The sequence below is a fragment of the Cololabis saira genome, chromosome 21, assembly GCF_033807715.1.
Source record: "Cololabis saira isolate AMF1-May2022 chromosome 21, fColSai1.1, whole genome shotgun sequence".
NCBI lineage: Eukaryota > Metazoa > Chordata > Actinopteri > Beloniformes > Belonidae > Cololabis > Cololabis saira.
Genome location: NC_084607.1, coordinates 24,635,102 through 24,878,894, shown reverse-complemented (window position 1 = coordinate 24,878,894; position 243,793 = coordinate 24,635,102). Strand labels below are relative to the sequence as shown.

The following is a 243,793-nucleotide window of genomic DNA, read 5'->3' as shown; positions in this document are numbered from 1 at the left end:
ATTGGCCATGCAGATTAGAGCAGGAGAAAGTCTCTCAGCCTTTCATATGCAGTATACTGTACATTTATGACTGTCTCAGAAAAATAGAATATTGTGATAAAGTTCTTTATTTTCTGTAATGCAATTAAAAAAACAAAAATGTCATACATTCTGGATTCATTACAAATCAACTGAAATATTGCAAGCCTTTTATTATTTTAATATTGCTGATTATGGTTTACAGTTTAAGATTAAGATTCCCAGAATATTCTAATTTTTTGAGATAGGATATTTGAGTTTTTTCTTAAGCTGTAAGCCATGATCAGCAATATTAAAATAATAAAAGGCTTGCAATATTTCAGGTAATTTGTAATGAATCCAGAATGTATGACATTTTTGTTTTTGTAATTGCATTACAGAAAATCACAATATTCTAATTTTCTGAGACAGTCCTGTATACTTCTTAATATGTAGGACACTGCTGAAGCCTCTAAATATGGATTTTCTTTTGGTATTTGCTCCAAACCCCTCACAACACACGTTACACCTATGTTATGACATTAGGTCCTGATGTGACCCGTATGACACATGCTTTTGAGCTTTGGGGCACATCAGGCCTACCTAACACTTGTCAGGGCTGCAACTGACTCATCGTGGCCTGAATAATACTTAATACTTCCCAAAGGGAAATCATCTTGTCACATAAATGTACTGAAAGCAGTCCAGGTTAGGTCCAAAAATGTCTGCTATCTGGTATAGTCGGGTCATGCTGAATTTCTGCTACCGTAAAATAATGTTTGACTGCTTTTTTAGGAATATAGTATTTGGCCAAATAACCACAGCTCCATCAACTGAATAAACAATCTAATATGAAACATGAGATAAAATGATTTTTGCTAACAATCAGCTTTTAATCTTTACAGCTTTGAGGAGGCTGCTGAGGGTTTCTCAACAGTAGTCCAAGTGCATACAATTGGGGCAATAAACTCATTATGGCAAGATATCTCAATTATAAATATTTTTTTGGCAGAGGACAGAAAATGCACACGTTCCTTGTCGTGTTTGCATCGTGACTCATGCTGTACATGGATTTGAGTGGGAGCGGCGGTGAGCCAAGTGCAGGTGTGCCACCTGGTACAGTAAACCACCAAAATGCTGCACAAAACACACTAAACCAATCTCAGCACGGGCACCGTATTAACAGAAGCATCATGAAAAAGCACTTGAGCATCCTCTCATTAACAGTCTGCCTGTGTAATGGCTTAAAATACTGAATAAACGTTTGTTTATACCTTCCTTGCAGAAATAAATGTTACTTTCTGCAGCGGTACATGGCAGAGGATTAACATGGTAGCTGGTGCCACACTGTGGCTCATCACCCTCAGCACACCCTGTCCTCCACCAGAGACTCCCACTCTTCTCCCAGATAACACACACTAAAAGCAGCACAGACGAGACGAACTTCAATAAAACAGCAGCACATACATTACAAAATATACTTTATATATACATATATGACAACAAAGTACTTTAATGGCACTTTGTGATCAACGCGACGCCTCAGAAGAGGGACCAATGTGACGCTGAGCAAGTTTGACGAGCAAACATTCAGAATGAACAGTGTACAAAGATAAAGGATGTGGAGCGTGAACAAATACAGTTTGGGCACAGTCTTGACGACAAAGTCCATCATTTAAGGAGACCACAAAAACACCTGGAGGAGGCGGGGGCACGTATCTGTGTGCACCTCTGTGTGTGAATGAGGAAAATGCAGAACCATAAATGAAGATTAAACATAAGAACAGGTGCAGGATGGTTCCTCCAGCGCAGGTGCAGTTGTTGGATTAACTTTCATGGGCCCTGAATTGAATGTACAAACACACACACGAAGGGTGAGCGCCCTAAAAAGTTGGCTTTATTCTATCTAACAAGAGTACAGATGTGAACAGATGGGATCATTTACCTACAATCTGACTGGGAGACTGAAGTCCACTTTTCAAACGTAACCAAGCTCTCAAAAAAGTTCAACATAAAGACTGTAAGGCCAAGGGGGTTCGGTTGACAGCCTGGTAAAACTGGGATGAAGCAAACTCAAGAGCTGCATGGCAAGATGCTATCAACAGTGGTGTGGACGGGTCATATAAAACTGCCGCTCATCAAGGCGAGAATGACAGCTGTGGCTCTCTCTTCATCCCTGCAAACGTAGCATTATCGATTGTAACTCCTGACTTGTATTTTGATACCACTGTCACCACAAAGATCACAAACATTTCTACACAGGACACGAACTATTTAAATTCACATTTCAGGTAAAGGATGGCAGCCAATCCAGATTCACTTTCGTTCAGGCAAAAAAAAGGCTCCAGGGAGAAGTCGAGGTCTTCAGCTCTTCACGGTTTAAGTGCTGGGATCGGCTTTCACAAGAGACCAGACCTGTTTTTTTTTCTCTTTTTTTTTTACCTCCATCCCACCCTTCCATTGTCCTTCTTCATCTGACAGCATCTCCCTCTGGCTGGTGTTCAGCCTCCGCTACACGAGGCTACAGCAGCCAGACTTGTGCTTTTGAGACTCGATGTAGTCGTGGAGCTTGAACTTGGGCTCATTCGGCTGCTGCGTCGCTCTGTGCCTCAGCTCCCTGACGGAGACGGAGAAAGAGAGAGGGAGACAGACACAGGACATTAGTGTGGGTGGATGTGTGGGAGCACAGAGTGAGCAAATCAAGTAAAAGAGAAAGGAAGAGGGACAAAAGGGCAGGATCACTGTGCAGACAGAGATTTTCTCAAAGGGCCTCTGGGACGACGCTGTTTAATTCAGCTTCCATTTAATACTGCCATCAAAAGAAAACATCGTCAGCTACGGTTAGACACACTCATTCATGCCAAATGTCTTCACGTCAAACCATAAATGGTTACTGGTTAAAAAATTAAAAAAAAAAAAAAAAACCTTTGACATTGCACCGATTGAATGTTCTTGTATTTGCTAACATGCTAACATGTGGACGTCTCTGTGGGGATGTTGGCCCACTCTGCATGTGTGATTCTCCAGATCTATGAGGTCGGGAAGGTTCATGGTCATTGTCCTTGTCACAGTTTGATCCATGGAGACCAGGTCCATACAGCGACCGCTCGCCTTCATCATGGTTCTCAGATTTCTTTTGGACAGTCACATGTCCACTTTTGCTAATGCAGGAGTGGAAGTGTGGGGTTACTTCTGGCCTTTCTCGGTATGGGGCTCCTTTTAAAAAAAATTCTGCTTTAAATTGTGGAAAATGGTACTTGAACAAACTCTGATATGGTTTAAATATAACGCCACTTCAGAAAAAATAACATATGGGAAAAGAATGTGGAAGAAAACTCACATCAAATTCTCATCATCATTTGGTAACAGACATTAATTCCTGCATTATGTACTATTATGTATTATTATGTACTAATGTACTATGTACTAACATTGACTGCTGAACAAGTAAGAGGCATATACCTACACTATACTGTAAATTCAGTACGCTGTGCTTCTCTAAAACCTCAATGTGCTTTGGTGCACAGATGCCGCCACCACAGAAGTGTAAATGACTCGGACAGGGACACTAATCACAGATCCAGGGCTTGTTGCTGTCAACCGTCTGGGTGATTGATTCTGTCATTACAGTAGTCTGAAGCGCATGGTGCCCATTTCTTCAAAAAGCACATCAGGGATACTGATTCATGTGATCAGGAAAGACGCTTCCACTCACTGTGTGACTACCACCCCATCTGAGCTCAGAGACCCTGATGCCGCGCCTTTATTCTTCACTGTTGCCCTTTACCCACTGAAACTCCTCTAGATCTCTTGGGCTGTTTCATTTCATGCACTATAAAAGGAGAAACATGAGTATGCTCCCCAATCTTTCTTTGAGGAACATTGTTTTTAACATTTCCCTTATTGTCTCGTGCCGACAAAATGAGATTCCTCTGCCCATCTCAACTCTCGTAGATATTGCTTTTGTTCCCAAGTGAACATTACAATCATCCTTTCAGGATATTTTGTTTTCCTTTCACATCCTTGCACTAAATTGCTCTTCACACCAAATTCTTGCTACATATATATATATGCCAAAGGCCTGAAACATTGAAATGGATGTATATAAAGACAAGTAAAGAATCTGGTGGGTTTATACAGTCTAAAAACAAATCAATCTCAAGCAAAAATTGAATTACTGCTTCTATTTTTTTTCACATCATCCCTGACTTGTGAGCAGCTCTGTTGTGATTTGTAGTTTACATAGACGTGGGAATGAAGCATAAATAAAGCAGCTCATAGTTTTTCCATCTTTAACATTAACAATTTGCAGTACAAGGGTTAATATAGCAGCAAGACATGACATCAGCAGTCCGACTTTTTAACTTGGACTGCTGATGTCATGTCTTGCTGCTATATTAACCCTTGTACTGCAAATTGCACTTTAAACTGCAGCCACTCTTTTAGAATGTCATAACTTGCTGCCATATTCTTTTGTACAGTGCTCTTTTAATTGCAGCTATATTTTTAGCTGTTTAATTTGCTGCTGTACTTGTCTTGCACATTGCACTTTTAAATGGATTGTATTCTTTTTCTCTTATCTCCCTTTTTTGGGGGGTCATTTTCTGGTTATTTTTGGTTGTATTGATCCACTGCTGTCCCTAGGTGGAGACGTGTTAATGTGTATTGTTGATTGTTTTATGTTGTATCGTTGTGGCCATGGGGGCAATGAAGTTTCCCCTTTGGGGATTATTAAAGTTGAATCTTATCCTATCCTATCTTTTGTCACTTATTTATATAATTTAAAAGGTGTAACAAACCAATTTGTGTAATTTGAATTTACCTCAAATGTATAATTGGCATATACTTGACTGATTTCATTCATGAATGTTTTTTCTTTCCTTCTGCGGCTCCAGGAAGATATTTTATAAACAGCAGTTTCTAAAACACTGAACAAGCTTGTAATGTCCTGTTATACATACGTGATGTAATTCAGCGTAAAAAGGGGTGCGCACGTATTTATAAGAAGAAATGACACACTAAATGACCGACATCCACGGGGAGCCTCAAACACACACACTGCAATCTAAGTGAGGCGACGGGAGCAGACACCAAATTAGCTAAAGACAATGATTATTCTGGACTCAGGAGCCATGCAGGAGTCAGAGAAGCGCTGAGTAGCATCCGTGCACAACACACAATAACACACTAACCAGGAGGAGGACAATAGTGAACTCGGAGAAGGTCGGCTGACTGCAGGAGATTATAATACGGTACCTGCATGTTTATTAGTATGCAGGCATGAGCCAAATTAAAATGACTCCGGGTGAACTTAGCTTTTGTTTTTGTATTACAAGCAGAGACCGAGATTACAATTTACACACTAATTAACATTTTCATAGATGACTCTCGCTGGAAGAATAGATGCAGCCCATGGATGCAAAATATTTGCTTATGGCAAAGGCAGCACATTAAATAAGGAAAAATAAGACAGAAAATCCAATTGCTACAAATTGTTTGCTCTGAATTATTCTATGTAATGTGTTACTTTCAGTAATTTCCTCTAATTATGGTATGTGATGGGAGGCAGAAGATGGTCTTCTTTTTGCTTTTTCTAAACAAATTAATAGGAAACAGTTATAAAGAAATATTAAAAACATTTTTGGGAGGCTAGTTGTGTTTCCCATATTAAAAAGTAATTTTTTAATACTTCGAATACAATCTACTCAACTGTTCCTGAACATGAAATACAAGAGAAAATACATAAAAATGAATGTTTGAGTTGTAAAAACTATTTATAAGGCCATAATTTGGTGCTGCACATCATCTCTAGCAATCCTCTCACGAGTTCCCCTGAATTTCTGAGTTTTTCATGTGTAATTGTCAAGAGTTTCAATGTAAATCGACCACTTGATGGCAGCACAACAAACTGATCAATAGAAACGTGTGTTGTTGAGCCTGCTGCCACTTCTGACAGATAAATCCTTATTTGTATGTTCTCTTTTTGAAAAAGACAACGATAAAACCATGGTGTGAGCATCGCAAGACAAACCCACTGTAGTAAAGCCGCCGTACCAAAACAGTGAGCAGAAAACTCTTAGTAGAGATCAATAGATTTGAAATAACTCCCCAAACACTTACATGGATGTCTCTTTTTTTTTCTTCTTTTGAATCCACTGACATTGTAGAAATACCTTTTTACAGCAGCTTTAAAACTTACTTTGCAATTGCGAGAAAAGCCAGCTCCACATTGACTCCCGTCTTCGCACTGGTCTCCATGAACGGCACTCCATATTGCTAAGATGAACAAACAAAACACAGTGACAGGCGGTGGAGGAGTCTGTCGTTGGCAGCATAACCACTTACAGATACTGTGCTTTATTTACCTTTGCCAGCCTCTCTCCATCCTCTTTCTTCACAACCCTCTCTGCTGCCATGTCTGACTGCGAAACAGCAGGAGGAGGAGAGAGTTAAGCAACAGCAGCAAGGGCGAGGGGTCACGGCGTGGCCCTACCATTAACTACAGTAACGCAGCATCCTGTCAGCCTTCTTATCTGACCGCCGGCTGCTGAGCCGGAGCTCCCTCAGACTGATGGGATGTCAGGATCTCCACCTCCGGCGGAAGAGCTGTGCTCTCGCAGACTGGTGCTGCCGGTCCTGCTGCTCTCACAGAAAATGATCTGAGCTGCCGCCGCGTGACACCCGCAGCCCCTCAGACGAGGGAGTCTGCTCGGAGCCACCAGAGGGAGCTTTTAGATGAATTAACAGCGACGGCTGGATGCAATGAGAGGAGAGATTTTCTCCTTTCATCGCCAGCGCCACTCTACAAAATCTGTTTTGTGCATCAGAAGCAACACCAAGTAATTAGGTGGGGGGGATGTATGTGCATGCACATTAAAAACACAAATCAGATGCTGCTTCACTTTGAAGGATCAAACTAAACCAGTCAGAGATCGCCTTCTTGTCTTTCTGCCGCTTAAGCGTCAATGTCTGTCTGATTGTGATAAGAGGGTGTTAAAAAAATTATCCTCCGGAGCCAGTTATCTTTTTATGCAACAGAAAAAGGGAAGCTCACCTTGTTGCCGAGCAACATGATGACCACATCCTTCTGGGCATACTCGTGTATTTCAGTCAGCCAAGCCTTCAAAAGTAAAAAAAAGACGGTTAAGTGGAGGAGACGAGGAAAGAGGAGACTGGTCAGTAACCAAAACAAATAGCACCACTTGAAGACTGCACTTTCCCCGAGCTACGGATTAGAGCCGGCCTCAAATCAATCACGATGACACCGAGGCACTCTTATCCCCCAACGCTTTTGTTGCTTTTCATTACAGACACGGGGAAGATTGGCGATAACATCGTGCCGCTTCTGAGCGGGCCTGAGAAGAAACCTTAGTGCTTTGCATGTAAAGAGACAGAGCGGCGTTCAAACTTGAGAGGATTTAGGAGCAGGAAGTGGAAATGAAGAGCGAGGACAGACACAGATAATGACAGTGGAAGGAAAAGTAATGCGAGCCGGTCTTACCCTGATGTTGTCAAATGATGGCTTGTTGGTGATATCGTAAAGAAGCAGCAGCGCTGTGGGAGCAAAGAGACCAACTGTTTGATTGCACTTCTTTTGTTGCCATGCTCACTCATGCATAAAAACACACTCTCCACTCACACTAATGAAGAGCACACATTTCATCAGTTTGCTTTCCTCCATTATCTATATAAGATTTTCCCACACACAAGCACAAAGTATGAGGAAGTGAAATGTAAAAAAAAACAGAGCAAAGGTTACCCTGGGCATCTCTGTAGTAGGCATGTGTGACGCTGCGGAACCGCTCCTGGCCGGCCGTATCCCAGATCTGAGAGACACAGCACAGATTTACCGAGCAGTCACCGCGGCAACAACATCCCAGCAAGCACTCGCTGAGTTAAACACAACCTTAGGAGTCTCCTGATCTACTGAAGCACAATGATGCTACAGGCATAAACGCTTTCGTTAGAAAATCATTTTGGCACGAGTCATAAAGTTCACAAATGAAGAATGTTCATTTTTCAGTTCAATTATTGACAGATAATTAAAAGGAGCATGAGGCTCCTTTTAAGAAATGATACTCTCTAGCGCCACCCTCCACCACGACGGTCGTCGGGGGTACTGCAGCCAACAGTGAAGCCGGCACGGGAGAACGGGGAGAACGCGCATGCAGCGTCATGTGACGTCACATCCGCCGCCCAGCGCGGGAAATTCCGGCCCGGAATTGCAGCACATTTTGCAGCACACAGCCTGTACAAGGCAACGGAGAGATACAGTAGAGGGCTCATTCTTTTGGGTTTGGAACGCTTCATCTGACATTATTACTAGAAAACTTAAAACGTATACGAATTTTTTTCATAAATCCTGCCTCTAGCTCCTTTAAGACTCCAGTATGTCCGGTGCATTTCTAATGGATTACGGCAATCAAGATGCTGATAAATCAAAGTGAAGATTTGATTCCACAAACAAAACATCCCTCAGTGAATATTTTGGATCGGATCCCTCCGAACATCCAAATATTTTCATGAAGAATTCACCTCAAATTTGAGAAGTTTCTTTTCTTTTCTCAATAGCATCTTCTCGCAGGCTGTTAGAGCATTTAAATGACATAATCACATTTATATCGGACCATACTGCTAATGCATATGGAACATAGCATATTAAATTAGGTTATTACAGATTCTCTAATTCTGAATATAGAAGTTCAGAAAAACTTGAAATGCAAAAAATATTGTCTTAATGCGGGAATTCTGTAAAGGACGTTTCGTGGTGATATAAATTTGTACATTTTTATGCATAGTTCTGTAATGTGAAACATGACTTACTATTGAGAAAAACAAAAGCATCCTCTAAATTTTTTACCATGCACTTAAGTCTTAAACAAGTGATTTTTGGTTTGAAAGTACTTTTTTTCATGAACTGAACTATGTTATACTCATCAACATTTAAAGTGAATCGAAAACACAGATGCAGGACTTTTGACAAATATCAATTTTTCTCACTAAAGGGCAGCAATGTATAATGTGACGAGTGTTAGAAGGAAGTTTCTAATACTTTTTGAGTGGTGGATATTTAAAGTTAGCGATTAAATGCTCTCCTGCAACATTTTATAGTCTTCTGTGAAGTGTTTGGGTTCCTGCATCTGAGAACGGTCCTGATGAATCGTCTAGACTGTACACAGTCTGCAATGTGGCTCCAGCAGCTATTCAACAGTAAATTAACAGAAGATAAAAATCAATAAAGACATTTAAAAAAACGAATATGGCTGAAAATCAAAAGCAACAGTTTTTTTCCATGAAAAAAATGTAACCTTCTGCTATTTTTTTGACTATTTCTGGCCCTTTTCTCACAGCTTCACCTCTTCTGCTCTTCTCTCTGAGGTGAGATACACATCCGTTGTAGCAGAGTCTTTTGGAATTTTGGAAATCCAAAACGGCAGCAGAGGCTGAGGATTTACTCGAGCTCCCAGAAGAGTCTAATTTGGTTTCCTCCCACTCAGTGTTGAATGAACAGGTCACGGCGGTAGACGGGTTTGTGCCTCAGATTAACAACGTGCTGCTGGCGCACAACCCAGCAGACTATCAGAAACCGCCTGAATTTGACTGGATCCCAACGCCAGCGACGATGGTTACGTTTAAAGCACGAGGGGGTTAATGAGTTGATGTGTGTTGGAAAGCGGGGGCTGCATCCTCTCACCTGCAGTTTGACTTTCATGTTGTCCACATCCACCACTTTGTTCTGCAGAGAGAAGAAGAACAGTGAGAGACCATTCACCTAATGCTTTGCAGACTGGAGGGTTGGGATAAAAGCACAGAAGTGAATGAAAAACAAAATGACTTAACAAGAGAGGCTCAGCATGTAGCAAATTAAAAAAAAAGAAAAGGAAAAAAATAACAAGGCAACTAAAAGTGGCTTAGGATTCTGGCTGAGAAATAATTTGCAACACCCACACAACAACAAGGTTCTGGGATTAGACTTAATTACACCACAGTGAGAAAGTCGACTGGCAGCATAACAACCAACTCCCCCATTAATTTCCTGTAGTCTTGCTGGGGTGCCTTCAGATTTCCTGTAGAGGAAACAATGCTGAAAAAGTTTAGGCACCCCGTTTATGTTCACTAAATGTTGGGATCACAGGTTACTGCAGTATTTGAACATGCATGCACCAGCGTTTAATGGCAGAAACCTGGGTTCACCCCGTGCAACGCCTGTGGTTTGTTGTCCTGCTCTGCTACAATCACAAATTAGAGCATTGACATGTTTCAACCTCGCAACATGAAAACCGCAAAAGAGAAAGAGGCTGAAGTGAAGGAAGTGTGACGAGCAAATGCACTTCCTTCATCACATCATATCGGTGACGTGTCATCACGGACTGCCCCTGCCTTTCCTGCTAAACGCACAAAAGCCCAAACATGCACGAGGACAAAAAACAGAAACCAGCGGAGCAGCGGGAGAAACCTCTGCCATGGGTGCACCGCCGTCAATGGCGGCTCCAGCTGCCACCTGCTGAATCTTCTGCCTTGGCAGAATGGACATGGTTCAACCCTTGCATTAGTTGCCATGGGTTTCCATCCCCCCCCCACAATTATGACGTGAGAGGAGCCTGCATGCTGAGTAACTGCTACAAGGAAGCAGGCCGAAAATAGACCAGCCATGTTACAAGCTGCCACAACAGCCTCCTGCCTGCCTAACCCTGCACTAAAGACATCCTCGGCATATTGACTCAACTGTTTATCTCAGATTACTTTGTTACTAGGCAGCTATTGCCCCCCCCCACACACACACACACACACTCCATAATCAAAAACAAACATGGAAACAAAAAGGTAATTACTGACATCATTAGCCATTTTTCTGAAGGAATGATGTAAATAAATTGTGATTTTTAATTAACTCTTTTGTACACCAGTGTCACCTTCCTTATTAATCAATTTTAATTGAATCCACCTCACAAAACCTGCAATCGGCAGTGTGCAAAGTGAGATGTCCAGGCTTCTTAATAGAAAACCTCCACGTATCTGTCAGACATCCATTGTGTTCCCGCGTGTCTACGCTGCCGTACAGAGAAGACAATACCTGCTTTCAGCAAATGCAACACCATTTCCTCCTAAAGCGAGCGCTCGTACGGCCTGGCTCGCAGCGTCTGGCTCTGACCGAGGGAGAACAGGAGGTTGAGGGGGAGTCACTCCACCTGGGGCAAACAACCTATTTGCCTGTTTGCTTTCCTAGACGAGCATGCACAGTGGGAATTTGCTTGAAATTCAGCAACAGCCACTGTGTGGGTTTGTGTGTGTGTGTGCGTGTGTCGAGACAGGAGCTTGTCCGACAGCAGGGTGACTCCTCCAGGGCTGTACTGAGCCGCAGCCAATCTTTCCAGGAGACAGGGACGTGGGCAGGCATCTGCCACGACATTTATGAAGCCGTCCAAGGAGCCTCGCAGCACAAGTGGTCTGTGAACTTGACTGATTGGTGAGAAGATTTGTACATTTGGCGCATCATGAAAGGATGATGAAGTGTTCGGCGTTGAAATAGGTGATAATTGAGCCAGTGTCACCCCTACCAATGGATCACTTGCCATCTTGTTGAATATGGGGTGTTTTGTTTCATTTTTTTGTTGTTGTTTTGTCAAATCCAGACAACTTCCTTCTAGGATTTACAAGACTACTGTATAAAAACAACTGAATAGTTCACACAGAGGAAGCGGGTCACCGAGAGAGGCTTGGACTTCTCTGCTGCAGCTTTCTCACCCTAAAGTCTATTCCAACGGTGGCTATAAAGTTGCCTCCCAGAAATGCCCCATCTTTAAAGCGCACCAAGACGCACGTCTTCCCCACCGCTGAGTCTCCAAGCAGCATCACCTAGAGCAAAGCCACCAGCAGAGAAGAAGGACAAGAGGTTACAGCTGGCCAAAACAAGACCAACAGCCTTGACACAAATGATTTTGTATCTGATAACGGAATGATATTTCGCAAGTAGGATCACATGATGCTATTATGCAATGCACTTTCATGCTGAAAAGAAAAATTAAACACTTTTGTCATCCACTGTGGACTCTTTTTGAGACATCTCCAACATATGCTAAATTTCCCCTAATCATTTCCAATATTTCTCCAAAACTAACCAACTAATATGTTGACATAATTATTACATGCCACTTGCATTGACCTGCAGGAGTCTTTGCACGTGCACGCAGAGAGATAATTAAACTTTAATGCAACTTTCCCATTTGTCTGCTTGTGTCTTTTAAAGCAGTCTGTGCATCCTGGACAAATACTGAGGAGAGGAGCATGTAAGGATCAACAAGTACACCCTTGACAAATATTTGGCCCAGTGACGGCAGCCTCCAAGATTCCCCACAAATTTAACTTAATCTGGATTATTTAACAATAAACTGGTAGTTAATGCTTTTGACCTGGATAATCGGTGAGTCTTCTTAACATCCCTTTTTTTTACCCCCTTTTTGCTGCAGGTACACCCAGTTGCACAGAAAATAACACACACTCATGCAAATACGGAAATACACACCTTGAAGGCAATATCATAATACTCGTTAATAGAGGCGCATCTCTCGAACACATATTTGGACGTGCCGTTTTTAGCCTGCTTGTCCGTCAACGATGTCTTTCTTGTGGACATCGCAACCGGTGAGAGGGGGGAAAAAAAAAAAAAAAAAAAGAAGAGAGCCTACTAGAGAGCAGAAGCACACTTTATCTCCAAGATGTGTCCAAGAAACAGCTCTCTCGGTGGGGATCAGTCCCGGGCTCCGGCGACCTCCAGCCCCGCTGCTCGCATACTGCGCCGCGCTACGGAGAAAAAATACTGTACCGCCGGACGGGAGGGGTTTGGATGGAGAAATAACACCTTGAACGGCACTCTGTCAAAGAACAGAGACGGGAAAAACTTGAGCAACAATGAGCGGCGGCGTCTACGTCCAGCAGTGAAGACGGCAGTAATGAGAAACAGGCGGAAACATTAGTGCGGGGTGGCGGAGCGGAGCCGCGCATCCTGGCGTGGGCAGATCATTAACCGGCCCCTGCGTGCACACCGACACGCACACACCACCACCAATTTAGTCTTTTTTTTTTATTTATTTTATTTTCATGATTGCCACATCTGCGTCCTTTAAAATGACATTTCCAGAAAAAAAAACGAATAATAAAAGATGAGAATAACCTGCAGGAGTCAAATGTGCCGCTACAGGTGGGAGTGTCAGTTGCACACACAAGAAAACCCAGCACTTCAGGAAAGATATAATGATTGATAAACTCTTCAAAGTCCTCTTATATTATTTTAAAGTGACCCTGATCCATTTTATAAAATCCTCCACGATCCCCCTCACCCGCAGGCAAAATGAGAAATTACCTGCTCTCCTTTATGATCTAAAATGGTTTCAGACTCAATTTCCTATTAAAGCCTGAGAATAACCCTTTCCTTGCAGTGTTTGTCGCCCCCTAGTGGCCAGACGTGAGCATCGCCTCCAGTTTGCTCGAAAACAGAACTGATGATGGCACACGCGCGGCGATCATTTACGTTATATAACTGACATGTAACCGCTGCTTCATGCACATTCATTTATCACTCTCACTATCTCTATCCAGCATGAACATAATGACAAACATTCATTTGATCACGGAGGAGACTGAATGTTGCAGTGAGCAAGATCCCAGATGGAGCCGTCATTTCATTTCAGCAGTTTACACAAACATTCCTACCAGTCCTACCAGAATGCAATATTTACTCCCAGACATGCTTTTCATTTCTAATCCTTACATATGAGAAGCTTTCTTGTTAAAATGTGGCTTAGTTAATAGAAAGGATTGTCTAGTTCTCACAACCCCCCCACTACTGACATCAAAATTAAATTTAGGAGAGCTACATTACTTGACAGCACTATCACACACTGAGGGCAAGTTCACGGAGATTCAGCAGACAAGTGGAAAAAAGGCAAATGACGGAAGAGAAAACGAGAGCTTGGCCAAATAGGTAAATCTTATGATGCGTTTCAGGGCGAACAAACAGACAAGCCTAATACATCCTCAAAATAAAAAAATAAAAACATCTGATCTTGAAGTCGGGGTAGGTGAAGTTTCTGCTACTAGCCGAGTTGGGATTCTTCAGGAGCGTTCCAGTTGAAACAACCAACATGCAACTCAGAGGTCACAATTAGACCTCATGCCTGCGACCCACTGAGCTAAATGTTGCAGAAGTTTGTTGCACAGTCCCAACATATTTCTTTTTGCCACCCATGCCAGAAAGTTCAGTTCTGTAGGAGTTTACAATGAATCAAATTCTTTCTAAGAAAGTACCAATGAAAAGAGACCAAAATGTCTTAGAAAGAACAAAGAAACTAAAAGACTTTCCCCCCCAAGCTTGAGAGAACTTATTTTGGGTGTCTGAAGTGACTTCTTAACCAAAACCCTGACATAACACAACCCTTTCACTTATTTTCTGTAAATATGTAATTCAGGGAACCTTTCAGTTTTGAGTTTTATGACATCACAGTCCCAAATGAGTAGTTACCCATCTTTCCCGTCTTTAACTAAACCCAGCTTCACATCATGCAGCATTTGTTGTCCCTCAGGAGTGGGTACCACAAAACTGTTACATCTATTTCAAAAGAGGCACAACCCATTGAAAAGGGGGCGGAGCCGAGTAAAGCATCCGACTCCACCCACTAAAACCCATCTGCTGTGAGCAGAGCTGTAAAGGTGTCGTTGAAAAGAGAACTGTTACATTGTGTTTCTGTGGGATTTTGACCAAACTGAGTCACAGACATTTCAAAAAGAGCTCGGTAAACTGTAAACTTGCCGAAAGCAATACAAGAAAAAGGCAGGGAATGTCTACTTTAAAGGTGAGCATGTATTCCAGCCAACAGAGAACAACTCATGCCACAGGCGGGGCTAAAGCTAGACAAAATGCCATAGGTTCGCCCATTGATAATCAAAAGACACCTGAGAGTCATTTTGAAATGTTTTGCAGGGGCAACTTTAAATCCAGTCGCCACATGTGTCAAAGTGACTTATTTTTTCCATTGTGTTCTTATATGCCAGCTTTTTCAGCCCTGAGTGACACATTCAAGCACTTACTGTATATCGCAGACTTGCATTAATGTGAAACGGCAAAGCCAATTTCATACTTTCTCTCTGGTTTCTGTCCCCTCGACTCATGATGACGGGAAGATGAAGCCACAGTTATCAGAGTTACAGCAGAGAAACCATTCCGTAAATAAGCCATGCACAGCTTCTGTTTGCCAACTTTTGTCACACTTGTCACAAAGCATACAATCATTCCTGTTCAGAACAGCTTTGTTACGCATATCCAGGAGCAAACAGCCTGCTGCCGTGACATTCATTAGTTGCGGTCTCTTCCCATCAATTTAATCATAGCATTGGCATCATTAACCGTAATAATCCCCCCCTAACAAAGTGTTAAGGATATTAATGAATGCAGCATCCCACTGATGCACGCTGCACCTTTCTGACACACTGAGGGAGTCAAACGCTTCTCAGCATACAAAACAGAGAGGATCTGCTTTGCTGTTATGTCACGACTTGAGCACAAACCACCCATCGGAGAAGCACGCCCTTCTCACTAGGGCGAAGTCAGCAGCATGGCAGGGAGTAGGGCACACAGGGGTGGGCGGAGGGGAGAGATAAACACGAGAGGGTGTGTGAGGGAGAGGAGGAGTGGACTCACGGTGAAGCCGATGCCCACGGTGGAGGTGAAAGACCCCGGGATGAATTTGCCCTGGTCAAACTGAACCAGCAGAGAAGTCTTGCCCACCCCGCTGTCTCCCACCAGGATGGTCTGTAGATAAAAATAACAGATAGATGCAAGACATCATGCACTGCAGTCATCGCCCGAGGCCGCAACACTGCACTACAGCAGGAGAGATGTGTTCATCGTCGTGCTCAGTGAGCGGCAGCGTGTTCGGTGATGCTTTGTGACAGCTGGAGGTCGGCTCAATGTCTCCGACATGGAATAAAACATAAAAACACAAAAACGTAAAAACAATAGAAAAAAAAGATAAAAATACAAAAAAAAACAATTAAAAAAACATAAAAATACAAAAAAAAAAAAAAAAAAATATAGGGGTTAGCGGTACTGAGCCTTCACGTGGCGACCCTGTTTTGACTAATTTCACAGTACCACACTGTAGTAGTCAATGGATTTTTTTAGACTACAGGTATAAAGAAAGCTCCTGAATACAGGATTAGAAATAGAAGTGAAACTGAAATGTTAAATGTGCATGGCTAATAATGTCACTATAATTTAAATATTCTAATTAGATGCTTTTATCAAAAAACATGGGGTTTGGCACCAAAAATGCTTGTCTCTGTTAAAGAATAAGGAGCAATGGTTATTTTATGCGAATTGGCGCATATTCAATGAGATATGCCTAATTTGCATAGTTACACATACAATTTCAAAAAACTTCCAATGCAATTTTTTTTTTGTCTTCATGTAAGTAATTAACTGGGGAAGTTTCATGATATCTGTTTGTTAAACATTTTACCCTATTCACCTGGGATTTCTTGGCCACCTTGGTCGCCATCTTGAAAAATACACCTTTCTGGTGGTCAGATTTTGGTAGACTTTTAGGATGTCATTAAGTACACCTAGTACTACAATAATCCACTGAAAAACCTTTTGTTAGAATTTTTTTGGGGTATGATGGTTTTTTTTCATATATGCAGCCGACTAGAAGGACAGTGTGACAATGAAAGTTGGACCACGACCAAATCAGTTGTTATGTCACAAAAAACTCTGCGAGCACACTCATCTTAGACTGAGAACTCAAAGAGGCTTTCCATATTCAGCAAGTGGTGATCTGTGTGGCCATCAAATGTCTGTCACCTCACACAGGGCTTAGGGAACCTAGAGCTTCTTTCTGAGCAGATACGTACTCTTTGGGATGAAAATTAATCACTTCCAAGCCTCCATCCTCGCACACGACTCCTCCTCTTCCTCCAGCAGGCTTGCAGCCTGTGTCTTATCTGTAGTCTCCAAGAGCCCACAAATACAGCACTGAGCGACAGCATGCAGGGCTCTGCTTTGTAAGGCGCTCTCTTTAATCACTGACATTCGTGTTTTTCTCTTTTGCCTGGCTGCTCCATTAAAAAAAACGGACTTGGTTCGCGCAGATATATAGGAGGAAAATCTGAGCGTATTTGATTCATGGAAGTAAATTCTGCTCACTTGCACTATGGGGATGCTTACTTTTAAAATGCTAAGTAGCGCCTATACAGCCAACAGAAATAAATGGGTTTCAAAGAGTAACAAAAATACATTGTGGCTTTTTCAAAGAAAAAAAAACAAACAATATTGGATATATAAGGGATAACTGCACAGTGACATTGGATTTCTAAGCTCCAAAACACCTTGATGATAATGCAAACTGTCGAAAATGACCACAAAGAGACGGAACAGGTAAAAAAGTGGTACATCGAAGGTCAAAAGGTGACATGAAAGCAACATTAAAACATTAAACAGACAACAGATTACCTGTATAAGACATAGCTATAACTATGAGATGACCACACGGATAAACCAAGCAAGCAGAGATCCAGATACAACTAAAAGTGACTCAGAAATAAAAAACGCAGACCAGCCAGAAGGACACAGAAAATGAAACAAAAGAAACTGAATCCTTTAATAACAGAGGTGGAAAATGACAAAAATAACAACATGAGACAAAAACAAAAAACATAAAGAGAATGATGAAGAGAATCTGCATAAAAAACAGTTAAGACACTAGTCTTATCTGCATCAGTGTGGGTGTCTTGGTTTTCAGAGGGGCTCGTTGTTCCCTCAAGTAAACACAGGGTGCTTTTTACTTGTGAATGAAACACATTAAGCAAATAGTTTGCCGAGGCGGATGGCTGACGTGCATAAACAGCAGGAGTTGGTACCAGTTGTGTACCTGAAGTTCCAACGATGCGGAGCGGAAGAGAGTTGCGGTGACTCAGCGTGAAGAATACGCTGTGCAGTGTTGCGTGCAGAGGCCAACTTGAAATCAACATATTACTATTTCATGCCTCCTCCATTAAATTTGGATTCTGGCACGTAAACATCCTCAGGACTGTTAAGCCAGGAGGGAGGCTGAAGTTTTTTGTGGCAAGGGCGTATAGCAGGGGTGGTATTGATAGAAACGTCTCCATGGCAACATGGGATTTCCCTTAGCTCATCAATGATGTGTCACAACCTTGGCACTGAGATAAGATTATCTCATACACGTTTTAAAGTAATAGATGAGACATTTCCTGGGAGGACAGAAGAACCTCTCTACCACTACATGAGCACTTTTTATATGAAATGTAAAATTCAAAAGGAGCAAATCATCTCCTGTTCCTTCTTATGTAACTTCAACCAGTTTTGAAAAGGGTGTTTTTTATCATTTTTAGTTTGGCATTGAAGCATTTTTCTCCTGCACATTTTGATAAAAGAGTTCTCCAGGACATTTAAGGAGCTGAGAGGGCTGGAGCAGCAGCCAGCACGGAGCTGGAGCCATCCATATCTTGTACGCTCTGTTGTTACTGGCAGGCTGGAAGCGGGTTAAACAACATATATAACCACAAATTTAATCAGTGGAGACGAAGGAGTTTCATCCCTGCTCACCACAAAACCAATCCCTGTTTCGCAAATAATCAGTAATTTAGTTATCAGGGTCCTTGGGGCATATAGAGGGAACAAACCATTAGAATAGCTGCAGAGCTGGAGCAATAAAGTACACATTCTGAGAGAGAGAGGCATTTGCAGATGTCCGAGCAGGTTGTTTTATCAGTCGAGTTTTGCAGCACCAGTAAATGATGTATGTGTCATGCTTGCAAGTCAATTTGGACATTTCTGGGAATGCTCTGGAAGTTTTTCTGCATCCAGCAAAAATGCACAAAGTTGTAGACATTGTCAGGGAAACAGATCTTTAAATAATCCTCTGCTGTGTCAGGTCCACAAGTCTGGTTTAAAGTTTGGAAAATACAAGTAATATATTGAAATCATTACTTATAATCAGAGTGATTAATGATTGACATGGTATTAAATTGGATATTATTCAGAGATTTCAAGTGATCTGAAGTTTTTCTTTCTGTAATATGACAGTAAAAGTGTTGCTATGAAGTAAAACTGGTCATAAGTAAAGGCATAGATACTTTTAAAGTTGACTAAGTCATGAACTCACCTTATGTGTTAGTTCTTCATTGTAAGGGAAGACATTAGATGGGGACATTTGTCCATCATCTGTGTCCGTGTCCACCACTGACCCGTAAGCGCTGTCCAAGGAACCCATGATCAGTTCCTCGTGGCCATCCATCTCACAGACATCATCCATCCTGTTTATCTCAAACATTTACAGGTTTATGCACAGAAACAGCGTCAAGCCCACCACTGAACTAAACGTGCAAAGTTTTGCTCCTTCCTTTCCCTCAAGTTTATTACGGTACCTTTTTGTCTGCTCCTGTCTTCTCAGGGTTCCTTTACATCCAAGCAATTTATAATCCAGCACCAATATCCAAAATTACACCAAATCCCGTGGGTTAAGCAGGCAAGGGCTTTAATATTTATATGAGTTTTGTAAAGGGACAAAGACGGAAATGTTGCTTTAAGTATTTATGAAAACAGCCATGTTGGGCTTTTCTATAAGGAAGTGACAAGGAGACCGTCAGCACCCTGGAGAGCGCTCGCCCTCTTAAACTGCATCCTGCTGCTAAATGGACAAAACAAAACTCTTCTCATTGAACTCACCACGCTTGTTAAACAATCATATACAGGACTGTCTCAGAAAATTAGAATATTGTGATAAAGTCCTTTATTTTCTGTAATGCAAAAATGTCATACATTCTGGATTCATTGCAAATCAACTGAAATATTGCAAGCCTTTTATTATTTTAATATTGCTGATCATGGCTTACAGTTTAAGAAAACTCAAATATACTATCTCAAAAAATTAGAATATTCTGGGAATCTTAATCTTAAACTGTAAGCCATAATCAGCAATATTAAAATAATAAAAGGCTTGCAATATTTCAGTTGATTTGTAATGAATCCAGAATGTATGACATTTTTTTTTTTTTTTTTTTTTAAATTGCATTACAGAAAATAAAGAACTTTATCACACTATTCTAATTTTCTGAGACAGTCCTGTAATCTGATTTAAATACAGGCATGTTAAAGACAGAAAGAGAGAAAAAAAAAGTACAAGTCATAACTTGAAATGTATTTATTGAGTCATCAGTCAGGATGTCTCTCTTATGAGCTTTTCCAGAGGCGTACAGTGACAGAATTAAGGTCCCGACTCAGATAAGAGCCGCAGAGCCGACGATGACTCAGCAGCCGGACCACCGCTGGACGGAAACCTCAACCCCCCACCCCAAAGACACAGAGGAACTGTGATGTGGAACAGATCAACTGTCAAATTCAACACAAATTGAACAGTTAAGAGATAAACAGGATAGAAAAATAAAATTTGTCAAGTCATTATTCTGCTCTTTTATGTCACTCAAACCGGGGCTTCACTGAAGCAACTGTACTGCACAAGGTAAACAAGGTCACTTGAAAACTCACACGGTGGCCGACTATACTCTGAGAACACAGGTGTTTACATCAAACCGAGTAACACATCAAACTAAACCAGGAACACGGTGTCGCCACTGGTAATATTTATGGTGTTATTAAGCCTTGGTAAACAATATGTCCTTGTGACACAATAAAAGGCATCTTAGTCACATGATCCCACTAAAATAAAACCACAAACAGTGTTTACACTTGACTATTTGTGATTGGTGGAGTTAAAAAGTTAAAGAGAAATGCACCTGAAAATCTAAAACATGATAAATAACCAACCTGTGAGGAAGACAGACATGGAGTGAAAGTACTTCATAAGCACGTACACTGAAAAGGTATAATGCTCTGATATCAATGTGTTGCATTCAACAGAAAACATTGGACTTGTTTGTATAATTTTTACATTTGCTTTCTTTTCAAAAAAAGGCTGACACCCCTTACCTACCTTTCTTGTTTTATTATATACAGAACAAACACCTTTTTTAATTCTTTAGCAGAATGATCAGCTGAGACAACGGTAATTTGAGAAATATAAAATATTCCACTCCAACCCAACACAGAGTGGTTCTCTTCTTCATTTACTTTCTTTCCTTTTTTTGTTTTTTTGCAAAGACCAATAGTCAAACAAGAGATTTGGCTGGTTGATTAAATCTTGCCGGTTCCTTCTTATTTTCAGGTAATGAGCTTTGCTCAGCTAACATACAACACAGGAGAGTGATGTCGTTCATCTCACCGTCTCAAAAATGTTTTAAAACAAATACAAAACCGAATTAAAACATTGTCAAACTATTCCTGTAGCGCACAATATGCAAATTGTTATAACATTCATTATTTTAAAAAGGAAAAATACAAATCTAAACTCCAGATCTAATAACTTGTTCTGAATCGCATCATATATTTGTAATGATGTGCATGTTTTAGCTGCTGAACTTCCCTATTTTTACCTTCTTTGTCGATACTATCAATCTAGGCACTTCCTTAAGATAAACAACTCAGAGGCGTTTTTGTGAAAAACAAAAGGGCCAACATACTGTAACAAACACTTGCTCAGAGAACTGACAAATGGCCGACAAATGTTTAAAAAAGGTTTCTTGTTCAATAAAATGTCACGGGAAACAGAATTAAAACACTATACCTAGGGAAAGTCACTTTTTTTTTTAAATAACTCAAGGTGTTATCCAAGTTTTAACCGATGTGTCGGTGCAATGGGAGGTGGCTGTGCAGGTATTTGCAAGCAGCATTTTGAAAAATAACAGACATGACCTTATCTATTACCTCTCAACTTGTACCACTCACCGAGTAAACGAGTGACCTCCATGTAACATCATCATCATCTTGTATTAAAGTGCACTTCATCTGTCCGTTCCATGTGCTTACATAAAAATGCTTTAAAATAAGCACAATAATAAAATTCAGGTTCCACTCTCCCTGGAAATGAAGATAAGAGTGCAGAATGGAGCCAGTTTTTTTGATTCAATAATTTTCTTTGTTTCTTTCAAAGTAGAATGAAACTGAAAACTATTCCCCCAGAGTTCAAACATGTGCAGAGTACTCCACTGCTCAAACAGCTGTATGGATGAAAACCAGTGTGCCAGCTAAAAACACTTATACCCATTCTGAAGAATAAAATAACAATATTTTTGCACCTGCATTCATCTTTGTGCAAACTTCCAGCAGTCATACCTCATCTCTTAAGTCTGTTTAAACATCTCACTAAGAATGTTGTGATTCCTCAGTGCAGGACGACAGACGTTTGTGTGCCCTTGAGCTTCAAGCTGACCTCAGAGACGACACCGAGTTCCCACTGGATCTCCAAGAAGTCTCTGATGTTGGTTCAACCGTCCCAAAGTCTTCCTGTGGATGTTTAAAGTCTACAGTTTCTGTTTTCTCGGGGCTACCTGATTCGCCCATCACTTTTGATCGGGCCCAGTTCAGACTTTGGGTCTGGGGACAGGGAGCTCCAGGAGGACTTGGAGCAGGATACCAAGTTTGGACAAGAGGATTTCTTGGTGGCACAAAGGTTGTCCATAACCCAGAAGGTCCCCACGGCTCCGTCCACCCACGCGTCAAGAGCCGGGCCCACCAGCTGAGCGTTGCGCTTGGCCAGCTGCATGGCCGGCTGCTGGGGCGGCAGCTTCAGCACAGAGCTCAGCTGCTGAAAGTTATGATCCAGGTACAGGTTTCCTGGGGGCCCTGAGTGGAGCCAGCTGTCCTCTTCTGCAATTGAAAAATCACAAGGAAATTGGTTTCTAAACAATGAAGAGGGAATTTTCCAATTTAAACACAAAATATTTTAGCTTCAATGAAAGTATGGTGATAGTTAAGATCTTTCTTCAACTGCATTAAAATCTAGTACAAGTTTTCCTTTACAGGACTGTCTCAGAAAATTAGAATATTGTGATAAATGTCTTTATTTTCTGTAATGCAATTAAAAAAACAAAAATGTCATACATTCTGGATTCATTACAAATCAACTGAAATATGGCAAGCCTTTTATTATTTTCATATTGCCGATTATGGCTTACAGTTTAAGATTAAGATTCCCAGAATTTCTAATTTTGAGATAGGATATTTGAGTTTTCTTAAGCTGTAAGCCATGATCAGCAATATTAAAATAATAAAAGGCTTGCAATATTTCAGTTGATTTGTAATGAATCCAGAATGTATGACATTTTTTGCATTACAGAAAATAAAGGACTTTATCACAATATTCTAATTTTCTGAGACAGTCCTGTATATTGTTACACCATTATTTTCTATAACCTTTATTTATATCCTCACCTTTGCGCAACGGCTCCTTATTGTTAAAAGTTAAAGGCATGACGAGGAAGCGAACTTCGGCTATGCGCTCCCATTGTCTCAACACCTGTATTGTCCACATGCCGGGCCTCAGCGGATGCTGCAGCGGCGGCTTGTAGTGTGTGTACTCTGCATCTACGTCAGCAGTGATGTCATAAGATGCTGCCACCACCGCCGCTGGGTCAATCCAAACAATGGTGGCCGTGAGATTTGGACCGCGTGCCCACTTCTGGACTGCTAGTGGTTCGTCCAAGGGACCGATCACACCCCCAAAGTTACGGAAGATCCTTTCTTTGGGGTCCCACTCTGTTCCAATCTGTTGGGGAGAAAGATAAAAGTGGTTTACGTGATACAATGTTCCCAACGCACCTTAGAAGATACGTTTTAAGCAATTAAACTTTATAAATATGTTAATTCCCTAATTTGTTGCAAATAATCTTCTCATATAGCAGTTTCCTTGGGGTAACTTGATCTTAGAAGTGCATAAAAGAATTTAAAAAAAAGTTAAATCTCCTTCTTGGAGAGTGCTTACTTCTAGGTTCTTGAGTCTCTCAAACTCTCCAAGGTTTGTCTCAAAGATGACCATGGCTTGAGGGACAGCCCACACTTCTAGTATCTCCCTGTCCTGCGACCCAACAGCCTGAACTTCCTGACGAACCAGATACCCTTGGAAGTGGTCATCGTAAAAGTACAAATGCACAGCGAGAGGATTGTCTACGGGTTCAAACCTGCAGGGATGACAAAATAAAAATTACACACAACAAAGAAAAGAGGTTCGGTAACAAAATGTTCAGCGACCATGTCTAGGAGACTTAAGATGCTTTCACATAGAACGCGGTTTGCGCCGCGCACACCGCCGGGTGGGCGCAGCGTCGGTGCAGAGCAAGGCAAGCATGCGTGCATCGCGTACATATTTGTGGCTAGGCGACCGTAAAGTTTTACGGGCACAGCCCGGCGCTCTTGCGTGGCGGCAACACATACACAATGAATGGGAAAGCCGGCGGCGGCCGCCGCTTTGCGCGTTCTATGTGAAAAGGGCTTTAGACAGAATATCCACCTGCAGGCCTTCTTGTTGCTCTGGGCAGTATTCAGACTCCCCAGGCTTTGTCGGACAAAAGAAGAGTATGCAGTGAGAGCAACGTCACTGAGGGAGCCCAGTCCATCAGACTGGTCAAACACGCTCTCCCAGTAGGATTTGACAGCAGCGGTTCCTGGAGCATACTGGCCATACAAGTGCGTGTCCAAAATATCTATAGCCTCCTGGTTCACCGTCGACTCAAACTTTCGGGCAAAGAATGTCGGGCGGCTCAATTGCTGTGGAAGGAAAATTGGAAAACAGCAAAGAGACACTTTTTTAAAAGATGCTTAAAAACTTTGAGAAGAAAACATGAGAAACTGAGACTCTACAAGATATGTCGAAAAAGAAAAGAGGAGCTAGTAATCCCGGCTCTACACCCCCCCTGGTGCACCCACCTGAATCCTAATGAGGTCTTGTGGTTTGAAGTCGTTGGGAGAGCAGCCACACCAGTCAACTATGTGTTTGTACTGACACTTGCAGCCCAGCTTCCGATTCCAGTTGGTGACACGCAGGTTATTGTCCACCAGGGTGTCACACATGCGACTGTTTCCAAGCACTGTGTGGAAAAAGGACTGAGGAGAAAACTCAAGGGTAAATACTATATTTCTCCAGGGTGGTGCAAGAACAATAAGGAGATATTGTGTTATTTTCAAGTTATTGTAAACTGTGAAAGACATAAATGAACCGTTTCCAACCACAGACGCAGTGAGAGAGCTCACAGCTCATCTGTAGAGAAACGACTGCAGCCCCTCTGTTGAGACTACACAGCCGGATAAATTATAGTGAACCCTCCTCTCATCTGGCACTTATGCTCGGCACTGTGCCGCAAAGCTTTAAGTATTATATTATCTCTGCTGCGAGGCTCTTCTCGCTTGGCAGGGGAGGGCGAATCTGAGAGAGGCTTGTATATCATTCTGTCAGTGTCAGGTACGGGGGGATAAAGAGATGACCTAAGGCTTTCGTACCTCAGCGGGGAGCAGGGCGTAGGTATAGAACTGCTTCAGTCCTAACACTAACTCATCCTGGGAGTTTATGACGTAGTCCACAAAGTGACGGTTGAGCGCAAACCAGTCAGAGCCACCCGAGACCTCCAGGCCGTCTGGGATGCTGCGCTCGCCAAGACGCCACATGTGGTTGTCGCACTCATGGAAGAGACGGTCAAGGCCCTGCTTCTTAATGAACCTTGAACGCAGAAACACAGATAACACATGTGACGGCTGACAAAGACAATTTAATCCTATTTCCAGTATTTTTCAAAGCAAACGATCTTACAATTATATTTAATTCCAGGAGAATTACGCTGCAAATTGAGCTTCTGCAAGTTGTCTATCTTAAAACTTGAATCCTCACCTGGCATTCTCTCTCCCATGAGACTTGAGGAAGTTCTTGTCTCTGTGCTGCGACAAAAACGCCACCAGCTCATCATTGGTCCTGTGGAGAGAGATTAAGGTGAAATTAGAGAGGATGAATGGAAAGCACCGGCTTAAGCAACTTCAGACTAAACGTGGTTCATTTGGACAGGGTTTGGGACGCACCATCTTGTCTATTTGTGACAAAGCACATGCAAACTTTTGCAGTCTAGTAAAGTTCAGGAGGACTTTCAGCTGCTGTGATTCAAAGTTGCTCCAAGATATTCATGCATGAAGAAGGCTATTTACTGCTCCCTCTATGATTCAGTGATCAAACCAACCCATTTATTAGAATGCTCCTAAACCACTGATCTTGCCATCAAACAAACCCAAGTAATATTAGTCAGCGAGGAAACACATGTGCCTACAGCTCCACAAACTACAGGAGGTGATGTAAAATTATATACAAGTTTGAAAAATTGTTAAAGATTTTGTATCCCAAAACTGAATTTAAGTAACTTGCATCAATCATCTGTAGCTGGCATGAAAATTACATCTGCTTATACAATAAAACACAACAAAGATTATATTTAGCATTTAATTGCCGGGAAAATCCTAATATGCTGCTGTGTGTGTACACTTGTGAGTCACCTGGTTGGGAAGTCTGTTGCGCTGAGATTGATGAAAAAGTCCCACTTCCAGTCGTGCATGGCCAGCAGGTCCTGCATGCTGCGCAGGTAAGCCTTCAGAAGGCTGGCTCCTCCCCAGATGGTGACCATTCGCCAGGGAGTGGAACGTACATTTGGGAATTTCTGAGCGATCTGCAAGACCTTCCGATGCATGTAGCCTGATCGCTGGAAGATTTCAAAGCAAACTGTCATTTAAAGAGTTAAATCAGGTGGAGCTGATTGTGAAACAACACTAATCTAGTTTCAGCTTGCAATGATTCCCATAGAGCTGCAGCTGCCACTCTGCCAAGGTCACCACACAAAGTTGGCTCATGTTAAAAGAGAACGAGAACAGCAGGTGCTGTGTACTATAAACAATCACAATAAAAAAAAGATTGTATTGCCCGTTTCTACTCCTTTTAGTAACATAAGCCAACAGATATGAAGATAAATGAACTAAACTGAAGGATAATTGAAACAAATGGAGAAGAGATTAGCGTGAAATAAAGAATGACATTAAAAAAACTACACATTACTAGAGACTCCACAAGAATTTCAAGATTGATGTGAAAATTTGTGATTGTACAGATAAATTGAATGATCAGCAAATCAGCAATCAATATTTTTTCCCTCAAAGTTATTAAAGGTTTAACTTAAATAAAATGTGCAGTTTAAGAGCCGTATACACCAGTAACTTAACTACAAATGTAGACATAGTTCAACCGTGTTAGACAATGAATCCACCATGCATTTTTAATACATAGAGTGGATGTTTAGTCCAGTAAATGTTTAGAGAGAAAATAAAAAAGAATAATCTAAATTCATAGTGCTGATCTGTAGACTGAAAGGACAGCAGCTTGGGTGATAAAGTGTGGAGCAGCAGGTAGACAAGACTCCAATCCCGCCTGAACAGTTTTACAGCCTCATCTCTCAAACGGGGCTTTGCCTCACAGATGGATGAATTAGGGCTAGCTAGGTGTGTAAGACGGCGTCCGTGGCGTGTCTGTCCCCCTGACTTATTGTTCATCATGGCCTCCAGTGAGCTGCTTCATTGTGCCTTGGCAGCAGAACAGAAATTCCCTGTGACTCAACAACCTCTACAACAGGTGCATCGACTACAGGAACACTAAAGCTGCCAACACGACTGTCTTTTTCCTTGCAGCTACACGCTACACACAACACAAACCTTTCCTGCACTAACTCCAGCCCCTGAGATAACCAGTCAACTCTATCCAGGCTAATCTCCTTTACCGTCGTGCACGAACTGCAGGATCAATGAAACCCTTGTAATGCAGGGAGGCCGACTCATCTTGGTTTCAGCGGGTGCAGAACAGCCCTCTAGAGACCGTTTGTCTATAAACAACTTCCTCTGAGCCCAACTATGATGCCGCCTGTGAACTACGAATGGGTGATATTTTACCGTTCACGAAGAACCGTCAAAAAAATTCCTCACGATAAGAATTTGTCATCTCGCGGTAAAAATTATAAATTCCCATTGATGACGTTTTTGTGTAAAGCTTATTTATGGTTCTGTGTTAAATCCACGCACAACGTGAAGGAAGGAAGGAAGGAAGGAAGGAAGGAAGGAAGGAAGGAAGGAAGGAAGGAAGGAAGGAAGGAAGGAAAGAGCAGGAGGAAAAAAGAAGGAAGGAAGGAAGGAAGGAGAGAGCAGGAGGAAAAAAGAAGGAAGGAAGGAAGGAAGGAGAGAGCAGGAGGAAAAAAGAAGGAAGGAAGGAAGGAAGGAAGGAAGGAAGGAAGGAAGGAAGGAAGGAAGGAAGGAAGGAAGGAAGGAAGGAAGGAGAGAGCAGGAGGAAAAAAGAAGGAAGGAAGGAAGGAAGGAAGGAAGGAAGGAAGGAAGGAGAGAGCAGGAGGAAAAAAGAAGGAAGGAGAGAGCAGGAGGAAGGAAGGAAGGAAGGAAGGAAGGAGGAAAAAAGAAGGAAGGAAGGAGAGAGCAGGAGGAAAAAAGAAGGAAGAAAGGAAGGAAGGAAGGAAGGAAGGAAGGAAGGAAGGAGGAAAAAAGGAAGGAAGGAGAGAGCAGGAGGAAAAAAGAAGGAAGGAAGGAGAGAGCAGGAGGAAAAAAGAAGGAAGGAAGGGAAAAAAGAAGGAAGGAAGGAAGGAAGGAGCAGGAGGAAAAAAGAAGGAAGGAAGGAAAGAGCAGGAGGAAAAAAGAAGGAAGGAAGGAAGGAAGGAGAGAGCAGGAGGAAAAAAGAAGGAAGGAAGGAAGGAAGGAAGGAAGGAAGGAAGGAAGGAAGGAAGGAGAGAGCAGGAGGAAAAAAGAAGGAAGGAAGGAAGGAAGGAAGGAAGGAAGGAAGGAAGGAGAGAGCAGGAGGAAAAAAGAAGGAAGGAAGGAAGGAAAGAAGGAAGGAAGGAAGGAAGGAAGGAGAGAGCAGGAGGAAAAAAGAAGGAAGGAAGGAAGGAAGGAAGGAAGGAAGGAAGGAAGGAGAGAGCAGGAGGAAAAAAGAAGGAAGGAAGGAAGGAAGGAAGGAAGGAAGGAAGGAAGGAGAGAGCAGGAGGAAAAAAGAAGGAAGGAGAGAGCAGGAGGAAGGAAGGAAGGAAGGAAGGAAGGAGGAAAAAAGAAGGAAGGAAGGAGAGAGCAGGAGGAAAAAAGAAGGAAGGAAGGAGAGAGCAGGAGGAAAAAAGAAGGAAGGAAGGAGAGAGCAGGAGGAAAGAAGGAAGGAAGGGAAAAAAGAAGGAAGGAAGGAAGGAAGGAAGGAAGGAAGGAAGGAAGGAAGGAAAGAGCAGGAGGAAAAAAGAAGGAAGGAAGGAAAGAGCAGGAGGAAAAAAGAAGGAAGGAAGGAAGGAAGGAGAGAGCAGGAGGAAAAAAGAAGGAAGGAAGGAAGGAAGGAAGGAAGGAAGGAGAGAGCAGGAGGAAAAAAGAAGGAAGGAAGGAAGGAAGGAAGGAAGGAAGGAAGGAAGGAAGGAGAGAGCAGGAGGAAAAAAGAAGGAAGGAAGGAAGGAAGGAAGGAAGGAAGGAGAGAGCAGGAGGAAAAAAGAAGGAAGGAAGGAAGGAAGGAGAGAGCAGGAGGAAAAAAGAAGGAAGGAGAGAGCAGGAGGAAGGAAGGAAGGAAGGAAGGAAGGAAGGAAGGAAGGAAGGAGGAAAAAAGAAGGAAGGAAGGAGAGAGCAGGAGGAAAAAAGAAGGAAGAAAGGAAGGAAGGAAGGAAGGAAGGAAGGAAGGAAGGAAGGAAGGAAGGAAGGAAGGAAGGAAGGAGGAAAAAAGAAGGAAGGAAGGAGAGAGCAGGAGGAAAAAAGAAGGAAGGAAGGGAAAAAAGAAGGAAGGAAGGAAGGAAGGAAGGAAGGAAGGAAGGAAGGAAGGAAGGAAGGAAGGAAGGAAGGAAGGAAGGAAGGAAGGAAGGAAGGAAGGAGAGAGCAGGAGGCAAGAAGGAAGGAAGGGAAAAAGAACGATAAATTCCCATTGATGACGTTTAGTAGTATTTAGTATCTTTTACAGCAGTGTTTTGGCTCCAAAGACTGAATGTGGTGATAGATTTATAGTTACAAAGGTGGAGTTGAATTGGTATTTTTTTTATCGTCATTTTTATCGTTATCGGGATAAATGCCAGAAATTATCGTGATACATTTTTTAGTCCATACCGCCCATCCCTACTGTGAACATTACTAAAACATTAAGTAAATACCTTATCCACATGGATGTAGTAAAAGTGGTCTCTGTGGTAAATCACTTTAATGAGGCGCTTGAGCTGTTGTACAGAGCGGCCATGGACCATCAGGACGAAGGCCACCCTCACCGGGTTTTCTACCTTGGACAGGCTCAAGTTTTCTTCGCCAACAGGCTGAACAGCTAGTGATGACCCTGTTCAAAGGGAATGGAGACAAAACAAGTGATTTGGGAAGCACTGGGAATGTACTGGTTTATTTTTAACTTAACCAACATCTGTGGAAACATTGAAGTTTTCTCACCAAGCTGAGGGCAGAACTGAGGGAGCACATTTGGCATGAGCTGTCCAGCTTGATGTTGACACACAATGTTGGCGATCTCCTGCCTGCACTGCTGCGACCCGGCGCGGTGGAGAGCAGACAGAGCATCCTTGCCTACGATATCGCATTTAGGCGCAAAGTCGCTGCTGATGGCTTGGTGTGCACCGTCCACGCTGCCTGGCTCCCCGGGCATGGCAGCAGCTGGAAATTTAGCTGCTCCATCTAGTCCACTGCGGCTCTCAGTGAAGTTGCGGCTGCTGGACAGATCGTGAGGGACCAGGCCGTCTAATCCAGCTGCCGTCATTCCCCGCTCCTGGGGAACCTTCTGCCTGACGCTGGGCTTTCCTCCTCTGCGGTTGTTCCCTTTCCTTTGTGTACTTGCAGCCGTTCCCCCTGTCCTCTCGAACCTGGTACCCCATTTGCCTCTGTTCCTCCAAGATAAAGAACCTGATTTCTCCCAAACGGCACCATCTCTCTTGGGGTCCTGGTTATTGTGGTCAGGCAGTTTAGACCTTCTTGTCTTTCTCTGAAGGGAAAAAGCAAAAAAAAGAAAGAAAAAAAAAACATTTTAACTCAGATGTACTGCCAGTAATTCCCTAACAATATATATTGGTTCTTCATTAAAGAATCACATCAGGAAAAGTAGAGATAAATGGGAGGCAGAGTTGGGCGAGACTTTTCTGGACGAATGGTGGGATGGAGCTATTGATAGGATCAAGACATCAACGTCGTGCGCTAGGCTAGGCCTTATCCAATTCAAAAGCTTTCATAGACTTCACTATTGAAAATCTAAACTAGCAACGATATATCCCGAAGTTGAAGATAAATGTGATAGGTGTGCCCTCTCTCCGGCTAATCACACTCATATGTTCTGGTCTTGCCCCAAGCTAGTAGGTTATTGGACTAATATATTCAAGATTTTGTCTGATGTATTTGAAATTCGTTTGGAGCCATCACCCCAGATAGCCATTTTTGGAATACCACCGGAGTTTGGACTTTTGACCGCAAAACAGTCTAGAATGGTAGCATTTACCACACTGATAGCAAGAGGAAGAATATTGTTGGGGTGGAAATCCCCAAAGCCTCCTTCTACTACCTTATGCTCAAAGATATTATGGATTTCTTAAAATTGGAAAAAATAAAGTTTACAATTGGAGGTTCATTAGAAAGGTTCTTCTCGAGCTGGCAACCATTTATTACCTATTTTGAAAATTTGAGGGTACTTCCAAAGGACTGAGCAGGGGCCTGTACTACGAAGCAAGTTCAACATATCCAGGATATCTTTTCCTTATCCAGATTCACTAAGCGGGACAATTGCAATCACGCTAAGCGGTCACACGACGGTGGTTATCAACTCGGTATATCAACCCAGGTTTCTCCAATCTGGATATGAGCGCGTGCACATAAAAGGGGCAGTGTTTTCAGCGCATGACCAATCGCAAGCATGGAGAAGTCCGCTGTCAGAGCCGCTTATTTCAGTAGCGAAGAGCAAACAATAATTTTACGGAAATATGATGAGTATAGGCATAGAATACAGGCAAAAAGCAACGCAGTTGCAGCTGCAAAATGCAGGAAAGACAGCTGGCAAAAGATCGCTGACTGTATAAATGCGTAAATTCATAGGGATATAAACATATATTTGAATATTCTGGGAATCTTAATCTTAAACTGTAAACCATGATCAGCAATATTAAAATAATAAAAGGCTTGCAATATTTCAGTTGATTTGTAATGAATCCAGAATGTATGACATTTTTTTGTTTTTGTGTTTGCATTACAGAAAATCACAATATTCTAATTTTCTGAGACAGTCTGTATATATTGGTTCTATAACTATTGTTGTTGACCGATAACTTGTGCTGATGCTGTACCAAAGAATTGGGTTTATTTATTTATTTTATTTTATTTTTTATTTTTTCAGGAGGGGGGTATTTAGTATTTTAAAGTGACTTGAATGTTCGAGGGACGAAATTGAAAATCCCTTTTTTCCTATCCCCTTACAAATGCATCTTCTTTTTGATTTCTTCTTGATTTATTTATTTAATTGGTATTAGTTTTGGATTGACTGTACATCGGATTTTGGGTGATGATTTGTTTTATTTATTCATTGATTGATTTATTTTTTATTTTCTCCTCCACCTCTTTTTTCTTTTTTTTTGGATCGTTCATACAGGTACTCATCAGGGAAAGCAAAGGGGTTTTGGTGGTCCCTGAATACGCGTTCTCTTCGGAGGGATCCTCTCACGATCCGCGCACCAAGCTCCACTGGATTCTCTTCGAAAGGGCATGCCATTTTCCAAGAGAGCTGATTGGTCAGTGGGCGGTGCTTTTACACCCGGCGATCTGTATCTCGAACATAACCTGCTCCGGAGCAGGTTAGCTGTTCAGCATAAGTTACCATGGCGATGTGCCCCGCTAAGAAGTGAACCACCGTCGTAGTCCTGAAAACCCAGGGTTAAACCTGAAGTTACCTCGCTAACCCCAAATCCCGCTTCGTAGTACAGGCCCCTGATGTCTTTGTTTCTTGTTGTTTTTCATTTTTCTATCCCTAAAAATAGTAACAGCCCAATTACATTGGTATATAACTCTGGAGGTGATATATGACAACATTCCGACTCAAGTGTTTACTAGTACAACTTGTTACTTGTACTGAAATTGCTAATTATTGATCTAAGAAATAATTATTAATCTCTAGATAACCCATCTCGGTTTCGTTCTCACTTTATTTTCTTATTTAAGTTTACAGTCATTGCACTACTACTACTTTTATGTCACTATATTAGTATCTTTTTATTTTTATTTATTTACTATTTTTTTTTTATTTTATTGTTATTATTTGTTTTATTTTTATTTATTTTTTGCTATTCCCAAAGGAAACTTAATGATGATAACCATGGGGGGAGGGATGGGGAGAGGGAGAAAAAAAAAAAGGTATGTTCATCTGTTTTGCTCTGTATTGTGGAAACAATCTACCAATAAAAACATATATATATAAAAAAAAAAAAAAAAAAGAATCACATAAGATAAACCGAAACTCCACTGAGACAATAACAGAAGGGGCCCAAGAGGGAAGGATTTGTGTACTTGCTTTCCTGCTTTGTCCCCCTCCCACCACTCTTATCTGAGCTATTTTTAACTGAGCCTTTGTGTTTTTAAGTGGAGCTAATCAGCAAAACTGGATAGTCACACATATTTAAAGACAAATCGGTGATTCACCATGCAGACATCAACAAACATTAGTGTGATCTCTGGCAAAAAAATTACAAATGCAGACATTTGGGAAGTATTAAAAACACCCCTAATGCATTTACAGGTGTGGAGCAACTCCATACCACAATTTTTAATTTTCTTTTTCAATAAACATTTTTTCCAACTTGTATAACCTTACTTGTTTTTTAAAATGATTAAATTGAATAATTATTTTCTAAATAAAATACATTACCACTGTGTTTATACTGACAGGAAAAGTATTACACTGTTTAACAAAGGAATAGACGGGATATACCATTATTATCAAAAATGTATGTGAAGATTGGTTTTAACTTGACATTCCTATACATAAGGATATGTTCAATCTCTGTGTTAATGTGAGGATCCAATATTACGGACACGTAGAGTCTCTTCGGGTTTCGTTTCCCACAGAACTGTGCAAAATTTAGCTTGTAAACTAAAGTATGGGGAAAGTCAGTCTCAAATGAGCACCAATTACACTTCCACAAACAGAAGGGTGGCTTTAAAAAACAGAGAACTTTAAGCTACTTTTAAATCTTCTAGCCAAACGGCATCAGAGCTTTGGCACAATGGATTACTAGATCCCACAAAAAGCTCTTTAAAACAAGCACATAGAGGAAGTAAAGGGAGAACAGTGAGTGGGCTGTGAGCTTTCTGCCTTTTTAAAGCAACATGGCAGAATGCGGACTCACTCGCCTCACACCGCTGGCATGCCGACAGCCTGGAGACGGTGGGAACAGAAGAAAAACTGTGGCAGGAACAGGAGCCAGATGACACACTGCCAATACGCCAGCTGCCAACCAATACAGTAGAGTCAGCTACTGATCACCAACTAAACTCTCTCACAGTACCATAAGAGGCATTGTGGAACAATTAATTAAAGAGCTAACTTCTTATAAGGAGTTTACATGCAGAATTATCCTGTTCTTCAAATCAACAAACCTGAGCCTCTGTAATATAGGTTGAAAAAGGTGCTGAAGAAACCTGGTCTCTTAGCAACATCAGGGTTCTGAGCTCAAACTGTTCATAGCACAAACCTGAGACACAGAAGTGCTGGTGTGACACATTCACACATGAATTAACCACTATGAAGTCCAGACCGTAATCTCTTTGTGTAACTTTGGGATACACTGGAGAGGACATCAAACACAGCTCTGTTGCTTACATTGTCAGTAAAGGTCATGGAGAAAAATTAATGCAACTCTGCACGAAAATATGTACTGTGACATTTCATAATCTTATTTGGCAGTGTATAAGACAATAATTGACAGCAGTACTGTCTCAATAATACTCATTAGCATTAACGTGCTGATGATTGTTTTAATTCGTTGAAACGTCCGTCCTGATTTGTCCTCAGACACAAAATGAAGCACTAACCAGACAGTGTGGACTGCTTATGATTAAGATCTTTTGTTTTAAAAATTAAAACACTGACTGCAAATTAGGAACCAAAAAAATACAGATGTTATAGGACTGCTAAGCCTTGTACCAACTAAGATTCAAACTCTAGTCTTTAGTCACCAAAGGAAATGTTCTTGTACAAAACCCAAGCATGCAGCATTGCCCAAACTTTTCCTTATCACTTGCTTCCACGGCGTTTAATTAAGACCGTCAAGTCAAAAATGTATTGATTCAAAGTCGAGCAAAGCAGCCTCTTTTACTTTTCAATTAAAAGCGGAGTGAAATCATATCAGCGTCACCATCTGCTGAAGTGGGAATGAGCAGCAGCTACTGAGTTCTGCAGGAGATGGCGGGTACCAGAGGGGATATGAGGATGACAGTTGTCTTCTTCCATTTTATTCACTTTTATGCACAAGGGATTTAATAAAAATGCATATGAATATATTCACATGTGCACAGCAAGCCACTGATTAGAGCAGATCCAAGATAATGCAGTGATTGCTGAGCGTGAAGGAACTGCTCATCATAAGTGATGACTAATAATATTCATTATTGATATTGATTCTGTATCTGTTAGTACGCAAACTCCTCAGGCTGACACATGCAGACATCTTTCCAACACGTTGAATTTAAGGCTGACATTTACATTCAGAGGCACTGTCACAAATATGAAGCCATAACTTACAGGAAGGAGGTGGTTAGGGGTGGTTAGGAAATCTGATGTTGTGAAAAATGTCTCATTTTGGTCTAGCTTCTTATAACTGCACATCCTCATAATTCCTACCAACAGATATGTCCAAGACACTGGTCAATGAGCCCTATGAAGCATTGAGATACTAGGTGTACACATCTTTCAGTCCCAGTAGAGCCGCAGCCGACCACAAAACCTGACATATTTCTTTGCATCTTTGCTGGGGCAAGTTTGAGCCTGAATGTATCTGATAGGGAAACCGCAAGCCTGAGGGTTTACTCTGCAGACAGTTAACTTAAGGGGAAAAGAAGAAAAGAAAGTATCTCTGGAGCATGATCGGTCACATAGCACATTACTTCAACAACACATTTAAAGGAAGCGAGCTCCCTGCACTTCGATTAGGTTTTCCTCAGTTACATCGATTGCATGGACAGGTGCCAGACACCTAGGACTTAGAGCTCACTAATTAGCTCATGGTTTAAACTAAAGTGATCCACAACAAATAATCCCCCTAGATATATACGCGGGAGGCTGCTGTCCATGGGACACTGATCCTTCTTTTCCCTTCACTGTGGCAAAGGTCACACTTCTCTTCCTCACAGGAGCCACCGTGCAAACCCTGAGGACACGGATCCCCCACCTGTCCTCACATTAGATACTCAGCCTGCATTCTTTCAACCTGTATTCCAGGGGTGACATCTGTTGGCAGCTCAGCTCAGCTAATTCACAAGGAGAAAAGGATTATCTCCTGCCTGCAGGTAGAGCGGTCCAGGTGTGCAGGGAGGATCCAGACAGAAGACGTGGGTTATGTTAAATACTTTCAGTGGTTTGTGGCGAGGAAACTTGTTGCCCAACTACACTTTTTGGTGTTGAGAAATGTCTCCTGTGAATTTAAAGCTAAATGCCAAAGGCAGAAACTTCAGACATATTTGCAAATGTCAATTGGTGGATATAGAGTCTAGACAATTAAATGATAGAAAGAATAAAAGCAGAGCTGCTTACTGACAAACAGCTCGCTATCAATAACTCTGTATCACTTTAAAACCGTTTTAAAAAAGCAATAAGAGCTGCATTCCTTCATAAATCATTTCCTCTTAGAGTAGGGCGGTTTGGTATGTTGGTTTCAAGGCGTTTTATAAATGCAAGCGACTCCAAATGAAATAATATTAGTTTCAAACGCCTCTGTTTGGACCAGTGATGTGACCATCCTCCCAGTCCCCTGATCATGCTGCTGCTCTCACACACACGGGTGTGTCCGTCTCGGGTGCAGTCATTACTCACACACAGGGGCTTTGTCTTTTGCTCTAACATTTGTTTTTGTTGTTTTTTCTCCCTTCAGCGCGGCTAACGCCTGCTAGCCGTCCAGCACTATAATACACGCGGAGCTAGGCTAAGCGCTAGCGGCGAGTCCTCCAGCCAAACGCGGAGAACCGCTGTCACGTCCACAAATACCCGGCGGGAGGACGTCTTACCTCGGCCTCGCCTTCCTCCAGGCTTCTCAAGCTCCACACCACCAGCCCCTGGACCAGGAGGATGGTTAATGCGGCGGCAATCGCGAGTTTGTAGCGCCGGAGCAGCTTCTGCACTCGGACGCTGGCCGCCATCTTTCCCACTCCGCTGCTCGGGAGCGCGCAGGGCTCAGTGCGCGTCCACGCGGGGGCGCTGTGACTGCCCGTCCTCAGGTGACTGAAGCGTAATTATGGTTCCGCGTTACATCGACGCAGAGCCTACGGCGTAGGGGACGCGGCGACGCGCACCATACGCTGTAGGCTCTGCGTCGGTGTAACGCGGAACCATAAATCAGAATTCAGGCTGAGCTCAAAACCATCCTCCATCGCGTTATGTTAAAGGGGACCTATTATGGAATTTAATGTATATTTTAAACAGGCCTTGAATGTCTTAAAAACAATCTAAAGCTTGTTTTTTTTCTACATAAAACAACACAGTTTCAAACATTTGATTTGCTCTCACTGACACATCTTAGATCAGATAAACAATCAATTCTCGTTTTACCTCTTCTTCCCAAAAGACAAAGATCTCATGCAGACAAACCAATAAAACTGTTTTGGTTTCATTTTTTTATAATTACAGAGGAACTTATTGCTTTCACATAATCAAAGATGAATCAGCATAATACTGCTGTCATTATGACAGTCGCATTACATTACTGCAAACAAAGCACTTTAAACCACTGGACTTTAACTGTTTTTATATCCTTTTTTTTGACTGAGCGTTTTTCTTTCTATGTTTTTTTATGTAATTTATTTATTATTCGTCTGTCCTGTTTATTTTTGTTCTGTGTCATGCTGCTGTGACAAATCTTACCTCACCTCACCTACCCTCACCTCACCTCACCTTACCTTACCTTACCTTACCTTACCTTACCTTACCTTACCTTACCTTACCTTACCTTACCTTACCTTACCTTACCTTACCTTACCTTACCTTACCTTACCTTACCTTACCTTACCTTACCTTACCTTACCATAATCTTATAATTTATTCACACATATATTTTATGTTGAACCTAAATTGTTTTTATAAACTATACATCAAAAACATAGATCAGGACAATTGTATGGTTTCTTGTTTCTTTTTGAAATTTTATTTTTGTCTCTGGTGCGGCAATTTTTTGATTTGTTTTTCAGTGTAATACATCTTTTGTAATAATTTAAAACAATCAATAACTTTGAATATCCATCAATTCACTAATGTATTCTTATTCCTCTTTAGGGTCACATGGATCTGCTAGAGCCTGCGCCAGCTCTCTTCAGGTGAAATGCAGGGGCTTAACCCGGAGAGGCTGCAGGTCAAGCAGGGGCACATACAGAAAAACAACCACATACATTAAAAATCACTTCTATGGGCAATTAAGAATCACCAATAAACCTAATACGTGTTTGAACTGTGAGTGTAAGCTGGACTAGCCCAAGAAAACCCACAGGGAAAACATGTAAACTCCACAAAGTCCCCGTCCTGGAGTTGAACCACAAACCTTTTAGCTGTAAGGCAACAGTGGCTTGTTATCAGACAAGTTCATACATTCACTGATACAAATATTGTGCTTGATCTACTTAAAAAAAATAAGTCAACTTTTTGCATGAGATTATTATGTAGATCAAGAAAGACTAGTTTTTGTATAAAATACTTAAGTTTATTTATGTAAATAATACATTTAGCCTACAGTCAACTTAATTGTGTTAAGTTTACTTTATTTATCAAATTAATTTGACTTTAAAAAGAAAAAAAAGAAGAAAAAGGGGAAAAAAAGGAAGAAAAAAACAAAAACAAAACAAAAAAAAGAAAAAAAAGACAAAAAAATTGAAAAAAAGAAAAATTAAGTTGACTTTACTTGCAAATTAATTTTGTACATACTAAAAATTGAGTAGTTTATAGTCTTTCTGTATCTACATAAAAATCTCATGCGAAAAAGTCGCCTTAATTTTTTTCAAAGTAGATCAAGCAAGATATTTTTTACTGTTGTGTTCTACATAAAACAAATAAAGTATGTTTCATCTAAACATTGGTCAATCTGCCCAATAGATTAAAATTGTAAAAGGAAAGGTAAATACAACAAGATCATTGCTTGTTGTTTGTGTGTAAATGAAAAGATTGCCTGGGATTACAGAAATACTGCTTGTTAAGGAAAAAATGCACAATGTTTGTTGAACAAATGCAGATTAAGTTCAAAACTAGATGTATTCATGTGAAGCAACAAACTTCATTTTTAATTGTTAATATCACAGATTTAAATATGTTATATTTACATTTATTTTTTTCAATGTAGGTCCCTACGCTTCCAAAGAGAGAGGGCATAAACCACATATTTAAAAGGCATATTTTAGAGTTTTGAGAGAGAGAGCTACCAGTGTCTCGACATGAATATGTCCCAATACATGGTAATATATTCCCTCAATTATGAATAATCCTGTTTAAACTGTGTGAGGAAGAGAGCTGACAGTTTAAGTGATGTTTTTTCATAGTGTCCATCCATGAATACTAATGCTACAATTTGCCTCTTTGTCTGTATTGAAATCCTCTCAGGATGGGACCCCTGGTCTCCCGGGTAACGGGACTCCGGCTTAGGCATCTCACTTAATTTACTAGTCTGGATACCATTAATTACATTGCGGAAGAAGTCGCTGAGTAACATATCTTTTTTTCCACATTACAATAAGGCAGATGCGGCTGTTTTATTAGCCGTGTCTACGGAGGCAGTAAATGGATAAACAAATAAACAAACAAATAGTAAAAATAATAACAATCCTTATCATTTTTTTTTATGAAACTTTATTTCAATTCCAGAAAATACAATAACATCAAAATAAATGGTAGGCATCACTCAATAATATAAAAAAACAAACATACATAGGCATCATTATAGTCCAAAAAATATAAAATTGTTCTCTTCACAAAAAAAGCTACAATAAAGTGCAAGTAGTTCTTGACATTAACAATTACACTAAATAATAAAAGGAAGGCAATACATTCAGATATCCGCAAAAAATTATTTCATGAGGTTGACAGTGGTATTACATTTTTTGTTATTAACCAATTGTATTGTCTCAAAATATATTTTGAAATCAACTTTAAAGGGAACTGGATGGACAGGATTTGGAGAATTTTGCCTTATGAATGTGAAATTTACAACAAGAATCATTAAGTTGACCAGTTGTTGAATTTTGTAATTTTGGTTTTTGTAATATAGTAAGATATCTTTAGCTTCTAATTTAATTACATTATTAGTTTGTACGTCAAAAACGATCCTTGTCAATTAACCTTAAGTATGAGTCGGCCGGTGACGTCACGCGCCCCGCAGATGGCGTCAAGCCTGATTTATGGTTCCGCGTTAAATCGACGCAGAGTTACGACGTAGATTACGGCGCACCCTACGCCGTAGGCTCTGCGTTGGTGTAACGCGGAACCATAAATCATGCTTTAGAGCGCCTTCACGTGGCCTGTCCTGCGTGTTTGGAGAGGAGAGTTGAGATGCGTCCTCTCCTCCAGAGCGCATGTGGGCTGTCAGCATGTCCCACACCGAGCAGATGATGAAGAGGAGCGACGCTAGAGCTGCAGATGGTCTCTTCTCTTCCTGATATGAGAGCCGTCGTGTTGAGGTCGATGAGTTTAGGAGGATTTCTGAAGGGAACCTTTAAAGTTCACACGGAGGAAATGTCCACAACTGCAGGTCCAACAACCCCCTCATTACAGCTGACATCGGACCAACTCATAGTCGTCGCTGCATCCTGTAAGTAAACCGTTATAATCCGCTTTTGTTAACCACTTATTTCATAAATCTGAAGACGTTAAATATTTTGGTAAGGTTTTGCTGTCAGTATTTATTACTAATATTGTGTGGCTTCGGTGAGATCTATTTAGGCTGACATGTTTTTCATGTTTCCATTAAGCTTCAGCATAGCTTTGAAAATGAGAAAATAAAGTTTGACTTTCTTGACATAAAGGAGGGAAATTCTTCCTGAAAACATTCAAATTTTTTTTGAAAAAGGTTGAATGAGAAAGCTGATCACAGAGAACAAAAAAATTATAGTTCTTTTAAAAATATAACTAAGTTGTTTCATACAAATGAACTTTGTGAACATTCATCAGGTTATAAACTGTGATTGCACTTGTCTGCTTCTTTCAAACAGTTTCTGTTCTGGTGTTCTTTGTGGTCTTTGTGGTGTTGCTGTCCATCGTTTACCGCAAGGATCTTCAGTGTTGCAAACACCACTCTTATCAGGAGCCCCGTGCAGATATGGTGAGCTGTTGGACAAAAAAACAACATGTTTTTAAAGTGGTCTGTACATTCAGTTCTGCAGCACCGCAGTTGAGAGGTTTGTGTGAACCCGGGCAGCACCATTCAGAGTTGTCAGACTGAACTTGCATGGCCATGGTAGAGGGACTTGAATAAACTTGCTATCATTGTGATGCAATGCACTTGCCTCAGTTTAAATTAGCTGGCTCTCGGAAAATATCTCCCAGTGCCACAATAACTCTAATGGAATTGGATAGAATTAGCCACGCATACTGATGTGAGTTCAGCACCGTTGTAATTAAGTCGAGCAGATCCCACTTTTCCTTCAACATTGGCACTGCACGTGAAAAAGCACTAGACTAATCTTTTATATCTTCACAGTGTGTGCTTATGTGTGACATTATTAATCAGATTTTTTCAATTTTCACACTTCTAACATCCCATATCTTTCAATCTAGTGCAGATAACTGCATGAATATCTCTAAAGCTGTAGGAGGTGGTACAGGATGAGGTGAAGAGGAAATGTAAACGGTCTAAAGATGTTAACTATTTATTGACTGTCAGTTGCCTCGGCTTCCTTTTCCTGCCTTGGTTCTCTCCTCCATTGCTGCCTGGGGTGGGGTATGAGCGTTATCTATGTGCTGCAGAGACCAAACTCGTACCCCCTTCTTCAACAGACAGGAAACTGTAGTCTTTGGATGGAAAACTACTGTTGTCCTATTTAAGGAGTCAACAGACCCTTTCCTTGCTACAACCTGGCCATGCAATAATTATAGTTTTGTTTTTACTTTTGTGTACCGGTACTTACTTACTCTCATACTTTCATTCAGATGCAGAAATGCTTTTATAGTTGTAAGTATAAGTGGATGTAAGTTCACTCTGGGTGGGAGATATAAACTGACTTTCTTTTATTGTGTTTCAGTGGGAGTTTTCACATCTTCAACTTCATAGTAGCATACCTTTCCCTGCTTCAGTTTGCTCCATGAATAGAGGACAGACCCCACCATGGGTGTTGGGGACACAAGAGGAACAATAGATCTCCTTTAGGTTGCGATGGTGGAAGAAAAAAAAAAAAGCGCGCCGCCGCTGGGATCCTCCCCCGACTTCAACACTGATTTTACACGGTTGTGCTTTTTCACACTGGCTGAATCAATGGCAGGCGACAAAAGGACAACCCTCCTTTTCTTTTTCTCTTTCCTGAGGACGTTCTTTTGCCTCTTTAAAGTACTAACCAGTGAGGGAAATGTGACCTTTGCCATCACCTTTTTTGGGCTGTCTATCTTTCTCTACAACGTCGTGAGGGGTTATGGCAAAGGTCGTCATTCTAAGTGCGAGTGATGTCATCGTTTCATCTGGCCTGGGAAAATTATAGATCTTTTTTTAATACCAGCCTTTTTTGTTTGTTTCAGTGCATGCTGCATTGCAAAAGTCAAAAGAAATGTCTTTAGTGTTAGCGGCAACTGCTCCCAACAACTCTTCCCCTCATGCTGGATTTAGTCTTAATCGAGCAACAAATTGACTTTGTTGTTATCCCCTCCCAAATGACAGACAATGCTGTAATGTGTACTGGAGTGTGCTCGTTAACAGGTACCTGCTGCTGTTACAAGGGGAACAGTGAGATGTTGAAAAGACCTCTCTGTGCCGGTTGTTGCTCAGGGACCCTGATGACACAGTAGGACATCTCATTGTTCTCCTCACAAAGGAGTTTCATTTAGACCCTGGGCAATTAACTGGTTTTACTGGCAGCCTTTTTTTTTTTTTTTTAGGATCCCTTCACCTAATACAGTGAGACTTGACAGGTCTTGTTTTTAAGGGAGGGTGAGAAAGGGAAGGAGGCCCAGATATCAGAGGGTGGCCGCCTTCTTGATCAGATAATTTATGGTGCTGTGAAACTAACCTCTGTCTTCAGAGATTAAACAAGGCATGACAATTGGTCAATTAGGTTAAAATTAATGGATCTTTGACTGATTGTAGATGGAGAAACAAAAGCATCTTGTGTTTAAATATAAAACCGACAAGTTTTTGTGCAACAAAAAATAAATCATAAACATGTGATTCACCACAGCTGCATCGTTGTATATGTGTGTGTATATATATATATATATATATATATATATTTTTTTTATTTTATTTTTATTTTTTCCTCACAGGATGTTCCTCCTCAGTACTACAGCAGCAGGCAGACCCTAGTGGGCTCCCCTTGTTTGGACCAGAGTCATATCATTGATGACAGCAGCACCCAGGTGAGAGAAAATCCAGCAATGCACTGCCAGCATCTGCAAGGCAGACAAAGCATCGGCCTTGTGTATGCTGTGTGTACACCTTTGCACAAATGCATAGTTTATAACTCACAGAACACTGAGAAGACAGAAAAGCCCTCACCATAAGTGATCAGTTCTGACTGCAGCTTGGTAGGTTTCTGTCCAGAATTGCTATTGTGGGGTTTATTTGGACCAATGGCTATCGTCAGTAAGTGAAAGTGTCTGTTCTCTGTGCCTCAGCAGGCAGGTGAGCTGTTCTACGTCGGCCAGCCCTCCAGCTACAGCCTGCCCACGCTGGAGGCCCCCCTGCCGAGGCTCCCCTCCTACGAGAGTGTCCGAAAGAAGGACCGCCAGAGGCAGATCCACATGATGATCGCAGACCGCTTTGGCCTCAATGGGCCCATTGTGACTGAGGTAGGATAAATCAGGATTAAAGACTGTGTCACAGTAATAGAAACCGACGCGAATGCTTCTACAATGCAGCATTTCAGTCGTTATCACACTTGTGAGAAATGGGTTTTTACTTCTATTAAAGTTTCAAGTAAGTCTAAAAGAATGCTGAAACTCCAGTAAAGGCCGCGTATTGTCTGTAGTTTAACAGTGAATGGAGATGATAATTGACAAAGTCTGTCTATTATTAATTTGATCCAATACAATGTTGTAACAAGAGCTTGTTCAAAGATTAGACTGCATTCAGAGAGCGCTGAACTGAATGCACTATCAGCTCATCTAATGCTTACTTCCCGCATTGTGCTGGCTGCAACTTTTCCAGGTTCTGCCATGTTGATCTTTCGCTGAGCTTTTGGTTCACACAACGCTTGAGTAAACAAAGTAATGAGAAAAAGGCACAACAAACATAATTAAAGCCTGCATCCATGAGTGCCAACAGGGCAAAGAATGCAGCTTTGTCCTTCTGCCGTTGTCTGTTTTTTGCTTCTTTGACCTCCTCGCCTCCTTTTTCTTAATCAAAGCCACCCTAACATGACACACAAGCACATGTGACGACATTGATAAAGCGTACTATCCAGCCATCACATTACTAGTCAATGAAAACAACACCAGCTTAGATATTGGCCACTTAATTTCCCCATCTGTGCCCCAGTCTGAGCCAGGAGGGTAGTAAAACATTTCAGTCTGGTGCATGTGGGTGGTGTGGGTATGGCACAGAGGGCTGAATTGTGCGGTTGCTTCTGTCGCTTGAGGGTCCCTATGCAATTAAAAGATAAGAGCTCAGTCAGGGAGTGTGAATCCTCTCAATTTGATCAGAAAGATAGTGAAGAGAAACACGTTCCAGCCAAATGAAGTGGGAACGGTGATCGGTAATGTAAATACAAACATGTACCATTCATTCCTGCATCCAAGTTCCTTCCAGGTATCGAAGAAAAATTATTGGCTTAATTAACCTGTTAAAGCATGTACATTTGGTCATTCAGATATTGGCTATGTTCATTTCATGCCATGTTTCCATTGCTTACACTACTACTACTACTACCGTCATTTAGCAGACGCTTTTATCCTAAGCGACTTACATCTGAGAGAACAAAACAAGCACAAAATCACATAGGAGGGTACGGCTGAATAAGTGCTGGTCAGACTGCTGTGAGTCCAGTTGGACACGGGTGCTGCCATGCCAGTGCTAGAACATATATATATATATATTTTTTCCCCCTTTATATAAGAAGGCTACGTCTTAAAGTATACACACTTCTATTACGGCGGTCCATTTATTATCGAATCTCCTTACTGTCTGACGTGAAACACCCCAAAAGTTATTTGCCTCTGCCGGGCTAGCTTTGAATGCTAACACAATGGAAATAAACAGCAGGCACTGAAAAACAAGCTCTCTCTCAGGTATTTGAAAATGTTAAAAAAGATAGCACAAGTTATAAATGTAGACTTTCATATACATCATAACAATAATTCCTCACATCATCAATACATTGGTGGTAGGAATGTTAGCCTTGTTAGCACTACCATCAAGCCAACCTGCTATAGCATCTCTTACATGACAACACCTGGGGGACATGTGCGGATTGATAGATGGGGAGTTAAAATTAGGCTATTATGCTGGTGGTTCCGTTCTGTCACGCCTTCTGTCAGGCTGGTATGGTGAGGACCCAGACGCAGGAGAGAGAGAGTGGGAGGCCGGAGTTAAAAAAAAAAAAAAATGTATTAACAAAAGGCCAAGAACCAAAAACAAAGCACTGCTTAGCAGGATCAAAACTCACAGGAACAGGGATCAAGAGCAAATGGAGCACATGGAGGGAAGCACAGTACGGAACCACCAGGAGCAAGGGAATGACAAGACCAGAAATACACAGGGGATGACGAGACACAGGTGCAGACAATCAGGGCAGATGGGACACAGGCGGGGCAAAACAGAAACTCAAAGACTGGGGTGGGGGGTGGGGGGGGGGGGGGGGGGGGGGGGGGGGGGGAAGTGTCAAACCCTGACAGTACCCCCCCCGCCCCTCAAGGGACAGATCCCAGATGTCCCTCACGACATATCACCCAGGGCGGGTGGAGGGGGCCTGGAGGAGGGCCCAGGCCAACCCACGGCCAAAGTTCCGGGGCCCGACCTAGGGACTGGGCAGACCGGCGAGACCACTCCGGGGGGCGTCCCCGAGGCTTAGGTCTGGGTCTTGTCGTGGGGTCTTGACGACTTGGCGGGGGGCCTGTGGGGCTTGGCATGGGACTTGGCGGGGAAACTTGACTTGGCGGGGGACTCAGGATACGAGGAGCCGGCTGGGGGGGAGCCCGTGTCCGGGGCGCAGGGGAACCGCAGGCTGCGGGGGGTCTGGGACCATCACCGGAGCAGGGGCTGATGCGTCCGGGACCACCGCCACCGACGCCCCCAAGACCACCGCCGGAACAGCGGCTAGCTGGGGCTGGCGTCGACGTCGCCCCAGAGCCTGGATGCTCCGGGGCCCACCTAGAGCCAGGCGTGTTCCCCTGAAGGGTGAATCGGGTTCCTGCCAACAGGGCCTTGTTTTTCTGGCTTCCTGGAGGAAGAATTTCCACCAGTCCAGAGTCTCTCCTGCTGGGTCCATGCTGGTGGTTCCGTTCTGTCACGCCTTCTGTCAGGCTGGTATGGTGAGGACCCAGATGCAGGAGAGGGAGTGGGAGGCCGGAGTTCTCAAAAAACAAGGATTTATTAACAAAAGGGCAAGAACCAAAAACAAAGCGCTGCTAAGCAGGATCAAAACTCACAGGAACAAGGATCAAAAAACTGGAGTACATGGAGGGAAGCACAGTACGGAACCACCAGGAGCAAGAGAATGACAAGACCAGGGGCCTTATGTACTAAGAGTGCGGCGCACAAAAAACGTGCGTACGCCACTTTCAACGCTCACGGTCGGATGTACAAAGAATGACGTGAACGTAGAAAGCTGCGGTCCGGCACTCACACATCAAGGCTGGTTCACGCACTTTTCTGAGGTTCTGTCCGTTGGCGACACTCACTGGTGATCCAGTGAAGTGCAGAATATGAGGAAACGTAACGTCAACAATAAATCCACGACCACGTGAAGGACACGACAGTCCCGACATCATCAGATAAATTACACAAGAATGGAGCTGCAAAAATCTCACAATCAACCACATGATCTGAACAAACAACTAAAGGAGCTCAACGTTGGAACCTGCACATCCTGATGGTGGAGCTTTGGCTCCGTTATAACGGAGCCAAAGCTCTATAGAGGAACCTGCTGATGTATCAGATCACACCGACCTGCTGGTCCAGGACTAAGACTGGACCATGAGCTGGTTTAGGTACCAAGAGGATCCTCCTGGATCTCTGCCCTGAACTGGACCAGCTGCTCCGGTTCAGACCAACATGATGCTTTCAGCTGGAGCTGCTGACAGGTCGGACATCTGTCTGTCGTCATGACGACCGTATGGTGGGAGGACTAATGGAGATAAAAGCCAGATCCTAAACATCCCATAACTGTGTCTGGACAGAAATACATTAAAATTAATTTTGCAGCAAAACCCGGTTCTTTAAAGTTGTCTTTAAAAAAAAATGTGTCACGGAAAGGTGATGATGTGCATGTGTGAACTGATGTGATTCAGCAATGATTAAATACGTTTTTATTGAATGTTTAGGCAACTTTCAGAGTCTGATATGGGGTCGGCTGCAGGTTCTGCAGGATCCAGAAAGTGTTTCTCCGGTGTTGTGCCAAAGTGATTGCCTGCCAGAATCTGATTTCTTCTGATTTGTGGCCGCGGGAGCGCGCACAGCAGCCCGTTGAGCGAGAGCGCTAAAACGTCAGAGTTTCAGATTATGAAACTCAAGAATGAGATCAAGTCATATTTAGGCAGAAACAACTTTTCATTAACTGTATTTATCCTTCAATCAATATTTGGCAGGTAAAAAGACCAATTTTCAGGGGAGAAATCAGTTTCTGGCACTTTTTGGCACGACACCGCGGGATCTAGACCGGTCTCTCCTCCTGCGGATGCAACACTCCGAGTTACAGCAATTTTGCTCTTTATTTTTCACGTTTGCACCTTGATAATCCCGTCGGCACAAATTGTCTTTATTTCTACAGCGGAGGAATCAGATCGTAATGCTTCATGTTTTAAATATAAATTCATGTTATTCACATTGTTATAGCCTACTTAGAGATGATCGCGGACATCCACAATATGTAAGACTAAATAAACGTGTACATTGGTCTTAATCCGTTAGTATATAATATGCAGGCCAATAAAGCTGAACGAGGAGCCGTTTTTCATCCACCAAAAATTCTGGTGTCTGTTCTTAAATTACAAACAAGAAAAGCAGAGTGTAGCCTAATGATGCACTAACGCTGCCCATAAACATTAACAAACCCGTACGATCATAATAAAACCAAAACGCTTCACGGAACCCAACGCAAAGCAAAGAACAGCATAATGTAGGTGTCAAACTGAATCCCAGAAGGGCCGGTGTCCTGCATGTTTTAGATGTTTCCCTGCTTTAACACACCTGATTCTAATTAATCATCGTCACCAACTTGTCATCGAAAGTCTGGATAGTTCTGTTGATGACACAGTCACTTGTATCATGGTGCAATGAAGCAGGGAAACATCTAAAACCTGCAGGGACACCGGCCCTAGGACTGGAGTCTGACACCAACTGAAATCGGAAGAAATGCTCCAAAATGAATTATTTATTCCAGCTCAGAGCCGATTTTTTTTTTATTATTATTATTTTGTTTTACCTGTTTTTGCACATTTCTTGTTAGGATGAGCAGTTTTTAATTGATAATTATCTTCATTATCATATTCAAACATATATTTGAGGGAGGAGACAGGGCGGAGTGTTGTGCTCCCGCATGTGCGCTCAAATCCACGCTGATTGTGATGTACAGAGAAACCTGCGTGGATTTGGGCGTAAGCACAGTTTTGTACATCGGAATTTTTGCGTTCATGTGGATTCCACGCACGGTTTCACGTTGAAATCCACGCACTCTTAGTACATGAGGCCCCAGATATACACAGGGGATAACGAGACACAACGAGACACAGGTGCAGACAATCAGGGCAGATGAGACACAGGCGGGGCAAACAGAAACTCAAAGACTGGGGGGGAAGTGTCAAACCCTGACAATTATGATATTAAATAAGGGAACCAGAGTGCCCAAGCTACATTTTTTACTTGCATGAAATAGATTCAATACCACATCAACAGTGGGTGCAGCAACAATCCTAAAAATTCATATCAACCTCTCAGCTTGTTCGAGCTTTCTGGCAAACTTCTCACTTGTGAAGTTTTTGTTGCACTTATCTTTTCCTTTATGTTCTTTTGCCATCTCTATTCCCTCTTGTTTGCTATGCATTGTGTGTCTGTGGGTGTTACTGTACACTAGGCAGAGAGACTGCACCTCTCTGTTCTTGCTTTAATCTGTTGGATTTCCCTGAAAAGCAGATCTTTTACACTTTAGATCTGTAAAAGCTGAAGTTGTTATGAAAACATTACCATTTCTGACGTGGAAAACTTTTGTGATTTGCTATGTAAAAGGTCTGTGGTGCTCATTCAGGCATGTCACCAAAATGAACAGCTGCCGTCAAATTAATGGAGATTCAGATTAAATACCCCCACGCAAATTGGAAAATGGTCCCCTTAAGTCTTTATAGGGCACTAATGAATTTCATTGCAGACACCATTGAGGACAACAGAAACTTGCAGTCAATCATTATCTCGAAAAATATGTTTTCTGTGGGCTATGTGCTCAAAATTAAGTTTGTGCTGCCAAAATAAGTTTGCACATGAGGGTCTTTTACACATTCTGATAACATTTATGTTGTATAGACCCCACTACGTCTGCATTCCTGCATATGCACATTAGGGATGGGCGGTATGGACTAAAAAATGTATCACGATAATTTCTGGCATTTATCCCGATAACGATAAAAATGATGATAAAAAAAATACTAATTCAACTCCACCTTTGTAACTATAAACCTATCTCATCATCATTTCTTTCTTTCTTTTTCTTTCTTTCTGACTCATTTCTTTCTTTCAGGCTCATTTCTTTTTTTCTTTCAGGCTCACTTTCTTTCTTTCTTTCTTTCTTTCTTTCTTTCTTTCTTTCTTTCTTTCTTTCTTTCTTTCTTTCTTTCTTTCTTTCTTTCTTTCTTTCTTTCTTTCTTTCTTTCTTTCTTTCTTTCTTTCTTTCTTTCTTTCTTTCTTTCTTTCTTTCTTTCTTTCTTTCTTTTCTTTCTTTCTTTCTTTCTTTCAGGCTCATTTCTTTCTTTCTTTCTTTCTTTCTTTCTGGCTCATTTCTTTCTTTCTTTCTTTCTGGCTTTCTTTCTTTCTTTCTGGCTCATTTCTTTCTTTCTTTCAGGCTGATTTCTTTCTTTCTTTCTTTCTTTCTTGCTCATTTCTTTCTTTCTTTCTTTCAGGCTCATTTCTTTCTTTCTTTCTTTCTTTCTTTCTTTCTTTCTTTCTTTCTTTCTTTCTTTCTTTCTTTCTGGCTCATTTCTTTCTTTCTTTCAGGCTCATTTCTTTCTTTCTTTCTTTCAGGCTCATTTCTTTCTTTCTTTCTTTCTTTCTGGCTCATTTCTTTCTTTCTTTCTGGCTCATTTCTTTCTTTCTTTCTTTCTGGCTCATTTCTTTCTTTCTTTCATCTTCCTTCCTTCCTTCCTTCCTTCCTTCCTTCCTTCCTTCCTTCCTTCCTTCCTTCCTTCCTTCCTTCCTTCCTTCTTTCCTTTATCGTTTTTACCGCGAGATGGCAATTTCTTACCGTGGGGAATTTTTTTGACGGTATATCGTGAACGGTAAAATATCGCCCATTCCTAATGCACATGGACGTTGGGCTAAGATCCAAACCTGTCACTGTGATGCCACTATGAGCTTTGCAGATGAATGCTTTCTTGTATGAACTGTCTGCTGTTACATTGAGCGCCATTCTGAGCTTTACCGACCAAACATATGACTCTTGACTTGATAAAGGTTTGACCAGGTTTAGCAAGTGGGTTCCAGCTTAGCTGATGTGCATTTTGATGTTTTGAAATTGGCCAATGTTTAAAGAGACTTACCTTTAAGAGCTGAAAACCAAAATGTTGAATTGATAGCTATTATTTTTTGACAGTTACTCAACCTTCAGATTTTAAAGTGTGTCCCGTCTTTCTACAGCCTCCTCCAACATATGAAGAAAGTATTCGTCAGTCTCTAGAGCTGCCAAACAACTTCGTACCCTCCAGCTTGGACATCTTGCCTCCTCAGAGCTTTTAGACCTCTCTCTTCAAACTGACTCAACTCGTCAGCACGGATGCCAACAGCACAGTTCTGGTTGCTGCGGGATGCCGACGAATTCCTCAGTCTCTGTGATGATTGTGAGATAAACTTTATAGCCTTTGTTCAGATCATGATCACGGTCATCCTATTCAGATACCTCAAAACGTACTTGTTTTTTTATTTTTGCTGGGAGGTGACTAATGTTGATCATGAGCTGAGGAGCAACCAAAGAGGAGGAGCTGCATCACCTCCAGTGGAGTTCACAATAAAGACACGTTTGAATGTTAAAAACAAACCCTGGTGACGTTTACCGCACCACTACCATGCTGATGAGTTTGTAAAATGCTCATAAACTAAGGTGGCAGGAACATCTTGATGCAGGCAGGGTGGATGAATCTGCTGGACTGAAACATACCAAAAATATGATGATCATAGTGATGTTGATTATATTATGTTAATGAAGATTTGTTTGATAGTTTTTTTGTTTTGTTTTGTTGATCCTGAACTGGAAACCATTGTTTGTGAGGGATCTGTTTGATCAGGGGCTGCTGTAACAATGTTGAGTATGATATACAACCAGTAAACAGGAGACTAAAAATGGTGCTAAGACCTGCCATTCATGAAGTTAATGTAAGACATTTATCACATTTGTGGTTTTCTGTCTTATTATTTCTCTATATATTTTATTTGATCTCTTTTTGTTTTGACTCAAATGTATTTTAAGTAACCTACCCTGTGTATTTTTAGCCATGCTTGTCATATCTTTGACTGTATTTATTGAAGAAAAAGGACTGACTTCATGTTATTTCTCAGTGCCAACAAATGTAATAAATACTTTTATAACTTTGTTGATGGACTGATGTAATTACACAGCAACAGCCAGTAATGTATATTTAAAAGAGACAAAATGATTATTTTCTGAAACTGAAGAATGAGGTGTAATTCATGCAGTATGTTTGCACAATGTGCAGGTGTTGGTTGTAGACCGTCTAAAAACAGCTTTGTGTGAGGAATAGTAAAGAAAACTGAGAAGCACAATTTTGTCTACATATTTGAAATTTGTGTAAAAAATGCAATTAAGAAGTAGCTGAAGTCTAACTTTGATGATAAGCTATTATCACAACTACTAAAAACTCACTCAGTTCAATTTATTTTTATACTGGAAATTTACAACATCCATCCATCCATCCATCATCTTCTTGTGACCCTGACACTGCAGGGTCACAGGGATCTGCTGGAGCGTGTCCCAGCTCATTAGGGGCAAGAAGCAGTGGTACACATATATAGACAGACAACCATGCTCAATCACACTCACACTCACACCTACAGGCGCACAGGCAATTTATAATCATCAATTAACCTAGTACGCATGTTTTTGGACTGTGGGAGGAAGCCAGAGTACCTGGAGGAAACTCATGCAAGCACAGGGAGAACATGCAAACTCCACACAAAACCAGGACCTTCTTCCTGTGAAGCAACAGTGCTAACCACTAAACCACAGTGTTGCCCAAATTCACAACAGAAGATTCAAAATCCAGGTTCAAAATTTGTGTCACGCCAATTTACACAAAAAAAAACATCTTAAGGATCCCAACAGACTGCCTCTAATTTTCACCTCAGTGCACTCCTCCAACGTGAGGAAGCAGAAGGCGACAATGGAGAGGGAAAAAAAATGGCTAAAAGGACAAATAAAATAAAAAATCTCAAGTGGAAACAGACTCAGAGAGGGTGGCCATCTGCCTCGACCAGTTGTGGGTCTGAGATGACAGGAACTAGACCAACAAACACAGAGATGTCTGCACATGAGACATGTACAAAAGTGAATAGTTAACTGTAATAATAATGACTTATACATGAGTAGGCTATGAACAAAACAGTGAGGAAAAGGACCCATCACCTCCCCTAGTAGCTCCTCCTAGTAGTCTATGATTTAAGAAGCACAACCAAGTTAAAGCTTCATAGAAAAGGACTGTTTAAAGCCTAACCTTGAAGTTAGAGAGGGAGTCTGTGTTCCAAACACTAACTGGGAGCTGGTTCCACAGGAAAGGAGCCTGATAACTGAAGGAACTGCTCTGCTGGGATCTTATGGAGTATAATGTATTACAATATGATGTGTTGCAATAATATTATTATGAGTTCTAGGAAACAACAAGTCCCTCGAGGAAATTACAAGTAAGCTTAAGAATCTTAAACTCTATCCTGAATTTAACAAGTAGCCAATGACAGAGGCTAAGATTTAAGAAATATGATCTGTTATGTAAATCCTCGTCAGAAATCTGAGTGAACATTCTGGGTCAATTAGAGGGCGATCAAAGCAATCTTTAGACAACCAAAACTAGTCCAATCTTGAAATAACAAATGTTTAAGCCTGTTTTGTTTTTTTGGCATCACTCTGAGAGGTGATTTTCCTTATTTTTTCAGTGTTAAAAGGTGGAATAAGACAATTCAGAAACTTGTTTTATGTGTGACTTAAAGGAAACATCCTGTCAAAAATAACTCAAAGGATCCTCACAGTAGTACCACATGCAAAATGAATGCCATCCAGAGTTACTAAATGACCCAACAGCCCCTGAAGTCTTATCAGGGTTCAGTAGCAGCAAGTCTGCAGAAATCCAGGTATTTATGTCATAAAGACATGTTTGTTTAGCTTATTAGTGTAATCTGGATAGGTATAACTGAAAATCTGAATGAAAGTCCTAATGGAAGAACATATATGGTAAAAAAGTAAATGTTGGACAAAACACTGTGGGACACCATGAACAACTTTGGTGTATAAAGAAGGCTTCCCATTCACACACACTCAAATCTGTGGGATACAAACTGTATGTTTAAACTAACCTAATGCTCCTTTCATTTCAATAACTTGTTCCAGCCTCTGGAAAGGAAGTGTATGATTACTGGGGATTTTCAGAGCTGAAAATCCCCACTCTTTAAAATCTTTGGACACCATATTTTTCCATGAAGGATTTTTCTTAATTGCTGCAAACTGCTACTATTCTTTGTAGAGAACTTATTGTATCTGTGCAGATGGACGGAGATAATTGATTTATTTTTTTCATGACAACAATCACAACTTTCAAAGCTTTTTGAACTGGAGCTATGCTCGCGTTAGCGCCATGTTAAGTGTTATTTTGCAGACATTTGAGTTTGGCATCCGGGAACTAATGAGATTTGCTGCAGATTTTGTAAGAGCATCTGTTAATATGCATATAATTATATTTTACTCACTCTAAAAACTTAGTTTTAAAGTTTAAAGCTGAAGCAGTTTCTCATCCTGAACTTAAACAAGTAGGCTTTTATAGAAAGTTACGATTAACAGCTTAAATAGTTTTAAAGTACTTCATAGCCTGGGATCAGAAAGGAGGTGAACTGCAAATGACCTCAATAATAATAGATCCACTAATTAATATTAAGTAAAAGTCTTAATGTGTTTTGACAAAGTCAACAAAACTGAAAAGGAAGGTTTGTAGAGGTCCAATTTTAGAGAAAAGTATGCTCTCATCTGGACAATGTCTCTTTCAGGGAAAGTATTTCAGCAAGACAAACCGCGTACTGCATCACAGCAGCATGGCTTCACAGGAGGAGAGGCTGGGGGCTGAATTGGTTTTCCTGCAGTTCATTTCTTTAATAGACATTTGGTACATCATTAAATGAAAAAAAACACACAGCAAAGAAGGACCAGGACTGTTGAGCACCTAGAATCCTTCACCAGACGAGAATGGATCAACAGTCTTCGCCTAAAACTCCAGCCGCTGATTTCTTCACTTACCAGATGTTTACAAAATTAGCTAATATTTTCCATGAAATGCCATACTGTCTCCTACATCTGATATGTTGTTTATGCTATTTTGGGAATAAAATATGGGTGTATGAGATTCGTTGATCATTGCATTGTATTATTATTTACATTTATACAGCTTCCCAAAGCTTTTGGAATTGGGATTGTAGTTTTCAATATTGGTGGGGACTGGTAAAGAAAAAAAATACTGCATCATTCTTTTTAAAGGATGTTTTTGTGTCATAAACAGAGGGTTCGCTGCGTATATGGACAACTGAAATGTTATATATGAAAAATTAATGTGCAATGTGTGTGATTTCAAAACAGCTGTGCTGAGGAGAAAAAACACAGTATTCAAACTAGTAAGACTCTGCATGGATAAAAATAAAAGCTTATTGTAGACAGTGTGTTCTTTCTTTGAAGCTGTAGCAGTCCCTGTGATCCCAGATGGGAGTCTGGATCACAGGAGCCTGCAGGCAATACAGACCAACATGACCATCTCTTCACAAAAGACAGATTTGTTTGAACTCTTGAACTCCCATAAACTGTCAGTCATTGATATAATTAGCTAGAAAAAAAAATCTTTGGAGCTTGATAAATGATTTGTCATGACCATCATCATGTGACACCGTAACAGCAGACAATGGATTTAGTTATATCTTCTGCCATAATCATATCTGCATGGACTTTGAATACACAACGGGTGACTATGTATTTAGAGAATAAAGAAAAAGAGATATATTATTCCTCTGTGTGACATACTTGCATGTCCGTTGCCTTTGAAACCATTGCTGCCCCTTTAGGAGAGAGAATTTAGTGACTGTTTTTAAGACTATTGAATTCATGATTTCTTCAGCTGGAAGATATTTCAGGATTGTTTTACAATTAAGAGGCATCTTGTTCACCTGAATAGACAAAGTATTGCCGGGTAGAAAAAGAGCTTCTACTTCGATCGTTTCTGTATTTTGTAGTTTTTACAGAAACGATTCTTCCTCATTGGCCACGCTTCAGTTCTGCACTGGATATCAAGTCATTTGGCAATGTAGTTTTTCAGACAATCTTTCTGAATGATTCTGATTCAATGAATGAATGAATGAATGAATGAATGAATGAATGAATGAATGAATGAATGAATGAATGAATGAATGAATGAATCACAGTTCATCAAGTCAAAATTGTTGAAGGCAACAAAAATTCATACTGTGAATTTTATTACATACCCAGTATTTCACTTAGCTGTACAAACAATGACCTCTGCTGACCAAAATTAAAATAACCCCTCTCTGTAAAGTGTTTCAGTGTAGTTTTCAAATTATTTAATATTTAAGGCCCGAAAACGAGAGTGCAAAGACTCCACTGAAATTGCACTGTTTATTTATTTATTTTTTTTTACATTTTTTAATTTATGTATCTATATATTATTTTTCCCACAATTAAAATGGCATTTTTATGAGCTTTACTCCCAATCTGACCAAATATTCATGTACAGTGACATTTTTAAATTTTGGACATTGATGATTTATGTTTTTTTCATTTGCAATGAACGGTTGATTTTTGATTATTCTTTTAACCATTATTCCAGGATTTTCTGAATGCTGTCAGCACAGAGAAGCAGGGGTGGACATAGCATGTTTGGGGTCCAGACTGTCAACGGCCTTAACTCAGCCATACATTGTTTAATCTGGCCCAAAGTTGGTGCATTTGTTTGCAGTCCAACTCTGAACACGTCTGCAGTGTAATAAGGCAATGCAAGGCGAGGAAAGGCAAATTTATTTGTATAGCACAATTCAACACAAGGTAATTCAAAGTGCTTTATATCAACATTAAAAGTGGCAAGACACAATTAAAGTAAATAACAAATAAAATGATAAGAAAAGAGGTAGAATAATAAAAAGCACAAGTTGTTAAAAAGTAAGGGCAGTAGAGTACAGCAGGTAAGTATTTGATTTAAGAGTATGCTTCAGTAAACAGTAATGTTTTTAGGCCTGATTTAAAGGATCTACAGTTGGAGCAGACCTCAGGTCTACAGGAAGTTTGTTCCACCGGTGAGGAGCAGAATAACTGAACGCTGCCTCACCTTGCTTGGTTCTGGTTCTGGAACCACAACAAACCAGATCCAGATGAACCTCAGGGGTCTGGGAGCTTCATAGGAACTAACAGATTAACCATGTATTTTGGTCCAAGACCATTCAGTGCTTTGTAGACCAGCAGTAAGATAATAAGAGGGAAAACATTTAGGGCCACCTCAGATTTTCTGTGTGATCAGAGTTGCCCACCCCTACCCGAAGAGATCCATATGCTCATATTTGATTATGCTCATAGCACCCCGTTGTTGTGAAAAGAAGAATTTACCGCAGTTTTTACATATGCCCTACTTCTCAAAATGTTCAGACAAGTAAAACTCTGAGAAAATACTTAAACTGTTGATTACCCTCACAGATATAAGAAATAAAGCACACCCATTAAAAAAAAAACTGATGGAAATCCATGTCAAGAGACTGTAAATGTTTGGTCATTTATACCAGAACGTCAGCATTTTGTTATTTTATATTTCAATGATGTATAGGTGACTTTGATGGGAACACCAAAGGTACTTTATAGTGACATTTGCCAAGAATGTGACGGCACCTGGAGGCCGGTGGCCACAAGTGCGAGGGCCCGACCAACGCTGCTTGCAGCTTTAATTGTTCTTATTTTTATCTTCTTTTTGATGGGTGATGGTTCAGTTAAGATTTTGATCCACCGCTTCCCTGTTGAATATCAACAGTTCATGTCTATCTTACGCAATATAGAGGCTGATAGCTGATAGCTGAAAGAGCTTGATAGGCATTGCAATTTTAAAGCTTAAAATGTGCAGATAAATCTTATCCTACAAAACACTGAAGATTTATTTCTCATGAATTTCCACCGGCATTGCACAATATTTCAGCAGCTTCAGCTCAGCAGGGAGTAAATAGTACAAAGTGTTCCTCTGAAACATAATTAAGAATACATTTTACAATTTAGACGTGTAAGTGAAATTTATATTTCAAATCACAAGTTGTGTAAAGGCATTCTATTCTATTCTATACCACTTTATTAATCCCCATTGAAAATTAATTACCACGGTCATTTATTGAATTAAAAATATGATTATTATTACTTGCATATCTTTAATCCTCAGCTTCACTTTAGCTGTTCCTTACTGGATCTGCTGGACTTCTGAGGATCTCTAAAACACTGTTTTTCTGGTTCAGCTTCAGCTTGCAGACAACCACACAATGTTCAAGCCAACTTTCATTTTATACTGCATTCAAAGTTGATTTATGACTCAATTTTCTGAGTCAACCCCGCCCCCCCACCAAACCATAATAGTGCTGTGCTTCATAATTGAGGCTCTTTTCCTGAAAAGATGTGTTCAAACTAGGTGCTGAAGAACTCAGTCTTTGATAAGATCTCTCCAAAATAAAATGTTTTAGAGAGCCTTTTCTTCTGTATTTACTGGTCTACATCTGTTGAAATTATGTTTGAGCAATATCTTTCTGATTGTCGCACATCTACTTCAACACTCGCTGTTGGATAAGAAACATCTTCCTGTCGTGAAATGTATACTGTATATTCTTTTTAAACAGTCTGTACTGTAATTAAATCTGTTGCAGTGGTTCTATTGTATTCTGTGTTAACAAAATCAAATGTGTAAATAAAGCACTGCTGTTGTTGAGCAACAACTTTTGTGTAAATATCAATATTAGTAGATACGCTTGCTTACCAATCTAGAGGAACTATTGCCATTTCTGCATTATATTTTAGTGTTTTATTTGCTAAGATGAAAATGTAGAAAAATACTGAAAAAGTATGTTCCTACACAAATTGCAGTAATGTCTCTCCCCATTACTTCAAGGTAATCCCTTCCTGAGTGTGGCATCAGCCCATCCAGCTCTGTCATCGGCTGTTGCTTGAATGTAGATTCCTTTACAGCTCCAGGTATTTGGCATGTTTAGACATCCATCGGCAGTTGTTGAGATGTGGGAAAGCATTTATGGTGTGATTTGTTCCCATAGTGCCCACGTGCAACTACTGTCATTTGCCATGGACCAGTCTTTGAACTTGACAACAGGAACATTTGACTTAAAGTCATGAAGAAAGTGGACTAAATGTTATATCTCACATACCTGACCTGCAACAAGTATATTCCCTCTGCCAGGGTAGACTCCTCTTTTGCATTTGAATGTATAAAAGTGGAGGGAACAACGATTAATTTATGTAGTTGTATAAAGTGGTATTACGAGGCCTGACAGTTTGCCCCCAATCGTCAACAAGCATCCAGGGTGTCCTGGAGCTTTCCAGGCTGTTCAAGCAGACAGCTTCAAAGGTTGACTCGTTACGTTTGCCAGGACTTGGACTGAACTCCAGCAGAGTTCAAGGGATTCTCAGGCTGCAATCAGTCAGCCAAAAGTAATTTCAGCAACGACATCAGAAAAGATGGATGAACAAAGTTTATCAGTTAGCGTCATGGCTTAACATGAGCAAAGCCAAGAAAATTAATGTAAAGTAAGGCATATTTCAACTAGTTGCAGATCTTGGTTGGTTCACCATTTATCCATTTAGGATTAACCTGAGTTGTGCTGCGTCCGCTCCAACTAACACGGCCGACTATTCAGAAAACCTTATGGAGGATCGCACAAAGGGATTTACATTAATTGTTTTCTATTTGTATTATTTAAAGAAGAGAGAATATAGGTAAGGAACAATATTAATCTTGAAGTGCAACTTTAAAATGGGAGATTAAAGATTATTTCTATTGTTTTGGATTTCGTAGAGCAGATATGTACAAAATATTAAACTTCCTTCAAAAAAACTGAAACATTAATCTGTTTGTTTGTAAATTTGCAGTTATGGATATAGAATTTAGTTTAATATTAAGATTGTTTGGAATCGCATAGTATTTTCAGTGGCTCTTTTAAATATATACTTATATGTTTAATATGTTTAATATGGCATCAAAATGTGTTTTCTTGATGCTCTTATGTTCATATGATTTCTTTTTATCTAATCCATACAGATGATACCTTTAATAATTGAGTAAAGAACTATAAAAAATCAAAAGTATATATGCAGCAAATTTTATTCTAATTTGATTTATTTTAATGTATGTCATTCATATAAGCATATTCCTGTATCTAGCTGCTTTTAAGTACATTTAAAAGCTCTATACACTGAAAACATAAATCTAAGTGCATGTAAATATAACATATTTAAATCTGTGATATTAACAATTAAAAATGAAGTGTGTTGCTTTACATGAATACATCTAGTTTTGAACTTAATCTGCATTTGTTCAAAAAACAAGACATTGTGCATTTTTTCCTTAAAAAGCTGTATTTATGTAATCCCAGGCAATCTTTTCATTTACACACAAACAATAGGCAATGGTCTTGTTGTATTTACTTTTTTAACAATTTTAATTTATTGGGCAGATTGACCAACGTTTAGATGAAACATGCTTTATTTGTTTAAGTAGAACACCACAGTAAAAAGTATCTTGCTTGATCTACTTTAAAAAAATGAAGGTAACTTTTTCGCATGAGATTTTTATGTAGATCTAGAAAGACTTTGTATAAACTACTTAATTTTTAGTATGTACAAAATTAATTTGCAAGTAAAGTCAACTTAATTTTGGCAAGTAAAGTCAACTTAACACAATTAAGTTCACTGTACTTGCAAAATGTATTATTTACATACAAAAAATTAAGTAGTTTATACAAAGACTAGTCTTTCTTGATCTACATAATAATCTCATGCAAAAAGTTGACTTGTTTTTTTTAAGTACATCAAGCACAATATTTGTATCAGTGTACTGTTGGGCATATTGATAATATATAGAGATGTGAAATGTAGTTATATGATATGAATACTTTATTACAGACTCAAAAGGTTCCAAATACATAAACATTACAGGTCACACATTAAAATACATGCAAACATCTGTTCCAATGTTTCCATAGTCCAGATGTGTACCTTGTATCACTCCGTTTGATGTTAGTGAGTGCAGTTATTAGACAATTTTCTGACTCATGGAGTCGATACATACATTTAACATAACATTTCTCAGCAGAGCATCCGGTGGGGACATAATAAATTAACAAATAAAGTGCTTGCACTTGTCCATCTTGGAAGCTTAAGGAGGATCCTGAACGCATCATTATATGCTACCTGCAACTTCCTTAGCATGGCGGTGTTATAATTACACCAAAGGTGAGCTGTGTAAAGAGGTGTACAATATGCTATGAATAGATTTACCTTAACATCAGCACCTAGTGCACCCTGTGCTCCTACTTGGTTATTTTTCTACTATTCTTTAAAAACCACACAATATGAATTAAGTTAAATTATGTTTTTCCGACTATACAGTGTTTACTAGATTGCCAACATAACTAAAGTTGCCCTTGTTGCAGCATCTCTCCTGTCATCCTCTCTCTCAGCTCCATCGGAGAGCCGCCTGCGTCACTGACGTCACTGACGGAGAAAGCCGAACAGATCAGACGAGCGCTCGTCTGGTATGTAAACAAGGTCAGGCACTGCAGCAGACACAGACCAAACACTTCGCTAAAGCAGGACCACTCGGCTTTTTTCCAACAAGAGAAGCACAAAGCTTCAAGCAATTGATTGCAGGTAAGCTGCTTTTTAGATGGGCGTTCCGATCTACGGTGTTTTTGAAATATGACGCACTGCAGCAACTAAATTATGTGACCTTAGCAGAAGAGATATGCAAACAAAGTGGTTATATTGGTAGGAATAAGAGTTTACATGGTTTATTGGGATTGTCACTGCAGCTATAATGCCGCAGAGTCCCTGGGCAGGTCTGTATTTACCTATTTTGCTGTCATCAGCTGTTCTCCAACTGGGTCGCTCTCATGCTGCAAAAGCTGCACTGTCATGTTATCCCACAGCATTAATAAGTCTGTTCTTGTGGTGCATTTACCTGTTACCTTTCACTTGATTTGACATGTATTTCTTCCTTTTAGCATAAAAAAGTGTATTGAACCACAATATATTTTTATCTAAAAAAAAAAAAGCTGCAGTTTAGTGGAGCTGTATGGGACTGGTACTTACCTGCATTATACAGAACTGCAGATGCCCAATTTATTTGCATGAAATGGGGTGAATTGGCACGAAAGCACGGACTCCACATCATCTGCAGTCTATTTCAGATCAACCATTTCAGATTGATCACCTAAACTCCTTTCGTGTCAATCAGAAACAGACCGAGCCCTTGTATTATTCCGCAGATGATGAGGGGGTAGAAAGTGAGAGAGGAGCAAAAAATAGAAAAAGACTGTAGAAATAGAGAGGCTGACTCAGGACACGGTCAGACTGGCAGCTGAAGGGGATGCGCTGGAAGGATCCAGGCCCTGTCACGTCTCACAGTGACTGGCTTTATTGCTTAATTCTGATCCAGGTCGTCATCAGATTGGTAACAATTTGTGGTGGAGCTGTTATTGGTGCCTCACTTGAGATAACACAATCTTCTCTTCATTGTGTTTATTTTGCCGATGCTTCCCAGAATCCGTAGCCACAGTATGCACCTCCTTCAGGTTATGCTGTCTGAGTCGCTATGTGACATTTCCATCACATGTTGTTTAATGATCCCCAGGGAACGCTGATGTTTTGGAATTAAACATTAGCAGCCGTCCCGTGCAAAGGCTGTCTCTTTCAAAGGACAGCCACTGCGATGAGATGCCCTTGAAAGACAGAAGACCAGAGCTATGACTAAATTAAAGCTATTACTCCTTTGAGTTTATAAAAATGTAAAAGTTCAACATAAGAAAATCCCCCCCGCCTCAGACTGATGTGATGTTTAACCACAGCAGAGTGATCTTACGGTCAATGAACATGTTAACAGCAAGTAAAGCTGCCAACGGTCACAGATGTTGACACAAAATGAATAATGGAGGTCATGCTTGTGTATTAATCTCAGTCGTGATATTTTATGAATTCCCTTTGTTCGTCTTTCATTGCAGGACGCTAGCACACAGCCGCCAAGATGATGCAGTGTTTTCACTTCATGGTGGAGCCGGCCAAAAACTTCACGGCTAAGATTAAGGTAACTGTTCTTTTTTTCCTTTTGTTTTTAGCTTCTAGGGAAACATGTTTAATGTTCACACCTCTTTTAGGTCACCTTGATACTTAGCTGACTTGACTTTATTGCGCCGCATGACTACACATCTTTTCTCGGGTTAATTAAAAAAAGAAAAAGGTCAAGCGTATGCATTGAATCTGGCTGCAGCTGCTGTCCGTTTTCCTCTTACAGGACAGATCCAGGGTGAGCATTTTGATCAGGCTGTGACAGCCTCCTCTTCACACCAACCTTCTTACTTTCTAAAACAATTATCAATCAGCACTAATGCATTATTTTTCCAGAGAGTTCTTTCCAAATAGTTTATTGTTAGAGACCCATTAATTTTGTATTTTCCACTCAGGAATCACACAAAAGGACAAACAGGGAGAAGACGGAGCCTCTGGATGAAGATCAGCAGTTTATTTTGGAACTGGCAAGAGATCTCAGCCGAGTGTGCCAGGTACGAACCTCTGTGTGCACCATGCACAAGATTAATGGGTTATCAACATATAGGAAGTGTTTTAATCCACTTGTTCGTAAGCACATTTACAATGTATGAAGAAAAAAGAACATCGGTCTGAATAAATGATGATGTACACAAATCCCACAACATGTGAGTGCAGACTGGACTCCTCCAAGAGCGCGTTTTTAATATTAAATGTTACAAAATGTTCTTCACTTCTCTGAATTTCCTATTCTTTCTCCAGGTCTTTCTCCATGTTAAAAAGATTGTATTTTTTTATAGAGTGTTTTCTCTTTTCATTCGAATGTTACATGGCTTTTTGTGACTTTAAAAGATCTGTAAAGTCTCAAATCCTCAGGAAAGTTGGCTACAGCCTGCATTTCTACAGCAGGAGCTCTCAACATATACCTTTTTTCTGGTCCCTCACATTCCTACAAAGTTCAGAGGAGACCCTGGCTGCCTTTCACTTCAATTGGAAAAATCTGCACTTCTTCTGCACTTTTGGACTGAGAATTGGCACCACTTACCTCTTAATACCAAAACCCTTACTAAAAATAAAAGTATTGGTTTTAAACGCACTACTTATGAACAATAATTCTTGTAAAACTGGAGATCAATTACCAGCAGTACTGTTTTCTAGCCATTTTGGGAAGAATGTGTTGTGCTTTGGCTTGCTTAGCAATTAAGACACTATTTTGCCATTGTGATATCTTCAGGCCTTCTGTTTTGCATTCAACCGTCTCCTTTTATCGTTGTCCTGTCAGAGATCAGCAGTCCTGGAGTACATCTGGAACCAAGAGGATGTCTGGCCAACTCCTCTCTGCAAGGTCTTCATCCTGCAGTGGGCATACATACTGGAGAGCAAGGTGCTTTTTTTTGAGAGAAATAAAATCATATTTTTTTTAGAAAATATAGCAGTATGACTTCTCATTCTTAAAATTCACTAAACTATGTGTCTGCTTGTGTGCAGAAGAAGACCCTGCAGACCGATGGCTGGCCAGAGATGGATGAGACCAAACTCTATAATCTGGTGAATGTACAGGACCTCCTACAGGCCAAGAATGTGGTTCTCAACTGGGTCATGGATCTGAGAGCTCAGCCTGAGGTGGGTAGCCTAGATCTGTGGAAATCATGTTTCCTTTAACCTCTGCTTGATTAAAACATGTTATTTGATCATCTTGCAGCAAAGTGTGTGGCCTGGAGAGCCAGTGGCAAAGGTTCTGGAGGACCTACAGTCAGCCTGGCGCTGGGGCCGCGCACCCAACCTGATAACCGCCATGGAGCTGGTCATGTGGACTCTGATGCTCCAGCGCCCTGATAAGGTAGGAATCTGTGTTACATCTCACAGAGTATAAGTAACATCTTGTGTGTTTGCAGTTCATCGGTTAATCTTTCTTGGTTTGTTCTTGTAGGACATGATACCACAGCAGTGGCTTCTGTGGAAGCAGAAGACTCAGAAGATTGGTTTGTAAATCAAAACCACACAATTTTTGTTGTCTAAAAAAATGAAAAGTTCCTTTCCTGATTCGTTTTATTGTCCCTCTCCAGGTGCTGTATCCTACATTCCTCAGCCAGGTGAGGGAGACTTGTAACTGTTAATCAACATCCACAAAATAATTACATTTTTAACCAGTTTAAAACATTACATGGTACTAACCCCTCCATGGATCACCAACTCATTTTTTTTTTTTTTTTTTAAGATTTTTTGGGGCTCTAGTGCAGTGGTCCTCAACCTTTTTTCAGTGATGTACCCCCTGTGAAATATTTTTTCAGCCAAGTACCCCCTAACCAGTGCAAAGCACTTTTGGTTGTAAAAAAAAGACCTAAAACAGAGCACTGTGCCATCAGTAACTGATTTATTAAACATAAAAATATTGCTGCTACGCTTCAACCATGACTCCATCGTTGGTCCAAGTGATTGACAGGTGAAGCCAGGTGATTGACAGGTTAGGTGGAACCATCCTGGTGTGGGGGAAACTCTGGGGTTTTAGGATAATAAGTTGAATAGCCTACTCCTGAAGATAAAAATAATTTTATGACTTTAGACTTATATTTTACTCAATTATTTATGAAATATTTATTTTTAAAGGATTTTTGCATGAATGCTACTTTTTAAATATATGTATATTTTGAAATCTCACGTACCCCCTGGAGTGCCTTCACGTTCCCCCAGGGGTACGCGTACCCCCATTTGAGAACCACTGCTCTAGTGGCCCTTTATTGAAGTTGCAGACAGGAAGGGGGTAGAGAGAGAGAATGGGGATGACATGCAGCAAAGGTGCGAAGGCCAGGATTCAAACCTGTTACCGCTGCAGGAGGAATGTAGCCTCAATATATACGAGCTTGCTTTACCCACTGCGCCACCGAGCGGCCCAGAAATCCCATTGCTCTGTTGCTGGTGGCGGTCCACCTCTGACAGGATTTCCCAGGGTGCACTGGTTCTGAGAGAGGAGGCAGAAGAAGAAACTTCACCTGGGGATCAGAGGATGGATTTCAAGTACAGGAGGGTCACACTTCTCTACCTCTCTGGAAAAGCTTGTTCCTGAGTGTTGGAGAGAAGAATCTGTTCGATAGACAAGCCTGAGCTTCAGAAAGAACAATGTGTTTTTTTTAACCCAGTCTAAGGGCACATGAGCACTCCTTTATTTGTTCAAGGGCACTTGAGGTGTCAGGGAGCTCGTCCAACTAGTCTCAGGGAAGGCTTGTAACCGGGCCCTTTGCTACAAACCCACTTGTCCCTGAACTGCTGCTTTTTGACCTGTCCTGTTCACAACCTTTATGCACAGTTTCAAGCTGCAGCCAAGATGTAGAGAGTTTGCAGTTTGGTGATGTTAGGATTGCATCTTTACCTTTTCCAGATGATGTGATTGTCTTGCCTTGGGTGCTGTGGGGGCACTGGGGTGGTTTTCCACAGAATGGGAATGATCAGATTTGTCACCTCAAAGTTTAATGCCACAGTGCTCCATGGGAGGGGAATGACTTGCATTCTCATTTGGAGGAGTTTAGACGTCTCGGTGGGGTCAGATCAGAGTGTGAACATCTTTTAAATTGATTGCAACACAACTATATTATTCCACTTGCAATGTCAGAGATGTTTTTCTCTTTCTTTTTGTGTTTGCAGTGTGGGACTGGATCACAGATGCTGCAGGTACAATAAAGTTTTTTTAAATGGAAATATGAATTGGTAATGAGTCTGGTTGGTCAATCCTTGTTACCTCTCCTGCAGTGGACGTGGCCCTTGATCTGGACACAGCGAACCCCGATTTGCTCATTTCCACTGATGAGAAGAAGATGCGCTGTGGCTTTGAAAGGAAAGATATCCCTAACTACCACCAGCGTTTCGACGGCTGGTGGTGTGCCCTGGGACTGGAGGGCTTGGGCTCCGGCCGCCACTACTGGGAGGCAGAGGTGGGAGAGCGTGATTGGCGGCTGGGCGTGGCCAAAGAGTCCGCCCTGAGGAAAGGCTTCAAGTCCCTGAACACAGACACGGGGTATCTGACCCTCCGGCTGGAGAGGGGCACTGAGCTGAAGGCGCTGACGGTGCCCTTCACTGCCTTGCCGCCGGGTCTCATCCCCCGTAAGGTGGGCGTCTACCTTGATTATGATAATAGCCAGTTGTCCTTCTATGATGTAGAAAAACACACGCACATTTACACCTATAATGAGACCTTCACCGACAAGCTGTTCCCTTTGTTTGGGACGGTGGAGATCGGTAAGGATCTGGTGATCAAGTCTCCATTGGTCAAAACCCACTGTCTCTGTCCTGCATCCTGCCTGTGGGGTTAAGTTTCCCTCTGTACGCTCTTCCTAGAGGACCCAGTAGACATCACGATAGAGTATAACCAATCAGAATCAATAAGAGGAATCCCTGCGTTAAAGACCATCATTGTGCTGTGGTATAGCTCCACTATGTGACCACTCTGTATGCTGCTACGGCTTTAATGTTATTGCTGCTACCGCCTTCTCACTATATGTCTATCCATACTGTATTTTCATACATTTGAGGGGAAGCTGGTTGTTTGACTTCTATGTATTGTGCACTACTAATCAACAATGAGAATGCACTTCTGTGAATAATAAATAAACCAAATCAAGTCTTCATTTTTGGAATGTCTTTATTAATAGATCCGACTTCACACCAGACCTGTAATTGATGTGTGAAAATCACACATCAAGAATAACTCAGCTGCAAACAGTGAACAAATACATCTTTACTTCAAGAGAAATCTAAAAAGAAGTCTAAAAAGTCAGTGAAGCATAAGTTTGGATAATAATAATGAAAAGACACATTAAACTATTGTATTACTGAAGTCTTATCTTTACATTTATGGGAACGTCCTCTTTTATATGTCTTGTATTGCATTGCAGTGAAAGTATCCTGTGTCAGTTGCAAGATACACTGATGTACTGTTACAAGTCGAAGAATGTAACCCTGCTACACCCTATATATTAACACACCAGTGACAAGATCCAGTTCAAGAGCTGGTTAAAGCACCTGTAATAACCAAAGTAGCTCCAATAAAATGATACATAACAGATGTAAACTTACAATTCCAATTTGAAAGATTTTGTGAGATTGGAAAATCTAAATAAAAACATAACTCAGTGATTTGCAAATCTGATAAATCCACATTTTATTCAAAACAGAGAAACACAGAAAACATACCAAATGCTGATAGAGTGACACTTTGGCTATTTCAAAGTTGATACATTTTATATCTGAAATATGTCAGGAACGGAGTGACAAAAGACTGCAGAAGTAAGTGGCACTGAAAAGGGAGCTTCTAGAGGAACACCGTATAAATAATTGGATTACCGGTAACTGGCACACGGTCAGGTGATATAACTGGGTAAAAAAAACGGCATCTAAAACAGGCAGAGCCTTACAGAAATAAAGACAGAGGGTCATTAAGCTTTGGAAATCTGCACTAAAAAAAAAAATTATAAAATTTAAAGAATGGTCTATTTTATGTTATAATTTGAAAGCAGTATGGGAAAGAAAACTGTTATAGTATCTTATGAAATATTAGATTAGATTATATTCAACTTTATAGTCATTGTACCAAGTGCGAGTACAGAGACAACGAAATGCAGTTTATGTCTAACCAGAAGTGCAAAAAGCAGAAAAGTGCAATGTGATAAAGTATAGACAGGTGTTTCATAGACAGGACAAGAAATATAGTACAATGTAGACAGTAGTATACAGTTGTTTTGCAGAAGGTGGTTTGGAGTAGTATAAGTGAAATATAAATATGTTCCGTGTATTAGCAGTTACTTTACAAGAGTAGAATAAATATGGTTATGTCATATGAAAAATGTATGAACATGTGCAGACATGTGCAATGTAATGGCAGTACCATTATAGCAGTAAGAACAATAATATATATATATATATATATATATATATATATATATATATATATATATATATATATATATATATATATATATATATATATATATATATATATATATATATATATACATAAATCATTTAAGCATCTCCTCATCCTATGATATAGAGTAAAAAAAAACACAAAACGATTATTTCCATACTTTGTAAAGCATCACTCACTATCATGTCCAGCAGCTGATTACAGTCTGTGGGTGTGACCAGCTGGACCAATCAGAGCTCTGAGTGAAGCATAGTGTTTAAAAAAAAAGAATGAAAAATGTATCAATAAACCAAAGAATACATTTGTTGGGGGTATTTTAATAATAAAATACAAAATCAATCGAATCTATTTTTTTTTAACTTTCATTGTTGGGTTTCGGCTGCGTCGTGACGTCATCGGTGTGCGACCATGCCGAGATTTACAAGTTCTTGAAAGAAACAAAACATGGCAAGTTTACAAGATGCGTTGAAGACCCACTTCGGGTTCAGCAACTTCAGGTCTAAGGTCCAGGAAGACGTGGTGAGGGCAGTCATCCGAGGTAAGTCGGTAAACGGCGTGTTTGTGCACTTTGGTTTGCTGCCAGTTGGTGGTTATGAACAGTAACCGGTGAATGGTGGAGGCAGGTCGGTGTTGATGTGATGGCGGCTTGGTCTCCCTGCAGGGGACAGGGATGTGTTCGTGTGCATGCCCACCGGGGCAGGGAAGTCCCTGTGCTACCAGCTCCCTGCGGTGCTGGGTCAGGGCATTACCCTGGTCATATCCCCCCTGATCGCCCTCATCCAGGTCAGTCTCTCATCCTCCTGCACTGACAAATACAGAGGAACTGAGGGGCAACACACAACCCTAAACATCACATTTCAATCACACATAGTCGTTTAGTTACTGTCAGATCCACCTCAGAGTAGGGCTTGGCGATATGGACCAAAATTCATATCTCAATATTTTCTAGCTAAATGGCGATACTCGATATATATCGATATTTTTTCTGTGACATAATTGGGGTTTCCCCCCAAAGCATTATAGCATAGCATCTCTGTTAGCTTCATTTTTTCTTTTAAAAAAACAGTCAGTTTTAATACAAAGGTACCTTTATTAACAGAGGTCTGCACAATATCAAAATGTATAAAACAAATGAAACAAAAATAAGATGCCTGCATATATAGAATAAAAATGCTTGTAGCAGCTAAAAATAAATAATAAAGCAAATATCCCTTTCCTGCACAACAATTAAATTAAAATACATTGTGCAATTAATACAATGTAGATAGTAACAGGCAGACTTTTCCACTGAGGTTGACAGTTGTGCAAATAACAAAACATTTGTGCAAATTTCTAATAAAACATGTAAACAGATATTGCATCTCTTTGAGCAAATCTCAAATAATTACAACAAGTCAACTACTGTACATTTTACAGATTTTGTGCCAGGAAAACTAACCTGTCAACACTGTCAGGTTTCAGCACACAAAGGTACTTTTTTGCCAGCGCGAGGGGTCAGCGTTGATGTACAGTCAATTTGTCACAAAATGAACTATATCGATATAAACGATATTGTCTCGTACCATATCGCGTTTGAAAATATATCGATATATATTAAAATCTCGATATATCGCCCAGCCCTGCCTCAGAGCCATTGTAGGAAGCTTTCTTGTGTTTATTTAGTTTATTTGTCTACAGGACCAAGTAGACCACCTGAGGGAGCTCAACATCCCGGCCTGCTCCATCAACTCCAAGCTCCCGGTGGCCGAGCGCCGTCTGATCCTGGCTGACCTGGGGAGCAGCAGCCCAAAGCTGAAGCTCCTCTACATCACTCCAGAGATGGTGGCCTCTGCCTCGTTCCAGCCCTGCCTGACAGACTTGTGCAGCCGGCGTCTTCTGTCCTACCTGGCTGTGGACGAGGCTCACTGCGTCTCTCAGTGGGGACACGATTTTAGACCCGACTATCTCAAACTCGGCGAGCTGCGGGCTCGTTTACAAGGGGTTCCCTGTTTGGCTTTGACGGCAACAGCCCCCAAGAATGTACAAGATGACATTGTTCAGACCCTGAGGATGTCCGCCCCTCTGTCTTTTGTCACGCCCGTCTTCCGGAAAAATTTGTACTATGATGTGATCTTCAGGGAGCTTCTTCCAAACGCTTACGTCCACCTGCACGCCTTTATCAAGACATCCCTGGCACTGGAAAGTGCATCTGATGGGCAGGTTAGTAAACTCTGAGGGCCAAGACTGAACCTTAATCTTTCACTTTTGAGTTGGTTCATTGTTGATCTTTGAAGATGGGTAAAGATGATGAATGTATTCTCAAACATCCTTCCTTTGAGCTTCAGCTTTTGTAGACTGTGTGAGGTTTTCTTAGGTAGTTAGCTGTCATTTCATTTAACCCTTGTGCTGTCTTTGGGTCAAGGGAGGGTGAAGGGAGAAAATAAGGAAGTAAAGAAGGAAGGAGAAAAGAAGGAAGGAAGTAGGAAAGGGAGTAAGGAAGGGAGAAAAGATGGAAGGAAGGAAATAAGGAAGGAAGTAGGAAAGGGAGTAAGGAAGGGAGAAAAGATAGAAAGGAGAAAAGAAGGAAGGAAGTAGGAAAGGGAGTAAGGAAGGGAGAAAAGATGGAAGGAAGGAAATAAGGAAGGAAGTAGGAAAGGAGAGTAGGAAAGGGAATAAGGAAGGGAGAAAAGATGGAAGGGAGGAAAGAAGGAAGTAAGGAGAAAAGAAGGAAGGAAGTAGGGAAGGGAGAAAATATGGATGGGAGAAAAGATGGAAAGAAGGAAGGAAGTAAGGAAGGGAGAAAATATGGATGGGAGAAAAGATGGAAAGAAGGAAGGAAGTAAGGAAGGGAGAAAAGATGGAAGGGAGGGAGGAAGGAATGGAGAAAAGGAAAGAGGGAAGGGAAGAAGGAAGGAATGGAGATAATAAGGAAAGAAGGAAGGAAAAGCAAAGAAGGAACGAATGACGAAAGGAAGGTAGGAAGAAAAAGGAGTAAAGGAGGGTAAAAAAGGAGGAAAAGAGGAAAGGAATAAGGCAGGAGAGAGCAGGAGGAAAGAAGGATAGAAGAATTGGGTCATTTTGACCCAAAGACAGCACAAGGGTTAATCAGATATATCTAACTTGCAACACTTAATTTTGGGCTCAGTGGACTTTTTCTTCTGATGATTATGTTGTGCAGGTCAAATTTGTGGAGGTGCCACTTCAGTTAAAAGCTAAAAAAAAAAAAATCTCCAGAGGCTTGTTAATATTCCTGAAGGTCTTCTGCAGTTGAAGCAATCAGGGTTTTGTTTTCCTACTTAAAGTCTGAGACTCTGATTAGGCCTATGTAAAAGCAGTGATCAAAGATAACGTGTCAGCGGAGGGAAAGGTTTTACAACTTAGTCATAAAATACCTTCCATGTCAAGATTTTCCTTAGCTGTGATGGCAGAAGTCAATCATCACATATTCCATAGGCTTCTGATGCATATGAATGATAGTTTGATAGTTTTTCTTTGAGGACCCAGGTTTTTGTGAAGCTGCAGTCTGTGGTATTTGTTTCCAGGGCTGTGGGATTGTGTACTGTCGAACCAGAGAAGGCTGTGAAGTCGTGGCTCATCAGCTGACCAAGCTCGGCATCTTGTCCAAGCCGTATCACGCAGGTGAGATTGCTTCAGTGTCTGTGTGTTCATGGAGTTTGAAGTATTTCAAGGTAAAGTGTTACACCGCTATCACAGGTCTGAAGGCAGGAGATCGCACAGAGGTGCAGAATGAGTGGATGCAGGGGAAGGTGCTGGTTATTGTCGCTACCATCAGCTTTGGGATGGGAGTAGATAAAGCTAATGTCAGGTGAGACAACAGATCTGAGAATCTTTCAAGACCATTATTCTGGTTGTTGATTGTTTTATATTGATGTTTTGCAGATTTGTAGCACACTGGAACCTTGCTAAGTCTCTGGCCAGTTACTATCAAGAATCTGGGAGAGCAGGAAGAGACGGTCTACCCTCCTCCTGCCGCACATACTATTCCCCAAAGGATAAGGAGCAACTTAACTTCCTCATCCGCCAGGAAGTCGGCCGGAAACAGGTCAGGTGACCAACAGAAGGCGTCCGGTGGAAGCATCGCCATTATTTTAGAGTTTTCTGAAAATGTTTTCAATTTGTCCTCAGGCAAAGCGTGGCTCTGCGAAGGAGTCGGACAAAACTGCCATCACAGACCTCGAAGCCATGGTGTCGTTTTGTGAGCAAGAAAAGTAAATGATGGATTTTCATTTCATTTCATTTCATTTTTATTTATTCCGTATCATGGAAATAGTTCACATACATGTTCCATTCCATGATCAAAAAGGGGCAAGAAGAAGAAAGCGTTAGATAACAAGCCCCTTTCTCAAAAAAAATAAAACAATTCGTATGAAGATGGTCTGTCCGTCTTTTCAACAGTCACTACTTACCGTATTTTCTGGACTATAAGCTGCTACTTTTTTCATAGGTTTTGAACCACGCGGCTTATACAAAGGTGCGGCTATTCTGTGGATTTTTCTTCCACCGCTTGGGGGAGTGCTAACCGGAATTAGAATAAAAACTAAGACAAAATAAATGCAAAGAGAATATGCTACTTCTTCTTTAGCAGATAGAAGTAGGTAGAAGCAGATTTCAAACAGATAAATAGATAAATAAATACTGGTTATTTTCTCTTGGTTCTGTCCCGTTTTAATCAGCAAAGTTGCTGCCGTGTTAAAAGACACTGTTAGGAAAGGATCTATTTAGGTACAAACATGTACATCATTTACAGTTCAAAATCCTTCTTTACATGTAAATATCTAATCTAACAACATAAATATCTGCGGCTTGTATATCTTTTTTTTTTTTAATTGTTTTTTAAAAAATAGAGTGGATGCAGCTTATATACAGGTGCGGCTTATAGTCCAGAAAATACGGTATATAATACCAAAAAAAAGAAATAATGAAAAAACAAAACAAAAAAATAAGAAAACATACACACTAACTCACCAACAATACAAAAACAAAAAACAACAAAAGATATTTTACCCGTTACCCGGATTCAGTGCACACATCATGTAGAAATGTATTTTCATGGATTACATGAAAATCAATGTACAGTGAGTGTACAGTTTGTAAAAGTCAGTTTCATGTAGTAAAAAAAGGCTTGCATTACAGCTTGTTATCAATATCCAAGTATTCAGATCATTGCGTTCTTTCAGTTTGTGTCCAGCAGAGGGCAGACTTGTTCTCTTGGTTCTTTTTCTTCTAGGAAGATATTCAGGTTTGGAAACAACTCCCCTTCTTCAGGATCAATGTTACTTTGTATAATCTTACTCAGTAATAACATCATCCTGCCAAAGTCAGACTACGACTGCCGATTCTGATTCCATCACAGTGACATGGATTCACGTTTTCATAAGAAATATGTAGAAATGATTTTGACTTTTCCCTTTACATAATACCGCCCAGCTCAGCATTTTTAGCTAGCTGTAAGCATGTTTGATCCTGTATATTTTTGTATGTAAGAGAGCTGGAGCTGGTTCTGCCTTCGCCTCAGGCCAGAGGAGCTGTTGTGCAGAGAGCAGGGATGCTCCGAGGAATGTTGATTCTCCTGAAAGCCTGGCAGCTCTAGCAGGTGTGTTTGGCAGCCGGTCAGTTTCCCACAAGTTCTCTGTTTCTGGCAAGGGTTTTGTTTTTGACTTGTTTTTTGTTTTGTTGCATAAGCAAGATTCCTGAGAATGAGTTTACTGAAGGACTTGTGCTCCACGGAGCTGCAGTGAAGACCTGATTTACAGTCTTCTGTGCCCAGATGCCATATTTGCAAGTTCAGTGTTCAAAGATAATTGTGTTCCATCTGCATGGAGAGATTTCACTTAAATGTTGGACTCTTTCAGCTTGGTCCACGACAGCAGCAGCAGCAGCAGCTCACACAGGTCAGCACCGTTACGAGCAGGACCATCAAGAGCAGTTTGATGAGCAGCTCCCCTTTAAACTATTCAACAAATGTAAGAACGTGGGCTGAGACTCACAGATGAAGGCTAGGAGGATGAAGAAGGCTCCCAGCTGTAAAGGGTGGGCGTTGGGCAGATCTTTCAGCTTGGCCCATATCTGGTTCAGGAGGCCCAGCGTCTCGTCTCTGGCGTCCATCCTGGTTAGATGGACGTGAGGTGGAGATGGAGATGGGAAGACACATTTAAATCACATCAAGGTGAATCTTGAACTGCTCGTCACCCCAAGCAGGTAACACGACTTTTGAGTTTTCAGCTTTAGTCTGTTAACATGATAAACTGCAGTTTGGTAGTTTATACGCCTTTTGCAGGGTTACAGGGACAGGAAAAGAAGCAGGAGTTTACTGCCTGTGAATGAGCATTTGTGAAGGATTTATATATGTTTTTTGAACCCTTCTCAGCATAACTAAACTAAAGTTGTTTGATTTAAGAGAAAGTAACTCAGAGATCAGCCTCATCGTCTGTGTTGATGTCTGTCCCTTGGTGTTCAGTATTGGATTAAAAACCATTCTGGTTTCAGTTTGATCTTGCTTTTGAGAAACTTGAACATGCAGCCTCCAGCAGAAACCAGGAGCAGTAAACTTAAATATGTTTCTGCTGAACTTTCTCTGTTGTTGAGAAACCTACATTGGTGCTGAGAGACTCACTGAAATCACCCACCTGTGAAGGTTTCTGCTGGTTCCTCACACTCAAACACGGGCTGAGAGTCAGAAAGGACAAATCCAGCAGATGAAGAGGAGACGAGACACGAGGGAGATGCCTGTTGAGTGTCTTCTTTGGCAGTGTGTTTGTTGTTGGGACATGCGGCGTGTCATCCAGAGGAGAAGCTTCTCAGACGCTGCTCTAGATCTCCCTGAGATCAGAGGATGCCTCCATACTGATGACAGCTGAATGTGGATATGAGGAAATGAGTGGTGACGCAAACTCTTCTCTCCTCTCTGACACCGCTTTTAATCTTCACTCACGTTGAACGTTCTCATCTTGCCATCCTTAGCTTTGTTGTTGTCTTCTCTTTAGTGGCACAGACTTTTGAATGTGTGGCTCAGTTGTCCTGCCTGTCTAAAACTTTTCTCGTCAGTAGGGCTGGGCGATATGGACCAAAAGTCATATCTCGATATTTTCTAGCTGAATGGCGATAGTCGATATATGTCGATATTTTTTCTGTGCCTTAATTGGGGTTTCCCCCAAAGCATTATAGCATAGCATCTCTGTTAGCTTCATTTTTTTCTGAGGCAAACCCTTAAAAAAACAGTCAGTTTTAATACAATGCCTCGTGCCAAATGTCACACAGGTTCCTTTGTTAACAGAGGTCTGCACAATATCAAAATGTATAAAACAAATGAAATAAAAATAAACTGCCTGCATATATAGAATAAAAATGCTTCTTGAATAAAATAAAACAAATATCCCTTTCCTGCATAACAATTAAATTAAAATACACTGTGCAATTAATACAATGTAGACAGTAACAGGCAGACTTTTCCACTGAGGTTGACAGTTGTGCAAATAACAAAACATTTGTGCAAATCTCAAATAAAACATTCAAGTCAATTTGTCACAAAATAAGCTATATCAAAATCATAAAAAAAAATGTTAAAAAAAAAAAAAAAAGATATATATATATTTTAAATCGATATAAACGATATTGTCTCGTACCATATCGTGTTTGAAAATATATCGATATATATTAAAATCTCGATATATCGCCCAGCCCTACTCGTCAGGCACTCCTTCCTGTGAGTTTCCTCAAAGTCCTTGTGTGTGATCAGTTCTGTCTTTCTCCACCTACTTGAAGACTTCTCTTTCACACAACAGGAGGAGAAAGCATTTGAAAGTCTGTGTATCATGGAGTGGTTTTTGTCGTGTGCTCAAAAATGCTTGAAAATAATGTCTCTCTGCTTTTATAGATGTGATGTCACGTGCAGGAATTTGATTTTTACAGTGAGCGCAATCATTAAAGTGAGCCGTCTCCTGTTCTCCTGTCAGGTGTCGCCATGCCACCATCTCCAAGTTCTTTGGAAACCAGATGCCAAATTGCGCAGGTGCCTGCGACTTCTGTCGTCACCCCAAAATCGTGCGAGCCCAGCTGGAGCGAGCGGCTACGCTCAGCACCAGGACCGAGGCGGCCAGCAAAGAGCCCAAAGGACCGTTCGGGTTCCAGGCGGGTCTTTACGAAGGAGGGAGGAAGGGTTACGGCTTTGAAAGGCACGACTGCTGTAACGGCACCGTCTGCAGTGTTGATGGGAAGAGTCCAGCTCTGATCTGATATTGCACTTTTCCTCCGGCAGGTTTGATTCAGGGGATGAAGACAACGGTGGGGATGATGAAGGCAAAAATAGGAAGAAGCATTTTACTGAGCTCTACAAGAGGCAGATGCACATGCGGAAGGTGAATCGTCAACTGTCATTCAACAAATATCTATGTTACGTTCGTTTTCAGGGAAAAACTGCTATAAATCGAGCTGTTTTGTGTTGGCTCTTTGCACATCTGCAAGAAGGACTGAGGGGGTCCCTGTATGTTGTGAATGCTCCAAGTGCATTGTTTTTGCTCACAGTTCATAACTTAAAAGTGTGGCAATTATATAACATTAGGGGGAGAAAAATATACTATAAATAAATGATGACATTGGCAGGAATTCATGAGATCATTGTTAATTCAGGCCCTTCCCTCTCATAAATATTTAAACAGTTTAGGTACACTAACTTTGGGTTAAAAGGGACAACTCAACTTGCCTTGGCTGTTAATACAGTTTGAGGTAGTATGACAGAGATAAATAGTTTATGGTGATCTGAATACTAACCAGTCACTCATGGGAAGCACCACTAGCTGACTAAACTATTATTATTATTATTATTATTATTATTATTATTATTATTTTGTTTTCACATATAAAAAACATTTGTAACACAATATAAAAGTAGAAAGAAATGTGAAGGAGAAAGCCTAAAAACCCTCCAGGGGCTTGAGAAGTGGCTTTCTCCATTTACATACTGTACATCCAGAGCATTGGAAAGCAGATACAATTTATAACAATGAGGGGGGGAAAAACAGTATAACTAGATACAGAAACATTAAATAAAAATGATAAGATTGATAAGATTATCACAGCAGCTGCCTTTTCCTAGAGAGAGGTAACAAACATTAGCCTTTACAAAATCTGTGTCAAACTTCAAAATAGATTTTAATGTCCATTTTGCTTTCAGATCCGAGAAAAATGATACACAGTGTGTGACTGGACGTCTGTGGTTGTGGAAACACTAACTTCTGCCAACGTTTGTTTGTTCAGGGCTCTGATGGTCCAAGAGAAGACTTCGTTCCACCAGGTAACGTCAGTAGAGGAATAAGGTGATCATGAATGTGTCTTTTGGCCGATCAGTCACATAACCAGCGTATCCTGATGTCCAGATGCCGACTGCCTGCTCAGGGATGCCAGCAGCCAGAAGATCCCCCGGCTCACTGTGAAGGTAACAGACCAAATCTGAACGCTGCAGAGGAGGTCCTCTTAAAACTGCTGCATTCATTCACACGCTTACAGGAACTCTGTGTCATGAGACGTTAACGCTGCTGAATTATAAGGGCTGTTTGTATCCAGCATCTGTAAAGACAAGTGGGTGAAAATAACTTAAAAGTCCAACCAACTCAACAGTATAACAGAAATGATTAAGTCCTGTAACCCTCCTACCGAACTGTAAAATATTCACAACTCATTTACAGTTGTGTGAAAAAGTGTTTGCCTCCTTCCTGATTTCTTATTTTTTTGCATGTTTGTCACACTTGAATGTTCAGATCATCAAACAAATTTAAATTTTAGACAAAGATAACATGAGTAAACAGAAAATGCCGTTTTTAAATGAAGGTTTTTATTATTAAGGAGAAAGAAAAATCCAAACCTACATGGCCCTGTGTGGAAAAAGGGATTGTCCCCTAAAACCTAATAACTGGTTGGGCCCTTAGCAGCAACAACTGCAATCAAGCGTTTGTGATAACTGGCAATGAGTCTTTTACAGGGTGTGGAGGAACTTTGGCCCGCTCATCTTTGCAGAATTGTTGTAATTCAGCCACATTGGAGGTTTGAGCATGAAACATTTTTTTACGGTCATGCCACATCATCTCAGTTGGATTCAGGTCGGGACTTTGACTAGGCCACTCCAAAGTCTTGATTTTGTTTTTCTTAAGCCATTCAGAGGTTGGACTTGCTGGTGTGTTTTGGATCATTGTCCTGCTGCAGAACCCAAGTGGCTTCAGCTTGAAGTCACAAACAGATGCCGGACATTCTCCTGCAGGATTTTTTGTTAGCCAGCAGAATTCCTGGTTCCATTTACCACAGCAAGTCTTCCAGGTCCTGAAACAGTAAAACAGCCCAGACCATCACACTACCACCACCATGTTTTACTGTTGAAATGATGTTCCTTTTCGGAAATGCTGTGTTACTTTTACACCAGATGTAATAGGACATACACCTTCCAAAAAGTGAAAACTTTTGTCTCGTCAGTCCACAGAGTATTTCCCCAAAAGTCTTGGGGATCATCAAGATGTTTTCTGGAAAAACTGAGCCGAGCCTTGATGTTCTTTTTGCTCAGCAGTGGTTTTGGTCTTGGAACTCTGCCATGCAGCCATTTTTGCCCCATCTCTTTCTTATGGTGGAGTCATGAATAATGACCTTAGTTCAGGCGAGTGAGGCCTGCAGTTCTTTGGATGTTGTTCTGGAGTCTTTGTGACTCTTGGATGAGTCGTTGCTGCTCTTGGGGTCATTTTGGTCGGCCGGCCTCCTGGGAAGGTTCACCACTGTTCCATGTTTTCTCCATTTGTGGATAAAGGCTCTCACTGTGGTTCGCTGGAGTCCCAAAGCTTTAGAAATGGTTCTGTAACCTTTTCCAATTACTTTGTTTCTCATTTGTTCCTGAATGTCTTTGCATGATGTCTAGCTTTTGAGGATCTTTGGTCTGCTTCACTTTGTCAGCAGGTCGTATTGAAGTGATGTCTTGATTGAGAACAGGCGTGGCAGTAATCAGGCCTGAGTGTGGCTGGAGAAATTGAACTCAGCTTTCCAAAGATGTGATAAACCAGTTAATGTATGTTTTAACAGGGGGGGCAATCACTTTTTCACACAGTTCTATGTAGGTTTGGATGTTTTCCCACTTAATAATAAAAACCTTCATTTAAAAACTGCACTTTGTGGTTACTTGTGTTATCTTTGTCTAATATTTAAATTTGTTGGATGATCTGGAACCTTTTAGTGTGGCAAACATGCAAAAAAAAAAAAGAAATCAGGAAGGGGGCAAACCCTTTTTCACACAACTGTTGCTGTTGTTTCTTTGATATCTGAACTTCTTGTGGCATTTCAGACCAGAGAGCACTGCCTGTACCGCCTGCAGGAGGCCGTGCAATGCCAGCAGGGGGAGCAAGATGCATTCGAGTGAGTGTGGACACAAACTCTTAAACTGTTCTGTTTATAGATTATTACAAATGTCTATAACCACCTCTATTCCAGGTCCTGTACTTTGGTCATCACTTTTTTTTTTCTTTCTCTCTAACAGCTGTGACGGTCTGACGTCTGCCATCGATATTGAACATGAGATCTTCAGAAATAGCAAATCCAGCAACTTGTACAAAGCCTCTGTTCTAAAGAAGGTGGCTACGGCATTTGTTGTTTTTTCTTAATGTGTGGGAGTACACCATAAAGCTCTAGATGTTTATGTGCACGTCCTCTTGAATTCTGAAGGTGTCTGAGTTGAAGAAAGCTTCATCTGCTCCAGTGAAGGGAGAGGAAGGAGAAGGAACAAGCAGCAGTACCAGCGAATCTAAGACAAAACTGGAGAAAGACGTATCCTCCTCCTCCTCCTCCTCCTCTTCTTCCTTATATCCTGAGGAGCTGCAGGGTTTCACCCTCGCATCTGAGGTCTACTCAGTAAGTCTGCTTTATCACACGCTCACAGCTACAGTTCCTTTAAAGTTTGAGGAAACAATTCTTGCAGATTCTTGTCCCTTCAAACCAGTCAAGTTTCTCTTTTCTCGCCCAGATGAAACGAAAGAGAGTAGGGGCGGGCCTGAGGGGGTCGTCTAACCCCTTCCTGAGTGCCAAGGATCTGCTGGAGCCTTCCGTGTTAGACGCATCGTCCGACAAAGGGAAAACGAGCGGTAGATTTTTGAGTGACTGCTCAGGGGAGTCGGATATGAGGAGAGTCGGGGAGGGAATACCGAACGCAGAAACAATGTCATCTATACCTTCATCCATCAAAGCCAGAGCTCTTGCCATTAGTGGCTCCCTCAACAGCCCGACAAAAGGAGGCAGAGCCCTGAGCAAGAAACAACAGAAGCTAGCAGAAGCTGCAAAGACTTCCCGCAACATCTCCCAGTACTTTGCAAAGACGGAGAAACAAACAACGGAGAAGAGCCCCGATGAGGCAGAGTTGTCCAACGAAACAGATAGCACTTTTTCTCATTCTCCCACTGAGGTGTTTGAGGAGAACATTGACCAGGAGCCGGATTCAGGGAAAAGCCCTGCGGTTTCTCAGACTGAGGATGTGATCCTCATAGAAAGTAAAACCGAGGTGGTTGTTATAACTGATGATGAAAAGGAGAAAGCAGACGAAGAGGAGATTTTGAATCCAAAGGATATGACGTCCATCACGGAGTAATTCACTCTCAATTCACAATGGTATTCTGGACTTTTGCTTGAAAAGACCTTTGGAATCTCTAATCTTTATTTGAATCTTTTCACACAGACAAAATGAACCTGCAGAAGAAGCTAAACCGCCTTTAATTCAAGAGGTAGGTCTCAACTGGCCGTTAGGTTTATATCGTTTTAAAAGAAATCTCTGTTAATTTAAATTTAAATGAAGTTAACTAGTGTCCGACCGATCAGCCTTTTTTTTCGATTATTTCGATCACCGATTAGGGGGAAATCAAAAAGACCGATAGCCGATATCAGCCGATACGATTATTACCCTTTTTTACCTTTTTGGGAGAAAACAAATTTCAATACAAGAATTCATTTAAATGAATGGTGAGCAATTTATTGCTTTAACTAGGAAGGACAGCAATATTCACTTCGCACGGCTCACACATCAAAAGTGCAAATTATGGAACATCAAACAAAACAAGCAGCATTTCAGTTATTAAAAATAACATTAAAGGAGCTGTATGTAAGAGCAATAATAAAAAGAATCATAAAATGACCCCGATATGTCAACAGACATTTAAAAATCATGTTCATTTCAAATACTTATGTCACTGACAACAGCACTCAAGCCAGGATATTCCAGTTTAAAAAGAGGAGTTGCAGCCCTCAACTGATGTTTATGTTGTCATTTTTTGTTTTGGCCTGAAGCTCCACCCTCCACCTATCTCCCAATCACCAAGTCAGTATTGTTTCTGAAGCTCCACCCTCCACCTATCTCCCAATCACCAAGTCAGTATTGTTTCTGAAGCTCCACCCTCCACCTATCTCCCAATCACCAAGTCAGTATTGTTTCGGCATCCGGGTTGCCAGCTCGGCTCTAATTATCGCAGCCATGGCAGCCTACGTTCCTGCTGCATTCTGCAGCCTACCTGGCAACCTCTGGTCGGGGGGAGGAGGGGGAGGGGACACGCCGCTCAACAATATTTTGAAAGTGACTGCAGTACCAGTTTTGGCCATTTCTTACAGACGGCTCCTTTTAAGTGAATTTTCTCTTTACATAAAATAAAAAAGCTGCCTATAAAAAAATAACAAATTAAGAGGAATAACAGCCTCAATTTTAGAACAGTCAGGCACAATACTGTCAATTCCCAGACCCAAACCACAGCAAGTGCCTACTTGGAGGTAGTAAAAAAAAAAATCGAAATTATTTATTTTCGATTTTTTTTTGGGAGGGGGGGCCGATACCGATTATTAATAAAATTATGAATATCGAATTCGATAATCGGCCGGTCGCCCACTAAAGTTAACCCTCCCTGCCAGAGTTCCTGTGCTCAAAGTTCAGCTTTGTGTGCAGTTCCAGGTGAAAGAGGATGTAGAGGCCAACTTGGAGCCTCCTCCCGCAAAACGCAGCCGGCCTGCAGACAAGAGCAGCAGAAGAGTGAGATTCAACCCCACCGTGCAGGAGAAGGTCGTGAAGCCGGTCAGCAAGCCTCCTCCGCCCGCCACGCTGAAGGAAGCCGCCGATATCGTGGTCCGTTGTCTGGACCCCTTTTACGCTCAGGGAAAGTTTGCCAACAAGGTGCGTCATTTTAAATTGGGATTAAAGTCACGTGAAGCGAAATGTTTTATTAAATGGATAAATTAATTCTTTTGTAGGAACTGTTTAAGTCGTTTGCTCGCCACTTGTCTCACCTTCTAGCAGAGGATAAGACCCAGGGAAAAGAACAACGTAAGCAGAGATTTAAAAAAACAATGACATTAAATACTGGGATCTGTGGTTTGTTGATGCAGCGACGACTTCTTCACTCTCACCTCTCCTTCCACAGTTAAAGCTAAAGCCAAAGCACTCATCAAGAACCTCTTCAGTAAAGTCCAGCGCTGCGAGAGCGAAGCAGACTGGAAGCACCTTCAAAGACGACACAGCTGTGAAACCAAAGAGACCAAGGAGTGATGGGAAATGTAGTCAAAACCCTGCTCTTTATTTGTGCCTGTCAGTCTCATATCAATGTGATTCTGCGCTTTTTTCTACAGATGCCTGCAGACCAGGTTTACAGCTTATGAAAGGGTCCTGCTTTCTTTTTGTTTATCTTGTCTGGTCGCTGCTATAGTAGCTTATGTCAACAAATGAGCAATAAACCGGGACCGGTGCAGCCTTGAGGATCTGTGCGCATCTTGTTTTGAGTTCAGGGTTTAGTACAAATTGTGACCACTTTGACTTTATGTTTAGACTTGTGGCTAAAGGATGGAGCGTTTTAAGTCCATCTGCACTCATACTTGCTGTATGTCTTGTTTGAAATCTCTGCAAGTTCATGAGCATACAGAGCTGGACTGAAATCCGACCACACGAGGCCTGGAACGGCAAGATTGCGACCATGCTGGCGGCTCCAGGAAGCTGCATCTGGACGCAGTGGCACGCAGAGCCGTGAGTCAACAGACTTCTTCGTTTCCAGACTCCACTGCCTGACCAATATAAAGTTTCATAATAAGCTATGAGAGATGTGTGAGAGCACAGCGAGAAGCTCCTCACCACATCGGCTACGGTTAAAATGACTTGTTTCCAGCTGAAACATATTCATCACTGTAGTTCTCCTACAGTTTGAAACTCTCACCTGTTTGCTCAGCAGTTGTTTTCAGGTGATGTCATTTTTTCTTTTATTATTCCATGAAGGTGAGCTGGTTCCAGATTATTCATGCGTCAAACTGAAAGGATCCTTTCTGTTTATTTTATTTTTTTCTGTGAAAAGTTAGAATGTCTGTGTTTAAGAAACTTTTTTTATAGCTTCCTGAAAGTGTTGTGTAGTAGGTATGATCATTAAAATGTTTACCATCATAATACTGTATACTACATTTCCATGGTAACGGTTATACTCCCAATGTAGAAAGGGATGGGATTGTTATTGGATCTTCAGGGTTTAGTTCATAGACCAGTGTCCAGGCCAGAGTTGGTTTTGGACGTGATGACGGTGCTACTTGGAGAGTTTCATTAGATTTATCTTCTCAGGATCATTTATGTATTTGAAGCAAACTGATATCAGCATGCCAAAACACAATAAGTGGTGGGCAGTGAAATGCACGGGCAAAAACTCTCAGCTCACCTAAAAACAAGTCATGCGAAGGTGTCTGATTAAGGTAGCAAATTAATTACGACACTTTTAGCTCTGAACTTCTGAGGTACAGCTGTAGCGGCATAATGAATTATTCTCGTGACTCTTGCTCACTAATTGCTCATTAATGTTGATAATTATATGTACATAATGTGGAGTGAAAGACATTAAAACTGTTCTATTTTCATGGGGAATATAAACCACATGCTCTTTGTTGCGGGTCCAGGTGATATTTTATTAGCTGCTACAGTTTTGTTGCTGCTGGAAACATGGACAATATTGACATACAACATTAATTTAAACCATGTGGATTTTAATTCAAAACCAATGTCATTTCTGTTTTGCGTTGTGTCAGTTCTTGGTTATGAGGAATCTTTGCTGAGAGATGTTTTCCACCTTGTTTTTTTTTTAGGCCTGTCAGGCCTGTGCGAGTCAGTGTCATGAGGAAACCCTCAAGAGCACTTACAAAGCTGAGGGACACACAGACGTCTGACTGTTAAGACTCGACAGCTGCAGTTGTTTCATTCTATACTTTTAAATGTTTAAAATAAAGTCAGTGCTGAAGAGAAAAGTATGCCGTCTGGTGTGGGCCACCTCTTATTTTATCTGATGTATTCATTAAAACTCAGTGCTGAATGGGGAGATTGAAAAAAAGATGACATCACCCCCAGTGGTGGTGCTTTCAGGGACAGTTGGTAAATTTCAGAGTGCAGTTCACAGATTATCATTTCAGAAGGCTGAATCTGTTGAGTCAATTGTATGCTAATACTGGTAAAAGGCTGACACTACAGAAAACAAGATTAAGATAAAAACACCACAGGACATTTTGTTCTCCACAGATAAGTGCAATAATATCTACAGAACATATTGGGATGTTTATCACAATTATCACACAGTTTATTTGAAATTCATAGTAATCAGCAATTAAATAATTTGTCATGCGCAATTGCACATAACTTCAAAAAACACAAAAATAAAAAAAATGGAGTGAATACAGTTGAAATATCTACATTACTAAAATACTACATTACATACTCATCTGTTTCAAATTCCTATTTCTGTAAACTGAATTAATCCTCAACATCTTTAATAGCTGTTTTTTTTTTTTTTTTAATCCTTGAAAGAAATGTATATTTTTATTTTTCTTGGCTGTATGGTTTTAAATCTACGGAAGAGTATTAGGGCCATGCAGGAGAAAAAATATTTGGGAAGGGAAGATTTTTTTTATTGTGCACTTCGAGAAAAAAGTCAAAATGTCGAGATTAATGTTGAAATACAATTTCGAGAAAAAAGTCGAAATTTCGTGAATAAAGTCAAAATTTTGTGAATAAAGTCGAAATTTTGTGAATAAAGTCGAAATTTCGAGAATAAAGTTGAAATACATTTCGACTTTTTTCTCGAAATTGTATTTCAACATTAATCTCGACATTTAGACTTTTTTCTCGAAGTGCATAATGAAAAAATCTGGCTTTATATTTAAACTTTAGAAATATTTGAAAACAGCAAAAAATGAATGCTGCTGCACATTGATATAATCTACTACAAATTACAAGCAGTAAAAATGAATATTTCAAATTGAATGTTCTCGGTAAATAAATGAATGAATGTGTTTAGTGCCCGGGGTTTCCGGCTGGCCCTGAACGCAGCAGCAGCATTCACCGCTCCGCTGCACAGAGAGGATCAGCGTCATGCGCCGCCAGCTGCTGCTCTGAATACTTTTAGCTCACATCTGCCGGCCACGGCTGCAGGTGCACTGCTGGGATTTTATTGCAAAGTGTTTTATCTTTAAGGGTCTGGCGGTGGGGGGGTGTTTGTTGTCACTGGTCACAGCCCGGGTGGGATCCGCGTCCACCGGCGTGGATGCTCCGTGCTGGTAGGATGGAGGAGTTCGTCACGGAGGAAGAGGAGCCATGGTACGATCAGCGGGATCTGGAGCAAGGTGAGGCATCATGTCATCCTGTGACTGGTTTTGTATGGAGAAACACACAAAAGAATAGCATTATCAGTGATGGGTGAAAGGGGGTGGACGTCTTAAACCTGAATTATGGTTCTGCGTTACACCGACGCAGAGCCTACGCCGTAGGGTACAGCGTAGGCTCTGCGTTGGTGTAACGCATAACCATAAATCAGCCTTTAAAATAAAACATTTAATTAATTGTGATGAGGGAGTCTCTGCAGCTTGCGACGCCCTGCCCTTCACCCACCTTCTTCCTCCTCCAGTCACTCAGATCTCGCCGTGGTTTCCCCAGAATAGTCCAGCTGTGTGAGGGTCAAAGACGTATAAGGCCTTTGAGTAGCCCATTTTTAAAATACTTAAAATAAAGATATTTTTGGCCATTTTTCAAACATTTGAAATGTAGTGTACACATACATGTATGTGAAAACTTCAAACAAAGGTATTTTAGTGTTTTTAAACCTTTAAACCGTCATTTGGGGCGACCATTTATCTCAAAATTAATAGATTTCCATAACAAAATTTATATTTTAATAAGTATCAGTAATTAAATTAACTGTTCAAGAAAGATAGACACATTTTTCCTTTCATTTTTTTGAAAACCATTTTTAAATACATTCTATCCATAATGGCAGTGTCACCCTGTTACTTACTCTAAAATTCATAAAACTGATTTAAAATGTGTACAAGGTGTATCCACTTATGCATGCTATACCAATAATTTATATTTGAACCAAAACTGATAGACATTCAATTTTGAATTTGATACAGAATTGCCATTTGTTGGTTACCCCACATGACAGGTGGTCACCCCACATGATGCTTTCAGGTTTAATCAAATATAACAGGCTAACAGTTAGCTATATATATATATATGATTAGTTGTGGAGCAAAGTCAAAGATGATAGAAGCAAGCAATCATGTCTTTTGGAGGAGGTGGTGGCAGTATTTCTGTTTCATAAATCAAAACAATCAGGCAGATAATTCCCAGAGGCCGATTTGAAGCACGACTGGAATTCAGACTCAGCTTAAGGTAGGATCTTTCAAGTCTCTGCAGGAAATGTATGCTTTTGTGCTGGCCTACCCCTGATGCAAAATGTTCTTGTATCTGTGGACTCCTCTGTGCTCCGGCCTACCGGTAATGACTTAAAAGGATGCACTTCCACCGAGTTAGTGCGTCTCACAGGAGGGCTGAGTGATCTGGTGAGTACGTCCTCTGTCTGCGGTGCCGGGTTCAGCATCGCCCCATCTCCCGATTACCCGCTGACCCAGAGAACTAAAGCAGCTTTGCGTCTCATCACAGCATTTCACATAGTCCTAGAGAGGAGAGACAGGTGGATTTGAATGCCTGTGTTCAGCATTTTAGTGTATTTTATCCCACCTTACCCCCCTACCCTTCCCTTCCCTTCCCTCCCCTGGCTGATCTGATTAGGGAGCCCCAGACCAAACCTCTTTAGTGAGGATCAAGCATTTCAGACTTTGGGGTCAGATTTGGAGCCTAATTGCAATCTGCTTGCTGCATGCGCTCCTAGCGAGTCATTATTTTACCCCAGAAGTGAGGCTGTTATGCAACCTCCGTACTGCCAGCTGTGCTATTCCGCCACCCCTTGTGCCTCTCGTGACCCCGAAAAGATGTGAAGTGCATCTGTGCAGACAGAAAGCATGATGTCACGGGTTCATGTGGCAGCTCCAGGGACCTGTGACTAAGTGTGATTCACACTTCAGAGCAACACCGAGATGTGAAGACAGCAAAAACACACACACACGTCTGATTTCTTTTTTTTATTCTCTTTCTTTTCTCCTCCTTGGATGAGATTCAGAAGTTGCATAACTCGGCACGTGCCAGCCTCAGTAAAGGCAGCGGCTGTGACAGTCGGGGGGCCTCGGGGTGAAGGCTTGCTGTGTTCTCTGCTCCCTGCACTCTCCCTCAGCTCCTTATCTGCTTTGTCAGTGCAGGAAATGTCCGCCTGCCACGTCCTCCCTCGGCAGCACCGGAGACTAATGCAGCATCACAGATGTGCAGATTGTAAACCAACGTTGATGGATAACAGGGAGGGATTCTCTCGGATTGCAATAAACAAACATCAAATCTGTGATATATATTGTTTGATCTGTGAAGTTTTACACCAACAGTGACCCATGTGTGGGTTTCTGTCGTTGCTTGTCACGCTGGTGATAAAACACTCCATTCATGTCCAATGATGGACAGTGGATTGAAGTCAATGGCTCTTCTGTTTCGTCCCATCTTTCCTCTCCTCCAGTGTTATGTTGTTAGAGGCTCCAAATAAGCAGAGGCAATAGAGCCCCCCACCCCTCCCTCCACTCCTCCTCCTCCCATTCCTAATCTCGTTTCACCAGAGGAGATAAATGATTTATGATTCAAGCTGTGCTGCCAAATATCAGCTACTGTGAAAGTACAGTCTGTATAGCCACAGCTGAGTCTGTACATGTGCACCAAAAATCATCAGACCAAAGCAAAGCGAGCACGGATGAGGCTGCATTAACATTACCTCAGCATTAGTCACACTTTTGAAAAATAATGTAAAGTGTAAGTAAAAACTAAATTAAGATGAGTTGTGAGGTAATCAAGCCCTATATTTAACTTAAAATTCTACAAACGGTCCATTTGCTTATTTAGAAATCTAGTTTTTGAAACAGGAAAACTCCCCATCAGTCAGTTTGAAATGACAGAACCTTCTGGATGGAAGTGGAAACGCCTTTAATCAAGAAAATAACTTGCTTTGAATCAAGCAGGGGCGAAAATCCCGTTTCATAGTTGGGGGGGACAATAAACAGTAACATTTTAGAGAATAAATCCAGGGGGGGACAAGGAATAAAAGTTTTAGCCTTCCTTTAATACAGCATTTTGACATTTTCAACTCTGTCTCGCAAACAGGCAGAAGACCTTTCTTAGAGTAATACAAAACAATGGTATTAGGTGGAAGGTGGCAATAATACAGCACATCTGACATAATGCACTGCAAAAACCCACAATCTTAACAAGAATATCTGTCTTATTTCTAGTTAAAATGTCTCATTTTTAGTTAAAAAAAATCTCATTACACTTAAAACAAAACTCATCACTGGAAAAAAACAACAAGTTTCACCTGTTTCAAGTAGATTTTCACTTGAAATAAGTAGAAAAATCTGCCAGTGGAACAAGATTGTTTTGCTTATAAGATAAATCTTGTCGCACTGGCGGATTTTTCTACTTATTTCAAGTCAAAATTTACTTGAAACAGGTGAAAATTGTCAAATAACAAGTTATTTTTCTGGTGATGACTCTTGTTTTAAGTGTAATGAGATTTTACTGTTTATTATTATTTTCGGTTTCGGCCACAAATTTTCATTTTAGTGCATCACTACTAAATACTACTGCATTGTTCCAAAATTATTAATTCTGTCTCAAATTATTCTAGGGGGGGACAGCTTTACTAATGGGGGGGACTTGTCCCCCCTGTCCCCCCCGGGGTTTTCGCCCCTGGAATCAAGCCTTTGCAGATGACCATTTGTGGATCTCTGAGAGAGAACACCAGTGAGTTGGATGGGAGGACAAAAAGAGAAAGATAGGACAGAGGCGTGTTTACCAATGTGTCACATCACATTTAAGGAGCCCCATTTCTCCGGCATTCAAACTGAACACTTTTGATTTTTGCTTCATGAAGCATTATGTCACATTATTCACCTCCAGACCATCACAGATGATGATGATGGGTTTTAGCCTGGAGGACCATTTTCACACAACCTTTAGATGATTATCCACCACCTCGGATCATAGAAGAGATTAGCGCTTCCTCTCAGCTCATCTTAAATGATCTTGTTTCCTGTGAAATTTTCCACCACAGCTGTGTTGACTGTACTAAGCAACCGTTTTCATCTCCATGCTGTTAAAGCTTCACATTTAATTTAAAATTATACCAACCTAATTTTTTTCTCTTCAAAAAACAGTAAATGTTTCTCAGTTTAAACATGTTTATTAAAGAATATAGGATTTACATTAGTCACAAAAACCACTCCATTCATACTGTCTATCAACTTTTTTCTTCACTAAGAATGAAACAACATGCTTTAAATGCATATTATGGTCGGGGGTCTGTTCTAATCTCTAATCTAATCCTATTACATCATTACAAGATCTGGTGTGTTTCAAACAAGCTCAGGACTTTGTGCCACATCAACAGACTCTCTACTTAATGGCCAAGCCCTCCATGAAACCCCCCACAGGTTTTCTGAGGAGTGCTCAGCTCAGACTGCTGCTGGGGTGAGACCTGCTGGGCAGAATTACTGCAGAGGCTCTGCGTCCCGCTGGACTTTGGACAAATGTCGTTTCAGTGCCAGAATCAGACATGACTGCTGCGTTAGGCCAACGCAGGGTCAGCACAAGCTGCTCCTCGCTGAGCTCCCTCCTCACACCCGTCAACCACAACCCCTCAGCCCATCACTGCAATCTGTTAGGAAAAGCTACAGCACAACTAGTTGTATTCTCTTTTAAATTGGGTCTGTATTCGCAGCACTAGGTGTTACACAGTAGAAGCAGTGATAGCTCGCCATTAGCCGCCACAACACCCCTGGTTATACATGCATTTATTCTTATCTAATTTTTCCTGATGTGATATAAATAAAAATCCCCCCCAGTGCAGTTGACATGGATGTGAAATCTAGATCATGGAGACCAAAGTCTTTTTTTGAATCAGGCTGTAAATATGTTTAAAGGAGCCGTCTGTAAAAAATGGCCAAAACATACTGCAGTCACTTTCAAAATATTGTTGAGCGGCGTGTACCCTCCCCCTCCTCCCCCCGACCAGAGGTTGCCAGGTAGGCTGCAGAATGCAGCAGGAACGTAGGCTGCCATGGCTGCGATAATTAGAGCCGAGTTGGCAACCCGGATGCCGAAACAATACTGACTTGGTGATTGGGAGATAGGTGGAGGGTGGAGCTTCAGAAACAATACTGACTTGGTGATTGGGAGATAGGTGGAGGGTGGAGCTTCAGAAACAATACTGACTTGGTGATTGGGAGATAGGTGGAGGGTGGAGCTTCAGAAACAATACTGACTTGGTGATTGGGAGATAGGTGGAGGGTGGAGCTTCAGAAACAATACTGACTTGGTGATTGGGAGATAGGTGGAGGGTGGAGCTTCAGAAACAATACTGACTTGGTGATTGGGAGATAGGTGGAGGGTGGAGCTTCAGAAACAATACTGACTTGGTGATTGGGAGATAGGTGGAGGGTGGAGCTTCAGAAACAATACTGACTTGGTGGAGATAGGTGGAGGGTGGAGCTTCAGGCCAAAACAAAAAATGACAACATAAACATCAGTTGAGGGCTGCAACTCCTCTTTTTAAACTGGAATATCCTGGCTTGAGTGCTGTTGTCAGTGACATAAGTATTTGAAATGAACATGATTTTTAAATGTCTGTTGACATATCAGGGTCATTTTATGATTCGTTTTATTATTGCTCTTACATACAGCTCCTTTAATCACGCTAAAGATGGCTTGCCTTCTCTCAATGTAAGACGATTTACACACTGGATGACTCTGATTTATAAGGCTCTTCTTGGCTTGGTTCCTGGTTATTTATGCTTATTTCTTCAGAGAACTAAAAGCCATTATGCTTTAAGATCGAATGACATTTTGCACCTGGCTGTTCCTCGTGTTCAGACTAATTTGGGGAAAAAAGCTTTTAGTTTCTCTGCACCCTCTGCTTGGAATGTCCTCCAATTTGAACTGAAATGAATTTATTTCACTTGAAGCCTTTCGCTCTGGGTCTTTTATCTGGTTAAATAAAGGTGAAATAAAAAAAAAAAAAAAGTTTGCTACATAGTTGCACATTTCAACACGGAGGCTGCGTTTACAAACTGCCTCCAGTGGTCAGTCCATGAACTGCAGTTTTTGCTATTCCTGGGTAGCTTCAACCTATACATTTGAATATTGGCTACATTAGGGAGTTAATCAAATATGAATACATCTGGATTCATTTGCCAATTAATTAATTGTGAGTGTGTGATTTAAACAAAAATCCTAATTAGGAGCCGTAATATTTCAAAGGCTGCACTGAATGTTCCTCTTAACGGCTGTGATCAGCACTTGTGTTCCTTCACTCTGTGCTCACCACCGTCTGCTATTTCTCTGCTTCTTTCTCTCTCGTGTCAGACCTGCATTTGGCAGCAGAACTCGGCAAGACTCTCCTGGAACGCAACAAAGAGCTGGAGGACTCTCTCCAGCAGATGTACATTAACAATGATGAGCAAGTGCATGAGATAGAGGTACGTTCATAGGCCTGCAAGTCCATGTCACTGCAATACAAATTTATAAATAATACTTACTCACAGATGAGTAAATGTCTTTATATGCTTGGCATCATCCCCACTTTGAATATTGAATATTTATAATTTACTGCTTTTTGAGACCTACGTAGTGTGAGCATGTACTGATAAACTGCTCCAACGGCATCCTCCCCATCATTTTTCTGAGACTGCAGAAAACATGCTCCAACTGGTTGTCAAGGCTACGAGAGCACCCTAGCCTAACCACTCACATATCATACACTTTCAAACACAGACTGGCCTGATCATTCACACCTCTCCACATGAATGAGCAGATCTCATGCTGATTGGATAAGTCTCATCACATCACAGGCCTCACTCAGAATTATGAGATACACCCATGTCAGATTCCCAGGTTGAGACATTTTCTGCTGACTTTTCACTTGTCATCTGACCGTCAAAGCGGATTTTCCCCCCAACACGTCCACCTTCATCGATATCCTCTCTTTTTGTTTTTGTATCGGGCTGATTCCCATTTCGTGTGGGGCATTTCGAGAAGGAGAATGAATAGGAGAGTGTGTGTCTAAAGTGTGTGGAAATTGATGTACCAGTCCACACTCATGTCACCCTCCCAGTTCAAGACTTTTCATCAAAATAGAAATTAATTAAGAATTTATTTTAGGTTCATGAGCACAATCCAGATTTACCCGAAAGTCACGGTGCTCCATGATTCATGTTCATTGGATTAGGTTAACTGTGCATCTTAAATCTTTTTAGTTTTTATAATGAAATTAATGTAAATAAAATTACCTCTCGATCCATTTTTTTTTTTAAATCCTCATATTGTCTACAATATCTATCACTGTTCTTCCAATCAAATTTCAGGTGTGTGTGTGTGTGTGTGTGTGTGTGTGTATATATATATATATATATATATATATATATATATATATATATATATATATATATGTGTGTGTGTGTGTATATTTAAAAAATATGGCATGAGTATATTAATACAGAATCTTTCTGAATGCATCTCAGTTCACTCGACTGTTTAATTGTAGGTTTTGCTGTGTGAGACTGTCTGTCTGGAAACTTTAAAGTACATAAACCCTCTCGCGCTCATGAGCACAGGCTCAAAACGGGAAAACTTCTATCATGCACACTTCTGAATACACACCTGGGTGAGCTGCCAAGCGTTCCTCCTGCACCGGTGACATCACCTCACATCTATTAGAGACTCGTTCAACGCTCCTCAGACGCTTCATCCCAGCAACCAGAACCCTGGATCGATGTGGCCTCTAACCTCATTTCAATATCCTGTTTCCCTTTCTAGTACCTCTCCAAGCAGCTGGAAATGTTGAGGGAGGTGAACGAGCAGCACGCCAAGGTGTACGAACAGCTGGACGTGACTGCCAGAGGGCTGGAAATCACCAACGAGAAGCTGGTGCTGGAGAGCAAGACCTCGCAGCAGAAGATCGACAGGTGACCCGTCACCACAACACGGCCAGTCACTGTTCCTCACTGATAGGATTCACTGCATCTGGCTTCCTGCGAGATTTCGTGGGAGGATTGATATGTACAGTGTTGGCAGCTCTTCTTTGAAGCTGATCTGCTGGATATCAACATCTGGACCAATAAAATTACCTCTCAATCAATTTGTTTTGCTGGATATCAACATCTGGACCAATGCAGTGTTATTTTTGCTGCATGAATGGCCCGAGTTGATCTCAGTTTCTTTTCCTGCTTGTCTGCCTTACTATTTTGGTGAATATTGGATTTTGGGTACAACAATGATGTCTCTGAAAGAGTTTATGCTGTTACATATATGTAACTGATGCTTTAACTTTTTTTTTTTTACTGAAAAGTAAAAATAAAAAGCTTTAGTCCCAGTTACTGGTACTTTCAGTCTAATCAGTTCCTCTTTTAGAAACGATACCATCCAATACCTTGCAATTTTTTGCAAACTTTGCTCATGGTTCTGTGTAAAAAAAACAACAACCAAAAAACAACCTCTGGTGCACACAATTATCTAATACACCCTTTAGAAGAAAAACAAAAGGTCCGTATGCCAACTGTGATCCTCTCATCGGATACTTTGAGCCAAGTTGCCATCAACCATCAGGGGGCTGATATCTTAAGTATAAGGAAGTAGTTTGTGTTTGTGCTGTGTTTACCTGCAGTTCCCTCCACCTGAAGAACTGAATGTCGCACGTTTGTTCTCTAGAAATTTCACAATCATGGATTAGTTAGTTACACGTCACATTGTTGAGCTAAATACCTTGTTGAATAGCTGCCTCTGTTCTTTCTAAGTATCCCCCTTCTTGTTGCAGCCTTTTTGTTTTGCAACATTTTGCAGATTGATCACGGTGTTTGTGTGCGTGCGCAGGTTGACTGGCACCATGGAGACCTTGCACGGTCAGGTGGAAAGTCTCACAGTTCGCCTGGAGGAGCTGCACACCCTGGAAGAGCTGTGGATGCACAGGGAGAAGAAGGAACGTCGCAAGACGGTGCAGTCGTTCCCCTGCCTGAAGGAGCTCTGCACTGCTCCCAGGTCAACTATGTTACACACCAGTCCACTGCTGTTAGGCTCCCGCTCTGACAGTAGAGGGATTGTCTTTTCTCTTCAGTCTTGTATGGAGGATACTTCTGCCATTTTTAGTAGCCAATAAACAGAGGTGTCAAGTAACGAAGTACAAATACTTCGTTACCTTACTTAAGTAGACATTTTGGTTATCTATACTTCACTGGAGTAATTATTTTTCAGACGACTTTTTACTTTTACTCCTTACATTTTCACACTTATCTGTACTTTTTACTCCTTACATTTTAAAAACAGCCTTGTTACTCTATTTCATTTTGGCCTTTAAACAAAAACTATCCAGTTAAATTGCTCCATCCGGATAGAGTGAATTTGGTTGTGGTTGTTTCAGATGTTCTTGTCCAGTTTTGTTCTTACATCCGTTCCCTCAGATTCCTGCAACTAAACTTGGATGTACATTCCAATAAAGGTTAGGATAAATGATAACATGCCTCTGAAGTTTGACTTTTTGCACCATTACAATACTTATAGTTAACTAGTCATCATATCTCATGCTCTCTGAAACACATGTTAATGCTCAATAGTACACATATATGGTTCTTTAGTATATTTGCATTATACTAAGATGCATTCATTTTCAATGGCTTTTTTCCCCCTTAATTACTTTTACTTTTATACTTTTAGTTTTGAAACCAGTACTTTTATACTTTTACTTGAGTAAGAAACTTGAGTTGATACTTCAACTTCTACAGGAGTATTTTTAAACTCTAGTATCTATACTTCTACCTGAGTAATGAATGTGAATACTTTTGACACCTCTGCCAATAAAGACATTCCAGTATTGTATGCTACAGTTAAAGTGTATATTATTGACTCTAATCCTTTGACATTACACTTTTTTGTCAGGTATGAGGACGGTTTCCTCCTGGCCAATCCTGGAAGTGTAGATTTGGTGGAGAAACGGCCACCGGATGAGGAAAATGAGCGCCTGAAAGGCATTGTGTCGTCCCTGCACGCAGCCATGGCCTCGGAGCGGGCCAGGCGGGAGAGCGTGGAGAGGGAGTGTGCCACCGTCCTGCAGGAGTTCGAGAGCCTAGAGCAGCGTCTCTTGGGCGCAGAGGGCTGCCATCTGCGGGTCCAGGAGCTGGAGGCCGAACTCCAGGAGATGCAGCAGCTCAGGAAGTCCCGGCTGTGTCTGATCGGGGATGTGGAGGACGGGCTGGAGACGCTGCTCAGCAACGGGCCTGAGACCGACACCCCAGAAGAGGACACGGGCCTGCAGGAGGGCGGCGAAGGCCCGGTGCGGAAGAGCTGCAGCGACACGGCGCTAAACTCCATGTCGGCCACCTCTGGACGACGACAGGGCAGTTACAGCAACGGCTCACGCAAGCGCGGCATGTCCATCCTGCGGGAGGTGGACGAGCAGTACCACGCCCTGCTGGAGAAGTACGAGGAGCTGCTGGGGAAGTGCCGGCGCCACGAGGACGGCCAGTGCCACGCCGGCGTGCAGACCTCCCGGCCCGTCTCCAGAGACCCCTCCATGAAGGAGTACAGCATGATCTGCATGGAGCCGTCCACGTCTGGGGCCGGGGCCGCCGCCCGCCCTCCCACGCCCCCTCAGACCCCGTCCACCCCCGAGGCCCTGGAGGGGATCAGCCGGCAGGTGGAGCAGGTGGACAAGCGGCTCAGCCAGAACACGCCCGAGTACAAGGCGCTGTTCAAAGAGATCTTCTCCCGACTTCAGAAAACTAAAAGTGACGTGAACTCCAGCAAGAGCAGAAAGACCAACAAATGAACTGGCGCGCCACGACTACTGCTACTAAATGCACTGAAACTACTGATTTTCCTTAAAATTACCTTGCCTTTTGTGTAACCTTTGGCCGCTGTTGACTGAAGGCTCGATGTTTTGTTTTTGCTCTTTGAAGAGGAGACTACTGAATTTTGCTAAAGAGAAATGCCTTTTGACTGTCTGCTACTGAAAATGATCCAAACAGAAGGTGCATTTTTAACTTACATTTACCGATGCTTGAGAAAATGTAACACGTGCCAGTTATTTAAGCCAAATACATTCAAAAACACAATCCTCCACTGGCTTTAAAGGCATCTGCAGCATGTAATAACCAGAATTTAAAGAAAAAAGCAATTTTGAAAGCAGGTGAATCTATTTCTCATGCGTTTGGAGCAGATTTAAATTCACTGGACACATCCAGGTGGGCATTTACCAAAAAGAGCAGTACGAGATCAATTTGATGTATTGTTTACATTGGTAACTGAAATAGATGTCAGTGCCTCTACGGTGAAAGCATGTGTTGCAAGCTGAAGGTGCTCGGTGTCACGGTGTGGGTCTTGTTATGGGTCACTTAAATGTTTATTACAATAAATGCATTGATGATCCTTTTTGTTGTTGTTGTTGAATTAGTTCAAAAACATAGTGCTCATGGAGGCTCTAAAGCAGGACACACACACATACTCCAAGTCTAAACACTTTAATGTGAACACAGGCGATCAGTAAACTGTGGGTAATACAAATGCTGCACAATAAATCAACCCCCGAGAAAAACCCTCAGTCCATGACACAAGAAAGCTGAACGAGGCCATATAGGCGTCACTGACTTATGGAGTGTATATATTTATTTATAAAAAGCCAGGATAACCCTTTCTCGTGGCAGGATGAGTTAACCATGGGCTGAGGTTCCTATACTGATCCAGTGGTCGGTTGCAGACCATGTCTCACCTCAAGGATGCAGAGTCAGCAGTGGTCATCGGAGTAACACGACATGAGCACGGGAGCTGTGTTCACGTTAAAGAGGGGCTGTGGAGACACCTCCCGAGATGAGCGGACACGGGGCCACGGCTGATACAAATGGACTTTAGAGTTCCACCACATCAAGCCCCGAAATGAAGTCTGATGAAATCCAGCTCCTACATGTGAAATAAAGACATTGGTCCTGTTTCCCTGCCCGAGTGTTACAAGTTGTGTTAAAATAGGCTCATGTATAAAAAAATTTAATCTGAAGGCAAAATGGCTCAACTAAGTTGACCGTCTCGTCCTAATAGTTGCTGTTAAGGCCACATGGCTGCTAACTGCCACTATACCCTGATGAGGAGAGGACCAGCCGCGACTAAAGCACACTGGTCTGATGATAAGCTATTGGAAAGAGAGCTAGACTTAATTCCAAATAATTTAACAAGACCGTGGTGAGGCTGATCTGCTCAGAGGCTTTAGAAGGACTGGATCCCAGAGCTGTGTCCAGCAGTGATTGAACAAAGACGGTACAGCGAGCGCGCACGTGCAGCACTACTGCCTCCTGTACGACGCTGTCCAAGGCAGATCGCGGTGATCGTACAAAACAGGGCGAAAATAAAAGGAAGAAGGAAAGAGCGGAGGAAATCAAAAACAGGTAACATGTTTTACGGATATTTTTTTTTTGTATAAACAAACAATAAAAGGAAAAAAAATCTAGGTCGTGCACATTGCTTTCTCCATTTTTTTTTTTTTAAAGGATTTAATACTTATCAGAAGATGTGTAAGCAAACAAATTAAGCATTATCATTGGAGGAATAATGAGGTTACTGGAATCGAAAAAAAAAAAAGACTGTTGGACGGAGAGAGCAAACGCTTAAGAGGACAAAAAAAAAAAAAAAAAACGAATTCAAAGGAGGAAGCATGGAATGACAGAAAGGAGAAGTGGAAGACGTGGATGGGCGAGCAGGCGAGTCAGTCCTTCCACTCTTTCTTGATGTTGAGGCTCCACTCCCAGGACAGATGATCGTGCTTGTCGTCATCGGTGAACTTAGACTTGATGTTGTAGGTGCCGCGGGCCAGCATGCCTTTGGGCGACTCCTCCATGGTGGTGAGGAACTCGTACTCCTCGCCGGGCCTCGGGCCGTAGCTTCCCACCATGTAGTCCGACTTGTCAACTGTACGTTGAAGACAGAAAAAGCAGCTGTGAGAAACTAAACACTCGTATGTTCCAGAAAGTGTGCGTGCAAATGATCCGCTGTAGAAAGAAGTCGAGTGAAGAAAATATTTCTTTGGTAGCATTTCTCCCGTCAGTTCCGATCAGAATAATGCTTGTAATCGTTATTTTTAGTGAAGTGCTGTCAATTTTCTGCTGCTCACATCTGGAAATGTGAACAAGGTTCAAGGGAAATTACATATATTCAAATTTTTGATCCAAAAAAGATCCCTCCGTGCATCTGTGCACCAAGTTCTTTCTTAATCATGTTGGAGGATTTCATTCAGGGCTAAGTTCAGCCAGTGATGCATGCTGGGAAAGGGCAGACTGTCTGGGCCCTCCAGGTACAGACGCAGGCTCAAAAGTTTAAATCTCACACTGTACAGAGGAAGCAGCAGGACAAATAACCACAACTCTCAATTACCTTTAGTGCCACAACAGTCATCTCAAGGCACTTTACACCGACGCCGCTAACTGTTTACGACTTTAAATAAAGTCCAATAAATCCAGCCCAGTTAAACGCAAATTACATTTGATTTAATCCCATTTCATCCTCATTCAGTCAGAATCAGATTCAACATCCAGTTCATTCCAATTCAGTTGTAAATAAACTTGATATAATGCAAATCCATAAAAAAAAGTCAGGCTAAACATCCTGAAAGACTCAAATCTTCAGTTCAGTGAAATCCCCCTCCTGAGCAAACATGACGCAACAGCAGGAAACAAAGCAACAACAAGAGGAGCCAGATTCAGGGAGGGCAGCCATCGGCCTCGGCCAGCCAGAGGTCAGAGGTCCCAGGTGAGACCATATTAATGCCAAATACATTTAAGATGACACATGCAGACTCTTTCAATGAAGCTATCCAAAATTATAAGCTTTATCAAAAAGGCTGTCTGTGTCCCGAAAACTAACTGGTTCCAAAACAGAGAAACCTTAAAAAACCACAATGATCAATGTTATGCTCAAATTTACACACAAAACAACCAGTCCAAGACCAAAACAGCTACAAAGTTCTGCAAATGAACCAAAAGGTTGTGTGAAAAGATACTAAAAATCTAGGTTTTGTCTGCAGGAACTGAGCTGATTTGAGTTTCACAACCATGACTGCAGGAGAAGTGAAGACTGGAGCAACGCAACATTGATGCTGCCACTTCTGCATCATGGAACAGCTGTCCAGTCCTTCACATCAGACTCGAGTCAAAACTACAAGTCAACACTTGGTATCACTCATCCTTTTTAAAGGTAAAGTTACACTTTTTTCAAATATTGGCCACAAAAAATGATATATATATATACACATACACAGACAGTACAGACCAAAGGTTTGGACACACCATCTCATTCAAACAAATGGGGAAGTGTGGTCTGTATGTGTATATGTGTATATATTAGTGCTGGCCAACGATTAAAATTTTTAATCTTAATTAATCCATGATTTCTGTAATTAACTGCAATTAATCGCATATTAATTGCAAATTTATTCACACATTTTGTGCTGTTCTAAATTACCTCAAGGTATTTTTTTTTTTATGTTTTTTAATCCCTTTAACAACATGAGAAAGGGCAAATATGCTGCTTTATGCCAATGTTTATTCAACTTGCCACAAAAAAAGGCTTTTGACCTGAATGTAACATTCCTTCATAAATACAAACACAATGTAGTCCCCAACTTTACACTTGTAAAGATTAACTTAAGATTCCTTGTTTTTTTTAAGCAGCTCAAAGTAAAACAATGAACCATATGCATCACAAACATTGTACAAGAAGTGCATTGGTCAGTTACATTTTCCATGTAATTATGTCTAACCTCATACGGAGGAAAATAATAGGCTCAAACAAATAAAGTGCACATGTAAGGGGAGTAACTCAGCCGTTTCCTCACCTGAATCCTCAGTGCACTCGTGAGAATCGCAGTGTGCGCCCGACTGTGCGCGCGCGCGCGTGTGTGTGTGTGTGTGCGGCGGGGCATCTTTGAGTTATATGTTTTATGTAAAGCGCTTTGTGTTGCATTTCTTATTTTGTAAGAAAGGTGCTTCACAAATGAAGTTTGATTTGATTTGACTCGTCCTTGTTTGCAAGCTGCTATCCAGCGTTGTCTGATTTGAGACTCAACGTACTTCAATGGTAATTAATTTCAAATCGATGGTACATGTAAATAACTTCAGTCTTGTCCAGCGAACCATCTGGCATCTTTTTGAAAGTGAACTTGCTGTTCAATAGTCACTTTTCATTCTCAATCTTTCAGTTCACCAGACTTTTCCTCGAACTACGGGTGCCGTCGAGCGCGTGAAAGCATATGAGCCTTTTTTTTCTTTTTTTTTTAAATGTGCGTTAAAAAAATTGTCGGCGTTAAGAGAACGTTAAGTTAACACGTCGTTAACGCTTTAAGTTGGACAGCCCTAGTATATATATATATATATATATATATATATATATATACACATACATACATACATACACACACACACACACACACATATATACACACATACACACACATAAATAAACTAACTGAGCATCCTCACCTTTAACTCCTTTCCTGAATGTTTGCTGGTTGTACTTCAGGCCTGACACGATCTCCTTGTTCACCTGCAAAACACACAGCCAGCATGAATGATGTCCACCAGATCACCGCAGTAACCAGCTGTCAAACAGACACTAAACGCTGATGAAGACCAGGCTCTTACCTTGAAGTTGATCTTTATTCTATACTCAACACCCTCTTTCAGTGTAAATGGGTTCTTCTTGAAGTTGTCTAGGTCTCCTGGAGGTGGAAACAACACAATAGTGAGCAAGTGAGAGTGAAGACTGTCCACTGTGAGATCAGTTTGGAGGGTGAGCCAAGCTTTGTGTCCTTCATTAACAAGAAACATTTTTTCCCTTCTAGTTTTAATTTGGCTGGTAACAACACTGGACACCAGGGGGAAACACTGTTCCAGATGCTCTCGTGTTCTGCTGTAGCTCAGTGTGACCACTGAGAGGAGACAAAGAGCCCCGTCAAGAACTGGCTCATTAACCCACTTACGCAGGAATCAAGTCACTGTGAATTAGCAGACAAATGACCCGGAAGGTCATTAGGTCTATATTTGCACACAAAGATGGGATTGCTTTCAATTAAGTGGCACTTTGAGACTTCCTGCAGAGTTCATGCCTGCATCAGAGGTGCTTAAATCAGGCTGCTACTTCTGAGTTCCAGTGAGAAATCTTTAGGGTGGTCATCATATGGCATCTTTCCACACTAGATTACTTTAAAATGGATAGTTGAGTGTTTGTCCAGAGTCATCAAACCTGCTGAACAGCACTTACCCAGCAGGTCGAGGATCAGAGGAGCAGGCGCTGCCTCACACATCAGAGTCATTCGTGTCACCTGGACGTTTGGGACGCTGGGGTCTAGAAGAAGGCAAAGACACAAAACCATGAGCATCAACTAAAACTTAGCACGAAAATGAAAAATAAACAAACGTCCCACAAAAGGTTAATCGATCTGGACGACTCAATTTACCCTTTCTTACCTAAAGTAAATGTTTAAAAACAGAGAATGATTCTGTCTAAACATCTAATTAAACTTTCTGACTTCACTTTTTTCTTTTAACTACATCTTGCCTTTTCATGCACATGTTAACACAATTTAAGATCACAAAAACACTGTTCCAGACTGATGTTATTCAGAAACTCAGAGACTTCTGCCAGGAGTTCTGTTTTCAGAGATACCCGTGCATGGCTGGCTTTTGATGATCGTACTGTGGAGCCGAACTGTTTTCACAACAAGTTACTGACATTTGATGCTCTCCACTATCGGTAGAACAAACACGCAGAGCATCAGCCACCAGTTTTGGTGAAGAAACTAATGACACAAAAACCCAAACATATTTTGTGACAAAACTTTAAAATCAGTTTTACTCTAGCTGACGAAAATAAAAAATCTGAACTTCTTTATACGAGCAGAAGTGATATTAACAGTAATGTTTGGGGAAGGGGGGGGTCACTAACCTGCAGCCGCCACGGCAGCACCTTTGCCCAGCAGGGCCTCTTTGTACTTCCGCAGGCTCTCGTCATCTTTGTCCAGCTCCTGGATCTCCTGTAGGCTCTTCTGGGCAGGAGGTTTGTAGTTGATGCCGCTCTCGGCCTCCTCATTGGCTGCTGCGATCGCTGCCAGCTGCTCTGGAGTTGGGTCTTGCTCGGCCATGGCGCGCTGTGGCACAAAAGGAAAATAAATGGACTGATGACAAAGATCCACGCACTAAAGACGAATGACCCTGGGATTACTTGTTCAGTTTGAAACTTCAGTGACATTTGACCTGGAGCCATGGCAGCACAAAGCAGCAATGCTTGGAGGAAGAAACGGTCTATATTTTCACCACGGCTCTGGACTTCGACATCCGACATAACAAAAACACTGTCCGAACAGACAAGGACGATCTACAGGTTAATAACGGGTCATTTCTTCTCTATTTTCGGTAGATACCCATCCATTTTTTAATAATGTATATTTTTCTATAATTCTTGCACTATAATTTCAAATATCAAATTTGAAACCTTCTAGGTTTGCATTAGCCCTGCTTGGTTTGATTTTTCTTCAGTTTATTTGAACGGCTGCTTAGTCCCGATGGAGTTTCATCTAGTTTTTGCACTTTTATTCAAAATATATCAATTTGGAAAAACTGGCATGTAGACTTGGCAATTCATACACATTTCCTTGGAATACGTCTAAATGTAATCATAACCACAAGCTATCTTGACGGATATTTGAGTTGAGTACCATCTGTGCTCTCTTGGGAAGGTATGTATCGGAAACAACTTCATTCTGAACCTGGTCCAGGACAGTGTCCCTCTTGGTGCGCTGGCACCGGTTTCTGTAGCCGCGTTTGCCTCTATAAATGGTCTCATGAGTGGTATACAGGATATTGTGACATGCAGCAGAGGAACAACCGACAGGCAACGGCACTACTTGCTACCCTCACCCCGGTTACTCTGAGAAGATGCAGCCTCAACATAAGGAGAAGATCATCTGAAGTTTTATGAGAAGACAAGACGTGCTTGGAGGCAGACGTGGTGGGAGACAGGCGAAACATTATTGATGACAGCTGCTGCGCTTGTGATTGGCAAAGCCTTTACAAAACTGACTGCAACCTGCAAAAAGCATCTGGATGAGCGTCATCTGTTCTCATCTTGTCCTGGCTTCAGTCCACAGGAAACCAACAACAACTCATATCTGCCTCGCGACCTCCGAGACGTTCTCATAGCAACTCAAAACACTGCTCACTTAGACGGCGTGCCGCTCCGACCCACTCTGCTGTTGCACAATCAGAGCAAGAATAGATATCTTACTGGATTAGAAGAAGTGATACTGGGACAGACAGATGTCTGATGCAGCAGTGAAAAGAGGGGAGGAGACTTCTGATACATTTCTGGAAAATCTTAAGAGGTTGACCTCGGTTATTATTCCCACTTGGAATAATCTTCAGACTTGCATCCAAAGCAAACAAATGGGGGGAAAAAAAGCATTTGAGAGACGAACCAGCAGTTCATTGACTTTTCCTGGGTCACACAAGGACAACTGGATGATGTTTTTAGAGCCGTCTCCATTTTTTTCTTTTTTTTCCTTTTTAAATTCATTGCTTGTTATTCCATGCGTGAAAAAACAACCATAACTTAACTGGAAATAGTCCTTGGACTCTAATAATGTAGTTTTAATAGCCCGGTGATACTGTGCAGCTGAATTTGGATTAAAACTGATTTTCTAAGCCAATATGATGCTAAAAGATGTTTTCTTTCAGAATGCATTAAAGATCAGTTATACAGATTATCTGCAGGTTTGAAAATTCTGTTTATTCCCTTGAAAAGTTTCCAGTTTTGAAAATTCCTGTACCAAATTAGTGTCATTATTTGTCTGTCTATTTTTGTACAAACAAGCAACTGAAACTCTCAACCTCCTCATCCTGGATGCTTTCGACATTTACATGTTCAAAGAACTCAACTTCCTGAAAGGCAGGATATTCAACAGAGCATAAAACTGCAATCTTAAGAGTACGGAAGACCATGTTGTTACGGGAAAAATATTTCATAAAAAGAAAAATCACTAAATCCGAAAGGGTTGTAAATAAATGTTCAACAAGTGCTGCTCTGAGGTGAAAACTTTTGCTCGCTTTGAAGACGCAGCGAATCACCCAGTCAGAATAATTTACACTTAATAGGAAGTCTAACAAATCAGGCAAATGCAGAAAGCAAGTAAACCACCAGATAAACAACCGTGATTGATGAGACCCATTAAAACCAGCTTCACATGGCGGAAACGGTTCCTTTAGTGGGAAGAGAAAAAAAACAACACTGCTCATTTCTGTACACAAAACCTAGTTTGCTGCTCTTTCTACATATGTAGCAGAGTATTAGCTGTGAAGGAAGTGAGAACACAGCTCAGATTTTCCAAATGGGGCCTCTACAAGCTCATAAAAAGCATACCCCCCCCCCCGAAGGCAAATGCATGTTTGAGCCAGTCCACAGCACACGGCGGTTTGCTGGTCAGATAAAGAGAAGACAAGAGCTATGCAAAGAGAAACACCAGACGGCATGCTAGAGCCGTCACATCATTCTTCAAGTGGCAGGGAACAGGTTGCTTCTCGTGCTTCCTCCATTCGACGCTCTGCGGTTCTCCTGCGAGCGACTGCAGCATATCAAATAGCAGGAAGTGCTCTGTTTCATGTCGTTCTTCTGGCTTACAATATTTTCTTTTGCCTCTCGCATTCAACACTACACCCTGTTTTCTTACAATTGAAATTCTAAACATGAAACTTCTATCGTATACAGACATAGCGGCGGTGATGTTGAGTAACTTGGAAAAATCTAAACTAAGCTGACAGTTGAAGCAGGAAAAAGGTTCGTTATTCATTTCATTAAATTAAATTCAATGTGATGAATCTGTTCTTTGACCTACAGAGATTAACTTGAATGATGGTGTCTGAGGTTACTTCGTGTGTGCACAAGCATCATGGAGCACTTCCATGTTCAACACTTACCAGAACAGGCATAAATAAATGAAGAAGAAATTGAGTGTGTTACGCAACATCAGCATTTTAAATCAACAATGAAACTGTTGATTTGAAGGGGAGGAATAAAAGGGCTGGTGTGTCCCATGAATTAGATTAACAATATGGACATCACCACCCTCGTAATGATAGTCACCTTTTATTCTCCTCGCTCTAACAATGAGTGAGTGACTCCAGACCACGCTGCCAGGAAAAGGCTCCGTCATTGTTGGGCCCTGCTGGGAATCAGCGCCGCCAGCACGAGCATGAGACTGGAGGTGCACCTGCCCACTTCTGCAGGAAAATCTCTCCCACAGCAGAGGGGGGGGGGGTGACGCCAACCGCCTGCTTCCTCTGGACTAAGCAGGAGCAGAAATTGACCAACACACCACGCCTGGCAGCAGCCCAGGCTTGAGATTAAGCCCGCTACTTAGCAGCACAGCCACGACTATCAAAAGGTGGGATTATCGCTGACAAAGCATGGAGTTCCTTTTAATGGGACTTCTCTTGAACACAGCTGACCAGGAAGCAGAGAGTCCCTTAACAGTGAGCTGAAGTTGCTGTTCACTTTTGTTAGGCTCTTCAGTGTTTTTACAAAGCCTCACTCACTTCAAAGCAACTTGTATTTCAGTGTAGTACCGAGGAGGAGTACTGCGTATCAAGGAAACACAAACTCAGTGTTAATTACAAATAAACATGTTGGGGAAATCTCAAATAGCGTAATATCTTGGTTTCGCTGAGCCGGTGAAATATTCTGAACCCGACTGGCACTTCTAGTGATTCATTAAACAGCAATAAAACAAGCAAGACTGGGATCATGTTTTCATTTCACAATCAAATGAAGTCATCTTTATGTATACCGTTGACATTGTTGATGTTTATGCTTTTTAATAAAAGGTTAGTGGCAATACGGGAGGTAGCTGTGACATCTGCAGCAGCGAGTCGCTGTGAGGGGAAAAAAACGGAAACGTAGCTTTGCTCAAACACCTCTCCAAGTCGTCTGCACACGCTGGCTTTGTACATTTTAGCCAGCGGGATCAAGCAGAGATAATGCAGCATGTGCAAGTGCAAACAATATGTCTTAACAGGACTTTTTTCCCCTCTCCCTCTTTGAGTCAAGCAAAGCATCTTCACTCATAAACATCAGGAAATAGTCATATAAAATAGATTGAGTTATTTTAGGGTGCAAAAAAAATCTTACCTTAAAGAGGAGGACAGGACGTGACTGTCGCGTCACTAGATGTGACTAAAAGCTTTTCAAAGTGACATTTACTGCTCTGCTCTCTTGCTGCAGAAGGCTTTCATGCAGCACTCAAATACATTTGTGTGACCTCTGGACTTCTCATTTGCTTCGTTTCTAGAGACCTCTGTTTCCTGGTTATAGGCCAGCAATAAGAGCTTATCGGGTAGAGAAGCAAAACTCTGTGATCCACTTCTTCTAAATAAGTGAATAGATTATTATTTAGATGAGTCACTGCAACTGGAGCTGTTGTAATGACCACATCCTGTATCCTGCTTCTGTGTAGTAAAGCACTTTCTTGCGTGCAAATGAGTGGATTTTCAGGTTATAAAAATGTGTCTTCAAAACATATTAAAGGTTTTCCCCTCGACATCAGTTCATATATAGTTCCCTTTTGGTTGTTAGAGTTGAAGTTATCACAAAAGGAAAAAAGCATGTTAAAAAAAAAAAAAAAAAAAAGCGCCTGACGCCAATATAATGTGAAGGCGCCTGAATATTACACATCCTGTTAAACTGAGCTTTCATCTTTGATGGTTCAGTAGATGCGTATTTTAAACACGGCTCCGTGGCATGCCAGGCTGCAGCCAAGACATACTGTTTGTCAAAAAATGACTGCAAACTTCCGTTTTCAAGCAAGAGTTTGATGATTCATATGCTTTAGTGCGCTAAAGCACATTAGCAGAGATGAAGCATAATTCATCCTCTTAATATAAGCCCGAGGGGCTCATCTAACCAAATTGGTTTTTAAGGATGCTTTAAAAGGCAAATGTTGCTGGCTACGTGTTATATCAGTTGATTAAATAATGCTGTCCCACTACATACCATCAAACACAATCAAAGCTATGAGGAAGTGTTGGAGTTTGGGCTTTTTGCAGAACTGATGCAAAGCAGAACTCAGTCTTAAACACAGGAAAAACAAGCAAACAAAAAAGGGGTATAAGAACAAAAACTGAATGCACTCCAGTCAAAAGCCTTTGAAACCCCAAGAGAAAGTCGGCGGGGTGAGGCTGAACTTGCCATATGTTCACGAGGGGGATTAGACCAATCGTGAATAAAACAAGCCACAGGAAAAAAAAGAGGGCTGCGAGAGATAGGTAAACAAACCATGACTCCATCCCAGGAAAGACTAGAACAAATAGGAAGCTTTATAAATAGTGAGTGAGAAATCCCTGCAAACAGCAGCAGGAAGCTGAGCGTGAATGGGACAACGTAGGTGCCAGCTGAGAGCGCCAGGCTTACCGCTCTGCAGTTCACTGCACTGAAGAGAGAGACCACCACTTCTAACAACATATCATACTCTCAATATAAACTGAAGTTCAATCATGATTATGTAAAAAGCCAAGAAAATTAGGATTTGAAAAAGAAAATGCCATTTTCATCTGATAATCTTTCTCCACTACAGACCACTGGTGCCAAGTAGAGCTGTTTGCCAGGGTTTTCTGACAGGCCTGAGGAAGACCATGTGCTGACAAGGTGATGAAATGTGAGATGAAAAAGACAACTGACAGGAAGGAGATTACCTAAAACGCCTTAAACTAGGCAGCCGCCGACAACGCTGGCGGAAAAGGGACCACTAAAGAATCCTGTACATTTACAGGGGCGAGGACTGGATAAATATCTCCTTCATAAAATAGAGAATCGAACTGCAGCCACTAGATAATTAAAGCTTTATCATTTGCACAAACTTTTAAGAGTTCAGACCTGTTTTTCTGACCCTTGCATTCTTTTTTTTTTTTTTTAAACATGACCTCAGGGGAAATGTTTCCCTCAATTGTAAAGGTCACTTCTTGTTTAGTTCAACGTGGTTTGGGATTTCACTTAAATCCTGAGCAACAAAAAGTGCAAACTAAGCCTTGAAGGGTTGCTTATATTAGTAAATGTACTATGAAACTCCAACTTTAATGAGGGTAAAACAGTTTTGTGAACAACATCTAGCGGACACAGGAAGGAAAGAGAGGACTCACGAGTTTCGACAACCGCTCCACCCATCCAGTCGGGGAAAAAACATAAGTAAAATGCTTAATTAAACTCTCAAAAGCCACTTGAAGCGCATTTGGTCTTTATGCAAATGATCCATGTGCACTTGACTGTGGAAACCTTAAAAAAAAGGGCCAAAATGGTGGCTGGGTTTGGATGAGAGCTGAATCAGATTCAAGCACAGCAGTTTCAGGAAGTAGCAGAAACTGTTCCTCCTGTACACGACCACATGATAGCCGGCTCACGGGGACCTTTTGGTCTTTCTTTAATCCTAAACGACTCATTAGATCAAACTTTTGCCGCCCCACGTGTCAAAGCCAGAGCTAGATCTGTGCAGCATCGCGTTTGACGTTATCTAAAAGGCTGATTTATGGTTCCGCGTTACACCAACGCAGAGTCTACGGCGTAGGGTACGCGGCGACGCGCAGCGTGGGGTGTGCGTCGCCGCGTACCCTACGCCGTCGATTTAACGCAGAACCATAATTCAGGCTTAACCGTTGCATTGGCAGCGCAGCTCAGCCCCGACACCCGGAAATTCACGACTGCTGCTTTTTCACTGCTCGCTTTAGGCGGACACCTTTATCATACACGAACAAACTCCTGGACTTAACTTTAAAACCTTTAAAACAGCAGAAATTCAGATTTAAAAAGTGGCAACACTGAGCCCAGGAGTTTGCTTTTTTGGTAAACAAATTGTTCCTTTCACAAAATCCAAGTAAAAAAGTTAATTAGTCATTTTCCATTCGTGCGTTGGAAACTTTACTAACAGAGCGCGAGAATCTCAGATATTAATGTTTTACGGGGTAAAGCGAGCTTTTAAAAGTGTTTTTGATCAAGTCTTACCGCTTGACTTGTGTAGCTCGGGACAGTCTGCTGTGACTGAAGCGCAGCGGCGAAATCTGAGCGAGGAGCTCGACACACGCTTCCGGGGCCGCCCTTTCACAATAAGAGCCACGAAAGGACACCAAAACTGTTTCAAGCGCAACTTGGTTTTCCCAAAGGCAAGGCAAGTTTATTTTATTACAAGGTAATTCAAAGTGCTGAGACGTCTAAAACAACATTAAAAGCGGCAAGACACAATTAAACAGTAAATAAGAAATAAGATGAAATAAAATGATAAGAAAAGAGGAATCAGAATAATGTTTATTTGGCCAAGTCAGGTCAAACAAGACAGGGGTTATTTTCGCTCACTGTACAGTAAATAGAGAAATGGCTCTTATTATATACAATTTTTTTTAAAGTGAAAGGTGCAGCAGTATGAGGTAGACATGGTTATTGAAAGGTGCATTCTTACATCATATAATTGTGGTTATTATTATTATTATTATTATTATTATTATTATTATTATTATTATTATTATTATTATTATTATTATTATCATTATCCATCCATTATCTATACCCGCTTTATCCTTTGCAGGGTGACGGGGGTCTGCTGGAGTCTATCCCAGCCCATTACAGATGAGAGGCCGAGGTTCATCCTGGACAGGTCACCAGTCCATCGCAGGGCCACATATAAACACAACCAGACACACTCACACCTACGGGCAATTTAGAATCACCAATTAACCTAATATGCATGTTTTTGGACTGTGGGAGGAAACCGGAGTACCTGGAGGGAACCCACACAAACACGAGGAGAACACAGAAAGACCCTGAAAGACCCTGCCGGGCCTGGGAGTCCAACCGGGAACCTTCTTGCTGTGAGGCAACAGTGCTAACCACCAAGCCACCATGCTGCCCTATTATTATCATTATAATTATAATAATTATTATTATTATTATTATTGCACAGTGATTGATTTCTCTGAAACTCTATGAGTGTTGAGAGTTTATCAGAGCAACAGATTGGGGGAAGAAACTGTCTCTGTGTCTGTCTGGAAAGAAGAAAAGAAAAGAAAAGAGGTAAAATAATAAAAAGCACAAGTTGTTAAAAAGTAAGGTCAATAGAGTACAGCAGGTAAGTATTTAATTTAGGAGTACGCTTCAGTAAACAGTAATGTTTTTAGGCCTGATTTAAAGGAGCTGACAGTTGGAGCAGACCTCAGGTCTACAGGAAGTTTGTTCCACCGGTGAGGAGCAGAATAACTGAACGCTGCCTCACCTTGCTTGGTTCTGGTTCTTGGGACACACAACAAACAAGATCCAGATGAACCTCAGGGGTCTGGGAGCTTCATAGGAACTAACAGATCAACCATGTATTTTGGTCCAAGACCATTCAGGTCTTTGTAGACCAGCAGTAAGATTTTAAACTCTATCCTTTGACTCACTGGAAGCCAGTGTAGTGATTTCATGACTGGTGTAATGTGGTCCAGTTTCCTGGTGTTTGTAAGGATTCTGGCGGCAGCGTTCTGGATCAGCTGCAGCTGCCATAATCCAACCCTACTGAAAATGAATGCATGAATAAGTTTTTCCATGTCTTGTTTAGACAGAATCCCCTTAATTCTAGCAATGTATTTCAGGTGGTAGTAGGCAGATTTAGTGATAAACTTTAGATGGCCGTTGAAGTTCAGGTCTGAGTCAATAATTACACAAGATTTCTGGCTTGATTTGTAGCTGTCAATGACATGGAGCCATGGTGAGAGCTGATCTTTTCCCTTTCATTTTTAGGGCCAAATATGATCACCTCTCAAACTAAAACTTTTCAAAGTAAGTAAAGCTATGTGCTTCTATTATACTGAAATTTTACAGGTATTTTTTTCCCATAATGTTCTTATTTTTCATGGATATGATTTACACACTAAATGTTTACCTCTGAGTTGTTACTGCTCAGGTATACGGGTTTTAAAAGGAACATATAACAGCAACATTCTTCCATGGCCAAAGAAGAAGGGGAAACGGAGAAAGAGGTTTGTGTAATAGTGATAAAATGTCTATCTAAAATCTATTAGTTCTGATGGGCAAAGGCCCTTGGATTCATGATGTTGTAGCAGGAAAAGAAAAACAAACTAATATCATAATCCCTTTGTAAATAATGTTTAACCGTCGTTTTGTTGATCGTTTGTTAAGGATTGCTAACCGTTATTTTGGGTTCTAACTTACCGTTAGGGGAGACGCGGTGTCCGTTATTCAGCCAATACAGAACTGGACGCTGATTAACGAGCATCGTGTCTGCGTGTCTGTTTCACACCCCCTTTTTTAGGTAAGACATTATTTAGCACTGTATATAGGCTATATACTTTTTTATTTGTAGGACTATAGGCAACAGTTAAATATAGTTTGATGACATTGAGAGTGAGTTTTGGTTTTGAGAGTGATGTTTTATTTGCCTGCGGACTTTTACTGGCTGTGCGCGCCTGTGTGTTGTGTGTTTGTGGTGTGTCAGAAGAGATTTGCTGAAATATAAGAAATATGTTTGAGAAAAACCAATACAGAACTGGATGCTGATTAACGAGCATCGTGTCTGTTTCACACCCCCTTTTTTAGGGGTATAACATTTGCTTAACTTGTTAAAACGTAACAGAACAAATTGCTTGAAAGTGCTTAAATTTAATGTCTTAAACTTTGAAAACGTTCAGCCCTTCCGGCAGAACAACGGCGCGGGTTAAAGTAGCACCGCCTTTCAATGTCCGGAAACTTCTCTTCCCTCACCATGTCGTCCCCGCTTTTTCACGTTTGAGGCGAGGCGTCTGGAGCACCAGTCCAACAGGATGCAAAAAAACAGCTATTTCATGACACTTATGTAACAATGGTTAATCGTTACCCATAGTCAAGCTTTTTAATAGATATACGTAACCTTTTATGGAAGCAGCACGAGTGCTGCGCTTATTCTCGAGTCCTAAATCAACCCGCAGAAGCCTGACATCTAGTGGCCGCAGTGCAGCACTGCATGGTGGCCTCAAACTGCCTTTACAATCCCATTTCATTTAACCCAGACGCAAAACATTCGACTTATTTTACAAATTTTCATGGGCAGTTTCATATAAAAAAATCCAACTCTAAAAATATCAAAAACTAGACTGTACTATACATCACTGACAATAGGAATTGATTTATTCTATTCATGTATGCTGTCTGACCAGTGTAACCAATAAGTACAAAATAACAGACATGAGCACAATGATGGTTATGGTTAATATGCATTGCAGGTTTTTATTACAAGTTGTATCAACTACAGGGTTGAGGGAAACTGATGAACCAGTTAAATAACCTACAGTCAAAACCATTTTGAGCAAAAAAAAAAAAAAAAAAAAAAAAAAAAAAAACTGGTAAAAAACACTTTGGAGTATTTAAAAGAATAGGTTCCAACATTTTCAAATCACATCAGAAGACAAGTGTAAAATAGTCTGCACATCTGTAACAACCACATCCCTCTGTGCAGGAAGGACAAGTAGAAGAGCTTTATTTCTTAGCTGGTGTCCATCTGAGAAGAAAGAAAAACAGAAAATCAGACAGTGGCAAAAGATTAAAAAAAAAAACTCATGACTGAATCATATTGACAGCTGGACGTACTCTGGCGTTGTAGGCGTCTAACTGAGCATCAAGCTCCTCTGCTGATAGGGGTTGCTTGTTAGTGGCACCGCGACCACCCCTTCCTCGTCCTCGGGCACCGCCCGCACCACGTCCTCCTCGACCCCTCTGCATGCCGAAGCCGCGACCTCTGTTCATGCCTCCGCCACCTCTGTTCAGACTGTGGGGAAAGGAAAATAAGTAAATAAAGAGGAGGTCCTTACTTTCAACATCCTCTGATTCACATTACTGTAACAAACTGCAAGATTGACCTACCCCTGCATAGGCCGTCTCTGTGTGTCAATCTGTGATGTGACGAGTTGTATGTTCATAGGCCGCCCTACAGAGACAAAGAACAACATCTAAACCCTGACATGAAGGTAAACAATTAACTAAAAATACAAGACAAAAAATCAAATGATGTTTTTGTCATCATATAGTAGTCAACAATTCCGTGGATCAAAACATATTGTGTTTTACATCACTTAACGATACCCGTTCTCATCTCAGGACAACGTTGATTTAACTTTTCAACCCACTTCAAATGTTGACTTCTATAGTTTAAAGCAAGATCTACTGATGAGACTGGGATATACCATCGAGTGGGATGCCATTGTACTGTTTCATGGCCTTTAGGGCATCTGCTCTCCTTTCAAAGTGAACATCAGCGGTTCCCAGGCTCCTTCCTGATCGGTCATAATGAACAGCAGCTTTCTTTAGGGTTCCAAACTCTGCGAAAAGTTCCTTTGAAAACAGAAGCAAAACCAAGTCTCAATAAAAGGAAAGACAAAACCCAAAACCAACACGTCACTGCAACAAACTGTGAAAAATATACCTGAATGTCTGCGTCTGAGACCCCAAAGTCCAGATTGGACACGAGAAGCTTCCCTCCAGTCTCCACGCCGGCTCCTCCGCCGCCCCCAGCAGCACCATTGAAGCCGCTGAAGCCGTTGTCGAACATGTCGTGCTGCCACTTGTCCGGAAGCTGTTTAGGCTGCAACAGATGAGAGAGAACGCACCTGCTGACTTCAGGATCCCCTTGCCTCTGTCAATCACAGAGTCCACACGGCTGGGTGTTGGGGCAAGCAGGGGCTCCACTTCCAACATGGCCAGGGTGCTCAGTTTCCTCAAGAGGATCCCCACTGTTCCCTGCCCACCCCACCACTACAAGCAATACACCAGTTCACACTTAACTAGACAGAAAAAAACTATAAACACAAACATGTGGTCTCTATTTAAATTTAACAATTTATATTTTATGAATAACAACATCTGGTAAAAAAAAAAATAAACTACTAAACTTAAAACTAAAACTGAATTCATCCCATCCCCAATCTTAACACTAAACCGTGACAGACTTTCCCAGCTACCAGTGGTCATTGTTGTTTCAGCTCCAACATGCTCCTCGGGCCCGGGGAAGCCTCTCAAGCAGCGTAGACTCCAGCGTCCATCTCAACAGTTCTTTGCCAAGCCACCATATGGGCTTTGAGAAGGATAAGAGTCCATATGAAGTATGGGAGGATCAAATAGGGAGGAGAAAAAAAATGGCTCTGCGCGTGGATTATACGATCGTCCATTTTGAAACCACGCCATTTTGACTGGGGCTTTGTTTGGATATGGCTAGATACCATTCACAATTAAATACTGGAGACGTGCCTTATTCGAATATTATCAGGGGTAGGGGGGAATAAAAGTCCATTTCTCCATCCTTAAGTAAAAGCACCGTGGTTGAACAGCCATGAATCGGGGCTGGTAGACCCGGCCAGAGCAGCCACTCCCCGGACAAAAGGCCTCTTATTGTGTCGGGACAATTCGTCCTCGGAAGCGGTGGGAAATAATTTCAAGGTTGGATTTTCTCGATGAAGTCGTATCCTTTCATCATGGAAATGGCACTTGTAGCGGGGGAAACTCTCTCTCTCGCCGTCGTCGAGCTTTAATCAACGGCGCTGAAGCAAAATGGCGCCGCGGCGAGGCAGCTCAGCTGGTCCTGGTCTGCTCCAGCTTCTTCACAGCGAGGTAAAACACACAGGTGCAGGAGAAGGGACACAATATGCATAACAACTTCCATTTATGCTTAACCGTAAACTACAGAGGTCTCCTTTGAGGGAAACTCGGGTGGTCAGCATTCACCACTCTGCTGGAGAACAAGGTTAATCAGAGCCAGGCTGTTCCTCCCAGCTCCTCTCACTTTCATACCCTGCTGTACGGCGTCGGCCTGCCTCTAGCGCGGCTCAGGTTCTGCCGGCTCCTCATGGGGCCGGATCCGCCGCCTCGGCCTCCAAATCCCCCGCCGCCGCCGCCGCCGCCGCCACCGAGCCGTCCTGGTCCTCCCCCGCGGCCGCCCAGCGCGCCTCCGCGGCCGCGGCCTCTCCCGCCCCGGCCTCCGCCTCTAGTCTGCCTGTTCTGCTTGATAATGTCGTCTAGAGACATATCCATCTTATCCGCCATTATGCTGCTGCTTCTGCTGTCCCCAACCACGCTAAACTTGCCAATGGATTATAAAAGAGTCGGCCCTGGTCTAGCGTCCCCCCTCGCTATCCTCTGCTCAGCTCTGCGACGAGTGCACACACGCAGCTCCGCCTCCGCAGCGAGGCTCCTTGTAGGGACGTGAGGCACGTCACCGCCACGTCAGCACGTCACCGCGACGTGAGCGTGCACGGCGACGTGAGCGTGCACCGCGCCCTGGCGATACAAGAGCGCCCTCTAGAGGCAGATACTCTGAAGTTTGTTGATATTAACCCTTGTGCTGTTTTTGGGTCAAAATGACCCAATTCTTCTATCCTTCTTTCCTCCTGCCATGCTCTCTCCTTCCTTCTTCCTTTCCTCTTTCCTCCTTTTTTACCCTCCTTTACTCTTTTTTCTTCCTACCTCACTTCCATTATTCGTTCCTTTATTACCTTCTTTGCTATCCCTTCCTTCTCTCCTTATTTTCTCCATTCCTTCCTTCTTCCCTCCCCTCTTTCTTTCCTTTTCTCCCTTCTTTCCTTCCTTTCTCCCTTCCTTCCATCTTTTATCCCTTCTTTCCTTCTTTTCTCCTTTCTTCCTTCTATCCTTCCTTCCATCTTTTCTCTCTTCCTTCTTTCCTTCTTTTCTCCTTTCACTCTCCCTTGACCCAAAGACAGCACAAGGGTTAAGGGCCAATCCCAATACATCCCCTACTTTCTTCCGTCTAGCCCTACTTTCTACTAGCCCTCCCTCACTACCACTACCCCTAAAAAAGAAGGGACAGATTTTAGGGCACTTGAAATCTTCCAAGGGCCCTGTCCCAATACTCCCCCTACCCCTACTTTCAGCACCACCACTAATCAGGAAGCTGAGAGGCAAAAGCTGTTTTAATTTAAGCTGTAGCGCTGTTAATATGCCACTTTATTAAGTTTTAATATTTTTTCAGGCGTAAAAGTAACCGTTAAGATCCCCAACCTTGGCTCAGTTTATCCCAATAACGCCTGTTAAGAAATTTGATCTGATGTTTTCGGCGATGATAAGAGCCGCCGGCTCGGAGCAGCAGCAGCCGGAGTACAGACGTGATCACGCTGCGCCGTTGTCCCGGCGGAGAAACCTGCAGCTCTGTTGAGAATTAGCGCTGGCTGAAATAAATCATTTAGGAAGATAAATGTTGGTTTAATAGATTAAATCTAACAGTTGTAGCTACGCCTGTTAAGAAATTTGCTCCGCAAATGACGACGAAAAGCATTCTGGGAAATTTTTCTGTCCCTAGATCAAACTAGTGAGCATCCGAAAACACCTGATCCGTAGGGACAGATTCATAGCACTACTTTTCTTCACTACCCCTAGGTGGAAAGAGGAATTGGGACACCACTACCCTCACGGGAACGCGCAAAATTTAGGGGTAGGGATGAAAACTAGGGGTAGTGATAGTATTGGGACAGGGCCTAACTATAACGCCAAAAAAAGTAAGGTCATGGTCGTGAGATCTAGAGAGGACAAGAAGTTGTTTTTTTCCTGCCTTCCATCTTTCAGATGGTTCTTTAGATATAACTAAGGAATTGAAATATCTTGGACATGTCTTCTCAGATGATCTTATGGATGACAGTGACATCCACCGTCAATACTGTAAAATATATGCACAGGCCAATACTTTGTTGAGGAAATTTTTTGTGTTGTACAAATGTTAAATGTGCTCTGTTTGGGGCTTATATCACCCCGTTATATACAGCTCATCTCTGGTCTTCTTACAGAGTGAAAAGTATGCAGAAGCTTAGAGTGGCATATAATGCCATGAGGTTGCTGCTCCGTGTTCCTAGGTGGCACAGTGCCAGCCAGTTATTTGTGTCCTCTAATGTACCAACATGTCAGACACTGTTACGAAAGCTAATGTTTAATTTTATGTGTCGACTGGATATGACAGAAAATAGCATCATTATGGCCTTAACCAGCCCTATGATGGGCTATCGGTTCAAATCCAGGCTTCCAAAGCACTGGCATGATAGCTGGCATCTTTTTTCTGTACAGTGATGAAATGTTTTTTTTTGTTTTTTTTTTTAAGTATGTAATGGTTGTGTGTTTGTGTATGTTGGATGTGTGTGGACCTTCTGAGTTTGTAATAAAGATTTATTATTATTATATTAGGGTTGCCAACTCCCTGAAAAATGAATAAGGGACACCTCATCGGCAGCCTTCACCCTACCTGGCGTGGTGAATTTTTTTAGCCCCTTTTTTTGTGAGTAAAACGATTTTTTAACTATTTGACTGGAACCTGAATTGAATTACCGGTAGATGCATATTTTTGAATGCCATGAACACATGGAAAACAAATTATTATCCAGCAATTCTCTTTAATACAAAATAACAAAATGAACTGAATAAATTAAGTATCTTTCTTAAACAGAAACCTTTCCTGCTTAACTTAAAATTGTATAAATTAATATAAAACAATAGAAAGAAAGTAGAACATCCATTCTGTAATAGTGCACATTTTTAGTGCAACAACAAAAGTGCAAACAGAAAGTCTGTAGAAAACTTGGAAACATATTTGTGCCTCAAAGGTCATGACTGTAGGCTACAGTTGTAGTAAAACAGAAAAAAAAATTACTTATGAACTCAACAGCTCAATGACATTTTCCATTGGCATTTTATGACTATTCTTTGACTCTCACAGTAGTGCAAACCGCATCCCTTTTCAGCTCAATACGGAACGATTCCGTTTTTCAAGGGACGGCTGGCAACCCTATTTTGAAGTGACGTATCCAATATGTTCCTTCATACTTATTTCTCCTGCCCATGGCATGTGCATATTTGGAACAAAATTCTTCTTTTTTAAACTTTATAAAACTACTGTCAGTGATGACAATTTCAAACTAATGAATACACATCCAATGCCCCTTTCAATAACCATGTCTGCCTCATACTGCTGCACCTTTCACTTTTTTTAAATTGTATATATGTTAATAAGAGCCATTTGTCTATTTACTGTACAGTGAGCGAAAATAACTGAGTCAAATTCCCTGTCTTGTTTGACCTGACTTGGCCAATAAACCTGATTCTGATTATGAAGATTAATACAACATGAGTACTGTAAAAGTCTTTTATTCAATATTTTGTCTCAAGGCTTAGAGGAGGGGGGGTTGCCAAGGGCTGCATACTTGCACACTACTCAATAACGTCCATCAGAGGGCAAGAACATGTTTAATAAAAATGTTGGCCTTCTACACTGTATTTTGGCTTTCAAAATCTGCCCATAAAGTGGGTATCCAATGTGACAATTCAACTCATTCTACAATTTAGCAATCTATTTTCCAAAACAAAAATAGAAGTCAGCCCTTCACATTTACCTCCAAAGTCATTTAAGTAGTTGCAGTGGTACTGTGATTAAGACTGCTGTCTTTCATGTCCTGGGGAGGCCGTTTGTGCCTCAGCAAAAGAAGTCAGCAAATTTTGATGAACTTCAAATAGTTGCTTCAGTCCTGCTCACATTAAACACGTAAATGTGACAATTTTGTGAACTGAAAAAAAGGAAAACGAAACTGAAAAAGAGAGGGGAGATTTTTTTTCTCCCAGAAATCCAAGTTTTTCTTTCCTTCTTAGTTGCAGAGGATTAAAAAAAAAAAAAAAAGACAGGGATTGCTATGGTCCAGAGTATAGACACAAGATTTGCATTCTGTCTTAGACTGGCCAACAGGGCTAACTTTCTGGCTGACAGAGGGCTGATGGGTGAAGAGTTCTTGAGGATAAAGGGTGGAAAAAAGCGGATGGGTCATCATAGGTAAGACTAAGATTTCTTGGCGTCCTGTGTGTTGCGTTTTTTGAGGTCACTCAAGTCCACTGGTGTGAAAGCTGCAAAAAGAAAAAAAAGAAGACACAAAAACAACAGTTACTGCCTTATAGTTGTCCATGTTCCTAATTCATGTGACATAAGGGTGAATTACACATATTTTTGTTACAATACAACTTACAATGTAGGTTAGGGTTTGGGTTCTTCTCCACATATTCCTGTGGTCCACGGTCATTACGTTCACTGTTTTGTGTTGACCTGATGTCTCGGAGCACACACTGCCAGGCTGTGGAAGAGTTAAGATGAACATTTATTTGTTGAATTCTGGAACTGCTGCTCTGGATACTTGCAAGGCAAATACACAAATCAGCCATAGCCCTATGACCAACAGCTTAATATTGAGCAGATCCTCCTTGTGCTCCCAAGAGATCTCTGATTAGTCAGGTCTAGGCGAAGAGCTTTGGGATGTCCTGCAGGGTCTGATATTGAGATATTAGCAATACATCCTTTGGGCCCTTGGGGTTGTGGGGTATTCCTGCCTCCCATTGAATACCATCAGATTGGTATCCAGGGAGTTAAGAAACCAAATAAGGACCTCAAACCTCAATCGTGATCTGAACATTTTGTGAAAAGTTTGTTAAGGAGGTTCAATGCTCATTTGCTGGGGATGTGACCACTGAAGGTGGAAGATGTTGTCATGTAGGGAGGTGGGACTGGTCTGCAAAATGTTTTAAGTAGGTGGTAAATACCAAAAAAATATTTATAAGAATTCCGGGATGTCGCCGCTCCCAGCAGAGCAATGCCTTGTAGAAAGATCAACTGTGGTAACTTGTAACGTTGTGGCTGATCAGTGTAAAATAATTAGTCATACTTCCAAACAGTACTTTATTGATCAAAGCTGAGGTTGACATTAGAAAGTAAGATGTGGCCATCACCGAACAAGCATGTGTGCCTACTTAATTTATATTGAAACACTCAAGCTTTTTCTACATGAATAGGAATTAATCCTGAAACAACGCCTTGCACCCAGGCTACGCTGGCAAACTTAACTTTTAAAAGCAGAAACTTTTCATTTTTACTTATTGGACATCCTTTTTCAGTTTGCAAACATTACTATTACTGTCTACTTAAAAGGGGACAAAAACATAAACATTTGGAAATAATTGTGTTGTTCAGTTTTTGTCTGGGTCATACTCAACCTACAAGCTTACATGGGACCATCATTGTAAGATAACCTGCAGGCATGCCTTGGCAACGATGTAAACAGCAGCACTTTGTTGTCTTGGGAATTAATTGGTAGTCTGCATTTAATTATACTGAGACTACCCACATGTGCAGGAGGAAAAGCACTATTGGCACTTTTCCACTAGTACCCACTCAGCGCGACTCGACTCGCGCTTTTCCCTAGGGGTCTAATGTGCCGAGTAGATACTTTTTCTGTAACTACTCTGCCGAGGTGCTAAGCGGCTGAGTCGGCTGTATCTGACATCATCACACTACAGGACACTGATTGGTTGGGGAGTTGGCCAGTAAGACGTCCGAGTCAGGAGGCGGAAATCAGCGAAAGAGCGACTCGCAGCTTCTTGTTCATTTTATTCGACAGGCAATGGCAGCGCAAAAGTCTGTTTGCTGATCCAACTCTGAGGTGCAGATGTTCATAAACCTGGTGGCTGAGGAGAGAATTAAAAAGGGATGAAGACGGGCGATAAGGAACGACCAGATCTACCAGGAGCTCTGTCACTTCATAGCTGCTCTCGGCTCCAGCTGACTTTTCAGCAGCGCCGAGACAAACAAACAAACAAAAAAAAAGCGTAGACACTTGAAGCTTCTCTCACTCTCATTTTTTAACTTGATGTCGAACACAAGCCACAGACCCAGCAGCACATTTATCATCTCCTCCATGTTCTACATCTTTAGTGTTGTTGTCTTCTTCGTTTAGATAACACAATCATGTCACAGCAGCTTCGCTCCAACCCCGCCCACAGCTACTCCAGCTGAATTGTTATGGAAAAGAACCCAGGCCGAGTTGAGCCGAGCCGAGCTGAGAAGAGCCGAGTAGATACTAGTGAAAAAGTGCCATATGAGAGCAATTTTCAGCAAAGATCGTTTCCAGCAGAGCTTTAAGCCTGTTTTCTCACACATATACACATCCTTTGGTGGTGCAATGTAGGTGCAGAGCTTTTCCAACATAAACCAGAAACACTAATGTGCAGATTGGTTTTGTTTTGCAATAAATAAATAAAGACCAGACAGGAGTTAGTGACTACGTTTACATGCAGTCAAAATTCGGGTTATTACTAATATTCCGGTTACTGAAACATTCGGAATATTCCGTTTACATGCGTGAGCAAACAGGGTTATCCCTGTTTACATGGTAATTAATCATTGATGATATCTGGATCAAACCAGCGACGCGCGGAGAACGTGACGACGCAATTAGCGTCATTTCCGCTTCCTCTTCCCGTATCCAAATTCAAAACAAATGTTGCTTTGCGCAACTTTTCGCTCACCTTCTTGTAAATCTTGCTATCCCCGTACTTTCTATCGTCTACAAATGCCAAAATGTTTATATCCTTCATTACATTTATAAAATGATTAGTCTCCTCCTCACTCCAAAAGTGTGGCGTGGTCTTGCGTTTCTCCGTGTTTATAAGAACTTCCTGGACTCAAAAGACCAAGATTCTTTGCGAAAAGAGCATGCGCAGAAAACAAATTCATGTTCCGTTTGATGGGGATATTCCGTTAGGCGTTTACATGACCGAATATTCGGGTTTTAAAAGGAGTAACCCAGGTCTCATATTCAGGTTTTTAAAAACCGGAATATGAGCAAATTCGGGTTATTCAAAAGGGTTATTGGTGTTTACATGGCCGTGCAAATTTGGGTTATTGCCAATATTCGGGTTTTAAAAGGGTTATTGAGTGCATGTAAACGCAGTCACTGTCATTGAAGGGGGGAAACATTAAACAGATTTTTTTTTGTGAATTTATTCTACTTCTTCATATTGCCTTTAAAGCTTGATGCAATATGAGTTTTTTAACTTATAAAATAACTACTCCATGTTTTTTTCCCATTTAGTAGGTGACTGAAAAATAAAATGTTTTAATGGACAGTTTTTCTGCAAAAACCTCAAGTTTTTGGTACGTTTTTAGACAAAGGTTTAGGTTGTAATGGGTTCTTTTTAACAATCTTCTAACATGTAGTTTTAGATGGCTGCAAAAGGTATGTTATTGGTTTTTTCACCAGTTATTATGCCACTATCACACATTTGTAACAGAAAAAAAAGACTTGGTATTGTGAAATGGTGTACTTACTGTCATGTATAAAGCGTACATTTTCCTCATGTGCTGGGGTGAAGAGCTCCCCGCTGTTCGTGGGCGACCGGGGGCTCGAGGTCCTCTTGTAACTGTTCACCATCCTGGGAGCTGATGAGCTTCACAAACAGTAAACACATCAGCTGCATGGAAGGCAAGGGTTCACTGAAACTCTCAATCCACAATTCAGGATAAATCAAATGTTCCATGCGTGAAACACGTGAAAAAATGGAATCATTATTTAAAATGATTCAGTTCATAACTGTGCACCTGAGTGCCTAAACTTTCCTCGGACCTGGTCATCCTGTTAGCAGTCTGTACTCGCTCCTCGCTCCTCTGGTGAGTGTGTGGAAGGTTCAGACGTTTCACAAGTCCTCTGCTGAATCATAACAAGTTGACAACTCAATTAATCCTCCCCCCCAAGAAAAACAACTCATTTTCAGCCATACAAGTATCTACAGTTTAATCCGAGCTAAACTTTAAAGCTGTTAGAGGCTTGTGAACTACGATCAGAGTATTTCTTTACCAGCCTCTAAACAATCGTTTCTAATACATTATATTACCCGATAACTTTCAGTAACATTGGCCACAATGCAAATAAATCATAAACAAAGTTCTATACAAATATCTATACAGCTAAGGTGGACTATGCCTCAGAAAATATGAACATTTGCTGCAGATATCGCTTTTGTTTACGTTTTTCCTCCGGTGGCTTCAGTTTTGTTAGCAGCAGGTTACAGGGTCAAACCCGGGGTAATAACCACGAGATTCACCTTAAAACAACCCCCATTTATTAGTATATTTATTTTTTTACAGCGACGTCTATATGGGAGGTAAACAGAGGGTTCCCTACACATTAAATCAGCCGGCTAAGCTTAGCCGCGTAGCTGCTAGAGCAGATCTGCATTGTCCTGCAGCGCTAGCGCCGAGCGGCTAATGGTTCATTGACGCACGTAGTACGGCTGCTTACGTTTAAAAAAACTCTGCACAATAATGATATTTTCTGAGTCTTCCCGTGAAATAAACGTGGAAATATTTCACAAACCTTTGTAAAATTATTAACTTCGTATTCTTAATTGAGAGACTGTGTACGCCGCTAGATCTAGCTGAAACGTTGCCAATGCCAACCGATCACTTCCGGTTAGAGACACGGAAGAGAAAGGAAAAGCAACGAAATGAATGAATGGATGGATGGATGGATGGATGGATGGATGGATGGATGGATAGATAGATAGATAGATAGATAGATAGATAGATAGATAGATAGATATTACGTTTATAATCCTTGTGTAGTATATTGTAGAAATAATTATTACTTTATATATATATATATATATATATATATATATATATATATATATATATATATATATATATATATATGCCCTTATTTTTAACAACTTTATATATATATATATATATATATATATATATATATATATATATATATATATATATATATATATATATATATATATACATATACATATACATATACAATACAAAAAGATACATTCCCATTATTACACATTATGGAAATCTAATTGCACCAGTTCCATCTGTGGTTGTACAGTCTGATTTGTCGCAACGACGTGTGGTCGGGTTGCATTCTGCACTGATGATGCAGTGGTCTAGTGCTGAAGGTGGAATGGGACATAGCCTCCATAATAGATGTCAACTTGGCAAGCATCCTCTTGTTTACAACCTTCTCCGTGGTTTCCAGTGAGCAGTCCAAGACCAGTTTATTAAGTATCCTCCTGTCCCTGTCTCTGTTCATTCTGTCTCACTCTCACACTCACTCTCACTCTCACTCTCACTCTCACTCTCACTCTCACTCTCACTCTCACTCTCACTCTCACTCTCACTCTGTCTCATCTTTTATTTATTTCTTTTCAATTTATTTCCCTAAAACTGAAAACATATCCCTGTCAGGGAAACACATCATCACAATGCATTGGGGCAATGTGGGCTTTAGTGTCTTGCCCAAAGATATAAGATGTGGACTTTGGGAAATAGGGGTTGAACCACCTACAGTATATTCTGATAGATAGAGTATTTCTTTTCCACCTTGAGTTTCATTCTTCTTGAAAAGACCACAACAGCAACTGTTATAAAAAATGTCTTTATTTATGAAAATGTACAAAATTAATAGTTGTACAGAAAACAATAAGACTTTGATAACATTTGTATTTTTACTACAGCAAACAATATAACAGTAGGGTAAAAGGTGCAGCAGTAAAGGAGCTTTAACATCAAAAATAAGCTTTTCTCTGCAACATTTTGTATTTGTGTTTTAATGATTTGCACGATCCTCTTTCTGCCCAGCAGTGAGGACGCATCATTCTGTATAAAACACAACAATCTCGGTCCAAATTCTGTGAATTCAAACTGTATCCATAGTTTGGAAACATGAAGTGTGCATAAAAAGGGACAGTCCAACACCAATACAACTGATATGATTTAAGTTGATTTGTAATTGTATCTGTAACTGTAATGTATTACAGTAATAAAAGAAAATGTTCTCCAGAACGGAACCCAAACCTGGATTAAAATACAATTAAAAATGGCATTTGATTCTTGTGACATGTATAGTTTAACATGACAGATTGTTGCAGAATAATATTTTCATCACTGACACTGTTAGTATTACAAATGTATAAATGCAAAAAATAACTTCTAACTTAATCATAAATATATTTATCACCATATGCAGATTGAAAAAGCATTTCATGAAGGCTGTAGTCTAAAAATAATTATCTTCAAGGAGTCTGAGTTTCACATTTAAAGTATCAAACACAGTTTTGCCTCCAGTGATTAGTGACATGGGACGAGCTGCACATCGAATGCTCTTCTGTTCATTTAGGTGTGCCCTGTATTGTTTTACCAACCTTCCCTCGTTGGTAACTCTTTTTATTTCTAAAGTGTTAATGGTTGTCGTCTGTGCAATCGGTGCCAGATCACACACAGCCCGTCTCGAACAGCTTCACCAGCTCTTTGCAGTCCGGGTCAATTAGGTCAACAGGTTTCTCGCCGCTTTCATTTTCGGCCTCTGTGCTTGCTCCCATTGTCAGCAGATACCTAGGTGGTAAATAAAGCAATACACAAGATTTCTCAATGTGTGATACAGCCAACTATCTGGGCATCAACTCTCAAATGGCTTTGATTTGCCAGTGTTGAGACAAGTGACCTCCGAGTGAGAAAATGTTCCAGAATTCAAATTGGTGTTAGCTGAATGGCTTTTGGATCAGTTTGTAATAATGCTTCACCCTTCTTAACATTGTATTGAAAATCAATTTGAAGCCATTTTGTCCATTGAGGTCATTGTCATTAAGTTGCCTCAAATTTATTTTCAGAAGATCATAAGTCACCGGAGACGAGTTAATTTTAGTTCGGCATTCAAACAGCTGCCGTTTGTGCTTTCTAAGACTGAAAAATGATTTATTACCTTGCAATCTCTGGGTAGCCATCACTACAAGCCATGTGCAGAGGCGTCCAGCCGTCCTCGTCTCTCTGATGGACATCAGCACCATATTTCACCAACAGCTTAACCACCTCCAGGTTTCCTGTTAGCACGGCTTCATGTAGTGCAGCCATTCCTGCACAATGCAACATACATCAGTCCCCTGCAGCAGCACAGCCCATTGCAGCTCAGCCCACACTTTAACATGACATCATTATTTCAAAGATTTGAGCAGTGGATATTTGCAGGCAGAACACCTGGAGCTGGGTTAGAGGACAGAAATTGTGGGAGCTGTGGGGACTTTGCTCACCTGAGTGGAAAAGTGTATCTATGCGGACCTTCCTTGCTCTCATGAATCGTCCGATCTGTTCCAGATCTCCGCGTCTAACAATATCCTGGAAGATGATGTCATTCGGGAAGTGCACGGCTCTCTTCACAGGTGTCACAGGTGCGGGACTTTCCTTCGGTTGTGCATATTGTGTTGAGCTGTACCGGGAAACTTTGCTGTATGAAGGAGTGTATGTCGATGCAGCTTTGTAAGTGGGTGTGTAGTGTGACGGGGTGTAATATGTGCTGTACGTTGACGGCGTGTGCTTCGACACCGAGGCATATGTTGGTGTGTAATGTGAGGGGCTGCAGTAGGAAGGAGTGTGGTACGATGGTGTGCAGTAGGAAGGAGTGTGGTACGTTGGTGTGTACTGTGAACTGCGTGTGTATGTTGACACTGGTACATGGTAGTTGTACTTCATCCTTGCAGCGCTTGTCTCCTCCTGTACGCTTAGATCAGGAGATCAAAAATAAGAAATCCAAGGGAGCTCAACAATCCTCTGAAAAAGCAGTACCCTCTTCCTCTGAGTCCTTTTTTTTGTGTCTTCTTCTTTTTGTTATCCTTTGTCTTCCTGGCTGAAATAGCTCCTGCTAGAACTAGATCACACTGCCACTTTTCAAATCCTTTGGTTCGGTTCACAAAGTCCAAATCTCTTCTTTTTTCAGCCTGTAACCTTTCCTCGGCAGCTGTTCATTTCTGCAACCTGAATGGAAAGTTGTACTTCACTGGTTAGGTTTGCTGTTGCACACAACTGTAGTCTGATGGGGGCAAGTCAGACAGCATCCCTATATACCCTGTGCAGTGCTATTTTAAGGTCTAATATGCCGTGACTTCAGCTTAGAAATGAGTGGCCATCATCCTTCCCCTCCTACTGAGGTCACATGTCCATTCACACTGCCCCCACCCCAGTGCCATACATAATATTGACAGGCATAATGTTCTTTTTGGAGTCTCGTTCCAACACACATATATGTCGAAACAACTGTGATTTATGAGGTATAAAGTTACTTTTCTGGTAATCACTTTGTTTTGGTGTTTGGTGGTGGTGTACGGTAGGACATAAAAACAAAACAGAAAACAACAACACATGATTTCACGTGAGTGGCATATGATGTGCATAGTAGCTGTTTATCTGGTTATATTATTTCAAAAGTATTTTTCTCCCCCTGTAATTAATACATCTTTAATATTTCAGGTTCTTGTTAGTGCTTTTAATGAATTTTCCTCTTGTGTTCTACTGACTTGTAGGTTCAGCTTCATACTTGCTCTCTACTTGATAACGATAAATCCATCAACTGCAGAGGTTACATAGCACCATGCAGTCTTGAACATCTCAGTGGGTGACAAGTAACCTCCTCTCTCAACTGCTATAGAAAAGTCACACAGTTGCTGTAAATGCAGCTATTTACAACCCTGAACTTTTCACTCATGCTGTCATATAGTCATGTGCAAAAGTTAGTACTCTCTCTTTACATGGTCTGTGTAAAAACATAATAAATATTTGCCAAAGTATTTGGCAAAAATGACCTCAGACAGAGAGCAGCATATAATCCTTTGCTGCTTAAAACGGGTAAATTGAAACCATTGCTGTTAATCAACAACGCCTCGATGAGCTGATCAGTATCAGGTGTACAGACCTTTGTAAACACAGGCTTTTTGTCATTTTGGGGCATTTAATTGTGTCTTAACAGAATGACAACAGGAAAAGATGTAAGCAATAGTAACAGAGTAGCAGTTGTTTCTGCACACTAATCTGGAAAGGGTTATTTATAAAAGCCTTTCCAAACAAATTTGCCTTCGCAGGAGTGGAAATGTTAGTCAATTTGCACCAATATCAGACTCAGAAAAACAAAAGGAAACTGAAGAGTTGCATATCACCCTACAGGCTTCACTGAGCATGTTACATGTTAAAGTACATGGCAGCAGAATTAGAAGAAGACTGAACAAGTACACTGTAAAAAAAAAAAAAGTTAAATTTACGGTAAAATACTGGCAGCTGTGGTTGCCAGAATTTCACCATAAAAAAATACGGTAACAATGTATATGACATTACGGTATGCTTTTCTGGCAACCATAAATTTCATAGTTGAGAAGAACTATTGTGTTTACGGTAAATTACTATGAAAAACAGACATATTGTAAACCTGTTTATGTAGAAATTACAGTATGTTTTTGCATAATGTTGAACAGTTTTATATTGTAAATTTAAATGTAAACATAAGCTAAATCTGTAATTTAGACAGAATAATACCGTTAATTTTAGGGTAATTACATGCTTGTGATATTACGGTATTTTCAAATTTTTTACCAACATTTTTTTATTTTTACAGTAAAATTGTGTGATTTCTATATTATTACAGTAAAAAGTATAGTTATGTACTCTTTCTTGATTTAGGGTAATATAATGTATCTACTACAGTGATATACTATTTTGGATTTTACAGTCTTTTACTGTTGCTATTTTACAGTTTTTCACTGTAATTTTTACGAAAATTTCTTACAGTGTACGGGTTGTTTACCGTAAGGCCTGCTAGCAGAAAGCTTATTCTGTCTATACAGAATGTGGAAACACAACCGAGGTTCCCAAAAGTGCATCTAAACAAACCACAGTAACGTGCACAACTGCAGGGGTGATTATTTGGGAGTTTTTTGCAGCCGCAGGATCTGGGCACTTTGTAATCATTGAACGCATCATGAACTCCTCTGTAAAAGAATAATGTGAGGTTGTTTGTCTGACAGATGAAACTTGGTCAAAACTATGTCAGGACTTTGTGTACTGCCAGTAAATACAATATTAAGTACTCATATAAACACTGTTTAAAAAAAATGTATTACTAATGTCGTATCATTCCCCTAATCTACCGTAATCAGTCTTATCACAGTGACCTTGACCTGATCAGCCATGTTTTTAGATTTGACATTCAAGATAAAATGAAGGAGCTTTTAACACCAGGTGAACTGTGTGGTAACCTCCAGCTGTCCCAGCTGTCAAAACAAAGAATAAGTATATATTTTGCTTTAATTTATTTTTCTGTTCATGGGCATTTTATAGCACCTTTTCAACTTTGTGGGTCCCATATCCAGAGTAGGGAGAGATAATAAGATTCACCGGGTCCCAGCAGGTAAAGGTTAATAAGGCTTTGTCTTTGTCATGTTAAGAAGATGTGACTCCAGTTCTGAATGTCACTGCAAATTATTATTCATTCAAGCGGGCAGAGAGGCTGCTGTCAAAACAAATTCCAGTGCACTGATATTCAAATGTTGAGGGAAGAAGATCTGCAGACAGATGATGGCTGACACATGCCAATGCAGCAATGTGCTGAGCAGCGGCGACAGGACTCCTTTCTGCTTCTCCTGCAGCGTTCAGCAGGGGTGTCCTCACCGCTGAAACAGGAACCTCTGCTGTAGAATATGTTTGTCTTTTTGCATCAAGTGTTATGGCTTCTTGCTATACATAGCATCAGGCAGCAGGCCCCCATCTATTTACCCTTTAAAGAGCAACTACTGATTCGTCAAATTAGTAATCAAAAACACACTGGCAAAGTCAAAACTTATTGTTATTCTTACGTGGTGGGGAGTGGGTTTTAATCACCTTTAATATTATTTACCACTAAACTCCTTTTAGATAGCAATGGTCCTTTAAAATGACTAATGTTATGAATAACATTAGTTTACTTTCAGGGCTTCTTGGCTTGTGGCCTTCACCTGTGTCATTGAACAAACATTTCATATGTATGGAGCTACAATAGTCTAAATATTCACAAATACACAAGTTTTGTGAGTCTATATACCCTAAGTTTTGCTGGTGTTTCATCAAATCCACACACAAATGCAGGGAAGTCCACACTACAAGCCCTTTGTAAATCAGGTTATATTGTTGTGTGTTAATGAGAAATACATTTGTGAATCTTGTCCTACACACTTGTGAAACGCCTGTGCATTTGTGAATTGTCCTGTGAAAATTGAGACTGTTCTAGCTCCATACAAATGAGGTGGGCACCAAAACAACCAATCAAATGCTTCCTCACACATGCCAAAGAGGGAGCGTCAGCTGATATACTGTATATCTGCCTCAGACAGTTATTTAAAGTGTTGTTTGTTTGTGTGTTTTATGACTATTAGGAAGGCCAGGTGTCGAAATAATGTTTATGAGGACCTGATATGTCACAACACCGTCAAATATATATATAACATGACAAAACACCAGGTTTTAAGCTTGATGATATACTTTATTTTTATGTTTTTCCAAGTATATAGAACTTGACTTCAATTAAAAACTTTGGCAACACTAAATCTGTCGAGTTAGACTGTGAAAACACTGTTTCCAGACTTTTCTAAAACACGAATCACACATTATATTGTTAATCAAGTTATTGGCTTTTACACAAAAACAACAGTTTTCCCAGTCTCTTTTCGATTAGTTTTCATTTTGTGGTGGGGCATTTTACAGCTTTGTGTTCAGGAATTAGCATTTCAGAAAGCAGAAATAATTAGTATTTCAACAGCAGTTTGTCCTGGAGGCTTATCACGGAGCGGTACAGGTTTCAGAAAGGTTTGACAGTCCTCTGACCCCTTTGATGTATTATAGCTGAACAAGTAGGATGTGACTTTAACATCTAAAAATAAGAGCTGTGAAGAATCCAGTCAGTATATGGTGTCTTATGAATTCAGGTTGCAATCCAGACAAATACTGTTGTTCTAATGGTCAGTGAGACACAATCATATGCGTTTGAATAATGAATGTGTATGATGCTGCTTTGACAGCTTGAGTACATGGCCCTTATATTATCATTATAAAATGAGTTCTTGCAGCATTTGACAAAAATATAGGCAAGGCAAGGCAAGTTTATTTATATAGCACAATTCAACACAAGGTAATTCAAAGTGCTTTACATTGACATTAAAAGCGGCAAGACATAATTAGACAGTAAATAACAAATACAATGAAATAGAATTATGAGAAAAGAAGGTAAAATAATAAAGAGCACAAGTTGTTAAAAAGTAAGGGCAGTAGAGTACAGCAGGTAAGTATTTGATTTAAGAGTATGCTTCACTAAACAGTAATGTTTTTAGGCCTGATTTAACCCTCTACTGCATACATTCTGGTGATGCATGATAAAAAATACTCCACACCATTTTTGAGTTAATTTGGGGACATTTTATTGAAAAAAAAAAATAAAAATTATATTTGGACACCCCCCTTTCCAAAATATTTTTCTGTTGCCTGAGGGCAACGTTGTGCGCTAATGGTACACAATCACAGAGAATATAACTAATTTACATAACATGAGACAATGCTTAGAAAGCAGTACAACATAATATTTAAAAATAATAAACAACCATTTCATAAAAAGAACACTTCTGATACACATAACATTGTGTAAATATCATCAATATCATGTATGCCTATCGAGACTGAAAGAGGCTAAACAAAAAACTAAACCTGTCGGGTTGAATAACTATGAACTTGAGAGTTTTTAACAAAATAGTATCTAAAACCATGTAAATCATCAGTCTTATAATTAACTTTAAATACAAATGTGCAGATTTGAAGAATGTTGATGTCATCGATAGTCAATAATTCCAATTTAAAGAAGAGAGGCGCACTTGAAACATCAGCTTTGGAAAAAGTTGCTAATCTAACAAAACTTTTCTGCAACACATCAGAACACACATCAACTGAAAGGATCAAGGAGGAGGTGAGCCATCTTACCAGCCACCTTGGATGTCTGCTACCCGAAGCCCGTTTAAAATCAACACAATAGTGCAGTGTTTCCCAACCCTGGTCCTCGAGGCCCACTGTCCTGCATGTTTTAGATCACAGGTGTCAAACTGAATTCCAGAAGGGCCGGTGTCCTGCATGTTTTAGATGTTTCACTGCTTTAAAGGAGCTGACAGTTGGAGCAGACCTTAGGTCTACAGGAAGTTTGTTCCACCGATGAGGAGCAGAATAACTGAACCTTTCTTGGTTCTGGTTGGGAAACACAACAAACCAGATCCAGATGAACCTCAGGGGTCTGGGAGCTTCATAGGGAACTAACAGATCAAGCATGTATTTTGGTCCAAGACCATTCAGTGCTTTGTAGACCAGCAGTGAGGTTTTAAACTCTATCCTTTGACTCACTGGAAGCCAGTGTAGTGATTTCATGACCGGTGTAATATGGTCCAGTTTCCTGGTGTTTGTAAGGACTCTGGTAGCAGCGTTCTGGATCAGCTGCAGCTGCCTGATAAATTTCTTGTTAAGGCCTGTAAAGATGCCATTGCAATAATCCAACCTACTGAAAATTAATGCATGAATAAGTTTTTCCATGTCTTGTTTAGACAGAATCCCCTTAATTCTAGCAATGTTTTTTAGGTGGTAGTAGGCAGATTTAGTGATAAACTTTAGATGGCTGTTGAAGTTCAGGTCTGAGTCAATAATTACACCAAGATTTCTGGCTTCTGGCTGATTTGTAGCTGTCAATGACATGGAGCCAAGGTGAGCGCTGATCTTTTCCCTTTCATTTTTTGGGCCAAAAATTACCACCTAAAAAATATACCGGTAACCGGTCCCTTTGTGTACTTCTGATGAGGTTACCCTCCTTTTCTTAGACCCCACCCCCCTGCAGTAATGGCTAAATCTCTTGGGTGACAGTAGTAGTGGCATATTTCTCAATGGTTGCTCCATGACCACACCTGGATCGCTGGATAGGATGTGCTGTGTCTGGATCCCGACAGGCCCAGTTGGACACTCTCGCTCAGGCTGGTACGTGTCTGGTTACGGCACGAGCAGCGGGCAGGACAAAAAAAGAGGCTTGGAATCTAAATCAGGAGGCAGTAATCCTTTGCCATTTGGTGAGAAACAGGGAGACCACAATCCGCGCTGCTGAAGAGGTGGTTCCATCTTGGGTAACTCAAAGTGAAAAGCACAGCCAGCTTTGCAAGTCTGGGTCAGCTCATGGGCAGTGATTTAAATTTAAACTGACATTTAACCTCAGTGCTTAAAAATATAGAATGCGGATTCAAGGTTTTTCCAGGTTTTCTGTTGGACCTGTTCCCACGTTAGTAGTGGCTCATCTCTCTACTTGACTCAGCTGCTCAGTTTGTGGATGGAGTTCATGATGGAGTCCTGTGGCCTTCAATTTTATTCCGCTGCAGTTTTTCTAGTCAGGTAACTTTCAGAACATTGAACACACTATAAACGGATAGATCTATGGTTAGATCTATGTATATGAGACATTCATCACAGAAATACCCAAAGAATCAGTTGATTCTTTTCTGAATTATTTTTTCTTACCATTCAATTAAACAGAATGAGGAATAAAACACTTATAATTATATTAAATGTGATTAATCCAGATCATGTGCCTCTGTGCTCACTGAGAGATACTGTAGCCAAGTCTACACACAGACTCGATAACACTTTGGGCAAACTGAGCGACTGCAGTTGAAAAAGAGCCCAACTTCCATGTGGCCCTGCATACGTGGCATGACCCTCGTGGTTAACATTCCTCTGGGCTCTTAAGTTGCTGAAACTGTCCACTCATGAGCTCATAGTTTCCATGGGAAATGGTTAATAACATGGCTGGTTTTATTTTCTTGTTGCTCAAATGATTACTTTTACCATTGTAGCTCGAAAATAAAGGAAGGAAAATGTTTTTTTTTAAGTTCTTTTAAAACAAAATGCCATATTAAGGGCCAGTGGACCCTTGAAATAATCATTCAGTTATCATAAACAGATTAGAAACAGTCATACTTGACTTTTCTCTACTTATCTTTCCCCTTTTGGGTGAAAAGAAAACGGCAAAGTTGGCGGTGACAAGCTGAAATAAAGCCTCAACTTGTAAGCAGCATCAACAGCATGTTGTCTTCAGACTTGCCAAAGCATTGCCAAACTAAATAGTGGGTTGTTGTATTGCGTTGAAACTGTTGCTCCTATCAGGTCTCAGTGCAAGTGTCAGCCACACTGAGGGCCTCATTTATGAGACCTGAGCAGGACTAAAGGTATGTAATGTCAAACATGTTTTTGTTTGCATAAGTATACATTAAGCATCTGTTTTCAAAGTCTTACCCAGCTTGACTACACAACTAGGAAAACTATTAGAAAAACACCCCGACAAAATAGAAGTACAAACAGCTGTGTTCAAGTTAATATGTCACAATATTGTTACGAACAAACACCAAATCCAAAAAGGTTGTGACACTGTGTGAAACAAATAAAAACAAAACGCAATGATTGGCAAAACTTATCAACCCATATTTTATTCCTTATAAAACATAAACAACATGTCTCATGGTAAGAGCTATTTTGGCATCCATTTTCTGTACCTGCTTCATCCAGTGGAGAGTCAAGGGGGGTCTGCTGGAGCCCATTCCAGTGCACTACAGGTGAAAGGCAGGGACTCGTCCTGGATAGGTCACACATCCATGGCAGGGCCACCAATAGACATACAACCATACATGCTCACACTCATTCCAATGGGCAATTTAGATCAATAAATCATTTCATGGAAAATATTGGTTTCCATTAGTACTAAGAGAGGAAGGGTGTCCCATTCTTGTATGACACAGGATTCGAAGTGCTTAACAGTCCTGGGCCTTCTTTACAATGTTGATTTTCCATTTAATCATGTGCCAAATGTTTTATATTGGTGGAATGTTTGGACTGCAGGCAGGCCAGTTTTTGATTCATCTGACCAAAGAAAATTTTTCCATTTTGCCTCAAACTATTTTAGATTAACTTTGACCCAGAGAAGATGGTGGCGTTTCTGGTATATCGTATTCGCTTATGGCTTCTTTTTCTTTGCATGGTAGAGCTGGCCAATTGTGTTCACAGACAGTGATCTGTGGAAGTGTTCCTGAGCATAATGCAATCATTTTTATTAGAGAATCATGAATGCTTTTAATGTAGTTCCAACTGAGAGACCGAAGATCACACGCCCCCAGTTCTGACCTTTGGTATTGTCATAGACACACAGAGATTCCTCCTGATTCTGCCAATCTTTTGTTAATATGATACACTGTAGATAGTGGGATCCTGGAAGTCTTGCAATTTAACAATGAGGAACATTTTTCTGAAATTGTTCCACATTCTTTTTGAGTTTTTCTCTTATTGGTGAAAACGATTTCTATCTTTTCATCTCAGAGGCTCCAAGCAGATGGCGACCCCACCCTGGAGACAGGGTGGGCTTGATGGCAAGTGCCTGGTGGCCGGGACCGCACCAATGGGACCCTACTGGGACCCTACTGGGCACAGCCCGCCACCTGTGGGAGGGGCCATAGGTATTCGGTTCGGTGTGAGCTGGGTAGTGGCTGAAACCGAGGACCATGGCGGTCTGTTATTTGGCAGCAGAAGCTGGCTCTAGGGACATGTAATGTAATCTCTCTGGTGACGAAGGATCTTAAGCTGGTGCAAAAAGTTGAGAAGATCCAGCTAGATGTAGTCTGACTTACCTCGACATGTGGCTCAGGCTCTGGAACTGTTCCACTATGGAGTTGCCCAAAGTGAGAAGCGCCGTGCAGCAGTGGGCATACTTATTGCCCCCCAGCCTGGTGCCTGTACATTTTGCTTTGCACCAGTGAACAAGAGGGTAGCTTCCTTGTGCTTTTGGGTGGCATGATGAGTCCAGACTGTTGTTTGTGCTTATGCACCAAACAGCAGTTAAGAATACTCACCCTTTTTGGAGTACTTGGGTGGGGTGCTGGAGAGTGCCCCTGCCTGGGAGTCCCTCGTTCTGCTGGCAGACTTCAGTGCTCACATGGGCAATGACAGTGAGACCTGGAAGGGCATGACCGAGAGGAACGGCCCCTCCGATATGAACCTGAATGGTGTTTTGTTATTGGACTTTTGTGCTCATCACAGATTGTCCTTTAAAAACACAATTTTCAAGCATAAGGATGTCCTCATGTGAACTTGGCACCAGGACTCCCTAAGTCGCTTATCGAGGATCGACTTTGTAGTTGTGTCATTGGATTTGTGGCCACATGTCTTGGACACTCGGGTGAAGAGAGGAGCAGAGCTCTCAATTGATCACCACCTCGTGGTGAGTTGGCTCCGGTGGTGGGGGACAATGGCGGTCAGACATGGGAGGCCCAAACCTTTTTTGAGAGTCTCCTGTCGGAGAGAGAGCCCAACTCCCATCTCTGGCAGAGCTTCAACCTTGTTCCAGGGGAGATGGGTAATGTTGAGTCTGAGTGGACCATATTTAATGCCTCCATTGTCGATGCAGCTGGCCAAAGCTGTGGCTGTAAGGTTGTCAGTGCTTATTGTGGTGGTAATCTCCAAACACTCTGGTGGACACCAGTGGTTAGGTATGCTGTCAAGCTGAACAATAAGTCCTATAAGGTTTTTGAACTTGGAGGTGGGATCTCTTATCTTTGAGGTTGTTATAAAACTCCTGGGTGGTTATGTTTTTACAGCCGTGGCGGGACAACACGATCCCATACCCTACTGGTATTCTGAAAATTTAAGTGACTCAGTTTTGCAATTCAAAGAGGGTGGTTATTCTATAAATAAATTGAATAATACATTTTAAAAGCAATACTTTTGTATATCCTTGTGCCCATGCGGAGATATGCCGCTCTAACAATCTTAATCAATAGATTCTTTTTATTTCATCCACTGAACTAGATCACAAATTTGATCTATTTACCCAATATTTGAAAGTCACATATCCAGTCATTTTTATTCCATTTTGAGTAATTTTATTTGGAGGTAGTTTGTACTCACAATTTTGGAGATCACTCACAGACTGTGTGTATGTATATATGCTGAGCGTCCAAAATTGCATCATTTCTGTCTATGCCAAGTCAGAATGTTAAAAAGCCCAAATGTTGAATGCAGTGTTTGAAGGAGACTAATTAATCTATCAGAGTTTACAGGGTCAGATTTGAATCAAAGGAAGGTTTTATTCCTGGACAGTATTTGCGTGTGCGCCGATAAAATGTTGAGGCTTGTTTTATTCATCTGTCTTCAATGTATTTAAAAAGAAAAGAAAGTTAAAATATGAACTCATATAAATATCATGTTGACCTAAACCATAACAGGTGCTGACCTGTGAACAAGAATAAACGGACTGCTTCCTGGGAATGTCAATGTGTCTTTTGTTCCAGGAGATCAACAGCAGCTCAGGCTGTCTCTCTGACCTGCAGATGAAAGATTCAAACCCAGAGTTTTCCATTCCTATACATAAACACTTTACATTCTTATTTTTTTCCAGTGAACCTTATGACCCAAAATTGAGAGGCTTCCAGTACAGCTGTGAATAAATATACCCATGAGAAGGCTTGAATCTCTTTATATACAGAGCTTCAGCTGTCAAGGATACGGTGAGAGCAACAGGGCTCAGACTGACGTGGGAGCAGCACTCAGGCTGGCTGACTGTCTGTGGGAGGATAGGGTTACTTTAGTCGAAGACGGCGTCCACAGAAAACAAGGTTGGGGGTTATAGGGTCTGCATGTATGCTCCTAATTCTTTAATACGGGATTGCACAATGAGGACATGTGTTTCACTCTGGTAGTGGTCAATAGAGAGGGCATGCGTCAAGGAAACCTCTTCCTGCTCTGCCCAGGTTATGATAAATTAATTTCCTGGATTTAACCAAGCTTAAACAATTAAAGATTGAGGACATCAAAACAGGTGGACAAACTCAACGTAACCTTTCAGGATACAAAGGACAATGGAGTATCGTACTTCCACGCAAACCAAATAACCTTGACTGCCTTCAGCTAGCATCTTTTGCGCTGACAGTATTGAGAAATATATACTATTTACCGTGGACAGATCAAAACCAACTTATACCTCCTGGTTGACTTGGATGCTTTTCTATTTAAGAAGTCGATGTGTTAATTGTACCTTACATAAGCAGCTTAATTACATCACACATGTAATGTGAATCTCCAGCTCTGCAATCGGTCTGAGGCACACTGAACTTCTTTAGGACTACAACTCTCCACTGAGTCTTGTGTGATAATTAAATACTATCCCTATGCAAAATAATTCATTTTTATTTCAATTCATTATCAAAAAAAGGCTTGGCATACAAATGAAGTCAGAGTTTGTTTTTTGAAAGACCGGTTCAATCAAAATTAACTGTTTTCAACTAAAAGTCAAGTGAGAGCAGCAGGGTGGTGTGTGCAAAATTGTGTTTTTCTGACAATCTATCAATGATGTACTCTTGCCTGTGCCCCACTGACAGCTGGGATAGACTCAAACACCCAATCATGTGCAGGAAAAGAACGAAAGTGACAGTGAAAGTTTATAATGATTAGGTTTTCACCAACACATGTTATTTACCCCAACAGAAGATGTGAATCTAGACTTCTCTCAGTCCATCTTCATCTCATAACCTTTTCTTCTTGTTGTTGCATTGCTTTCTATTACAGCTATATCAGTACACCACGCCGAAATCCTAACAGTGAGAATAATCACTCAAAAATAGTGTGTAACTGGGCTTGTGTAGCAAGGATACAGCAAGGGTATTAAAATCGAGCGAACAGAAGTGCACAGCTAAGTTATCTCAGCAGTTTTCCCTTCGCTTTCTTTGTATTGGAGGGAGTTGGAGTTGCTGCACAACTTGAGTCGGGGGGTTTTGCATTTGCTGCTTTATGTGGCGTACAGTCATAAACTGAAGGTGGTTGGACACACTGTGAAACATGTGCAAAGAGATGGTGTGTGATGCAGCCAGTGAAACCTTGTGGGTGGGATTTATAGCCCTTAGTGCGGGATTTTATGGCCTGACTACAGGTATAGTAATATTGCAATAAGGATCATATGACATATCAGGCGACTGACTGATAAAAAGTTCAAATATACAAACACAAAGAGCCCAAGAACATATTCACAGCATAAATGTTCCTTTACAGGAAGAAAGAGGTCTACATCATGACTTCCCTGCTGAAAACCAGAAACGCCTCCAACTCTGTATGGCCAAGTCAATGGCAGGATATTCCCAGAATGCATTTCAAAGGGGTCAAATGCTTATTTTAGCACAGCAGCCAATGGCAAGTTGAGGAACTGTGCTCCAGATCTAGGAGGGGCTGGATCGGGTTGCATGGCGGAGACACGAACAGCGTACGTGCAGCAGTAAAACAGAGAGGACAGACAGGACTTCTCTGGGCCTCAGACTGATCCATCACTCCTGACGTGTAAAGTCAAACCTCCTCATTTATTTGCCACACTTCACACACCATGTGTTTTGATCATATGACAGCATGACCTCGACCGTGGGTAATGCCTTGTATAGGACTCCCTGTCAGGGTGCTTGACCTTACACACCATTACGTAAAGAACAGTAGTCACTCCATAGACTCCACCTGATACTTGGGAGACGGAATATGACCATCCTTGGGCAAAGTGCACAGTGTATGAAATGACCCACAGGAATGTGTCCAGCACTGTCCTGGGTTTTGGTGGCTCCAAATACAACCATGCAGGTTAAAATGTGCCTTTTGATCACATTACACCCACTGCATAAACCAATTAAATTTGTCCAGCTGCTGTTCAATTTAGGCCCAACAGCTTACTGTACAACTGACACTCCTGATTTTTATGCAACACCGTATCAGTTCCCGTGTGCCTGAGGATAAGAATATGCTGTCCCTTTCTGTCAAGTCCAGCTTCCTGGTTAGGTAATATGATTAATAAACGATGAGTACACTCAGGAGCAGATCTGTCTGCAGAGCAGGAGTGCGTTCTCATTTTGGGGAGAGGTCTTACCCATTCACCGATCCCAATGTGGATAGGTCCCACATATCATTGCCTGGATGAGCCCTTTGAGGGTTATGGGAATGGTGAAAACCTTGACTTTATTGCACCAGACCCCATTGCACACATGTGCACATTTATCCCAACTCATCACAACTCCAGTTGTGAACAAAGCTCAGAGGTAGTGGGAAAATGAAGAAGAGCATGTTCTGTAAATCAGCATAATTTGTATAATTTCATGCAGAAACAGACAGATGAATTCCAGACAGGGAACATGAACACTTCATCTGCAGACTGCTCGATATGTCAGTCTAATTGTGGAGATGGAATCTTGTTGGTGTCAGATGTTGTAGATTCCCACAAAGATCTGAGCTGCTATTCAATGTTTCTAAGAGCATCATCCTAATCCCCAGTTGTCCAATAGTTGCTGTGAACTAACTGAAATTCAGTGCAGTCTTTAATGGCCATATTCATTGTTTTACTGTATATTGTATTAAGTCAGGTGAATAGGTGAATTGTATACTGTTTATGTTCTGTTCTACCAGTTGTAAACCAAACTATGATCATTTCTATTTGCTTGTCTATCAGTAAAAATACACAAACCGTCAAGCAGAATTTTACAACATTTGCTGGAAAGGTGTATAAAGAGCATGAATTTAAAAAAAGAAGAAAAACTTCTAATTCCAGTGTGGAACGCTTTAGAATGAAGAAACTGGCCTTGGTTAATTTTTACTCTTGTGATCTCCTTCTGTTTCTCAACAGTAGAAAGTGAAGAAAGGGCAGATAAAGATGTTAATGCTTTAAACTCTTTTCAGTATCACTCTGGATTGGTTTTTAAGGGTCGGTCAGACAAATAAAAAAGAAGTTCCAATTACTGTGCTGATAAGCATTTTTTTTTCTTTATTTAGGAAAGTACTCTATTCATATTTATCTTTTCCAATCCATAACTTTTGCATGTAAGCCACTTTTGTATTTGAAATTGCAGCTAATTATTTTTTTAGTGTAACCTGTCTGTATGGTGATCCCATATCAATATTCTGTATTGTCCATGTGTTTAGCAATGCATTTTTTGCAGAGCATTGTCTTAAACATATTGGAACTAACAAGTTTGACCCGATAAACACATGTGGGACATGGAGACCTTATATAAGCGCATGTTATGTCATTCAATTTAATCTTAGATAATGGAAAGGGAAAGTGATATCTGTTGATCTGGTGGCTACAGAGAGGCAGTGCTTCTCACATTAAAGGAGATCACAGATGGCACCAAGTTTCCTCTACAGCACCCCCTCAAGTCTGCCCTCTCTCGGTTGTAACTGAAATTAGAGTCTCACACAGTATAGTTAACTCCCTTGGAACCAGTTAAATACGAAAAAATAATATTACCGTTAAACTGATTGCCAATACATAGTGAGTTTTCAGAATCTGTCATTAAAGTTGTCAAACTTTAATGTCTTATCCTTTTGGTTCATAATACACATCCTCTTGCCTCCCTCTGCACTGGCAGCACAATTACCAACAAAATAAAGAGAAAAAGTTTAGAAAACACAGTTTAATTCTTCAAAAAATAAGGCAGATGAAAAAAAAAGCAGCATGACAGAAACAAAATACAAATCATGTAACTGTTTAGTTTATGAGCTTTTGAGATCTTTCAGCAAAAAGTCTTCAGCTGCATTAACACGCTGGATAAATAAGGAAACAAATATTCTTGTTAGTTAGTTAAGACTCTGCCACTTAGTCACAATTCCCTTCCCCCTGGTCCCCGGTGTCAATGCAAACACTGTTATTTATCTCCATTACATGGTCGCTGTTTGGACTATGGCCTCCATGGTTGGTTGGAAGTTGGTCACCGGGTTGATCAGCATCATGATTCAGCTGGGCATATTCCACTGATACCTGCTGAAATATGAGGATGGCATCTTATTTGTGGCTGAAGAACTGACAGGTTGTAAGAGCAGCTCATGACTTTCATGCTTGCATCAAAATGCACAGAGCAACTCCTAATAAACAAAGACTGTGATTGGAAATGTGTTGTAAAGTCACTGTCATAAACAGAAGCTAAAATTATTATTTTGTTAATTATTTTTAGATTTTGTTATTGAATTAAAGGGTCACAGTTAGAAAATGAAATATTAAAAATGATAACATCCATGTTTGAGTCATGGGGGCAGCAGCCTGGGCAGAGATGCCCTGACTTCCTTGTCCCCAGCCACCTCCTCCAGCTGCATATTATAGCAGATACTATATATTCTCTTCAGCATTTCCTGGGTGTTCCCCGAGGCCTCCTTCCAGGAGGACATGAACAGAACACCTCCCCAGGAAGGTGACCCAGTGGCATCCCTAACACATGCCCGTACTACGTTGACTGGTTCCTCTTGAGATGGAGGAATGACTCTAATCCCATGACTGATTTTTTTATCCTCTTTCTAAAGGAGAGTCCAGACACCCTCATATCAGAGATCTTATTTCAGCTGAATGCATTTCAACCTTTTACCAACTGAGAACCATGATCTTCCAAGTGGAGGTTCTGACTGTCATCCCTGCTGCTTCTCAGTTTGGTGCTAATGGCTCCAGTCAGAGATGAAGATGGAAGCCCAGCAAAACCGGTAAGACCACATCATCCACATGCAGTGTGATTCTGCGGTCACCAAACTAGACCCCCTTGGGCCCTGGGCTACACTTATAACAGTGCAAAGTACTCTAAGCATCAGAACCATATTATTTGGTCAAACGTACAGGCCATGTCACATTTTGACCATTTAGCTAACATTCTAAAGTTGTTTTTAAATACATTTCTTACTCCACAGCATTTGCCATCAGGGAAGGATTTGAGTCAAAAATTCCTTCTGCAATGCCACAATGACCCACAATTAATTAATGTTAGGAATATGGAGATTGCAGGATATTCTATGGCCTTATCAGAACCATGATCCATGGGGTCATTCTGAGATTACACGAGAGACAGAAGACAACAAGTCGTCCTGAAACAGAAAAAGTTCCTTACTGCTCTCAAAACTAAAATGACTGATGCCAAAAATAGAGAGCAAGTTGTGAAGTGGTTAACACTCGTGCCTTGCAGAAACAAGGGCTTGGGTGTGACACTGCCGGTTAGTTGGGGCCTTTTTGGGTGGAGGCTGTTTGTCTTCACAGTCCAAACACTGAGTATGCATGTCTGACTTTTAATTAAAGTGAACATAAGTGTGTACCCTACTAATTTCCAGCTGGGGAAAATCAGCTTTGATGTCTTTATTGATTTCAGACAATATTTGCGTCAACTTTGCTGATTTGAGTGTGGTGGTGCAATTTCTGTTGTCCACATGAGAAAATATTTTCCTGCCCCATACAAGAAAGATTCAGCATCAGATGCTCCAATGAATATCTAATCAAGTCTGATGCATTTTGGAAATAAGTACTGCTGATTCATCAAGGGTGAGGAAGCACAGTGGTGGATCGATCATGGATCCACTTCAGTGGAGGGTCAAAAAGATGTTGGTTTGAAGGCAGCATACATTACTCTAAAAATATTAATGCATTCTTCTACAATAATCCTACCATCACAGTGTGCAGAGAAGCGTAAAGGATTTTTTCCAGACGCACGCATCCAACCCTAGATAGCCCCAGAGTTGCTAAAGCATTCTGGAGGATCCTTTTTGTCTTTGGTCTGGAGGACATGGTATCAATACAATGAAAATAAATTCTTCAATCTTGAATTTGTTGAATCAGGAGGACTGACTTGTCAGGAATACCTCATATTTATGCGCACATATTGATTCTTACAGCATTCCTTTTCATTGCTATGCTGATGATATGCAGCTGTATTTGTCTATGAAGCCAGATGAAACAGAACAGTTAGCCAAACTTCAGGCATGCAATAAGGACATTAAGGACTGGATGTCCACTTATTTTTTTCAATTCAAATTCAAAATTCTGATAAAACAGAGGTTATTGTTTTTGGGAACAGGTTAGATGATGTTGTGATGGCCTCCAGTGCTACTGTCCAGTGCTACTGTGTAAAACCTTGGAGTTACAGACGATCAGGATTTGTCATGTAAACAGCATACTTTTCAAGTTTGTAAGACAAAGTTTTTCCATCTCTGTAATATCGCAAAGATTAGGCGCATCTCTCCCAGACTTTGTAACTTCTAGGCTAGATTACTGTATTGTATTCTTAGCAGGATGTCCAAGTAATTCGCTGAAAAGGCTCCAGCTGATCCAAACTGCAGCAGCACGAGTGCTGACAGGAATCAACAAGATTGTCAGTCTCTCTTGTGTTAGCCTCACTCCATTGGCTCCCCGTAAAACTCAGAATCCAATTCTATTACTTGTGTATAAAGTCATAAACGGCCTAGCTTTATTTGTTCCTAACAGAGTTCTCCGTTCTCAGAGTGCAGGTTTACTCGTAGTTCCTAGAGTATCCAAATGTAGATCTGGATGACGGGCGTTCTGCTATCAGGCACCTTTACTATGGAACCAACTTCTAATCTGGATTAATGAGGCTGACACCACCTCCACCTTTAAGACCAAACCTAAAAAGTTTCTGTTTATTAAAACTATAGTTAGCGTAAACTCTAGTGTGATAGGGCCAGTAGTCATAGTTGCAGCTGCAGGACAAGACTGAAATGATTAGTCTCAAACCTAGCTTCGTTGTAGATATGCTGCTATAGACCTGCGCTGTAGGGGACTCCCACATGATCTACTGAGCGGTGCCCCTCACCCTTTTGCTCTCCAGTCCTTCTCTTTCCTTTATTCAACTCAATCCATAGTAATCATTAGAAGTGTTTCATAACTGCCGTCCATTGTCCTTGTAGTTTGTTGTGCTGGTCTGCCCCCTTTTTTCTCTTCTGTAGATGTTTGCAGGCCAGAGCTTCCAGAGCTGCATGATGCCCTACAGTCCCACCCTGTAACCATTTCAGTGTTTACCATCACCTGTCTATATAGATGACTCTATTGGATACCTACTGACATCCTGACCTGCAGTCCCCCCCTCTGACCACCTTGGTATCTGTTGTCTACATCTGTTTATGGAGTCGTCCCTATAGTACATCAACTAACCATGCATAGAACTCTTATTTTTCCTGCTCATGGATAATTAATACTAATATATCTCCCCTTTCCTGTTCTACTCAGCTGGCCTCCGGCAGGAGGCCCTTATGAGCCAAGTCCTACTCAAGGTTTCTTCGCTCCAAAAGGGGCGCTTTTTTTCGTGCCACTGTTTATGTAATAACTGCTCGGGGGTCATGTTTTGGGTCTCTGGAAAGCATCTAGAGACAATTTGTATTGTAATAGATGATATATAAATACATTTGAATTTAGTTGAATTTAATACATTTTTTAAGCATAACACTAAGTTACTCTCTCTGAGCAGCGATGATAGATTTATGAATGTGTGTATGTTCCTGTTGTTACTATGGGCGTGCTATGGGCACAATGCTACTTACGCCATCAGGCAGCTCTGGAACACCTGCAAAAACAAAACAAGAATACCAGCTCAGGAAACAAAAGTAGTTGGGGATTAAAGGACTTGTGCCTTCATTAACACTCCCACAAACAGCCCTCTGTCCCCAGGAAACAGGGCGTTTATGACGCACACATTCATATTAGAAGGTTCATACTAACGTAGTTTTGTCACAAGAAAGTTTTATAGCACACAGAAAAGAGAGGTTTTCTTCATTTCTGCAGCACCGCTGTGCAGACTAAACAATGGTCTATGGTTTTCCCAAGAGGACCAAACAATCAAACAGTTATTCACTTAGTCAAAACGGATGCACAGACTGTTTGGCTGGGCTGTCAGAACAGGAAGTGCTCTTTGACGAAAGCAGGAAGTGGACACCTGGAGACTGTTTCAATGGGACATTCTTTGCAAAACAATGCAAATGTTTACAGTGACAGTTGATCCACTTTCCTGTTTTTCTTCTTGTTCTTCTTCTTATTTTTCCCCCCTTTTTTTAAATACTAGTGACCTAATTTCTTAGTGGGACATACCTTGCTGAGAGTGGCACACTTTGCTGTACACGGTCTCTGTTCCTTCTTTAACGGGAGCTAATAGGGAACAAATATACAACAATTTGAACTAGTGTATTTAAGTCAAAGCGGACATTTTCCCCCAATTATTTTGAACTCAGAAGCAAACTCACCTCTATTAGGATCTGCCTCTCTGGTCTGCACCTCAGTATACTGAGGTTCTGGTTTGTCTGCTGTGATTGCACTGCTCTGGTCATCAGACTCTGCAGCAAAATACAATTCAACTCAACAGTATGTTTAATCTTTTAGATGAAAAACTTTTAGATAAAAACAATGTTTTACTTGACCATTGACCTGATGCTGCTAACAAGGAATGTCTTTATACAAAACAGCTTGTACTGTTCACCATTGATCTGAAATTTTGGCCAAATCACCTATGTACGACATATAAATGAAGTAGAATTTGTATTTTCTGCCATAAACTAAAAAGTTAATCCATATCCACTGTCTTCCTGCTGTGAACAGTCACTGCACAAAACATCAGATATGAATGAATGAAATATTCCCACTACATTACTTTCAGTCGGACCAAAATGTACTACAAACCACTCAGCTGTGATCTTAGGAACCTTAACAAAAAGAAACTGGAAAACAGTCTCTACGCTCACCGGATCCTGATACGCGGTCACTCCAAACACTTTTTCCCATCATGCCTGGGGTAGCTACACAGGGAGTACAAAATCAACAGCAGTCTCAGTTATCAAATCTGTGCACTCTTCTGCATTGTTTCAATGCATGGGCAGCTTTACCATTAGCAGCCTCATTGACCTCTGCCTGCGTGAGGCTCAGACGCTCGACTTTGGTGCCGGTTGACTTCCTGAGATGAAGTTGGGACAAAACACAATCAGCCAGAGGCCACACTGGCGTCTTACTCAAGTGCCTCACACAACTTTGCCTTTATATTGCAGATTTTTGATAAGATCAAGGGCATTATTACTTACACTGAAAGCCTGCCAGTTCTTTTCCTCTTACAATGAAGCAAACGCGTCTTGAATGCAATCACAAGGATCAAGGTCAATATGAGTAGGATGCAGAAAACCGCTATGAGACCTTTCTTCCAGCCAGCCCACTTCACTGCAGAATACATGTGAATATGACACTTGGATCAGCATGAGAACATTTTTTTTTTTCTAAAAGAGTTAACTGTAATTTCAGCCTTTGAAATGGCAGATAACAACATATTTTCCACTTCCTTGTATGGAAGTATTTGCACTAGTCTCATTACACGAGCGTTCAACGCAAGCTAATCCCTTGATCATAGGTTCAATTTGGGTAGCCTATGTCAAATTAGCACGTTAATTACAATTAATTATTTACAGGCATATTTAGCGCGTTATGTTTTTTAATTGCTTAATCTATTTTTTTGATCACTAACTTTAGCCAGTTGCCTCTATTATGAAATCTGTGATTGTGCGGTGGACTTTCTGTGCTTGAGTTGTTAGGGGAGGAAAACAATGGTCAGTCACACCTTGAAGTGGACAATGACTGTAACTGTGTTTGGGTGTGTTTAACATACGCTGGTAGACTCCCATTGTAGCTGGACAGGCATGTGCCACAGCTAACGTTAGCAGCAAAGATGTTAGCTATTTATCAAGCCACAGCAACACTCTTCTCCAAACTAAACTCGTGGAGAGAATCCCGCTCATGGACTCGTCTGCAACAGAGAGGCTGGCGAATGTGCTTGCCAAGTGGATGTAAATGGCTAGGACTAGGGTTGCCACCTTTCAGAAATAGAAATAAGGGACGCCCTGATTTCAGCAGCGCAGGAGCCAAAAGAAAAAAGCCCCCAAACTACTAAACTGAATAAAAATGTGTTTATTTTTATATAACATTTTTATATAAAAAAAAATGCTTTGATTTCAAGTTTAAAGTGCTTTAATAGCATTGAACTTGCATGACTGTACAGACAGCCATCCATACTAGCAACTGAAATAGCCTCCTATGCTACTGTATGTCCACATCAGCCCAAATGTATAATATAGCCTACACGTGAAGAATATGGTGTAAAAGTTAATTTATTTCAATAATTCAACTAGAATATGGTGTAAAAGTTAATTTATTTCAATAATTCAACTAGAATATGGTGTAAAAGTTAATTTTTTTCAATAATTCAACTAGAATATGGTGTAAAAGTTAATTTATTTCAATAATTCAACTAGAATATGGTGTAAAAGTTAACTTATTTCAATAATTCAACTAGACTATGGTGTAAAAGTTAATTTATTTCAATAATTCAACTAGAATATGGTGTAAAGGTTAATTTATTTCAATAATTCAACTAGACTATGGTGTAAAAGTTAATTTATTTCAATAATTCAACTAGAATATGGTGTAAAGGTTAATTTATTTCAATAATTCAACTAGAATATGGTGTAAAAGTTAATGAAAATACGGTACAAATCGCGTCCTGTATTAGTTCAATACGGGACGCAACATTTTTTTCTCAAATAAAGGACAATTCCGTATTTTACGGGACGGGTGGCAACCCTAGCTAGGACTGCATCTGTTCAAGTCTGTTAAAAAAATAAATAAACTACTTATGAAGCCACTGTTTTTTTTGTTATATATAAATCTTTTGATCTGCCAGAATAATGTAATGAATTTAAAGGAAAACAACTCAAGTTGAAGGCTTTTCTCAGCAATTTCTGAGTGAGATTAAAAAAGAGATTAATTAGATTAATTATTACAGATCTTAATTAATTACTCTCAATTTTTTAAATGCTTGACAGTAATAGGTTCAATACATAATCACACAGATTCCATCACGTTTCAAGATCACCTTCAGTCTGCAGCTATTACCTAAAAGGAAAACCCACCTGCAATAGTGACTGTGCTGCTCTGTTTAACTTCCCCGGCTGGGTTGGTGCTCATGCAGAAGTAGCTCCCACTGTGCTCTCTCCCGACTGTGTTTATTCTGTATGACTCTTTTCGGTTATTGCTAGTCAAGGAAGAAAGAACCGTCTTTCCAATCTGGTACCAGGTGAAGTTCAATGGAGGACTTCCCCTCTCGACAGAGCAGACAAGCAACATGCTGTGCCCCTCAGAGATGTCCTCTTTGCCGGGATGAACCATCAACACTGGTCTTGACACGGACTCTGCACAACAGTATTTATGTGTTAGTGATGTTGATGAGCATGCTCTAAACATTTTCATTAAAAAACGTTGCCATCATTTTAGAAAATGCACCTATGATGTTGGTTGTGTGCAGCATTTGTTCTCCTTGTCCTATCATGGGAGGTCCGCGTTGAGCATTATTTGCATGGCAAAGAAATTTGCTCAAGTCTAAGCTCTTGAAGATGGCTGTGGAGTTGAAGATAGCCTTTTCTTGTGGTCTGCTCACTGTCCGGTACTCAGGTGACCTGTTAGGGCCGTGTAGCGCGTAGGTGATGGGCAGGGTGCCTCTGTCGCTCTGACAGAGCACCTGGAACGGCTTTCCCAGCAGCAATGTACGTCCCACCACCGTCAGCACAGGTTTGGAAACAGGAACTGGGAATAAAAGGACACAGGTGAAGAAGAAGTGAGTCTGCAGCTAGCCATTGATCTAAATACCAGCCTGCTTACAAAGTTACAATGTATATGTTTAGCCGGTAAAAGAAAGTGAAGCTGAAACTGATGGAAATGTTGATAATTCAGCAGTCCTTTAGACATAAACTAACATAATAAGTAGGGTATGTGAAATTTGATGGGAAGGGCTCAAGATCAACATTATGGATCTAAGCCATTGTGAGAGGAACACAACTGTTTTTTGTTTCTAAATCAAAGTTAATCAACTTGGATATTTGTCACGATACTGTGAAAATAACTGTTAAGGCAGCGCTGAAGAAGAGCAACACTCATCTCTGCATTACTTTGGTAATATGTACAATCATTTGTTTGACCCATGTATAAATCTTCTCACCCTCTAAATAGGATTAAGGAGCCTCATGTGATGAGGGTTACACACATTTTGAAAAAAGGAGGAAGAGTTTCAGGAAGTTTCCGGAGTTTCAGTGGCAAGAACCAAAACAAAGCTGGTGCAAATAAGCCTCCACAGAACAACTTGTCAAAAATGTGGACATCCTGATCCACCCAGTTGGCATATTGTTATATATCAATTAAAATAGATGAAAAAAAAACAACAGGCCACTCGCTCTGCAGCTACGAGAGTACTGGTAATGTCCTGAAGGAGAAGGAGCTGCAGATGGTGAGCATGAAACTTATATGTGAACCAAAACCGGATGAAGGAAAAAGTAAAATATGTTCAGCATCTTTATTGTGACAAGAACTGAACCAACTGTGTGCCAAAAAACAAAACAAGAAACACTAATTTTAATTCATTGTAGATAAGGACTTACTTTTGGCTGCAACAACAAGTTTTTGGCTCTCCTTAAGGAGAGTGTGGTTGGGAATATCCACCTGGACTTTACAGGTGTAGTTGCCATTTTTGGCAGGGTGTGCCAAGGTGCTGTATATTTTTGAACTTGTGAGTTTAACGTCATCTTTGTAGATAAAGAATTTCAAAGCTTTCTTGGTGATCCTATTTGGTACATAAATGGAGACGGAGCAGTTGAGCGTGAATCTGGTTCCTTCAAACAGGTCTATAACGGGCTCCAAGGTCAGATCTGGCTTTGAAAATAATTCTGTTGGAGTAAGACAACAAAATCAAGGAGTTACACGGTTGTTATGAAGTATATATATATATATATATGTTCATTTTAAAGATAATGCTTTAACTCACGTCAGCTGTTGTAACAACGACTTACCTTTGACTTTGATTGTTAAATAGCTTTCTTTATGGACATTTTCCCACGCTGCTTTGCAAACAAGCTCACCAGAATCACCATCTTGAGCGGTAAATCTATGACTGAGGGCCGTGGCGGTGACTTCCTTCAGAATCGTCCGTTCCTTTGTGAGGAATAAGTGAATATTTTTCAGTGGACTATCCACCACCTTACAGACCGCCTCCACTACGTCCCCCTCGTAAACAGTGTGGCCGGGGAGCATATTTATAACCGGGGTAATGGTGAGAGCTGCAAGAAACACCTCAGAGTAGTTAGACAAAACCCTTCCTCAAGCAATGGGTTTATTTTCTAGCAATGAACTGTGCTCATGATGCAGTCACCTTTAACGTTCATCCGTATCTCATTGCTGACGTTGGAGCGTCTGGTCCCAGAAGCCAGAGTCATCTCATAGTCACAGGACAGAAAGCACTCGCCTCTGAGCTTGAGACTAAGAGTAGTTTCTGCAGAATTACCCTGTGTTGGTATGGGCTTTATCTTCTCGGACTCCCCAGACCTAAATCTCCGATAAAACCGGAATATGAAGTTTCCTTTCTCCTCTGGAGCGCTGCATGTGGCTGTGAACTCCTCATTCTCATAGGGTTGTGTATTAGTCAGATTTAAGGTGGGAGTCTGCAGGCCTGAGGAGAGAGGGAAACCCAGTGGGACAGGGAAAAACACCGCTGACGCCCTGCATGCTGATATTTAAAGAAATAAACCACACTCGAGCTGTTTAGGTGTGAGAACTGTATCCCTCTTGAATATCTAAATACACTATTTTAAAAATATACTCTATGGCTCTTAGCTGGATTTTCAAACTATCAATATAAAGAGAATATGCAAGAAAATATTCACCAGATAATTAAAACCACACATACCTGTGACTTCCAGTTTATGTCTGATGCTGGCCTTACTCCTGTCCTTGACTGTGACTCGACATTCGTAGCTCCCAGAGTCCCCCGCCCTGGCCGGGTTGAGTTCATATTCCACTGAGTCCTCTACGGTGTCAAAGGATTGGACAGGAGAGTCGTCCCGTGTGATTTGGAAATGGTATGGAAGCTGAGAGATGTTGCTGCGGCTGACGATGGCCTGGCAGCGCAACGACACTGCTGTTCCAGTCTGAACTGTGCTCTTGGGAAGGATCGTGAGGCCAACGGTATCTATAATGTATGCTGTAGTCCCCAGTGATATACAGGCATACGGGCGTGGATATGAAATAGAAACATTAACAGTGTTATCAGAATGAGTTGGTCATGCATTACAATAACCAGGTTAAAACTAAGGAAAGATTAAGCCTGAGTCATCTGTATAGCAAAAAAGAGCTAATTAAGGAAGGAAAAGGCCTCAATAAACAGCGTTCAACCCTTTACTTCCTCTGTTGTGTGGATTCATGAGAGCTTCTGCTGTCTCTCAACCACAGCACATTTTAGGAGGAAACAATCAGCTCGTTCAGTCCATAAAAAGAGTTCCGAAAAGGCTTTTTAGGAACCGTAAGCCTTGGATAAGTGTGGTCACATATGTTTTATCACCAAGAATCAGTGCAGGGAGATCCACGGAGGAAGAGGGCACATCAGAGTTTTTATCTTCCACCCAGCAGATTACAAACATTTTGAGACAACAATAATGAAATCTAAAATCTTCAGTTAGCATTTAGCATCCTCTCATAAGTCATGCTGATGTGTGTGATGACCAACAATAGCTGCAGTTAATATTCCAGATTTTTTTTAAAGATCAAGGTCATGGGCGCACTGAACAATGCCCATTTCCTGACAAGAAATAGGTGTGTTTTAAAAAAAAAGAAGGAAAGATGTTTCTTTTTTTTATTTCAAGAAAAGCTACAAAATCCTTAGACTGTTGCTAAGAAATCATTAAGTAACCATTAAGTAAAAGCAGACAAAAAGAGATACATGTGTACTTACAAGACTGTCCTCTGGCACACGGCCCTGCGTTTGAGGGAGAAAAAGGGAAAGAAAGAAGGGAGGAGGAAACGGGAGAATCAGGAGATTAGGTTTAAATGAGGGAACATCCTTTATCCTAACAGAAGCACAGCGGTGGGTCCTTACAGATGAGCAGGAGGGTGGTGAGAAGCAGCAGTCGGAGGCTGGGGGGTCTGGAGCCCATCCTGAGCGAAGGTGGTTCACTGATGCCAGATCAAGAAAACCACTTCAGTGGGCAGAGAGGACGGAGGCCACAAAGGCCACCGAGGAACAGGGGAGGACCTTGCCGAGGCAGAGGTGGAGTGTGTAGGAGACAAAACACTGTTTAAGGCATTATTGAAACCAAAGGGGTGTTACTTGTCTTATCACCCTTGTGCTGCTTGAGTGACCAGGAAATGGTTTGTACTTCCTCAGGATCTCGCATTACTTCACTGTTTTCATTAACGGGCTAGAAAAGAGAAAATTCAACAATAAGTTGAGACCTGCACACCCCTCTGACCTCACATCCTCCTACTCTCAGTGTAAGATGGCATTTCCTACCTTCCAACAGAGTTTTGACTCTGGAAAAAAAATACCCCTAGGAAAATTGCACAATGTGATAAAATGGACTGCTGCTGTACCGTCACAAAATAACTTAACATTATGTCAGTAATATTTACTTCTCACAAAAAACTGAAAAAGGTTGGAGGGTTTGATTATCTTTGTTGACAGAATCTAATGTCACTAGTGCACACAGTGTGGAAAACTTGCACATGTGTCAATGTCAACCATTAATACTGCACATTTTACAGTCTTTAGAGTAACATATGCTGCCATTCACACAATCCATTTTGAATTAAATTTTATTTATAAGCATCTATTACAACTGTAAGCTTGTCTGTAAGCGCTTTCCGGTGACCCAGAACATGACCCTCGAGCAATTATTACATAAACATAAGCATAAACAATGGCAGGTAAAAACTCCTCTAGTGTAAGAAAAACCTTACGCTAAACAGTGGCAAGGATAAACTCCCCTTTAGGAGGGAAGAAACCTTGAGCCGGATCTGGATCATTAGGGGGGGACCCTCCTGCCGGAGGCCAGCCGGGTAGAGCAGGAAAAGCAAAATAGGAAAGAGAAAATGAAGAACATAGTGAGGAGAGACACAGACACAATGGTTAGTTGATGTACTACAGAAACGACTATATAAACAGATTTAGACAATAAACACTGAGGTGGTCAGAGGGTGGGGCGTGCAGGTCAGGATGTCAGCAGGCATCTACCAGACATCCGTACAGAAAGGTGGAAGCAAGCAGTGGGATGATCAGAGGGGGGGGCTGCAGGTCAGCATGCAGCTCCTGAAGCTCTGGCCTGCAAACATGAGAAAAAGAGGGGGCAGACCAGCACAACAAACTACAACAACAATGGAGAACAATTATGCTGATGAGATACTTCTAATTAATAACTGATAAAGGAACGAGAAGGAGGGGTGAGGGGCAGCGCTCAGTGGATCCTGTCGGTGTCCCCCTGCAGTGTAGCAGCATATCTACAACGAAGCTATGTTTTAAGATGAGCTGCTCTAGTCTTTTCCTGCAGCTGCAGCTATGACTACTGGCCCTAACACACGACAGTTTACACTATTTTGAAGAAAGACTTCACTTATGTCAACAACACAACATCAGTGCATATTCTGTTCATCTTTCAACAGTATGGCTCAACAGTACCTGCAGTCCAGACCTGTCAACCACTTAAAATGTTTGGTGCATTATATTCACATCAGAAAAAGGAAAGGAAGCCTGAAACTGTTGAAATGCCATATCGAACAAAAATGGGGAAACATGTCACTTCCAAAACCTTTCTCCAAAGTATCCTTGGTTCCCAAAAACTTGAATCGTATTTTTATGATGAAAGATGGTTGCAAACATTTATCTGTCTCAACTAGAAACTTTGTACATAATTTAATTCAAAACAAGCACACACACCCCCACCCACACACACATTATATATTTACATAACATCTCAACTTTTCTAATTCAGAAACAGTTAATGCATAATGCATTTTTGAACGTTAATAGGACTTCTTTTTTTGTTTTTTTCAATATTTCAGTCTGCTGTCTTATCCTATGAATAGACCAAAACAGCAAACACACGAGGACTTACGTAATAATTCTAATGCCATTTACTTTCTTTATTTTGGAAAGAAATCAAACTTATTTTTCTTTAATCATGTATGCCATCAGCTGTTCTCTCAGGAATTCATATTGTCATCATTTAATCACATTTTAATTATATAAAGTATGATCAACACAGGCAGTGTCATCTTCATCTGGGACCTGTAAAACCTGCAGATGAAGGTAATAGAGCCACAATCATCACATATGACATATCACATAAGAGCTGAGTGTTAATAAAAGACAGAGAACCCATTAGTCTTTACATACAAGATAGACATGATCCAATAACAAGTAAATTGTTTAGTGGGGATATCTCATGGAATTATTTTGGCTACAGCTTCATTTTGTGTGCCTTATTATCGTGATTTTATTGTAAACATTGTGGTTTTCCCTGTTATATTTCCTCATCAGATAATGAGATTCCTCTAAGAGTCCCGTCCTTTGATAAATAGAAGCAGTTAGTTGAATTATGTACCTTTCAGACTACAGAAGGTAACACGAGAAGCTGGTTCCCTTTTAATATTGAATAGAACTTTTATTGTTATTATTATAAAGAGGGAATGAGATTCATTGCACAGTTTTTAATGTGACCACCAAGAGGCGCTAAAGATTAGTAGAAATAAAGAAAGACTACAACTGCTCTTATTCACTCTGCGGGTTTACATGCTTTATGCTGCCAGATACTTTCAGTTTTGCCACCTTGTTCAAGAATCAGGTGTTTAAAGCTGCATAAAAAATGTATCTTCATACAGAACAAAAAAAAGGTAACTTTTATAACTGGCATTTTGTTCCAACGCAACAAGATTGGCTTGTGTCAGGTAAAAAAGTGAGGTCTCCCTTCAGTGACGCAAACTGACATGCTTCTGTAGCATCTTTTCTTTCTTTTTTTAATTAATGTCAGTGCTTTTACAAAAAAAAGTCTCAAACATGGCTGTAAATGTTTGTAGAACAGACCAGATCTAAGACGAAAGGCCCCAACTACGATGATACCAACACCATGTTTTACAGATTGAATGACACAATTGTAATGTAGCTCTTTAAAAAAAAAAAATTCTGGTCACTTTTTCACTTTGCAAAAATTCTCCCTCGTGAAGCGGGTTTGATAAGATAAGATAAGATAAGATAATCTTTATTGTCTCCCTTGAGAGAAATTTGTCTTGGACAAAACTAGAGAGTTTGGTATGTCTCCCACTCACAGCCATCTCACCGGCGTTCCTGCTCCTCTGTAGGTCAGTTTGGATGTCTTTTCTTGCTACTACTCTGGTTGTTCTGCCTTCGTCATATACACCTATGATTGGTGCACGTCTACTCAGTGGCATCCAGGGGCAGTTTCTCCTGCATACTTAGGTACTGCTCTCTGGAAGTTGTAGTTGCATCAATGGGAACCAGGTCAACTTCTGTATGAGCATCTCTATCGATTAAAATCTTTTTCTTCTAGTCTTCTGGCCCTGTGACCTTAGGTACAAAGCAGAGAGGCAGCAAGGTTAACTTCGGAGACCGGAGGCTTTCGGTTGAATTTCTGTGATTAAAACATTGCAGGTATTCGGAGGGTGGACTCGTGAACATTTACTTTAGCCAGCATGACAGATGTCTTTAGATGCCTGGAAATGATTTGAGATTATTTGTCTAAGTGACTTTGCACATCACTCCTTTCTCTTTGAGGGATCTTTTCTGGTCGACCATTCCTGATGCCTTCGGGATGACAGGGGTTTTCAGTCAGTAGAGTAGACGGGTTGGGTCCCAACTCTTCAGCAGTCCTCAGACATCTCTTATTTGTGCCACTAATATCTTTGGTACATACTTTGACATGCTTCTCTTCTTTATAAGAAAGAGAGTGGCCTCCCACATCTGCATGCCTTTAAATTTCACAAACACCTGAATGATTTCAGCTTCAAATTAACTACTAATACTTTTACTACTTTGTTTGTGGTTCAGTTTAATTCACTTCACATAGTTTTATGGTAGCATGTAAACTTTTCTGTGAAAACACAAACTCAAACCCCATTGTTGTGTAAGATTTGATCTGATTTCATAGCTTGAAGGAATGTGTTGCATTGAAGGGAGTTGATTGATGGTGTCCAGGGTGGAACCACTGACACCATCAGATCGTGGTGGGTCCAGGGCAATGTTCTGATTGATTTCTCCTCAGTGAGCTCTAGATTGCCAGCATTTTTCCTCAAAAACTCAGAGTTTCCTGGCTTGTCTTCACACAGTAACAGAAATCCCAGGATGCTAAGACCGGACTACAGCAGGAAAGCTTCTCATGTGTGAAGTGTTCATATCTTGAAGGGTAGTGAGGGTAGTTTCCTCAGTGACGTAATGAGACAATGGGAGTGTACAAGGCCAAACTTTGGGCAATGTCAGTGAATATATTTTACTTCCCATGAAATCTCAACTTGCAACATGCAACTTGTTCCTGCTATTTTCCCCTCACTTAAACCACAAATGAGACGCAATGACAACATGAGAGAGATTTGTATCTATTACAGGAGTTTAGAAGACTCACTCTGAATGTAAAGATGTGTAATATTTACAGGGATGATCCGTAGTGCTCTGAGGAAAAGTAACAACTAGGACTGAGATAAATGTTGCAGAGTCAAAAAGCCACATATCCCCTGTCCTAGCTACACTGGCTCCATATGGCTTTTAGAATAGATTCTAAAATGTAATTGATGGTTTTTAAAGCTCTTAATGGACTACCCCCCCATTATCTGACTGAACTTTTCAATACCCTCAACCAGCTGCTACTGGTCGTCCCCAAAACACGACTGAAGACCAAAGGTGACAGAGCCTGCGGCGGTGGCCCTAGGCTCTAGAATAACCCGCCCTTGTTCCATCTGCACAATCACTTGAGGTTTTTAAACAAGCTTTAAAAACAAACTTTTTCTCCCTGGCTTTTTATTAGTTTTAGTGGATTCTGGCAAAATTTTATTTCAAATGTATTAACATTTCTAATGATTTAACCTTTATTTTTTTAATTCATTGTGTTCTTGTATTTTGTACCCATCTTATTTCTATTTATTTTATCTTTGTAATATGTGCATTTCATTCTGCTGTTTTTAACTGTACAGCACTTTGGAAAACCTTGGTTGTTTTGAACTGTGCTATATAAATAAAGATAAATAAAGAGTTGAATTGAGCAAAAGAAACACTCCAGTGACCCTCCCCAGCCCCCACCCCCCCAACGCACAAATACATTACTGTGCCACACTCCATGTTTCGCTCTTTAGCAAGGCTTATTTTGACAAGTGTGGCCATGTTTTTCTCCAGGGACTTCTGCATCTCATAATAGAGTCAAAGACTGAGGCCGCAGCTGATCAGCTATGAAATGGAGATGTTTCTGCCTGTGGCACAACAGCCTACAGGAGGGGAGGAGTGTGTTGTTACAAGTCTGTGCTTTGAGGCCACCTGCTGTACAAAATCCAAATGCTCAAGCTCACCTCCATTTTCCTTTCCCTTTCGTTTCTCAAGTGTATTTAAAATGCTTGCATTATTTTCTACACCCAGGTTTTTCTAAATACAGTGGCTTCACCTCAGTAAGTAGAAATATGTATCCTCCAGTTGAAAAGTTATTGGCATATACATTATATCTAATAAGAAGCATTGTTTGAGTTTTGGGGTGAAAAAACAAACACATTGCTTTTGTAGAAGCCAGGGGAGGCTAAAAAGCTCAGACCATTTGCGACTGACTTCCTCTCTGTCTCTTCTGGTCTTCCTCCCACCTCATGTCTCCTGAATCAATAATAAATGATCTGAGAGGCTCGGCTGTGACAGGCTCCCTGCATTTACTCCCTGTGGGTTACTGGGGGAATCAGACTAAGACCCAGGTCCTGGTGCAGCAGCAGGTTCACCGTAGGAGAACGAAGGAGAGGGAACGCCGGGAAGAGTAGTGCTCACTGTTCTGAACTGCAGAACATTAACAGCGAGCACTCAGGGGTGTGTGTTTCAGAGCATGCCACAAACCACAGACCACAGTTTGCAGCTATGCGATACAGCACATGGATCCACGGTGTGCATCGTGTTGACACCTCCGTCTGAACGTTTGCAGGGGGCTGTGGCTCTCAGACACCTGCTGGGGCTCAGTCTGGCTAAAATCATTAACTCAAAGCTTCTTGTGTTGGTGCTAGTTTATTGTCCCGTTAGGGCTGGGCGATATGGACCAAAAGTCATATCTCGATATTTTCTAGCTAAATGGCGATACTCGCTATATATATCGATATTTTTTCTGTGCCTTAATTGGGGTTTCCCCCAAAGCATTATAGCATAGCATCTCTGTTAGCTTCATTTTTTTCTGACGCAAACCCTTAAAAAAACAGTCAGTTTCGTGCCAAATGTCACACAGGTACCTTTATTAACAGAGGTCTGCACAATATCAAAATGTATAAAACAAATGAAATAAAAATAAACTGCCTGCATATATAGAATAAAAATGCTTCTTGAATAAAATAAAACAAATATCCCTTTCCTGCATAAAAATTAAATTAAAATACACTGTGCAATTAATACAATGTAGACAGTAACAGGCAGACTTTTCCACTGAGGTTGACAGTTGTGCAAATAACAAAACATTTGTGCAAATCTCAAATAAAACATTCAAGTCAATTTGTCACAAAATAAGCTATATCAAAATCATGAAAAAAAATGTAAAAAAAAAAAAAAAAAAAAAAAAATTATTATTTTTTTTTAAAATCGATATAAACGATAATGTCTCGTACCATATCGTGTTTGAAAATATATCGATATATATTAAAATCTCGATATATCGCCAGCCCTATGTCCCGTTTATTGTTGATAAGCTCAAGTTAGGTCCAAAATCAAAAAAAGGGAATCAAAGCGGAAGGGTGGAATTCACTTGTATTTGTAACACACAGCATTAGCTTTTTTTTCTCTTTCTAATAATATTCAAACTACCGCCATAAAAATGGGACCTAAACACGGATGCTGCCGAACAGAGAACAGAAAGGAAAGAGCAGACTCTAAATAACGATGCTGTGAATACTGGCGAGGGGAAACCAAAAAAACCTCTTCAGACCAGGAAGCCATCCAGGGAGGAGAGGCTTCTTTCAAAATACACACACACTCACATGGGCAATCCTGCCTTGTGTTATCTGCTTCCTCTCTCCCACAAGTTACCGCAGTGACAAATGGTGAAGTAGTCAACCTTTACTAGAGCCTCACTACCTCAGCTTATCCTGACAGAGCTGATTAAAGTTAACATGTGCTCATAGTTTCAGTTGATATCACGTGGGAGAATTCCCAAACCATCAGTGTAAACATTCAATACGTAAAGACAAAGCTATCTTTTTTAAAGACTATTTTTTCATGTCTGCTCTGCAGTCCCAGAAACTATTCATGCGTGAGGCTTCGCCGGGCTTCCCACATACTGTACAGGGAGAAGAGACGGCCACATGAAGAACTGAAGTGTTGCTTAAAGCGACAGGCACCAGTAATACTGCGATTAATTATCCTGCAAAGTTAAAGAAAAAGAAAAAAAAAAAAAATCAGAATCCTCTAAGATATCTAAGTTTGAAGTCTGAAACAAAGAAGTTCTCTCCAAATGCTGCGGTGTGGTCAAAATCAAAGATCATCCATTTCTTTAATGTTCCTGCAATAGACTTTTTTTTCGTCTTTGTTTCAAATAAACAAAAAAAGGAAAATAACCCTTAGCCACCACATGCTGTCAGTCCTTCTTATTATCACAGCCTGTTAACATATTTTATAGGCAGCTAAGAATATTTTATTTCTTATTTGGGGACCATTACTCTTCTGCCTGCAAGAGCCCTCTAGTTCTGTGTGATTAAGAGCTGCATTGACTGCACTACTCGTGTGAGGTGGCCACAAATTCTCCATAATGTTAAAGTCAAGGAAACTTCATGGCTATGAGGGGAAAAACCCTTAAGCTTACACCTTGTAAGAATCCATTGTGGATACTGAAGAGCTTCAAGTCATTGTGCCGTTGCAGAAGTCATCCTCTCTGCACCTTGAGCTGCAGGTGCTGCTGTGCAGTAGAGCCGTGCAGCATGTTTGCAGAAACTCACATTTTCTGGAAGGTCATTCGCAGTTGAACAGGGATTTAATTTGGCTTTTCAGATATCTCACAAGAAATCCCCTCTGAGGTTTCTTGGTCTTCCTCACTTCGACTTGACCTTTTCTTTTCCTGCATCTTCTTAATTACATAACCACCTGAGAAAGCTGTTTCTCAATATAAAACGTTGTAATATATTGTTATTGTCTTGTTCTGCTTTTGTAGGCATCAGTCAGTGTGGTTACATGCACATTTAAATCCAGCTTTTGGCAACAATCTAGCTCAGGATTAAACTGGAGGTTCAGAGAAATCTGAATATACATGCGCGAGAAGACAATCGATTATTGAGTGATGTGCATTCAACACTGCGCACTTTCGTGTCGGCATTCTTCCGGTACAATTAGTAAACAAAAGTGAAGGAGGACAACAACATAAGAAAAAATGGACGCTAATGATTCATTAAATTTCTTACATAATAAGCCTGATCATGTTGCAGGTAAGATGCACACAAAAGTCTCCCTCTTCTTCTTCTGTTAGCATGGTGTTGTGATGCCGTGACTGTTATTATTCCCGCTCCCGCAGCTCGTCACTTCCTGTAGGGAGAGTCCCGGGGCAGTCAGTAGCTCGACTAAGCATGGGTTGCGTATACATGCCAAAATAACTTGGATTAGGACCGCATTATCTGCCACTAAAAGTTCAATCTCAAGAACTTCAATTCAGCCCGGCTAAGGTGTGTACATGGCTTTTAAAAATTCGATATGGATTAAGGCCACAATTCGACTTTCTGTTAGTGCATGTAAACGTACTGAGTTACTGATCGTTGGGATTCTATTTGACAAGTATCAGTTGTTTATGAAACTGGGAAATGTCCAAGTTATGGCTGTTGATAAGCCACGGCTGCAGCAACATCACAAGAACTGAGGTTTAGTTAAAAGTCATCAGAAAATCGGATCACTTGGGAGACTACACTTTTGCATTGAGTGCTTTGAAGAAAAAGCAAACAAATAGTAGTCTTCCTTTATTATGCGGTGGAGTAGCAGTGTTTTTTGTGTGTAATTAAAGGATCCCTATTGAGGGAGCACTCAGTGTTTTGCAAGCAACATCTACATTTTTCAACAAATAGAATTATTTGTTCTCTTATTTCAGTGTGGAAAAACAGTAGACATGATTTTGACGATGGTGTCAGCTCCTCATCTTAGTCTGTCCTTGCTCTTCTTCGAGGATTTCCCTACCTTTCTCCCCCCTCTTTCTTGTGGATTTAGATTTCCATTCTGAATTTAGTGCCTTTGTTTTCAGTTACGTTATTAAAAGTTAATTTTGTCCTTGGCCTGCCATTCCCGAGCCTATTAGTCCTGCTTTGGGTCCTCCTCCTCATACAACATCTTTCCTGATAGTTAGTAGTACAGATCAAGTATCATATGTCATGTATTTGCTTATATACACTTTTTAAAGTAGATCATATCCTCACAGTTTTTTTCTCTTGATTTAGATTGTGTGAACGTTTTTTTGACACTGTAAAGTGTTTGAAAAAGACATTCATTTCCGTCTTGTGGCTTACTCACAGACTGACAGATGCTACAAACTACAGTTTGCCCAGAGAAATCTTTCTGTTTTTCCCCTTAATGGCTCCACCTGACAAGCGTCGGCGTTTGTCACGAGGAGAGTTCAGTCGTTCGGCATCTGTGCCGTTCGTGATCATTTGAAGCAAGCAGCTCATCTACAGACAATGCAGGTGTGCTGCGTGAGCCTGAGGATGTTTTTGTGTTGGGCTGAGCCGGCCATAAGCCTAATCGCTGCTCTCGTGTCCTCTGTTCCCTCTCATCTTTACATTTATTAAGCAGATTGCCACTTGTTATTATGATACATTTTTTCATCATGACTTTTGTCAGTAACATGCCCTTAACTTTTACTCCCCTTAAATGTTTTACATTTTGCTTAACACTAAAATAATCCGATCTTAAAATGATATAGAAAATTTGCCTGAAGTATTGTGCTTTTAGTATGTAAGGCCATAGGATCATGTACCCTCCAGGATATGCATTAGTGTTTTGCTTAAGAGAGCTTCTTTTTATCGTTCCTACTCTTAATTCATTTATTCAAAACTCATTAATTCATTACTATGGATTTGTAACAAATACAAGCTTGGACATGCTCTGCTTTGTTTACAGGAAGGACCAAATTTGTTTATTCAGAGATGTTGATATGCAGCTCACTTATGAACTCTCAGTGAAACCTTTCACACTGCACATCACGCAGATAGTCTTTTAAGTCTTTCATTATCCAAATAAGAACAATTTACTTCCTGAAAGCAGAAAGTGTGAAATGTTATCAAGTCTTTTAGGATGAATTATAAAGGCTCACCTGGAAATTCAAACAACACACAAACCCGCTATGACCTTAAAAGCCAATTAATGCCACTGCAGCACCTTAACACCACTCCTAATTTACAAACCTCACGAGAAGGCAAGAATAAGTGCAGGAGAAAGAAAAGGGGGGAAAAAAAGGTGAGCGAGGTGGAGGAGAACATGCACTGCGGCAGCCGTCTGTTTGTTCAGCCTGTGGAGACTGATTACGGCTCTAAGTAGAGGTGAAAGTGTCTCAATCCTGATGGGGAAGCGGATACTCGTACAAGAACGAGTAACAAAACAGAAAAGAAAGTCTTAATGAGGACGATCGTGTTCCTTTACCTTTCTTAACCTGGAAAAAATAATAAAATTCTTCACACACTTTGGACACTGGCAGCATAAAGCAGTTGCTTAATTTTCAAACCATTGGACAAAAGGGATCTTCCAGGCCTCAAAACACATTACATCTACTGGCCCTGTAACTTTATTTCAGCTATTCAGTCTTTTCTGAAAGATGCTGCATTCCATCTTTTCATCGCCCCTCTGCCAGGAACATTTGCAGCAAAAGATATGTGCAAAGTGACCTTGGGGCGGCTTTAAGTCCAGTCTAACTCGCAAACAATTTGGTGTAACAAATGACAGGGAGGTTTGTTTAGCAATATTACAGGAATATTTCAGCCCAAACACAATAAAACTGTAACCATAGAAACAGCCGCGATAATGATGAGGAAGCTGTCAGCAAGCCCGTCTGCCTTTGTCTGCCAACATGAGCAGCATAAAAAGATGAGAATGAATTCCTTTGATTTTGGTGCTTTAATAAGACAAACCCCTGCAAAAAGATTAATTTAATTTATTTATTTTGTGGAATCAAAGGGGAAGGTGACAAGGCGGCATGGGCTGCAGGTGCAACAGGTGCAGGAGGGGGCTTTACCGCTTCAGATCTCCCCCTTTTTACATCCACCCACCCTCACTGACATATGATGTCAGATGCACCGCTTGCTTTTGGTATATGAATGCTTCCATTTGTCTCCATCTGCCCCAACCTCCAACAGAGCTCAAACCAATGCTAACTTTTAACCAAGTGCCCTACTGCCTCAACCCAGTTGCACTTATCATTTATTCATCAGACATTGGTTCCATTTACTTTCAGGCTCCTCACTGCGTCATTCAGTTAAACTTAACTGTGACGGAGAGAACCACTGTTTGCAGAATATGTGTCATTCATACAAGACCACACAATACACCAAGGGCCCGATTTACTAAGATCCTAAATAAAGAGTACTAAATTGCGTGTGCACTGAAAAAGTTTGCACGTGCTGTTGTTGTGTGTTTTGCGGGTGATCAACTAAGATTGCGTGCGCAATTGATAACAGGTGCAAACCTCAGTATTTAAATGAGGTGTTGCGCGTCTTACGGTTTGCGGCGCAAACTTTGCGCCATGGAGAGTGGATGGAAAGCAGGATATAGTCGCAAGCGCAAAATGAAATTTGACGAGTTGGAGTTATAGAGATATTAGTGGACGAGGCAAATTGTTGTGCAGTATTCAGCACCCCTGCCGTGAAAAGCACCCCCTCGTATATTCAATGATAAGTAGACCAAGAAAAAAAACAACACACTGACACTTCAATATATTTATATATACACACTCACACAAACACATACTTAGGAGTTTATATTATATATATTTACAAATATTATGGAAGACAACACAGTAAGCAGGCTATTAATTAATGACATCAATAACCATTTACCCGATTTTTGTTATCTGTGACTGTGATTGTGGGAAAGTATGACTATTGTGGAATCCATGAGCGCAATTAAACATGAATCATTAACACAAAACTGGACGCTAAACAGAACATGACACAGAATGAGAATATCATTTTTGTCAGACGAGGGGGTGCTTTTCACGGCAGGGGTGCTGAATACGGCACAACACCGGGGTATGACAACTGCAGAACAGGCGCACAATAAGAAACACTTTTTTCTCCATGAAAACACGTGATTTATTTATTATCACAAATAAAAAAATGAATGTGCCTCCTGTGGCAACCTTTTTGCTGAATAATACTCGATTTAACATTCAAATAAAATATTTCTACTTTTGCATGTGGAGATTAGCACCTTCCTTTCGAACGTATTAAATACAGACGCAATCACAATCCCCGCAAAAACTTTCAGGCTTGGTAAATCTCATTGCGGGTGGTAAATGGAGATATTTGCATCTTCCCCTCCCAGTATTTAGCGATTTCTTTTTTTTTTTTTTTTTATTGATCTTTTTATAAGAAACAACATACACTTAAAACATGGAAACATCTCCTTTTTTTTTTTTTTTTTTTTTTTTTTTTTTCTCTTTTTTTTTTAAACACACAAAACCTAACAAAGGAACAGAGTCTCTGTAGCGTTAAAAAATAAATAAACAGATGAGCAAGAAATGAAACTGGAAATAAATAAAACATAAAAAAAAACAAATTAAGGAGATGAAAAGAAAATTAAGGGAGGGGGGGGTCAGTCGGTGGGTAGAGTCTTCAACGCGGTAAAGTGGTCTATGAACGATTGCCATTTGCGAATGAATTTAGCTGAGTTGCCTTTTACCGAGTATCTCACCTTCTCCAATTTAAGAAAAAACATAACATCACTAAGCCAAATAGAAATAGACGGGGACCTGGGGGATTTCCATAAAAGTAAGATACGACGTCTTGCTAAAAGGGATGTGAAAGCCAATACTTCTGACTGTGTGTGGCTGATATGTGAGGAGTCAACAGAGAGTCCGAATATTGCTAAGAGAGGGGCCATAACAACTTTTTTACCCAGAACTTTAGACATGATCACAGAATAATCACTCCAAAATTTCTGTAACCTAGGACAGGAGAAAAACATATGACTTAAATTGCAGGGAGAACCCTGGCATCTGTCGCATAAGTCTGCAACATTCGGATATATTTCCGATAATCGGGATTTTGATAGGTGGGCTCTATGCAGCACCTTAAATTGAATAAGTTCTAGTCTAGCGCAAGGCGTGCTAGATCGTATGCTACGGATAGCTTTATCCCACAGCTCCCCTGTGAAGTCAAGGCCCAACTCTCGTCCCCAACCCTCCCGAGCTTTATCTACAGAATGATCATCAAATGTCATACACAGTGCATATATCTTAGATATCAGAGACTTTTGACTGAGTTTCATAGTTAGAAGATCATCCCACGGTTGGTTCGCAGGAAGGGAAGGGAAGCATGGAAACAAAGCAGAGGCGCAGTGTCGAAGCTGGAAGTAGCGAAACAAATGGGAGGCAGGCAAATTGAACTTTGACCTCAGATCTGAGAATGTGGAAAAGATACCATCATTATATAGATCCCTGAAGTGCTTAATGCCCCGGTTGTACCAAATCATAAAAGTGGTGTCTATTAGTGATGGAGGGAACAGATGATTCTTAGTAACAGGTGTATAGATGGATGGAGAAGCAAATTTAAAGTGGCGCCTAAACTGTGACCAAATCTTAAGGGAGGAAAGCACCACAGGGCTATTTGTAAACTTAGAGGGATTCAATGGTAAAGAGGAGGAGAGTAGGGCCGTTACAGAGGATGAAGAGAGTGACTGAGCCTCCAATCTGCACCATAGTAACTCAGGAGACTGAAGCCAATAAATTAGTTTGTGAATATGCGCTGACCAATAGTAAAGCATAAAGTTTGGTAGTGCTAGACCCCCATTAAATTTAAATTTTTGGAGAAGCGAATACCTCACTCTGGGTGTCTTACCGGCCCATAAAAAGTTGGAAACAATTTGGTCAAGTGATTTAAAAAAAGATTTTGGTAGAAATAAAGGAGTGCATTGGAACAAAAAAAGAAATTTAGGCAATACAGTCATTTTCTTTTTTTTTTTTTTACCTTGTCTGCACACATATTATTGATTGATACCATGACGGTAGAAACCAAAAGTGTATATATGTGCATTATTACTATATGTAATATATACATATATATACGCACACATATGCGTACACATACATAAATATACACATACAAACCCAGTGTTTTTTTTTTTTTTTTTTTTTTTGGGGGGGGGAGGGGGTGGGGAGGGGTGGTGACGACATCCACTGCCAATCCAGGAAGCAGGAACACACGGAGACACACGTCAAGCACTGGAAATCTGCAACAAAAAAACCACAAACAAAGCACGAAACCGGCACGGAGCCATCCAAAACACGAACAGCAATCGACCTAAATCTTGAGATCTGATCGCAGTCTGAGCTAAGCTATCACTACCGCTACCTAAACCCAAAAACTAGAGAGCCAGCATGCAGGTGAACAAGCCAGTGTGTATGTCTATGTGTGTGTGTGTGTATGTATATGATCATGCATGTGTGTGTGTGTGTGTGTGTGTGTGTGTGTGTATGCGTGTGACTAAATTACTATATGTGTGTGTGTGTGTGTGTGTGTGTGTGTGTGTGTGTGTGTGTGTGTGTGTGTGTGTGTGTGTGTGTGTGTGTGTGTGTAATAAACCAAACAAAGCTCCACCTGAAGTGTATCTATAGTGGGGGAGGGGGGGGAGCAACCCCGCCACCCGTGAGACCAGAGGCCGACAAGGAAGAGCCCGGAACCCAGGCCACCGGCAACCCCACAGAGGGGAGAAGTAGGAGGGAGGCAACCCACCGCCTGCGAGGCCCCCCCCCCCACCCGGCGGCGGCCGAGGAAAGAAGCAGCCAGGGATCCCGCGGCGGCGGACCGCGACCCAGGCAATCCCCGGCCACCCGGTCCGGGCCGGACACGCGGCCAGGAGGCCCTCACCCTTCAGGCCAGCGACCCCCACCCGGCAGGGGGCCAGCCCGCCCGGAGAGACAGAGCCGCCCCGGCCGCCGACGCGGGCAGGCGCACCCGTCCCCCACGAAAGTGGCCCTCCAAGACCAGAGGGGCGCCCCGCCGTAGAGGCAGCGGGGGGGACCGGAGACGGGCCCGGAGAGAGGGAACCCCCCAACAAGGCGACACCCGCGCAGGCCCGACAACGGAGGGCCCCAGACCCAGGCATCCCATTCATTCATCCATTCACCTATCCGATACCTATACTAATAATAATATAATATACTATACATAATAATAATAATAATAATAATACTAATAATAATACTAATAATAATAATAACCATCTTTGTATAATATAATATTGATAAATTATTAAGTTTTTGATGTCCTGCCAATGGAGGCTCAAATCCTCCATGGCAGGACCCTTCCATACCGCATTCTCACCGACACAGACATACAATCACGCACCGTTTCCCCCTCCCCGGGGGGATCCGGCACCGCCAGAAGGCACCCCAGGCTGCACGGCGGGCCCCGCCAGGCCCGGGTAACCCGACCCACCCGTCCCAGGCCCAGGCCGGTGAGGGAATACAGGCAATACAGTCATTTTCACTGTGTTAATTCTTCCTATCAGTGACAGTGGTAGGGAGTTCCACCTCTGTAAGTCCGCCTTCACTTGAGTTACCAGTGAGGAAAAATTAGCGGTGAAAAGAGAGGGCAGAGTGCGGGTCACATTAATCCCTAAGTATCTAAAGCCCGACGGGCTGAGTTTAAAGGGGATATCAGATTGTTTGAGTTGTAAAGCAGAGGAGTTTATGGGGAAGCATTCACACTTGTTAAGATTGACCTTATAGCCGGAGAAGGATCCATAATTCTTCAACAGAGATAATATTGGTGCAATGCTGGTTAAAGGGTCAGATACATATAAAAGGAGGTCGTCTGCATAAAGTGACAATTTGAGTTCCACATTGGACCTAGAGACTCCGCGAAATAGAGGAAGAGTTCTTAGAGCAATTGAAAGTGGTTCGACGGATAGAGCGAATAGCAAAGGGGAGAGAGGGCAGCCCTGTCTCGTGCCACATGATAATGTAAAATAAGTGGAGTAGTTGTCATTGGTGTGAATGCTGGCCTGAGGGGAAGTGTAAAGAAGTCTAATCCACGATATAAACCTGTGTCCAAATCCGAATTTATGAAGTGTTGCAAAAAGATAGTTAAATTCGACACGATCAAACGCTTTTTCAGCATCAATTGCGATAACAACTTCAGGGAGTGGAGAAGAATCTTTAGAGAGAATCACATTAAGAAGTGTACGAACATTATAAAAGAGCTGACGTCCCTTGATGAAACCATTCTGCTCCTCAGATATGATGCTAGGAAGGATCTTATCAAGACGAATTGCTAGTGCTTTGGCTAAAATTTTGACATCCACATTCAGTAAAGACAAGGGCCTGTAAGAAGTGCATGATTCAGGGTCCTTGTCCTTCTTCAAAAGGAGGGCAATGGACGCCTGCATTAAAGAGGGAGGCAATGAGCCATGATCAAGGGACTCATTGTACATTGAAAGTAAAAGGGGGGCTAATTTGTCTTTGAATTTTTTGAAAAACTCAGCTCCGAACCCATCGGGACCAGGGGCCTTGTTGCTTTGCGTAGCTTCAATGGCGGCAGCAATTTCTTGCAAGCTGAAAGGAGCATCGAGGCCATTAGCCACATCCAAATTAATAGTAGGGACAGTGATATTATCAAGAAAGGAGGTCATTTCTGCTGTGTCAAGTGGAGATTCTGACTCATAGAGAGAGGAATATTTAGCGATTTCTGGCGGGTACGCCCCATATTGATTATTCATCAGGGCAAAAGTACTAAATGAATAGTGTGTGCTATTTTGCTCATTTGAGAGGCGCAGTCCTCTTTGTACGCTGTTAGTAGATCAGCTGGCACATTGGTTTGCGGGTGCTGTCAAGTTTGCACACGTTTTTACACACGCAAACCTTTAGTAAATCAGGCCCCAAGTGTACTTTGAGAGTCAGTTATCTCACGGCAACATGTCATCATTGTCGCGATGACAATGAGTAGGACCCAGATGCAGGTGGGACGAGGAGGCAGGAGTTCCAATGATAGTTTTGGTATATTTATACATTTGACTCGCCTTTGCCATCCATCCATCCATCCATCCATCCATGGATGGATGGATGGATGGACTCGCCTTTGCTGCCGCCCTCTATCGGTTAGTCGAGGAACTGCAGCGAACCGTAGTCCTGCATGAGCATCAATGCGGAAGTGAGATGGCTGGCGCTTGGGTGCAACAGGTGCAGACCTTTGATCACATCAAAGGGGGAAATACCTCCAACACTGAAACATTTTCTGCATAAAAACTGTTAATGTGCAAAAGTTGATAATTGCTAGTGTATTTATGTCACAATGTTCAATTGAAAAGGTTCCTGTTTTTCACCTTAAAGCAGCACAACGTAACTTTCAGCTTTTGTTGAGTTTGGCGGCCCCTTTGGACAAAAGCGGTAGTGCTTTACCAGTAGTGTGGAAGGGTTCCTACCATGCTCCTCAAAGTTACATAGTGCCAGTGAAGGCGATACAGACCCCTCAGACCATGACAGAGGTTCATTAAACCTGTTGTAAGTTGATGTACCATCACAATGACTCTGGAAATATTATATTAAGGTGGAAAAGTTACGTAGTGTCGCTTTAAACCAGATTTGATTTTGATGAAGTTGAGTGCAAACTTTTGGTGCATACTTGAAATTAAAGTGTTAATGCAACCAAAGTAATTTGTACTATATTTGTACTGTATATAACTGTATGAGAATCGATAAGGAACCTAATTGATAAGCGATATCGATAATGGAACCGGAATCAGTAAATTCTTAACAATTCCCATCCCTACTTCCTGTTTGACTAATAGTAGAGGAGCTGGACAGAGAAGGGCAGCCCTCCTCATATTCATAATGAGCGCACAAATGCATAAGGTAAAGTAAAAAGGAGATGAGGGAATGAAAAAACAAGGAATGGATGTGTAGGGAAAAGGAAAAAACTTTTTTTCTTTCGAAGAAGATAGAGTAAAATAGAAATATTTAAGTACAACAATTTAATACAGACAGAAGTGCCAAAAGCTAGTCTGAATAAGTAAGCTCTGAGTTTGATTTCGAACAGTGGCAGCCAGGTCAGAGATGGGCCGTAGCTCAGGGGGAAGAGTGTTCCAGTGTCTGGGACCTGCAACTGTAAAGGAAAGATCACGCCACTGTTTGCTCCGCGACCGGGAGACCTCTAACATATACTGGCTGACAGAATGCAGGGCTCTGTTGGGTTGAGAAAACCTTCAAATCTCACATAAATACGGAGGTGCAAGACAATGTACTGCACTACAAGCAAACAAGAAGACCTTAAAATGAAGTCTGAACTCTACTGGGAGCCTGTGGAGGGAGTACACGACAGGTTTTACATGTTCATGTCTCCGAGTGTTTGTCAGCAGGCCAGCAGCGGCGCTCTGTAGAAGCTGCAGGCGATAGAGAAGATACACTAATTCCATCATAGAGTGCACAACAGTGATCGATCCTGGGACTGTTAAAGCATGGATGGCTTTCTCAAGGTCACCACCACACAGGCAGGGCTTGACTTTGGCAAGAAGTTGAAGTTGAACCTTTCCTTGATCACAGATTCAACCTGATCTCACAAAAATCCATGAAATGCCCAAGACCTCTCACCACTATTTTCCGTGGCACCAGCACGGAAAGTGGTAAATTCCGTGTGAGCACCACGGATATTGTACTATGCGAAGTCAATTGGGATCTGTTGTCGTGATATATACACAGATTATTACATTATTATTATGTATATATTATTCTTTATTATAGTGCCTAAGTTATGAGTTTTTGACGCGCAAGTTACTGTTTGTTACTGTCAGTTTGTAAAAGCATGTTTTTAATGCTGTTTTAACAGTGTTTTATTGGTGTTTTGATGATTTTTTACACTATTTTGACGGCGAGTATTTAACCGTGTTTTCTAGTATTTCATGTAAATTTGAGTATTTAAACATGTTGTTTGCTGTCGCCATGATGACGGAAGTGGCGTAAGTGATGTGAAATTATTATTTTTAGCAAAAACCACAAGCGTTTCCTACTTCTAACCAATCATAAGTGGTTCATTAACCTAACCGGACCTTAACCAGAGCGTCGTCCAGACACAAAATATTCATTGTTTTAACCATTCTCCCATTTCGTCAACCACAGGGAATTTCCTGACCGTCCCTTCTACGTCATAGAGTGACGAGCAGAGATCTTGATCACGTGACGAGTGCCCCGATCGCGGATGTGATGTCATTGATTACTGTTGCTATGGACGTGGAAGTAAACCATTAAATATATTGTGCTTTTGAACAGTAAATATTAAAATAAACCGTACACAGGTACATTTACAACTTATATTGAATCACTGTGAATACATTAGTCAGTTACATGACGTTAAATAAACTATCCTAAATAAACAAACAATTTACAATTCCTTAACATGCATCATCTCTATAAAATGTAGTTACTATTTCAGATGCACTACATAAATATTCAATTGATATATGTTTTTTTAAAAGTTTTTATACGTTAGAGTTAACCCAAACTAATGTGACTACAAATATGGCGCTGATTAGCATAAAGCTGTATAGCATGACTCTAGGGAAATGTAGTTCTTAGCAAATATAATTTTTTTTTCACAGAAATGGAGGTTGTTAATACTAAAATAAGAGTGCACATAGTAGTTCAAGGGCATGATACACACATTTGTGTAAATATATATTTCAAATATATACAAAGTAATTGTTAAATGTGTGCAAATTAATTTTAACCATGTTTATCTACATTTCCCTAGAATCATGCAAAGTTCAAAAGTGCCTGGGGTTTAAGAAGTGCTAGACGTGTTTGTTCAAGACAAAGCAATGAATGTATGCTGCACTTAAAGGTTTGATTCAATTTTTATTAAAAATGTTTATGAAATATTCGTGTTAATTGAAGAATTTTGTGAAATTTAAAATGTTTGTATGGAATTAATGTTTTATGTCTTTGAATAGACATGATTATATGATTAGACAAACTGTTCAGTAATCAAATTGATTTATTCTGTTTGTTCAAGACAAAGCAGTCAATGTATGCTGCACTTAAATGTTTGTGATTAGATTTTTATCAAAAATGTTAATGATATATGTGTGTTCATTAAATAACAGAAAGAGTTTTTTAAACTCTTTCAATAGATACCCAATAGATACCCCCCCACCTGTCCAGCTACAATGGGAGTCTACCAGCGTATGCTAAGCAAGCCCAAACACAGTAACAATCAAGTGTCCACTTCAAGGTGGGACTGGCCATTGTTTTCCACCCCTCCACAACTCAAGCACAAGAAGCCCAAACAGATTTCATAATAAAGACAACTCGCAAATAGAAAAGTAAAGTTAAAGATTAAAGTTAAAAATAGATTAAACGATTATAATGTTATTTCTGGGCTGTTTCACCGTGTACTGACCTGGAAAATATAACAGTTGGTGAGAGCAATAATCACTTGAAGGACTGCCATTCACGTTCAGCATGCTTTAAAGGGGTAAACAGGAAGTTTCACTTTAGGGGACAACTCCCACCACAAAGGTTCCACTTTGCCATTTTTCAGCTTTTCACCATCAATATATTCAGGAAAGCACTGATTAATGACATGCTAGTTTGGTTTTAGAAAGAGAGTCCAGTGGTGCTGTGCTTTACACCACTGCATCCTACGCTTTGCATTGCACTTGGTGATATATGGCTTGGATGCAGCTGCTCAGCCATGGAAACCCATTCCATGAAGCTCTCTGTGGACTGTTCTTGAGCTAATCTGAAGGCCACATGAAGTTTGGAGGTCTGTAGCGATTGACTCTGCAGAAAGTTGGTGGCCTCTTCGCACTATGAGCCTCAGCATCCGCTGACCCCCCTCCGTCACTTTAGGTCACCTACCACTTCGTGGCTGAGTTGCTGTCGTCCCCAAACACTTCCATGTTCTTATAATACAGCTGACAGTTGACTGTGGAATATTTAGGAGCGAGGAAAATTCATGACTGGAGTTTTTGCGCAGGGGGCATCCTATCACAGTTCCACGCTGTAATTCACTGAGTTCCTGAGAGAAACCCATTCTTTCACAAATACTTGCAAAAACAGTCTGCATTCCTAAGTGTCTGGTTTTATACACCAAGATGTGTGTGTTGTTGTAAAACAGCAATCACATTTGGAGTCATGCTGCTCTTAGCTCCACAGGCTGCTCTGTAGACTTTAGAAAGTACAAACTGTGGTCTGTGGTTGGCGTGCAGAAGATAATAAAGTGTCTGACTTAGAAATATTACATTTGTATTAATTTAATTCCTTTTTGTGGTTGAACTAAAGGGTTAGGGTGAGTTAATGGGGTCTGGATGCCAACTTCCTCTAAAGACAGCAGTTATATACAAAGCTTTAAGACATGCGTTTGTGCAGTGTACAGTGTTATTTTGACCAAAGAATGTCACTGACATTACAAGAAATTGTTTCAGCTTTTAAATAATAGAATAATATCTCTTTTCAAATCTACAAACAGTCTATTTGGCAAGTTTCAATGAGCCTTGGATGCAACGGAAGTCCAGATGCCATTTGGTACTGTAATATATAACACAACAACAACATATTTTTCAAATAAAAATACACCAACTGGCAATTTAAAAAAAAATAAATAAAGGAAAAAGAATCTCACTTGACTTTCTGCAGATTTACCATGATAGAGGGAGAAGACATGCAAAGCAATGAGAAAAAAAAAGGGAAGTGTGAGTAAAAGAAGTGCTCAGCAAATCAAGACCAAAGCATAATCTCTTCACAGAAGCTCCGTATTAAAACCCACTCTGGCTCTCCTCATGGGAAAGACCTTCAGTCAGGGTCTTTCAACTGCAGCAAAGCAGAGAGACCTTCGCACATCGCTCAGATCTGGTCTCCACAAAGAGGGCAAGTGGCCCAGGAGACCACAAAGGGACATGCTGCTTCAGCTTCCAAGTTACTAAAAACAAAAAAACGTAAAAAAAAAAGAAAAATATATTGTTTTAAAATGGCAGTGTTAGTGGCATTTCCATCCATCCCGTCAACCCTCCACACATATCATGGCTTTATGCCACTCTTTATCATATCAAACATGCACGTGTGTGTGGTTGTGTGTCAGACGGGCAGAAACGGTCTCTTCTTTGTCAAACACACACACACAGATCGATTACTTATTAAAAAAGTTTGGAGGCCAAAAGACAACACAACTGTATTGATTAATTTGGTTTTATTTTTTTTTATGTGTGAAGGTCAGCATTGTTAAAATATTGATATGTTGTACCTGTGTGTGTCTGACCATCAACAAGAATTGTGTGTGTGTGTGTGTGTGTGTGTGTGTGTTCATGAGTCATAAACTGTATCTATCGGCAAACCTCTGGGACTTGAAGCAGCAGTCAAAAAAAAAACCACACACACAAACATATATATATATCAATTATGTTCGACTCTGGCCTGTGTCAGCTCTGTTACAGTGAACCAACTGTCTGTTGGACAGTTACAGCTGGAACTGTGTGGGTGGACAGACTCCAGCTGTTACAAACACATTCAACACAAAGAATCAGCCCAGAATATGGCATGCCCTTGTGGCTTCAGCTCCCCGTCGTTGATGAACCAATAACCACTGTGGAGGGGGAGTGCATAGAGATACAGTGCAAAAAGAGACAAATAATGAGAAAAGGCATCACGGGAAATAATGGCGCTTACCATTAAATGGAGACAGAGGAGGTGTGTGGGTACGACTGCGGCTCCCATCGCGTTTCTTCATGTTTGTTATAAAACAGTTATTATGCAGAGCACACCTCTGAAACTGCAAAACACAACTCTGAGAAACTTTTATTCACCTTCTACCTGACAGGGAAACATCCAGCTCTGTGTAGGTGTGTGCTTGGGATAAACATGAATAGACCTGCTGATGACAGCCACAGAGCGTATGAGTGCACTGAAGGCTAGAGGTCAAAAAAAGGCTCGTTTTGTGGAAGAAAATTTCTGAAGTCCCTGGATTCATGCACAAATATATTAAACTGGAATAAAGCGGCAGGCTTGTGCACTCATGTCCACTCAGTTTTCAGACTTTGCAAGCCCTGCCAGTGCTGTTCCCTTATTATGGTCTGCAATACTGCAGTGATTCATAGAATAAAAATAAAAAAGAATAAAGCCTGTTCATCCAGCCGAGAGGACACGGACAGATATTTTTGGGATGAAGACGTAAAAGAGGACAAACTCTCGATGGGAACCTGCTAATTACTGTATGAGATACCACAAGGTTTCCTTTGCTCCGTCCTCCCACTCAGAGCCGCGGACGAGCTGAAAACACAGCAAGACGCTGGCATTTGACCACAGGTAAGTGACTAGGATTGTACCCAGATTTGTATCCTGAGAACCTGGCAGTTATATCCACACAGGAGATGTATGGCATTGAATAGCGATGAGAGCGGAGAACAAATGCAGAAAATCCCTCAGGTTTTAATTATTTGATTATAATTATAGCACCAGCTTAACACATTTTTCACGTCTGCCGTGGTGCATCAAGCTAAACGCATGTAAACAGAATGAGTCATGGGAAAATATATGCAAAGTAATGCAGAGGTAGGAACAATAGGCTACTGTTTGCTGCTTACATTGCAGGGATATTGAAGAAGAGGTACAAGCAGGATCACGTCGAGTACGATACTGCCATCTGCTCATCGATATGTGTGCATCTCCTGCTCATGTGACTGTTAATCTACCCTTCATTCGCAGTCATCCTGAAATGGTTCAGCGGTTGCCCCGGGAATGCAAAAATGCACTTTTAGATAAATCTCAGTCTGGTGGATCAATGCACAGTGACAGTGGAGATTTTGGTATCTCTTGATCATGCTTTCATTAAGCGTGCTTCATATTCAGAATGATATGCAGCCAGTTTTACCCTGCTGATCACAAGCAAGAGCCGTGTTGAAGAGGGGTGATATCGCGACCTGAATTCAGAAATCACAGTAATTAACAGGAATATCTCTCAAAGAAACATGTGGACTTTTCCTTCAGCTGTAGAAGACTGTAGTTTCATGAAATGCAAAATAAGAAAAATAAAGCACAAGAAAAAGATCCTATAGTCTGATCAGAAGTTGTAATCTCTATATGCTCCTTTAGACTCCCAATAATTGTTTTAATTGGCCAAACTCTGAACGCAAACGCTATAGTCACATGAATGATACTTGCGGAGCTTTATTTGCCATCTGAGCTGCTTTTCAGAAAAATGTGACAGATTGGGTTATCAGATGAATAAATAACAGGATTCCTTCTCCATAGATCTCCATACCATTACTTGGACCAGCACTTTTTGCATTCCCTTCCAGGGGTTGAGCTAAATAAACAAACAAACGAAAACAAAACACTTTTCAGAACGTGTATAATACAGGACGATAAAGTAACGTGATTTATTAAACAATACATTTCAAGCTATTTTCCTTTGTAAATTATTAGAAACAATTAGCATAAAACCCCCGGCAGGATGAAACTATGCTGAGCCGTGAAGAGGAGACCTGACTGAAACCTGCTCAAGCTTCGCTGCTGCTTCTGCATCCCTGATGGCAGTCTCACTCAATGATTTCCTGTTTGAGAACCAGAACAAAGACTGTGGGTTTAAATTCTCACTTGCTCAAAGGACAAAGCACTGCCTCTGATAATAAAGTAGCGCCTGTCCTGAATTATTAATAATAAATTCTTTTCTTCCAAAGAAGAGGCACAGCAGGTCCTCTGAGCTGCCAGGGCCTTGAACAATCCTGCAGTACTCACTTCACCTGTAACTGATATCCCATATTAGTCCTGTAAAGAACACTCATTATTTTCCAGGAATGGAAGCTGCAGGGCTCCTTTTCCAAAGATTCACTGCCGTGGGACCAACCTTTAATTTTGACTGTGCCAGTTACAGCTACATAGGAACGGTCATTAATTATGTACAATGTTGGGCAGGAACCCGTTACCGTAGAAATATTATTTTACAAAACCAACTACTGTAATTACTTGTATAATTTCAAAAATCCTACTAGCACCAATGAAACAAAGTCTTACAAATAAAGATTTGATCTGTTTATGACGTTTGTGAGGTTTTTTTTTTTTTTACATGTTGTTAAGTGCACAGGAACCCGAGGAGCAGCCAAGAAGTTAATTCGGAAAATGAAGATGTAAGTGCTCTCATTTAGCCCTTGGAAGTATTCCTATCACTTTGATTTCGTCGGGTAGGGGTACCAAGACGGCTCATATCGGAACTGCTAACTAACTGTAAAAGTCAAAAACTGTTCATTTGACTGACAAATGGTGAGCTAAAAGAAAGCTGTTGAGTGCAAACACATCAGAGGAAACTCACTAATAGTGTGTTTGATGTGGAAATTAAACAGAACCATCAATTTTCTTGACTACCTAACCAAATGAGGGCCACCCTTACTGGTACTGGATCAAACTTTGGACTGTTTAAAGTCTTGCATCACACGGACCATGCTGAACATGAAGAAGCCTAATGAGGAGGTAACATTCACGGACATTACAGATGCTCTCTCAAATTACCATGGTAACAACCCTAAAGGTTCGTCATTTGTAGCAATATGTGAATATGTAGCTGGAAGTTATCCATCGCATTTTATTAATGACAATGACATAAAAAAAGCTGCCAACCAAATTATACCTGTACTGTAGGGTCTGGAAGTTCATCCTGCTAATGAGCTCAGTTCATAGTCCCTCATGTATTAGTAAAGTATGTAATGCTTACGGAGTCGTGTACTACATAGGAATCAGGCGGTGATTTCAGTAACAACAATCCTCATAGAGGCTGATTTGGCTCATTTTTAGGGCCCGAGCACTGAAAGTGCGAGGACCCTATTGTATCTGTGATGTTTATTATTATTATTAGGGCCCGAGCACTGAAAGTGCGAGGACCCTATTGTATCTGTGATGTTTATTATTATTATTATTATTCTCGCCGTAAATAAATTGCCTTTTTGGAGGCCTTAAAATGCTGGAAAACTCACCAAATTTTGCACACGCTTCCAGAGTCGCGTAAAATTACGTATTTTATGGGCGACAGGCATGGGTCCACAAGAATGGGCTCTATAGCGCCACCTATTTTATGTTTTTTGACGAGCCCCACAATATGGTTTGACTTACAGCAATGACCTTTATGTGTGTATTATATTAGACAAAGAGCTACAAAAAAGTCTTTTGGACCCATGCTCTAAGTTACACAGGAAGTCCGGCATTTTGAACAGAAAATGTCATTTTTCATGAATTCTGATCATTTCTAGGCCTCGTACTTTAACGAACTCCTCCTAGAGATTTTATCGAATTGGCTCACAACTTGGTTTGTACAATCTAGACACATGGCCGACGCTAAATTGCGAAGCTTTTAAGTTTTCAGCAGAGGGCTTGACCGTAGTGATTCGGCGAAGTTTGAGGTCATTTTTAAGCCTCGCCATCAAACATCAATTGGCTGTAATTCAGCAATACATGATTTGATGTGGTCGAAAACGTATGTGCATGATTATAGGCTGAGCCTGAACCCATCTATGGTGGAATATTCAGGATCGGTTGTAGCGCCACCTGTTGGCACCAGGAATTGTCATGTCTTCTAGTTTGCATCTGTGCTCCAAACGAGATCAGTTTCTTGATCTCAAAGTTGGTGAGATAATAGGTAAGACATTGACGATGAGTGACAGAGAAAACTGTAAGTTCTTATCAAAGGGCGTCGCTGTCAGAGGTTGTCAAATTTCGGGGTCTCGCCATGAACATAAAAGTTGTTGTAACTTAAACATAATTGGTCAGAATCAACCCAAAATCAATACATTTAATCGGGCTTGCATTCTGAACAAGTGGATATGACAATCTTGGATGAACTCCATAGCGCCACCTTTTGGTCAGGTATACATTTTTCATCAAATTATGTGCTTTAGTTGCTGTTTGGTTTATCCAATCTTAATGAAATTGACACATTTGATTGGCAGTAGGTTCCTTGTTGACCGTGTCGCGTATCGTGGTCATTGCTTGAAAGGAATTGGCATTTTTATGTCACTCTGTATTTCTGGAAAAATATTAATTAAAAATCAAAGATTTTGTGTAAGGAAAATTAAATGGCAGATTCAGAGACCTTTTGGCATGACGAAAAAATCATACACTGGAACATATTATTTTTGAAGAACTCTGCCACTCTCTTTTTTGAAAATACCAACTAATAACGTAAAAAGCTATGACTTTGCCATACAATTATTTTATTGACATGTGACTTCGTACATATATTGTTTACTGTAATGTGAAAATATTGTGTGAATTGCAATAAAGTCCTTCCAATATGGGATTTTCTATGAATATTTATGTCGAATGAATCATTGCCACCCTGTCTCAGCCTGTCTCAGACACGTGAACGCGCAAACTGGAGTTCTGAGTTGGGGAAGAGAAAGGGGAGGGGGCGCGCTCCCGGAGCTCCGAGCCCGGACTGCGTGATGACGTCACTCACACGTGCCCTTGCTGGGAGAAACCTGACACCTCCCCAGTGTTTTGTTTCACACGCGCAGGAGAACGACGAGATGCATTCAGGGCCCGGTCGGAATTCTAAAATGAGCCGTTCCAGGCAGATGAGCCAGCTGCGTACACTATTAAAGCGTGTTCCATGCAATGCGAACAAGCTTCAGCGACAAAATCAATTCCATTGCTTTATTTTTTTTGTATTGGACTGTCCTAACTGGCTGCGAGTTTAACAGTTTCAGTGTGGACAGAGAGAGTTTAACAGTTTCAGTGTGGACAGAGAGCATCCGATGTCACGCAGCTCAACGTGATAATCGGACTCTCGCATGCAGTTATGACATGGTGCAAACGACTCCCTGGGATCTTTAAAGGGGGACCTATTATGAAAAACACGTGTTTTCTTGTTTTAACATATATAAAGTGGTCTCCCGTCAGCCTGCCAACACAGAGAAGATGATATCCCATGCAAATCTGCAAGGTCTGCTCGCCCCCACCTTACAGAGTCCCCCAGTGACAGTGTCATGTGGTTTCCACGGGCCGTTGTGATTGGTGCATTTTCTTTACGTCACCAAAATGCAAACCACGCCCTCGGTCTCCTCCGCTGCTGAAACCACGCCCACCACCAGCTCAGCCAGCCGCTCGAGCTCCGCCATGTTCAGCAGCGCTGGCTGTTTGAACAACGAGGGAGAGTTAAGATGAGGTTTTGCATGGACATTTACCCTCATAAAAGGATCAGATCCCGCATCACGGACCCGACAACTGACACGAGCCAGCGGTAAGTTCCGGTTTTTTTAATGTAATTTATATTTGTCTATGAATATGATCTTTGCATGGGCTAAGTATTTAGCTTAGCTCCGGAGCCCCGGCGCCGCGTACGGAGCTGCCGGAGCTGCTCACGGACCAGCCCGTCGAGGGGATCCGAACCCGTAGGCTCCGGGGGAGAGCTCTCCCCCGGAGCCTACGGCGTAGGGTACGCGTCGATTTAACGCAGAACCGTGGACACGCTTTGCTACGGAGCAACGCTTTGTCTCCTCTCCTCTTACACGTCATTCAAGCAGACAATCAGAGCAGAGCCTCATTATCATAGCCCCCCCCCTATGGGGGTATTATTGTTCCAATATTATTTGTGTGTGCGTAAAAAAGATGTGTCCATGTTATAACGATTCGTATTCGTAATGATAAACATTTGTATGTAAATAAAAAAGTTGTACCCAAAATTCTGCTGTCACACACATGAGTCTGATAAATTATTAGGGTTAGGATCGTTTTTATGTGAGTATGAATCTAAAAGCTGTGAGTGCAAAGTCTTGTGAATACAACTCTAATTTCTACGACTACGAGTTTTCACTCGTAGTCGGATCATTTATTTATTTCTAATAAGATGGTTGTATTTATTCCTATAATTTTTGTATGTAGCACAATTTAAAGGACTAGGACTTTGAAAATGCCTTTTATAAAGCTTGTTTTTGTTTAAAGCAGATTTCCTAAGTTCTATAGTAAACCATGGTTTGTTAAAAGGAACCCTGGTTATTAAGACTTGTAGTCCCTAATTAGCCACAATTGTTCTCTTATACTAAAATATGTTGTTAGAAACACATAAAATAATCTAATTGCTTTAAAAATCTACAATGTTTATCACATATTTTGACCTGCGGGAGGCGCCATGTTTTACCTGCGCAATGCATTCTGGGGGCGATGACGTACAACGGTGGCTCTGGGAAGATAAGCCGCGTTAGTTCAACTGCGACAGGTATCTAAAACATAGATGAGCAGCACTCTCCCGGCCGTGGAGGCTGACGAGGGAGCCCATAAGACGTCTCGGTTCAGGCAAACTGGATCAAAGTTCTGTGATGCACGGGAGATCTGCAAAAATGATCAAAGTCGTGCGCATCTTACCAGTGCATTAGGCTACGTAGCCTACGCCGTAGACGGCGTAGCCGGGGCTTTAGAGCCTGCAGCGCACCGCCACCCGCTCTCCGCTCTGCGCTCTCCGCTCTGGCCGGGATGGAGACGCCGGTGGGCATGATGCACGTTTGGGTGGGCATAGCCCACCCCTGCCCCCCCCTAAAACCGGCTTCGGTGCTGGGTGATGACAGACCAGAGGCTGAGGGGACTGGCCCGGGACTTTGATGAAACGGGAGGTGCAGACTTCGCGTCAAATAGGCAAGAACATCTTTATTTAATTTAATGATGCCAGATCTGGCTGGGGTTTTTATTGTAGCATCGGCTATCTGCTAGTTGAAACGTGTGGTCTGTTAGTCTATCTGAGTTTTGTGGTGTTTTTATAGTTCATGCTTTATGGTGCTGTACTTTTTTTTTTTTTTTTTAACTTTTTTGTAGGTGCTTCGTCACCTTAATGATTGGCTATGTTTTGATCTGTGTTTCTGGTGCGCCGTCACCTGTTTAGCTTTGTTTTCATCTGTTTCTGGGTGTCAAAACAGTGGACGGGGGCTAGCAGGTGCCACCGTCTGACGTCACTACCCAGAATGTAAACAACAATGGCGACCTACATGTTAAATTATATTTTCAAATTTTATAAAAACGAAGACATCTAAAAGGTTTTTTATATCACATTGTTATAATTGATACCAACATTTATCTTCTACATGTCTTAATAGCCAGGGTTCCTTTTAAGGTTTTCAGAGCTTCCTTTATCTTTAGAAATAAGATAAAAGTTGTGTTTAGAATTGTACTGTGTGGCACGAAGCTTTCATCCAACCAGTGTGCTGTTAAACTTAAAAGTAAAAACGTTTTACTACCTCCTCTCGAAACACTGAGCCAGGTCTGGTGAAAAATGTGATATTTAATGGTTTGCATTAATGGGCGGGACCTAATGGCTCAACAGCGCCCCCTAGAAAACTTTGTGCCTCAAGCCCCACAATACGGTTTGACGTACATGCACCAAAATCGGTACACACATGTATCATGTAACAACTTAAAGAAAAGTCTCTTTGCGCCATGGCCGAAACCCAACAGGAAGTCGGCCATTTTGAACATTTTGAATTAATCGTGTAATTTTGGCGCAATTTATGCCATTTCTTCGGTCATTAATGCGGCCCGAACCGTAACGTGCACCCAGGTGTGTTATACATCAAAACGTGCGTCTCCATCCTCCGACACCACGCATTACTTTTCTCTTTCAAAAGTGTTACCGTGGCGACGCTAGACAGCAAAAAGCGCGCCCACCCTTCATCTGATTGGTTCAGACAGAAAAAACTTTGCGCCTCAAGCCCCATAATACGGTTTGACGTACATGAACAAAAATCGGTACACACCTGTATCATGTCGCAACTTAAAGAAAAGCCAGGCCTGTCGATACATTTGATATTTCATGGTTTGCATTAATGGGTGTGGCCTAACGGCTCAACAGCGCCCACTAGAATACTTTTCTCTGCCATAACTTTTGAAAGGTTTGACATAAAGAGTCGTGGGTGGTGTCATGGGACTAGGTATTGAGTCCTTGACCATAATTGGTGAAAATGAGCCCCGCAACCTTCTTCTGATTGGTTGTCCCTATTTCCTGCTCTAACATTTGAATGTTTTGACATAGAGAGTCGTGGGTGGTGTCATCAGATTCTGTATGGAGTCCTTGAGCTTCTTTGACCTTAATTAGCCCCGCCCTTTCTTTTGATTGGTTGTCCCGATTTTCTGCTATAACTTTTGAATGGTTTGACATAGAGAGTCGTGGGTGGTGTCATCAGATTCTGTATGGAGTCCTTGACCTTCATTGGCCTGAATTAGCCCCGCCCCTTCTTCTGATTGGTTGTCCCTTTTTTCTGCTATAACTTTTGAATGGTTTGACATAGGAAGTCGTGGGTGGTGTCATTTCTGATATGCTTATGGGGGGCGGTGGCCGTGAGTGCGAGGGCCCGTTCATCGCTGCTTGCAGCTTTAATTATTATTATTATTATTATTCTCGCCGTAAATAAATTGCCTTTTTGGAGGCCTTAAAATGCTCCAAAACTCACCAAATTTTGCACACGCTTCCAGAGTCGCGTAAAATTGCGTATTTTATGGGCGACAGGCATGGGTCAAAAAGGATTAGGCTCTATAGCGCCACCTATTTTATGTTTTTGAAGAGCCCCATAATATGGTTTGACTTACAGCAATGTCCTTTATGTGTCTATTATATCAGACAAAGCTCTACAAAAAAGTCTCTTGGACCCATGCTCTAAGTTACACAGGAAGTCTGTCATTTTGAACAGAAAATGTCATTTTTCATGAATTATGGTCATTTCCAGGCCTCGTACTTTAACGAACTCCTCCTAGAGATTTTATCAGATTGGCTCGCAACTTGGTTTGTACAATCTATACACATGGCCGACGCTAAATTGCGAAGCTTTTAAGTTTCTGCCAGAGGGCTTGACCGTAGTGATCCACCGAAGTTTGAGGTCATTTTTAAGCCTCGCCATCAAACATCAATTGGCTGTAATTCAGCAATACATGATTTGATGTTGTTGAAAACGTATGTGCATGATTGTAGACTGAGTCTGAAGACATCTATGGTGGAATATTCAGGATCGGTTGTAGCGCCACCTGTTGGCACCAGGAATTGTCATGTCTTCTAGTTTGCATCTGTGCTCCAAGCGAGATCAGTTTATTGATCTCAAAGTTGGTCAGATAATAGGTAAGACATTGACGATGACTGACAGAGAAAACTGTAAGTTTGTGTCAAAGGGCGTTGCCGTTAGAGGTTGTCAAATTTCGGTGTCTCGCCATGAACATAAAAGTTGTTGTAACTTAAACATAATTGGTCAGAATCAACCCAAAATCAATTCATGTAATCAGGCTTCCATTCTGAACAAGTGGATATGACAATCTTGGATGAACTCCATAGCGCCACCTTTTGGTCAGGTATACATTTTTCATCAAATTATGTGCTGTAATGGCTGTTTCGTTCATCCAATCTTAATCCAATCGACACATATGAATGTCAGTAGGTCCCTTGTTGACCGTGTCGCGTATCGTGGTCATTCATTGAAAGGAATTGGCATTTTTATGTCACTCTGTATTTCTGGAAAAATATTAATTAAAAATCAAAGATTTTGTGTAAGGAAAATTAAATGGCAGTTTCAGATAGCTTACAACAGGACTAAAAAATCATACACTGGAACATATTATTTTCGGAGAACTTTGTCACTCTAAAAATTAAAAACATTAACTAATAACGTAAAAAGCTATGTCTTTGTCACAAAATGTCAAAATTAACATCCAACTTCGTAAATATATTGTTTACTGTAATGTGAAAATATTGTGTGAATAAAGTCCTTCAAATACGTGATTTTGAATGAATATTTATGTCGAATGAATCATTGCCACCCTGTCTCAGACTGTCACACACGTGAACGCGCAAAATGCAGCTCTGAGTTGGGGAAGAGAAAGGGGAGGGGGCGCGCTCCCGCGCGGCTCGCGCGGGGGGACGGGGGGGGCGGGGCGCTTATGCGCGCGCACCTCCCTGTGCATCAGTGTTGAGACGCCGTTAGTTTTGCGGCAACTAATACTCTAACCAGGCCCGGACTGGCCATAAGGAGAACCGGGAGTATTCCCGATGCGCCGGTCTAGGATGCCGCCTGCGTCTCTCTCTTATTTTTTTTTTTATTTTATTTTTTTTACACAGGCGGCTGGTGCGCCGCAGCGCCGGCTATTTGACTTTTTTTCTAAGTTAGAGAGTCAGGCCAGGCCAATCAGAGGCCACTCAGGCCAGTAGCTTGTGAGTTGGGCAAGATATTTGGTTTGTTTCAAATTAACACCCGCCCCAACAGTATCACCGAACAGACAGCGCGCCGTCGCCGCGTGTGCGTGTGCGTGTGCGCGAGTGGACCGGGAGACGAGTCCAGAGGCAAATAATGCACACCCAGCCGGGTAAAAAAGAAAAAGAGAAAAGGCGGCACCGAGAGGGAGAGAGAAAAAAAAGGCGCTGGAGGAAGACACGGCCAAATGTCAGCAAAGATGCGTCTGCACGTAAGTTGCAGTTCACTTTCAGGCTACACAGTGTAAATATGTAGCCTATAAGCCCTGGCCTTTAGATGAAAATAAGGATTGAGATTTTAAAATTATTGATTTATAAGACACTTTATTATAATCAGTACTGGAGTTGAGGGGGGATGAGGGGGGGATGGCATCCCCCCCTGAAATTAAAACGGTCCAAATCATCCCCCCAGTAAAACTGCCGACATGCAGCTCGCTTTTTTTATTTCTCTACCGACACAGAGACCACTTAAATAAAACCACACTGATTTTGAGTCAAACCCGTCTTTTTCAATTCAATTTTTATACAGAAAATAATTACAGTGCATGTATTACACCTTATTTCACAGCAGCTTTGCAATTGTATTATATTATTATCGGCTTTCAGCCGAGATCTGGTCGGGACCGCGCAGCGCCGCGGAGGAGGTGCATTCAGGGACCGGTCGGAATTCTAAATTTGGCCGATTATCCTCCTGGTGCGTTCAGGGACAACTGGAATTTACTGTATTTGGCGAGAATTGCTTCATTTGCTTAAACATTATTTAAAGGTGACCTATTATGGCATTTAATGTATATTTTAAACAGGCATTGAATGTCTTAAAAACAAGCTTTTGAATGTTTTTTCTACATAAATGAGAAATTCAGCCTCTGGGCCATGTCTTTATTTTTACCGTTTCTAACCTTCTCTATGAGGGATTCTGAGGAGAGGGGGGGGCTATGTTAATGAGGCTCTGTGCTGATTGGCTGCCTGAATGACGTGTAGCAGGGGAGCTTTAAGCCTGAATCACAGTTGTGGGTCAATGATGTATAAGGCCTTTGAGTTATTTATCTCAAAATTAATAGATTTCCTTAACAAAATTTATATTTTAATAAGTATCAGTAATTAAATTAACTTTTCAAGAAAGATAGACTCATATGTCCTTTCATTTTTGAAAACCATTTTGAAATACATTTTATCTATAATGGAAGTGTCACCCTCATAAAGCCATTTATGCATACTATACCAATGATTTATATTTGAACCAAAACTGATAGACATTAAATTTTGAATTTGTTACAAAATTGCCATTCGTTGGTTACCCCACATGACGGGTGGTCGGCCCAAATGATGAGAAACAGCAGACAGTTAAGATTTGAGACAAATTTAAAGACAAATATTAAAGAATCAACATAACTATGTCATTGTATGTTCCTATGTTTTTCATAATAGGTCTTCTTTAAAGAGGGATAACCATCATTTATAGTTAGAAGGAGAACCATGAACATTTTCAATATGTTTTGCAAGACGTGGAACCACATTTATAAAGAAATCATTGAATTTATTAGCAATTTGTGTATGCTCTGTTATCTTATGCACCATCCTGAAATGTAGACTGGGCTGGAATAGATGATTTTTTTTCTTGTTGAGTGATTCTTTCAATATTATCCATAGATCATTTATTTATTTCTAATAAGGTGGTTGTATTTATTCCTATAATTTTTGTATGTAGCACAATTTAAAGGACTAGGACTTTGTAAATGCCTTTTATAAAGCTTGTTTTTCTTTAAAGCGTATTTCCTAAGTTCTATAGTAAACCATGGTTTGTTAAGGTTTGTTATCTTCCTTTATCGATACACACCTGTATCATAGCACCCATGGCGCCAGGAGAAAAGTCTCCTGGCGCCATGGCCGAAACCCAACAGGAAGTCGGCCAGTTTGAATTAATCATGTAATTTTGGCGCAATTTATGCCATTCCTTCAGCCGCTTCTTTGCCCGAACCGTAACCTGCGCCCAGGTGTGTTATACATCAAAATGTGTGTCTCCATCCTGCAATAACGTGCATAACTTTTCTCAGTCAAAAGCTTTACCGTGGCGATGATAGACGCCAAAAAGCACGCCCCCACTTCATCTGATTGGTCCATACAGATAAAACTTCGTGCCTCAAGTCCCACAATACGCTTTGACGTACATGAACAAAAATCGGTACACACCTGTATCATGTCGCGACTTAAAGAAAAGCCAGGCCTGTCGATACATTTGATATTTCATGGTTTGCATTAATGGGCGTGGCCTAACGGCTCAACAGCGCCCACTAGAATACTTTTCTCTGCCATAACCTTTGAAAGGTTTGACATAAAGAGTCTTGGGTGGTGTCATGGGACTCGGTATTGAGTCCTTGACCATAATTGGCGAAAATTAGCCCCGCCCCTTCTTCTGATTGGTTGTACCTATTTCCTGCTATAACATTTGAATGTTTTGACATAGAGAGTCGTGGGTGGTGTCATGGGACTCTGTAATGAGTCCTTGAGCTTCTTTGGCCTTAATTAGCCCCGCCCCTTCTTCTGATTGGTTGTCCCGATTTTCTGCTATAACTTTTGAATGGTTTGACATAGAGAGTCGTGGGTGGTGTCATCAGATTCTGTATGGAGTCCTTGACCTTCATTGGCCTGAATTAGCCCCGCCCCTTCTTCTGATTGGTTGTCCCTTTTTTCTGCTATAACTTTTGAATGGTTTTACATAGGAAGTCGTGGGTGGTGTCATTTCTGATATGCTTATGGGGGGCGGTGGCCGTGAGTGCGAGGGCCCGTTCATCGCTGCTTGCAGCTTTAATTACTTTTATATTTTTGAGTGAAAATACAGAGTAACCTCCTATGACCAGGCATCCACTAATGTAGACATCACAAGTTGGGCTGTCTATATCATAATAATTAATAAATCTAATTATGGTCCTAAACAATAAGATATTAACAATGCATTCCAAACAGGAGCTCAGGTCTTTGGGAGGCTAAACCCGTTTCTAATATATGCACTCATAGAAATTCATGCGGATTGTTGCTTGGACCATTTTATTTTAGATATTTTATCTGCTATCTACAAAAACAAAACAAAATTAAAGCTGCAAGCAGCGATGAACGGGCCCTCGCACTCACGGCCACCGCCCCCCATAAGCATATCAGAAATGACACCACCCACAACTTCCTATGTTAAACCATTCAAAAGTTATAGCAGAAAAAAGGGACAACCAATCAGAAGAAGGGGCGTGGCTAATTCAGGCCAATGAAGGTCAAGGACTCCATACAGAATCTGATGACACCACCCACGACTCTCTATGTCAAACCATTCCAAAGTTATAGCAGAAAATCGGGACAACCAATCAGAAGAAGGGGCGGGGCTAATTAAGGCCAACGAAGCTTAAGGACTCATTACAGAGTCCCATGACACCACCCACGACTTCCTATGTCAAACCATTAAAAAGTTATGGCAGAGAAAAGTATTCTAGGGGGCGCTGTTGAGCCGTTAGGCCACGCCCATTAATGCAAACCATGAAATATCAAATGTATCGCCAGGCCTGGCTTGCATGTAAAATTTGTTGACTTTTGGAGAACTATCAAATATGGACCAATCAGATGAAGGGGGGGCGCGCCTTTTGGCGTCTAGCGTCGCCACGGTAACACTTTTGAAAGAGAAAAGTAATGCGCGTAGTCGCAGGATGGAGACGCACATTTTGATGTATAACACACCTGGGTGCACGTTACGGTTCGGGCCGTATTAATTGCCGAAGGAATGGCATAAATTGCGCCAAAATTACACAATTAATTAAAAATGGCCGACTTCCTGTTCGGTTTCGGCAAATGGCTCCAAGAGACTTTTCTTTATGTTTTGCCATGATACAGGTGTGTAGCGATTTTCGTGCATGTACGTCAAACCGTATTGTGGGGCTTGAGGCACAAAGTTTTCCGGGGGGCGCTGTTGAGCCATTTTGCCACGCCCATTAATCCAAACCATGAAATATCAAATTTATCACCAGGCCTGGCTTGCATGCCAAATTTGGTGCCTTTTGGGGAACTATCAAATATGGACCAATCAGATGAAGGGGGGGTGCGCTTGTTGGCGTCTAGCGTCGCCACGGTAACACTTTTGAAAGAGAAAAGTAATGCGTGGATTGAGACGCACATTTTGATGTATAACACATCTGGGTTCACGATACGGTTCGTGCCGTATTAATTCTCGAAGGAATGGCATATATTGCTCCAAAATTACGCGATTAATTCAGAATGTTCAAAATGGCCGACTTCCTGTTCGGTTTCGGCCATGGCGCCAAGACTTTTCTTTAAGTAGTGACATGATACAGGTGTGTACCGATTTTCGTTCATGTACGTCAAACCATATTATGGGGCTTGAGGCGCAAAGTTTTTTCTGTCTGAACCAATCAGATGAAGGGTGGGCACGCTTTTTGGCGTCTAGCGTCGCCACGGTAATGCTTTTGAAAGAGAAAAGTAATGCGTGGTGTCGGAGGATGGAGACGCACATTTTGATGTATAACACACTTGGGGGCACGTTACGGTTCGGGCCGTATTAACTGCCGAAGGAATGGCATACATTTTGCCAAAATGACACGATTAATTCAAAATGGCCGACATCCTGTTCGGTTTCGGGCATGACCCCAAGAGACTTTTCTTTAAGTTGCCCCATGATACAGTTGTGTACCGATTTTCGTGCATGTACGTCTAACCGTATCGTGGGGCTTGAGGCACAAAGTTTTCTAGGGGGCGCTGTTGAACCATTTTGCCACGCCCATGAATGCAAACCATTAAATATCAAATTTTTCGCCAGGCCTGACTTGGGTGCAAAATTTGGTGACTTTTTGGGCACGTTTAGGGGGGCAAAAAGGCCCTCCTTTCGTCAGAAAAATAATAACGCGAAGAATTCCTACAGATACAATAGGGCCTTCGCACTGAAGGTGCTCGGGCCCTAAAAAACCAAAAAACAATCATATTCATGCTGAACATGCAGGCCCCTTGTTGCGGGTATTGTGGGACAGCTTGAATGCAGAGTCAGAGTTAAATTAAAAACCAAATGACTTGAAGGTTTGGAGATCTAAAACTCCAAAACAGGCACGGAGAAGACATGTGGAGACAGAAAAGGTAGGCATGACGGCTATAAGGAAAGAATAAGAGTGAAGTTATGTAATGACTAACAGAAAAAAAAAGATGTCGCATAAATCAATAATCTGAAACTTGGGAAAAACAGGAAGTAAAGGGGAGAAAACAAAGAATGATAGCAAAAAATTCAAACAAAATGGGGAGTAAAACTAAACGATGTGCAAGCTAAAATAATGTTTTACTCAAAGAATCAAAACCTTAACCCAAAGACAATAATGCTTCATTAACATCAGTAAAGTGGAGCTTTGTTGTCGTCATGGAGTCATCGAGTTGATCAAAAGGACATCCCAGATTGTGGGAAGAATAAGAGTATCACACATAAATTTAAGCTTCAGTTTTTGCATAAATGTATTTTTCACACACTGTTTCTTCACTTTTTCATGCTCCAGGGCTGCTAGATTGTCTCGTAGAATCTCTAAACTCTGCCACTCAGGGGAGGGACTCACTCCATTGTTGCGGCACCATGTCATCCAGCACCGCGGGCATGGTTAAACCAGCCCATGCTTTGAATTTCAACTGTCTCTAAGTGTGGATGTAAGCAACTTCCATGTTCCTCAAGGAATGCTCCGGTTATGTAACAACAAAAGGTTGTGTTTACAGTCACATCAACGGAAGATCAATAACACGAGGACTTGTCTTGCTCTACCCTTTTCTGAACTCAAAGCCTAAAGCTAGAGATATATATATATATATATATATATATATATATATATATATATATATATATATATTTTCCCACCCTTATACCACTTTTTTTTTCTTTCCTACAATCAATCAAAGCTACACAAACAGTTGACTCAGCACCTGCAAAACAACGAAAACAATGCAAACTCATGAAAGCAGTCTGGGCAAAAGGGATTTGGTGCAGAGTTCATGAGCCCGCGGGAAAAACGCCAAGGTTTTGAACATGAACATGTCCTTGGTGCAGAAGGATACGCTTGACTAAATCATGACTCGTCACATCCAGCAGTGCAGTGTCAGTAGAAACCTTAACCCCATTTTACTCTTATGCCACAATGAAACACAGAGAAACCTCAAATGGCTCAATAGCCAAGTCCACTTGATCAAACACTCAGTCTGAGTGGAAAATATTGACGATACTGTTTATGCTAATTTTTAGAAAAAAAAATCCCAAAAACTAAACTAAAGTCACACACTGTTGGAGAGTGAACAGGTAAAAATTAAATCGAGGATAATATGTTGGGTATGAAGTAAATACTCGTTTAAAAGCCAGATGGAGATAAAGATGTGACGGTTAAACAGTTTTACTCTGATCTGGTTTTGCGGAGTGATGATAGTACTCTGTATATATCAACGGCTCTCTGGACGGCATATTCTGAGTGACAAAGTTGTGTTGGTGTTTTTATTTGGCGCCCACTTCATACACTCAAATACACGAGAACTTAAGGACAGCATTTTTGAATCAGTATCTGTGGCATTGACACTTTCAGGCATAAATATACTATGAAAAGCAACAACCTTTTGTACTGAAGTATAATTATTTACTGCAAAAAAGGTTTTCTCTTGAGTGAGTTACTGATGTCTCCCCTCCAGTGGACATTGTGCACTCCTTTCACAGGTTAATGTCCTGGGACCTCATCTATAAAGCTTGCTTGCGCACAAAAACGGCCTGAAAGATGCGCAAGCCACCTTCTACGCAAAGGCTGGGATCTAAAAAAAACTAACCGAAAGATCTGCGTATCCCTACGGCAACCCCGACCCTCCCGTAAGAATTTACTTAAGACCCCCCTCGGCCGCCGCAGGCGGTGGGTTGCCTCGCTCCTGCTTCTCCCCTCTGTGGGGTTGCCGGTGGCCTGGGTTCCGGGCTCTTCCGTGTCGGCCTCTGATCTTGCGGGTGGCGGGGTTGCTCCCCCCCTCCCCCACTATAGATACACTTCAGGTAGAGCTTTGTTTGGTTTATTACACACACACACACACACACACACACACACACACACACACACACACACACACACACACACACACACACACACACACACACATAGCCACTTAGTCACATGCATATACACAAACATACACAGCCACACAAACATATACACACACACACACACACACACACACACACACACACACACACACACACACACACACACACACACACACGATCATATACATACACACACACACACACACACACACACACACACACACACATAGACATACACACTGGCTTGTTCACCTGCATGCTGGCTCTCTAGTTTTTGGGGTTACGTAGCGGTAGCGGCAGCTTAGCTCAGACTGCGATCAGATCTCAAGATTTAGGTCGATTGCTGTTGTTGTTTTGGTTGGCTCCGTGCCGGTTTCGTGTTTTGTTTGTGGTTTTTTGTTGCAGATTTCCAGTGCTTGACGTGTGTTTCCGTGTGTTCCTGCTTCCTGGATTGGCAGATTTTTTTATATATATAATGAGTTTTACGCGCGCGTAAAACCTTTACGTGCGGGTGTAAGCCTAAATTAGGGTTCCGCGTTAAAACGACGCAGAGCCTACGCCGTAGGGTATGCGGCGACACGGCGCTCTGCGTTGGTGTGACGCAGAACCATAAACCTGCCCTGAGCAGCTCTGAGGGGAGAGGGGAGGGGGGAGGGAGGGGGAGCGGGGCTGTCGGGCCGCAATTACAATTTGCAATTTGCAATTACAGGTTGAGCCTACCGTTAGTTTTTAAACTGTAAAAAGTGGGGGGGACAAAAACATGATTTTGAAGAGACGGGGGGACATGTCCCCCCTGTTGCGCCGGGGGACTCACAGCGTTTAGCGCAGCAACGGCGTGCTGCCACTCACTCGCTTTAATTATTTTATACTATTTATATACTCTTTCTACTTTTACTGTCACCACCAAATAATGTCGTTTTCCTGTCCTCCACCTCATCCACAACATCTAGATCTCAGATCTCAGTGAAATTCAGTGGCACGGTGGCTCAACACGTCTCATCATGCGTCTCATTCATTCTGACGCCAAACATTCTGACGGCTCATCCATATGCAAATACCACTTTGCATTACGCTTTTAAGGTAAAAAGTGGGCGTGTAGAGGGCGGGATATGAGGCGGATTCAGCTGCGCAGCCTTCCAGCTGGACTGTGATTTATAAAGCGAACATTGCGTGCAAATGTGCGTGCACATGGTTTTATTGATCCGGATTTTTTTTTGCGCCCGGCATTTTCGGCTTTTGGGTGTACCTGCACTTTTAGTATGACTCCTACGCAGTCCATTTTAAATGAGGCTCACTCCATTTTTCCCATCCAAGGTTTTTATTGTTGTTTACAGAATCAATTATGCATGTCCTTTATCAGTACATTATCAGGGTTATACATGCCCACTGGGAACGCATGGATTTAGTTTAACTGCAAGTAACAGCCTGTCTATTGTATTCATTCTCACTAATTTACGTTGAATTATACCTTATACCCATCTTATATCTGAATTGGATATAGGACGACTGACTAGATAAAGGCTTTTTTTAATAGGTGTCGACTCAAGGGACTATGCTTAAAGCACACATGCTTCCAAAGAGTCTAAATATTCAGTTTCTGTGAGGTATAGAAGTAACATTACAGCTAATCTATACTCGCAAAAGCCAATATTTACCATATATCTGTCCAGGATTTTCTGCTTTATTGACAAGACTAAACTGATGAAAAATGTATCAAATGTGTGCACTTGTTTTGCTGCACGTGACCAAAGTGAGTGTCAGTAGTGGTTTGGCTCCACATTTGACAAACAGATATCACAGAGCTCTCCAGTACTGAATATCTCGCTACTTCCCTACGGATTCTGCATATTTGTGGAGATTACATCACTAGCAAATGATGAAACAAAAATACCAGATGCAAGGATTTGATTGTCACCATTCAAATTTAAATACTTTCTCTTCTGAACTATGAACAAAGTAGAGGAGCCTATTTTTACACGAGCATGAACACAGTCGTATTAAAAAAAGAAACCAAAAATAATAGATTTGTGTTCCCAATCTGCATGATGTCCAAATGTTCATGAGCATAAGTCAATCCTTCAGCCAGTGTAAGCTTCGTGACACCAGCTGCTACAGCCTCAGATGCCTCAAGGCTCACAGTACTGGTGGAGATGTAGACTAGGTGCTTTAAAACAAATTCTTAAAAGGTTTTTTTTTAAAGAATAATTAAACAAAATCCTTTATCTTGTGATGAGATGAAAGAAAAAAACTAAAAGTTCACCCAGTGTTAAGAGACGTAAAGTCTGTCAAGAGCATATTCCTACCTGTTTATGTATTTCTGTCTACCAACAAGATGTTTTCACTCTGATAACAACCAATCACCACATAGTTGAACATTTTGCAGGCCGTTCTATGCAAACCCCTGGAGATAGTTGTGTGTAAACATCCCAGTGAATCAGGTGTTTCTGAAACACTTGACTAACCAACCACGTCACTTTTAAAGTCGCTTTAACCACCTTGCTATCCTGTACAATGATTTGAACTTCTGCAGGTCATATTGGGGTGGCAGTAGCTCAGGTGGTAGAGCGGGTCGTCCAATGATCCGAAGGTCGGCGGTTCGAATCCCGCTCTGTCCCAGTTTGCTGTCGTAGTGTCCTTGGGCAAGACACCTTACCCACCTTGCCCCGTATGAATGTGTTTGAATGTGTATGAATGTTGGTGGTGGTGGTCGGAGGGGCCGTTAGGCGCGATATGGCAGCCACGCTTCCGTCAGTCTGCCCCAGGGCAGCTGTGGCTACAAACGTAGCTTACCACCACCAGAGAGAATGTGTATGGATGAATAATGATTTCTGTAAAGCGCTCTGGGTGCCTAGAAGGGCGCTATATAAATCCAAGTCATCATTATTATTATTATTATTTCCACATAAACATGCCTACATTTTAAATTGTTGGCCTCAGTTATATTCAGAGTTTGATAAAACCAAGTCTCACCCAGGATAATTGTAGACATCTCAGCTTCAGGGATGATTTAATGGTATGTAACATCAAGGTACCCATCCGTATTACTAGTTGACAACATATCTGTTGTAAGATATGTAAGATATGTGACAAGATCAGCTTTCGGTGTCTCCTCCTTGGCTTTCTGTTTAGTGCTGTTGTCATTGATCATCTCCTTCTGGAGTTAGGATGTAACTGGAGTCAAGTTTTTATTTTTCAGAAAACCCCTGAAGCCTTCACGCTTGACAAAGATAAAAAGGACTGCAGAGTCTTTATAACCATGTCCACCAATTTCTCTTCCACTTCCTACCTTTTCAAGGAGGACAGAAACATCTTCAGGGTCTCGTGTAGTGATGGTGTTTCTGGAAACAATGGTTACTGGCCTAAAAGGATAGTGTGATAAAATAAGCTGGAAAAAGAAAAATTAAAGACCATTTTAGATTGTTTTGCCAATTTTAAGAATAAAATGGTCTTACCCTATGTACTATCTTGAAAAGTTTGTTAAGTGAACAGATTTCAAAAACTCAAAGATAAAGTGAAATTATATAATTCTTCCAAAACACAAAATAAAAGCTGAACTCTTATTCTTTGTTGCTTGTATGACCAATTTCTCCCAAAAAAAAGGGATTTAATTCAATGGCCAACTTATGAAAATTAATTTAAGAAAATGTATTCATGGCAATGTTTTCTTTTCTGTGACATTTACTGCTGTGAGTGAAACAGACTACAGCCCAATCCAGGGCATTACCACATAACTTAAATTATAATTTGAACACACTGTGGTTTCATTTGAATACAGTTCCAAACAATTTATACTTTTTGCACAACAGCAGGGCCCACGGGTTCAGGAGGAATACCGTCCTCTGAGGGCAAGGAACGTTTATTTCTATAGCCCAATTCAGAACAGGGTGATCGACAGTGCTCTACAAAGACATTAAAACATACAAAAAAGCATGATTTTTTTTTGGGAAGTTTAAACTAAAATTTTTAATAATAATATAAATAAATAAAATAAAATAAAACATAAGTTACAGGATTCAAACCTGAGGAACTCTAACCCAAACAGAATTTACAAGATTTCAAATATGATGAAACACAAATTTAAAAGTAACAGTTTAGAAAAGAGTTAAAAAGCAATAATTAAAGACAAAGCATCTAATGCTTCTGCACGCACACTTTACATATGCTGCATCATTGAGGATGTATTATGACATTAAGCAAGATGCATACTGTAAAAACGTATTTTATTAAGGCATCTACAAATTAAAAATTTCCCAACCACCGTAATTATGAGTTACCTTTTATGAGTGAATCGCCGAGAATCTCATCCTGCAAAACTGCTACTGCTGTTGCAGCAGATGATCCTTCAAACTGTCACGTGACCGATTACGTCACATCCAGCGATGCCGGTTTCTGTTACACTTTTGCACTTAACCAGACCCGACACGTCTGGAAAACTACCTCATTAAAGCATAAAAAGGTTTTGAGACATTTGACAGTTCTTGAGCTCTAGATGTTTCCATTGCTGGTTTTCTTCGCCACGTTTAGGTTTTAAACAATTATAGTGGCAATGAAAGCTCACTAATACAATTTACTAACTATGCACCTGTCTCTCACTATTAACCCAAACATTTCACTCAGTAAAAATGCTTTATCAGTATTTTTCCAGCTCTCATTAAATCTCCTCTCACAAAAACTCTAAAAATGTAAAGCGTTTGTTTGCCTTTTAAACATTCAGGGAGTTTGACAGAAGTGAAATGACATTTGTAGAAAAGAAAACGACCGTCAGTCACACATGCCAGCGGCAGATGCACCACCTCTTGAGGCAGGGATGAAATACTCCAACGTTTCGCTCGGCCTTGGTCAAGTTGCACTGATTTTGAACCACCTTTCAAAGCAGTGTTACGAAAAGTGTGTGTCAAAGGCTCAACATGGTGTTGAAATGGTGGTTGTCAAGCATCAAAACCCCACAGAACTCTCGACTGGCAGCGACTGTTCCAGCCGAAGTTGTCTGATACTACAACAAAGGAGGCAAGTATGGGAGAAACTGCCTGTTAGTCCAAAACAGTCATTAACATTAAATGTGAACAAAGAGCTATACCGGGAGGCTTGTGAGAAACGCGTTCTGTGAAGTTCAGGCTTCGGGCGGGAGTTTCTGTGTGGGATCAGGGACTGCAAGGAAAAACTTTTCCTAATAAGGAAACATCTTCAACAATCTAATACAGACTGCAGTAATATCACCCCACATGCATAATGCAATAACTAAATTTAATAACAAAATGGAATGAAAAATAAATATGCAGTTTCATACTGTTAATAGTTCTCTGTTATTAATGCAATGGCACAATATTATGCTGGAATATTACACTTGTGACTGTGACCCGCCAATCACCTCCCTAAAACATCAACATCAGCATTTGCTTTTGTGCTTATGAAGAATAATGTGCAAATATTCACACAGGACAAAATTTATTTTACTTGTTTTGATTGACACAGATTGCTAATTTTTCTGTGCCACCTGGAAAAACAGTTGAAAGTATGTATTTCGCCTACATGTTTATTGTTCATTTTTCGTCTTTCCTTTAATGCGTACAAAGGAGTTCTTAAATTTCATCTTTAAAATATTGAGAAAAAACACTTTGCATACATTTCCAGAACAGAAACATGAGTATTGGGTGATGTGTCAAGTCATAAAACATACAATTCAGTTTTAAGTCATTTATTCATACATGGAAAAGAACCACATGTATTCAAGAACATATGAATCAGGGACCTCAAAACAACCCAGTGGAGGATGTGAGTTCATCCAAGGCAGTCCAGGGGTGAAGGGGTGACGGTGACTGAAGTCTGAGGGTTCAGATGATCAGCCTAAACAGTCAGATCAGAAGAGCAGCTGCTCTGAATGCTGAGACAACGAGGACGACGTGACAGATAAACCAAGTAGAACGTTTTGATATTCTGATGAATTATTAATTGAACCTTTTTGCAGAGCTGATTTGTAAAATTGTTTTAATCATAAAACGGTAGATAAATTAAGCAACATTAATGTGAATGAAATGGTGCACAATACCCTCAATGTCATAGATTTGTGTAAAACCAAAGCAGTTATTGTGAAAGAGTGGCGCTGAAGTGATGATTTCCTGTTTCAACCTCAGTGTTATTTGCATCACACTTTTCAAACACAAGCACCTCCCAAAGTAAAAAGCAAATTGAGACAAAGCTGAAGCCTAATGATAAATGTCAAAATACACTGGTAGTTAATGAGACCGTGATCTTCTAAATAGAGTCTACTATATGTTATAAATTGCAGTAGGCATGTAGTTATAAGGTTTTCCATATTCTCCTCCTGACTGCACCGTGGACCATCTAACACAGGATGATGACACGTGGGTAATGGGTTCTTTCCAGCAGTATTAGAAGAGAAATCTCAGTTGAATGGTTTGAAAAAAAGAACAATCTTTAACAGGTGGTTTCTTGTATCAAAGCCTGACAGATGGTAAAAGAGACATGAATGTGAGAAAACACCTGGTTCTGGCAACAGAAAAGAAAAGAGGAAAATAGAGCAAGATGTTAATGAGCATGTGGATCACATTGACCTTGATATTCCACAAATTCATGACTAAATCATCTTGTTTCTGTATAAAACAATTACTGAACTGAACTGAACAGTAGCTAGAAAGCATCTACCATGGTGTTACTGTAGGAAAATCACCACTTCTTTACATGTAAAACAATAGAAATATTGTGTGTCTTCAGGTACTTTTACACTTGTTTTGAACCGATCATGTCTCCAAACAGTTTGCAGCTATTTTAGAGTGATATCACAAGAATGCAGCGTCCTTAAAAACAATAAGATATTGTCTTAGTTGTCTTTTGATTGGTCAAACTTTTACTGTATACAAGACAGTAGAACGTCATGAACGATGCACGACTCCAGTTGCCCTTGATAACATCATTCAGTACGTCTTCAAACAGAGTTTAGACAAGCATCAGCTGTTGCTCGACTACGTATTCGAATTGGACTCACTTCATTTTACCATTATGCATGCATGGCAAGAGAATTGATTTAGCAGCCAAAGTAATCCAGACGTCATGATAGGTGGACACAGTGCTCTTAAGTGATTACTTGATCACCAATATTTAACAAACTAGTTTACACTTTCTTTAAGAAAAGGTAGATTTTAGAGTCAGAATCTGATCGGCTGAGCCAAATCATGCTCTTTAAGGGCCTTTCATACAGGATGTGGTGGACGGTGTGTGAGAGAACCCACCCTTTTCAACAAAGAGCCAAACATGACACAGAGCAAGAACACACGTGCCGTGCAATGAAGTTAAAGAGATGAGAAGAGATGGGGCAAAGTTGGTTGCCTGTAGAAGAAACATCTGGGCACTTTTATTGGTCCAGTGATCAAGTTCAGTAACAGTGACTATTAGCCCCTTCGCTAACTTGATGTAAGCACTAATATGCGCGCACATGCCGGCTACCAAAACAATGCAGACATGACACAGTAGTACTTAGGCTTCAGGCTGTTCAGTACCACTTCAGCCTCATGACCTGCCAATCATGGACCAGCATTGGTTTTCAGTCTCAATCTGTTTAAAAATCCAGCATCATATTGAAGCTTTTTCACAAAACAATCATCTTTGAAGGGCTGCTGACAAAGAAATAAATTCGCACAACTCTGTTGTTGGCCCAAAACAGCAATATGTGTCCACCGATGATCCGCAGTTTCTTTGCCTTTGGGGACCTGGAAATGTTGTTTGTTGTGCCCTGACAAGCAAATATTCCTTTAAAGACATTATGGAAACAAAAGGAAAACAGTTTGAAAGAAGCAGACAGAAAATAAATCAATCCTTTCTTCGCCATATCGCCGTTCTCCTTCTCTTGGACGTCCAGGACCCCTGCAGTCCGAGGTTGAATCTGACCACCTTGAGATGTAGTTAGTTGAAGTCCGGTAATAAAGTCTTGCACTGCTGGAGTTCATGAAATTTAGATACACCAAGTTGATTTTGCAAAAAAATTAAACAGCGTGTCTAGCTCTGTTTTCTGCATTTACAATGATATCAAAGTCTGATCACTGCTGCACTTGAGATGAGTCCAGAAATATGGAAAAGCATCCCATGTCCATTTTAAATATCAAAGGAGAAAAAAAGCACATTTAAAGCAATTGAAGGTCAAATGAAACAGTAAACCAGTAGTGTTGTAGAAAAGGTCTGGACATTTAAGTATGTAAAAACTCTAGGGAATGCATCAAAAAGGAGCTATTATCTATCATGCAGCACATATAACCAGCCTTGTAATAAAAAGGCAAACTATAAGCAAACATTAAAAACAAATTTTGGTTAATTGACAAAAAAATAAGAAAAAAAATCAGCTTTGTTTTCACTTGTTTTAAGTGAAATGAGATTTTTTTTACTAAAAATTAGACATTTTTAGACATAAGATTTTGAGTTTTTGCAGTGTAGAACACTATTACGCAGCTTTCTCTCCTGAACTGCCCAAAAAAAGATCCTAATCCATCTGGTACTTAACCCCTGAGGTGATTAAACATACATGACCTCAATCTCTCTCCTGCTCGCCCCTCGCCGCCTGGTGGCAAAACCCCAGTATCACTGACTGCAACGTTGACGCTCAGTGGGGAGATGATGGATGTGCGTTCAAAAGCCTCCTGACCGCTCTACAGTGTTTCACCGCCTACTATCGCTATACAGCTCCGCTCACTGCACCTTAATTAGCCTGTAGTTACTGTATATTAAGAAAAAGAACAACTTGCATTATAAATATACTGAGGAATGATATAAAAAAGATGCTTTACAGTCATTGTATAATTATCTTCTGATGGGACATTTTGTGATCTTCATGCAAAGTATTTAATCATCTTCATCTTTGTATGATTACAGATTTGAAGTTGATGCAGTCTCACTTTCCAACTTGGAGAGCCTTTGAATTGTCATAATTCTTGAGTTCAGCTCAGTGTGATGCAGCTCAGACTCACACGTACCAAGATGGGGATGGGGAAGATCCCGGAGGAGCTGAGTTCAGAGCTTTTAAGCTGTCTGGAGACCTCAGCTGAGGGATTTCTGCACTGCTTTCCAGGGAAACCACAGTGCTCATGTGCTTTTCTCTTCTGTCAGTTATGTTCCGTGAAACAGAAGAAACAGAAGATGGTAAAAAAAAGAAAAAAAAGTCAGATCTGATTTTTTTCTGAAAATGTGTTGTTTATACATGCTCTTTCTTCCTGTTGGAGGGTTGCTTAAGTTAAAGTAAATAAAATACTGAGTTTCAGTGAATGATTAGTGTCAGACTTGAGAAAACTGGATATTGTCTGAGACACTAAAGCGGAGAGTTGTTAGAAGTTTGCTAACATTCAGTCCAGACTTAAACCTGATGAGAGAGGAGAAGTGAACGCATCAGTGAGGAAAACAGGGTCTCAAACCTAACTTTCACTCCTCTAATGATAGTCCACCACTTCAAATAATGGCTTTTTGTTCGGTGTCTTTATAAATCAAAGTTGGATATATACGGTGGCCCTTTGATTAAAGCCTCTGCAGAAATTAATGACTACCTGGTGAAATGACCTATAAGCACTTCTTTCGGAAGATTTGACATTTGCCGTGTGCCCCCTACGCTGGGTTTAATGTGTGCTCTTCCCCTATAGGCTCAGCGGGTTCACTGCTCCACGTGGACTCAGAATTGCATTATGCTCTCAAACTGAGAGAGGATGCCATTAAGCCTCAAAGTGCTCTGCTCCAGCAAACGTTAGCCAATAATGCTAGACTTGGAAGTGAGACAAAGAGACACAGAGAGAGACAGAACAGGGTTGGGCAACAAGGGCTGAGGCTACGGGACAGATGGTGATGAGGGAACGGATTAGAGCCGCAGGTTGAATAGTCACTCAGAGGGGGAAAGAATTGAGAAAAAAAGAATCTGGTTAATCCTCCGGCTAGAACCTACACCTTTTCAGTCGCTGGGTATACCATAAATGTATATATGGAAAGCATGGTGGATTATACTTAAAAAAAAAGGAATTTCCTTTTGGGGAAGATGTTACCTGGTTGCGATTTCTGACATTCAGCACGAGGATGATGATGACATTCTGTGAAATGGTGCCATTCATTAGTAAAAGACTCAAACGGTTCAGCCTCAGTAATATTCAGCAGTTATATCCACATTTATGCCAGAAAAACAAAGAATAGTTGCTGTGTTAAACAGCATTCGTCTTATTTCGGTGGAAAACTTTCTATATGCAGTTAATGAGGAGCAACACCCTATGCAGCGCTGGAGACTGGACTGGCGATGCAACGTGTCCAAAAAAAGAAGTGCTTCCAAAAACATTGAAGATTTGGGGGAAATTCTGACTCGAAATGCAAAATAACAGTTTTGAGACGTGTGACCAGATTGACCTTAAATTGAGCTGGCCGTGCTGGTCAGTACATCCACCCATTTGGTCCATGAATACCTCAACAATCCGAGGATGTGTTGCCATAAAAGTGTGTATACATATTCATGGTCTGGAGTCCATGAATATCAGGGAACTTAATGATTCATTGTGTCTGATGGTGCAGGGATGTTGGTTGTTTCTGGTTGATGGCTGGTACACCGACTCGTGTTCCTACAGGATTACAAATGATGAATATTTTGGCTGTGGTTAATTTGACTTTATTTAGACTGAATTGACTCAAAAAAAAAAAAAATGCCAGACTATAAGGTGCAACAGACCATGTTTTTCTAGCATTTTTCTACTGGACTGGAACTCATTTTTCTATTCAAAACCCTACAGTTCCTCCTTTTTCATCCTGCCCCCCCCCCCCCCCCAAAAAAAACACCCTTGCCAAAGGTCTTTTTCATCATGTGTACCCGCCCAATAATTGATTATTTTTGTCCTGCCCTCCAATACAGCCCCATACAACAGAAAAAGCTGCATTTAATGTTTATGTGTGTTCCCTGTATGTCTGCACGTGGCTGCATGTTTCTGTCAGCAATGATACACACTCAGCAGAAGAGCTGCGGCAAAAAAAAAGCCCTATCCACCCGTGACTTCCATCCTCCAGATGTCATGACGGAAAGTTAAAGCTCCGTGACGTAAATGCCCCTCCTCTTTCAATTTCCTGATTTGTTCTTGTTCTATCCCACCCCCTTTTTTCTCAATGGATTACAAATGGTTACGTATTCACGTGCAGTTTTTGCAGTGCATTAATCCTTTTTAGGTTTTATTCACAGCTGCCCTTCAGTGGCAGTGCCAATCCACACATTAGTACACAATCATGAACATGAAATTACAGACTCTGGAAAAAATAAATAATAAAAATCGGTACATAATGCTTTCCCTTCTGCCCCCACTAACACCCCCTGGAAAAGCAGTAGAAGATGGATGGATGGATTTTTTTTGTGCCTTCTTTAGACATAAAAAAAAACAACTTACAAATGAATATAGAAATATTCCTTCTGTCCATGTAATGTTTGCAGTCATTTAAAACTATAATTAAATCAATTTTCCTACACACAAATACTCCATAACTCCTAAAATTCTACTTCTTTTTAACCTATTTCACCTACATCTTTTATCGGTTATCATCTGACAAGAAGACCAAAGCGATCTCGCTCAGATAATGGAGGAAGGGCAACACTGGCGTCAACAGGTGGAGCAATCTTTTGTTGTATGGGCAAACCATTAAAACCCAAAGTATCTCCAGTTAGTGAACAGCTTGCACTCAAAATAATTTAGATGGGCGTCTTGCCTTTGCAGGTTTAACATATCCCTGACCTACCGCCCTGGATCAATAAACAGCAAGCCTGTTGAGAAGGAGACCACTTTCCTGGCCACCAGTCTCATCTGGGAAACCGCTGGTCAGAAACCAGACCTGACCTAAATGCCTTCCCACTATCCTATTTGCACCCAAGCCTGTCTGACCCAAGGTCCTTCAAAGACCACACTCTGTCCATGCCATCAACCACACCCTCACTGGTTTTGTTGTGTAAGAAAAGACAATCCGTTGCTCTCCCTATTTAACAGTCATTGGAGTCCTTTGGGTAAAATAAAAATAAAATAAAAATTGCACCGATGCCAAAACTGTGTGGGCCCACAGAGTAAACACCTGCTAAACCCAGCTGCTGATCCCATTTTTAGCATTTTATAGTGTAGTTACAGTGGATACACAACAAGCATAAGTACCTACACGTACCAACTATGATGTTTTTGGCATTTATAACAACTCTGTGTATTAAGTCATGCTTTACTATTACACTCTTAGTTGCCACTATTTGCATGTCTGGGCATATTAGTTTAAACACAGTAGTGAGGACAAATAACTTGGATAAAACCACTCGTGTTATGAAAAGTTTCCTCACTGCTGATAAATGAAAGCTTTGGATCGCCTGAAATTACCGTCCTGTCTTCCTTGTTGGGATTCAGGTTCCTATCCTGCTGACAAAAGACATGCAATAAAGTCTGCTCATGAAGGTCAAAACTTTGCAAGCAGACACAAGAAAAACATTACTGAAACAGACATGGCTTGACAGAGAGCTAGACTTGGACAAATACACACAAGTCAGATGAGAAAAGATAAATGGCAACCCTGCCACTCCTCAGCGTGACATGTCCCACTACCACCGCTGGGATTACCATGTTGAATGATGTTTGATGAAAGCTGGCACTGCTGAAGAAATCCATGTAGTAGCTAGTAACAGCTGACCCAAGCACCACCTTTGCTCTATGAGACAGGTGTCATATGTGATTTATGACTTGGTTATGAGACAGCGCTGTGGTCGGTTAAAGGTTACAGCTCAAAATGAGATCGTAGTGACTCCAATTGACATGGGAAGACAAGGGGTTCCATGGGATTCAGAGAGGGGATGTTTTCTATCACATTTGTCAAAAATATATCCTGAGCTTAAAGTTGGGATCATCGTTCTCAAGATCTTCTTTTAAGGACGGAAAAGCTATCAATTTGTCAGTAAATCATGGCAAAATTGAGATTAAAAACCACTAGTGATTCATATATGTCATGAACTTGAACTTTTCCATTTAAGTACGTTGTGTATTTCTAAGCTAAAACCCAGCCTTAAGTACATTTATGTTGGAAAGATAGTCTTGCATGAAAAGATAGTATAATGTATAAAACAAAATACCCTAGTAAAACCTGAACAGTTTATTATTCATCGTTGATAAAAGATAATTAAAAATAACCCACATTTTCTGTTCAGCACTGTAGCCAGGCTAATAAAGAGTCACAACTCTCTTGATATAAAATGCACTTGATTTTCTTTTTTAAAGCTCACCTTGAGTACCATGTCTCAATTATAAACTTCTACTTGGTTAGTCCCTTTTGTATTGTCTTGACATTTGTTTTCACACACCCTTGCATGAATGTAGGTGAGTGTAGAGATTTCTGCATTGATTCATCATGATTTATCAAAGCTTTGGACTGAAGCTCAATATTCAAAAACATAGATGTTGGCTGCCCCCCCTCTTTTCCAAACCAAGTATCCAATGTCAACTGATTAAGACTTTTACGAGAAAAATCACTTATAAAGATGGCAGATCTCGCTTTTATTATGGGTAATGTATCTCTAGTCAATCTCATTTCTTTCGTCTGTTGCAGAGCCCGTAGCGTGAGCTGTTTCTCCACAACAGGTGCTAGTTCACCTGTGGATTTTGCGTTATGTCCATCTGGATTTTCTGCAGCACTACCTGTCAGGAGTTTATCTGCTCGTGTGTGGCGTTCCCTCTAGTCCTCCACCAGCATGAAGTTACCCACCTGACTTCATGCACCGCCAACACTTTTAAGGTGATTGTTAACCTCGACTCATCAGGCGAATCCTCCTAGTCTGTAGAATTGGCTCTTCTATTTTTGGACTTAAAAGTTATACTCTGGAGAATTACTTCTCATCTTTACTTTTATGAAGCCCCCCCTTTACTCTTCCCCTGTAAGGGAAGGTTTCAGCATTGTGGAGCCAGTCCAGTGTATATTTTGTTAATACATCTTTTTTCATATTCAATTGTGCATTAGTTGTCTCTGTTAAAGGGTCCTTCCATCAGTCACTATTCCTTAGCAGTATCTCCCTTAATATATTTAGCATTGAGCATCATCAGTCCATCCATCCATTATATACGTCTGCTTATTGGCCTTTATCATGGCTTGATCATGGATATGCGGGAGCATAACTCAGCTCTCTTTGGGCAAAAGGCAGGTGTACACACTGGGCAGGTCACCAGCCCATCACAAGGCCACAAACAACATGTTACATTACATTTAGCAGATGCTTTTATCCAAAGCGACTTACAACAGAGGAATACAATTAAGCTAAAGTACCATAGTAGATTACACTAAGCACAGATAAGTCAGCATTTAAATAAGTGCAGCAAAGTGGTGACATTCAAGTGCAGTTCAGGAAGTTAAAGCTGGATTGCAGTTTTTGACGGAAGTTGTTGGAAGAGAGCAGGTTACAATCCTTGTTGAGTGCAGAGGGGGACGATTGCTCTTGTGGCTACTGGAAACTTGTTCCACTATTGAGGAACTATAAAGGAAAACGGTCTCGACTGTGATCACCTTGTGTAAGGAGAGGCCACGGAAAGTCAGTGTTCTTGTGAGGAGCACAGTGCACGCAGAGGGGTGTAAGCCTTTTATAATCAAGGCAGGGGACAAGAGACTTGGGTTTTTATTCAAGCAGCCACAGGTAGCCAGTGAAGTTCAGTGAGCAGAGGTGTGATTTGTGACTGTCTTGGTTGATTAAAGACCAGACGTGCCACCGCATCCGGGACCTTTTGTAACACTTTAGAAGCTGGAAAGCTGGCGAAGAAGGCACTGCAGTAATCAAGAAGGATATAAGTTATAACCATGGCCTTTCTTCTCTGTTACTCTATAGCGCCACCCCTGGTGACAATGGCATTTAAGACACACATTTAAGACAATCACGAAACCAATATTTTTACTCCAAAAAAAAAACAATGCGACTCATAAACAAAGTTGGATACAAGCACTCAACCAACCAATTATTTATAGATTCAAATGAGCTTAAATTCAATGAACTGGTGGACTTCAAAACTGCACAGCTCATGTTCAAAATCAACAATAACATGCTGCCAGACTGTATTCAAAATATGTTCAAGTTAAGACAAAGCCATTACAACCTCAGAGGGGAGAGCATATACAGGAAATCAAAAATCAGAACCAACACCAAACTGAGATGCTACAGTGGCAGTGGTGGAAGTATGGAATAAATTAGATAGGGATTTGAAATTATGTAGAACCTTAACCTTATTTAAAAAAAAATTGAAAAGAAGGATGATGTCCTTATATTAAATTAATGAGTGGTGATGCTTGATATGTTGATTTGGGTATTTATTTAATTGGTGATTTGCTTTGATTTTTTAAGGATGAAGGTAACATGTAGACTGCACCTTTATTTTAAAAATCTTTTTTATTTCTTGAGGAATTTTTGTTATCCCCATGGAGGCAATGTGTTTTACTGGCAGTCTTTCTCTTACTTCTTGCTTTTATTTCATTAATTTAATTAATCTTTTTGAGGGTAGGCAAATAATAAGCTTTGCTTCACCCTACCCCTTTTTCGGTCTAGATGTTATTTGTTTATTTGTATATTGGAAACTTTTTTGTAATGTTTTCTTTGAACAGTGTATTCATTTTCTTGTTGTCATTTTTATTCTTTGTTTTTTTTTTGTGTCATGACCGAAAATAAACTACCGGTAAACTAAACTAATGGCACACCTAGAATAAGAGTTATTTGAGACTGATTGTTTTGTTCGGTTATTAATTCCAGACATTCAGGTGGTGCCTCATTTTGATAGATTCATTTTGATAATTTATCTTCATTATTAATAGCTGTCGTCAGACAATTATTAATAACTCTTTAATAACTGAACAAACACTCCCGTTGTTGCGCAACACAACTCTCAACTTTCACAACTCTCAACTCTCTCAACTTATCATTCCTACCAGAGGACCCATAAATGGAGCAAAGCCTGCTGGAATTTTGAGTCGTTATGGAAGTTTCTTTGTTTCAAACCATGTGGTCATAACTTGCAGTTTATCTTCTCTGTTCAACACAATTTTTTTTATTTTACCTTTATTTTACCAGGAAAAATCCCTTGAGATTGAATCTCTTTTGCGAGGGAGACCTGGCCAAGAGGCTTAACTGGTGCAACAACAATAAAATCAATTTAACAACAACAACAACACAGTGCACAGCGCATGTGTGTGTCACACATGCTCACACTCCCTCCTATCGGCAATTTAGGATCACCAATTAACCTTGTGTGGATGGACGTCCCACATGGATTGTAGGAAGAAGCTGGAGTAGCTGGAGTAAAACCCCCCATGGGGAGAACACGCAGACACAGACAAACCCCTGGTAAGAGTCAAACCATCTTACTGTGAGACGCCCTAGACATCTTGCTGCCCTGAGCATCATCAACAAGTTTATTTTTTTTTATTTCTTATTTGTTGACTGTATAAATGTAAATGCAACAGATCACAGGTAAACTTGTCCTGAGGTAGTACTGGAATATAAATGTAATGGAAGCACAATGTCTTAGGAAAAAGTGCCAATATTTCAGTATCATTCAGGTAATTATATTCCTTTGGTTAGGTGGGAGAAAGAGGCCAGTTCAACTCCTTTGTATGTTTCTTGAACTAACCAGCTGTAGTTATAGATTAAGATAATGATTCCCTTCAGTTCTGATCAAATGATGACAGTGGCCACTGTCCAACTGACAGCACTATTTAGCTTGGTATATGCAACGAAATTCAACTCTAAATACATAATAGGCAGCTTTTAATAAATATAGATTTCATATGTACATTTTAGCAAGACCCATGCAATGCACCCAGTGCCACAAAAAATATTACCTGTATGAGACAGGCCTGAGAAAACAGGCCACGCAACGGACGTTCAACAGAGATTTCCTGCTAGTTTTTGTCAGTGTGTGAGTTGTGGCTTGTGTTTGGTGATAGGAGGCCAGATGGCGACAGGTGAAAGTGTGTCTGGCAGAAGCCATTTAGCAAGTCTGAGCTAGATAACAGATGTCTGAACCTGAGGCTTTTCTCATTTCTTTAATTTGTCCCACCTTGCCTCTTTTCCCCTCCATCTTCTTGCCTTTGACCTAGAAATCAATCTTAGCAAAACATGTTGGCATTTATGCTGCTAAAGTGTATCCTTGGAATCCTTGACATAAACGGGGGCTTGTCTGAATGTCACACATTATAAATGGAATTAGAATAAGCACATACAAAGTCACAATCACCTTCTAATACTCACTTTCCATACAACAGGCAGTAATAAAACAGTGGAAATATGTGTCACGTGTCATACCTATCCATCATTTGTTAAAAAGGACTCTTCTCTCCTCGTGTCTTTCCCTCACCTCAGCTCACATATTAGATGAGAGTTACATAAGACTAAAACCTCACAGATTTAAATCACATCACAGCTGTAATGCTAGTGTTCATCAGAGCCGGTGAGGGTATAAAAATAAAGAAAGTGGATCATTATACTCGCAGCACAAGATGCTGGGAAACAAAAGGATCAGCACAGAAAAAAAGCATGACATCAATATGCTTTGGCCAGTCGGTGCTGTAGGGCTTTTTGTTGGTTTTTTTTATTGTGTTTTTGTTTTTGTTATCAATAACACTCTTACTCATTTTAACAATCTGCAAAAAAAAAGTCACAAAAGCTGTGCAGAGTTTTGGAAATGCAAAGAACTCTGCAAAAGCACAATAAATGACTCCAGCCCCTGCAGCAGGCTGGTGCTATCAATTACAGATAAACTTCAGAGATCATTTTCTACTCATACCATCCATTTAGCTTAGTGTACATTTTTGTGAAGGGAAGAATAACCATGTTTATATACTATCAGACCACTTCATCTAACAGCTGCCTGTAGGACTGCCTTTTTCATGCCATAGATTCAACAAATACAGGAAATACTCCTCAGAGATCCTGGTTCACATTGAAATGATGGCATCACGCAGTCGCTGCAGGTTTGTTTTGTCTGCTACACATCCATGATGCAATTCTTCCCATAAAGGTGCCCAGTTGTGCCCAAGTGTCAACCATCTAACTTCTGCATTGACGCTCATGCAGAACTAGAACTACATTTGCTGCAGTTCCTCACCTGTCCACTAGAGGATGGCTCCAAAAGCGAGTCAATCTCCATTGACTCACATGTTAAAATGTCGAGCTGAAGAAAGGAAATTAACATATTTACAAAAAAAATAAGTTTTTGTCTCAATTGTTTCATTTTACATCGATAAAAACTCTGAGGGGGTGCCATTTTTTGTATCACGCCAGGAAAATGTGTATAAAGCAATACATGTATTTCACTGTCACTTCCTCATCATGCTTCCGCACTCAGTGAAGTTGTATAATATATAATGTTTGTATAAACCCAGCGTCAGCTAAATGCGATTGTCATCTTTGATTTCACCATCAATGCGAGATATATAAACAATATATCTCGCATTAAACGTCTGACAGGAGGCATGCCGATATTTTGGCAGAATTCGGCTGAAGGAGCTGGGACCAAAGCTAACTTTGATTCACATGTGGTGGGCATGTTTCCATCGGCTTCGGAACCAACAAGGCTGCGCTTCACAGGACTAAAAACATGCTTGAAAACCGGTCTTCAGAAACCAATGAGTCATGTGACCGAATGCCTCATCCGCTGTTTTTTACAATGTATGGTTGTGCCATTTGACCTCATACTGCTCAAGAAACCAGTCTGCTATGACTGATTACAGTTTGCAACATGATGTCCTATCCCACTGGATGCAGCCAGACGATGGGTGTAGTGTGGTCATAAAGGGGGTGGACATGATGATCTCGGTTGCAATCCAGCCCTGGAAATTACCAAGGGAAAATGTATTAATTTATTATTTATCATCAATTATTTGATGGGCTTTAGTGTTTCGACGGCGCTCAACTGCTACTCGGAATCCTAAATTGTGCCAATAAAATAGTCTCCGCACCATGACACTACCACCACCAGCCAGATTGTTGATACAAGGCAGGGGGGATCCATGCTTTTGTGGTAAGACGCACTTAAGTGCTTATTTGTGAGTGCGCAGCCTTGACCAATGGCATGCGTCGCCGGCCTATTTAAGGGGAGGTGATGGCGAACCCGGAAACAAAGCGCGACTCTTCGCCCCCGCCCACTGCGGGTTCCGGTCGGTTCCTGTCTCGTTCCTCATCCACCTGTGGCTTTGGCCGGCTCGTGTCAGAAGCGGATCTTGTGGCAAGAATTCATGCAACTGGTACGTAGTCGGCTGGTTACAGCATTCTGTGACCGCACTCTTTGGTTACTTTTCTTTTAATTTACTGCCGACCTGCACCTGATCACTTTTCCAGCACGTCCGTCGTTCAGCGTCCTGTCAGTCGGTCGCAGCTGCGCCTTCTGAGGATGATTGGCTCGCTGGGAGCGTCTGCAGCGCAGACGACTCGTGAAATGCAGCGAGCTGCTTTAGAATAAATTAAGAAGCCTTACATCGCCTGGTATGTGTCTTATTTTTATGAATCCCGATCTCGCTGCAGTTATTTCTTATTTGTGGCATCAATTAAGTGTTTTGTACGTCCTTAGGTGTTGCTGGTTTTAGCCCCCACTGCCGTTCTTGCCAGCGTTCTTATCTACGGGAAAGAAACAGAGCCGTGGTCTGGCTGGACTGACGCGGCCGCTCACGTGAAGAGGCTGCAAGACCTTCGAGCATCCAAGACTTTTTGATACACTTAGTTTTTAGCGTGCGTGCGTGCGTGCGTGTGTGTGTGCGTGTGTGAGAGAGAGTGTGTGTTTGGAGCGTGGTGTGAGGGATATTCTTCTTTTGGGTTAATTTGTGTTCTTTTTGTTGCCCCTGCTTTAAAACCTATTGGCAGGAGGTCCATTTGTATAACTGCAGATAACCAATAAGTTTTTGGGCCGGGTTTATTGTGTTCTTTTTCTTTCCATACCTGTTATTTGTTTTGGGGCTCGAGAGCTTGTTGAATTCATTCATTCGCGTGGTTGGTAACCACATTGGTTAATTTCTTTATTTTTCTTTCTATTACTTTTGTGCTGTTTTGTATGTTGGTTCATCTCCTAATACCCTTTTTGGTTTCTTTGCTTTCCAGGTGCTGAGCGTCCACGGCAGGGTGGCAAGCCAATCCTTGGGTGATGGTGCTTTATTTTCCGTGTGTGTGAATTTCACGTATGCTTAGTTTTCCTTAGTTTGCTGTGCCTCTTGATTTTTATTATCCTACGTTTGCAGTTCTTGGTTTATTTAACTTACTTTTGGTTTATAGTTAGTGTGACACGTGTGTCTGCATGGTGTGAATCTCTGGACCATTGATCCATTCCTTTGGTAACCCCCCCTGCTGGTGGGCCTCAGCCCTATCATTAGCGAGGATCCCCTCATCCCTGCCCCAAAATACGGGGATGTGATTGTGTCATATATTGTATTGTTTTAAAAGGAATCCTGGTTTTTATAGAAATTAAATAAAATAATAATTTGTATTTTCACAACCGTTTCTCTGGTGTATTAGTCATCCGTTTGAAATCTTTCGTGCGCCCTTAAAGTCTATAAGGCCACACTTTCATGTTGTTTACACCAAATTCTGATCTTTTGCCATAAGGCTGTAGCAGCAATCAAGACTCAGATGAGGCCGACAGGACTGGCACCTGGTTTAGTCTCGTGTTGTAGTGGACTGTAGCAACGTATGTCCATGTTTCTCAGCTGAGGGGGATGGATTTCTATGTGGAAATCAAGCAGCTACTTCAAAAAGTGTATATGTGAGGTAAAATTAGGCTGCAAGTTGTAGGCTTTGGGTGGACGGTATAAGGGTGGTTCCTGTGACTAAGTGTGGTATTTTTCACAGTGACAAAGATCCTTTTGCTCTGAACGACTGCAGCGTCAGCAGCACTGCAACTCAGCACTGGTTACTCGGGGTGACTGAACTGCCAATAGACAATTATTCTTCTCTTAATTATTCATATCAATAATGTATTGCTAATGTAATTTAGACATAATTGATTTGTGGAATTTCTGCAGTTTCTATTTCGACTTTATTCTTACATCCTTGCTCTCATAAATTGTGAATCACAATATCACAGAGGAAACCTTTCACAGAAGAAAAGTATTCATGTTATATTGAAGATGAATGATGGTACGTGTTTGTCTGCTCTCGGCATGAGCATTCAATTGTGGCTCATTTTATGCAAAAGTCATAGCAGCTGCAGCGGCCTAATTTCTGCTGATCCCATAATCTCCTAAGCATCCACATAACGGTGGGAACATGAAGCAACTGAATTGGCAGAGAAGCTAAATGAGGCAGCAGTTCTCGATAGCGCAAAACACAGACTCATCTAGCTGTTACTACGCTCATTTCAGATAGAATTAAACCAAGATTAGTGAAAAAAATATATTCACACTGGATCTGGGTCAGAAAACTTGTATCCCCTGGACCAGAATAACACTGTGCTACTTTTGCTCACCTGTTTAAGATTGCCTATTCAATCTAAGTCCAACTACATTGTCCTTAATTTCATTTCTTTTGCTTCATGCTGATTTGATCATTTATTGTTTTGTTTGTTGTAAATTGTCCATGGGTTTCATGAAAGGCGGTTATAAATAAAATATATTATTATTATTACTTTTAAAAAGAGATATAATGCATTTGAGAATCATTTTGATCTTATTCAACAAAAATGGCACATAACTCATTCATTTCACAGCACTTTTTTATTTATTTATTTATTTCTCAGGACAATGCACATTGATGAACATATATACATATGTAAATGTGCCAGATTATAGCACAAGGCTAGTTTCCATCTGTAGTCACTTACTTACATCACTTACATCTTAGCTGAGGTTTAGTTTTACTATTGATGCATGTTTGACAAGAACCCCAATGTTTCAAAATAATGCTCCAACCGTTACGCCTGATGTTGCAGATTCTGCTTTTAAACTGTCAGGTTATGAAGACTAGCAGACCCTATGTTGTGCCTTTGCCAACCTCGTCATTCCAACTCCATCAAGGGACACATTTTTCTCGACCAAAGATCTTTGTGACTATTGCAACACCTTCACTAAAGCCAGTGGTGTATCATTTAAATCTTAGCCCCTCACCATTCTCCTGCACCTCTGATGTCTTGTATGTGGGAGCAGCGCTCATAAAACACCAGTGAGCTGTGGTTTGGCAGGGAGGTGTTGCAGGCAATAAAAGTCTGGAGCAAGCTGATGATGATGTGCTTACCAATGCACAGAGCCCCATCAGGCAGTTTTATGACCCATCATGCCCTGCACATGTGTGCTGTACACAAGTATAAGACATTGAAATCTGCTCAAAAGAAAAACATATGAACAAATGTTTACCTTTATGCAAAATGTAAAAATGGTAAGTGCTTCTCAACAGTAAAAAAAAAAAGAAAAAAAAAAAAGAAGAAAGAAGCTAAATGCCATGCAAGGGGGCATATATTCTTACACTCTCACTTTTACTGCAGGAACCGTCATGGATCAATGACTGCTGACAGACTCTGCATCATGCAATTGCACACTCAAACACTTTCCCAAGAAATGTACCCCCATGCTGTATACAAACACTGTTAATCCTTTGTGTAAATTATTTATAGAGGGTAAACATTTGATCGCACTCAAGATGTGGAAGCAAACCTGAGAGGAGGAAGAAAGCAAAATTTGCAGTGTTTAATAGTATCACATTATGTTGCGGCCGTATTACAAAATGATAATGGAGATCGTGCAAATGAAACACATAATTCATGCTTAAATGATCTACAAATAAATGAAAACATTCAAAATATACTGCATGTACAACCTTTCAAATGTTGAAAACAAAGACATTTGTTTCTCTTTGGGATTGAAAAAAACAAAACTGAGATTTGGAAAAAAGGGACTTAAATAGCTACATCATGATACAATGTACAGCATGTTAAATCTTTATACTGAGATATGGTGATGTATATCTGTTGTTGGCAGATCATACAGCCTATTTTACTGCTCTTCACTGCTTCAGCTCAAAAATCCAAAAGGGACGTTCAGCAACAGCTACAGTCTTTGTCTGAAAATATTCCTTGTACAAGGAACATTTCTGTAAGCAATAGAACCTTTCCAATCAAAGTATATATTATGAAAGGAAAAAAGACCTAATTCTGTGCTCTAGAGCTTACTTTTTGGTATCTGAAGTGACGTCCAAATTGTTATATGACGGATCAGAGTGCGATTGTCCAGCTTCCCCATATGAAGTCTCATTATTGCTATCAGACTTCATATCATCAAGTATTTGATGTTGTGTCTGATGTTAGAGTGAAAACGTCAACTTCACCCACTAAAGTCAGCTACTATGAAAAGGCTGTGTTTAACTGTAGTATTTGACCAAAGAATACCACAGTAATAACAATAATACCTCATGAAAAAAAATAAGTCTCTTAAAACAAAATGATCCTGTCCAGGGAAACCAGTTCACTGTTTGTTTACTGGTAATGCCCATCATTAAGCCACTCTGGTGTGGTTCCAGCCTAACCTCCTTAAACTCTTTTATCCATTTTACCACTGGGGTTAACTCTACCCTAAACATGACTAAGCCGGTATGGATAATGGATGGATGGTTTTCTACTCTTCCTCCTCTAAGCTTCCTACAGTAGCTCTCTATCCTCACTAGAAATAAAAGTATATCTCTTCCCTTGGAAAAAAAAAACTGTTTCTCCTCTTGGGTCTCTGCTCTACACTGTTCTCATGTCTGGATAGCCTTCCTCCTCTATACAGCTCTACAGTCCACCGGCTTGCTTAAACCCGCCTCCACCATGGCTGACTCATACCCTCCAATCGCAGCTCTGAGATCCATCCACCCAACTGATCTCATGGGTTATCAGTCATTCCCATCCTCCTTCACATCCGGCTTCAGCTCCCGCAAAACTGCTTCTCATAAAGATAAGATCAGTGCTACCCATGACACTTGAAGACTATTCACCTACGAACATTACTCAATCCTCCTCCACCTCCTCCAGCAGCAAACCTCTATACTGACATCTTTCCCAGTTTCTTTATAGAGAGGATATTAGCAATAGTCAGTCAATTCTCTGATTCATCTAGTGACAAACACTCTTTTTTTGGTTACATTACTCCCTCAGGCCAGAAATCTCTGTATGGAAGGGCAACATTTAGTAGTCGTGAGACATTGTTTCCCTTTTTCCCCATTAATGGAGCGATGTTTCTATCAGTCACCTCTCAAATGAGAATAAGGCATCATACATTTTAACATGCAGTACTGAGTTCCCATCAAGATCTTTTTAGCCATTTCTTCTCACAGGACAACCTGCTGGATCCTCCTGGACGCCGTGGAGACAGCTGTTATATTTGTGAAAGAGACCCCGGATACAGCTGCAGCACAGTTGTCATCTTAATATGTGTTGTTTCAAAATCATCATTGCAAAAAACTATGGGACGGATTCAGCCATGATCTGAACATAAGCTACAAAAACAGAGTACATTTTAAAAATTACATTCTGAGAATGTCATTGAGGCAGGTTGAAGAATTAGTTTAGCCTTTTCAAAATTGCATGGTAACCTTTTCTGTTTCCATCCGGTCAGTAAAGAAATAGAGATGATGGCGCCTGTCGTCACCGATAGGAAGATCTACCCATTATTCCTAGCAGATGACCCTTGTGACGGTCACTACCATTGCATACGTTAGACTCACCATTGAGTGTTAATGCATACATCAACTTCTGTTCATCCAATATTTTCCATTTACCTGGGTTTGAGTGGTGGAAGCAGCAGAGACACAGAGACGCCCAGTCCACCTTCTCCTCAGCTATTTCCTCCAGTTCTTCTGGGAGGCCAGCGAGGCATCCCCCAGTCAGCTGAGAAGTGTAACCTCCCCCACAATTCCTGGGTCTGTGGCTTCTCCTGGTTGGACATGGTAGAAACTCCTCTGGAAAGGCCTCCAAGAGGCATCCATCCCAGATCCCTGAAGCACTTCATTTGGCTCCTCTTGGTGTGGAGGAGCAGTGACTCATCTAGGACGTCTGTCCTAGATGAACTTTACAGTTCAACCACCCTGAACTGCAAAGTTGGGAAAAAAATAATCTCAGCCACTTTATTTGTAGTTTTGTTCTTTCGGTCACTTCCCAAAGGTTGTGATAAATGCACTGACTGGCCACTAAACAGAGTCATGAACTCCAAACTCCAGACTCCAAAATATAGAGAACAATCAACCCCTTTTTAACCAAGAACCAGATTTTGAGGTATCAGTTCTCATCCCTGCTACTTCAGACTCTCAAATTTCCTGCTTCTTTTTCATTTTCACCGTTTTCAAGTTTAGTAGACAGAAAGTTTGCTGCAATGTCTGTAAAGATGAATGATGCTCTACATTTTTTATAAACATAACATTTTGAAACAGCAAATCCTAACATTGACATTTCTTTCATTTTTAAGGAAAGTTTTGCTTATTTTAGAACAATGCCAAACTGCATTTGACATATATTGGAACAATAGAGCTCTAATTAAACTTTACTCTAGTAAAATTACTAACATGCCATCAAATCAGTTCTGTGAAACACTGCAAGTATTTGGTATATTAAGACACAAAAACTTAAAAGAAAGATGGCTCTGAACTGCTAACAAGATGAACTCCCGTTTTAAGTAGAATTGAGGAAACTTTTTGCTTTCAAAACTACAACAACTTGTCTTTTTTGTTCCAAAACAAGTACATACAGTTATTTTACACAGTTTGCTGCCCTTTTGGAAAGATAGTTGTGCTCGAGGGCATCGGCATGTGAGGCTGGAGATGTTCACGTGCTGGCATTTGTACGTGCAATATACATGTGAATTGTTGATGAATTACTTCAAAAGTGGAACCGGCCTGTAATTAGGGGCCCAAATTGCTTTACAGCGACTAATTATTGATGTAGCAGATATGCGACAGCTACTAATAAATACTCATGCTGGCTGCATCTTATAGCAGGGGCCGCATTAATGATCCAGTGGAAGCCGAGAGGAGAAAGGTGAGTTGGCAGGAAAGGAAGAGAGAAAAGAGGGAAGCAGAGGACAATTATATACTTGGAAAAAAAGTAAGCTATGCTATGTACAACATTATGTGGTTGTGGCTTATAAATGACAGTGAAGAATCATCTCAATAACATGGACACATCATAGGTAAAGTAGCCCAAAAAAATATATATATATTTTAGCGGTTCCTAGCAATTCAGAAACTGAAAAGTCTTCTCTGACAGCATGAATGACTGTTTAATCACTGTAAAAAAACAGTTTGGTATTTGTTACCAAAAAGCAGAAAGACAAAGATTATTTGCATGTCAAAGACTACATTTTTACCTTTGAACTTATTAAACTCCTGTTCCCAATGATAACATTTGTTCTGTATCTTTAGGGGAAAAACAAATGAAAAACAAAAAGGCAAAAAACTCTCATGGTCTTTATCATTGTTGTTGCATCCTGATGGGAACAAGGCTGTTTTGTTTGCTCACGCTACACAAGTAGACAAACAGGTTTGAATGAAGTAATCACATAAAGATTGTCTGTATTGTTGCCCAACACAATATAATTCACTTAAATCATACTTTATTAAACTCTGGTGGGAAATTACATTTTGCAATGAAGACTCTGTCAGTCATACATTTTTTGTTAGTATAAAAATCAGTTATTGTAGAAAGTTATAGGCAGCAGGGGCATGCAGGGGGTGGGTGGGGGGGGGGGCACCTTTTTTAAGAACCAAAACTCTTTAACACCTTAGTTAATGTCAATACAGCTTTGTGGCAAAGACCTCTGATATAGATGTTTTTTAGGTAAAAAATTATGATTTAATCACTTTAGATGTATTATTTTAAAGCACAACTCAAAACCTTTTGGATTAGACTGATTTGTCTCTTATTCACAGGTATATACTGTAAATGTGTTGGTATTATGTCATTAAAGGAAGAAAATCCCACAATTGTGATTGAAAAAACTTGAAAATGACAAAAGTAATTAATTGACTTTGTTGACATTTTGAAGACTTGCCTCATATTTATAAAATAAAGTTTTCAGCTCGTATCTTTTTGTGAGCCCTATAAATGATGCTTGAACAAAGCCTAACTGGTGAAACTCAAGTCTGCTCTCTCCCTTTAAAGCATTTAAAGGTTTAACCGCGAGTTATCTGACTGAAATGATCCCTCTTTAAAAAGCGTATTCTACTCCACACATAGTCAAAATATATCCCGAGGGCCGGATGTAGCCCCTTGGGCCCTTCTTAAATAAATAAATACAACAGCACAATAATTTATAAACTTCATGTTTCGGTAATGACTCCTGAGCCTGATGAAATAGAGTCCACACTTCATACTGGTACTTTACTCGAGTATTGTTTACGATTGTACAGGACATAAAAGGAAAAGTGGGTTAGGAAGCGGTTCTAATGGTAGAACTATAACAAACCTTTCAAGATAGAGAATATTTGAGATTCAATCACAGTTAAGTGCATTGACTCAATGGAAGCGTATGTAAATGGCCAAGAGAGTGTAGCTATGTTCAAGGAGTACATCAAGACATTTGAGGGTGCAACTGGAATACTAAGTTGTCTTTGACATAAAAGGAAAAGCCCTGGAAAGAATTCCTTTCAACTTGATATGAATCCATTAATCATTTACAAATTAGCAATAAGCTCATACTAAACTGATGATGCTGATCACGCAGCATGAACACTGCGTGTTCATGCTGCGTGTTCATGTTTTGCTGCATGAACACTTAGCAAACAAAAAAGCTGCATGTTCATGGTGCAATTTTGAAAGATGGTATGATATGTGAAGCTAGAAACACTGACCATGTTTCAATTGGATGTTTGTCATGTGACAAAACAAAAACACAAACCAAAAGTTAATGATAGCAATGATGGTGTCAACATACGTGCAGATTAAAGAGAGCAGAGTTAGGAAAAACCATCATGGTAAGCCTCCCAACTATCAGGCCTGCAGCATAACTGCAGGATCCTGACTATGAGTTTTATCTAAAAAGTTATTTTTTAACCCAATAACTGATCCAACAAATTGATCCATTATAGAAAAATGAGGACATCACATGCATTTCATAATTTTAGATTTTACATGTAAATGATTATATACTGTACCACGCTTACAGACATGGAACAAGTGTACGAGATAATTAAAACAAGTTTTCATACTTGTGTTGTGACTGGAACAAATAACATTCATTTTTTTAGGGAGATTTGGTTCGACTGCCCACATTATATATACTCTCATTATCACACAGAGTGGACCCCAGGATAGGATTATTTACATCGGTCAAACATGTTTTGCTAAACACGTACAAATACATTTCAGCAACAATTTTTACTCTGCGGCAGTGAGTAGACGAGCCCATCAAACCTGAGCTTAAAGTCTGTGCTTCTCTCAGAAATGACTGTAAGGGCTAAACCACAAGCATATACAACAGACCATTAATTATTTGTGGGAAAAAAGTAGTAAGGTTCACCCCAGGGTCATAAAAGTGGGGTTGTTATTCTTAATGTTAGAGAGGTGTGAAAAAACGAAACTCATGGAGCAAGTTTCTCCTAACAGTCCGCGTGACAGACCCAGATGGGGAGATTGTTCTAGCAGCCTCAATACCATAAAAGTAATTTGTTGTACACATAAACAAGTAAACAGAAGCTACAGCTACAATTTCCACTATAATGAAAGAAAAGTACTAAAATACTATGAACTGGAATGGATGACTACAACACCGACTACTGTGCCCTGTGAAAGCTTTTCGTTGTATTCACAACTAAAAATCAATAGTTTTAAACACACTGCAATTAAGTGACTCAAGTCATTGAAATGAAGTTAGTAATACTTTTTTTTAATTATAAAGTTGGAGTATGCAAACTAAAGGTGAACTAAAACTAAAGTTAAAGTATGTTGGTGGTTGCAGTCGTACTAGAATGCATCGGTGTGTTGTGTGCTGTTGATGTGACGTGCAGCTTTAGGACATGTCACATGTGAACACTATCTACGACGTGGACAGAAACGGAGAGCTGCGGTTGCAAGATCCAGCCAGGGTGCACAGATGTTGATTCACAGTAATGTTTTCACGTTTACACCAGCTTTAGTTAACAAGCATGTCCTATTGTGCTATATCGTCTCCGTCTGTCCTCGTCATCTGAAAAGCCTGTTAGAAAACACTCTAGACATTCTTCCTGTAGCCTTGTCTTCATGAGATACAGCACTGACACTGGTATTCAACTTCTTTTTGGTGCATCATTGATGAGGGCGAGCTTGAACAGAATTCATTTGTAGTATCATATGTCCTGAATACAAATATGATGCATTTTTTGTGTAATTAAAATTATACAGGGCTACACATTTATGCATAATGTGGTGGGGGTGGAGGTTTGTCGAGTCACAGCTGCATTGCAATCTATGGTTGTAAGGACTAGCTGCCATCACTTCACCTGCTTAGCACTGTCAATGAGTTTGACATCTGAGCTTCATCATCGGTCATGATCAGTCATATTTGTTTGAGTGGACTCTGTCCAATATGGCGTTGTCTATGGAGGTAGATTTGTGTCTTAATTATTCAATTAAAAAAAAGATTGCTTCAATCAAAAAATATATTTTCAATTAAAAAAAAAAATCACTTCAATCAATAAAAATGATTTCAATCAAAGAAAAAAAGTGTTTGAATGCAAAAGAATATTTGAGACTCAAAATAATGCATTTGAACACCGTTTTTCTTTGATTGGAAATGTTTTCTTTGATAGAAGTGAAGGTTTTTTTGTTTCAAGCAACTTTTTTGATTGGAGTAGTGTTTTTTTGTGTTTGGGCCATATTATGGGTAGGACATTTGTGTCTTTATCATTTAATCAAAAAAGAAGTTGCTTCAAAAAGGAAAAAAAAATATTTTCAATGAAAAAAAATCACTTCAATAAAAAAAATAAATATATTTTTTGATTGAAGCAATCTTTTTTTTGATTGAATAATTAAGACACAAATCTACCGCCATAGTTGTCCAGACACCCAAAATGTTGGTTTCAACTTAACCCTTAATCACAGAGTTTTTAAAGTTACGGTACTTTACAGTCTCTGATTTAATGATCCCTCAAGACTTGTGAACAACTTTGTACATGTCAGTGTTAGAAATAAGAGTTTCTATCTCTTCTAACTCTGTGCTTTAACTACTGAAATGTTAATGAGGCATCCCAAAACGCAGCACAAGCAGTAAACACTCACAAAGTCAATGCACTGGCTGACTAACACCAGTTATTCACCCACACGCATCCACCGTTTGTAGTTGATACTGGTTTTATACTGAAAGCGAAACACTGACACATGTAAGACATAGAGTGTTTAAGTTACAAAAACTGTGTAGTATTTGTTACTCCTCAGTAAAACTTTATGGTAATGGACTTAACATTCATAAAGTTCACATTGCAGTAAGTTATGTGACAAAAGCACCACAAAAGAAGGGTGGAAAGATGATGTTCAGCTCTCTTTGCTGTTGTAATCAGGTCAACTGTCTACAAAGATGTATGGAAAGCACCTTTTACATGAGTAAAACTTCACTTAGATAGTTTAAGTGAATAATATCTACCATACCATTAAAATAAACTGATTTCAGAGGCATAGCAAGTGTCACAGTTGAGCTGCTCGGCTGGCCGTCAGACGTGACAGAGTACACTTGTGCCTCTGACTGGTACTGTACAACTCTCCGTAGTTCCTCCCTTTTGTCATTCTCTGACAATTTTCCCCAAAGGAAACTCTCAGGAAAAAAGTCTTAGAAAACAATACATCCCTCAATATACCGTTGCCAAGTCTCATTCATCACTGCGAACCCTGGTAGGCCACCAGCCTCCAATCTTTACTCAAAGATCAATTCGTTATTAAAGAATTCAACCCTCACTGAACGAACGGTCACTCAGAGGCCCATGAAGTATGCTCAAGAAAGCAATTAGCTGTGGTAAATTAGTCTAACTTTCTATATGCAGGAAAACTAATGATTACTGCATGAGCACCAGAAGCATTAAAACATTTATCAGTGATTCATTTGAGAATTGATGCAGAAGATCTGTTTATTATATTATAAATATTGCTTCTGCAGAGATTTTTTTGTTTAGAAGAGGAGCTTTTGTCAGGGCGAGTGAAGCCCACAGATGCTATTATGTGACGCCAAAGCTCTCCACCGACACTAATGAAATAGTTCAAGACTAAACAGCTCTTGGTGGAGAAAACCGCTGAATAAATTAGGGCTTTAAATGAAGAAAAAGCTCATTCTAAAACAGCTTTCTCAATCACTATCAGAATAATTGCGCCTGTACACCCGGAGCAAATAATATAACGGTGTACCTCAATAACAATTACATTTTTTAAAGTCTATTTGTGGAACTGTCATAAGTTATTAGTGCGCATGAGTGACATTAATGGATTGAGCTCTCGAGCAGCTTTATTTAGCGGGTCAAGGAGAGAAGATGGGTGGTTGGAAAATGTATTCATGTGGAGTGAATCAGACAGAATGTCTGCTGAAAACATGTCACTGCGGGAAAACAAAACTATGTCAGGTGCAATATCATCTGCCGGTGATGCACGCTCAGCCCAGACAGGCTAAAGCTCCCAGATGCTCCAGAGTGTACGGCTGGGGCATAAATGTGTTTCATTAGACAGGAGTTAATCTCTAACTAGGTTATCCCTGATGTTTGCCAGCATCTGGTTTGACAGCCGAGTTTAGGAGACAAGAGATGTTTTGAACACCAGACTGAATGTAATGTGCCGTATCTCCTCACAGAACTAACTTTTTGGCCCCCTCAGAAAGCCTTCATGACGAAGTAGAAAACATAAATACTCCTCTGTGTGATCCATACATGACCCAGGGAGGTGCATTAGAGGCCTCAAGCTGTTAAAGCTGCAAAAATCTATATTTTGTTTGAATGCTTTCATGTTGCAGAGCCACATACTTCAGTGCTTCACGAATATGGTTTAGAATAAAAGATTAAGTTTAGCCTTAAAAAAAAAAAAGTTTAGCCCTAGTTTAGCTGGCGACTTGAGATTTGGAAAAACAACTAACACAGCACAGTGGCAGAAAAAAAAAAAAAATCTACTGTACATTTCTTTACACACTAAGTTAGAAAGGAGCAATTTAATTAAATTCAGTTTCACAATAATTTAATTTTAATGGTAAATCAGTATAAGAGCCACTTTAACCGTTATAGTTATGTTTTATACACTGAGAAAGCAAAAAACCAGGTTGATAAATCAAGAACGTCCTATTTGTAGAAGATTTTTTCTCCATTGTGAATCGGGGGACTGAGTTAAATGCCAACTTCATCAACAGCTCCTTTTCTGTATTTGTCTATTGGCTGGCTGTGGCGTCATATTTGTCATTAAAACAGGAGAATGGTATTGATCTCATCTTTGCACAGAAGCAAACTGAACTATTCCTTGTAAAGATTTAGCTCCTCCCTGAAGGTTTCCTTCATTGTTTTCCATCTTCCGGTTGCATCTTTAGCTCCACTCAGACACTGAACCCTGTGTTTCGTGTCCTATAATGTTGGTGAGCTGCTGTTTTACCTTTATGAAAGCTCGCCGTTGGTAATATTTATCATCATATCTTTAAAGGAAGCTTTTGCTACGGGTAAATATCTTAGTAAGTGGAGCGTTAAGTTGTCCCTATGGAGGAAAGAATAGTTAAACTCCTGCGTACAAAGAACTGAAGATCTGCAGGTTTTTTTTCTTAATTTTATTTTATTCAACAAGAAAAATAAATAATTTCTTTCTTATTTTGGTTTTTCAGTTACCAATCAACATTTAAAATGAAAGATTAATAAAGCAAAAACATTTACTTAAATTATATACCTGCAAATGTTTGTGGAGGATTTTTTTCTCTCTTTTTAAGAATATTTAAAGTTTCCTTGGTACGACAGTCATTCGGGGTTTAGATTAGATTATATTAGATTGTCCTTTATTCATCCCTCAGTGGGGAAACTTGGTTTGTGCAGCAGGAGTACACACAACACATACATGCAGCGAAAGGGTCAAAAAGTAAAAAATATATAATTACAAAATATAAACAGCATATACAGTGGAATAAAAATAAAAGTAGTGCAGTACGAGAAAGAAAGAAAACTGGTGCAAAAAAAGCAGGTAGGGTGTTTATGAGGTAGACAGATATATATAGAGCAACGTCACCTCAGAGCAAGGCTTCCTTCCACAGTACAAAAACGTGCACATAGGCTTATTGGAGATTCGAAACTGACTGTAAACGTCAGCAAGCGTCGCTCTTTGTCTCCGTCTGTCCCGGGACGGACTGGTGACCGGTCCATGGTGTGCCCTGCCTCGTGCCCCGTGACAGCTGTTGTACACTCCAGCCCGCTGGAATCGCACAATAGGATGAAACAAGTATAGAAAATGGAAGGATTTTCTTTTATTAATACAGGAACTCATTTTGAAATTGACAGTATAATCCTCACTTCTGTGCTACAAGCTACTAAAAAGGTCAAAATTAATTATTTAATTAAAAAAAGGAGAGGAATCATATGCTTGATCCAATAATCGTCCCGTGCAGACACAGTAGGGCAATTCATTACAGGGATATTGCTGCTTATTTTATCCAGTTTTGTATGTGAAAGTTTGCATCTAATGCTGCATTCTTTCTAGCTTCAGATGGCCAAATTTGAGCCATAATTTAGCTGTCGTGTAACTTTCTTTGATTACAGTCACAACACTGCTGTTTCTCACTTTTACAGCTCTAAAGTGTTCAAGCCCTCTTTGAAGAGAACTAATTAACTTTTAATGAAGACTTCTCACATGATTAATATCAGCGGGGTCTTGGCTTTGGAGTAATTTGTTATCTTTGATTTAAATGATTTAACAAAACAGATAACACAGCAAATACGACCGGGAAGGGATTCCTAATGAGTTCAGAGAAAGCTTTAAAATCAGCTCAGTCTGTAAGAAAGTACTGTCATCATCTTCAGCTTTTTTTAAAAGTGCTCAAGTGGCACTGGAAACCCTTTACTTGAGTAAAAGTTTAAAAAAATTAAAGTGGTTATAATTCTGCAGAAGAACACAGTTATACTTCAGATCTCTATTTTAGGGGTTTTACATTTTTAATCGTCATCTAAATTGCTTCTCAGATGGAATAAATGAACAAACCATATTTCCTTCTTCCACATTCATGAATTAATAAGAATCTAAAATAACTCACAACATATTTACATTAATCACATTGGAAACAGCAGTGGCTCATGAGCAAGCCGACAGCATGGGATAGATTTGTATCTGATTAATCCTGCCGAGGCCCCCAGCGAGCCCCAAAACTGCTACCCAAGGTGCTGGCTTCAGATCCTGTAGCATCCTGTGCTCTAATTCATTTCAACCCAGGTAATAATTTGTTGTCTCTTTGACAAAAACATAATCTCGACTAATCAGTTCTAAGAAAAGGGTGGCATTGCTCGGAGCCCCAATTACAGCAACACAAGTCAGTGATGATAATGATCACGATGCTGGCATGACAATGAAAATATCTGTTTATTTCCCCTTAACTGAAAATTTTTTTTACAAACAGATACACTGTATGCTGGTATGCAAATGTTCTACCAGCCTTGGTTAAAAACCTGTGCTACTGCGAATCTTGAAAAAGGATGAGACCCAAAAGTAAAATTAGACACACTATTTGACATGCATCACAGTTTGTTAACCAGTAAAGAGATACGGACGCATTATTTTGGTTGTTTTGGAGTCCTTTGCATTGTTGACATCCATCCATAGACTTTCTGTGGTGTTTATGTTGGACTGTGAAGATCTTGACACTTTGAGGTAGTTCTTTATTGGTGAGGATTATCTACTGTGGCAATCCCTAAAAGCTGTAAAGCCAAAGGATGTGCTTTGCTGTAGATGCTGTATGAATTCTTTAACAGTTTGGTGGCATTTAATAAAATCCACGTATTATTTATTCCTTCACCGCTGTGCTTTGTGATATTCAGAAATACCTTTCTCCAGAAATGCTTTGCTTATTGTTTACAGATAATCTTTGTATTTATTTATGTAACTTTTTTTCAAACCCGGAGCTTGTTTCTAAAATGTACCATCTAGAGATGATCACTGGTGAAGTCTGAATTTGCTGAATTTTGTGGTGATCACATTTTGAGCTATGGAAATTGTTACTTTTAAACACGTTGCTATATTCTTATGGATTTGATTTGTCTTCATCATTACTTTTTGGGGCGATCAGTTCATCTTCTACTCAGGGGTGCCAAAACTTTTGCATGTTACTTTAAATGACTGGTAATGAACTTTCCGAGATGTCTCACAATGTTTGTAAGCAGAAAGCACACTGGACTGAGCAGGGAGATTTACTGTGCATTACACTTTCTCCTTAAACCGTCTGGGATCCATGAGGCTGTGCATGTGACCTTTACAGTTTGATTGAACGCATAAGACGGGCGCACGTTCATGCTGCTCTTCTGCTGCTTAGAGGGGGCAGCAGCACAGCTGTATGCTGTACAGAACAGACGTTCATGCATGGCTACACATGTCAACAGGCATGAAGGTGTGCATACCTTCACAGTACAGATGGATCCTTTTACTGACTATGCACTTGTAAGCATATGGGAACATCTGGGCCTGTCTTGATTGGATAAACAAGTGCATGCAAATGTCCTGCACGTCTGCAGGGGAGAGTGGAGTGCAAGCAAAACGTGACAGAGGGCAAAGACTACTGGATACAAAACAAGTGTTTTCAGGTATCAGACACCATCAATGCTACAAGTTTTTATTTTTTTTAATAAATCAAAATCAAACTTGAAACCAAAAAGAAACCAAAAAGAAACATGTATAGTCAAGCAGACTTGTAGTTCATCCTAGACAATCTTCATGACTGACAAGTTGGAGCTATTTTAAAACAAACATTCATCCAGCAGAGGGACGCCACAGCAGAAAGGCAAATACAGCAGAAACTAACTCAAAAAAAGGACTTGCATGTTGACCTGAACTGTTGAAAGTTGTTTTTAAGATTGAAGAAGATGGGGAGACAAAAGGGGGTGTTATTGTCTTACATACAATGGAATAAAATGATCACATTCACTGGAGGTGTGAGCAGATGCAGAGAGGAGAGGATGGTGGGTGGTAGCACCCCAGAGGTTACAGTTTATTTATATGTTTCTGTTTATGCCTATTTTCATTTCACCATCCCTCTGATCCTTGCCTTCCCATCTCCAGAAAATAAAAAAACTTGAGGCTCTGATCTGCAACATCAGCACCAGTGTGAGCAGAGTTGCTTTTTGTCAGTTTGACAGGAGGCAGAGCGGGTTTACAGTTGGAATAAAGGATTGCCATTATCAAACACATCACACAGAAAGCAAACGCAGACGCAGTTTCATGCATGGAGATATACCGCATGCAGGTCCATTTATAACCATATGTGGAACTATTAAGAGGAATTCTACTTACAGTCGTGGAAAGAGCTGCATGAAGCTGAGAAACACAATGCTTTGCACCACCATGCCAATAGCTGGCAGAGTTAGAAATGGCCACAGCAGGGGAGCTTTTTACTGAGGAACACAAAGTGAGAGTTTATCCAACAAAGGTTGCACGATTGCACACTTCTCCTTTTCTAAATGAGTTATGCCATATGCATGCATGAATACCTTTGTCCATTTCAAGTCATTTATTTTACACCATTTTTAGAACGCAACTTGGTCTGTTGTGCAATTTTACCTTTTTTAATGACCAGAGGCATTTCCATGCAATAGGTCAACATCAAGACAACATCTATGACTAAACTGCGTAGTAAATAGTGTAAACCTTTGTTGGGGCCAAAAAACGTTACTCAAAGCAGCTTTGAGTGAGACTGGAATATCTGTATCTTAAAGGGGACCTATTATGAAAAACAAGTTTTTTCTTGTTTTAACATATATAAAGTGGTCTCCCCTCACCCTGCCAGCAGAGGGGAGATGGAATCCCATGGATTTCTGCAAGGTCTGTGACCCCCGCCCGACAGAATCCCCCAGTGTCACGTGATTTTTTTGAGCGGTTTAGAATCTGCTCCCGCCGTGAGTCATGACGGGAGCAGATTTCCATAGGTTCAGCCTCCGCTGCTGAAACCACGCCCACAACCAGCTCTCTCCGCCGGCTGGAGCTCCGCCATTGTTCAGCAGCGGTGACGGTTTTCCACTGGTTTCAACAGCGAGGGAGAGTTAAAATGAGGTTTTGCATCGACATTTACCCTCATAAAAGGATCAGTTCCAACAGCACGGACCCGGTAACTGCACACGAGTCAGCGGTAAGTTCCTTTTTTTTAATGTTATTTATATTTGTATGATCTTTGCATGGGCTAAGTATTTAGCTTAGCTCCGGAGCACCGGAGCTGCTCACGGACCGGACCGTCGAGGAGCCCCGGGTTCGGAGCTCCGAACCCGGAGCTCCGAGCCCGGGGGCTCCGGGGGAGCCGGCGGCTCAGTACCGTAATACATTTTTCTTCTGTGGTTTCAGATTTTCCAAGCAATGCACCTGGAGCTGTTCTACGACACATTCAGAAGACGCGCGATCCTTCCTTGAGCCAGCAATAGTGCATACATTTTATTTATACTGTATATTTTAACAATAAAGTTGCCATTTGTGAAAATTCAGTGTTGTGATTTCTTTACAGTTAACATGATTCATTTGTCTTGTAACATAAGAAGTGAAATGATGAGGAATCGGAGTAAATAACCGTGGTGTACCTGTTTAGAATTAAATTCAATCTTCCTGTGTGAAGACGAGGTGACTAAAGGCTGATTTATGGTTCTGCGTTACACCAACGCAGAGCCTACGGCGTAGGGTACGTGTCGATTTAACGCAGAACCATGGACACGCTTTGCTACGCAGCCGCTGCTCTTCTCCCCGGAGCGACGCTTTGTTCCCTTCCCTGCTACACGTCATTCAAGCAGCCAATCAGCGCAGAGCCTCATTATCATAGCCCCCCCCCCCCTCAGAATGAAGCACAGAAAAAGGCTTCAGAAGCGGTAAAACTAAAGACATGGCCCACAGGCTGAATTTCTGATTTATGTAGAAAAAACAAGCTTTAGATTGTTTTTAATACATTCAAGGCCTGTTTAAAATATACATTAAATGCCATAATATGTCCCCTTTAAGCCTCTGATAAGAATCAAAAATTCCACTTAAGGGATATGGTGGATTGCATCCCTAGAGACAAAAAAAAATTTCATTTTAACTTTGTAAATGTATAGAAAGTGTATAAAAAGGTCTGTTTGTACAGGCATCTCCTTCTCGTCACAGTTTCTGCTATATTATTACAAAACCATACAGCTCAAAGAGTGAATGTAGAACTGCTGTCAATAGACTCTAAAGGAGGCGAGTTCATGGTCTCTGTTTTCAGTACTTTGACATTTGTGACTAAATTGGCAAACGTTAGAAGAAGAGGCCAGTTTGATAAATCCTGAGGGCGTTCATATTTTCATTCTGTAACAGCTGTTGTACACAGACTTACATCATTGTCGGCATTCACTAACTCTTTTGTCAATTTTAATTGTCCGCAGTTAATCCTAAAACACAGTGCTCAAAATGTATCCTGAAGAAGTAGTTTGACAATTGTTCTTGCAGCATAACATAACAAGCTTTGCAGCCAAACTTAAGGGGAGTTTCCGCTGCAAGTCTGAAATGAGAGAAACACAGGAAAACACAGATCGGGCACACTAGCCGTTGGAATCTGTAAGAGAGAAAACAAACAAACAGAAACGGGAACAGGCAGAGACACAAACAGCAACCATTCCAAGTCTCCAAAACTAAATCAGGACTAGGCTAGTGCGATTATCTGTCTCCCAAAACTGTGGGGTGAGTCTTTACGTGAGTGAGCAGGTGTGAATGTCTGTGTAAATGTGTGTGTGCAAAGTGAAAACAAGGGTTTACCTGAACTGCAACTACAGTGGAGGAGACAGGGCACAACCACGCCACCCGAGAGACCAGAAGCCGACAAGGAAGAAACCCGAACTCAGGCCAACAGCCGCCCCACGGAGGACCAGAAGAGGAACAGGAGGAAACCCCCCGCCAGCAAGCCCCGCCCCCTCCCAGCAGGCCATCTTATGTTTGATAAAGAAAACCCAAGTTCAACATTTACTTTCTGTAAGTCGTGACTTTAACTGCAATAGCCTATGGGACGTTGTTAAGTCTGGTCTCTAGTTAATCAGGAAACAAAACAAAACATTGAAGCACTTAATTCTGAGTAATTTGTATCAGATTGAAGTCAAGTTGTTGCACTGTTTTTTTCATTAGTTCAGTCTTTGCTTTTCCCATTTGGTTTTCTTTCCACTGAAATAAAAAAAAAAAAACTTAGTGTCAGCACCAGTATCCAAAACAAAACTAAAACACACAGGACAACATCAGAGGATGCTGCAGAGAACCTGCAGACTTCCAGGCGGCTGATCATCTACTGCACTTTAAAACTTGCCTTTTAATTATTGAAGAGGTCTGAAGCCATGAAGGCGATTTTCAAAAATACACACAAGGGGAAAGCACACCCAGAAGAAAGTGGTGGTGTCAGGGAGGATGGAAAAGCAAGCCAAATCTTACGCCATTAATAATTTATCTGACTCTCACCACCCAGAGATTTAAAAGGAACATGGGATGTACACTACTCTGACTATTTCTTCTGCAAACCAGTTCACCCTCTCTTTGCCCTGATATATTCAAGACACATTCACCAGTAAAAAAAACACAGCAACTCATGGTTCTTTGCAGAGTTCATCAATGCACTGAACACGCTTTGATGTGGTAATTTGTTAGCTCTGTCCAATTGTGAAAGAGAGCTTTGTGAGCCTCCTAACTGAGTAAGTGAAATAACTCCCTTTATCGTGGAAAAGAACTCACCTCTTAACCTCTGCCTTTCACATACTGTGATTCTTTTTCAATGCTTTAACTCTTTTTTATTAACAGCTCTTCCTGAATATATGCACATAACACACACACACAAACCGTTGAGGCCGCAAAATTCACCTTTACGACCCTTTTATTTGGATCTCTGCAATATTCAAGGTAATTTCAAAACGTCAACTATATTCAAAAACTCAAATTTAAGTCAGTTTTTGCTGAAAATCTGTGAAAAAAGTGCAGTCTGCTGCACTTCAGAGATACATATTCATTTTGAATGTATATAATAATGAGAAGGTATACAAGGTAAATCTGACTTTCTATGTACTTTTGTTGTTTGCTCTATGAACATTAGAAAATAACCCCAAGTATGCTGAAATATATGTTTTAAATAATTGCACCAGATTCTGCATCTGAATCTGAAGCACTTATGCGCATCTTCAAAAGGGGGACAATACGTTTTACAAGCTTATTGAGCTCAAATGCTCAGTGCTGCGAAATGTGCTGACAACATTGACCAAATCAAATTTTAGGAGATGAGCATTAATGAATTGAAGTTGAATTAGGCTGAACAGATGACTCCCAGACACTGCCCTATATCCATAATGGCGTGACAGCAGGGCAGGGCAGACAGTGGTAGTGCCAGGTCATGTGTGTCGACCTCAGTGTGATTGTGGGACTGCAGACTTAAAAGTACTCTGCTCATTTATGTTCTACAATTGATTTGTAATTGAACAAAAACAGCAATTCTTCTTTTCTACATACTAATATAATATATCTATAAGGCCAGTGTGTTAATTTTCTATTAAGACCATGTGCACTTCAATCTATGTAAAAGAAAAACTACTCATTAAAGACCAATTCATATACCAAATTTATTTATTCTATATTCATATTTCATGGTTTTTTTAAATGTATTTATTTACAGAGTTATAAGGAATTATCATCTTAAAAGGTGTCTAGATGCTCGAAAATGTGGTAAAAGTATGCTGTACTTCTATTTATAAAATATTTCAGGGTCCTGAGAAAGCTTCCGTTCAGATATTTTTTTTTTTTCTAACATTGTTTAAGATGTCATCCAGGGCTTAATTTCCTTTTATGGTCATATACTGTAGTCCATACATGCAATAAATGTTGCTGTCCTTAACAGCAAAATCCTCAGTGGTCATTTTAAAAGCAGAATAATATAACTGCACAGCAAGGATTAAGTAGTCTGCTAGTACTGCTTACTAGACAATTTATATGTCGCCAATGAAATGTGCATCCAGCATGTCAAAAAATTGGGCTCCCAATGGCTCAGCAGATTTTTCAGGCCCAGCAGCAGAATGAATGTGGTCCTTCATGAAATTTCATTTTTTCATGGCACTTCACAGCGGACTGTTTTATGAACACAGCCCAGTATGCTGCGGCTTTTGGTGAGAGCTGAAAGTTTGCGTTAAGCTTCCTAGCCTGATCAGCAGGGGTGAGTATAATGTTTGTGTTATGCTGACAACCAGTTGTGAATTTTACTGCAATAATTTTGGGAACATTGACGATAGTTACTGACTCCCAAACTTTAGAGCGTGCATAAACAAAAAAGAACAAAACAAAAACATACAAATAGAACGTGACTGAAAGACTAAATAATCTGCAATAAGCAAAAATATGAGGCCTCTTGATTCAACCAATCACGAGAGCAGAATCAAATCTGCTCGTTTTCAGGAAGAGTCTCTCAGCATGAATTTGTTGTTTGCAGTTTGAAAATAATTACAGCCTTTTGGAGCCATGCTGTGTGCAAAGTTTCCCTAGAAATGCCAGAGAGCAAAATTAGATGGCAGGAGATTAGCATAATTATGTCTCAGTTTTTACAACCTTCTAGCATGATAGTGACAGAGACTGGTTTGGTGAGTGGATACTGCACAAGTGTCAACTGCTATGCCATCAAATGTATACCAGATCTTATAAATTCAAGAAACAAAGTCTGTTTTTTTCTGTGCTAACTGCCAAAATAATTCTGAGTTTGACAACAAAATTAACAAATACATCAGTAAAACAAATGCTAGGACCTGTGCTTGACTGCTTCATGTCAAACTGAATCGCTCTCTTTTAAAAAGTCTCATTCCTGATTCACAGTGTGTCTCATGTGACTAGAAGCATGACAACTCATCTTCATAAGGAGAGCTACACAACCCTATTTACGTCAAGTCTAGACTTTGCTCAGAAGAGATGTACTGTATAATTATTTCAATAATTTGAGATTTTGAGACAACCGCATAAAATGATCACAGAAATAACAATCCAAAAATCTTACAGGATTTTGTTTAACTGGCACACAATTCCCAAAACAAATGTAAATTCTTTACTTTGTGAAAATATTTCAAAAACCCTCCCTCTTATGAAACTGCCTGTCTGTTCGTAGCAGTGGGAATTTTTAGATCGTGGCACATCAAAGGCCCTGATTGACAGCGATGAGGAAAACAAAGTCTACTCGGGGAAAATTGTTTTTTTTTTTTTACACAAACCAAAACATGACGTACCATCAGCGCTTATGAAGCGCTGACAAAAGAAAAGGGTAGAAGAAGCCCCTTGTAGACAGTTTAGAATTACATGCGTTATAGCCGTCACTAAAGAGTTGGCCAATGCTGACAGAGTGACAGTCAAGCCAGAGGGTCTACATAGAGAACAAATTCTCCTCCTACATTGACAAACAAAACTTAAACCATCATCAAAACAGGATTTTCAGTTTTTAATGGGTACTATGAAGTCCTTAAGAGTAGTTTGTGTGTTAAATTGCAGGAGACGGGAATCATGCACAAAGCATGAGACTGAGACTAATATGTGTTTCTTTTCAGAAATAAACCACGAGCAGTCTGTGACAAATCTTTGATCTCATGCCACGTGAGTTGTCGCATTGTCGCAGGGCATAGCCAGCACAAAGGATATTAAAATGTGCAGTTTTGCATTATATCACGTGCACTGCTGATGGATCAGTACAATCTAAGGAGAGCAGAAGCTACCTGTGAAGCATTTATGAGACTCATCCTGTCACAAAGCGGTTGGAGTAGGACCCAGATGCAGGAGAGCAGGAGGCAGGAGTTCCCAAAAATACTGAGATTTATTTAATCCAACAAAAGGCGCTGCTTTGCAGGATGGCAAACAACTCAGAAGGAGAATCAGAAAACTACAAACACATGGGAAACACAGAGGGAGAAAACAGTACAGACCAGCAGGGAGCAAGGGAAAGTCAAGACCAGATATACAAGGGTACACAAGGGTTAACGAGACACAGGTGCAGACAATCAGGGCCGATTGGAAACAGGAAGGTCAAAGCAGAATTTAAACACAAGGACACGGGCTTCAAAATAAAACAGGAAGTGTCAAACCCTGACACATCACTTGAAGAAGGAATCCTTAGGATTAGATAAAAAAGACACAGGACGAAAAGTATATGCTAAGGAATATAAAACCATAACTAACACTCAGAATTGCACATTTTAGCAGCTCATCATGGCATGTTTGTACTATTATTGTACCACAATAAAACTTAGTAGACTCTTTTATTCCTTCTTTTTTAGGTTGTGTGTGTTTGTGAGTAAACTTATCTAAAAAAAAAAATCACTTCATCAAGTTGGGTCTTAATGTCTAAAAGAAATACTACCTCAAACAAACATTGTGTAACTATTCTTTACAATGCATTTATTATTGCATTGTGACTATATTGCAAGAAGCCCCTTTCTGCTTCCGTATGATTTAGACAGGTCAGATCATCAGCAGGTGTGCAGACCTTCATAAAAGCAGACATTTTGGCAGTTTGCTAGTCTAGAGCATACACATGTGTGCTAAAACAATGCAAAAGGGGAAAGACATAAACAATGCTAATGGAGAAAAAGTTGTACATCAATCTGGAAAGGGTTATGGAGCTATTTCCAGAAAAGTTGTAAATCAATGTTCTACACTGAACAAGTTTAATTACTAATTTTAAACTTTCAACAGCAAATTTATCACAAGATCAGATGCTTGCTGCTTGGGGAAACACATGAAAACCCAAGGGGTACATCTCATGTCCACTAAGAGGCCATTGAAGCACAAATAGTAGTAGACTGATAAAGTTTGGTTTGTTTGGAATGATTGCCAGGAGAAAGACTCTTCTGTCTAAGAAAAATGTGGACGCATGACTGAGGTTTGCAAAACCTTACCAAAACAAACCGTCAAGGCTTCTGCAACAATGTTATCTCCAAGTGGTGTAGCAGAAATATGCCATTCCTACTGTCAAGCATGGTGATAGAGTGGTAGCAATTTTGGGTTGTTTTGCAGCCACAGGACCTGTGCACCTTGCAGTCACTGAATTGAACATTAACTCCTCTGTATATGAGTGTTCTTATCAAAGTTTTGAAATTGCCTTGTCAAATTCTAGAGCTCGAACCAGTTTTAAATGCTGTGGCAGGACTCCAAGAGAAATGTGCAGAAACCAATGCCTCAAAACATCAATGAAGTAATGCAATGCTGTAAAGAAGAGTGGGCCAAACTTAATCCACAATAAAAACTCCTGTAAGAAACAACTGCCTCAAGTCATTCCTGCTAAAAGTCCATCTAAAAGCAATGAAATAATGGGGGTAATTAGTCTTACTTACATTGTTATTTACTGTGTTTTGCGGACCATTAGACGCACCGCATTATAAGGCGCAATATCAATGAGCAGGTTTATTTTCATACATAACACCGGGTTATAAGACGCATGATAACACATATATAAAGCGAAACAAAACAGTCTGGTAAGTCGAACTTTATTAAACTCATTCACAACAACTCAGAATATCGTTCATTTGTAACAAGTATAGAGAAATACACTAAGTACAAACATTTCAAATCATTCGTCTTCCACAAATCCACAAATAAAAAGTGGCTGAAGTAAGCGTACTACGTCCTGTTCTCTGATTGGTTCATCTGTGCCAGCGATAGCGGACACCGGAGGTTAGTGTGACGTTGGAACAACGTTGTATTCCAACATTGGATTGTAATTGGATTAACATGTAGTTTTGAAAATTGGGTTTACTCTAAAAACGTTGGCTTGACGTCTAATTACAGTAAGGCGACATTGACTAGATGTTGGATGTTGGTTGCTAACCAGCACAACATAATTAGTTATCTAACGTTGTCTAATGTTGCAACCCGTATACAACCAAGCACCGACTTTTTTTTTTGCATATGACTGAAATATGAATAATTTCTCCTGATCAAAGCACATAGGTGCCAGACAGACGTGATACATGGAAAGCATTAGCAGAAATTGACCTGTGACTGACAACTCTGTCATGGTGGCTTGGTTAAGTACTGATAATGGATGATTAAATTTTGTTAGCTGAGAGAGGATTGTCTGAAATCAGGACAAAGAGGGCAGACAGTGAGCCGGCTGTGGATTATGGGTAAGGTGGGAACGTGCAGAGTGAGCACATGGAGATGTGGAGGAAGAGGCGTGGAAACGGGTAATACAGGCAATGTGGCGTGATGACAAGCAGATGCAGGTGAGTAAGCTGCAGAACATCCAGAACGCTGCTGCTCGAGTCCTGACTAGAACCAGGAAATACCATCATATTAGTCCAGTCCTCAGGTCTCTGCACTGACTTCCTGTCGCTCAGAGAAAATACTTTAAAACAGCTTTGCTTGTGTACAAGTCTCTTCATGGCTTAGCGCCAAAGTACATCTCTGACATGTTAGAGCCACGTGAACCAACAGGGACTCTGAGAACCTCAGGGAGGGGCGTCCTGGTGGTGGTCAAGGTCACGACTAAACAGGGCGGAGCTGCCTTCTTCTGATTTTATGTAGCTGTAAAGCTCTTTGAAAGGACTTGTTTATTAAATTTCCTCTACAAATAAACTTACCAGAGCCTCCCACTGCCACACTTTCCATAAACTAAATCCTCAACTGTCGTCAAGGCAACACTTCATGTGTGTCAAAGAGAGGAGCGGGGTGAGCAGAGGTCACTAACATTTAAAAAGAAATGCACCAAAACCGGTTGATTTATAAAGAGCTGATTTTGACAAGATAAAATGTTGTTTTTTTTTTTACACTATCAGTGAGAATTTAATATTAGTGACTTTTCATCTTAACCCTAAAGAATAATATGAACTTATGGTGAATGGGCATCCGATGACCCCTTTAAACATGTATATACTGTATATGACTGTGTTTTCAACAATAACGGAGAGCACACTTGTTACCATAGTAATGCCTCTTTTTGAAAGGAACAGGCTAGCTTTAGGAGTAATCCGAGAGTGGAAAACTTGTTTTTCTTTTTACAAAACTTTATTAAATGTCATCCTTTTTTTTTATTTAAAAGAGACTAAGAAAATATTTCCAATTTCCCACTCGACCTTTAAAAATGCTAATTTTTATCATTGACCTTAGCTTAACCCAAAATCTGAAAACGGGAAGAGGCCAGTTATTTTATTATTATGTTATTATAAAAACACTTTATTTGTGTTTATTTATTTATTCCTCAGATTGGCCTCATGGAAAATGAAATGAAAGACAGAATTTTTGCAAAACATGTTTTATGCTTTCCAGATACTGTTTTGACTAAATCAGCTTGAGTGGACATGCAGTGAAAAGTCATATAATAACCAACATATTGGGAAAAAAACTATTTTCTGATGAAGAGTATGAGGGAAGCTTTTTGTTTTAAGAGGGTGATTTGTGACCTTCAAAATGAGATGGCTCAATGAAGAATTTATCCATCATCGTTTATCTTACCGTATCCCCCAGAGCAGTACAGCTAGAAAGGTCTTCTCTACAGGGTCACGAGGGTTTCTCTCTGGATTCTGACTTCCTCCCACAGTCCTTGCATATTTACTTATTTCAGTTTCTAAACTAACCGTAGGTGGAACGCTGAGCGTGCATTGCTGTTTGACTTGTTTGTATCTTCCTGTCTAGAGCGTACCCCACCTCTTGTTCGTTGACAAATACATTCCAGCTCCCTGGTTACCCAAAATAAGGTCTAAGTGTCAACAGAAAATGACTGACTGACTCTTTTCACCCAACTTTAACTGACTCACTGAATAGATTATTTCAACAAGTTTCAACAAGCTGCGTTCTCCAAATGTTTAGCATTTTGTAAAGAAGTGTTCACTATTGCTTGGTTAGTATTACATTTGCTGTATATCAAAGTAATTATATTTAAACAAAAATAAAAACAGTACTTGAGAATATTGAATTTGACACCTAAACGATGAAAATGAAATGAAATAGGCAAATAACTGCGAGGAAAAGAGAACGTGGGGGTGATGAGATCACTGGGCTGAGACTGAGTGCCGTCAGGGAACTCCTTTGACTCTCCAGTGGAGTTGGAGAGGCTGGCTGACGTAATTTTGTGTAAAAAAACAACAAAAAAAGACTTACAAGGTGCTAAAAAAAGGTTGGTATGAGGACAGATAAAGAGCATAAAAGATACTGTCTGTGGATTCCAGCTTGAATCGAATATGAACTTAAAAGAATCTACATATTGTTATTACAATCACAGCATCGTGACTCATTTCTTTTATCTTTTTACTTCACCTTTTCTGTCCTCATTGCTTTTCTAACTCCTTCCCACTCACTATCTCACTTCTTTTACTCTTTTACTCCCTTCCCTTCCCCTTTTTTTTTTTTTTAAGATGCTTTGTAACTGGTTGCAATCCACCTGAAGAGGATTCTGTGTTATATCCTCTTGGAAATTTGGCTGATTTTTTTTTTACCCCCTCTGCCAGTTCACAAGAAGCATAAAATCACAGCCAGGCATCTTCGGATCGAGCTGATAATTCCTTTCCCAACAGGTCACATTCTGATAATAAATTACACAGCACTGCGCACATGAGAAAAACCTTCCTGACCCAAACTAAGAGCGTAAAGAGTGTCTCAAACTGCAGCATGTCTTAAATACTTCCCGTAGCCTGAAGGGGGGAGATGCGTCGATGTGCAGTTCAGTGCAGCATAGCTTAAAGATGACACTGTTGTAAGGAATCGATGCATTCAGGCAGCAAAGAAGAGAGCCGATCTCGCTGATTAAATTTGCCTGCACATGCTGCTGTACGATGAAGCAAAAGTACATTCAAATGCATCCTCAGATTGTTTTTTTCTGCTACAGGACTGTCTTTTTTATCTTTTGTCCACCTTGATGAATCAAGCCGATGGAAAGAAAAACAAGTTTAACCCTGAAGCAGCAGACAACAACAGAGGCAGTCACACATGAACACAGACAGAGCTGCTCCTCTTGGTCAGCGTTTCTGTGTTACATAACTGTCTGTCCTGAGCATCACAGACATTTCAGTGCTGCTTTAATCCAGTAGCTTATCTCTGCTTAACCAGAACTTCGTGTGTGTGCGCGTCACATTTATTATGCATGCAAATGTAGGCCCCCTACAGCGGCTAATAGATTCTCTGTTTTTTTTAAATTGCTCATGGCAAAGTTACATGTGTAAGTGTAGAAACACGTCTGGACAGATTGATAAACACAGATAAACACTTAATAAATTAAATCATACATCTTCACAGTAGCTTGAGTTCAAATAATCAATCGATTGAAATAAAAACGAAACAAGGAAAGCAATTAACAGCATTTAACAGAAAAACCTATGCAGGCACTTAGTGTTTTAGCCCTAAACAGTGTTTCCTGTTTGACAGGCCTTACACACCCTATGCGTTCACACAGATGCAATTATTTCAAGTGCTCTTTTGTCAAAGAAGTGAAATAACTCCACCAGAAAACTTGATATTTTTTGGACACCTCTAGCAGTGTCACATGTGATTCATTAGTTATTCTCGGTTTCCCATGTTGTTTAAATTTATAGGGATAAAAACTCAAAACAATGTTATGTGTATTGTTATGCGTGTGGATGTACATATGTGTATATATATTGAATGTATTTATTTTGTGTACATTCAGTTAAAATAGATTCATTTATTTATATAAATGTATTTACAAGAGATTCTGTATGTTGAAAATGTTTGTGTATGTATTTGTGTATATGTACATCTATTTGTAGATAGATGCATAGATTCATACTAAAGTTAACGTTGTTATAGAGTGGTTTTGACATGTCTGGAATGAATCAATAACTGAGAATGAGTGAAAACAAAAGCTAAGTTACATTACTTAAGTATAGGCAGCAGTGTACTCAACAATAATTCTTTGCAGTGAAACTGAATGGGCGGATTAACAAACTGACAAGAATATCCTCAGATATCTGTCAGGACAATAACTGGCAGGGTAGAAGAAGCAGACGGGACATTCG

The 243,793-nt window shown here is 40.8% G+C and overlaps 11 protein-coding genes across 20 annotated transcripts; 4 read left to right on the top strand and 7 right to left on the bottom strand.

Annotated features, from left to right (window-relative positions):
- Positions 1-866: 866 nt before the first annotated feature.
- zgc:112183 (uncharacterized protein LOC550410 homolog) lies at positions 867-12,954 on the bottom strand. 2 transcript variants are annotated; one of them, XM_061711810.1, is made up of 9 exons: positions 12,521-12,954; positions 11,743-11,853; positions 9,692-9,733; positions 7,757-7,823; positions 7,499-7,551; positions 7,052-7,117; positions 6,363-6,419; positions 6,197-6,273; positions 867-2,614 (listed from the first exon to the last, which is right to left on the bottom strand). In XM_061711810.1, the coding sequence occupies exons 1-9, from the start codon at positions 12,629-12,631 to the stop codon at positions 2,509-2,511; spliced, it is 690 nt and encodes a 229-aa protein (XP_061567794.1). In that variant the 5' UTR covers positions 12,632-12,954; the 3' UTR covers positions 867-2,508. The 2 variants fall into 2 exon arrangements, with proteins under 2 accessions (XP_061567794.1, XP_061567795.1); XM_061711811.1 differs by lacking the exon at positions 11,743-11,853.
- Positions 12,955-21,140: 8,186 nt separating this feature from the next.
- On the bottom strand, positions 21,141-37,326 carry xylt2 (xylosyltransferase II). The gene is made up of 11 exons (XM_061712806.1): positions 37,181-37,326; positions 30,368-30,911; positions 30,085-30,260; positions 26,432-26,634; positions 25,782-25,862; positions 25,397-25,613; positions 24,827-25,003; positions 24,411-24,667; positions 23,886-24,081; positions 23,336-23,669; positions 21,141-22,771 (listed from the first exon to the last, which is right to left on the bottom strand). Exons 1-11 carry the CDS (start codon positions 37,310-37,312, stop codon positions 22,449-22,451), a joined length of 2,640 nt encoding a protein of 879 aa, XP_061568790.1. The 5' UTR covers positions 37,313-37,326; the 3' UTR covers positions 21,141-22,448.
- si:ch73-364h19.1 (uncharacterized) lies at positions 37,236-52,453 on the top strand. 3 transcript variants are annotated; one of them, XM_061712808.1, is made up of 7 exons: positions 37,236-37,390; positions 38,442-38,482; positions 40,716-40,956; positions 41,357-41,466; positions 43,614-43,706; positions 43,965-44,138; positions 51,346-52,453. In XM_061712808.1, the coding sequence occupies exons 3-7, from the start codon at positions 40,785-40,787 to the stop codon at positions 51,442-51,444; spliced, it is 648 nt and encodes a 215-aa protein (XP_061568792.1). In that variant the 5' UTR covers positions 37,236-37,390; positions 38,442-38,482; positions 40,716-40,784; the 3' UTR covers positions 51,445-52,453. The 3 variants fall into 3 exon arrangements, with proteins under 3 accessions (XP_061568792.1, XP_061568793.1, XP_061568791.1); XM_061712809.1 differs by lacking the exons at positions 37,236-37,390; positions 38,442-38,482 and having other exon boundaries at positions 40,645-40,956; positions 43,968-44,138; XM_061712807.1 differs by lacking the exons at positions 37,236-37,390; positions 38,442-38,482 and having other exon boundaries at positions 40,645-40,956.
- Positions 52,454-61,726: 9,273 nt separating this feature from the next.
- Positions 61,727-67,885, top strand: si:ch211-120g10.1 (butyrophilin subfamily 3 member A3). Its single transcript, XM_061711441.1, has 10 exons — positions 61,727-61,876; positions 63,226-63,308; positions 63,685-63,783; positions 64,551-64,652; positions 64,757-64,891; positions 64,971-65,108; positions 65,199-65,250; positions 65,335-65,361; positions 66,908-66,934; positions 67,013-67,885. Exons 2-10 carry the CDS (start codon positions 63,249-63,251, stop codon positions 67,570-67,572), a joined length of 1,200 nt encoding a protein of 399 aa, XP_061567425.1. The 5' UTR covers positions 61,727-61,876; positions 63,226-63,248; the 3' UTR covers positions 67,573-67,885.
- A 1,708-nt stretch (positions 67,886-69,593) lies between these two features.
- Positions 69,594-85,427, top strand: recql5 (RecQ helicase-like 5). The gene is made up of 19 exons (XM_061712000.1): positions 69,594-69,720; positions 69,844-69,965; positions 70,860-71,381; positions 72,704-72,800; positions 72,876-72,987; positions 73,062-73,224; positions 73,308-73,390; positions 77,135-77,353; positions 77,437-77,536; positions 78,435-78,471; positions 78,554-78,612; positions 80,494-80,564; positions 80,686-80,779; positions 80,871-81,056; positions 81,169-81,782; positions 81,874-81,919; positions 83,125-83,349; positions 83,427-83,499; positions 83,597-85,427. The coding sequence occupies exons 1-19, from the start codon at positions 69,627-69,629 to the stop codon at positions 83,719-83,721; spliced, it is 3,042 nt and encodes a 1,013-aa protein (XP_061567984.1). The 5' UTR covers positions 69,594-69,626; the 3' UTR covers positions 83,722-85,427.
- A 1,124-nt stretch (positions 85,428-86,551) lies between these two features.
- cdr2l (cerebellar degeneration-related protein 2-like) lies at positions 86,552-98,023 on the top strand. The gene is made up of 5 exons (XM_061711017.1): positions 86,552-86,813; positions 92,983-93,095; positions 94,432-94,580; positions 95,485-95,649; positions 96,544-98,023. The coding sequence occupies exons 1-5, from the start codon at positions 86,735-86,737 to the stop codon at positions 97,430-97,432; spliced, it is 1,395 nt and encodes a 464-aa protein (XP_061567001.1). The 5' UTR covers positions 86,552-86,734; the 3' UTR covers positions 97,433-98,023.
- An 84-nt stretch (positions 98,024-98,107) lies between these two features.
- Positions 98,108-110,765, bottom strand: arhgdia (Rho GDP dissociation inhibitor (GDI) alpha). Of its 3 annotated transcripts, none has more exons than XM_061711021.1 (6): positions 110,680-110,765; positions 103,588-103,789; positions 102,904-102,987; positions 102,285-102,361; positions 102,123-102,186; positions 98,108-99,558 (listed from the first exon to the last, which is right to left on the bottom strand). In XM_061711021.1, exons 2-6 carry the CDS (start codon positions 103,781-103,783, stop codon positions 99,356-99,358), a joined length of 624 nt encoding a protein of 207 aa, XP_061567005.1. In that variant the 5' UTR covers positions 103,784-103,789; positions 110,680-110,765; the 3' UTR covers positions 98,108-99,355. The 3 variants fall into 3 exon arrangements, with proteins under 3 accessions (XP_061567005.1, XP_061567006.1, XP_061567002.1); XM_061711022.1 differs by lacking the exon at positions 110,680-110,765 and adding an exon at positions 109,824-109,936; XM_061711018.1 differs by lacking the exon at positions 110,680-110,765 and adding an exon at positions 107,821-107,937.
- A 3,137-nt stretch (positions 110,766-113,902) lies between these two features.
- alyref (Aly/REF export factor) lies at positions 113,903-116,868 on the bottom strand. The gene is made up of 6 exons (XM_061711982.1): positions 116,482-116,868; positions 115,121-115,279; positions 114,882-115,029; positions 114,562-114,625; positions 114,289-114,466; positions 113,903-114,199 (listed from the first exon to the last, which is right to left on the bottom strand). Exons 1-6 carry the CDS (start codon positions 116,731-116,733, stop codon positions 114,185-114,187), a joined length of 816 nt encoding a protein of 271 aa, XP_061567966.1. The 5' UTR covers positions 116,734-116,868; the 3' UTR covers positions 113,903-114,184.
- A 3,044-nt stretch (positions 116,869-119,912) lies between these two features.
- Positions 119,913-124,977, bottom strand: mcrip1 (MAPK regulated corepressor interacting protein 1). 4 transcript variants are annotated; one of them, XM_061711334.1, is made up of 5 exons: positions 124,875-124,977; positions 124,125-124,208; positions 123,830-123,948; positions 120,699-120,803; positions 119,913-120,579 (listed from the first exon to the last, which is right to left on the bottom strand). In XM_061711334.1, the coding sequence occupies exons 2-5, from the start codon at positions 124,130-124,132 to the stop codon at positions 120,515-120,517; spliced, it is 297 nt and encodes a 98-aa protein (XP_061567318.1). In that variant the 5' UTR covers positions 124,133-124,208; positions 124,875-124,977; the 3' UTR covers positions 119,913-120,514. The 4 variants fall into 4 exon arrangements, with proteins under 4 accessions (XP_061567318.1, XP_061567316.1, XP_061567319.1 ...); XM_061711332.1 differs by having other exon boundaries at positions 124,125-124,205; XM_061711335.1 differs by lacking the exon at positions 124,875-124,977 and adding an exon at positions 124,683-124,838.
- A 960-nt stretch (positions 124,978-125,937) lies between these two features.
- Positions 125,938-128,366, bottom strand: ppp1r27a (protein phosphatase 1, regulatory subunit 27a). The gene is made up of 3 exons (XM_061711502.1): positions 127,600-128,366; positions 127,275-127,425; positions 125,938-126,907 (listed from the first exon to the last, which is right to left on the bottom strand). The coding sequence occupies exons 1-3, from the start codon at positions 128,036-128,038 to the stop codon at positions 126,787-126,789; spliced, it is 711 nt and encodes a 236-aa protein (XP_061567486.1). The 5' UTR covers positions 128,039-128,366; the 3' UTR covers positions 125,938-126,786.
- A 14,479-nt stretch (positions 128,367-142,845) lies between these two features.
- On the bottom strand, positions 142,846-154,340 carry pecam1a (platelet and endothelial cell adhesion molecule 1a). Of its 2 annotated transcripts, none has more exons than XM_061711816.1 (15): positions 154,144-154,340; positions 154,000-154,023; positions 152,959-153,252; positions 152,425-152,721; positions 152,066-152,332; positions 151,658-151,942; positions 150,510-150,809; positions 150,140-150,418; positions 148,265-148,397; positions 148,073-148,140; positions 147,932-147,985; positions 147,437-147,526; positions 147,285-147,341; positions 146,741-146,763; positions 142,846-143,198 (listed from the first exon to the last, which is right to left on the bottom strand). In XM_061711816.1, the coding sequence occupies exons 1-15, from the start codon at positions 154,199-154,201 to the stop codon at positions 143,037-143,039; spliced, it is 2,391 nt and encodes a 796-aa protein (XP_061567800.1). In that variant the 5' UTR covers positions 154,202-154,340; the 3' UTR covers positions 142,846-143,036. The 2 variants fall into 2 exon arrangements, with proteins under 2 accessions (XP_061567800.1, XP_061567799.1); XM_061711815.1 differs by having other exon boundaries at positions 142,846-143,201; positions 154,144-154,338.
- Positions 154,341-243,793: the final 89,453 nt, after the last annotated feature.

Coding starts and splice junctions, on each gene's coding strand:
- zgc:112183 (XM_061711810.1), bottom strand. CDS start 12,631: ATGTCCACAAGAAAGACATCGTTGACGGACAAGCAGGCTAAAAACGGC. Junction 7,552..7,756: donor CTACTACAGAGATGCCCAGG/GTAACCTTTGCT, acceptor TTGCTCCCACAG/CGCTGCTGCTTCTTTACGAT. Junction 6,420..7,051: donor TCATGTTGCTCGGCAACAAG/GTGAGCTTCCCT, acceptor GCTGTTTCGCAG/TCAGACATGGCAGCAGAGAG.
- xylt2 (XM_061712806.1), bottom strand. CDS start 37,312: ATGGCGGCCAGCGTCCGAGTGCAGAAGCTGCTCCGGCGCTACAAACTC. Junction 25,863..26,431: donor GCAACAGACTTCCCAACCAG/GTGACTCACAAG, acceptor CTCTCTCCACAG/GACCAATGATGAGCTGGTGG. Junction 24,082..24,410: donor AGCAACAAGAAGGCCTGCAG/GTGGATATTCTG, acceptor TCATCCCTGCAG/GTTTGAACCCGTAGACAATC.
- si:ch73-364h19.1 (XM_061712808.1), top strand. CDS start 40,785: ATGGTCTCTTCTCTTCCTGATATGAGAGCCGTCGTGTTGAGGTCGATG. Junction 40,957..41,356: donor CATAGTCGTCGCTGCATCCT/GTAAGTAAACCG, acceptor TCTTTCAAACAG/TTTCTGTTCTGGTGTTCTTT. Junction 44,139..51,345: donor ATGGGCCCATTGTGACTGAG/GTAGGATAAATC, acceptor GTCTTTCTACAG/CCTCCTCCAACATATGAAGA.
- si:ch211-120g10.1 (XM_061711441.1), top strand. CDS start 63,249: ATGATGCAGTGTTTTCACTTCATGGTGGAGCCGGCCAAAAACTTCACG. Junction 63,784..64,550: donor ATCTCAGCCGAGTGTGCCAG/GTACGAACCTCT, acceptor TTGTCCTGTCAG/AGATCAGCAGTCCTGGAGTA. Junction 65,251..65,334: donor GCAGAAGACTCAGAAGATTG/GTTTGTAAATCA, acceptor GTCCCTCTCCAG/GTGCTGTATCCTACATTCCT.
- recql5 (XM_061712000.1), top strand. CDS start 69,627: ATGGCAAGTTTACAAGATGCGTTGAAGACCCACTTCGGGTTCAGCAAC. Junction 78,472..78,553: donor AGAAGACTTCGTTCCACCAG/GTAACGTCAGTA, acceptor CCTGATGTCCAG/ATGCCGACTGCCTGCTCAGG. Junction 83,350..83,426: donor AGGGAAAGTTTGCCAACAAG/GTGCGTCATTTT, acceptor ATTCTTTTGTAG/GAACTGTTTAAGTCGTTTGC.
- cdr2l (XM_061711017.1), top strand. CDS start 86,735: ATGCTCCGTGCTGGTAGGATGGAGGAGTTCGTCACGGAGGAAGAGGAG. Junction 93,096..94,431: donor AGCAAGTGCATGAGATAGAG/GTACGTTCATAG, acceptor TTCCCTTTCTAG/TACCTCTCCAAGCAGCTGGA. Junction 94,581..95,484: donor TCGCAGCAGAAGATCGACAG/GTGACCCGTCAC, acceptor GTGCGTGCGCAG/GTTGACTGGCACCATGGAGA.
- arhgdia (XM_061711021.1), bottom strand. CDS start 103,783: ATGGCCGAGCAAGACCCAACTCCAGAGCAGCTGGCAGCGATCGCAGCA. Junction 102,187..102,284: donor GAATAAAGATCAACTTCAAG/GTAAGAGCCTGG, acceptor TGTGTTTTGCAG/GTGAACAAGGAGATCGTGTC. Junction 99,559..102,122: donor ATTCAGGAAAGGAGTTAAAG/GTGAGGATGCTC, acceptor TTCAACGTACAG/TTGACAAGTCGGACTACATG.
- alyref (XM_061711982.1), bottom strand. CDS start 116,733: ATGGCGGATAAGATGGATATGTCTCTAGACGACATTATCAAGCAGAAC. Junction 115,030..115,120: donor TCTCAGACGCAGACATTCAG/GTATATTTTTCA, acceptor CTGTTTTCAAAG/GAACTTTTCGCAGAGTTTGG. Junction 114,467..114,561: donor CAGAGACGGCCTATGCAGGG/GTAGGTCAATCT, acceptor CTTTCCCCACAG/TCTGAACAGAGGTGGCGGAG.
- mcrip1 (XM_061711334.1), bottom strand. Junction 120,804..123,829: donor TGTACGCTTTATACATGACA/GTAAGTACACCA, acceptor ACTCTTCCACAG/CCTGGCAGTGTGTGCTCCGA. Junction 120,580..120,698: donor CCCAAACCCTAACCTACATT/GTAAGTTGTATT, acceptor TTCTTTTTGCAG/CTTTCACACCAGTGGACTTG.
- ppp1r27a (XM_061711502.1), bottom strand. CDS start 128,038: ATGAAGTACAACTACCATGTACCAGTGTCAACATACACACGCAGTTCA. Junction 127,426..127,599: donor AGATACACTTTTCCACTCAG/GTGAGCAAAGTC, acceptor TGCATTGTGCAG/GAATGGCTGCACTACATGAA. Junction 126,908..127,274: donor GGCTACCCAGAGATTGCAAG/GTAATAAATCAT, acceptor TTTACCACCTAG/GTATCTGCTGACAATGGGAG.
- pecam1a (XM_061711815.1), bottom strand. CDS start 154,201: ATGGGCTCCAGACCCCCCAGCCTCCGACTGCTGCTTCTCACCACCCTC. Junction 153,253..153,999: donor GTGTGCCAGAGGACAGTCTT/GTAAGTACACAT, acceptor TGGGGACTACAG/CATACATTATAGATACCGTT. Junction 143,202..146,740: donor TTCCAGAGCTGCCTGATGGC/GTAAGTAGCATT, acceptor CTCATATTTCAG/CAGGTATCAGTGGAATATGC.